The following is a 258,529-nucleotide window of genomic DNA, read 5'->3' on the forward strand; positions in this document are numbered from 1 at the left end:
GTCTCGCCCTTGTGCCATCCTAGGCACTTTAACGTTAGGAGTTGGGTCATCTAGACCCACTACACAGTGCTCTGAACCTTTTTTTTCTTCAATGATTTGTGATCTTCACTTGTGACCATAGAATACATGAAATCCTCTTCACCTTTATCCACCTTAGTCATGGTAGGGAGAACATGTCAATGTAAGGGTGGGGTCATAGGATAGGACAAGGGGTAAAGCCCACTACATCAACAAATTGGTAGAAAAGTTAATTTGGGGGAATTTAGGGTGTTTTTTTTAAACTTTTGATAAAATCCACAAGTTGTTTTCCAATATCATTTTGTTTAATTAGATATAGATAGTATCAATTCTGATACGTTGGGTGATTTGGTGAGTTTTTGCTCACATCAATGTTTAGGCCGTGCCACACAGCCACTAAGCACATTTTACACATATTGCACTTTGAAAACTAGTTAATGCATTAATATGCATTTAAAAAGTAAGAAAAGTTGTTTTTTATGTGAAATTATCACAGATGTATCACGAATGAACCACGTTACAACCACAGAGGCAGTAAGAATAAACTGCCCAAAGAACAAATAAATCAATAAAAAAGCCACACAATACGCAAATTTAGCATGAGCCGTACGTGATTATTGTGCCTGTTTATATGCAGTTCATAAGTGATTTATGCGTCAATTATATAATTTTAACGTGATATGTGCACCACATACATAATGTAAATGTTATATGTTGGTGGTACATGCGTGCAAAGTTAGACATACTTGGAACCGTCGTGGAAAGTTACAATTTGGTGTATGCATCTCGCAAAAAAAGATTTATGTAATACTTGCATTTAAACTACGTAAAATACGCATAAACCGGGTAATTCTCAAACGATAGAAAATTTTAAACAGCTCAAAACCGAATTCCCAAAATGACCGGTCAGCCGAAAACCTTGACAGACGTACGATGAACACAAGAAACACTTGTAAATTATGTATATCATGCATGTATCACAAAAGACCAAAATTTCATATGTGGTAAATGCGCAAAATGTAAGTATTGGCTGTGTTACACTGCCTTTTGTTTAAAATGCAAAAATATTCACGAGTGCTCATAAAAAAAGGACCCTACTTATCCACCGTCTCAAATTTGATCCACACATTTTCAATATGGTGTAGCTAAATTATAAAGAATCAATTATCCATAAATTTTTCATTTATAAAATACAGCAAGTAGTCATGTAAAAAAAAAAAAAAAAACACTACCATTAAGTTTTGAAAATTGGCAAAACTTTCCTGCCAAAAGTGTTTTTCACATTTCTTGGAGGCAGCCATTTTGAAATGAGCAGGGGAAGCCCCTCTACGGCCCCTAGTGCAATGTTGATGAACTACAGGGCAGAAAACATGAACCAAGTTATATACAAATGAAAGTTTGAATCACATTAAGGAGATAAGGGTCTCTGAAACTCATGAAATATGAAACGAATGGTTATATAGGTTTAAAAACATAGTTTCCCCTATATAATTAGCTCTGCAGGAACAGACTGATTTTTTGGACTAATTGACAATCACTTTTTTTTCTTTCATACCACTAATTTTTTTTAATTGTTAATTTATTATTCTTTGACAAAAATGTTCTTTCATAGGAAGTTTAAAAAAGTAAATTTTGGCTTACAATTGCCTTTTTCAGCACAGAATGCATTTTATTTCAACTGTAACATGCTGACAGGTCACAAGGGAGAGAGTAAAAATTAAAGTGACAAGTAGTGAGACAGGCTGATCAAAAATAAAGCAGACTATAACTCCATTAGTGCCACCCGTCAGTCAATCTGAAGTTTTAAGGACATCTTTATCAGACATCAAACAACAAGTTGTTAGTACGGATCCATCAAACTTACTGAGTCTTGAAGGTAAAGGTGTTCAAGAACAAAAATAGTCTTTTGTATTAGTTTTATTTATTTTATTTGTTTACTCTTTGAGGATGCTGGATATTGTTTTTGAACTCGTTTGAGCATGTGTACCATATTCTACGCACTATAGAGCTCACCAGATAGGTGCACCGTCAATGAATGGTCTGTTTTTGAACTTGTGTCATGTTTAACGCGTACCGAATTATGTGGCGCATTAAACGAGACAAACAAGTTAGACATAAATCTGTCAATCAGACTTTAGTAACTGCGTTTGCAGAAATGATAGGGGCTTGTTTGTAACACAGTACATGTTAGCCACGATAGAAGCATTTGCATTTCTTTATTCACAATATCTAAACTCCCAACCTTGTTTGTCACACGTGAAAGAACAGACTGATGCACTAAAACTAATGTTAATGTGACTATGCTAACTCTCAACCCTGTCAGAAAGACATAAAAAACACAATCCGACACCATTATATGTTTGACATGCTAGCACATTCGCAATAACTTTAACTCCCAGTTCTAAACAGTTGTATGTAAGCCAAGCTAACTTATTTAGAATACATATAATCCTAAATTATATTTGCATCTTTTACAATAAAAATCTTGACATTAGGACATTATGAGTGCTACGCATCTCTCACAATCACTTTAACATCAGTACAACTGAACAGAACGAATCTATATATAGAGGTGCTCTGGATTTCAAGGCGCATTGTCACTTTTTGAAACAAAATCAAGGCTTTTAAGTGTACATAATGAGGAAAATACTTTTTTTTTTCTTAAAGTAAGTTTTCCTATCAGCAGAACAAAAAGGAACCTCTTTCCATCCAGTAATATAAGTTGGTTATTATGAAGAAAACAAACATTGCTAGTTTGAGTGTTGTAAAAGGTTCTCGTCTTCAAAGTCTTAGGGTTCTATTTCGTTTAAGTCAAAAATTTGTTTGGATCAAAACAACAGTGTTCCCAAATTCATTTGTGTGCTTTTTTTCCTAAAACATTTGCTGATTTACACGACCATCATTATCAGGCATCTGCAGAGCTTGATGATGAGGTAAGGAGCAGAGAGACAAGCAAAAATGACAAGATTGAAAAGAAAAAAGCAAAGAACTGCATCTTAAAACATGGCTTACTGAGAAGGTTTAAAAAAAAAAGTGTTAATTTTGTGGAGTATAAACCTAAAAACAGCACAGAATGAAATAAATGTTCATAAGTGAAGCAGATTTTCACAGATGATTGCAGTGAAAACAAACACCATCAATGATCTTCATTACACTTTAAGAGGTCGCTGTTTACAAGAAACAAAAGGAAGCCACTTCGCAGTTCAGATGCCTGTGGTTATTTGAGACACACACTTGCAGACTTGTCAGAAAACTGGTTACTAAAACTAACTATTGATGTTGCCATCCTATTTGCATAACTTACCCTGTGAATGTAACATTGATGGAGGAGAAAAACGCATAAAAACACCCTTAAATCGTTTGGAATAAGTTTAAAAAAATGTTATAAATCAGTATGCTGTAGGATGTTTCATTTATTTTAATGGATGATTCTGAGAAGCACTTTTTATTTTTTGCATCTAAGTTCTATGTCTAACAAACAAAGCCCCTGATGCAAAAACAAATCAATTTCAAAATAACGTTCAAGTTAAAGACTGTCCAATCAGATTTTTCATTAAAAGTATGTGGTCTCATGTTCAAAGTTTGAAACGTTGGATTTTGTAGCCTGCTATCAAGTGGTGGGGTGTAGCCTTACAACAAGCACAGTCTTGGCGAAAGTAGCTATAAAAATGATGATGATGGCTGCAACAACGTACCATTCACATGGTGCAAGTAAGGCGACTGTATTGGCTTCATATCTTTGGAGCCATAAGTAAAACACTTTATAAGGGTGGCGTCTAGAGATGTAACCATTCACTTTAGCTACAAATCAGTTCAAATCTTAATTTTTGGGTCACAGCTTTGTTTCAGTTGGATATGTCATTTGTCATTTATTACATAATTGCGTGTAAAATTGCATAAAAAGGTAAAATTGTGTATGGTTTTTGCGAGATGCGTACAAAAAAATATGTGGCTTTCCACTACCGTACCATGTAGGTCTAATGGATGTATAACTTTTATATTGCATATACGGTGCACATATCAAGTTAAGATTAGATAATTGAGGCACAAATCACTAATGAATTAGATTTGAACAGCACAATGATCACACATGGCTCATGTTGTACACTGATTTACATGTTCTTTGCGTGGTTAATTGTACTTTTAAACGTGGTTTATTCTTGATACACCTGTGAAAGTGTCTTGTAAAGACCACAATTTTTGTCACTGTTTCCGCATCTATTCAAGAATGACCAATCTTTATCCATACTATTTGGGCAAAATGTGCTTAGTAGCTGTAACATAGCATGGTAAGAGTAAGAGACCTGAACCAAGTGAGTGTTACACACCCATTGTGGTTATTCCTTACATATCTATATACATAAACATATTGTTAATGCTATGTACATGTATTGACTTTTAGGTGATTTAACTCTAATGAAAGCATGTGCCCTCTTGTGACTTTTGAAGGACAGGTTTTTTCTACTTTCCACTGAGCAACAGGATGACCTCGCTCTACCTTTTGACAGGAGCGAGAGCAGGAGAGAGCAGACATCACTGATTGGACACCACATCTAGAAAGATGCACAAAACCCAATCATCTAGAACATGACCCACACCTTTTTGACCATGTAAAGCCATATAGTGATCAGCACACTCATTTCCTGACACAGGGCATGGAACCAGTTGTTTTCTCTTTTTAGCATTTGTGAGTATGCAGAAAGGGAACGGCCCTTTTTCAAAAATTGATATTTTTTTCAAACCAAGTTTATGTCACTCACTTCCTTTTTAACCAACTCAGGGAGGCTAGAACAGGGCTACCTCAACACCATACAAAATGACTTGCATCCGGCTCCAACAAAGGAGGTCAATTCAGTCGTCATTGTTTTGCGATATGGACAGCTCCATGTTGGAGCCAGAAATCCTTCGTACACAGTGATTGGTCCAAGTCTGTCTGAGTTATCATTTACCACTCCTGCCAATCAGGAGTGAGTTTATAGGGAGACTAAACCCCTACCACTTGAAAGTGGGCTCAGGTAAATCAATTGAACGTTGCTAACGAGACCACATACTTTTATTGAGGCATCTGATTGGCCAGTTTTTCTCTATGGACGTTATGGGATTTTGGCTTCTTGGAACGGGCGGGTACTTCCTGTTTGGAATGTGGGAGGGAGGGGGTCACTCAGTCCAGTTTTCACATACAGTCATTGTATAGGAAAATAGCTGTACATTTTTAGATTTGGAATTTTTGTACATGATATGCCAACAGTCAAAGTGTAGAACACAAAATTCATATATAATTTAAAGCATATCAAAAGCACTGAGGATCAATTTGTAAATATTTCATTGGGTGCCTAAATCACTCAAATATAAATAGTAATTCTTTTCCCTAGAGCTGATAAAAGAGAAATGTCTTACTTGAGGTTTTAACAAAACACTAATATGAATTTAATTTTTTTTGGTATCCAATTAGGTTCAGTGCATTCCGACGAGGATTCACTCTCCAACTTTAATAGTTCAGTACTCTTAATGTGTCAGTGTTTTGCTTGAGGAACAGGCAGAATTTTCCTAACCACTCTCACAGAAAATGAGAGTTTTCTACTTTGATACAAGACACAGATGGATGATACAAAACCGCCTCTTCTTCCTGTTTGCTCACTGCTTCTTCCCCCCGGCAGTGCCAGCAACACGCCGACACGCAACAATAAGAGAGGGGTCACTTTTACTTGAGGCCTCTGACAGAGACACAGACCTCGAGGTAGAATATCTCTTTATAAAACCATAAACAACATGGCTCTTTCTCTTTTAGAACTACGTGGGATAAATAGGAAATATAAGTGAGGAAATGCACAGAGTACACACCGAACTACATATACTACAAATATGTTGTTTTAAATGACATTCTTAATATTAAACATATCATCCATGTATAGTGCCAGTTAGTTTTTAATGGTTGTGTCCGAATTCCTTCACTATATAGTGCACCATATAGTGTGTTTGACAACTTCTAGAGCTGTCCGAATTTACGGATGTCCATTTCCCTCCATATAGTGTGAGACAATCTAGTGCCCTGTATTTTTAAAAGCAATTCAGACACCACGCTCACTACTTTTTTTTTTTTTTTAAAACAGCAAATACGACGTCACAGGTTTCCCGAAGTAAAAGCCCAAAAATATGAAAATTTTAAGAAGATTGTTTATGGATCCACCGAGGTCTAAAAATGAAAATTTGATTGTTTTATTAAAAATAAATTTAAATACATTTCCATCACATGAAAGATCTTTTTAAACACAAACTACAGAGCATTGATGGTCACTGGTTTTTCGCAGAGACTTTTGGGAAATTTCTAGGCCACCTCGACGGACATCTGTGGACATCGACAAATGATGAATTCTGGAAACACCTACGTGTACCACATACCACGTATGCATCGTGAAAAAATGATATTTCACATGTGGAAAATGCGCAAAATGTACTTAATGGCTGTGTGACAAGGCCTGAAGGACCCACACTCCAATAAGCTCTTTGCACCCCTGGGAATCAAACCCTGTTTTGCCATAAGCTTGTCCTACACGCAGCCACCTCAGCCATCCAACCACTAAAATGATGAATGCCCTATATAGTACACTAATTAGTGAATGAATGCAGACACAGCCTACAATTCCAAAATCCAGTGCCCTAGACATTTCCCAGAAGTCTCTGCAAAAAAAACAGTGTGCATCAATGCTCAGTACACATCGGGAATATAGGCCACAATGCATTGCTTTTTATAATGTGAACAAATTGATTTTTTTACAAACTGTATAATTCTTGAGCTCTAGAACACAGTGGATTCCTAAATAGTCTTCGTAAAATGTTCATACTTCGAGAAATCTGTGATGCCATATTTCCTTGTAAAAACAAAAAATAGTGAGCGTTGTTTCCGCTTTGCTTTTAAAATCCTGGGCACTAGATGGTACAGTTTTTATTAGTCGGAGAATTCAGACATAGCCAACAATTGCTCGTCTCGTTTGCCAAGACATGCTTTTCTTTTTAATAACTTTGTCCCTCAGAAGGCGGACTCTCAAGGAAGTAAACATTTTACTCCGAAAAGACCTTTTATATGTTTTCGTCTTTGTCTGAACGACCTTGCATAAAGTAGAAATACTTAGCATTCAGTTCCTTCTTGTTTAAGTGCTCACTTTCTGCTTATCCACGTTTAATTCTACTGTGATCCAAAAACTACCCTTCATGAATATCGATCCTTTAACACTTTTATTGTGGATTTTGGAGAGTTCACTTTGTATATGTATGTGTTCTTAAAGAAAATTCCAATCACCCCTTGATATGAATCTCATTTTTGGCAGAAAAGAGGCACAGCTTTGCATGATTTGGCTGTAAAGCTGTCGTCTCACACTTCTACAGACATGCAGTTCCTTTGTCAGCAGCATCCGAGTCTTATCCAAACACTGCAAGGAATCTCAGAGTAAATGTTCCCAGTTGGCACATTTCAAGAGCACAGGAAGCAACTATTTTACAAAGGAATTCATTTAAAGCTTTAATTATAAAAAAACAATTAAAAGGTACGGCAAAACAATGAAAAGAAATGACGTGAAGATAGCTTGTAAAACGTGTGGACCGTGCCGTAGTTTGTAAAAGAATGGTGAAGACATTTTTTCCCCCCTATTTTTCTGTGAGCAACCCTCTACCATGAGGAAAACGGGGGGAAAAAGCTGGCAAAAGTTGAATAATTGGCTTCTGAAGTTGCAGCTTTCCTTCCCTTTATTTCTAGGCTGAAGAAGCTGAAATCTGCCATGCTTGTCAAGTCTCCTTCTCTGTTAGCGTGATGACCAAAGTGAGCAAAAAGGTCTCCATGTGTGTTGAGTACAAAGGGAAATTCAGGTTAACTTGACGGTCTCATTATGAAAGTGAAGTATGTGCTTTTGGCAGCTGATGCTGGACTAACATTTTTCACCATTCACTAAACAACCATAATTTTTCAAAATAACGAGCCGCACTTCCATTTCGGTTTTGATTTGTTGTTGCAAAACAAGCAATCTTTCAAATAACAGCAAAGGTGATAAATTAGCGGCTGATGAAAAAGCCGCCCTTGGCTGAGTGTTGTGTGGCATGCAGGTAATAAGATCTAACTTGTGATTTCATGAGTCTAGAAACAGCGCTAGTGCAAACAAATGAGTGGCATTATTGCAAAGACCTCTCCCTGCACAAAGCTATGGAAACATGGAAACTGCTGCATTTCTATTACACATATGTGCAAAACATGATCAAAATTCTTGTCAAAAAAACACAATTTGGCAATCACACTGTTTCCACTAAATCATAATTTTGCGAATAAACACAAACCAACTCACGTGATAAGTCATTGAAAAACATGGCGATGGATTTGAACAAAGGCGAGCTCCTTGCATGTGGGAGCGGCTAAGGATGAAGCGATTTTGGGGAATTGTGGTTGGTGATTTTACAGAGGAGCTGTGATCCAACAATTCTGTACGACAAGTTCAACTTTTGATGAGCTGTGTGACGCTGTGGGACCTCTTGTGGCATCCGCTGTGCAGTGCTCAAGGCAGCCAGTTTCTACTAAGAAGCGCATTGGTTGTTGGTCACATAACCCATTTAGTTGGAAAAATTTATCATTGCAGATTTGCAAAATACGCCTCAAAAACCACCTCCTCCAAGCGCAACATTTTTCTTCGATAACCGAAGCATTTGTTTTGATCATTTGAAAACCCTTCATCAAAGACTAAATTCTATACTCTTGCAAATTGTTGTGCAGCTATAGTGTTCCTGTAACTAATGGTTGTTAAATATCTGTCCAGTCATGGCCCACAATAGTCTTTAACTGCAAGGACCTCATTGTTTTTGCCATCTGTCTTTTTTTCCTTCGCCTTTGAGCAAAAATGTCACCACCACCACCTATTAAAAAAATCACCAAAATTTACGAAAGGTGATGACATCACAGCATGAAAAACAGTTTAAAAAATTAATGGGTCTAAAACCTCTTATGGGCTCCAAAAAAAAAAAAATTCAAAATCCACTAACACAGGTGTCAGGAAAGTCTAAAATTATTATGGGATGGGCGCAGAAACTACGGCTTGGCGGCCATATTGGGAAATTTGGTGATTTTCAAATTTTCGTACAACATGGAAGAAGAAAAAACTTTCGGTGGGGCCATTTTCATGAAATTTCACACACACCCCACAAGTCTACAGCAATGTTTCGTTGACCTTGGGAAGAGGCCCCCATCTTGCATTTTCTAGAAAAATAAATAAATAAATAAACTAAAATCACAATTTGCCTAGAGGTTATGAAGCTTAAAAAGAATTAAACCAGTCAAATGTAGTATAAAAACTGTTTTGATATCTTACATTTGTTTTCAACAAATACCATGGATGACTCTTATTGTCTCTTGAAAATGTAGAGTACTCCCCATAATCATGGGGGTTGTGGACCAGAGACACCCACGAATACGCAAATACGGAGACCCCCCCCCCCCACACACACACACACCCGTGGCCGAAGAATGTCCGTCACCGATCGTCACTCATCAAAAACACTTCTGAAACATTTCTGATGCTTTGTAAAACTTTTATTATAGAACGTTGGGATATTACTCAACATAAAGAGTTTTTTCTTTTTTTATAGCTATAGACTGTACCGTAGTGTACTTCATAACAGACATTAGGAGTGTCACTCTGTGCCCTAAAACCAGGAGTCTGTGCTTCCTCCTTCATCGTTTGATGCAAAAGTCTCGTACAAGTGTCTTGAGTCTTTATGATGAATCGGAGGAGTCACGTCACTGAAAAAAAAAAATCAGCGAATATTTCCGTGAATAGTAAAACGCGAGCAATGCATTTGATTATTTTTGCCAGTGAATCATTTTGCCTTTATAGCTCCGCCCTCAATTAGTAGACAAGGAAATCCAAGCGCCACACGGTAATCAGTAGACAAAAGCAGGTAAGTCTGGGAAATATTTTAACTTGTACTTCATCACCAATTCAAAGCAGCTGTAAGTGCTGTGGGAGTGCTATTATCAGCGTATTTGTGCTGGTTAGCAGCTGCTTGAAAACTCTGCTTAGCCCATCAAGAACGACTTGCAGTCCACTGAGTTTTCAGATTTCTCCAATCTGATTAATTGTTGCTAATCAGTGTTTGGCAAGCAGTATTCCGAAGCCCTAGCTTATATTGAATTTGAGAGTTCGTCTTCAAACACGCCATACTTCAAATATCTGTCGCGTGAAGTTATCCTCTGTGAAACAGGCAGCACGAATGCACAAGCAGCAACTTAAGTCAGGCTCATTAGGCAGCGGAGATATCCTCTGCCATGAATAAATCCTTTGGGAGGAAATGTAAAGTAAAATGTTTCACTTGGCAACCAGATAGACTGCATGGCTTTTCCTGGAATACTTGCTGCTCAGTGGGAGATAAACATCCAGTCTGGAGGATGTGAACAGGTGCTGCAGCCTAACATTAAATCCTGACTCCACTGTTCACACAGCAAGCCCTTCAACATGCACGCCCTCACCTCGGCAGCTCCACATGAGGAGCAAACCTCAAGGGAATACTCCAAAGTAAATAAGTTAAACTGTGTGTTAGTTTCGAGTCTTGGTCAAAGGAGTGGTTGAATTTACAGCAAACCACAGCAGGATGTTTCCCTCGGTGAAAGCATCTAATAAGAAAAAAAATAAAACTAAAAATATTTTTCCGAGAGAGGTCACTTATGAGTTGAATTTATTTATATATTTGTTGTTATTTATCTTAGCATCCATTATATAACTATTGATACCATATTTCATGCATTTCTGAGACCCATATCTCATTTGTACGACACAAATATTCCTTAGAAACCCATTGTATATAATTTGGCGCATGTTTTCTGCCTTGTAGTTCATCATCATTCCACTAGAGGCAGTAGAAGGGTTTTTCCTGATCATTTTACAATGGCTGCATCCATGAAACACTTTTTGCGGGAAAGGTTTAACTAATTTTCTAAAATTGATGATGGGAAAAACTCATCTATTGTTATTCGATATTTAAATAACTACTTGCTGTAATAAACAAATGCAAAACTTGTTGATAAGTAATCATTACACCATGTTAGAAATGTGTATATCAAATTTGAGAAAGTGGGTAAATAAGGTGCTCTTTTCATGATATTTTGGCATCTTAAACTACGTTGTGAGCAAAATCTTAGTAAATCCCTAACGTATTATAATTGTTCAATGTATTTTTTCTCATTGAAAAAAAAATACTACACATTTGTGAATTTCATCAAAGGGTAAAAAAAAACATTAACATTGAAGAAAAAAAAAAAAAAATTCTATTAAATATTTGATAAAAATTGAATGAAAGTTTTTACGTATCCCAGAAAAAGAAACTATTTTATTAGATTCTGTTTTTTTCTAATAAAACTGCGACCATTCTGACATGTTATAGATGTAAAATAGATTTGCACTCATTTGCATCAGTCCTGTTTTACACTATTTAATTATTTTCCCCCTTTTTTTCCAAAATTTTCACCGTTAATTTTCATATCTACAGCAAATGCAGTGTTGGCAGGATTCACCGTGTAGAAAATATGTGTTATCAACTGTTTCTGTCAACAAAATAACTTTAGTTTTGTAATATGAACAGCTGCACATAATCAGAAAGACTTGACAGAGAACAATAGAGAGAAATAATAAAAGAACATATCAACGACTCTAAAAAGGAGACCCAATGCTCCCTTAAGTGTCAAGCAAGGGAGGGTTTTTGGGGGCAGCGGCAGTGCAGTCGACCTTCTGATCTGAAGATTGTAGGTTGGATTCCCGCCTTGCCTCCCCATATGTCGAAGTGTCTCTGGGCAAGACGCTGACGCCCACCTAGCCTCTGGTGGAAGGTGCCAGTGTTGTGTAGGTAGAAAAGTGTTATCCGATTATACGTCATTTACCAGTAACAGGTCAGTTTGGGGGTTTAAACCAGCAAATGGTTCTGGAGCTTGTAGGTGTCTTCAGACCCAGGGGAAGGGGTTAAATTTGGAGAACTAATTTCACATGCCTACTTGTCCGACAGCTAACGGAACTTTTTAACTTTTCAGTAAAAACTTTAAAGTAACCCAGATGGACGCGGTAAGTTTGTCGCTTCGCCTAGGAGTTAGACTTTTAGACCAGGGGTGTGAAATTCTAGTTATCAAGGGTCACTGTTCTGTTTCTCTCCAAACCCCCCTGCTTTTGTTCCCTTTTACTAACTAAACAAAGCAGATTGAGATAATTAACCATTCTGGGTGAGATTTAAAAAAAAAAATAGAACAATAGTCATTGATGACAAAGACTGCTGCAAAACTCAAATTGCGTTGGACTTTTCAGCCCTGACAAAAGGAAAGCACATGAAAACAGCTTTGGTTTTAAACGCACTGTCCTATATTATATGAGTAAATAGAACTGTCTTGGTCAAAATTCATTAATTTAAAAAGACAGTAGGATTTTTCTTTAGTCCCCAACACTGACAGACAGGTCGGTCCAGTGCCTCCTTCTTCCTCAGCCACTCTTTTGTAATGTCTGCAGACTGAGATTGTGTATTTTTCTGCTGAAAAATGCATGAGCTGAGTGTGCAGTGTTGCTTCACAACAAGCAGGTTTCTGGTTTGAATCCCACGTGGGTTTTTCTTTGTAGAGCTTCCATGTATCGGCATGTGTTCTCTCCGGATACAGCAGGTTCCTTCTATATAGCCAGAGAGTCTGCATGTTAGATTAACTGGTGACACATTTAGGTTGGAAAGTGTGACCTTTACAGGATGAAGCAGGTCTATAAGGTTGATTAAAAAAAGAAAAAAAGATGGCAACTCACTAGCACCATATGTTCCAGGGAGTTTTTATTGTTCTTCTTCTGTAATGCCACTCTTGCAGAGTGTTGTACTCTGAAGTGCAAATCACACCGATAAATCACTTGACGCGAAAAGATTTTAAAGATCACAACGATTAAAAAAGCTAAATGAATAAATATATATCATATTTCATAAAATTTGTTTCCAAAATTTAAAATGAAATGTTCAAAAATGACAGAAGACAACTGGAAAACGTATGTACTGTGGAACAACGCTGATTGATAATGAAGTATTATTTTAGACATTTGTTTTTTTTCCAAATGTGTCCTCATACTAATAACATTTTTATGATTAATACAGAGCACATGCAGTATCGCTTAATGCTAAATACTTTTTTGTGACAAACATCATTATCTCATCAGTGATGTCCCATAGTCACTTACTTTCAAAAAACAAATTTTGGAAAATTATAGTAAATTTTAGAAATCCAAATAAAATGTTAAAAAAATGAAACCATAAGTGACTCAAACGTTAAAAATCGAATGTCATTATTTGATCAGCAATGTCCCATACCTGCCTTTTACGGTCTCTAAAGGTTGATGTGCACTGGTCTGTCTGCGGTGCGTATCCGTTGCATTGACACAAAAAATAGAATGCAGGTTTCAAATTAAAAGATGATTTTGTACTTTCAAAATAAAACAATTCAATTTAACTTTATCTTTAAGATGATGTGTCCACTAAAATGCATGTTAACAATGCAGATAACACGAGCGTCGATTTTCACCACGGATGGCAAAAGTTTAAATTTGAAGTACAAAAGCATGACATCATTTATGACACAAAGTGTATTTTACAAGGACTCAGTCAGGAAGGAGAGGACATGAAGGTTTGAATGAGCGAAGAGAGAGGGACGAACCACTCGACACGGGGTGGCAGGACAAACCACTCCTCCAAGAGCCAGGGGGGAGGGGAGATGGACCTGAAACGAAACCGAGACAATAAAACCGCAATGCAACGGAGATGCACCGCAGACAGTGCAAATCTGGGGTTATTGTGTTTCGTTTTTTAAACTTTTCATCTAGATCTCGCTTACTTACTATTTTTTTTTAAATTATTCATTCTTATTTTATTGAAATTCTTTTGGAATTGTGTTTTAGTTTCTGAAATGTTCTTTTTTTCTCTTCAAAAACGTAAATTTTTTTTTTTTTATTATTTGCTTTGGTTTTTGAAATTGTCATTGAAATGTTTTTGCATCAAGTGATTTTTTAATTTTATTTGGCCTTTAGGCCCACCGTAGTTATTTGTTTTTGTTAGGAACTGCTCCTCTTTCACCCCCTTTGGACATCAGCGAAAGAATCACCAGAGTACTGACCACCTCCTGGTTTCCATACTACAGTTCCCATCAGCCCTTGCCCTCAATACCAGGATGTTTCTCTAGCCGTTTCCACCCTTTCATTTCTCACCTGTCTCTCATCTGCAATCACACAACCTCTATATATTCAGTGCACTGAACTCTTATATGCCCTATCTTTAGTAATTCATGTCGCTGATCTTCGTTGGACCTTTGTCCTGGTTTGCCGCCTCTTATCCTCACCTCTTATCCTCATCCAAGTCCGACGCCTGCCAGTCATCTGCACAAGCTCTCAACACTTTTCATTCATTAAACTTTGCATAGTGATCCATCTGCCTCCGACTGTTCGTTGCAGTTGTAAATGCGTAGCAGACCTCATTCATTTTCTGCCGTTTTAACCCTTTCGGGGTCACGGGGCTGCCAGAGCCTATCCCAGCCACTTGTGGGCATACACCCTGGACAGTTTGCCAGTCTGTCGCAGGGACGCCATAACACACCCATTCACACTCACACAGACAAGTTAGAGTTGCCAAATGACCCATGAAGCATGTTTTATGGACAGCGGGAGGAAGCCGGAGACCCCGGAGAGAACCCACGAGAACCCACACTTGCACGGGGAGAACATGCAAACTCCTCACAGAAAGGTCCCCCATTGATGTTCTGTTGTGGGCCCCCCAGCCGGGACTTGGACCGGGGGTCTTCTTGCTGTGAGGCAAGAGGGCTAACCATTGCGCCACCATGTAGCCCGTAGCAGACCTCGACCTGTGAAATTGCTGCGTGCAGAAGTCTAGATACTGCTTTTCACAACAGATCTGAGCCACATGAATCTATTACTCTGGAAATGATCTGGAGTTAAATCAGTCTGACACGTGTCAGAGGTACAACGACTCATCGAACTTCCCTCCAACACCAAAGTGGTTAATGCTGCCTCTGGAACAGGCTGATTTAGGATTTAACTCTATCAAATGAGGATTAGTCAGTGCTGATCCATATTATAGCACTTGATAAAAGTTTCATTAAGTAATCCTTTAGGCACTTCCTGTAATGCAGGAATGGATATCAACAAAATATTTTTAAAAAGTGTTTTTTTCTTTGGGGGAAGTCAAATCATTTTAATTTCAATTCGCTTGGTTAATGTTGGGAAAGTTATCAAAAGCAAAAAAGTATTTATTTTTTTATTAAGCTTTTTTTTTTTTAAAGCTTCTAAAATGCGGTACACACAAACTGTTAATTTAAACACAAATACATGAGTATTTTTAGAGGCAAACATGTTTTGTTCATCTTCTTTAAGTGAAGACTATGTCAGACAGCCACTATGAACACTTTGTGCATGCTGCACGGATGAAAACGGGGTCATACACGAGAATATGTGAAAAAAGGGAGAAAATTTGTGGACTTTAGGTGAAATTTTCACAAATGTATCAGAATGAACCACGCTAAAACCAGAAGAATTACGAATAAACCACGTAAAGAACATAAATCAACGCAAAACATAACTCATGCGTGATTATTGTGGTATTAAGGCGTAAATCATCAGTGAGTTGTGTGTCAATTACGTAATTTGAACGTGATATGTGTGCTGTATAGGCAATATAAAAGTTATCCATCGGTGTTACATGCGTGAAAAGTCACTTAGACATACGTGGAAAGGTCGTGAAACATAAATACACAAAAACTGTGTTCAAAATTTTTGAACACAGACATCTACGCAAACCGTAAAAAGGAGGAACGCAAGAATCTATCTATCTATCTATCTATCTATCTATCTATCTATCTATCTATCTATCTATCTATCTATCTATCTATCTATCTATCTATCTATCTATCTATCTATCTATCTATCTATCTATCTATCTATCTATCTATCTATCATCTATCTATCTATCTATCTATCTATCTATCTCACATATTACACGTTTATCATGAAATTTCAAACCGCGCAGAAATGTACGTAGTGGCTATGTGACATAGCCCTAAGTTTCAGTTTCTAAAAGGTATTGATTCATTATATCCCTTGTGCTATCTTAGATGACCCCACCCTTACGTTGACGTGTTCTCCGTACCAAAGGTGGATTAAGGTGGAAAGATTTCATGTAATCCATGGACACCAGTGAAGATCACAAATCATTGAAGAAAAAAGGTTCAGAGCACTGTCTAGTGCAGGGGTGGCGAACACGCGGCTCTCGAGCCGCATGCGGCTCTTGGACAGTGAGCGTGCGGCTCTTTGCGTCTCGTCATATTTTCCATATCCTGTGCCTCATTTCATATTTTTTTCCCTCTTAAACCACACTCAAACCATCAGAGGGTATTAAAATAAATAATTAATAATAAAAGTAATTTGGCAGCGTGTGTGTGTTTGATTCTGCTCCCGACACATACGTGACCGCCAATCATTTGCGCGGGTTACGCCCACTGCCGGAACACTTAGATATAGATTTATGTGCGTGCAGACTGTTACCCTCATGGTCAAAATGGTGAAATTCAGAGTATACAGATAAACACAGGATCAGTGGCGGTTCTACCCTGAATTACTCCCCGGGCGAGACCCTCCTCTGGCGCCCCCCCCCCCCCCCCCCCCCAATAGAGTCACTTTGTCCATTTATTGTAACTGAAAATACAGTTAGGAAATATTTAATAAACACAAATAATCTGAAATAAATATTATAAACTACAAATCACACAAATAATACACTAGAATAAATGTAACTGCAGCACTAAGAACAGAAAACACTAACTAAAACCTAACCTTTGTGGCCTTCCTGATGCAAGCTTGTCAATAACGTCATCATATGAAATCTGCTCCCCCCCTGAATGACTGATACTAACAACAGCAGGTTAGTGAGTTGCTCCTGAGACATTGGTGATCTCAGGTATGACTTGATCAACTGGAGTTTTGAAAAGCTAACAGCAGCAGCAGCAGCAGCAGCAGCAGCAGCAGCAGCAGCAGCAGCAGCAGCAGCAGCAGCAGCATGCTACCATCACAGCTTATTTAACATTATGAACTAATATACAACAATAAAACACAACAAAAACAAAAACTTTGTGTTACAGCAGAATCATAACTAATGTAACAAGTTAAGGCAGAGCAAACATTTAAGAATAAATATCTTAAAAATGACGTTATTTGCAATATTTGGGTCTACTTCAGTTTTGGTCATGATAGACCAAACAAGAGATTTTTCCTCTGCAACGTTGTTGTTGTTGGAGGGCAGGTAGCATTCGAATTTAGAAAACGTGCATCTAGTTATGCGATATTACCCTTTTCTTTGTCTCTTTTCTCCTCTTCTTCTCTTTTCTTTCTAAATTGGGCACCAGCTTTGACCTTTTTTCTCCATATTTCAGATGTTTTTGCATTTAGCATAAATGTCCTGACATAGGTATCAAGTCTGTCGACTAAACCAACTGTCATCTAAGTGAAGAATTTTTTTTGTTTTCCCATTTTTTATTTGGGCATTTCACACAAAAATAACCAAAAAAGCATGATTTTTTTTATACCTTTTTTATACCCGCCAATAGTGATGCATAAAGTATTTTACAAGAGCTGAGCCGCTGGCGCCGCCCCTCCGTCATTTTTCCGCCCCGGGCGATCGCCCGTATGGCCCGTGCCTAAAACCGCTACTGCACAGGATGTTTCTGGAAGAACGGGAAGATTCTTACTTTTTACTGAACAGAATGGCAAGTCACGATGTTTATTATTATGAGCTTTTGGAAGCAGTAACATTGGTCATGGCAGAAAAGAACAAAACGTATCCCGGAGAAAATGAAAAACTTCCTGATCTGACACAAATTGTCTCCTTTATTAAAAAGTTGAAGCTTTTCAAAGTGCATATTCAAAATGGCAATCATCCCACTTTCCTTCTTTGCGGAGCTCACAGCAGAATGCTGCAATTAGAATGAATGAAGCGCAGAACGTGACGCTGCTTGCGCAACTGGACGGAAACGACCGCAGATCCCTTTCCTCATTGATCCTTTAATGCAGAGACTGACTCCCTGAGATCCCTACGGTGGCCCAGAAGGGTCACAACACAACACATTAACTTTATACACAACACACTAACTTTACACACAACACATTAACTTTACACACAACACACTAACTTTACACACAACAGATTAACTTTACACACAACACATTAACTTAACACACAACACATTAACTCACAACACAACACAATAACTCACAACACAACACATTAACTCACAACACAACACAATAACTCACAACACAACACATTAACTTACCTCACAACACAACACATTAACTCATGGCCCAGAAGGGTCACAACACAACACATTAACTTACCTCACAACACATTAACTCACAACGGAAGTAAAGCAGCAATTGAAGTGCTTTTATTCTGAAATTTCTACTGGGCTGAGCAGCTAACTACCTAACAGAAAGTAATGTCACAGTGAGCTGTGGAAGGAGCTGCACGCGCGCTCCTCTCCTCTCCTTTTTTCCGCTCCGTCCTCTCACACAGGCACGTGCAGTCCCCAACACACACGCACACACAGGACAGAGCGGAAAAAGGAGAGGAGAGGAGCGTGTGTGCAGCGACAGAGGGGGGTGTCAGAGTGGAGGGAGGAGTGTGTGTTCATATTGTGTGTGTTTAGAGGAAGGAGAACCGTAGTAAAGACAAAGTTTCTGGCAACACTGCTGCTAGCTTCTCTTGTAGCAATAACATGCTCCCTCCACAGCTCACTGTGACATTACTTTCTGTTAGGTAGTTTGATTTTTTGATTTGAAATGGTTTATTTCAAGCAATCAAATAGAAGTTATACACAAACAAACCTGATGAGGATCGCTGGTTTATCCGTCTCCTTTCTCCTGGGGAGCAGGTGGCAGGTCTCGATGGTATTGAGATCCAGGGAAATCCCTTTAGATGTGAGAAATGAATGTATTTGCTGTTCCAGAGACTCTCCACTGACCTCCGTATTAGCACTGCCCGTATTAGCTGCTCAGCCCAGTAGAAATTTCAGAATAAAAGCACTTCAATTGCTGCTTTACTTCCGTTGTGAGTTAATGTGTTGTGAGGTAAGTTAATGTGTTGTGTTGTGACCCTTCTGGGCCATGAGTTAATGTGTTGTGTTGTGAGGTAAGTTAATGTGTTGTGTTGTGAGTTATTGTGTTGTGTTGTGAGTTAATGTGTTGTGTTGTGAGTTATTGTGTTGTGTTGTGAGTTAATGTGTTGTGAGTTAATGTGTTGTGTTGTGAGTTAATGTGTTGTGTTGTGAGCTATTGTGTTGTGTTGTGAGTTAATGTGTTGTGTGTTAAGTTAATGTGTTGTGTGTTAAGTTAATGTGTTGTGTGTAAAGTTAATGTGTTGTGTGTAAAGTTAGTGTGTTGTGTGTAAAGTTAGTGTGTTGTGTATAAAGTTAATGTGTTGTGTGTTAAGTTAATGTGTTGTGTGTAAAGTTAGTGTGTTGTGTTGTGACCCTTCTGGGCCACCGTAGATCCCTGCTTGTCACTGATGAGGCAGCGAGAGAACCGGAGATAAATGATCAGAAATCTCTTTGAAAAAAGGCCCTGTTATAATTTGGAGAACAGACATTGGTCCGTTCTGACCGACACCCACGTAAAGGAGCTGATCAGAGAGGCTACAACTGGCCCGGGGCTTAGCCCCGCCTTCTGCCCCTAAGACTCATGGGAAGGGGGCATTTTCAGTGTAAAACCATGAGCCAGGTAGCTGTTAGCAGAATTGAGTTGCATGCCGTTTGGCTGAATGAGTGTGTATCGAAGTTACCGGGTTCCTAATGTGAGCAGGAAAGAGAGGACGTGAATGACGCATACATTGAATTATAACTCAGCACTTGTTGGAATATTACTCCTTAGTATAAACTGATTCATCGCAATGTATCAATACTTAAGAAATTATTTGCTTTTGATGCAAATGTAAGTCATACAATTTAAAAAAAACAAACATATAAAAGCAAGATATTCTAATGAAGGTCAAAATTAATTTAAGTTGCACACAACTGAAATGTAATGTATTTAATGTGTCTATTATGAATATGAATGACTCAGACACCAGAAGGATACTCTGTCCAGATGTTTGTGTATTTGTTGGTGTAAGTATCATTGAAAGAGGAATGTTGAGACACAAAGAATTACCAGTTAAATGCTGTTGGATAAACGATGAAATATTCAGTTTTATCATCATAAATCTGACTTCAGAGGAGTCACATTCTCACCAGCATAAACCTTACTGCCCGTCACTGAGTAGTTGTGTGTCAGAGAAAGGCAGAGAAAAGAGTGAGATGAAGAGAGAGAGAGAGTGTGTGTATGGAATGAGAGAGAGGTGCCTGTGTGTGTGGAGGGGGTATCTGACCTCTAGGGTAGTCTCTGTCTTAACTCTGGCTAAGCTGCATTGATGTGTGTATTGAGGGTGGACACTTTTCTTGAAATAATCACAATTACAATACTGCTGTTCTGTTGTAGGGAGAGGAGTGTGTTATGGACAATAATACAGCTTTAATTGCGTGTGTGTGTGTGTGTGTGTGTGTGTGTCTTGGCAGGTCAGTGTGTGGTGTGGCTCTTTGACTCTCACAGTGAAAAAATTCGGCTCTTGGTGTCAAACTTGTTCGCCACCCCTGGTCTAGTGGGTCTAGATGACCCAACTCCCAATGTTAAAGTGCCTAGGATAGCACAAGGGTTACTAACAGCAATTTGCTCACATGAATAACAATCTTTAACGGTGAATGAGAAGTTTTTGTTGATGTGTTTTTTTTGCCTTCGTTTATGCCTTTTTATTAAGAAATACTTCACTAACAGGTCTTACAGATTTTTTTAAGCGTGTAAAATAGAAATGTGGACATTTTGCTTTGGCTCTGTTGTCACGGCGCCCGGTCGACAGGGAAAAACTTTGAATATAAGATGAGGTGCTTCAGCTTTCTTTGCTGAACAGAGTTGTGTCCCATTTGTCTGGACCAAAAGAGAGACTTCCTGAGTGGCAGCACCAACGTTAAGCAGAGAAACAGAAAGGATGCTGAGATCTTACATGGCAAAAAAAGAGTAGGCTAGAAACAAAAGAAGTGAGGGAATACAATAAACAAACAAACAAATAAATAAATAAGCTACCAATTTGTGTATGCAGAAATCACCCACAATTGCGTAAGATATTTCGAAGGTTTGCATAATAATTGCACATAAGTAACGTTAAACGTGGAAACTTTGTAATTCCCAACCAACCAAATATATTGAACAGCTCAAAATCAAATTCACAAAAGTCCTGTCGGCCGAAACTCTCGAAGGACATTTGCGCACATCGACGAATACAAACACTTACATTACGTATTACATGTATTACGTACATCATGAATGTTTCGCGAAAGACTGAAATTTCACACGTGGAAAATGCGCAAAACGTATGTAGTGGCTGTGTGAGACGGCTTTAAAATAGTTCACTACTAATGTATAGCATACCAAAAATAATGAGGTGATGAATACTTTTATTTAAATTGAGAGGAAAAAAACCAGAGTTAGACCTTTATTTGATTGGTATTAGGCATACAATGTGACAGGAAGAATGAAAGACCTTTAATTAGACAGAATCAACAGAGAGGGGTTGTGAAGTCTAATTAGGAACGTTTAAAAAAGAAAAAAAGGTTTTGAAAGTGAGATCACTCAACTGAAAGCGAGACACTTCATTACAGCTCAAAGAAAACAGGAAAGATGGACTGGAAATTTCTCTCTGTTCCTTTTTTTTCAAATCACTTTGGGTGGCATTTTAGATAACAAGTGATTAGCTCCTTTGTCTTTTTATTAGCAAGTGGATTTCCTGTAGATTACATTTTTTAATGATACCAAGAATCCTCATTTTATAGCCAATCAAGTCAAACCCAGTGACCTTGTGCAGAGGGAGAAGAATCTTTCTGCCTGTCACCATTTAAAAAAAACCTGCTTCGTGTGAGCTGTAGTAAAATGTAAGGGAGGGGGGGGGGCTTCAATAAAGCAAAATGTCAATACAAATTGGGCAATTTGGGTTTCAACACTTTGTTGTTCTCAGATTTTGTTGCCAGAATGACTGTCTTTCTTTCCTCTTAAAGGGACAGGAAGCCTTTAAAAGAAATGCTCACATATAAAGGTTATTGGTCAGTATTTTTTTGTTTCCTGGACTGTAGTCATTACAATATCTGAAATTTACATCATCAATGCTTAAATTGTGTTGTGACAAAACAAATAATAATAGTTACGGTTATTCCTAACTTGTTAACTATTTAAAGAGTCTATATCTTGCTATTCTTGAGCCTTTCAGAGTAAACTACATCCATATACAGTATATGATAATACATTACCTTACACTAAAGAATGATTTTTTTATAAAATGTGTTATTTTCACAAGTTCAACTTTTATATTGTGTATAAACATATCATATTAAAATTATGTATTTGACACATGAACCACTAATGAATTGCACATAAACAGCACAATAATCACACACGGTTCATGTTCTGTTGATTTACGTGTTCTTTGTGTGGTTTATTTGTAATTCTTCCGTGGTTTTAACGAGGTTCTTTCATGATCTGTGAAAACATCACGTAAAGACCACGACTTTTCTTACTTTTTCTCACATATATTTTATCCGAGCAAAATGCACAAAATATACCTATTGGCTGTGTGACATGGCCCTGAAATGTCTTGGTCTCTGAGGCAGCGCCTTTCACTCCTTGTGGGTGCTGCTCATTTTTTTTCACCGAGAAAATCAAACAATTGCCGAATTTTTGCAAAGATGGATTTGCATATTGTGCATTTAAAACAAAAGCGTTTGAGCTGATAACCGCTAGTGCAGTAGAGGAAATGGGTGTATGTGTTAGCCTGGGGGCGGTGCTGGCAGTGCAGACTCTTCCTGCAAGGGGCAGTTCCTGAAACTCACAAGGTGATAACCCACTCATTTTTGTGGCTTGGGAGGGGCTGGTTCAAAGAGAGTGCAGGTTTTTAGAGGAATACTCAGAAATACGTGAATGGATCAAAATCCTGCTTTGGAGTTGTTTTTTTTGTCAGGAATTCAAATTTTAATATGATTAAAAGCTCATAAAGTTGATTTTGAATGATGTAGGCCCCTCAAGAAAAAAAATTCATTGTCAATGTATTACTTTAAAACCCTTTAACTGCCTGCTCAACCAAACGGTTGAGCAAACTTTGAGTCACCATATTTTTATTAGAGAAGTTTCTAACTTAACTCAAACTGATTTAGCCATCTCAACCAATTGGTAGAAGCATGCAAAGCTAAAGAAAACCAACAGATGGCACTGTGTCAGTCAGTGGTTGCTTGCCCAACGTCTTTGACTGACAAGCAAGTCACAACTTGAAAATGATCATACACATTTTCTTCCTTTTTATGAAAATTTGAAAGGTAGGAATATTTTTCTTACTTGGAATTATTAGTAAAGGCGTTAATCAACAGAAATATGTTCTTAGATAAACAAAAATAAACAAATATCTGTTTGTAATAATTTTTTTAAAACATGCTCTACCAAACGGTTGATTTGTCACTTTATGGTATAAGTAACAAAATCAAGCCAATGTTAAATAAAGGGACTGTTTGTCATAAAATCAGTTAAAACAACCTTCTAAATCATCCATTACTAAAGAAATATTCATTAACACATCATAAATAATAATTTAAAATACATAATACTGTATAGTTTTGTTTATTTATGAGTTTATATCAGCTGGTGTGTAAATAAATAAAAAATCAAGATTACTACAACCAATTCATTTAAAACTAAACAAAAAAAGCTGCAATAATAATATTAACAACATTTACAAAAGTTTTTTATCATTTTCTTTTGTTTTACAACTAGTAGACAGTAAAACATTCTACAGTGCAAGACCATGACAAAGTCCACATGAATCAGATGCAGATCTGTATGACAGTGATGATGACCCAACGGAGGATCCTGATTATCAATCCACTCATGCAAAGGGCATTGGTGACAGTTCTTTTGAATCCATGGATGAAGAAGAATCTCTTTCAACAAGCAGATCATCTACACTGCCACCTCATAAGAAGAACTGAAAAAGCCAACACACGCCATTCTACCCCACCAAGAATAGCCTGTCTCCTCCAATTTTGTTGGAGGAGACAGGCTATTCTCCTGACTCAATATCCCCCTCTAACCCAAGCAAAACCATAAGAAGAATATGGAAGCATGAGGACATTGAGGAATTCAAGGTTCCAGAATCAAGATTTGAGCCTCCTGAGGATGTACACACACCCTTCCAATACTTCAAAATGCTTCTCACTGATGAAATGATTGAGCATATTGCTTATAGTACAAATCTACAAAGCTAAAGAGATCTCTTTGATATGCTGGTGCACCTGTACAAGACCTGTACAGCTAAATCTAGGTGACGGTACACTCCCCTGTTTGGATACATCATCGATTTGTGTGTCACTTATTCATGGCTGGTCTACAAGAGGGACCTACTGAAGCAAAAACCAGTGTTACTCAAAAGGTTCTGCCTGGCTGTTGCACACAGTTTAAATAAGATCAACAAGCAAGCAATCAAAGTTGGCTGACCATCATTGAGCTCTCTGCCACAGATGTGGAAAGGCCACACACGAAGACCATCACGACCAAAACAACAGTGTGCACTACGACAACATGGTGCAGCGCCTCTTCATTCTGACAAGCTGGGACGATGAAACCTCGGCCCAAATAGGTCAAGATGTCAGAAATACGTTTTCTGTGTTTCATTCCAAACCAAGAATCTTTCTATGAAATACCATCAAAAGTGAGTCAATATCCAAAATCGTTGTAGTGTCAAACAACTTCTAGGAAATATAGGTCAAAATTTGCTTTGTTTTAAAAAAGTTCAATGTTTGAGGCATGATAAAAAGAATGGACACAAATGCCCTTAATATTGAGTGTTAATAATGTCTAAATAAATTGGTTTACATGATTTTTTCAAATATTTGTTGTATCTGTATGAAATTTTGCACTTTTACCATTAAAGGACATCTCAACCGTTTGGTAGAGGTCATTATTTAAGAAACTAAAAGGTCAATTAAAAAAAACTAAACAGATTGTGGTCATTACTTACCTAAAGCAATAAGAAATGCAAACAAATAATTTTTTGATAGCTTTTTTCTTGATGGGGTAGTTAAAGGGTTAATCCATTAACTGTTTTGTAATTATTTTACAAAATAATTAATATAACATCTTTTTTATATACAGACAAATAAAGCATTCTTGCAAGTTAATAGTGATTTAGGTTTTTTTTCATTCAGCTTTTGGAGAGAATAAGAACATTTGATTTGATTTTGATTTGAAATGGTTTATTTCAAGCAATCAAATAAGAATACACAAAAACAATACAATCATCAGTTATACATTCATACAACGACGAATCAAACTTAGGATAATTAGACATATTAATAAATATTGCTTGAAAGGGAGTGGAAGGAAGTGAATTTATATAATCCCACCCCTGTTTTGCCGTAACCATTTTATTACATGATTCATCATTATCCGGTTCCTAGCTTTTATCAGACAGAATTAAGAATTCAATAAAGCACATGACAAAGATGAATTACTTAACTATTATGTAAAAAATAACTTTTAGAAATCAACATGGCAACTGCGGATCAGTTTTTCAAACTATATATACTTATAAAAGTCATTGATATGATTAAAAAAATAATACTATATCAGTAAAATAGAAGTAACACTGTTTCAGAAATTTACATAGCAAAATTTGATCAAGTATCAAAAGTAAAAAATACGTGCAAAATTATGTTACATTAGGAAAAAATCATGAATCAACTTATCAATTTTTTTGGAGCAAGTGAAGTAGTATCATTAAAAGTCAATCAATTTAACCATTTTCATTAATTGATTAATCTCAATTTAACCATTTTCAATAATTGATTAATCATTTGTTTTATCATATATATATATATATATATATATATATATATATATATATATATATATATATATATATATATATATATATACACACACACACAGCCGTTCTTCTGGGTTTAAACAGAGTTAATAGTTCTCTTCGATGTTATGTCTGCAGACATTAGATTAAGGTCCATATCCTTCTTCAGCTGATATCAGCGGCACTGAAATTTGAGGTCATAAAATGAAATACAGATCAATCAACACAGAGTAAAAATGTAAGTGATTCAAGAACTAATTAACTGAAATAATGAGAAGATCAAAAAAAAAAAACATATTACAGCAAATTATTAATGCAAAAATATATGACAGACACCTGGAACATAAACAATTTGATTAAAATAGTCACAGGGTTGATAATTAGGAGCTTGTCATTGAAAAGTATGATACAGTAATTGAGGTTTTTTTTTTTTTGCTTATGTTGGATCCGATCAAGCAAGAAGCATCAGCACTGATGACTCCTCTACATGCATTAGTGATGGTTTTATTGACAGAAATGCAAGTTCAATATTTCTAAAACTAACCGGTGAACATGAGAACTAGTTAATTTCTGGAGAAAAACAAATCTATGCATAGCAATGGAATAAATATGACAAACATAGAGATGGTGATTAATAAGATTTCTAGGCGATTTTCAGACATTTTACCTGCAATTTTGAACCTGACAGTTCCCCAACAAACTGAGAAAAAGTTATTCAACTCCACAAATCTGGAGACAAACACAACTTTACAAAATTACAGAATTGCTATTTTAGTGCCATAGTTTAGGAAAGTCTTGGAAAAACGTTTCAATGAAAAACTGGATGAATTTGTTAACAGACATCAAATTCTCCCTGAAAGTCCATGTGGTTTTGGTTCTAATCAATTAAAAGTCAAGTATCTTGCTGGAGAAACTTGTGGATTGGTGTTGTTCTGGTTAAAAGCACATATATACTTTTTTACCTTTTTCTTTTTTTTTTAATAATGTGGTAACTTGGTATAATATCTACAGAAAATTCTATATGTGTGAGGACATTATTGTACAGTTTTTAACAAGAGAGACAACGATGCAGTTGGTTTGACCCAGGACCAATGTCTACTCTGGAGCAGGCTGCTCTGAAAAAGGGGTTGGACTAGACGTCTATACTGCTTCCTATTCCTTTCCAAGCATGTGTAGTGCTAATGATCATGCTCCCACGCCCTTTGCACACAGCTAATCTGTCCTGTGCAAAGTATAAAATGTATTCTGAAGTTTAAGTAAAATAATCATATGAACAACGTATTCTGTGAAACTTTCAAAAAAATTCAGTGAATGACAGGCGACCAAAAACAGGTGCTGATGAAGACGAGTGTCCACTTTATAAAGCTGATTTTTTGATCAGAGTCGGTGTTGCGTTGCATTGTGTTCCCCGTCAGTTTGGCTGCAGAGAACACTCCAGAACACAGGAGGAGGGTGTTAATGGACTTGTTTTCTGTGGCCACAGCGTGCCTCATGCACAAGATGATGGAACGCACGTGAGCTCTGTTGTTCAAATCAACACTTGACTTTTACCTGATAGCGGGGGAGGGGGTTCGGAGTGTTGTCAGACAAAGTCCCACCCCTACTTCTTTTGGTTCAATTGTCACACAACAACAATTTGTTTTTTCCTCCATGTCATTTCGTATTTCGAACAGATATCTGTGGGTGTGTGTGTGTGCATGTGTGCCAACACATGTCTTTTCCAGACCAATTCAGAATCAGGACCCTCTCCTAGAATTTGTAAAAAAAAAAAAAAAAAAAAAAAAAACTTTTACTTTTTATTGTTATGGTTCCAAATCACTTAAATTATATACAACATAGTGTGATGAAAATTTGTGGTGTGGTTTAACTCATTTTATAAGCTACATAACTTGTTAAGATCTACGATTTTAGACAATTAAAATGTACTGTAGATGTGACTACAGAGTAAACGCGTGGTTGAAGGAGCCCTCAGTCAGTGTTTGCTCAGAAACACAAAAAAAAAAAAGGAACATTGCTCATTATGGTCTTTCATGAGTAGTTATATGACTAAGTGGGGCTACTTTGTTTTTATTCTTTTTTGTAGTACATTGTCATATAATTATTTTTTCTTTTAATTACTTAATTTCTAAGAAAAATATAAACAATCACATAAAAGTACACTTTTCTATCCCTGATTCTTTTGAGGTTAAGTTAGGTCTCTACTTTAAACATTAAGGCTGCTGATGTCATTATGACAACCAAAAATAAGAAACTAAGCTTTGAACTGAAGTAAGGGATCACATGGTACTACTTAAATTAATTAAAGTTCAACGGTTTGGTAGGAGAAGACCAAAAAGGATCAGTTTAAGTTAACCAGATGTAACAAAAAACTGTGTTGGTTACTCTTTATAACATCTTTTATTGATAGCTTTTCGTCTCGTCGCTTCATTTTATTTACAATTAATAAGTCTGTTTAACCCAATATATTCTATTTTATGATACATTTTTTATGTTTTGTGTGCTTTCATTCCCATGAATTGAATATAGAAGTGAATAAAGTCTATTAAACATAAAAACAGAACAATACAATTTTTTTGTGTTCATTTGCAGTGCGGTAATTAAAAATAAAATAAAATAAATGAATAGTAATAACAACACCAAAGACAGAAAAAACTAACAACACCACTTTAAATGCTCTTTCAAAAGGAGTGAAATTATTTTTTAGGGAAGTGAACTATTTTAGTGATGAATGGTGAAATGCCTGCTATGAATGTTTTTTTTAAGAAGTGGTCACCAGAAAAAAACAAAGAAAACACTGCCAAAATAAAGAAATACATTTCTGCAGGAGGATTTTAGAGCACTAAGATTCCAAGAAGTGTGGATTCTCTTAGCATTAATCAATAGTTGTTCTTTCTCTTCCTTTGTTACCATAGCAACATTAACAGTGAATACATAAGAGACCCCAAATTTGGAGACACCAATACCAAGGCAAACCCAGTTGTTTGTATTCTTGACAGAGTTTCTGCAATGGCCTCCAGATATCATTCGCATAAATCTTTAGATCAAGACAATTTTCAGTCAATATGTAAGCTACTACTTATTTATCTATCTCTGTCCACAGCTGACTCATCCTACCATGATCCCACTGAGCTCCCACAGCTCAATTCAATATTCCGACTCAGGGTGCTCCACTTCTCAACTAGGGCTCGACTATTGCAAAACAAAAATAATAATTCTCAAGTGCTATTTTAAATCGAATTTGGACAGAGCTCGCTTTAAATGCTGAGCTTTTCCAGTTAAAGTTTACATTTTGAATTCTCTCTAATTTGGGCTCCTGCTATTGTGGGAGGACACAGACAAGCTTCCTTGTTTGCTTGCATAAAAGCAGAAAATGATGCACACAAATGTGTGTTTAGACACACTTACGCTTCAGCCCAATGGAACAAGTATCTCTGTCTCTATTTTTTTTCTTCCTTCGCTCTCTGGCCAGAACTTACCAAAGCACAATATTTCCACTGCATTAGGTAAGTCTACAGCCAATTAATAAAATCAGGCAGAAAATGGCTTCAGCGAGATGCATCCTCTGCAAAGTCCTTGAGACCAGTTGTAAACCGTGGATTGCGGCAGCAGCAGTGATCATAGGACCGGAAGTAAACAGCTGACTACGGGACTGGAAACAAACAAGCGGCAATGAGACCAGAAATAAGTGACCGACCCAGGGAGCTGGAAGTAAACTGGTGATCACAGGAGGGTAGATAGATGACCAATTATCAAGCAGTGAACAAGCAAAGCTCCAAGGGTTTGACATTCGGGAGCTATGTGCATACCAACCCCCACACCCTCAACAAGCCTCTGCCCTTTCGTCTGCCTCTTAAAAGACTCTGTGAATTTTCTGTCTGCAGTGATTGTTACTGAGGAGATAGGTCATACCACCCTCCTCTCCGCGTGTGTTCTGTCACTTTAAGGAAGAGGATGTGCAGTTCTTGAAAAGTACAGTCAGATTGTGATGCCTTAAAATGTTAGGGACAGGCAACTAAAGATCAGATTTACAGTATTTTCTACACTATGGGGTGCACCGGCTCAAAAGGTGCATCGTCAATGAATGGTTGAACTGTCAAGTTATAAACTATAAGGCTCATTAACCCTTGTGCTATCTTGGATGACCCCACCCTTACACTGACGTGTTCTCCCTACCATGACAAAAGTGGATAAAGGTGGAAAGATTTCATGTAATCCATGCACACCAGTGAAGATCACAAATCATTGAAGAAGAAAGGTTCAGCGCACTGTCTAGTGGGTCTAGATGACCCAACTCCCAATGTTAAAGTGCCTAGGATAGCATAAGAGTTACGTCAACAAAAGAGTCAGAGATAAATCTGTCAGTCGACTTCATGAAATGCATTCAGAGTAACTCTAGAACTTAGTTGTAACACGCTACACGTTAGCCACATTAGAAGCATTAGCATAGTCCCAATACGTGTAACTCCCAACCTTGTGTGTAACCCATAAAAAATTAACTTAAAATCCTAAAATTAACTTCATTGTGTGTATGTTAACTCCCAACTTTGTTAGCAACACATAAAAAAAAAAAAAAAACGTTATCCAATTTAGCATATTCACATTACTCCCAACCTCGTTTACAACATGTAAAATAAAAAAGACTGATAAGGCTAAAAGAAACATAACTGTAACTACACTAATTGCCTAACCTATTTAGTAACACCTTTAACATTCTAACAACGCTATATGTTAGCCACATTAGAAGCATTAGCATAGTCCCAATACCTGTAACTCCGAATGTTGTTTGCAACACGTAAAAAAACAGACTTATACTGCTAAAAGAAACGTTTCCTTGACTACGGCTACTCCCAACCTTACTAACACGTAAAAAAAGACACAGTCTGACACCAATTCATATTAGCTGTGTTAGCGCGTTCACAATAAGACCCCAACATGTTTGGAACTTGTACATTTTTGTCCTGCACATTTCTTTTTTTTTTTTTACAGAATCAAATGTCTAACTTTAAAAATATCCTTAGATTCAATAATATTTATTGGGGGAAAAAAAAAAAATCATCATTGAGGAAGTTGGCTGTAAAACTGGTAAACCCCTTGCAGATTAATTTAAGATTAAGTGCCTGGTGATATAATGGGTAACTGCAACCAAATAACATTAAGCCTCACACAGAGAAAATATAGCATTAGGATAATGAGCCAATCAATTACTCCAAGATGACAGCTGGCTCTCACTGCTTTGCAAAGTCAAATCACTGTCTGGAAATATCTCTTGGTGTTTGCGTTCTGCACAAGATTCACTGATCACCTAAACCCAAAATACCACAAGAGACAGAAAAGACACACTTAACAGAGACGGACGAACATCTCCATCCTAGAAGAAAGGGAACTAGAGCCAATTACTCCATCCCTGAAAGGCCTCAGTAAAAGGTTGACGGACTGTATGAGGCAGGTGATTAGTTTTAAGTGGCAGAAAATTGGCCTGCAAATTCTTCACTTTAAAAACCATTACAGGAAGTAATGAAAAGAAAGCCAAAATTTTCCAAACTACTGCTAAGCTCTTAAATCAAAATACTTCTATTTCCCCGGTTTTAACTTAAATTTAAGGAAACACTTCAAATGTGGAAACGATTGTGCCAACATTACTTTTCATCACAGTCCTGAATTCAAGTGGAGAAAAGCAACAGTAACTGTTTTATTATTTTTGATCATATAATTCTTTTAGTGAAAAAACAGCTAAGACAATACACTAAGTTTAACAAAAATATACTCATAAGTTTGTTTTTTCCAGGTTTTCCATAAAGAACATGCTTTTTATATATGGTTTGTAAATTATTTAAACTTATGTTGATGCAATATGGGGAATAATGTGGGCAATACTAAATAACATTTCCCTATTTTCCAAAAATAAACAAAATGGTAAGCACAAATTCTGACTCTTCTGGGCAAAGAGTTTGATTTGTAATTGAATCATGAATCATTAAGGTCACTGATGAAAAATTCATTCCAAGTTCACATTTGTCCTTATAATAACATGTCCACAATACATAGGTTTTATATATATATATATATATATATATATATATATATATATATATATATATATATAAATAAATGATTGAAGATATGAATGCATCACAGCTGGGCTGGACTTACCAGCTGCTATAGCAGTGACAATGTTAAAATGCCTTTGGAAATTAACTTGTAATAATGCTACAGGAAGTAAAAAATGCCCAGCCTTGATGCTTGCTTAAAGCTATGTCACACAGCCACTTATGTTCATTTTGTGCATATTGCACGGATGAAAATTGGTCATGCAAGAAACAGTAATAAATTACGAACATGTATAACAAAAGACCAAAAATTCATGTGTGGAAAATACGCAAAACGTTCGTAGCGGCTGTGTGCCTTTTAACCTGCTTGAGATTCTCTGTATAGATTTTCAATGTCAGTGAGAGTCTTTGGAGTTCAGTTATACAAAGGTGAGTGAGGTTCACACTTTTCCTTAAAATAACAACCTGTCCACAGAGCCAATATGTAAGTTTAAAAAAAAGATTGTAATCATGCTGCTGTATAAATGAATGCATCACAGATGGGCTGCTTTAGTAATGACTTTGGGTTTATTTCTGCTCACGGTTAAAATTGCTTTAGCACCTTTATAATAAAGCTGTGAAAATTGTTTCTTCTTTTTTCTTTTTTTTTGTACAGCCTTTGCGGTATCTGGTTGCTGTTAATCTTTATTGTGTTAGCATGAAGACAATGCTACACTTAATAATATAAAGATGCCTGACAATGCCTGACAATGCCACCTTTTGCTTAGTGTTGTCACAGCTTTCTGGTTAGCAGGCAGAGTTTAACATATTGTTTATTATCTGCAATTGCATTTCTAGCTGCTTCCTTGTTGATTTTCTTTTTTTTTTGCTCTTTTTATGAATTTATTTAAATCCAGTAATCAAACCATCTAACTTTATCACACAAATTAAACGAACATTTCCAAACAAGATGATACATTTGAAAAGATAGTGCCTCATGTAAGCTTTTTTTAATTTTATTTTCATATTTGTCAAAGATTCAAACTTTTCTGGATATCAGGTGATAAAATTGAATTTCATTTTGGTGTCATTGTGTTTAAATTGTGTTATGTTACGCACATTTGTTTAATATTATTTTGTTAAACTACTAATTTATCTGAGGTTGTACAAATATTGCCAAATCATGCACAATGGGTGTGGCACAGGTTTGAAAAGGTAATCTTAAAAAGATGAGATCTGTAATGTTTATCACAGGTGCACGTGAACTGGGACAGACAGAAAGTTTGACTTAAAAAACAAAACACAAACAGAAAATTATAAAGAATTTATAATGCAGAAAATAAGTATTTAGTTGACAAAAAAAGTTTACCTCAGTGCTTTGTAATGTAACTAAGATTTTCAATAACAGACTTCAGATGCTACCTGTAGCTCTTTATCAGCTTTGTACACACGGAAGCTTATTCTTTCATGCTGATCTTCAAGAGCAGGAACATTTTCAGATCACATGGCATTCTCTCAATTCTTCTCAAGAGCATCCAGTTTGTCATCCAGAATCCTATATGGACCTTTGGAGCACTGTAAAATTGACATAGTATGTTAGTAAAAGTATAGACATGTTAACAGTAAAGATGTTCTTCTCCTGCAAAGCACTTTGTGTTATCAGTAAGTGAAAAGGACTTTACAAGGTACATTTTCTTTGATTTGATAATTGTAACCTTTGTTACTCTGGTCCCAGCTCTCTTCAGCCCCCCCCCCCCCCCCCCCCCCCCCCCCCCCCCCCCCCCCCCCCGTATGGTTCTGGGCTGTTTCCTCACTGTTCTCCAGGTCATTTATGCCCTACCAGGTGAGATCTTGCGTGGAGCCCAAGGGGGAGGGAGATTGTCAGTGATCTTGTATTTCTTCCATTGTTAAAAAGTGCTCCAAGCTGCTTGCTTATTGTCTTTGGTCATGGTCATGGTTTTGGAATTGGTCATGGTCTTGGTCATGGTCTTTGGTCTTGATCATGGTATTGGACATGGTCTAGGTGTTGGCGATAGTTTTTGGTTTTGGTCTTGGTCATAGAGGAGAGGTAGCAGTCTGATGGTTTACGGGTGTGGACAGGTGTCTTTTTTAGAGAAAACCAGTTCAAACGGTTTACATTAATACAGCAATGATTGGAGGACAGAGGAGCTTCTTAAACTCTTAAGACCCAAGCTAACTTTTGAGCTAACCCTATACACTTATAGTCGCAGGGCCCCAGTGAAGCAGAATTAACTACTGTGGTAACATAACCCAACATGTGATGTCCAGGTATGTGGGCACTAGGTCCTAAGAGGTTAAAGAAGTAACAGCTTTTTGAGGACAGAATGTCTACCTACAGAACTCTCAGTTGTTTACATTGGAATACTGTTTTGCTCTACTCTATTTATTGACAATAGATCTGGCTGATCATGAAATGGTAGTGCATCATCACAGAGTTTTCTGTTCTGCAACAACATTTGTACCCATCCCTTTCCTCCCATGCTTTTTTTTAAATTGCCTATTTTAGCCCCTTTGTATCTTCCTTTTACAAACCTTTCCCAATCTATCTTTATTCATTTAATCTTACCAACTGCTGCTGTCTCTGCCTCCTTTAAACTTGGTGGCATCAGTCTCAGAATTTTTTTTCTCCTGTAATTGTTCGTGACAAACAACCCACTGGCCCTCCTAACTGCTTATTGACTTGTCTCTGCAAAGTGCCCCTGCTTCTCGTACTGCAGTACCACTGTAGCTATTACAGACACATGTGAGGTTGCGGCTTTCCCACATCCTCAATCAGATACCACAACATTTTTTTAAATCCATTGACCAGTTTTTTTTGAAAGCTGCAGGTGCTGCCCAAAGCTGCATATACAGCTTCTTAACAAGAGAGGCTGGGTTTCGATGCCTTTAGCATATTTTTTCTTCTGCTCTATTGGATAATGTTTCCTCTCGCTTTCTCTTATATTTTACGTCCCTCTGGCAAAAGCAGCAGAAAGGGGTCCATTAAAAAGGTGAGGAAAATGCATGTGCAGTCATGTACAGAATGTAATCTGTTGTGGCCACCCACAACATATTAGTCCAGCCGCATAAAATTGTGTCATTGATATGTTCATTACTGATTCAGGAAAGCCGTAAAATCTTCAGATTACAGAAACAAGGTCTTACTAAAATATAAAAAATGTTGCAGTTCTACATCCAACATGGAATAACAGATGTGTCTGAGTTCTAACGCTAATGTCGGCTGGTCAAATGCCCTAACAGCCTAACATTAAAACAAAAAAGAAAAAAGTATTGTTTTTACTCTTTTTAAACTACAAGTTCAGATCATTTAACTAAGTCCATGTAAGATAGCGGTGTCCAAATGTTTTGCAAGGAGGGCTAGATTTGATGAGATGAAAAAGTATGAGGCCAACCAATCTGCCCAATAAGGAATGAACATAAAGAAAAACGTGCATGAAATAGTTTGTCATCTTTTGGCGTTTAGGCTCTAGGCAAATGATGTATTCATCCTGGTGGGACAAGCTTAGACCTTAGATGAACCCTATAACCAAGACGCTAGTGGTGGTAGAGGGTAGACTATGACGTACGGTTCAGGTGGAGAATGAGGCGGACCACAGCTGGTTCCAAAGCTTCACAAATGCAATTTAATGCTATTTAATAAAATTGTTAGAGTAATGGGATACTTTTCATGTATTAAAATTAGAACAGTAACACATTTAAATACATTTTCCCCAAAATTACAGTGAATTTCATATTTAAAGAAATAAAACAAAATATAATAAAAACTTTTGTTAACATCAATTTGGTTGACATTTTAGATTTTATTCATAGTTAAATCTTCAGTGTAAATGTTTTAATTTAATTGATGTGAAAAGGAAAACAACATAAAACTAGCTAAATTATCCATAAATACAAACCTCTGTGGGTTTGTTTTTTTAATCACAGAAGTAAATACATTTGTTCTTTTCGTTTGGCCTTCAAGGCTCTAGAGGACAAGTAGCCACAGGCTGTTGTCACAGTTTTACAACAGCTTCATTTGGCCAATCACAGCCAAGAAATCATAATTTTAGGGGTGACATATCAACGATTTTCTGACAGGAGCCTAAGGAACGGTGGAAATGTGAACATGGGCCACACTTTGGACATGCCTGATGTAAGAGCTCTACTTGTACTTTAAAATATATATATTTTAGAGATTTAAAGATGTTAAACAATATAAAAAGGTTAATTCATAAAAGTACAAAGTCTCATAAAAAATACAAAAAGGAAGAAAACTTAAAGAAAGCTTTTAAGTTGGGCTTCGAATCGCTCCTTGCTGTCGTTTGGACAATGGTAAATTTTAGCAAAGAAATTCAGTGATGTGTTTCTTGTATTGTTTGTTTGCTTGTTTGTTTTTGGGAGGATTTTTTTTTTCTTTTAATTTTTCTTTTTTAGCTATAGCTATAGGGATAGGATCTGTGGGAACTGTAAAAAATTGAAGACTTTTGCTTTCACTTGTGAAAATCTAATAAAAATAAAAGTGTTAAAAAATGTCCTAAACTTTTGTTAGGGGTGTAAATATTTTCAGGATTTATTGTGACATTAAAGCATTGCTAATGCATAAATATATCAGCTGTGAGCCCTCTGCAGGGGCCACACTTTGGACATAAATCATGTCAGACCTCCGCCGAGTACTCTTATTAATTATTTTTTAAAGATTACATATCTGAAACAATTTTAAAATGTTCATTTTCAAGAGGACAAAAAAAAAAAGAAAAAACATTTAAAACGAACTTTGAAGTACTTTGAAGTCATCCTTCAAAGGAAAAAAAGAATAGTTACTGTCAAAAAATTGTCTAAGCTTCTGTTAAGGGTGTAAATATTTTCAGAAAACAATTAATTCCATTTGACATTAATACATTCTGAAGCAATAACACATCACTTGTAAGCTTTAAAAACATAAAACTGCTATGAGCAGCAAGGCAAAAAAATAAAAACCAAAAATCAAAAAACATGTTATCCAAAAACAAACTGCATCAACTCCAATGGAGCTGCATGTAACTTGTTAGATAAATACAGAAATGTCATGTTTATCAGGTTCAGCGATGCAAATGGAAGAATTAGATGAAGCCTTTAAGACTACAGAGAGTTAGAGCAAATGCTGCCTGGCAGTGAGATACCGTGTGTAGTTTGGAAACAAAATTTGCAGCTGATTGAAATCCACTACTGATTGCTACTGGCCCACGTGCCTTTCAGTGTGTGCATGTGTGTGTGTGTGGGTGGTTTACATTAAGCTAAGTGAATATTTGGTAGCACAGTCAGCCCAGACAGTATTTGGACAATGAAATACTGTTTGAGTTTCCGGCTCCATTCTCTTTCTAATTTAAATTTTCAAATAGATGATGCTAAAGAGGTTAGTTGGCTTTCTATGTTCATAGTCAAATTAATATTCAATGAAGCGTCGGTTCTTTTCCTTTTATTTTAGTGTTAGAGTCATTATGAGCCTGCGGTGCCCGGAGACACAAGTGGCTCTCCATGAACAAGGGGCTTGTTGTGTGCTGAGGACAGCAGTACTGAAACACCAGTCACCTGTTCACTCTTCTCCTCTCGGCCCTGCCAAGCTACAAAACAACCAGCTGGTCCAGCTGGTGGCAATCTTCAATTACAACACCTGAACCGCATTAACTTGTCAGCCCCGACCCTGAAAACCAGCAGGTGTGTGGGGGAGAATTGCAGAGACTCACTGAGAAATGTGGATTGAAATTGATTAATTTCAAAGTACGCCGGGGTTGCATTGATTAATTTTCAATGATGCAGATTTTGTGCTCACTGTACGCATCAGATGAAAAAAAAAGGTCTTTTCTGATGATAAAAAAATTGAAATAAACAACAAGAAAGTGGAGCCTTCCATCTGGGACTGATGTATGTGCCAAACACACTCTTAATAATGATGTTTTAATGTGCCAGTAAAGTCGTAATCCATTATATTTGGAGCCTTTGGTGCAATAATAACTCTCATTTGGGTGTAATATTAACCCCCTCAATGTAGTTGATGTTCCCTGCCACTGATTCTGTATTTTCTCTTCCCGAGATGCGGGAAGTATGTAAAATTGATCTAAAAAGAAATGTATATTAATAATAGCTCTTTAGAATTGATTTCCAAATCTCGTAACAGTACAAATTAGGATTCTCAACCTCTTTTAGTCCTAATCTGTAAAGTGGACAGGAAACATTCAGGATGTGAACCTTCTTCTGCATTGGCTCATAACGACACATTATTAATGGATTATCCATTTTTGATTTTATCTCCCATATAAGGTGCAACAAATGATAAGACGCAGTAACCCTTGTGCTATCTTATGGGGTCCAGTTGACCCCACCCTTACATTGACGTGTTCTCCCTACAATGACAAAGGTGGATAAAGGTGAAAAGGATTTCATGTAATCCATGGACACCAGTGAAGATCACAAATCATTGAAGATAAAGGTTCAGAACACTGTCTAGTGGGTCTAGATGACCCCACTCCCGTTAACGTGCCGTGGATAGCACAAGGGCGAGACAAAAGAGTCAGAGATAAATCTGTCAGTCAGACTTTATTATTTGCATCACAGTAACTTTAAAACCTGTTTGCAACACGGTACATGTTAGCTGTCCAGGTATATTCACAGTAACACCCAAACTTGCTTGCTACACAAAAAACAAACTGATACAGCTGAAACAAATGTTAATGTGACTACACTAACTACCAGTCTTGTTAGTGATTGTAGGCGCCATTATCATGTTTGTATATAATTCCCTTTTTTGGTCACGTGACTAGTTAAGATCTCATTTAGGCGCACCTGTCACCTGTGTTAGTTTGGTTTTTTGGTTTGATACAGAGAGGGTGCACAGGGCCCAGTATTTTTTATTGACCGCTTTTACACTTGATTATGTACAATACTTCAAAAGGATCGTACCACATGTGTCATCTGATGCAATAATGAAGTGGAATAAATCACGACACACAAGAAAAGTGGATTTCATGGTCATAGTTTTTGTGGAGCGCGTCGCAAACAGGACCTGTCGCAGCCTCTCTAGCGGCTCATAAGCCCGCAGCCGCTACAACTTTGTCAACAAAAAATAAAAAGACAACGACAGAAAGAAAAGGACACTCCACACAGCGCAAGAATTCCGGACGCCACAAAGACAGCGCGACAGCGGGAGGGACTGCAATCAAAGCGCCTCTGTCAGTGTCATCCAAGCCGAGGTAAGCACCCGGAAGCGACGGGCGCTCGGTCAGGAATCCAGCTTAGTGAAACTCTGAACCGCTATCTGGTGAAAACGAAGAATCAAACGGTGTATGTTTAACTAAGTCAAGATTGTAGGGCAATCCCCGCACGAATGTTGCGCTGAGCAAGTCATTGCAGGATTTGTAAAGCTGCACAAACAACGGAGTCGAATGAATGAAAGTATTGCGCAACACCACGCAAGTGACGAAGGGAGAATGAGTGAACCAGAGAATGAGTGCTCTGCGACGGAAACGAATGAAAAAAGACAAATTAAACTGACTGTGAAAGCTCTCAGTAATAAAATTGAAGGGCTTCAAAAGGAACGCAAATTTGCTGTGAATAAAATAAAGGGCCTTATTCCAGAAATAAAGAGACTTATGACAAACGAAAAGAATGCTGAACATGTTCAGTCTCTCATGGTGGACTTGACAGAACTGTGCGCAAACGCTGGTGAATCACATGCAACGTTACTCCCTCTTTTGCCACAGGATGAACAAAATAGTCAAGATGAGTGGTTTTCTAATATTCGGGATCACAGCAATGCTTTCATAGGAGGTGTGACACAATGGCTTGGTGACGTTAAGGAACAAAAGGATGTTTCTGCTGCAACATATAATTTGCTCTCAAACATAAACATACATCAAGTCACGAATCAAGAAATGGAGGAAAATGATGACATAAAACCCAGTGACAGTGTGTCAAATGTGGAGCAAAAATCAACAAGATCACATTCTGGAAAGTCAATAACGTCCTCTACAACTTCATCATGCATTAAAACAGAAGCAGATCTGGCTGCTTTAATGGCAAAACAAGAGGTTTTAAAACAAAGACATCAACTGGAAGAGGAGGAAGAACGACTTTGTCAAAGAAAAGAACAACTTATCTTGGAAGAGGAAATCTGTGCACACAAGGCCAAACTGAAAGTGCTGAAATCTCAAAGTATTGCAAGTCAAAGGCTTTCTAAAGCATCAGATGGAATGAACTCCTATTTGGACAGACAAACAACAAGACAAAAAACTCTGGATTGGAAAGCTGACCCATTTGTACCATTTTCACATCAAACAGCTCAACAGGATCACCAGGCTACAGGGACAAAGCCTAAAGAGAAAGCTGTGGGGGCTGAAACTACAATGATTAAAGACCAAAGACACGGAAAAGAAACAGTTCCCCCAGTCCATCCAAGTTTCCACATTCAAGACACCAGAAACACAAACACTGTGATGGACAATCAACAATCAATGTTGGACATAATGAGAAATCAAAATGAAATAACAATGCTTCTGATGGATCAGCAATGTGTTTCATCTTTGCCGAAGTGAGATGTACCTGTGTTTGACGGAGATCCATTACAGTACCACATGTTCATGAGAGCATTTGAGAACAACGTAGAGAAAAAAACTGATAATAACAGCGATCGACTTTATTTCTTGGAACAGTATACCAAAGGTCTGTCTAAGGAACTGGTTCGGAGCTGTCAATACATAAGTCCAGACAGAGGTTATTTCAAAGCTAAAGCCTTACTCAAAGAACACTTTGGAAATGAACACAAGGTGGCAGCAGCTTACATGGACAAGGTTCTTTCATGGCCTTCAATTAAAACAGAAGATGCTAAGGCTCTTCAAGATTATAGTCTTTTTCTCAGAAGCTGTTGCAATGTTATGGAGGATTTGCATTACCTGCATGATCTTAATGTGCCTGCTAACATGCTCAGTGTTATCAAAAAACTTCCCTACAAGTTTAGAGACAAATGGAGGACAGTAGCTTGTGAACTACAGGAAAGAACTGGACAAAGATGCAAGATATCTGACATCACAGAGTTCATAGAAAAACAATTAAGAGTCTTAACGGATCCAGTGTTTGGAAACATACAGGATGTTCCACCTGCAACTAGGAGTTGGACCAAACCAGAGTCACATATCCGTTTTGGAAGGAAAGAAAGCAGTTTTGCTACAACAGTTACACCAGTGAATAAAATATTAAAAGCTGAAACCCAGGAAAAGAAATTTACCCAAACGTTGAGAAAGAAATGTCTCTTTTGTGGAAAAGAACATACTTTGGATTCATGTGAACAGTTGGAAAAGAAATCCAGAAAGGAGAAGATTGGCTTCTTGAGAGAAAAGGGTGTTTGCTTTGGCTGTCTGTGTATTGGACACATCAGTAAAGACTGCAAAAGGCGCGTCTCTTGTGCTAAATGTGGCTTTAAACATCCAACTCTGCTTCACATTACTTCACATAGGAAAGAGGAGACTCAAGACGTTACAGAAACTGAAAAGAAACCAGAGGTTCAGCAAATGAGAACTTTGGTGTCCAATAGTCTTACTTGGGCTGGTGATCAAGACTGCAAATTACCAATAGTTCCAGTTCAAGTGAAACTCAGCAAAGGAAGCAAGATTGTCACGACCTATGCTTTTTTGGATCAAGTACTGCGGTGTTCTGTACCGACAGTTTAATGCACAGACTCAATGTGGAAGGACGGAAAACACACATTCTTCTCAGGACAATGGGTCAAGAGAAAATTGTGGACAGTTATGTTGTCAATGGACTTGAGGTAGCAGCCATTCAAGGAAATTATTTTGTTGCTATTCCTAAAACATACACACAACCAAGGATCGCAGTGCAAAAATGTAACATACCGCTGCAAAAGGATCTGCAAAATTGGCCTTATCTAAAGGACATCTACTTACCACAAATAAATGAAGAGATTTAACTTCTAATAGGCGTCAATGTTCCCAAAGCTTTGGAACCACTGCAAGTGATCCAAAGTGAACATGATGGACCTTTTGCTATAAGAACAATGCTTGGTTGGACAATAAATGGACCGCTGGGAAGTAACTGTGGAAACACAATGGATGAACGACAACCAGAATTGTCAGTAGACAGAGTGTCTGTTGTACAGATGGATGAACTTTGGCAAAAGCAATTCCAAATTGATTTTCCTGAATGCAGTATGGATGAACAGTCTGGATTGTCACAAGAAGACCAACAATTTATGGAGACAGTTTCAAATTCAGTAAACATCATAAATGGACACTATCAGATTGGTTTACCACTGCGAAACAAAAACATCTGCATGCCTAACAACAAGGATTTAGCTCTGCAGCGTGTTGTTCATTTAAAGAAAAGACTCCAAAGAGACACTGTTTTCTACACAGATTACATGGCCTTTATGAATGACATGTTCACCAAGGGTTACGCTGAACAGGTACCGGAGGAAGACCTGGAGCGTTCTGATGGGAAAGTATGGTATATCCCACATCATGGGGTTTACCACCCAGTTAAGAAAAAGTTGAGGGTTGTTTTTGACTGTGCCGCAACTTTTCAAGGCACGTCTCTTAACACCCAGTTGCTACAAGGGCCAGACCTCACTAGTTCTTTGATAGGAGTTGTCACTAGATTCCGCAAAGAACAGGTGGTGATCATGGCAGACATTGAATCAATGTTTCATCAGGTGAAAGTACCCTCTGAGGATGCAGAGTTACTAAGATTCCTTTGGTGGCCAAACGGAAATTTGAACTCACAGCTGTCTGACTACAGAATGACTGTACATTTGTTTGGGGCAACATCATCTCCCAGTTGTGCTAACTTTGCCCTCAGGAAATGGGCCGAAGACCACAAGGATCAGTTTAATCAAAACACAGTGGACACAATCAGACATTGTTTCTATGTGGATGACTGCCTTGTTTCAGTGGCTACTGAAGATGAAGCAACAGTTTTACAACAAGAACTTGTCTCCATCTGTGCTAAAGGTGGATTCAAACTTACAAAGTGGATGAGCAACAGGGAAAATCTTCTCAAAACTATACCAGAAGATCTTCAAGCCAAAGACACAATGGCTCTCCATTTCAACCAAGATCAAGATAATCTTTGGGTGGAAAGAGTGCTTGGGATGCATTGGAGTGTGCAATCCGACACCTTTGGGTTCAAAATCACTATTAAAAACAGACCTCTGACCCGAAGAGGAATCCTCTCAATTGTAGGCTCCATATATGATCCACTGGGTGTTTTGAGTCCTGTGGTGTTATCAGCAAAATTATTGCTAAGAGACCTATGCAGAAGAGGAGTTGGTTGGGATGACACCATACCAGAAGATGTTGCCAAAAAATGGATGAAATGGTTACAAGAAATACATCTTCTGAAGGACTTTAACACTAAAAGATGCCTAAAACCACAGAACTTTGGAGAGGTAACACAAGCACAACTCCACCTCTTCTGTGATGCAAGTCAACTTGGTTATGGATCTGTTGCCTACTTGCTGTCACGCAACACAGAGTCACAAGTACACTGTGCTTTTCTCATCGGAAAGGCGAGAGTAGCTCCCTTAAAGACAGTCAGCATACCACGAATGGAGCTCACAGCTGCCACAATGGCAAGTCGAATTGAAGGCTTCCTGCACAGAGAACTAAACATGGATCTGCAAGAGTCTATTTTTTGGACTGACAGCGCCTCTGTTCTCAAATACATCAAGAATGAGACATCCAGATTTAAAGTTTTTGTTGCTAACAGAGTCTCTGAGATACTTAAGAATTCCCAGTCATCTCAGTGGAGGTTCGTCAACAACACAAACAATCCAGCTGATCTGGCCTCTCGTGGTTCAAAAGTGGATGTCTTTCTTAAAGACATGATGTGGACCTCTGGACCTTCTTTCCTCATGCAACATGAAAGAGAATGGCCAGTGAATCCTGAAGATATCGACCAACTTCCCTTACATGACCCTGAGGTCAAGAAAATGGTTGCAAATCCACTTCAAGCCAGCGAAGAGGTTGATCCAGTTATGACCATTATTCATCATTTCTCCTCTTGGACCAGGTTAAAGACTGCTGTTGCTTGGCTTCTGAAGTTCAAGAGGTGGATTATGGTGTCCCACCGAGAGAAAGCTCTTTCAATCGCAAAAACTACAAAGATAAATGGAAAGCAACAACCAATCTCTAAGAAAAATGGAAAGGCCCTAAGTAAACAAGAATATGTTGAAAGATGTTTAACTGTGGAGGATGTAGAAGAAGCTGAAGAGGAGATAATCAAGTACTGCCAAAAAATAAGATTTAAAGAAGAATTCTCCTGTTTACAAAGTGGAGCCGCAGTGAAAAGAACCAGCCTTGTCTACAAACTCTGTCCAATCATAAAAAATGGTTTACTACGAGTAGGTGGACAGCTTAGCCGATCTTCAATGCCACTGGAGACTAAACATCCAGTTATACTGGCTAAGGACTTGCATATTTCCAACCTTATACTACAACACGTCCATCATCAAGTGGGGCATAGTGGTCGTAATCACATGCTCTCTAAGCTTCGAGAAAAGTACTGGATTACAGGGGCCTGCTCTGCTATACGAAGTATTCTAAAGAAATGTGTTCTCTGTCGTCGACTAAATGCACAACCCATGTCTCAACACATGGCTGATCTGCCAAAAGAAAGAATCACACCTGATGAACCACCGTTTACATATGTTGGCATTGATTGTTTTGGGCCATTCGAAGTAAGGAGTCGAAGAAGTGTTGTGAAAAGATATGGAGTTATTTTTACTTGTATGACCATACGTGCAATCCATATTGAAGTAGCATCTTCGCTGGATACAGACTCTTTCATAAATGCCTTAAGACGTTTCATTGCAAGACGTGGTCAAATCAAAGAGATCCGGTCAGATAATGGCACAAATTTTGTTGGAGCAGAACATGAGCTTAGTACAGCAATGGAAGGGTGGAACCAAGCAAGGATCAACAGCATGCTTCTCCAGGAGGGAATTAAGTGGAAGTTCAATCCACCCACTGCTTCCCATCATGGTGGATCCTGGGAACGACTAATCAGATCCATACGCAAGGTTCTTAATTCCATAATGACTGAACAAACAATGGATGAAGAAAATCTTCATACTCTGTTCTGTGAGGTTGAAGCAATCATTAACAGTCGTCCATTGACTACAACGTCTTTGGATCCTCATGATCTAGAAGCCTTGACTCCAAATCATCTTCTACTACTGAAGACTTCACCATTACTGCCACCAGGACTCTTCGATGCAGCAGATATCTATGCACGCAGACGTTGGAAACAAGTTCAATATATGTCAGACTTGTTCTGGAAAAGATGGACGAAAGAATATTTGCCACAACTGCAGGAGCGACAAAGAGCACTTGGGATGAAAAGGAACCTAATGCCTGGAGACATAGTGCTCATCGTGGATAGCACAGCACCCAGAAATTCATGGGTTCTAGGAAAAGTACTACAGACTTTCCCAGACAGAAGAGGATTAGTACGTCAAGTTCGAGTCAAGACAAAGACCAGCTGCTTGGAACGACCAATTACAAAGATGGTTTTACTGCTGGAGGCTGAAAACAAAAAGGAATAGCTTCATGAAGAAGTGAAGATTTCATGGATTTAAGGACTTGTGATCTTTTGAAAGACAGATACGGCTCTTGGAGGCCAATTGACTAACAAACAAAAAAAAAATGTGAAAAAAAAGAACTGAATGAATTTGTATTGTTTATGCTGATTTAATGTTTCTTTTGTGTGTGTAATTATTTGTCTATTTGCCAAATAATTAGGGGCTGGTGTGTAGGCGCCATTATCATGTTTGTATATAATTCCCTTTTTTGGTCACGTGACTAGTTAAGATCTCATTTAGGCGCACCTGTCACCTGTGTTAGTTTGGTTTTTTGGTTTGATACAGAGAGGGTGCACAGGGCCCAGTATTTTTTGTTGACCGCTTTTACACTTGATTATGTACAATACTTCAAAAGGATCGTACCACATGTGTCATCTGATGCAATAATGAAGTGGAATAAATCACGACACACAAGAAAAGTGGATTTCATGGTCAAAGTTTTTGTGGAGCGCGTCGCAAACAGGACCTGTCGCAGCCTTTCTAGCGGCTCATAAGCCCGCAGCCGCTACACTGGAGTTGTGCTTGTTGACAAAGTTGTAGCGGCAAATGTTATTGTGACTACACTAACTACCAGTCTTGTTAGTGATACATAAAAATAACAGTTTGATACAAAACGTTAGCTGCGTTAGCGTATTTACAACATCTGTAACTCCCAACCCTGTTTCAAATGTAAAATACAGACCGATACCGCTGAATGTTATTGTTACTACGCCAACTACCAACCTTGTTAGTAAACTTAAAAAAAACACAGTCCAATACAGCTACATGATAGCGTTAGCATATTTACAATACCGGTTACTCCCAGCCTTGTTTGGAACGCTTAAAAAAACTGACTGATATTGTTGAATCAACATTACTCTGACTACGCTAACTCCCAACATTGTTAGTGATTCCAAAAATAACAGTCTGATACAAAACATTATTTACGTATTTACAAAAGCTGTAACTCCCAACCTTGCTTGCAACTTGAGATACAAACGGATACAGCTAACACAAACGTTAAGTGACAATGCTGTAACACTTTACCGTTCATTTAGAGTCTTTCAATCGTCATAAACAAATGTATCCAGATCTATTCTTTTATCCCGCACTAGTATATTTCAATTTACATCCCTACATGTCTGTTCATGTATTTACAATGGCGCCCTATGTGCTCGTCTACAGTCCTTCTCTAGTAAACGCGGAAGCGGCTCCAACTCAAGATCTCCTCCACAAAGTCAAAAGAAACACTGAAATGATCTCATCCAGTCCCTTGGAGTACTGTCAGGGAGTCTCAACCTGATCTTGGTCTCTTTTCAGCCAGGTCCATTACCGGATATATAATAACAATAATCCCCAGTGGCAGAATTATGAAAGGTCCGAGTCAGATCCTCCTCCGGACCTCCTGTTGGCTTGATTTCCAGGTGTAACTCTGTTGATGGTTGCTCCTTGGAAGGGCGCTCTTAGTCTTTGGAGTTTCTTTCTTTTAAGGAGAACCACCTTCTTTTTTGATAGTCTTTTCTAACCTGGAAGCGTTTTCCATGAGTTCAGGCACTCCAGCTGATTGCATCCAGCTGTGTAGGAGTGATGTCAGCTGCATCACATGTATACACATATACAAAAATACTCACATATTGAAATAAAAAGGAAACATGCGTTCTTCATAGAACCTTTTCACTTAACAGGGCTTCATAAAAAAAGAACATTGGAAAACCTTATGTGCCCGTGTCACAGTGCTATAACTTCCAACTTTGGTAGTAACAAATAAAACAAAACAAAAAAAACACAACCAACACCTCTACTTGTAGCTACGCTAGCAGATTTACAATAACGCCCAACCTTGCTTGCAACTGGTAAAAAAAAAAAAAAAAAAAAAAAGATTTAATATCTGTAATTAGTTCATATAAAAATTATAAGGGGCACTGATGATTTTTTTGTTTTTCTTTTAATTAAGTTTGTTTCTCAGTGCAAACTAAAAAAAAAAAACTCATTACATCAAAAACTATCTTTAAAATATTTCTAAATGTTATCAGGAAAAAAAAAGTCTGCCTCTTTATGATTGCAAAAAAAGGATCATCAACCTACCATCTGACAATTTATTATAGCCATAATAGAATTACATAGTCGTTTGTTGCTCTGTTTCCAGTCCTTAAGCTTCATGATTTGTGTTTAGTTGTTTCCTTAACAGAGCAATTCCTGAAGAGAAACCAAAATTCACTTTCAGATTTTTATTTTGTAGCCACATGCCAAGTCCTTTAAAAAAATAATAATAATAAAATTAACTTAGTCTCGATCATCATTTAGATAAAAAAAAAAAGTGTTTAAATGAGCAGCTTTGCATATTCACTGACTAACAAACTATGACATTCTTGGGCTTATTCAGGTAACTCTCATTAGTGGTGATGTTGTGTTTTGTTTTTTTCAGTTTAGGTTTATCAGTAGCTATAGATGGTTGAATTCATTAGCAACCAAAATGAAAATTATGCGTTAAAAAGTGATGAATATGTTTAAAAACACCCTTAAAAGTAAAGCTTAATTGTGGTGCTTTGCTGCAAAACAATTGCTTATGTTAGATTCACTAGCAGATTCAGTATAGATTAAATTAAACTAAAGAAATTTAAATTTGTCTTTAATTATTTTTTTCAGCTTTTCTCATACTGATGTAACATTTACCCACATGTTGGATTTGTGGTTCTGCTGTCGGTTCTTTTGTTTACCCTGTTTGACCTTTCTTGTAACCCACACACACACATGTCATTCTTTTTTGCCCATATGTTAACGCTGGCGTGCTCATGAGCATTCGAGTTTTGTTTATTTAGATGAAGGTTTCTTTTGGTTGTAAGAGCTCTTTAATTGCGTAATTTTGCCTGTCCTCCACAGGAACACCTCTCTGTGTGCCTCAGTGAGCAGTCGGAGGGGAGAATACGCAGGTGACCCCGCCACCAGCCAGAGTGTCAGCATGATTGGCACAGTAAAATATCACAAAATGGCACATGTGTGACTCACGCTATCTTGCCTAAAAACACACAAGCTGGCTGCAGATAGCTGAGATTTCAACCGGAAATCTAAGCGTTATGCTGCTCAGAGAGCAGACCATCACCGGTTTTTTGTTGTCAGTATTTTTGATATTGTGCATTTGCATGATTTTCATCAATACAAATTGCAACGCATTTCATTTTCTACAGCAAATAAACTGATGTTTTACTGGTGAATTTCTTTTTAAAATGTACGCATGCATAATTCCAACAAACAAATACAATTTAACAACAACTGGTAGAGGACTGCAACTTAGATTAGCAGAAAAGGACAAACCTGTTCACTGCCCACATTTAACACTGAGGAGTTGTAAGGTTTCCTAAATCATTCTTTAAGTAATTCGTTGAGAAATAATATGCAGAAAATCTGAAATTACATGTAGAAAATTACAATTTCAAAGAATATAGTGATGACTATTCTTATTCTATAACAGCCCAGCCACGTGTTGAAGCGTTCTTGGGCAAGGCACTGAACCCCACATTGCTTCTGGTGGTTACAGGTTAGCACCAGTGTTAGGCAGTGCAGCTGTGTGAATGTGTGAGCATATGGGTGAATGGGACTACAAAGCACTTTGGACCGTCAAGGATGGTAGAGTGCTATTGAAATATGCACCATTTGCCATATTCTGGATCATGCTGCAGGTTAAAAAAACAATTATACGGGTTACAGCGATGTTAGTTTTTGTTTTTACTGTTTTATAGAACTCTACAGTCAAGCTCCTGCTCTTGTTGTTCATGGGCTTGACAGCTCTAGGAAGGGGTCCCCTGACCACATATTTCCAGAGTACCTCCCACAACGCCATGACCAAGAACAAACCCAACCCTCCATTTTCTTATTTTCTATACCCCTTTCAGTGTCACAGAGCTGCCAGGGCCTAACCTTTCTACTGCTGGGCAAATGCAGGGCACACCACAAACAAGTTGACAGTCTGTCGCAGGGCCACACACTCACTCATGCAGTCAAATGTAAGGACAGCAATTCATCTTTGAAGCATGTTTTTGGACAGTGGGAGGGAGCCGGAGAACACCCACACATGCAAACACGAGGAAGACATGATAACTCCACACAGAAAGGTCCCAGCCGGGATTTGACCCAGGGGCTCCTTTCTGTGCTCAAGAACATGATCCATTGTTCCACGACTGGGAATAAATCAACACCACTCCTCAAGAACTAGGGATTTGACAATTGTCCATATTCTACTCTTCTCTACCCTAGAGTAGACTTTCCCAGTGAGGCTAAGAAAAGGGATCCGTATTCAATTCAGATGTTCCCCTTCTTGAAAAGAGGGGGCCACCACCCCGGTTTGCCAGTCCAAGGGCACTGCACCCAAACCCCACGCCATTTGACAAAGACTTGTCACCCCAGAAAGCCCCACAACATCCAGAAACTACGAGGTTCTAATGCTGGACCTCGTCCACCCTGATGCCTTTCCACAGAGGAGCATTTTGATTATCTTTATGACCTCTACTTAGTGATGTATCAGCCCACTCCTCGCCAGGATTCAGGAGATCTTCAATCTGAAAGTAGTGTTTTGCAGATTCAGAGCTCCTGCTCAAAGCACAGAAGATAAAGAATCTGGAACTCTACAAACGTGGAAAGGATGGAGCATGAGATTGAGAGTTGGATGGGTGTACCGGCTGCAGTCACTGTAACAATCCATTGTGGCGAAGAAGGGCTGAGCCAACAACTTTCAATTTATAGTCTATGTTCCAACCCCCACCTCTGGTCATGAGCTTTGGGTCATTGTAGAAAGGATGAAAGCCCAGATGGAAATGAGTGAAATGAGTGTCCACCAGCACGGTGGCCCGGTGCTCATTAAGGGATACGGTGAGGAGGTCGCAGTAGGGCCCCTGCTCCTCCACCTAAAGAGAGGCCAGTTGTATTTGGATTGGGCATAATTTTCCGATATTCTCTGGATGCTTCTTTGGGGAGGTTTGTCGGGCATGTCCCACCAGAACGTGCTGTAGGGACCATCTCTTGGTAAGCCTTGTTGCACCACCCTGAGGTCCCCCCCTTGTGAAAACTGGAGTAAGTTTCTGAGGAGAAGGACGTTTAGAATCTCTCCTCAGACTGCTGTCCCTATGACTTGGAAGAAGATGAATGAAATACTTCAAACAAACAATCTTTTTTTCTGGGAAAATTTGTGATCCAGAAAAAAACCTACCGGTACTCATTGACACTGTAGTTTAATACATAACTGGTAATTATGTATCTAAATTAATGGCAACAACTGAAAAAAGGAAAACAAAATGAGGCGTAAGGCTATGGTGTTAATGTTAAATCCACTTATATATTCCTGGAGAATATTTGCCCAAGAGTCAGGAATTCTGTGTGTGAAGGATCAAAATGCAATCGATGCATTTTAATAATAAAATGAAGTGGAAAAACTGACAAACTGTAAAAACATGAAACAAAGACAATGACATAAAACAGAAGACCTGACGAAGTCATATTTAAAACTTTACTCTTTTAACCCTCATGTTGTGTTTGGAGCAAAATATCTTTTATAAAAGCAATCGAAACAGAAAGTTTTGGGATTTCAAAATTTAGCTTTAAAATTGACTTGTTTTCACACTTTAGAATTGGTCAATTTTGACCTGAACACAATATAAGGGTCAAATAGATTAAGAGTTAATTCTAACAGAAAACAACAGAGGATTATCGACAAAATGCAACATGATAGGCAAACACAACAAAAACGCGTCAAGAAAATGACAGACATTAACAATCCTTTGTTTAATTTTGCTAACGAAGAGTCACTTTTATCCAAATAGGTTTTCCTGCTGCATAAAATGTAGCAAATCTGACACTTCTCTTCAAACTGTGGCATCCCTAAATCTGACAGTTTTCCAGGTTAATAACCTGACTCCATGACCTGATCCCATTTTATTTAAGATCAAAACATTGTTGTGCATGTAAACATAATGACTCCAGGCGGCTTTTCAAACAGATTGGGCTCTAGATGACGAATAAATGGCTTTTTGGTGGGTTCTTCATACTTTTCTGCCAGTGTGCAACTCAAGAAGAACTAGGGTACAAATGAGGGGGGAGACAAAGCACAGTGAGTGTACATGTGATGTATCCTGAAGATGAAATAGGGCAGACACATTTCTGCCAAATACGTACTGTAGCTGCACCAGACAGCATCGATCCTAACGCTTGGATTTTTTTGTTCCCGTTCATTAGTGATTGAATGGAAAGCGGGCCGGCCTTCAGAGTTAGTCCATAAATCAGTGATAAAACACATTTTGAGGAAATTAAAGTTTAAAAAGAGGTGAGAAGGTCAAAGTGGTGAAGGGAAAGTGAATAAAAGACGGCAAGGAGGACAAAGGAGCACGGAAAAACTGGTGGCTGAAGGGAAAGAAATGATGAGCAGAGCAATCAGACTCTTTCAGATAAAACTATTCTACAGGTTTTTCTATGTTTTGTCAAATAAGTCAATTATAATAATGTATCTTAAATCTCTTAAAAGTAAAATCATTACGTAAACTTGTCAGTCACAAAAAAATATTAAATAAATGACTATTTTATTTAATTGTTCCCAATCATTTTACCCAAGGAATACCTTTTTTTGGACAGATAGCTTTCTCCCCTCATTAAATTTAAAACAAACTATCTTGAATAAGTTATAGTACTGTATAGGGGTATAATTAGTCATGAAGTCAAAATTTTGCAGGACAATTGATTTGATTTAATTAATGTTTTTTTTTTTTATTTAGAGCTAAAAATTCTCTATGTAAGCAAATTGGTGGCCAAAAAACAACCGAATAACGGATTTCCAATAAGTGTTTAAATTTAATATTGAAAATGTGATATTAGTCAATTTGACTGAGTTTTCTGCCTTCAACCATTTTTATATTGTTGGTTGATTGTTCTCTTAATTTAACTTGTGTATATTTCATTGATTAAAGTGCAGATTTGTTATATATACTGCAAAAAGTGTACATTACATAATATTACATATTGCATAAAAAAACCTAAACAGAATTATAAAATAATATGAATACATTTGAAACAGAAATGTTAGTGATGTACAGTATAAGTGGTAATTGTTCTTTAGATTGCAGTAATAAAAAAAAAAGTTGATTTAAAAAAAAAAAAAGTCCTGCAAAAAAGTAATGCTGCAGTAGGAGTGTAGGAAAAAATCGATTTAGTGAAATATTAGTACTTGCTTTAGTGCTCAATTTCTGATCATTAATTAAGGTGTATTTTAAAATGTTAGCAATGTGAAAGGTGTACTAATATTTAGACACAAAATTTAAGCCATACTCTTTCAAAACAAATTGGGTTATTTTGTTTTTAGTATTGATTTGGGTATATATCGGAACTTACATCGCATCCTAACATGCTTATAATGATTCGTATCATTTCGCCAGACTCTTTCAAAAACCCTACTGCAGTACCACACATTCACTTTAACAGCATCTCAAAGGTATTTTAAAATAGTAATACCAGGTGAATACTCGATTCTGATTGGCTGTAGGGTGTGGATTAAAAAGCGATATACCACAGCGACAATGTACACCTAAGAAAGAAGTTCCGGTCACATAACCCAATGTAGAAAACAATGGAAAAAAACAAAGCAAAACAAAACATAGACCTGTTATCATGCCTTATTCCATAATTTATCACAATAGCAAGACAGTAGACAAACACGAGTGATTTTCTTTTTAGTTTAAAATCACCTATCTGGTTAATTTGGTCATTTTGAAGAACGTGAATCAAAGAGGGAGGAAATAAGACATGAGGAGGAATCGAACCATCACCAACAAAAGGGTCTCCAACCTTTTTGAGAATATACGAGGAGCTACACAGAACTTGCTTACAGCAACTTTCCCCCAAACACAAAGCCCTAGCCTGGTGGACTAAAAGTAATGATAATAACAATTAGCAGTAGTTATTTTAATTTGAATTGATTGCTCACATATTAATAGTAATTATTTTCCGCAATTCTAATCAATGATTTACACAACAGAAATGACAAGAAAAACATGAAACATTGATTTATTTCTGTTTATCTGCTCAAACATTTGAAAGTCAGGAGGGACACTAGATGTATTAGTGGTACAAAAAAAATCACTTCTAACATTTTTTAAGCCAAGGAAATCATAAATCTTCTTGTCGAAACAAGTTTGAGTTTTTTGAGCAATTAGAGAAGGACAATTTAACATTTTGTGCAACATTTTTAGCATAAGGGCCCGTACACACTGGGACGAATATTCGCCAGCGTATTTTGCCACGTTTTTTGTGTTCACACCCAGGCGATTTTCGCTGACGATGAGCCGAGCGAACATGCAATTTCATTCCCTGACATTAGATGGCGCTGAATGTAAAACAGAAATACTATTGTACACAAGGTGGCGCTGTGCAACTTTACGCTTCTTAAAGTCGCTTTTCACTCAGAAGAAGAGAGCAAGTATTTACGCGCTTGTCAGAATCATACAAAGAAAACATGAATATTTCAAGCACCAGTTGCTCCAACTGGTGCTTGAAATATTGAAGTGTAAAACAGCTTTAGACAGGCGCTCCTCCCCCACACTTCAGGAGCTTCGGGTTAATACACTTTTGGACAAACGTCAAGCAGCAACTTTGACGCTGTTAAAACAAAGATGGTGTACGCGAATTTGACACAGGAATTGAGTTCGGTGTGAACGGACAGTTCATTTGAATGATGCAGGCGTGAGGTACGTACGAGGAGCAGTTTTCGGGGGGGTATATCCGTGTTACATGAGTGTGCAGAACTGTCACTAGTGATCTGTATGGATCCGTTGCACTCCTCATTTGTCTTAAACATGAATGGAACTTTTTGAAGTCATATTGACTTCCATTGTGTTTGTGATATTTTTAGAACATGTCTTGCGGGCTCTTTAAGTAGTCCTTTCGTGCTACCATGCCCCCAAGGGCATTGCATTGATTTAGACTTTAGTCTTTGCTTCTTTGAAGCAGACTTTTGATTCATCATCTAGACAAAAACAAGTTGTAAAAGGTGAACTTTCTCTCTGAACCGATTCTTTTTCTTAATCTTCCTTTAGCCGCTGCAGTCGAGGTCAGTGTATCAAATGATCCGCTTTTTTCTGCATTTATTTCCTTGGTGACCATGGTGTTATCAGAGTTGTCAAAAATTAAGATGCTTGACAGAAGAAACCATCCGATGCAAAGAGGAGCACAGTTCAGACTTTCCCATCGTCCTTTTATTTCTGAAAATATATACTTCATTGGGCATTATCCCTAACTTATTTTAAGAGTATTTCATTCAATACAGTTTAGGTTTTAGTTCCCCAACTGTTGTAATTCTTTGGTTCTGCACATGATTGTAAAGCTGGAGCACAAACTGACATCCACATAAAAGTACAAAAGTCACCGGATAAATATTTCTTAAATCAGTTTCATGTTGACAGCTAGAAAAGTTAATTTATTTTCTTTTAACACTGCACTCGTGCCTCTTTTGGATTTATAATCTGCTGTAAAAATCCCAAAACTTGATTTTCCTCAATAGCCTTGTGTCACTTGGCTAACCCCTCATTAAAAGGCTGCAAATACATAAAACAAAATGATGTCTGAAATGCACAACCTGTGCATGGTGCACGCGGCAGCATGTGTAGTTCAAAGAGAATGGGGAAATCCTGCTTTCATCTTTGCCGCTGCAGCAACAGCGCCAGTGAGCTTCCAAGGGAACTTTTTGGCCATTATTTTGTGGAGCAGTAATCAGATATTTTCAAGCCAAAAAGGGAAAGCCGTCAAATTCCTCATTAAAGTCATAATGCAGTGGTGAAAAGAGGAGTCATCCTGGCACTCCACCACTAAAAACTGCTGTGCAGGCGGAAGGGAAGAAGGGGTATAGGAGAGGGGATCCGATTGCCCAGGTCCCACTACAGCTTTGAAAAAGTCAAAAACTGTGTTCACGCTGATCTCTGCTTTGTGAATTTCACTAACAACTTTCAAAGAAAAGTCTATTTAAACACACGTAAATGTGCGTTTCGGGTTGCCGCGTTATAAACCCCAGCGTTCATGCGTCACTACACGCATTTTTAAGACTGTTTCTGGCGTCCCTTTTAATTCACAAAAGTGCCAGTGCCAACCGTTTCTTCTTTGATCAGGTCGTTCATATATCGGGATGGAGCTGAGAAAGAGAAAGCGTGTAGCAAGATTTATGAGATTTGACCCTCTTCAACATTTCCCACCAAACTGCTTTGAACTAAAGGTGGTGAACATGCGCTAGTAAACAGTAGACAAAGAAGAAGAAGAAGCCCCTCCCTGCTTGTCCAGTGTGAACCTCATGGGGTAAACATGTTCTTGAATGCACCTCACACGTCCAGTGTCTCCATAGCTGAACAGTCTTATGAATAAAAAACTCAGGCTTTGTTCGAATTCCCACCCTACTCCCTAACTACTAAAAACAATATAATTTTTAATTGATACTTTATCTATCCCATAATAGGGAAATTCTTCTCCGCATTTTGACCCATGAGCGCTGAGTTGCAGACTGGCCGCGCTCGGGGGGCGACAGCTGGCTGGGGAGAGCGGGGATTGATCCGCCAACCCTTCGGTTGTTGGACGACCTTCTCTACCGCCTGAGCTGACCTGCCGCACTGTGCATCAGTTTGATAGATAGCAGATAGAAAGTGCTATCTATCTAGAGAAAACTATTTAGTGCTCTACCATATGGAAATTATTAAAAATTACATTTAAATATATTTTCTTTATGAAAAATGTTCAAATGCAATGCACTGTGGTCTTTATTTGCCAATCTAGTGAGCATCGATGCAAACTGGTGTTTCGCAGAGACTTCTGGGAAATTTCTAGGGCACTCGATTTTGGAGTTGTAGGACAGCTCAACAGCATGAAAAACAAACTATATAGTGCACTGTGAAGGAATTTGGACAGAGCCTCAGTTAACTCATTTATAAATGTATACATTTTAATCCTTTTTTTCCCCCCTTCAAATCACTAAAGTCCTGTGTTGGGTGCTGTCAACTATCTAGGAGCAGAAATATCACTATTTAAAATGACTGTTTCATGTTTTTATCAACCTTTATATGAGACCTTAAAGGGCCTATATCATACAAAATCAACTATTTGAGCTTTTAAGTGTTTTATAATGTTAATTCCTCACAAAAACCAACCCAAAGTGGTATTTCATCCATTCAAGCATCTCTGACTGTTCCTCTAAAACCCCGTTCTCTGAGCACCAGCCCCTCCCAAACCACAAAAATTAGCAGGTTTTCACATAATAATGTCAGGTGGGGAACAGCCCCTTCCTGGAAGAGTCTGCACTGCCAGCCCCTCCCCTAGGTTAACACACAAACAAACTTTCTCCGTGAAGCTAGCAGTTATCGGCAAAAACGTTTTCCTTTTACATCACTATGCACAAGGATTTTTGCTAAAGTTTGGATGTTGTTTGTTTTCGTGGGCAAAACGCAGACATAGGTTGACGTCATGAAACGGGCACCACTCATTATAGAAAATAATGAATATTTAATTTCGATGCTGCCTTGAATCAGGCTTAGAAAGATGGCGCTGATGTTCATGGCATTCTGTCCGTCTGAAGCTCAACTTTTTCTTGTTTTTACGATGGCTAGTGCAAAATACTGGCACCCTCCTCACTTATGATCAATACACCCTGTTGGATGTAAACCATTCTCTCCTACCGCCCTCTCTGATAGTTTGGTTGGATAATGAGCCACTGGACCCGGTTTACTTGGGAGTGCCGGCGTTTCTTTGTCGGACAGCTGTTTGGTGGTGGAAAGTGCTTTATAAATAAATAAATGACAATGATAAAAAGTGTTCTTTGGCGTGCCAATGGTAATGGATCATTGATGAGGAAAGAAAGTTGAAGTTGAAAGTGAGTCACATTTGGCTGAGTGATTGAAGGAATGCAGTTCAGACCTCCACTACTATTTTCACTTTTACCCCTGCTTGACAACAGGGATGAAACTTTTTTATACAGTACTTGAACTCTGAAACAAACCATGAGGTTCATCCTTATGCACCACAAAATATGTGTCTCTATGGTGACACCCGATGACAAACACTAGAAGAAGCAGAAAAAAAAATCTATAAGTTATAAATGGTGCATTAAATATTTATAAAACTACTAAAATAATTAAAGTCCTTAGTTCGTTATCAAACAGATTTTTCCTGGTCAATAGAGAGAGGAACAGCTGCATCCTAAGAGGAGTCTTGCAGTTCCATTGAGGCTCATGTGGCAACCCAAAGGGTCTTCATAGCAATGGAACGTACCATTGTTGTGAATTTGGTAAATGTATCATAAAATATTTGTACAAATAACATAACTTACATGCACTTATGCTGTTGTACGTTGTCGTTACGCCACACTAGTCATTAGTGAGGTGCGCGCAGTGGCTGCTTACTGGCCGCACGCAAATGCTTTACATATGGGATATAAAGATAATATATAAGTGCCCGTAGGATGCCCAGGACAATGATGCTCTGATTGTCAAATTTCCTTATTGATAACAGCCGTGTCCCTTGTGCACAAGGGACATGCAAGGAGCCCACCCTTATCACTTAAACAGCATTAATGGGTTCCCTGCGCAGTGGCGTTTAGTAAAATAAAAGGTCTGTATGAAACGCCTGCATGTATAAACATTCACTACAACCACCACAAGTATGCCCATAAATAAAAAATAAAAAAATTGCATGGACAATTTTACCTTATGGGCTCATCCGGTTGTCTGCGATCTTAAAAGTTCCTGCCGGCCACCTGTGTGCCTTGTACAGATTTGATCATTTTTCACCTGCAGAACCACATCCACCAATAAAGGCAGTTGTGACTATGAATGACTACGGATAACTCAATCTAACCAAATGATCAGAAATCGGGCCAGATCATAGTTTAAGACTTAATCTGTGTAATATTTTGCAACTTAATCAGTGATCGGATATTCTTTTTTTTTATTATTGTGATCAGCTGTATTGTTTCCAATGAATGCCCTATTAGAACTCTGCATATCAAAAACAGATCGTAATATTTTATTGCCGTATGCGCAGCAGAATACGACACTAGTTTGAGCAGGAGGGTAAGAAAGTAACATTTTTAGCTAGTCACACAATTTTGGATGTTAAAAAATGAAAAGTGCTGAAGTTCTTTAAGTTTTTTTGTCTTCTAGAATCACCCACTAAATGTTACTTCACAAAACACCATTGGTCTTTTGCCCGTCACACACATTCCATGAAAAATGTGCTTTAAATTCCTTTTTGACTATAGTCTGCATCTAGTATGTGTATCATGTGTGCCAAGTAGGGCACACCATAGGAGGAAAGGAAGAAAAGGGGCAGAGTTTATCTGATGAATTGCATTTGCCTGTTTTTATAAAGGAATGACCCAAAATCCCTGTGTCATGGGGGAAAACTTCTTCACTATGTTAACTTTTTGACCTTTTATAATTCATGATTATGCCTGTTGTTAGAAATGCAAAGGGCCACGTGGTGCCGAGAATTCAAACTAAACAAGATAAATCTACTAAAGTGAATTGAATGTAGGTAAGCTATAAATGCCACAATTAAAAAAAAAAAAAACTTAGGGTACTAACTAGTAGTCTTCTCTGAGTCAAGTTTTCTCTGTATTTCAAGAAAATTAACAATACCTTTGTTAACATTTCATAAAGACTTTTTAAACTTGTTTGTCAAATAACTACACAGGTTTTCACTATTATGGTATATATTATCATATATATGGATAAAGTTTACTCTGAAAGTTGAAGAAATCCATCATATTGGCCCTTTGAAGGTTAATATCCGTTTATTATTGATTATAGCAAATCAATCAATCAGAATCAGGAATACCTGTAATTGCCTAATGGTGTGATGTATATTCAATGTTTAGCATATAAATGACATGAGATTTGCATGTGAAAAAATTATCAATTAGAGTGAAGAGCTGCATCATTCTGCATGTTTGGAAAAAAATATTTTTATGAATTCCTCCTTATTTTTCTAAATTGTTTGAAAAAATGTGAGACCTTTTCTGCCCTCCCCTCCTCCCTCAGCAGGTAAAATGGCCATGGCCAAAGTTTGCACCACATTTCTCAGACAGGATTCTGAAGGACCGCCTTAAGCCCATTCAGTCGTTTTTTCTTCTTTTTTTCTTTCTTTGTAAGTGCGAGGCCAGTTGACAGGCAGGACTAAATTAATAATGTTGTGTTTCATGAAACATGCAAATGTTCTTTTTGGGCACTTGTTTTTAACTAAGATCAAATATAGATGGCTCTACAAAATGAAATCTAAGATTAAACAATGAAACACGATTTTTAGCACAAGCAGCCATGTGAGACTCAAAATGTTCTTCCAGTCATACTTAGAAATAACCTTAAATTGAACAATCAAAACTGCATAGACAATGAGAGGTACCCGAATTGATCAAGCAGGCCTCTTCCTGTGATATGTGTTATGTGTTAACCCTATATAACCATTTGTATCATATTTGATACACGCATTTCTGAGAATTCTATCTCATTAGCATGATCCAAACTTTCCTTAAAAATCTCATTGTGTACAATTTGGTCCATGTTATCTGCCCTCTAGTTCAACATCATTCCACTGGGGGCAGTAGAAGGGCTTTTACTGCTCATTTCAAAATGGCTGCCTCTGTGAAATCTTGCAAAATATTTTGGCGGGAGAAGGTTTTGCCAATTTTTAAAACTATACGGTGAGAATAACCTAACTGTTTTTTTTTGTTTTTTTTTTACTGACTACTTGCTTATTGAAAAACTGTAAAATGTGTTGATAATTAATTCCTAATAATGCAGTTACTCCATGTTAAAAATGTGTAGCGTGTACTAAATCCCTGAATAATAACATTGATACTATCTGTATAGATTAAAAAAAATGATAGCATTTTTTGTGTGGATTTCATCGAATTATTTAAAAAACATCTTATTTCCAGAACATTTAAAATTCCTCTAAATTATTTGATGTGTTGGACTTTACGGGGTAATATCAAATATAAATTAAAGAAGAAAATTACTGTGAGATTTTTTTTCATTAATAGAATGCAAGAATGATCAGTTACAGAAACTGTGGTGTAGTTTTCAGAAGACTATATATCCCAGGTGCGTGCTTTATTGTATAAAGAGTGCATATAGCTGGAAGAAACATTGTTTTTTTGAAAGTATTTAATTGGAGACCGCATTTCAAGACAGTCAGCCCTGCCGCTGGTTTTATTCTAATTGCCAGCGGCAACGCACTTAATGAAGCGAGTGGTGAAGAGTGTGGGTAAAAGAGTGAGAGTAAGCATGTTTCCAAGGCAACAGCAGTGGCAGCTGAGAAGCAGTTTCATCTTGAGGGAGAGGCTTGAGGAGAGCAGTGTTTCCCTGCAGTGCTTCCTGCAGCTCCATACTGAATATCTCTGAACTACATAGATATATTTGTGAAAGTGTTTGACTTGGGGAAAAAAAATAAAAGGTGGAAAAAAACACACCTGTAAAGCCTCTACAATCCACCAAAGAAACGTTTTTTTTCTCTCCATAATGCAGACTTGTAAAGGCTACTTTTGAAGTACACTAGCACCCCAGCTTAAAGGTAATTCTGCTGGGACAGAACTTTAAAATCTTGTTGTCTTTGGGTTTGAACAAAGTAGACGAGCTAGTCAAGTTGGGTATCTGTTTGTTTCTTGTTTCTCCTGGGTTCTTTTTTTTTACACTATAATATTAAAAAAAAATCATGGGCATTTGGGAAGTGTGAGCCTTGGAATATTCCTGTTTTTACTGGAACAGGAAATTCTCCCTTTTTTCCTGCTTTTTTTATGAAGAAGCATAGTAGGATCTTTAGGGGGAAAAAGAAAAAAAGAAAAAAAAGGGTACGGTATGCTTGAAAACAAGCACATATGTAAAATAAGCATGACGTCTTCAAACTCCATGTTGGCAGCTAATGAGTGGAAGCTACTTGCTGGTATTGCAAAGAGCCAAAAAAGCTTCTTCTGTGCTGATTCAGTTGCCATGGTGACATGTCCCACCCAACCACCAAAGGAACAGTGTCACAACCACAAACCCTACTGTAAGGATGTAGAGATCAGTATTTCCTCAAACATTCTCATCTAACAACATTCCAGGGAACTCAAAGCTGAACATCATCAAGTGTGGTAGATATTTTCTGAGAAAGCTCAATAGTAAGAGACTAAAAAAAGCATTATTTGGTGTAATTAAAAAAAAAAAAGTTCATTTCTTTTTTAGAGAAAAGTAAAAAAAAAATGCTATAGATCACCGTTTAAAGTCAAGATGTGCAACTTGAGCTTAATGGACACTAGACATGTAACTTTAAGATCCACTTCCACTCAGATGAAAATAGTGTTTTTTGTGTTTCCAGCATGTTATTGTGGTTTTTTTCTCATGATGGAGGACACACACGCACTCACACGCACACAATATATATATATATATATATATATATATATATAGACCCTCCCCAACGTGGAATCTGCTGTAGCTGTTTGGGTATGTAAGCCAACTCTCCTAGTACTTTTATATTTAATCCTAAAGACCGTTCTCTTTGAAAAAAAGCTTTCATGTAACCCGTTTCATGTAATCTTTTGTAAAGGAAATTCTCCACTGCTACTCTCACTGTGTTCTTTTTTTACTTTTCATAACTCAAGTTATAATAAAATTCAAACAGATTCCAAAGACTACATTATCATAAGGATACATAATTTAGAATAAAATTCTTCGTAGTACACCCACATTTATTCACACACACACATATATATGGTTTGTGTGTATTTGTGTAGCATCTCAAGTTGCGTTTTTCTCTTTGAAAGTCACTTTAGATGAGGAAAGAAAGTTGAAGTTGAAGGTGAGTCACATTTGGCTGAGTGATTGAAGGAATGCAGTTCAGACCTCCACTACTATTTTCACTTTTACCCCTGCTTGACAACAGGGATGAAACTTTTTTATACAGTACTTGAACTCTGAAACAAACCATGAGGTTCATCCTTATGCACCACAAAATATGTGTCTCTATGGTGACACCCGATGACAAACACTAGAAGAAGCAGAAAAAAAAAATCTATAAGTTATAAATGGTGCATTAAATATTTATAAAACTACTAAAATAATTAAAGTCCTTAGTTCGTTATCAAACAGATTTTTCCTGGTCAATAGAGAGAGGAACAGCTGCATCTTAAGAGGAGTCTTGCAGTTCCATTGAGGCTCATGTGGCAACCCAAAGGGTCTTCATAGCAATGGAACGTACCATTGTTGTGAATTTGGTAAATGTATCATAAAATATTTGTACAAATAACATAACTTACATGCACTTATGCTGTTGTACGTTGTCGTTACGCCACACTAGTCATTAGTGAGGTGCGCGCAGTGGCTGCTTACTGGCCGCACGCAAATGCTTTACATATGGGATATAAAGATAATATATAAGTGCCCGTAGGATGCCCAGGACAATGATGCTCTGATTGTCAAATTTCCTTATTGATAACAGCCGTGTCCCTTGTGCACAAGGGACATGCAAGGAGCCCACCCTTATCACTTAAACAGCATTAATGGGTTCCCTGCGCAGTGGCGTTTAGTAAAATAAAAGGTCTGTATGAAACGCCTGCATGTATAAACATTCACTACAACCACCACAAGTATGCCCATAAATAAAAAATAAAAAAATTGCATGGACAATTTTACCTTATGGGCTCATCCGGTTGTCTGCGATCTTAAAAGTTCCTGCCGGCCACCTGTGTGCCTTGTACAGATTTGATCATTTTTCACCTGCAGAACCACATCCACCAATAAAGGCAGTTGTGACTATGAATGACTACGGATAACTCAATCTAACCAAATGATCAGAAATCGGGCCAGATCATAGTTTAAGACTTAATCTGTGTAATATTTTGCAACTTAATCAGTGATCGGATATTCTTTTTTTTTATTATTGTGATCAGCTGTATTGTTTCCAATGAATGCCCTATTAGAACTCTGCATATCAAAAACAGATCGTAATATTTTATTGCCGTATGCGCAGCAGAATACGACACTAGTTTGAGCAGGAGGGTAAGAAAGTAACATTTTTAGCTAGTCACACAATTTTGGATGTTAAAAAATGAAAAGTGCTGAAGTTATTTAAGTTTTTTTGTCTTCTAGAATCACCCACTAAATGTTACTTCACAAAACATCATTGGTCTTTTGCCCGTCACACACATTCCATGAAAAATGTGCTTTAAATTCCTTTTTGACTATAGTCTGCATCTAGTATGTGTATCATGTGTGCCAAGTAGGGCACACCAAAGGAGGAAAGGAAGAAAAGGGGCAGAGTTTATCTGATGAATTGCATTTGCCTGTTTTTATAAAGGAATGACCCAAAATCCCTGTGTCATGGGGGAAAACTTCTTCACTATGTTAACTTTTTGACCTTTTATAATTCATGATTATGCCTGTTGTTAGAAATGCAAAGGGCCACGTGGTGCCGAGAATTCAAACTAAACAAGATAAATCTACTAAAGTGAATTGAATGTAGGTAAGCTATAAATGCCACAATTAAAAAAAAAAAAAAACTTAGGGTACTAACTAGTAGTCTTCTCTGAGTCAAGTTTTCTCTGTATTTCAAGAAAATTAACAATACCTTTGTTAACATTTCATAAAGACTTTTTAAACTTGTTTGTCAAATAACTACACAGGTTTTCACTATTATGGTACGGGGCTCTAAAATGTGTGTGTGTTCGAGCAACTGCTTTCAATGAATGGTCTATGTAAACGCACACATATGTGGGTTTGGGGTTTTGTGTTCAAAACAAGCATTGACACACAAGTGTTAAGCTCAGTTTGCTCTATGTACAAAACGCACTGCAGTTGAACTTGCACCGAAAGTTAAACCAGTTGAACCTTGACCAATCGGGGACTTGTGAATGATGTATGGGTAGCGTCCTTTTCAAAAGTGTTGACCTTTTCTAAAGAGATCATGAATGAAACATTAATAATTGCTGTTTGTGCCTGGCTGGAGATATCTGACACCAAATCTGTCATATCGGAATAGATCTGTGAAAGAAAAAACCTTGAGCAAGATTCCCTGCTTTGACATTTTGCACCAAGCCTCTTGCGGTTGTGGTTATTAGTATTGGGTAGCGACAGACCAATGTGAACACCATACTCTAGAAGTACTTTCAAAAACCCGTATTCAGTGCATTCCTAAACATGCAACACATGCCTGGTGTGTGTGTGTAGCATCAGCTTTAGGGTTAATAAAAGTAAGTAGCAGGAAAAGAAGGGTACAAGGGCATTTTTGCAAGCATTTCTCAATCTAGTGCGTTAATTTAAGAAAGCAATTCCAAATCCTTTTTGGAATTTTTTTCAAAAGTTTGTTTTTTCATCTAATCAAAGCTTTCCCATTCAAATAGGCTAATGTTCAGAACATTTTCTTAATTATACCAAGCTTGTGTATAAAGTAATTTATTCAATTTTTTATCTTCTGGGCTTCATCTTTAGGGTTGTCAATTACAATATGGTTTCAGGCATTTCTGTGACTGTTGAATGGCAAAACACTTCCATGAGTCAAAAAAGAGACAACTATATAACTGAGACAAGACATCCTTCAAAAAAGGTTGTTTTCAGCAGAGCAGAGCTGCATTAAAAATTAATAGAAGGAAGTATAATATAGAGAAGAGTGTCAAGAATCCCAGTGGCTGCAAATGAAGAAACCTGCAAATTGTCCCTAAAGTCACAGATATTGAGGTTTTGATTTATTTATTTACGACAAAAGCGTAAAGAGAAAGAGATAAAAACAGAAAATAGTGCCTCTGAGTAAAATTCAGAAAAAGTTAAACGAATGGGGAACAATTTCAAACCTGAACCGACTGACCGACCCACCTACAGACTGACTTTCCTCTCGTAAGGACTGTTGGTTTGGATATGGACGGAAAGGGGAAATTGGATTGTTGAAAGTTATAAGAATGATCTGGGTGAGAGCACACGTGATACCAAAGAGGACCCAGTGGGATTATAGGAGGAGAAGATTGGGGAGAGTCCCTCATTAGGAAGTCCTGTAGCAGAGTTTATGCTGTCGTCGGGAGTTTCAAAGAATCCCAACAAAAACCCCAACCTTCCCCAAAGCAGCAACAATGACCTCGCTGTCGTGAGCAGCTTAAACCCGAATGTGTCCAGCAGTAACAGAGACAATGGGAAGAGGCTCTCCACCTCATGCTGCTCACCAAAACACAGCAGTGAATGTTTGCAGTGGGTACAATACCATGTGACCAAGCAGTGACAGTGCAGGGATGGTCTACAGAATGTTCAGGGTGCAGTTTTTTGCAACTGTTAGCAAAAATTCATTTTCTTCAAAATGTGGAAGTACATGCCGGGCATAATTACCATAATTACAACCAAGATAAGTTGACAAATGGGTCAATACATGTGCAAAGCAAGGAAAGGAATTGGTAGAGATACCAGAGGAGCCAAACATAAACTCTTATTTGACAGAACAGTTGCTCAAAATTGCAGGTCATGACACACCAACCTGTGTACTGCCTGGATTGATTAGAAGAAAGCAGATGACTCAGCACACATAGATTACTGAATACTTGGAGTATTACAACAATAACAATGGTAACTAAGACCTTCAACAAAGTCTTAGAAAACCACCCCTAAAGTCAACTGTAAGTCACTTGCATAATTTTCCAGCAGAAGTGTCATATACTAAGGAGATGGTTTGACCCCACTGCTACTCTGCATAGGTCTGGACCTTCTCTGCCAAACAATCAACAAGACTTGTTATGGATACCAACTCAGGAATGGGGTCTCTTTCTCTTCATGGATGATATCAAGCTATACATGAGGGGCAAGCAGAACATTGCCGACCTAATACACAGCACCAGGACCTATAGCCATATAAATGTCATTAAGACTGCACACTTCTGCCCAAATGGCAACAAAAAGAAGGAGCATTCCTATTTCATGTTTTACAGTTCATGTTGCACCTTGTGGAGCAATCCTTTCACCATATTAGCAACTTATATATATTCTAAACCAATAGCCAAACATTTCACATTTTGATTAAACAGTCCATTAAACCTACTTATGGTCAGTAGTCCAGTGGCAGTGTTTCCTGGCCCAGGTGAGCTGCTTTCTCTTTTTTTTTCCATTCTTACCATTCCTTCTCTTAGTGGAACTCCTTCTGTCAACCCTGTAGTCTTCTCTTTACATGGGTCTAACTTATGACCAAAATTAAGCTATGTTCGAAGCTGCTGTCCCGTTAATCACCTTTCAGATGTTATCTCTCAGAAACGGATCTTCTGATCCACGTGTGACTTTGAGTCTGCCAGATCTCTCCATACCAGAGTAAGCCCCAGTTTCTGAGCACCATTTAATGGTTAAGGTAACTGTACTCACTGACACCTTGATTTCCTCACAATTCCTCAGAAAAAAAAGACTTGCAATTTCAGTTTTATAATGGTCTGTCACTCTTCCATTGTTAGTTACCCTTTTCCTGCCATTTTTGAAACAACACATTCCTTTCAGCAGTACAATACTTTTCAGCTGAAGCTAACAAGGGCATGGTACCACAGTGTGTTTCAGCACTGCCTTTTTACAGACAGAGAAGGTTGTATGTACCGCTAATCAAGCAAAGTTGGAACACCTTTAGAAGTGACTCAAGACTTGGTGGACCTCTACTGCACAGAAGCAGCTTTAAATTTTTAATCCATTTTCCTGGAAACTGCCTTTTTTCTGTTATCCTGACAAGTACACAGTTTTTTATTTTATTTTTTATTTTATGTGACATTACCTTTTTCTCAAAACCTCTAGATGTTCAGAACTTAGTTTTACCACTTCAAGCTTTAAATTGCACTTTTCAACTTTAAATATGAAAACAAAAGCTTGTAGAATTAGGGTGTATAGGAGTGTGAGTGTTCAACTATATTTAACACCTTTTTGTAAGTGTCTTACCTGAGGTGTAACAATTCATTTTAAATATGATTCGATTCATATCATAATTTGTGGTTAATGATACGATTCATTGGCGATGTGGGTTCATTTTGAATGATTCAATCCAATCCGATCCGAGCTTGAACATTTTTCGCTGCCATCACATGCGTTCCATCTGCTGTAAACCTACGGTTCCTCAATTCAAATGGTATTTTCTATTTCTGATACAATCAATCGATCTGGGTGGATCATAGGGATTTATATCGATAATTGATTTTGTTGATTAACTGTTACACACCTTATCTTACCTTTTTTGAGAGAGAGGTTTAATGCTATGGCTACAAATACAACTGCCACCGCGCATCGGCAGAACTTTCAAGACTTCGTGCCGCCTGAATTTTTGAAAATTGTTGGCATGGTAATGAATGTAGATGGTGGCCGTAATCAGCAGTCATTCAGGCGGAGTTGATGCAATTATGAAATCAGGCAACAGCTGGGCGGCCACAGGGCTGCCCTTCTTCTTCTATGAGTAGTGCAGAAAGCACAATTTTCTGTCTTCTTTCTGTTTCTTCTGAGCATCCACAGTGATTCATCAAGACATAGGTCTTGGAGTTTGCTGTGGTGCTATCAACGTCTTGATGAGTTTTGGGTAGCATCAAGGCTGTCTCCCAATTTAAATGAGTCGAAGTGTCCAAGGCTAAGACACTGAACCCCACCTTGCCTCTGGTGGAAGGTTGGCACAAGTGTTCGGCAGCATGTAAATATATGTGTCAATGGGTGAATGGGTTTGTGACTGTAAAGCGCTTTGGGCCTTCAAGGAAATTAGAAAGTGCTACACAAGTGTACTGCATTTACCACATGAAGGACCCACAATGGCCGGTATTGCCAGATTGGTGTCCGGTCATCAATGGACCCCCGGCCCATGTCAAAGGCCCTCGTTGAGTGCCCGTGCTGCTGCTTTACGATTTCTGACAACCAGGTGGCCAGCACAGGGGCAGATTGGTAACCCTGACCTGATGTTAAAAAATTGTCCGGTCACCGTAAAATCGAATAACTTTCTTCAAACTTTATTTTTTATAAAATAGCGCTTATCATGCATTTCGTGCAGCTCGAAGCGCTTTAACATTAAAAACAAAAAACACACAACATTACAGTAAAAACCCAACCCACCCTACACCCTTCCCACTCCCCTCCATTAAAGCACATGACCCACGACAATGAATGTTGACTACCAATGCAAGTTAAAATAAATAAATAAATAAATGAATAAATAAATAAAAAAGCAAGCAAACAAACAAACAAACAAACAAGGCTTGGTTCTGCTGTGAGGAAACGGCATTTGGGAAACTCTTCATACCAGGAGCCAGCCCGCCCACGGGAGCATGGCCACAGCGCCAACCCAGACCGGGACAACACCAGGGTCCACTTCACAGCCGTGAGGCTGCAAAATTAAACCCCAGCCGCCCCAGCAAGGGCAAGAACTGCAACAACAGCCACCGGGCAAGCCGGCAACCCTGGCAGAAAAGACTCCCACAAGAAACACTGGGGCTAAAATCACAATAAGATACTAAAATTATAAGATTTATTAAAAAATAAATAAATAAATAAATAAAAACTGAGAATAAGATGCATAAAATGAAATGAAGTATAGTATAGAATATAGCCTATATTAAAACTAATAGAATAATTTAGCAGTTAAAATCAACTGAAAGCTAAATTAAAAAGGTGGGTCTTGAGCCTCTTCTTAAAAACCTCTACAGTCTCTGCGGCCCTGAGGCCCTCTGGCAGGCCGTTCCACAGGCGAGGACCGTAATGGCAGAACGAAGCCTCACCATAAGTTTTGGTCCTCACCTTGGGAACAACTAAGAGGCCAGCACCGGAGGACCTCAGGGTCCGCGAGGGCTCATATTTTAAAAGAATATCATTCAAATAAGAAGGCCCAAGACCATAAAAACACTTATAAACCATTAAAAGAATTTTAAAATCAATCTTGAGACCTTTGAAGCTGCGCGCGGTGTGCAAAGATGTGACAGCCGCTTCATGATAACAAATGCCACTGCCTGGCCACGTGCTGAATTTGCTGAAAAACTTAGGTCCCCGTGCAGTGGCATTTTGTAAGTCTGTAGTGTTACAGGTGTATTCATTTATGGAGCTGCATTTTCCAGCTTTAAATTCTGACACATTTCTGATAGCTTAAGTAATAAATACGGTGTGAAGAAGTTTGTAAAAATGTAGATACAAAAGTGTCTGTTTGCAGGGATTCTCATCTTAGAATTGAGGGTTAAAGTTGTTGAGCTGAAAATTTTTGAGATGCACATCAGGAGTTTTTATTTGTACATGCTTTTGCTGTTCACTTAGAATTTTTTATCAGGTCGTTTCATAATTATTTATATATTTATTTTATCAATGGCAACGATTCAGACGCAAAAAAATGGCACAAAATCAAGTTTGTTTCACTTCTGGTGCAAATAAAATCCCTTTTTGACCCTTTTCTAAAATGTTCTTGTATTTCCTTTCAAATTTAACTACATAAACATTGTCAATGACTTGGAGTAGCTGTACGAAATTCCTAGTTGTAGGATCTGTTCTTTTCTTTTTTAATGCAAGAGCAGAACAAAGAAATGTTGATATTCTCCTGGCTGCCACTTGGATTCTTTTGGGTCATTTCACTCGCTTAGCAACCTTTTTGAGAAAAAAAAAAAAAGGCTAAATAAAAAATGAGGCTTTTTGACTGATCCCCCTGTCCGGCTGTAAGGTTAGACACTATTGATAAAATTGACTTTTCCTCTCACCCTGGGAGGTGAGGGGAGCTAAAGTTAGCATCAAGTTAACACATGGCATCAGAGCTGATAGAATCAGTGAATCTGGTCATGCAAGTTGTTTTTTTTTTTAAAGGATTGAATAGAACTTTGGAGTAGAAAGTGTGACCTTTTACAGTTTTGCAACCCTTTTAAAGCTGTTCTGCTGCTGGTAGTGAGACACTATTTCAACAAGTTTTAGGTTGAGTACTAGTTCACAAAGGTATTTAATATAGAATTTGTAACTGAGGCATCAGCTGGAGTTTGAAGGGCCAGTTTGGTCGATACTGGCTAGACGCTTTGCCACCAAATGATTTGACACAAGCTCTGTGTGTTGGTGATGAAAGATTTTTCCATGTGCAGCAATCCTCTTTTAAATCCACCAGTGTATTCCCACACAGTCAACATTCTTTGGCAAAACAAGTAAAAGTCGCCTGGCATCAAGCTTGAGGGTAAATGACCTTTCACCCTAGGGACCGCCTAATGACAAAGCCATCAGATTGAATTTAAGAACTGCCATGCTACAAAAAGAACTATTCTTCATGCACAAAAAACTGGGATTTATCTCAGATCGCCAGTGGTTCACTAGGATACTTTTAATGCTGCATCTCTGCAGGATAAAATCATGTAACATGTTCCGTGCTAATGATAGGTCATGCAAGCTTTCAAAGGATTTATTTGAGATGTGGTTTGAGCAGCAGATTTTTTCCCCCCCAACAATCTGCATGCCTATGCTACTCAATGATGCAGCTCTCTGCCTCAGCCTACACCAGAGGTGGGCACTGAGGGCCGCATTCCTGCATGTTTTCCAGCATACCCTGCTCTGGCATGTTCTAATTGGCTGGACACACCTGAACCAGGTAATCAGCCATGAGTAGGGCAAGACTATCTGGAAATCATGCAGACACACCGGCCCTCGAGGCCTGGAATTGCCCACCCCTGGCCTACACTGATTGTCACTAACAAGGCCGGCAGGAGAAGGAAGCAGTGCAAAACACCCACGTATAAGAACTTAAGGCCATGTCACACAGCCACCATATGCATTGTGCGCATATTGCACGGAAGAAATTTGGTCATCGGAGAATATATGTGTAAAAACTGAGAAAAGTTGTTAAAACTACATGAGAAGAACAAATATATGCAGTTTGTTAGTGATTCATGCATCAATTATGTAATTTGAACTTGATACGTGCACCATATATGTGATATAAAAGTTATACATCTGTGGCAAATGTGTGAAAAGACTGTTGGACCTATCTGGAACAGTCGTGGAAAGCCACAAAATTTTTCCTTAACATCTCACAAAATTCAAAATTGCGTAAGATTTACGTAGTGACTGCGTAAAAACCGAATTCACCTAAAGACGCCTGCTAAAACCCTTAACGGACATCTGCACACATCGACGAAAGATGAACGCACACACATTTATGAATTAGGTATATCATACATGTATCACAGAAGACCGAAATTTTACAAATGGAAAATGCACAAAATATGCGTTGTGGCTGTGTGACAAGGCTTTTAGCGTAAAAAAGGGGTCCCGAGTGCAAATGACCATTGGACCCTTTAAAATGACTTTCTAGAGTGTGTATTTGTGTGTTCTTTGAATATTGTGACATTGTTTTTTTTTGTCAAAGCTCCATTTTCAACCAAAATGCTTTTAAAAATAGCAACGGCAGAAAATAATTTTCTGAAGGGCTTTGTTTCTACAAGAAACTTTGTAGATTTTTGTAACTGCATTGAAAATACATGTGATGTAGTAAATGTTTGCAGATTTTGTTTTGAATCAAATTACTTTATACTTCACACCTGTAATTTTCTTTACCATTTGATGAGCTGCTGTTTTGTAACCACCGTGTCATGTAATGCCAGATTTCACCAAGGCGATGTGTGGGAAGCAAACAGACAATCATGAACTACACTGCAATCTTTGGAGAAGAAAGCCATTCATCGACTGAAGTGTGAGTCATAGCGTTTAGTCCTGGCTTTGACTGAGGGAAATATGACTAATGAGTGTAGATTAACAGTCATATAGAAGCAGAGAGTGCTTTTATTTCCAGAAAGGTTTATCCCTCCAAGGGTGTCTGATCTTTAAATTAAGCATCATATGGGCACATTAGCCCTTGTCCACTCCTACAGGAGTATTTCATTATCTCTGTCTATTAACATTACAGTGAGGACTGGTTTTTGCTACAGAGTAGGACTTTCATTGCCACTTAAACTGGCTGTGAAGGTCCTTCAGAGGAACAACATGCCATTTTGGGGTCAATACTGAGCAAATGTTTTGCTACAAGCCAAGGAGAAGAAACGTGTGACCCTTTGTAGTACAAAATGATATGTCAACTGTAAAGATGACTGCACCACTGATGTTGACACCACTTTACCCCAAATCCAAAATCAAATTGCACAATATTGTAATTTACATGTATTTTATTTATATCAAACATATACAATTATGAACAGATAAATCAATACCCTTACTGATGATAACAATAATCACCCATTCAGTTATCAACAACAACCAATGACCGCATTTATAACCAATATCTATTGGGTTTTGATGTGAAGATTGAAAATCTTTTTTTTGTATTTACTTTCAAGTGGCTAATGTTTGGACATTGTTTAATTCTGAATTTGTATTCATACCACAGTTTTACTCTGGCTACTGTAATGCATTATCTTTTTAATGTTGTTCTAAGTCTTAATTGTTTTGAAGATCAATGTCCTCCTTAATCTAAATCCTCCTTCTCTTTCAAAAAAACATTTTTTTGGAAAAGGAATTGGAAGCAAGGAATTTAATTCATAATGTTCCGTTTTTTTTCCCTTTCCGCGTCACGGGGCTGCCGGAGCCTATCCCAGCCACTTGTGGGCAATGTTATCTTTTCTAATACTGAAAATAAACCATCTTGAAAGTTGTACAGTCATGTAATTTCGGTATGTTAGATTTGACAAATGGAGCATGGATGTGTTCATGGTAATTAGCTCAATGGGTTTAGTGGATATCTCTTTTTTTTGAAGTAAATACAGAGAACAGATAGTAGATTTTTATGATGGAAATACTTGATTTGATGGTTTTATTATCTAAAATTACTCCTAGAAATTCAGTATTGTTAATGCATACTAAGACATTGGTTTTATTTAAATTTGATAAATGTTTTAAATTATCACTTGAAACGAAAAGTACTTTATCATCAGCAAATAGTATGAGTTTTAGTAATTGAAGTATTTTACGTAGGTCATGATAAAATAATAACACAATTCTGGGCCCAGAGCTGAACCTTGTGGTACCCTGCATACAATTTCCAAACATTCTTACGGATGCTCTCCCATTTTCACAGATGTTTTCAAATGATCAAAATAACTTTTAATCCATTAAATGGCCAGTCCCCTGATCCCATCTAGCCTTTTTTTTTATTTAATTGAAAACTTATGATAGATTGCATTAACAGGCCTGCAATTATTTTTTTCCAAGAACTGATATTAAATGTTTGTCTACCTACTTCCCTTAAAATAAGTCCTATAAACTTTATATCCCTGATTCCAATATTTGTCAATAAGGAAATGGTATATTCACTTCACAGCATATTAAAAAAAACATGCACGTAATGTTTTTTTTTTTTTAAGTTTTCTTTTTGCAATGTACTAGTGGTATTTTCATTCGTTTGGATTTATATATCAATAATACAGCAGACAGAACTTGTTCCTGGCTCAAGGTTAAACTAGAAAACAAACTGCGTGTTGGGAAAAATTTCCAAATGTGAAACAAAACAGGGTTAAAGCTGCTGGAAGCCACATAGTGTTCTTATTTAACTGATGGTAATTTTAAAAGCAAAAGTAAAAAAATAAAAACCAACAACACTTCACTGGCCGCCTTTAGTTCTGAGTCTTTCTATAATGTATTTTTCTTTTTCTACTTCAACCAGTATTTTCTGTGACTGACAGTTTTGAGCTGCAGGCGTGTGAGATAAGGACCCACACTCTACTATACAAAGCCATTTTAAATATTGTTTATATGGAATGAGGCTCAGTATTGTCTTAGAAAAGAAATAGATTTCATAAAAGGGTGGCATTTAAACAACAGTGCACATTACTTTAAAAACTATAAAATATTTTCCTTAATTAAAAACAATAAACTGAGCCACTCATTAGGTCCTTGAAGCTCTAAATTTTAGGTATTTTTTCAAAAATTATTTTTTTCCCCAAGTTGTAAGTTATAATTAGAGATTGCATTTGACTTATAAACTGTAACTGTGGTCCATTGTATTTTATACATAGGTCTTTTCCATCACAGGGTTTCAATCAAGTCTGGACTTATTGAATTGAAACTTTTCTCTCTCTGACATTTTGCTGTTAATTTGATACTGATTGGCATGATCCTAGTTTAAGCAACACAAAAGATGCTACAATCTACTCTACACCACTTTGGTAATCACACAAGACTTCAGGCTCTAACGCCGTCACATGGAGTTTTCTTAGGCAGCTTTGGATAAACTGCTTTGACAACAGATCAAACCTTTTACCATCATTTTGCTGAGTTATCTGATGTGAATTTAGGAGCAATGGTAAATTTCTGAATGCCCCTTGATTTAGTACGACGGAGTACTAAGGCCACCAAAAAAAAAAAAAAAAAAAAAAAAAAAGTTAAATTACGAGTTTTTATCTCATAAATTTATGAAAAAAAACTCGCAAATTTAAAAGATTTTAAGTCGTAAATTTATAAGAAAAAAACTCGTAAATTTACGATATTAAGTGGAAGTGAACATGCAGAGCAGCAGGAGAACGCCGTGCAGCAACAGAGCAGACCGACTAAACTCAGTTGAACAGGTGAGTTAAATGAGCTTGAACGTTCCAAATATCTGGAAGCTCATTTGTTTGATTTACAATTTATTGTTAATCAATAAATTATTATTATTGTAAATAAATTTACTATTATTGTAAATAAATTTCATTTTATTGATGGTTGGTTTGCGGTGTTCCCTTGTTTATTGCTGGGGTTACGTTCTAAAAATTATCTGCGATAATCCATGTAGTAGGTTTATAAATGTTTTAAGGCCATAAAACCCTCATTACACATTTTTATATTTTTTTATGTCAGATTTTCTATAAATATTTTCACTTTGAAATAGTTTTTGTTTGTTTAATAGATGACATTTAATTATAAAACCTGACAAACCAGAGAGGTAAAACCTTTAAAAAAAAACCCTGTTGCTTAACTTTTAAATGTTTCCTAAAACTTGTAGGAGTTCATTTCCCTTTAGACCTATTTACTTCTGAAGACAGAGCTTTGCCTAATATTAAGAATCCCAGTGGAATTAGTCTTTTGGTATTCCAAAAGACTAACTTTTATTTCCTTTTGGCTTTTAAATGTCTACTCCTTTAGTTTCTAATGGCATTCTTTTTAAGTACTGTTGGTGTTATTACATCTTAGGTAACCAAAAACGGAATGTGTTTTACTATTTAAATTAGGAAAGTAGCCTAATAGAAAACATTTTTATTGCAATTTACATTAATTTGTGAGATATTATATGCATGACTTTTCGGATAGTCTTTTGCTAAAATCTGCCTCAGGCTATTATACTTAATTATTTAATAAATTCCATTGGGTAAAATAGTTATCTTAGAGAAGAGAACAGACTAAAGTTCAGTCCACTCAAATCAAATGATTTATTATGGTTCAAAACAGCAAATAATCTTATACAAGAAGTCAGATAACAACACAGCATTAACATAAGATAAAGCAGAATGTAGAAAAACATGAAAGACAGATAGGAAGGAGAAGCAGAAGAAGACCCCCTTCCCCTCTGACTCCAATTTCATTTATAGGCCTGGTGACACGCCTCTTGCCCCACTGTCCATTTCTGCAGGTTCTTCAGTTGTGTCTTTGAACACATCGGTATTTCCCTTCTTATTGGAAGAAAAATGTTTGTTTTGTTTGGCAACCCTTATTTGGACATTTGAGTAAAAATCTCTACTCTTCGGACTTCCTGTTCCTGGAAGGGTTTGTCCAATAATGCTTTGTTCAGACTGAGCATGTGTAGCACGTTGAAGAATGCACATATTCGCATACGGTATTCACAGTGAACTGTGGCCAGCATGGACCTACAGTTGGAAGAGGCTTGGTGCAAATCTTTTAAATCTTGCTCCAGGCTTTTTCTTTCACAAATTTATTCCGATACATGACTTGATGTCTTATAATTATTTATTTCTCTTTCATGATACATTTTCAAACAGTTGAATTTGGTAGTGATGTATAGGTACTGTCCCTTTTGTTTATTATCACTGTTTTTGCACATTTAGAATTTGCACGACATCTTGTGTTTTTGTGTGTATGTTTGTGTGAATTTTCAGTTTCCTGTATACTTTTTGACATTTGGAGCAGACAGCAAAGTAAGAATTTCATTGTGCAGGGAAACCCGTTTCTTACTGTGCATATGACAATAAACCCTTTGAATCTTGAATCTTTTAAGTGCCAAGTACCTGGTAGTAAATGTTCAAAAGGTTTAACATTCAATGCGTGTTCAATGGCCGTGTGTTTTGTGTATGGACAGCTCAAAGCCAGACTTAAAAACATGCATAAAGATGAGGAAATGCAAGAGTTTTGAACATGGAACCCCAAAAACGTGCATAAACACTTGTTGACATAGACTTTTCATTGGAAGAGATTGCTTGAACTTGCATTATCAAGGCAAGTGTGAATGTAGCTTCACAGTCTTTTAAGCCCTGTTTCCACTGAGCAGTATGGTACGGTATGGTACTTTGAGCATCTCTAATATTTAATTGACCCCTTGAACCATACCAAACTGTACCATTTTTGGGTCCCTGTTGGTTGTAGATGCATAGAAAAATGCAACAAAATGGTTATGGCGGAGCTACTGTCGTCACACGATGAATCCCGTTCATTGGCAAAAGGTCATTAGGACAAAAGACAGCGCCAAACTAGCGGCAACGTTCTCCTCTTTCACCAGTTCTCCTCTTCGCCACTCGCCATCTTTTCTCAGACAACACTTTTACATACAAAGTACCAAAAGCCAAGCAGGAAAAAAAATAGCTGCTGGATGACCTCAATTGATGTTGTATATAGCTTTGCTTTTGGAGTTAGTCGCACTACTATGACGCATAGCTACAAAATCGGTTGAGATGGTGCAGCTCGGAGTGGAAACGTTTGCTTGAATTGCCTGGACCATTCTAAACCGCACTGTACCGTACTGCTCAGTGGAAATGAGGTTTAGAGTTCATTTTCAAATGTTACATCCTCCGACATCCTGCCAAATGGTAAAAAGAATATCTGGCCCAACACTTCTTGCATTACATTACTTTACTTCACACGACTGCATATCATATCTGAGTAACAACAATTAGGTCAATGAAGTTCAGTTGATGTGCCAACCATCAATTATAGGGAGAATGAAAAAGGCGAGCAATTGCACGAGTCGCTCTCTTTAAAGGCGCCCAGTCAAAACTCATTTGCAATGAAAAAATGCTGACCTCTCGGACATACAGTTCAGGCCTTAGACATTGTCAAATTAACAGAAGACAGTAGCCTTGTAAGTAGGCGTCGAACAGAGGAGAGGCAGGCAGCTCTTCTGGGTTTTAAAGAAATATTTTGCATGAGGCTCAAAGCATGATGGGATTGTGCACCTCTAGTCCTAGGACTCTCTTACAGCAAATCCTGAAGTGCTTTTTTTGCAACATTCCACTGCTTGCTGACTACAAAATGAGGCACTTGTCCCCTTGCCGACAAGAATACCCCTTTGCTTTAATTGGCTTGTGAAAGGCATGCAATTTATACAATGTAGCTTCAAGCCCGCAAATCTTAAAAAAAATGTGACAAGAAAGAGTCAAAAGTGATGAATAATAATGGGAAACAACAAAAAGAAAGGCAGGCATCTGTATTTTTTTCCCCTGAAGTGATTTTATTACAAAGTTCATGAGGACTTACAGTATTACAAGAGAATTTGTCAACATGCGGAAACAGAACAAAGCAGAACACAGGAGTTTAACAAACTGGTAAGAGAAGACGATCCACTGTTCACAATAAACATAAAAACTGATTAAGTCCTCAGCAGGTGGGAGCCGGTGAATGACTACAGTGCAGGCATAGAACAGCCACATTCACACTGACTCAGCAAAGGTCAATCTAACCAAGGCAAGATGTGCACATCTCAAGAAAAACATGTTACAATTTTTATATGCCACCGGCTTTTCTCAGAACTTTTAGAAAGCTTCACTTGTATGTACATAAAACTGTACAAAAACATGGCATCACAAGCATTGTATTCTATATAAATATACCAACAGTTAAGATAACAACTAGATTCTCTCTTGCAAAGACATATTTTCAAGGCAATCGTCTTTGATGACCTGTCAAAAAGTATGAAATGTTCGGATCATTTCAGTGCGTTTGGGAGAAGGGCCTTCTGATTATGAACCAGCACTGACATTTCAGAAAACTAGAATCAAAAAGCAAACGAGTAAACAGCTTCTACCAATCATCTTTGGAATCCATGCTAAAATCACCGCCTCCTTTACTACGGACACAGGGTTTGCGAAGATCTATGTACACAACACCACCAACAATTTTTTTTTAATTTTTTTTTCACACAACCAGATTGCAAAGAGTCTTAGATCAGTGAGGAGAAAGAAAAAAGAAAAAAAAAACAGAAAAAGAAATCCTTTGCCAGTTTCATTACAGTTATTTGTCCATCTGTCCACAGGAATGATCACCGTACAATACATACTACAAAGAGGCAAAAGATACTCAACATGAAATCAATGTTAAGCACAAATTAAACATCATTTGTCACACTTTGGAGTGTGTTCGAGCGCTTTCTCAGGTCCTTTGACAAAGAAGAGAACAGAACTGTGTTTGAGAGAGAGGCAAACACAGTTAATTCAGCATGAGTTCAAAAGAAAGGGCAAACCTGGTGATAAATTCTTCCAGAAGTGAGCAGCAGGTCATTGGAGAAAAATATGAAAAAAAAAAAAAAAAAAAAGATTTCCACTCATCCAGAGGGACAGAGGTGGTATAGGCCCAGGCTTGTTTTTGTTTTGCAGATGATTAGAATCAAAATCCTGTCCCGCAGTTTAGATCAACAACCAGCAAGCCTGAGCTTTGCCTGGGAGCTACCTCCCTATCGTCTATTAGCTATCCAGACGACAAGTTAGAGGATGCTTCTAAGATTTGCTTAAGTGATATGCAGACTGGAATTGGGTTAAGATGGAGATAAATCTGGCACCAAAGCAGCTGTGAATCTAAATCAAGTGAAATCCCTCAAATAGATGAAAACTGTGATTTGAGAGGGTGCAACATAGGCTTTATCACTCTTTGCAATCTTTCTCACTTGTCATTAATTCCGGGTCAGTGATCTCACCCGCTGCTTTGGATTGGTGAACCAACAGCTCTGAGACAGGGGTGGGGGGTGGGTGGGGGTTATCACAGTGTATCATGGCTTGTTGTTTAAATTTTATTCCCGTCGCTAAATGGCTTTCAAACTGGCTTAATGTGCTTCCTCCCCCCTAAAGGCAGGATATTCTGCAAGTTTATTTAATCGCAGCCACATTCAGTAGTTTCCATATGTTTTCTTTTTGTGTGTGTTTGTTTTCTGTTTAATTATTCTAAGCGCCATTTGCAGTGGCAGCATGATGAGGTAAGTGCAGATTAAAATACCCCTTTTAACTGATTGTAGCTCGGTGGGTGGATTTGCATTATCTGGTGGGTGCCTTGTCCTGGGGGGTGTGCTCACACATGCCCTAGCTCAGGACTCATTACTCACCTTAATTAGGAAATGTCCATTCTGTGCTGCTCCATCCTCTCTCAGAGGCACAATCTCACTATGGAAATACTCTGCAGAGGTGAAAGGTATCTACAAATCTAATCAAATCGATGTTTGAATCAAAGACACCAACTGGCGCTACGATGTAGTAGCGAAGGCTAGTGGAGTCATCATTAACGTCCAATTACTGTCTAATATGTGGTGTCCTTCAGACATATCCTTCAGATTCACTTGGAAAATCTTTGTAAAGATAAATGAATCTCTCAGGCATACCCTATTTTTATTCTGTTTAATAGCCAGAGAAGGCAAAATATTTTACGACTTATTAGGCATGCTGTCCTCGATACAAAGAAATTATACTTCATTTTACTCCAGTTGAACTCACCTTTTGACCTTTCAGCTATCAGCTGCTGATTTGAAGTCTAATATAGCCTTTTTGTGAGATAAAATGATGGTGGGAAACATAGAAATACCATCTATTCTAAAGGGCCTGTATCATGCTATTTGAAAGTCTGATTTCCATTGGTCCGTTTGCGGTGCATCTCTGTTGGGTTGAAAAAAAAAAAAAAAAACATAGATTGTTTATTAATCATTTAGAATTATGTCTGCGTCTGAAGTACGTCCTTCCGCACTGCAACGCAAGCTTTTCGCAGGAGTTCTATTTGCAGTCTGCCAACGCATCAATTTTGCGGTAAAATGCCGGGCAAAAGGGAAAAGGGTGCAGGTTCCAAAATAAAAACACCCCTTTCAAATTTAAAACGTAATAAAACTTTTATGTCATTAACGGTGGCATGCCCATGTAATTACACACACTAACACCATGCATAACAATGGTGTCCATTTTTGCCATAAACACCTAAAGTTTAATTTTGGAAGTACAAAAATACAACATCGTTAATGAGATAAAACACTCGTTTTACAAGAACTCATTGAGGAAAGAGAGGGCATGGGGCCTAAATGCTACTGTTTTGGATGTTGGTGACACGGGGTTAGCAGGACAAATTTCTCTGCCGGGAGCCGGGGGCGAACCGACCGGAGACGCAACAAAAAATGACCTGACAGTCTTGAGATGGACTCCTCCTGCAACGGAGGTGCACCACAGACGGACCAGTGTAAGTTCAGGCTTAAGCCATTTAGAGTAAACTGCATCCATATATATAATAATATTTTACTCGTGGCACTTTAAAGAATCATTTTCTAATGAAATATAAATTATTTTTGAAGTTCATTTTGCTAACTGGAAGTAAGACAACTCGATCTCTGAGGCACCGGCTTTTGCTCCTTCTGGTATAGGCCCTTTAAATTCCTACAATAAGTCTCCCAAATGTTTTGTAAACTGTAATTAGTCCTCCAGCATTTTTTTTAAGATATAAACTAGCTCTTACAGAAGAAAGACTACCAACTTCGGAGGAAGAGCCCACTCCATTGTGCCTAAAGACAGGGGCCGAATAGCGATCTATACGACTAACACGAGAATCCCGTCCGTGCAGTGTAAAGGCAGTCCGAACGTGTGTGGTCCACATTTGGTCATTGTGACCCTGGGGTTCTGCGGCCAAGTCAACCGTTTTCAAGATGAACGACAGGTCACAGTGCTGCAAGTCAGTGAAACATAATGTCAGATTAAATGCTGCCACACAGCTCTTTCCACCAGAGGCAGAGCTCTACAGGGAGTGGAGGTAAAGGCCATTCTACTGTGATTAGGGGTCAAAGGTGAGTGTGTGTGATATTGCGGAGCAGATGAATGCTTTTCCCAATATCAAGCTCCACACCGGGAGATGGTTTCAATCAAGTTTAAACAGCAGCAGTAAAGAAAAGCTTAAATATGCTAAAATTAGGAGGCATTTTTTTCAGTTTATACCAGACAAAATATATGTAGAACACACCATTCAAATGTATTTACAGCTCTGTACATTAAGAATGACCAGTTTCCTTGGTTCTTGGTCAAAATTTTTATGCCTTACGATATGGCCGGACTAGCTTTCTATCAAATAATGTCTAGTCATTGCACAAGAGCACTGATCACAACTTTCAAATTCAAGAGATCACTTCACAGAATGGAACTTGCCTAACTACAACAATTATCGATTACTACGAGTGTAGCCATTTCCATTGTTGTTTCGTCTGTTCAAATTGTATCCTTGGAGGCTCTGAATAAATTAGTAGGTGCGTCAACTAACTTTGAGCAATCATTCACAGATATGCTGATAATAATTTAAGTCAGAAATGACAAAAGCAAGTGTTCATGCCAGTAATTGAAGGAGTCACGACCTCTACAGAGTGGCCATTGGCTTCAGCGCACAAACAACCTGTTCCCACCTTCTCGTTATTTGTGGACCAGTGAGTGGGTATTTGCTCCTCACAGGTAAATTTCTCGCTTTGGGGTGTGGTTAGGTGGGGATGTGGGTGGGAATTCAGAGGCCACACTCAGGGGCATCTCCTCCAAGGGGCAGTCCTGATTGGCGTCATGACCACTGCTGGAATAGGCACTGCGGGAGGGCGGGAGCCGTGACCGGGGGTCCTCACCGCCCAGCCTGGCGCTCCCATTTGCCAGGCGTCCCAGGCTCCCTCTCTCCTGGTAAGGCACGAAGGTGGAGAGTTTCGGGGGGTTCCTGGTCTTGCGTACGGGGGAGGGATGCCCTGGCATCCAGCAAGCATCCGAGTGGCCCAGTTCACTGCACTCCGTCGTGCAGTTTCCGGTCATGGCCACGTCAGGGAGGGAGCGGATATCTGTGGGCAGGTGAGAGGAAATGGCACAGTCAGAGAGAGACACACCAGTTGAGCAACGTTCATCAAAGAAAAAAAAAAAAATAGTAAATCAACATTTGTGAAGAGAAATGGTGTCATCTGAAACACTCCACGAAGCCCACCCCCTCCTTAAGATCTTTGCAGCTGTTGCTAAGCAGTCAGCAACGGTTGCTATGTAGCTGTCGCTATGCACTGTGTAATGAGCACTAGTGTTTGTGCAGTCCACAAGCTGGTGTGGTAGATGCAAGAGACAGCATGCTGTTTCCATGTCACTTACAAGTATTCCACAGCAGTTTGTCTGGCATTTTTGCAATGTATCATCACATTGTTAAAACGTTCAACAGCTATTTATTCCAATTAAATGTCATTTGCTTATATGTAGAACTAAAAATACAGTTTAAACTCCTTGGGAGATGGAATGTAGCAAACATACTTATTAGAGATTGAATGTGGAGGGAATAAGTAGATCCCCTGGGCCAATTAGGAGGTTTCAATCACTTATTGATTGACACTCCTTAAATGAGCTCCTTGCCCTTGGTTATCATTCATTTTTTATTCAAGCCTTTCTAATTAAATAAATGGGTCTATGACCCAGTGACCTCGTTTTATTGCTCAAGCTGAAAAAAAAATGAAAGCTACAAATAAGTCTGCCAAAGCTGTCACCCAAATACAGCACATGTTTCTGAGAGTCAAGAAGGCTGATGTGTTTGTACACCCAAAATCTGCAGCTGGCAGCTTGACAGACTTGCTAAGCAGAGCACCTGTTGACAAGCGAAACATACAGGCCAGATTAAATGGGAATACCACTCAATTCATCTTTGTTATCCCTTCAGACTCGTGCTGGGACTGCCAGATCAATGTCTGGAGCGAGGAGCAGACGCTGACATCTGAGCGTGTGTGATGTCACTGACATGTAAAGTTCTGATTGCCGTGATAAACGCATTACTGTAACGCCACAAGGCTGTCCACGCCGTAAGAGAACACGTCCATCATGCGGGCGCCGCCTTGTTTTCGTGGCTACAAGACAGATTAAATTATTCCCAGACAGGCGCAAACACACAAGAAACTAAAAAAAACAAAATGCTCACTTGAGCATCATCAAAGCATAAAGCATGGGCTTTTTGGAAGGCATGCTGAGAGTTACTGGTTAATAGAGAGAAGAATGCCAGCTTGACAGTAAGCCTATGAGACGTATCATCAGTATTGTACTCATGACCAGTAGCAAGATAATTAGCCCACAAAATGTCAGACCTTTGAGGGAGGAAAAGCTGTATCTGGCTCACTAAAGCTTCAGTCAATCAAGAGACACCAAGACAAGACATGTTATGAGTTTATCTGCTATTAATGAATCAAAGTATTATTTTGATTCTGTCATTCTCAGTGGTAAGTATTTTGCTGTGTTCTCAGCGGTAATCCACATACAATCGCCCCATTGTTTATCTCAGTAATAATATTTGGCCAAAGTAGAAACTTAGCTTGCGCCTTTGTTGCAGTTAATCCCATTGTTTGTATAATCCCACATATTTAGATGTTACCTAATTCATTTCCTTCACAACTGAGCAATGTTCTCACTTATGCTTAAAGACCCACTTCGATCATCTTTTGAGCTATTTTCAAAGCGTTCCCAGTGTTTTTTTAATGATGATTAGGCCGTCTTTAGCCCAAATAAAACATCTGTGTCATTAGAAAAACGTTTTTGCAGAGCGACAGGAGGTCACAAGGAATTTCCTGAGTTGTGGGCGGAACTCTAAGGCCGCGCCCATTTCCCATCATCTATCTACACCCCAACCTAACAATGCTGGTTAGAGCAACAGCATTCTAGATAGAAGAGGAGGAGTTAAAAAAAAGCATGTTAAAAACACCAAAAATGTGATTTTTATTCGAGTGGATCTTTAATTGTATCATAATACATAAACCAGAGCCTAAACTAGACTGGCAAACGTGGGCTATAAATGTTTGACCAGTGCAACTGAATGAAGAGTGAAAAAGAAAAGACAGGCAACTGAAATAGAAGATGAGACTGGAGAGCAGAGTCTCATTTTCTCGCTTTTGCTAAGAGCTCTGTCTGCATGCATCGCGGCGGCAAAATGGACTCGTGCTACAAAAGAGGTTCACAGGAAGACAAGTGGGAGAGAGGTTTTGAGGAGCGCGCTCTCAAGCGTGCCATGCAGGCACCTTCTCCAAAAGGATTTTACACTTGATTAAAACCTCTTCACAGCTTCCAGGAGGTTTACGCCTCAGTAAAAGGCCTCATGTGTACTTTCAAAGTTACAAATCAGTGGAAAGAAAAGGAAAAAGTGCGTTTGTGGAGGTTTTTCGGGAACACTTCACATTAGGGCATGTTTCCATTTCCATGAATTTGAAATTACTTTTAAATGGGTGCATGTTCTGTATGAACAAAAGCAAGTTTTTGACAGGAACCACCCACGTTTTATTCTTCAGCGTTTAACTCCTCCCAAGTGTTTAAGAAAATGGAAGCTCCTCGCCGGCTGCCAGCTCGACTACTCACTTTAGGTTCCAAGACAAAGAAAAAAAAATATATATTTTTTTGAAGATATGTAAAAGCATTAGAAATGCATACGCTGAAGCCTGTTTTATCATTCAGGGGCAGAAAATCAGCAATGACAGATAAATATACAACCAACATGCCAGAGACATGTCATTTTCTTTCTCGAGAGCCAAATGAGTCATCAAAAAAATAAAAATAAAAAAAAAATCAAAAAACAACACAGATGATCTAATGCTGGAGATTTTAGTAAACAATTTCCCCCTATTTCTGTTTCTAAAAAAAGAGAAAATGGACAATTCAATAAACATTATTTTGCGGCGGCTTCTTTAGTGCATTCCATTTACACTTGTCAGCTCACAGCTGGTTTTACATTTAATAATAAGGAACTTGTTGTGTTGTTCTGACACCATGTTATGATGAGATGAATCTTTTCTAAAAGCACGACTCTTTGTATTTGCTTGCACTGACCTTTCTGTCACGCTCCAATCCATTCCCACAAAAAGATCAATACTGATAATTATAGTTTTGTGTCTGCTTTTGCTGTGGCCATTAGCCATCTGGAGCTGTAGAGCAGTTCACTTACCGTGTAGAGAAAAGAAAAAAAAAAAAAAAAAAACCTGTCTGCTCTGCGAATGAAAACATCCTCCCACACTGTGCTGAAATGATCATTGTTTGAATACTTTGTGGACATGATGAAGCAAATGAGTCAGCCTCAGGTTAAGGGACCGGCCAAAGGCCCAGTGGGAAAATGGGTGTTTTCTCATCTACTCGACCCTAAAACCTGCTGCTGAAATAAACCTGCTCACCCTCCGGAACAAGCCCTTTTAACTTCATAGTCTTGCATGGCGTGGATGGGGAGCCAGGATAGACAATGGGAAACAGATCAGGACCTTTATGTCAGTAAGTGAAACCAACCCCAAAAAGCTTGTGATTTTTATTCTCTGGAATCCTTTCTGCACATTCTTTTTTAGCAGTGATAGATTGCATCACATTTGTTTTTCTCCAGTGGGTGAGGTCAGTCCTGTTTGCTTGCTTAAAGTAGCATCATTAAAACAGTAACATTACCATCTCCCACCCTCAGCAGGACATTAGCAACTCACAGCAGACCTTAGGAAAAGCCGCTAAAAGCACCTTGACTGCGATGGCACAACATGCACTCCACCGCACAGTCACAGAGTGGGGGTACACACAGAGCTTAACCTGCTGGCTGACATGCGAGGGGTGGGTTTGCATGCTGCTTGCATCAGGGTGCCGGTGGGAGGTGTTGAGTGTCTGAGGCAGGCTTCCTCATCGTCTGATCCCCTGCCCACGGGCATGGTGGGGTGGGGGGTGGGTGTTGGTGGGGGGGGGGTGCTGCCTCTTCCTGAGATTTCACACTGCTCCTCTCTGTTTGATTGCAAATGCTGCCTCTCCCCATCGGCTGCTTTCCAGTGTGCACGCCACACCAATGTGATCGATGGCAAACAAATATGAGAGAGCCACAGCTCATGGAGGAATGATGGAGGAAAACAGCTTCTAACGTTCGGGAGGACGATAGATACAAATGGCATTTTTGCGCTCCCTGGAAACAGCTTATGTTGTAAATGACAAGAGAAGTTTAGAGGAACAATAGGCAGGAGGAGAAATATCCCTGTCTGAGCGGACAGCTGTGTCTGCAGTGGCAATCAGTATAATAACTGGGTGTGAATGTATTCTTTGGTTGTCAACAAGAAACCAGGGCTTGTATTTATTTAGCCGTGACATGTCAAGTCTTGTTATTCAAGTGATTTCTGCAATCGCAGTAAACAAAATACACCAAAAACCCTTTTCCCCCCTTACTCGCTCTGGAAGAAGAAAGCTACTTGCTGCACATGGTTCTATGTACATGGAGTATTTTTTTTCATTGGAATAGAACCCAGAAGAACAATGGTGATGTTAAGGTGTCACAACACCCTCTGAAACGGCAACTTTCAATGAAAAGTGTATGTAAACACGGGTACATGCATGTTTCTGGCTTCCGCATTGAGAACTCATCAGTTCATGTGGAGTCAAGCAAGTTTCTACTACCGCTTTTGGGCTCTACGTGCTAAACGTGCAGCCATTGAACATGCCTTGCAAGTTAAGCCGTTTGAACTATGACTAATCAGGGACTTGGATTTAGTAGTGACGTATGGTGGGTGTCCAGTTTAATTAGTGGCAGCGCCAACTGTATGAAAATTGATCATGGAGGCAAAATGAATAACTGCAGTTTGTGTCTGGACGGTATTAACAACGTTGATGATTTGGTCTCTGAAGCCACTTTCACACCCCAACACACGGCAATATGCATTCAAGCGACCACTTCCAATAAAAAGTTACAAACTTAAGCTTTCAAACTCTCGTGTTCACGCGTAGCTACGTCCAAAACCCTTTGCCCAAAACTCGGGTAAATTTAGACCATCTTTTTTATACCTGAAACCAAGCCAAAGCTATGTTCATGTTGTAACACGCATTCAAGCAACCACTTCCAGAGAAAAATGCAAATGCACATACATGCGCGTTATGAGTATCTGAGTATAAAACTTTCAAATTCCCACGTAGCTCTGCAAGGTTCCCTACAACTGTTTTTAGAAAAAGGAAGAGGAGGAGGAAGCCCTTCCCTGCTTGTCCAGTGTGAACACCATGGACTAAATGCAGTTTTTTTTTTCTTTGCCTTTTCTTGGGTCCAGCTAAACATGAATATGCAGAGAACTTTCTAACCTTGGCTACACATGAGGTGATGTGAGAGATAAAGAGCAGTGAACTTTTATCATCCCCCAGTGCTTTTCTGTAAGGAATTGGTAAACATATATCTTAAGGTCTATTCTGCACCCAAAAGTCCTCCTTACACCAGCTTCACTTGTCTTTTATTTCCTCAAACAAAAGAAGTAGCTGCACCACTTTATAAAGCCATCCTTTTGAGGCACAAAAGATTAAATGTTTTGGTGGACACAGGTTAATCAATTCTCAGTCAAACTGTCTGCAGACGGCTCTGGCAGGATAAGAATTGTTTTGTAGCGTGAGTGTCAAAGTCTTCCTCGCAGACTCAAATTCTCGGCTTTCCTAGCAGACGAGCCCTTTGCTGACAAACGCTGATGAGTGGACATGTCGGGCCGGAGGCACATCAGAAAAAAAAGGCGCTGTAGCTGCTTCAGTGGGTGCTGGTGCACCTCCTGTCAGATCTTTCCCTATCCTCCATTTTGTCATAGAGCTCCCTCATTTGAAGGCTGCCTTTACTATCACTGCATTTGACAAAGCCTTAGCACCTGCTGACAGATCCCGCTATGCACCGGCTCTTCCAATTGAGAAGCTGATATGCGGTGTGATATGTCAACTAACACTAAGGCTTTGTCAAACTGTGACACATGCACAAGGCATCTTCAGATAAAAGCAGCTCAAAAACACTGGTGGAGGATTTGGAGTAAAGTGTGCTAAATGATGATATGGTTCTTTTTGTGAGTAATAGAATCGTTTGGCTGCTGGTGCGCAGAGGTGTTTGTGAAATGCATGAGTGGAGAGCTGCTTCCTGCTGTAGTGTGGGCCAATTACTGACTGGAAATTGCATTCTGACCCAAAATGCATTGAATCAAACTCCAAATTTAAAGCACCTGACACTGCAAATGACAAAATATACATATATTTATGAGCAGCATTAAAGATTCTGTGTTTTGTGTCTCATGAAATTCACATCACAGCTTTTAGACTGTTCTGTCGCAGCTTTTTTAAGTTAATGAAACAGACTAGTTACACTGCTAAAATAAAGAAAAAATAAAAAAAATCTTGAGCAGATAGCAACACATCAGCTTGTGAAGCTTTGCATTGGATTAGCTCCGGGCCTAATTTATTTAATACTGTGTGTATACTGAATATTATTAGTCAGCGATCAGCGTTTCACTTTTAAGTCTCAAATTTGCATTTGTTCTTAAGGCTTATACAGGTGCTTTATTGGTGCAGTTCATCCTTATTTTGAGCTGGTTCACTGTTAATTAAAGCTGTTTAAATAAATATTGGTATGCAAACAAATCAGATAAAACACGCATTGGGCAGCCATCCAATATTTTTCCTATAGTCTTGTGTTTTTTGACAGTTTATCAACATATAAATGACTATCAGTGGAGGCTTTTTTTCTTACCGAATTATTCACATTAAATATCTTGGAGTTTATATTTATGATACAAACAGTAGACTAAAAAAAATCTACAATCTCCTCTTGTCCTTGCTGTAGAGATTTGAGCTGCATTACCTTCTGCAGAGTACTTAAAATCATAAAGTGTGTAAAATACAAGATTCTTATACACCAGGGGTCTTCTCTTTTGGTGAGAATGGCAATTGGACCACTAAAACTTTACAAGTACAAGGCCTAAAGGCCCAAATCTTGTCAAAAAACATATGTGTCAATACAAAAAAACGTTTTGCTCAGTTATAGTAAATGCACCTGGAACCAGACATTTGGACTCGGACTAGAGGTTTAGACTCCAGTTACATCTAATTCTCACATGCAGAGACTTGAAACTTGAAGCTTGGGACTCAGATATCAACAGCTCTCCAGGGAACAATTTCATTTATTTATTCTCTCTTTTTGTTTAGCTCATTGCTTACAGGTTTAAAAATGACAACTTTCTCTAAAAGCTTTCCTTTGTTTTGAGAATTTAGCAACACTCAACTGCCTGTTTTTTTGTCCTCATGAGCTATTTATAAAGAGTAAATTAAGGTTTATGACAACGGAATATTCATTTTGACTAGCAGTTTTTTCGTTAGAGACTAGGACTGCACGACATGAGCAAAACTTTGCGATACCAGTGATTAATATTGCAATGATGAAATAACTTGTGATTCATGAATAGCAAAACATTATTTCCATTTCAATGCAACAGTTTATGTTAATCAAAAGTCAACATAATTTAAATTACACTGCAAATGACCCTTGTCCACATAGGAGGCGGGCATCTAACATTAAAAGGATACATCCGATTGGTCAACAATGTAAAGGCTTACATGCGATTGGTCAAATGCATAAAGGGATTTGTTTGATTTGTTAAATACTTCGAGCCGCCATAAGATTGTTTTAGCACATTTAAGGTAACCATTTGTGCAGGCCTACTAGAGACTTGACTTGAAGGTACAGCTGAACGGTTGAGACTTGGATTTAATCACCGAAGACTTGGACTTTGACTTGAAAATAAACACAAAGATTTTGGAATTGACAACATACAATTTGTGAGCATCTATGCACACAGAACTTGGGCATAGAAAAAAGAAATAGCTATTTTTCTAAAAAATAGCCTCTGGTTTGTGTCATGTTATCTTATATCCTATTAGTAGAGTTATTATCCACAATGTCCTAGAATTGATAATAAAAAATGAACCCGAACGGTTTTACAACTAACTTTTTAAGTTATTTTCCATAAAATATAGGTTTACTACCCTATTTTCTGGATTAAAAGGCACACAAAAGATTTTTCAAACACAACAGTTCACCTTAAAATCCAGTCCTTATTTTTACGAGTACATGGCAAAGTGTCTGTTTCTTTAATGAGTTGTTAGCGCATTCCCAACCTTGTCAATGACAAGATTGGGAGTTACAGGTATTCTGATAGGTTTTAAGATTACTGTGAACGCAGTTAATAAAGTCTGACTGACAGACGGACTTATCTCGAACTCTTTAATCTAACTTAATGGGCTTAAATAAGTTATAACAAAGTCTTTTTAATATCTTGGTGTCTGGTTAGAACTCAATTTATCTGTCCAAAATCTTATTCATTCCAATTCTAACAAGTTACACCAACATCTAAAAAGTCTTTATCAATCAGCAAATTGCTGTAACTTACATGTAAGAAAAAAAAGATTAGCTTCTCAATCATTGCTCCTGATTTTAGATTATGCAGACTATATTCATTTGACTGCTACTTCAGCTTGTTTATATTGCCTGGATGTTATCTACAACCATTTATTTTGCTTTGTTCTTCGCTGCCCTATTTTGACACACCAACATCTTTGTTGGCTCTCACCATCAAATGGCAGAAAAGTTCACTGGCCACAATTTATTTTAAAATGTATTTACTTTAACCTTCCTTTTTATTTAAAAGAGTACTCAGTTCCCTATAGTTCACAACATGATTTCTGCTATCTTGACTGATATAAAAGCAGCTTTTGAATTAGGACACCTAGTGACTGGAATCATCTACCTCTTCCTTTTCACTCCATCTCAGAGCGCTCATCATTTAAATGAGCTCTCTTAATTCATTCTTCATTGTTTTTGAAATGTAATTTTTTCATTTATTTTTTGCTTATTTGAGGCTTATAATGTTTCTTTTGTCGTATATTACATGTGTTTTATATTTTGCAATAATTAATTTAAAAAAACCAATATTTTTGGTATTTTTTTCTCCCTTAAAATTTAAAACTTGTTTTTTTACGTGTGTATTTTGTCATTTAAAGTAGTGTGTGTGTGTGTGTGTGTGTCTGCGTGAGAGATTTTGCTTGCTTTTTCCTTTTTCTTCAATTCAACTTTATTTGTATTGCACCTTTCCTGCTACAGAGCATCTTAAAGTGCCATAAAAAATAGATATTAGTAAGATAAAAATAGTAGTTTAAATGGTAAACAAAATAATACTAATGATTAAATGAAATGAATAAATAATAACATATTTTAAAAAAAGTCTAAATTTACTAAATGTCTCCAATAGATGACCCCCTTGAAAATGAGATGTTGCATTTTCAGTGGCTTATCCTCGTGTTTAAATAAAATAAATATAGGTTTGAAAATAGACAATGCATTGAAGGTGCGCCTTATAATCCATATAATAGGGAGAATATGGAAATTCAGAGTTTATCGTAAGTCTTATTTGACTTTTTCAGGTAGCAAACTGAAAAAAAGTGTGTTTTCTTTTGCTTTTTATTCATATCTTCCTACAATGATCAATTCTATTAAAACACGGCTGGTTAGTCAAGCCATTCATTGTACCTCCAGCTCTCTTTTTACTGTCTTTCCTTTTTAAAAATCCTGCCTAACTTGCAAGCTGTTTCCCTATTAAATCTATGGTTCCATTTATCAGAGGTCAGGAGAGAAGGAGGGAACCGCCCTGCCATTCTAAAAAAGAGGCTGCCAGCTAAATCAAACTTCTGTCAAGCTGTCTATTTCTGTTCCACAATGAGCAGATCTGCAGCATTTATCAGGCTGTAGTGGATTTTTTTTTATTTTTCAATCAGTGAGAATGTTAGCCGCAGTTTGATGACACAGCACTGTCAATGGAGACTTGATCAGCACTTTTTTCTCTTAGCAGAAAAAAAAAAAAAAAAAAAAACACACCCCAAAACATCAAAGTTAAAAGGGGTTGATTATCTTTTTTTTTTTTTTTCTTTTCACGTTGGCCCATAACTGGTCCATTTGTGGCCCCAACCAGAGAAATATTTGGAAAGCCAGAAGCGCCAATGATATTATGCAACCAGGCTTTTACAGATTTGGAGATGAGAGAATTTAAAAAGCTGTTTTCAGATTTCATAACTATTAGTTAAGATGCAATAATTGGATATTTCTTTTTTTTTTTTTTTCTAACATTGTTTTGATGGAAATGGTTCAGCTTTTTAGTTGAGACTCTTATTGACATTTTAGGATGTTTGTTGACATGTGTGGACTTATGAGTGTGTTTACAGATTATGAATAATAAATAAGCTATTCTTCCCATGCATGCTCTTTTGCAACTCTTTGACCATAACTCAAGTTTTGTCCCACTGAAATGATACAAGTAAATTTAGAATCAGTGGAGTGTTTCTTATACTTGAGACCATGCTCGGTTTAAAGCTACGTTCACATCAATGAAGTAATATTTGTGCCACAACATTGAGAACAAAAGTTAGATTCAAAGTTTCCTAGACTGCAATCAAAATGTTCAGTTTTAAAAACAAAACTTTCTATGTACCAAATGAAAATTTCGAATGTTTGCTTTTAATTTATTTTTTCTTTGCTTTCAAAAATTATTTTTGTCTCAAATCTGGCTTTCTTCCCCCATGAGTAGCTATACGTAATTTTAAGACCAATTTAAGGATCCAAGCAAAAACTGTGCAGCCAGTGAACACGAGTTAAAAGTCAAACAAGGTCAAACTTTGACCAATCAGGGAATTGGATTTGGTAGTGACGTATAGAGGGCGTCCCTTGTATTTCGAGGAGGTTCCAACCATTTGAAAATTGATCATGAAGAAGAAATTAATAATTGTGGTAATTATAATTCATGAGATTTGCACCAGTTTAATATTTTACATCTTCCAGCTGTAAGTGGTGGACATGTGATAGTAAACAGTAGAAACAGCAAAAGAAGAGGAAGCCCCTCCCTGCTCATCCAGTGTGAACACCATGGGCTAAAAGTGCGTTCAAGAATGCACGTTTAGCAAGTTTTTGAACATGTCTGCTGTATTTGTAGCTTCAACCCACGTCGTTATGACGAGAAAAGCAGGTAATAAGCATTTTTGTGCTGTTTACTTGGTAAGTTGATGTAGTGGAATTATTTCCTGGGGTTTAGTGTTCTAAAATAAAAGTGTTAAATTTTATCACAACCTTGAAGCTGATTTTTTTTAAGTCTTTTTGTTCCACTGTATGACAGGATTGGTTCAAAAATTGCCCCTAAATTAAATGAGTGGTGCCACCACCAGAGGGGACTTTAGTGTGTAAGTACAACATTTTAGGATTTCTAGAGGTGTCACGGTTGAAAAAAAAAAAGTGGAACCAATTCGAACTACCATAATCAATCCACTTTTATTAGAGTACTACAATCATATCCTAGTTAAAATATAAAAAAGTGAGTTAGAAGACACTTGTCTGCTCCTGCTTTGTGTTTAAAAGCCCCTTTCCCCCTTTCTGAATGTCTCTTTCTGGCCTCCTGCTTCTGAAGCCCGTCTCCCGTTTAAGGCCTTTCCTGCAGCCCATTCATTCAGTGGCAGCTTCATGGTCTCATGCAAGGAAGATGTTTCATTTAGCAAAGGCTGACAGGAAACCTTTGTGTTTGGCTTTTATGTGCTAATTTTTCAAAAGAAAGGCCACAAGTTCCCCTGCAAATTCCTGCCCATCTCCAGATATTTCTTCATAAAAAAAGGTAATGATTCTCTCACAGATCACTTCTCATAGAATGCTTTTCTTTTGGGGAAAGAAGACATAGAAAGCACTTTTTTTCCCTCCTAAATACAATAACCAAAATAAACCGCTGAAAAAAAAAAAATCTTAACCAGGGATTTGAAACGCTCAACAGAGTCAATCTGTGCAGCGTCAATGGAAGGGAGTTCTAAAGAGGAGGAGTGAAAGCTTGAAACGAGAGATGTAGTCTTAAAGCAAAGTTTTTGAAAAGGTTAGGTGATTTTTTGGTTGGAAGACCTTAAGGATTGAAAAGTATGGGCTTGAAAGGTCAGAGATCTTCGTTGGGGTTTGACCACGCAAGGCTCTGAAAACTATAAGTACAATTATTAAAATCTTTTACAAATTATTCACATCTTTTTGGAAAATGTCTGTGTACACAAAAAACTTTGAAAAAATCTAGTTCTCTGTCAAATTAAGTTGCATCAAGAATGATTTTTATTAGGATTCATAAATTTAGGTTTTTAGGCATTTTTTTGTAATTTGATCGTATTGTCAATTTTCTACTTATTAAAATCGTAATTGTCTTTAAAATAAGAAAATTCAAGGTATTATTTTATTTACATGACTTGGTTAAAGTAAATTTATGGTTGATTTTTTTATAGTGTCATTTATTGTTATTCATTAGTGTACTCGACTTTAGGCTTCTTTTTATAAAAAAAACCCTATACAGTTAATAAGTAGTAAAGGTTCAATCATAGCCTAAAAAATGATCAGTTAAATAATAATCAAACATAATAAAAACAAATAAATTAGCTTTCTTTTTATCTTACTTTCAAATCTAAAAAGATATATTTTTTCCTCTCAGCATTTTCCCCAAGCGTTTATTCCTCTGCATGACTTGAATGCTCTCTAATTTCAACTGGCTGATTTTATTGACATGTTAAGCAGATGTCTTCCGTTTTCCGTTTGTTGTTCTTCCCTTTTCGATTGAGACTTTATCTCATTACTAATTCTGCCTTTGATCATAGACTGTTAAAACAATGGACAGCTCAACCCCTCCCCTCTCGCATTTCCAGATAGAAAGTACCCGCTGGTTTCAAGAACCCAAGATCCCATAGACCTCTGTTGAGAATTACTCAGTCATTTTGTTTGTCAGAATAACAATTCTTGCTCTGATACCTTCTTCTTAACATCTTCTTTCTAATCCTAATTTCTTTTTAAAGATATTTATTCTTTATCGCAAGTTATTCAAGTTATTAACTAACCAACCACATACCTCGGTAAAGCATGTGGGTCTAATGTTGACAGTCTGAGTCGTTTGACAGATTTTAGGTAGCCAATGTCAGCAGACTTCATCAATGCCATCTTTAAAGGCCTTTTGCTTCTTATTTTGCAATTCGTTTTAAAGTGTTAAAAAAAATAAGCTTATTTGCACATGATTTTCTAAATACATGCGGCTAGTTTGGAACTTTTTCCTTAGCTGCACGGTCAAAGAGGAAGGGTTAAGGTTAGGATTATGGTTACGGTTAGGGTTAAACCCCCAAATGGTTCCTGAGTGCATCTGTTTCTGCTGCACACATGCTCCCCTAGAAGATGGATTAAATGCGGAGAACACATTTCACATAGGAGCCTAACAACTAATTGGATATTAACTTTGAACTTGGCTTTAAATATGTGCATCCAACGATAAAATTCAGCCTTGGACGCATTTAAAATATGTACTGGCAATACGCATCATGGCTGCACATATTACATCCGGCCAACATGAATTTCCGTCACTTTTCATGCTCGTCGCACATAAATACGTGCCAATAACGTCAGCCAATAAGAAAAATATCCTAAGAGGTAGGAGGCCCGAGCAGGCTGCCTCTGGCAGCGGCACTCTGTCTGCAGCCAGCCGCCTGCCCAGGTGCCGGCATAGAAGGCCAACTTGCGCTGCCGCCGGGCAGGGTAAGCGGTATCCAGGGGAGCGACCGCAGGCTGGCGACCTGTCCAGGCTGCATCCCTTCTTTGCCCAACAGTAGCCGGGATAGGCTCTGACAACAACTGTCTACCTGTGCAGAGTTGTTGGTCAGGTGACTCATTCATTTGGGAAAAAAATAAAATGAAAATAACACCTCCTACAAGCACAATTTTTTTTTCTAATAATTGCAAGTTTTTTTCGGAATCGACATCTGCCATCAGGCAGTTTTATTATCACAAATCCAAATGGCACACATAGTCAATGGAAACGCAGCGTTCAAAAGAGAGAGGCGTGAAAGGATGTGGGGACTCACAATAAGCACACTCCTGTTTGACGACAGTAGTTGACTGAGAGTGACTTGGACCAATCACTGTGGACTGGTTTCAACATGGCGGTGGCCATATCAGGAAGCAATGGTGAGGCATTTGGGCTGATTTAGCAAGAGTTGGAGGTAAGGCCTTTCCTATGGGTGACATCACACCTCGATTCGTACATAGTTTTTACAGTCAATGCCTCTGGTCACTACAGTGTGGGATGTGAAACATGATTAACTCGGCGAAAAAAAATACAAACAGAAAATAAAATAATAATTTTGGGCTTCAACTTATCCCAAAATTCAAAAGGTTTCTGGGCTAAAAAAAAACAAAAAAACATATAAATATTTATATATGTATCAGCAAGAGACTTAAGTGACCTGTTTTTAACGTCTTGTGGACTACATAGCCTCACCTATGGTCATAGCCAGTCCGTGGCAGCTTTTATCATTTGCTCATACATCATATACTTCTTGCAAAAAGCAAGTGGTCAGGCTCAGATTTATATCAGGGAACTATGTGCAGCCTGCATGCATCAGCACAAGTGACACAAGAAGATAACACTGACAAAATCAATGCACACCCAGATTTAGATAAAACCAACACAGGAAGATCATTTTGGTGTCCTATATGGACAAATATCAGCATAAGCTCATAAAATCCGATCTGTAGAGTCATATAAGCAGCCCATGCAACGGCTAAATAACCATCCCGTAAAGGCGAGGCTTTATCTGACCATTTACTTTAGACACAAAGTTGTTCCCTGGATTTTATTTTTTTAAGTCAGCAAGCTAAAGCAGTCAGTTGGAAAGCTACTATGCCAATGTTCAGAACTCATAGATGTGTTTGGAGCAAGATGATTAAAATATAGAAATTTTAATAACATAAAAAAAGTCTTTTGTGTAACTGAGGCGACAGAGGAAAAGAACATCAGCATCTCTCCATGTTGCTGAGCTCACCATGCCCTCCGTCTGGTAATAGCTTTTCAGTCAAGCCTTTGATTAGAGAAAAGGGAAACTAGGACACGGGATCAAAAACGTTGTTGATTTTTATTATTTATTTTATTATTAAGGGAGGCTGTAAATGTTGGTCTCTAAAATGTAGATTTAGCCATGGGATGGTCTAACGAGTTGTCCAGGGTGTACACCACCTTCACCCTTCGGTAGGCCCCATGACCCCAAATGAAAATGAAGTGGGTTTAGTAAATCAATGGATGAAAATGTAGGTCTGTTAAAGTTTAGAAGGCAGATTAGCAGAATATTTGGCATATGGTGTTCACACTAGACTGTTGCTAGCGCATGTCACTACAGTTGGGAGAGGCTTCGTTCCAAATATCAAAGTGGTGCAAATCTCACAAATCTTGGCCATCCTTTTCCATTACATATAATTCCAGTTTGTCTCAAGCTGCAAAATACTAATTTCTCCTCTGTGATCAATTTTCAAATGAATTATAAGGGACGCCATTCGTACTTCACTACCAAATCAGAGTCACTGATTGGTCAAATTTCAACGGATTCAACTTGCAACGTGCATTCAGTAGACACACCTTTTGTATATAGAGACCAAAAATGGTCAAAGAAATTTGTGTTGTGACGCATGAACATTTTGAATGGAGAAGCCCGAAACGTGCATATACATGTGTTTACATAGACTTTTTGTTAAAGGTGGTCACTTAAACATGCGTAGTGGAGCCCAGTGTAAACGTAGCTTAGTCTCACAAAACCATGATAAAAACCCAGAAATTTGTTTTTATCTAATTTTAAGAGGATGTATTTTTGTACATAGAGCCTGAAAAAAGTAATAGAAATGTGCGCAGTGACACGTGAATGCAAGAGCCCTTAACACCGTTTTACGTGCGATTACAATGACTTTTCATTAGAAGTGGTCACTTGAGTGAGCTTTGCTGAAGCTGATTTGAACTTAGCTTTATATGCAAGCACAGATCGTCCAGCTGCTGGTCTTTCTTGCATGAATATTTTACATATATATAGATATATTTTAACTTTTTTAAGGCATATGTGCATGTGAAGAAATCTGAATCTACCCAAGTTTTCTCAACCTCCCCAAAACATAGCCTGGTTAGGCTCCAGAAGACCCTGATTTGGAAGATGCTGGATTGAAAAATGTATAGCCAGATAACTAAGTCAACATAATGCGATCCAACTTTATATATTTGTCCCTGAACTTATCGTGTTACAAGAAAGCAGTGCAGCATGCCAAAGAAACACAAGATTCCTGGATGCAACCATTTTCTACTTTCCTCACCGGCCTTGAAGCTTAACTTTTCTGGCTGTCTTACGACTAAGTTGCTTCAAATTCCAGGCATTTTGCAGCAAAACTACCCATGATATTCTCAATAATTGTCTGACTTTCATATGCACTGACATGTTTTGTGTATTTCTTTGTATTTTCTGTAGCAGTGGATGGTTATTCCTCACATGCAAATGTCTGAATGGAGGAATGCCCACATGAATTTATATCTGAAGTAGGAGTGGAATTCAGGCTCATGTATGTGAAGGATATGCAACACATATTCAGATTTTCCATTGAACCATATTTGTGCCAGCTTGATGAATAAAGCCAAATTATGCAGGAGCCTTTTTGCTTTTGTTCTTCACCACAGTTATACACATGTGGGCCTTCCACTTCACTGTATTATAGGAGCATTAAGATAACAACATTAATGTTTAATCTCAAATGTAATACATGGACAGAACAAAAACATCTTAATGAGATAATGGAATTAAAATTTAATGCAGTTCATAAAAAAAAAAAAAAAAAAAAAAAAACTAGGTCAAGCACACAACAGTTGTCTGGGTCAGTTTTAGTCTGGATCAGTATTTGGCTCAGACATGGTGACTACATGTGATCTTTTTCCCAAATCATCCTTTATTGTGGGCTGGCCAAACAGCCAAAGCAAAAACAATCCTCAACATTTGTTTTGTGCTGTGGCTGATGGAATGTTGGGGCCGCCATATAATATACATATACTTACGAGAAGAAAGTGATAAATTAATATGAAAAAAAGGTTGTCATTTCAAAAGGAAAAAGCCAGGCTTTTCTGAAAAGAAAGCTGGTGGTGTAAGCCTCCGTCCACATTACGACTAAATCCATCAATGCAGCCATTTATGGTGATGCCATAAGGAGTTAGTTTATCATAGAAATCCATGTACCATCATGCATTTAGACCTTTGCAGTTATACTGCTGATGGCGTAAAGGGCTTGCCTGCCGGAAATCCGCTTCTTGTGGGTCAAAAAATATACTAAAAAGGTCCAGTTTCCTGCAAATTCTTTTCAATATCCTTAACTTATAAAAACTCACTAAGGCTACATTCACACTGCAGGCTGAAATGAACCAATTTCGATTTTTTTACTCCTATGCGACCTGTATCCGATCTTATGAAATGCGACCTCCGTCTGAATGGCCAGGCCACATGAATCCGACTCGTACCGCATTGATACACTTTAAACGTCATTATTCTGCGTTGAAGTAGGCGGGAACTAGAACATCAACCATGGCGGAGGATGCTGCTGAGACCAGCCAGTGGAAGGAAAGTGAGGTCACCGACTGGATTAATATTTGGGGTGACAGCTCCATTCAGGCCAAACTCAAGGGCTCTTATCGGTTTTTGAAAAATTTTCCAGCGAAATGGCTGAGCGTGGTGTTGAACCTTAGACTTTTTTTCCTTTCCGACCGTGGTCAGAATTGCGGGGGAGACCTTCTCCAGGGCCGAAGGCGGATCCTCCTTCAGGGTTCACTTCCCCCATTCGGACCCTCAAATTCTTCAGAGCGGGTTAACAAAGAGTCAATAGCAGTTCTTCTGGGGGAAGCTTTCTTTTATTATTGTTCTCCTTCCTCTGTAACACACAACATGTATGCGTGCCCCCAAAGCTGCCCCCTGTCCCTCCCTCCGGCGCTGCACGTGCTCTCTCCTCTCTCTTACAGTCACGCGTGCTGCCCCAGCACCTACACATCCCCATTCCACAACAGTGGATACAGACGATCCCGGCTCCAATGCCTTCTTAAAATGAAAAGATTGCAATTGTGCTGGCTCCTTTGTGAAAATAAATGTAATAATGCAAAAAGAGCTCCGCCATTGACAACACTGTTGTTGACATCCATTGTTGACGTTAGCTACTTCCGTAAACAGCGAGTAACGTTATACACCGTTGATTACTCTTCTGCGCATGCGGGTCACTTCTGGGTCATTTTTCGGTCACATAGGAGATCACAAAAGTTTGCAATTAATTGGAAATGTGAACGGCCTTGCAAAAAAATTTATTTAAAAAAAAAATAGCATTAAGCCCTGCAGTGTGAACATAGCCTAAAAGACATAAATATGTGAAACCAGTGCTTAAGGAAACGCTGACAATGCACTGAAACATGAAACTGGTTCTTTTTTAGTTGTTTATATACAGCCTTGTTCTTGTAAGCATATATATATATATATATATAATATACTCTGTCATATATATATATATATATATATATATATATATATACTCTGTCATATATATATATATATATATATATATAATATACTCTGTCATATCTTTGTCCTTTTTTTGGTATCTTTGTATTTACTTTCTTGCTGCATCTTTTTTTTGGTGCCTTCGACGACTGTAACCCATCTCCAATCTAGATCAACTTCCTGTAGATGTATCATCAAAATTAGTTTTGCAAATTTATCGTTGAAGCCTGATGAATGACACGGCCATCTCATCTGCAGAGAAGCTACCAAAAGGGAGGGTGGCAAAAACACGAAAACTTACAGTTCTAAGCAAATGTCAAAAATGTACATGCAATCAGTCCCGACGTTGCAACAGCGTCACACGTGCCACCTAATTAGACCAGAGATTCTGCAGCAAGGCATGGTGGAATCAAACTACATTGTCATGCAATATTCTGTCAGAATTATTCAAAATATTGGCTTGAGAACAAGGATTCTCAGAGACTGGGCTTTAAATAATAAATTGCTGGAGTAATTATTAAGAAATGATTTGATCGTAAACTATTTTAAGCTTCAAAGAAATGCCTTTTACTCAGCGCAAATAAGGGATAAATTGTCACGTAAAACTCTTGATGTCATATTAAAAAATTAGATTAATTTGGGTAAATTTGATCTAGCTCACAGCAAGTGGACTATTGACTGCATGATGTACCATGCTAACACACATGTGCAAATTAAGAATTGATTCTTTTTGAAGTGGGGGGGGGGTCTGCCACTCTCCATTTTTTTGCATGGTTTGGCTTTATCTAGTCTTCACAGAATTTTCAAGGTTCTTGAACTGCAGGGAACTCTGGGAGATCTGTGGAAAAGCTTTAGTTGGAGCAGTGTGGGTCCTGTGGGACTTACTGGAAATAAGAAAATGCATGTCAGAGCCATATAGTACAATCCCACGCCCTCAGCCATCCATCATTGCAGGGCAGAACACTAGTTAGAGGGAGGTTTAGCAGCTCACAATATGATGGAGAAATGTCCCCCAGGGCCTCTCTCTGACGCCAGCTTGCACCGCCCGAGCAACTGAGGTTGAAGTGGAACTGGCCCCCAGCCAGTGTCCCCTCCCTGCTGCACAGCTCTCGACCTGCTCTACGAATCACATTTGGGGTGAGACCGGGAAGACCCATAGAGAGCAACAGAGTTGTACCTCCACTTACTAATCCTACATCCATAATTATCCTTAAAGTTCCATCTCAAGTTCCTCTGGACCAGCCAGCACACACTCAGCAAAAAGAGACCTCTCTTATGGCTTGATGTAGAAATTCTTCTGTCTTTATTAAGTTGGACTTTCAACTCTAAATTTACACACGCATTACCACCTCCAAACCTGCTGCTTCAGCATCCTGCTGCCAAGACTCTTTGGCATGGCACAAGTAGACAGCACACTATCCAATTTTTTTTCCTAAGTACATAGAGCCATCCACTTTTGTTTGAGTAAAACGTGGGCAGATCTAAAGCTTAGGGATACTGGCTTAGGCGTACTGGCTAACTCATTCATTTTAAAGGCTTAGTGCTAAAATCAGAGACATTCAGTGAGGGTGTGGTGTTAAAAAGAACTACTTTTGGAGCCTAACACAAAGTTGTCCCTTATTATATTCCTATAATTTTGCACATGTTTTAATTTCATGCAGGTTTTAGTGAATTAAATGATCTGTAATGTGCCTTTGTCATTGTATTCATTTATTTTTGATTAATATTTATAGTCACACACATAAATCTAACTTTTAGTATTAAAGTTCTACTAAGATCATCTTCGGATCTATTTTAAAATAGTTCCCAGTGGTGTTTAATTATGATTACGCCATTTTTTCTGTTTTTTTTGGACATAAAATCTGCAGACGGCCACAGTTCATTTGAAATTTGTCTCTGAGTTGTGGGCGGGACCATTGGAGCAGGGAGCATGTGGCCCACCCAACGTATTTTTTTAATGCTAATACTGCTAATGCTAATACTATCTTTTTTTAAACAGCATGTTTTTATCGTCTGCTACTGATTCATGATTTGAATAAATAATTACTCAGTATTTATATATGCTATTTTACTCTTAATTTTCTTCATTTGTCTTTAAGTTATCAGAAAAATGTTACAAGAACATGTTAAAAATACCAAAAACACAATTTTTATAGGAGTGGGTCTTTAATTTAACTTTGCTCTATGCACAGTCATAATTCATCAAAATGTTTTTTTATATAGTATCAAGGTTATTATCACACTATACAATTTAAAATGAAAATGGGAGGAAAAATTTGTTTTATTTTTTTATCCATTATATAAAAAAAGTCTGTTTCTGCACAGCAGTAGTTCATTAGAAATTTGCCTCTTAGTTTTGGGTGGGATTGTTGGCATGGTGCAACACGAACCCCCTTCCCTTCGCCAATGCCGAGAGTTTGGAGTAGGCAACTTGAGGTTCGCCTATTAAACAGAATTTTTTCATCTGCTCCTGATTACACAACAAATTAAATAAAGAAAAATTCCAAAAAGCTATTTTGGGGGTTAATCGGATTTAAATGTGCACACCATTATTAGAAAAAGGCCACAAGAACATGCAAAAAACATGATTGTAATCAAATTGGGTCTTAAATGATAAAAAGCTGAACAAAAAAAGGACTGACAAATATCTTTGACCAAATTTCCAGTCAAGAGAAGAAAAAAATTGTGAAAAAAGAAAAATCCTTTTATCAGGGATGTTACTGCCGTCTCTGAGCCAGCTGGACACCGTGATGAAACTGCAGAGAAATTTTATGAGTAAATGATGTCTGTATGAAATGAAATGCAAGAGAGAGATTTATTGAAATAATGGAGAATCTTGTCTGTTTCCATTTTGATTTCACATGTGGCTGCAATCTCTGTCGCACAATCATTTAGCTCCCTCTGTAAGACAATAAGCCAATTTGCCACTTTGCTTTACCTAATGGTCTGAAATGTGATAACATGTCAGAGAGCCACTTTCAAGGGTCTGGCCTGTCGGCTGTCATTTGACAAAAACTGCAACGTGTGTGGCCAAAGTTCTGAATGGGAGCTTTGTTTTTATTGAGGGTGATCACACAAGCGAAAACACATTTTCCAGTTCAAATTGGGAAGATGAAAACAGGGACCCATTCAAAGCTATGCCATAGTGACACTTCGTCAGTTTCATTGGATTCAGCTGCATCGTCCCATGAAGTATTTTCTAAATGGGTGGTGGGTTACCGCTGTCCATGGTGTCAAAGCTTTATCCACATTTTAATTCTGCTCCAGTTAGGCTCTTCCAGTGACCTATTTGCTCTGAAACAAAAACGGCAAACGATCGGGGAGCAACAAACAGCATCAGCTAATGTGAGTAAAGCATAAAGCGTGTGCTAGAATGAGCACAGGATTACAGGCGCATGAGTCATGATTACTTGCCTAAGGGGACCACTTGAGAGGACCTTTTTTCCACAGAAGCCCCCCATGAAATTGCCAGTCCCATGACCGGTCCTTCCTCTGGGTGGCAGGAGCTCAAACAGCAGCTGATGATGATGGTGGATAACTCAAATGTAGCATACTACCCCACACTGACAGTACACATCTATTTGAGGAAACTATCGCTCCTTCATTTGTATGCTGTTCTGGCTCCTGGGCAGAAGCCCAAACTTGCACCCACAGGACAAAGAAGGCCTGATAGCTTCAAATTATACCCACCAGTGTCTTCCTCTAGCCTGTTAATTCCTTGTGCTGTGGAAACATAAACCAGATGCTCGCAGGAAAGTCATAATGTTAAAGCAGTAATGACTAAATCAGCTGACCCCTGTCTGATGCAGATATGGCAGGCACTAAAAGCAGCGGAAAACCCCCCAACGAGAGTTCAAACGGAACAAATATGTGACGCTAACAGTGTTATCTGTGAGATCTAAAGCAGGGAAATCAAACAGCATTACCAAAGAAGCTCATTATCATGCAAATGACATTTTTGCCATTTTATCTCACCCTTGTTAAAAGCCCATATGGACAGCGGGTCTGCACACACAAGAAGGCCTCTCGCCGGGCAGGCGGCCACATCAAAATCCCCCCCATCTGTGTTCCATGGAGTTTGTGCGTGCGAGTATGTGTTCATGCTTGTACCTGTTTCCAGTCCACCTGTGTCAGCGCAAGCCTTCATATTGCAGCCAAGACGACTAACAACTGATCCCTGGAAGAGCTTTTGTTATTGATCAAAGAACAAAGAAGGAACATGATTGGTCCTTGATGACTTACGCAAAGTTCTAGGTTGCAAATTATCTGACTCTACTTTGCTTCGGAGCTCCAATTGTGAGCTACGTTCACACCGGCCTCGGTTACTGGTATTCGAGCGGCCACTTGCTTTTAAAAGTCTATATAGACGGCCACAAACCTGCGTTACGGGTTCAAAACACTTAAATTTACAAGTCAATTCAAAGGTTTTTACATGTTTTAGCGCTCTAGTAGCTATGTATGCTGCCTTCCTTTTTCCCCCAACTTTATTGAAAACAGTCCTAAAAGAGAACAAATGTTCATATAATGTAAAACAGCCAGGGGGGTGGTTACATAAACACAAGCAAAGATTGACAAATATCAATAGTTTTGAGGGATCTTTTGTTAGTGGAGCATTACTGATTACATCTTTAAGGAATTGAAAAAAATATAGTGTTTTATCATTTAATTTACATTTATGAATATAACATTTTGCAAGACTTAACAAATTAATTATGTATAATACCATATGAAGCTTTTTTGAGTTTATGAAATCAATATTTTCCAATAGGGGTAGCAGCTTTTTTAATTGACGGAAGTGCGAACCGTTTGAAAATGGATCATTATTACAGTTTGTGACCGGCCAGTATTATAATACATGACACCAAGTCTTTCAGTTATCTGAATAGAGCTGCGAGAAAACAAAAGCTTCGACTTTGAACAGAAGAAAAACAAAAGATGAGGAACCCCTCTCTGCCTGTCCCGTGTGAACACCACAGGCTGAATGTGCGATCTTGAACCCACGTGTTCCTAAAAGCTCAACACATGGCCGGCGTGAACGTATTGTCAGCATCATAGATGCTTGAAAGCAACGCGTCACTGGCATATTTATGTTACATGATGGATGACAGCAATAGGGAAACCATGTGACATCAAATCAAATCAAGCCAGATTTGGAATTAAAGATGACTAAAGCGCCTGATTAGTTTGTGTAGAGACTGCTATCACTTTGATGGAGTATTAAAATTGCCCTCCGTAAATCAAAATACAGTAAATCCCGTCATGCTTTCTCTCACTGAGCAGCCCGTTAACGAACACTGAACCCTGACAGAGCCACAAATCAAAATCTGACAGGAAATGTCTGAAACACCGTCTAATGGACAGATGGTGCAGACTGGTCTTTGCCTGATTCCACTGTGCATGACAAATCATGCATCTTGACAGCAACCAGGCATATAAGATAAGCACTTTTCATGCTGTGTGAAGCAATCAATTTAAAGGGATTACAAAGCTCACTGATTATGATGAGAGTCCATTATAAAAAGAGCAGTGTATTCCAAATGATTCAGGATGTGATGCAACAGTCGCTGCTGCAAACATGAATGCGTGCAAGTGTGCACACAGTCAGACTGGACACGCAGTTCTGCGAGATATATGCGCGGAAAATCAGCGTGGAAAAAAAAAAAACACGAGGAAATAGAGTGCACTTTAACAGCCTTAGGATAAGAATTAGGAAAAAAGTGGGAGGAGAGAGAAGCTGTTCAGGCACATGGAAAAAAAAAGGAACTGCAGAAATTAATTGCTGCAGATCAGGCAGCATACATGTCATACATCAGAAATTTTATTACTCCAGTTAGAATTTGCTCTTACTTTTTAAGCCAAGAACTCAAAAGGAATCTGTTGATGTCTTCTTTATTGAAGTAGAGAGGCTGCTGTACACCAAATACACACCCACACTTTCTTTTGAGCCACCCAGTTTGGGAAACCAAGGGCATATTGCATCAGTGGGAAGCAAATGTTGAACATCTGACAGCAAAATTAGATCTAGATGTCAAAAAAAGAAGAAGTCACAAATAAAAAAGAAAGTTTCAATCATATTTCAAGAATATTTTCAGTTTTTACAATGCCTGTATGAAGAATCAGATTTTAATATTAAACAGAAGATGAAGACCATCTGAAATGTTTCAAAATGTAGATTTAAAAACTGTCAGAAATCCTTTTGGATGACAAAGAACATCCCATGTCGATATTCCTGGGAGCCTCTGATGCAAACGCTGACAGTCTGGGGTTCATATATTGCATTTAATCCAACTTAAATGGAGTGACACCTCATGCTCACCTTCCCATTTTTTGACTGTCAGTCATCTTTACCACGATGAACAAAGCTGTGTAGCAGTACAACCTGTCACTCTGCCACACAGATGCTTAAAAAAGACTTTATGTCACTATTCAAGAGGAGCTGGGGAGGAATTCCTCCATCTCAGTTGATTTTTTTCTTTTCTTTTTTCTGTCTCTTATTTTATGTGGGCTCTTCGTTATCTCCCTAAAGTGGGAATCACATTTTAATTAGGTCTATCCTTGGTTGGCAGTTCATCTTTGCATCTCCTTGTCCCGTGTGTGCATCCGTTGGGCTTTGCTTCTTTGTCGGAGGCTCTTAGTCCTCGCTTCCTGTCACAATCTCACATCTTCCCCATCTTGTGCCACCTTTTCATTCTTTAAATGCTCCATCTCCACTCACAATCTTGCTCTCCTGCTGCTGCCAACAAAGTAGACTGTTGCTCACAAAGACAAAAAAAAAAATAAATAAATAAATAAATAAATAAACACTCAAGACAATAAATAGCCACAACAACAGAAGTTAGGAAGGAAATTTATCTCAAAAATGGAAATGGCTCCTGGGTAATCAACCAGCCTGTGTTTGAAGTTATTAAATCTATTCGATATAGTTCAGAGGAGGTTGGTTGCCCTCCAATCAAAAGGTCACCAATTCAAATCTCTGTGTTTAACCAAGTAACAGTCAATAGTATTTCCTAATTGCAGCTAAATGACCCCTTTTGTTTTTTTCTTATCTAGCTGTTCAAGATGCAACCTTGACCGTATAGGATCTAGGGGAAAGATTATAATCGACAAGACCAACTCTCCCCTTTATGGTGTCAACATCTGAGAAACATTTCTAACAGACAACAAAAAAGCATTAACACCAAAAATGTTAAGCCTTTTTATATGACAAAGTGTTTTTTTTTTTTTTTTTCTGGGCTAAAGGCAGGAATCATTTTGCATCCATCTTTGTTAATCCAACAGCTCATTAAGAACAGCTTTGTATGGTGGCGGTGGGCTAGACGTGGCTTGGCTTTTTAAAAAAAAAAAAAAAACACAAACTGTGAGAAGACTGAGTATCTGACAATGATTAACCAGACTTAAATACACTGTGGGATAATTAACTTAAACAGAAACAGCTGAGGTAATTGCAAAGCAAAACCTGTTGTGATCATTATGTTTGGAAGGCAGAAAAAAGATCTAAACCTAGACCCAAAACCATGACAACAAAAAAGCAATAAAATAACAATTTTTGATTAATGTAAACATTTGTAAAATTATATTTTGATACTCCGTAATCATACTTGCCATTTCCAAAAAAAGAAAAAAAAAGTAGTGAGCATGGCATCCAATTTTCTTTTAACGTCTAGGACTGTAGACTGTCCCGCACTATTTAGTTTTTAGTAGTTAGAGATTAGGCAGGGAATTCTGACATATTCATTAAACTCATATGTTCGCTAATTTCCCACTAACCACTGGTTCCCCTAAAGCGGTTGTTTCCCACTAACAACCACTGTAGGTGTGTGTAACAGCGTTTGCTACTGACAACAATGCAGAAGAAGAAGCACTTTCAAAAAAATATATAAAAAGAGGAGAATCTGATTGTTCTCCTCCTGAACCTTATGAGATATTTTTTTATCATTATTGTTGTTGTTTTTTCCTTTCCTTGGACTAATGCGGGACAGGAAGTTGCCAAACTAGGTCACTGACACACAGATGTACCGCTGAAAACCCCATCATTCAGACACAGCAACCGCAGCAGATGGCCATAAACATCCCAAACTTTGAATGATCTCATGAACCCAGACATGGAGACGTGATTCTTAATGTTTACGTAGGACTATTCAAACCAAAAATCCCGATCTCTAAACACCCCCCGTGTCTTCCGTGCATTGTAAATGAGATGTACAGTCAATGCTTCCATGTAGCGATGAGGCAAAATCACGTTTAGACAAGCATTGAGCATCAAATTTGAGGCGTGACAGCAGACGTGAACTTGACACGGATCGGAAAAGAGGCAGCGGACATGAACTTGACGCGTGAATGGTATTTAGTGTGAACACAACATTATGCTGGGCTTGGCGGATTTGTTCAGTAGCGTTGTACCTTTCTCCAAAAGGAGTGACTTCTACTCCGGAGCAACTCATATGTTTTTCTGTTCTTTCAAATTTATATGGTGCGCAAACCCTCATTGCATTGTTTATTATTTCATTTTTCTTTTCTACGTCTTGTTCATTTCTATCATAGTAACCCCTCAGACGCATTTTTTGCTCTCACTCTACGATCGTCCTTGATTGCTTGCAAGACAGTGGCGCTCACCTTAAAACTGCTTTTTCAGTTCTCAGGTCTTCTACCACTCTGCTCATCATTTTGAACACCTCTCTTTTCCACTCAGGTTCATTCTGAACACACAAAGGCGTTTTATTCTTTGCCCTTTGAAATTTTGAATTTCAACCCAAGATTTCAAGGAAGGGTCTGGAATGAAGCTGAGTCCGAAAATATTTCATATTAGAGTTTATTTGTCCCCCACCTGATGATTATTAGCTAGCCTACTTTATTAAATCACATAAATTTGATTTAGGTAAATACATTTTTAAAATTAGTTGTGCTAAATCTTAACAAAACTTACCTAACTGGGCTTTGCAGGGAAAAATCCATTAAAAGTGCCAGAAGGATGCAAACTGATGTATTGGAATTCGATCAAAGATGCTGCAGATTTTATTATGTTTTTGAGAATGTAAATGAACTTAAAATATATTACCAGCAGGAATGAGTTTCTGCCATACATAAAACAACTGGTAAGCTTAAGTGCAGTGTTTGATAAAGTGAAGAGAATTGCATTGTGACACAAACATTATTCCAATGTATGCTGCTGCAGGGCCACGAGAAAAATAGTGGTTCATAATTTTCCATGCAGGTTTACTGCTGAAACCAGTGTACAAGTAATCGTCTGGAGCAGACGCTGTGAAGTAAAATAAGCGCAACAATAAGAGAGCTGTCACATTTTGCATTCTGTTGTGATTCCTGAGTTTTATGAGAGGCATCCACAGAAACAGGAAGCTGAAGTTTCACAGGCGTTTACAAAAAAGCAGTGTTCAGGAAGAAGATCAAGGCACTGAAAGCTGACATTTTATGCACATAGGAGTGAGTCTGTTCACAGAAACACATATTTAAGATGGATAAAAATAATTTGCTGGTCGTTTTAGGTGCTTAAAGCAAACTTTGAGGTAGGAAAAATCCAATACCTAAACCGTAAAGGAAAATATCTGAAAACCGAAAACCCATCAAGTCCCACTTTGATCATCTTCTGATCTATTATAAAAATGTGCCCAATGGTCTTAATTAGGATTAAGCCATTTTTAACCAAATTCAATGTTTTTTTTCAAGGACAGTCTCTGCAGAGCGCCAGTATTTCATCAGAAATCAGCTTCTGAGTCGAACCATTAACACAAAGTAACCCCGTGCCCACTTCCCATCACCCATCTGTTTATCCTCTTTCCCACTCTCACAACCCTTACCTGACGTTACCAGTGCAAGAAAAATGGCGACCAATTTTGGGGCTATCCATCCGGACAGTTTAGAACCAGATGCCAGCTCGGACGGGGTCAAACAAAGACGTACACGGATCTAGTCGTCAACAAGAGGATGCATCAGAATGGAGCGGAGCAGGGAGCTTTTGGCTTGCCGATTGTAGTTTTTACATCACATCAACAACATTTTTCTAACTGTATTTTTTCATCTGCTCCCGATTTAAAGAAATACTCTGAAATGCTATTTTTAAATTTTCTTTATATATGTATCATACCGTGAGAAAAATACCACAAGAACATGTTAAAAACCCCAAAAGCACTATTTCATCAGAGTGGGTATTTAAAGGTACCTTTAAGAGTACAGTATTCCCCCCATTTCCCCTCTCCATTTTCGTGGGGGTTAAAGACCAGAGAGGAGCCCGTGCTTCCTCCTCCATCAGTTAAGTGCCAGAGGGAATCTTCTTCAAGAAGAGGTTGGTTTCATCTGTCATTCATTCATCTGGATAATAATTATTCTCCAGGATTATCTTCTTCAGTGTATCAGGATGTTTCCTGGCCGCTTCTGAGTCAGCTGATGCCATTTCTCCGCGCAGGGGCATGAACTTCGGTTACAGCAGTTCAGGAACCGGTGGAAATAGCTATGAAATATTCCTTAGCAGTTGGCAAGGAAGCCGACGGGCCGGCGTGCTCTTCATCTCCGCTCCCCTCCTCCCATGCAGCATCTTCTTTGGACGCAAAAGTATCTAACAAGCGTTTTGAGCACGAATATTGAAATAAATGGGGCAATACTGTACCTATATTCATTCAAACTATTCAATTATTATTATTTTAAAGCAAGGAGCATACCTCTATTTAGAAAGCAGATTGACATTATAGTTTTTATCAACAAGAACTGCACTGCATGAATAACTTAGCTGTTGTGAATTATAATTATATTTATTAAACAGGTATAAGATTATGTTTAGGTGTTAAAAAGCTGGGGATTTGAATGTGTTGACAGTTACAGCTTTGGCCTTGATTGCTATTTATTTCTTTAAAAAAGGAATATCTTGACTACAAGGCTAGAGGTAGACTACTGTGCATAGAAATGATGACTCCTGCAGCTGCTGTGTAACTTGTGTCCACTTATACAGGAAATGCTTAGAGCGAACACTGTGTTGTCTGCACAGATGTCTTGGTTTAGATTTATTTAGAGAGAAAATGCTCCATTAGTTAGGCTTTTTAATTAGCAAACTTGTGAGAGAGGGTCATTAGGGATGTCTGTTAGAGGACCTGCTGATGAAGGGGATGGATGCACTGCTTACTCCAAACGTGATACTACACACACACACACACACACCCACACACCCACACACACACACACACACACACACACACAAAAGCTGAGATCTGCTTTAAAACCAATAACATTTCCTACAGTCATCGACAAGTCAGCGTCACTGATGCCACAACATCTCTAGTCTGAAACGGACAGACAACAGCAGAAATTCTCCTTTAAAGGCCGTGTCACACAGCCACTACTTACATACTTACATTTAGTACATTTTTCACTTATGAAATTTTGGTCTTTTGTGATACATGCATGATATAACTAATTCCTAAGTATCTCTTGTGTTTGCCATTCATTGATGTGCACACATGTCTGTCAAGGTTTTTGACTGACAGGTCTTTACGTGAATTTGGTTTTGACCTGTTCAAAAGTTTTGTTCAGTTGAGAGTTATGCAGTTTATGGATATATTGCATGGTTTATACGCAATTATTAGGTAAGTCTTACGCAACTATGCGTGATATTTGCAAGATGCATTCGCAAATGTGTTGCTTTCCATGATTGTTTCATGTAAGTCAATGAATGTCTAAAAGACTTTTCAAGCCTCTACCATCATATATAACTTAGATCACGTATACAGTACACATACCACATTCAAATTACGTAATTGAAACATGAATCACTTATCAATTATATGTAAACAGCGCAATAATCACACACGGTTCATGTTGTGTGTTAATTTATGTGTAGCATGGTTTATTTGTACTTCTTCCGTGGTTTCAGGGATTCAACTGTAAGAACTTCATGTGAAGACCACAACTTTTCCCACTTTTTCCACGTATATTCCCGTATGACCGAATTTTCATCCGTGCTATATGCACAAAATGTGTACCTCCGCCTAAAACTTCACGCACAACTGCCCCCAGACATTTATAGAATTATTCTTTTTTGGGACATCCCAGTAATTTCTGACAGCTGATCCAAATCATAACACTGGCCTTGACCATCACCAGTTAACCGTGTCTTTGATTTCGCCTTTATTAACATGATAACCCCAAACACAGCTAGGAACCAAAACATTACAGCTGTGTGTATCAGCATCAGCCGAAAAACTCCATTAAGCTTATGGTCCCTGTAGCGTTGGTGATTATACCAAAAGAAGTCCTCTTAAGATAACAACTGCAAGTCCACACACACAAAAGAGCTAAATAGAGACATTTACATGCAATAAATATTCATGAGCAGCGACTGAGAATGGAGGTAACTGTCACTGTACCGTTTTCTGGGTGTTCGTTTTCCCCTATGCTGCCATCTGGGGTGGTCCTCTCATAGTGGTCCTCAGGCAGGGTCAGGGGTCCGATACGAGGACCAGATGATGATTTACTACTGGGAGTCTCTGATTCCTCTAAGCCGCTGTCATAGTAGCTTTGCTGAGAGGCATCTTGCATGTCCTGCACAGGGTTGGTGGTGGAAAAGGTCACTCGGCGATGAGGATGCTGAGAAACAGACACAAAAAAAGGAATATTCTTTAACATAAAAGACAAAAATAAACGTCTTTTTTGGTCATGTTTTCTTTGCCCCATATAAATACTACACCTTGGAAAACCCAAGTATACAATTTGAATACTGCTGCCTCTGAAAGTTTTAAAAGTCAGAAAGCCGGATCAAATATTTAACAACCTTAAATATTAAAGAGTCTTTTGCCATATTATTATTATTATTATGAATACTACGTAAGCCATAAATATATGATGACAGTGAGGTTATTGACGTCAGTAAAATAAATGTTCCAATTGATGGCAGAAGAAAACTATTATCAAAGAACATTCCATTTCATTCGGCAGCATGAGATTTAAATATTTAAATGTGTGCCAAGCATTTAAACACACTGAACGAAAGCGCTCTGCTTACACAAAGGAATTATATAAATCATGTTAAGGCAGTCAGCAGCAATTACAACAATGCTGCATGTTTTAAATAAAAAAAAAGAGATTCTACAAATACTGTGCTCCAGAAAGAAGTGCCATGTTGATCTAGTGCGAAGAAGTAAATTCTGAATACCTAATTGCATTCGAGACTGTTAAATACTGCGAATAATACAGTGTGGATTAACAATATATACATTTACCCAGCAGTGAGTTTAAATGAAATGCGTAGAAAGGAAATGAAGGTATATTACTCTGCCTGCACCGAGGCAGACATTTATACAGCGTGTTTTGGATGTCGGTAGATATTCACAGTGATAAATATCTGCGTATGCAAACAACGTGAGAAATATTTTCATTGCTCCCATTATTCTGATTAGTCAGACGAGATTCATTTTCAAAATTTCCACTAAAACAATTCCAATGTTAGTGATTAGTCCACCAATCAGAGGTCTCAGTCAGCAACCATCAACATGTTTTTCTAGCGCTCTCTTTTAAGCTTTTGATGTCTAAGCCAGATGAAAGCCAAGCAATAATTTTTACAATTTTGCAACAACAAAAAAATGCTTGAACCAAGGCTAACACATAAAAAAAATACTTGAGAAAAACGGCATAAGCAGTATTTTGCAAGCATGGGATCCTTTGTTTATGCTGATAAGATCTGATCAAAGATAAAGAAGTTAATGAATGAAGGAAAAATGCTAATGAAATCCTGAATTTGATTGCTACAAGTGGAGCAGAGCAGCATGTTACTAATCAGAGGAGATCACACCCTTTATCAAATTGAATGGCTTGTAAATACAGTTAGAAGACCATTAAATTTCCTCATTCGAGGATCAGTTTACTAATGGCTACTTACTACCGATCTCCCAACAGAAAGATGACTCCTTTGCAGTGCACATGGGTGCTCACTCTTTAGCCCACCCCCATTACACATTGAGTTCCTCTCATAAAAGTCGGGAAAGCACTGATAGAGCAGAACAGGCCTGCCTCTGCTAGGCTAGTCAGCCCCGATCAATACAAATGGCCTGAGCTTTCTACCATTCAACCACTTTTCTAGCAAACAGAAAAGAAAAGAAATGCTTTTAGAGCTTAGGTAAGAGCCATCAACACCTTCATATCAGTAAGCATCATAACATTTCCAGAAAACCGTCTATTTCTCAACCATCCCAACCCATTATGTTGCTCTTGCTGCAGTGATGCAGTAGGAAAAACAAAGACAAACACTCTGCTGATTATATTGTGTGTGCTCTGCTCTCTATCTTTTATTCTAGCAGTACTAGCACACGAAGCTGCAGAACTTTAGACTTCTCAGTTATCAAAGAGCACTCAACGCTTTCTGACACACACGAGAACCGTGACTTTTATGCATTTTCTTTTTCACAGATGTATTTGCATGTTTAGAGCACAAATGGAGAAAACAATAACAGAGATGCTGGTTGGTTTTCCTTTCAATAAATATGTTCTTTTTGAGGAGAATCTTTAGGATAAAACACATCTAGACGTAGAAGTCAGCGCTTGTTAGCTATGCCTTAAACTAACAGTCACTCAGTTACTTCATTTCATTAACCAATTAAAGTTAAATAAATGCAACTACTTATACATGCTGAAAATAAACCATGCTGAGGATTTTTTTGTCTACTTCACCACATGAGGTACAAAAAGCATGTGTTGCTGTTGGAGCCAACAGAAAAACTACTTGTTGTCTTTTAGGTTCCGAAAACATATAGGAGCAGGAGGGCGCTAAGTTGTTCAAATATGGATTCCTGCTGAAACTTTTCCTTGTGGCAACACTCCACTCCAGAGAGTCAGTTTGATATGATAACAAGCTAAAGCTGCGCAGAGATGGGGAAAAAAAGATTCCCCCTTTTAGACAGACCAAAAAAAAAAAAAAAGTCCTTAGCCAGGCCTAAGGGGATGCAGATGCAGCAAGGCGGAAGAAGGATGGAAGGGGAGGCTAAACAGGAGTGGGGAGTTGGTCAGGCAGACATGGATGGCACACTGGCTGGAGGGAAGAGGAGAAGGGTTGGAATTTGAGAGATAGGGAGGGGACGAATGGGATTGTCTGGATATTGTCGGATTAAGATGTTGCGAGACTGAGAAGGGATAATGCAACATTATTTCTAGAGTTGCAATATATATTCTCACTCACGCTAAGCTAAAGTAAAACGATATTTTAGCCCTATAGCACTGCCAATCCTCAACTCGAGCATAGTACAAAGACAATGAGAACAATTCCCCAACCAAAAATTATACATCACAAGAGCTTTGGTACAATTCTGACCAGGTGAGGACAAGGTGAGTAAAGAAATAAGTAAAAGAAAAAAAAAACTGAAAGGAAATATCTTGGACCCACTGCACAGTGGTGGAGGTATGTTTATCTGGGCTGGTGCTGAAGCAACTTGACCAAAAAACATGCTGTGACTGAGCTCAATTTCACTTCTGGTCATTAGTCCATTCACGGTGTATGTCGCTAAGTTGGAACGTACCATTTATTCCAAGATTCAAATTGTTTTGAATCAGGGCCAGATGGAAAAGATCCAATTTGAAAAAGCTTATAGATGTGATGTAGACACTACATTCGGTGAGCTGCTAGATACTTATGTATCTACTTGTAGATGACTAGATCCATGTACGTCTTTGTTTCACTAAACTGAGCTGGTATCTGGCTACAAATTGTACAGCTGGACAGCTCTAATATTGCTCGCCATTTATGAACTACTGTCGTTTGACAGAAATTATCTTAGAAAATGAACTGTTTTTTGATAATTTAGGCTAAAAATAGCATAATCATATTACATTTTGGAAGTAGATCAAGAGATTATTGGAAAGGGTCTTTCATTTAGCATTATCTTGACCAAAAAAATGTAATTTAATAATTGGAAATACACTCAGGCATTAAAGGGTTAAATCTGAAAAAAAAGAAACACAAAGTCCCTTAACAATAAAATGACACTAAAAACACAGTACTAAAGAAAAAAGACAGCTTTAAAAAACTGGAACTAAAGATTGTTTTATAAAGCATAAAACCATTAGGTTCTATGAGCATTTTTCAAATTACAAACAAGAGAGTGTGTTGTTCATAATTGATAAAAATAGACAAGGTTATGCACTGATCCAAGAAGGCTTTTATTATTATTTTAAACCCTTTATAATCAGATCCTATTTCATGATGCTTTGATGTTTTAGCCTTGGCACTAAAACAGTTTTTATTGATAGGTTTTTCTTTTTACAAGACACAATCTAAATACATTCTGGGTGTTTACTGATGTGACTTTAAATGATTCAGCATTTGAAATTAGTCAGAGTCACAGCATGGTCTTTGATGTTGCCAGTAGTTTACTGTCTGAATTTACATCACCTGCCCCTTTAAGGACATCTTGGAAGCTCTTTAAAAGACAGAGAGAAACTTGTGGAAAAAAAAAAAGGGTTTAATCCCAGTATTTCGCTTATTGTGAGACTCAAACTGCGTTCACACTGGGCTTGGAAATGCACGTTCCAATGACCACTTTCAATGAAAAGTCTATGTAAACAGGTATGTATGCATGTTTTAGGCTTCTGGATTCTAAACCTACGTTCATGTATCTCTATGCATGTTTTTAAGACCATTTTACGGGCTCTAAGTACAAAATAAGCAGCCATTGAATGCATGTTGAAAGTAAAACCAGTTGAACTTTGCCCAATCAGGGACTCAGATTTGGTAATGATGTATGGATGGCATCCCTTTTCAATTCACGGAAGTGCCAACCGATAGAAAATTGATAATTGAGGAAAAAATCATAGCTGTTGTTTGTGTCTGGCCGAAATATGTCACCAAGTCTTTCATATATTGGAATAGATAGTGAAAGACAAATTCGAAAGTTCTGCACCGCTTCAACATTTTGCATCAAGTCTCTTCCAACAGTGAGTGGCGGATATGTGCTAGCGTGACAGTCCCGTGTGAACACCATGATAGACATGTTTAAGAATGCACGTTTAGCGCGTTCTGGAACATCACATGCCCAGTGTGAATTTAGCAGGACCCAAGCAGCTGCATTTGTGTTTAAACTTGGGTCAAGAGTTGACATTTTTGAGAAATAGTTTATTCAAAAACTGCATGATTCCCAGGTTAAGTCCATGCAATTTTTGCATAAATATTACACGATTGTGTGTGACTTTTGCAAGATGCAGACGCACAATTTGTGGCTTTCCACTACCGTTCCACGTATGCTTAACAGACTTTTCACACACGTACCACCGATGTATAAATTATATGAGGTAAAATGACGCACATTTAACGTTAAAATTATGTAATTGACGCACAAATCACTAATGAATTGCTTATGAACAGCACAATAATCACACATGGTTCATGTTCTACGTTGATTTACATGTTCTATGGGTGGTTTATTTGTGTTTCTTCCACGGTTTTAATGTGGTTCATTCGTGATAAATCTATGAAAAGTTCATATAACGACTACAACTTCTCATACTTTTACCACGTATTCACATATAACCAATTTTCATCCATGCAATATGCACAAAATGAAAGTAGTGGCTGTGTGACAGACACGGCCTTTACTGTTTGATTATAATTTTTTGTTTTTATCAGGTTTGACCAATTTTTCTTGTATATAAACCAACAAAGTTCACATTCTTTAAACTGAAAACAAAACGGAAGCTTTTGCTTTTAAGGGCCACAAACTTATTTCCCACAAATCCACTATTTCGTCAGTTATTTCTTTTTCCCCCAAACATATGCATTCTTAGCTGATTTTATTCATGACCTTTGATAGGTTTGCTATTTGTTTTTGCTACATGTGCACTCAAGCTGCTGAACGCCCCGTATTGTTCACTAAAACAGCTGCCACAACTCTCATTATTCTTTCTGCAGTATCAACATAGCTGGAGAAATAATCAGCCTGGATTGCTGAGAACATGTCAGCGGGTTCAGAGAGTGCACAAGTTGAGAAGATAGCTGTGTCCAAATTCAGGGGCTGCATCAACAAATAAATGTTGTTACGGCACTGCAAACACAGAAACTATTGCACACAAAAACAAACATGAATAAGTTCGAACTTTTAAGTTCAACCCATCCTCCGTGTAGTGTTTCAGAGTGGAGACTAAGCTGTACTTTGGAGAGACTTGGTCCCAAATTTGAGCACAGCTTATGACTAAAACCATGTGGATTGCTTATTATTCTTAATAGAAGCTTAAATCCCAGATGAAAAAAAAAACAATTGTGATTATTTTGGACCAACACCAGCTTATCTTTGATATTTTACAACCAAACTGAAAGCTTATATTATATTTATATATATTTTACAGTTTCACAAGATAAACACATGATTGTATTTTTAAAACAGCTAAAACCTTAGTATCGGCTCTCAAAGATAGGACAGTTAGCAGTGATTATAAATATACAACTTACAAGGCAGACCTTACTCTACTGTATACCTAGCACAAAATGCCCCGAGGACATGCATTCCTCTTTCTCATCTGGGATTCCGTCTATATGTACTGCATGCATCAATGAAAATTCTAATAATGTGGCTTCCTTGTCTCCAAGGCTTTTTTTTCCCAATATTCCTTGTGATCTGCTTTAAAAAGTATTTCATTAAATCTTTTGTACATTTAAAAAGAAATAGACTACTTCAATATCAAAAATTCAATCTATTGAAATAAAAGATTGTGGGATTCTGTTGAATCGTTGTTCTCTTTACACACACGCACACACACACCCCCCCCCCCCCCCACACACACACACACACACACACACATATCAGAATGAACAATTACTTCATAGTTTTCTTTTTGTTTGCAATACTGTTTGGAGAATCCTTTAGTGCAAATAAAGTATTTAAAGAAGTATTATTGTGGTCACAGACATTTCTTGGATGGGAAACGGAGTTTGAAGGTTGTGCTCTTGATATTTTTGGGTTTAATAGCTAATAAGTTGCCTTTTAAAGACCCACTCTGATGAAAATCATGTTTTGGGTGTTTTTTTCAACATGTTCTTGTGGCCTTTTTTTGATGATGAAGGACATATATTAAGAAAATGAAGCTAAACATTATTAGTATTATCATTAATTTAAATTGTTGTGAATCTGCAGAAACTATGTCCTATTGTTGCAGGTTTTTCTGGTTTTAGCTAAAAATGGCATAATCATAATTAATAGACCACTGGGAGTGCTTTGAAAATGGATCAAAAGATTATCAGAGAGGCATTTTGACATGACAACAGTCTGCAGGGTTTAAAACTGGTATAAATTTAGCTGAAACAAATTTAACTCATTTGTTGACTGTTTTTCATGTGTTGACACAAGTCAAATTGTTTGAAAAAAATTGTTAAGGGGACTTTAATGGTATTAGAAAGCGATTATCTTCATCCGTAAATCTGTGCACCAGAATTATCTAAATAAACAAATTATGCCTAATATAACTTTTACATGAATGATCACATTAACAACAATAATCAAGCGTTACTAACCTTTGATTCTCTCAGGTTTGTGGGTTTCTAGGTGTTGATTTAAAAAAAAAAAAGATAATTTCTTTTTCCTAAGCTAATGGTAAAATTCATCTCCTGCAGGTTCATTTTACTGAGAATGGCTCTACTGATCCAAGACATTCTAGCCAAGGCACTGGATGGTTAAACTATTACCCTTTTCCCTCAGAGTGCAGTGCTTGCTTGGTCAATACCCACACAATCTTGAGGACCAGTCTAAGGTGCAGAGTTTTATTTTAATAGATATTTTTTCTTTCTTTGCTTAAGTACTCTAAAGAAGTAAAAGACTGTTTTTCTAATAAACATAAAATGACATAAAATAAGTAGTTTTTATTTTATTTTATTTCTTAATGTTCTTGTGCTTTAGAAACATACCGTCTATCTATCATAAGTTGTGTTCACTTGCAGTTTTTAACTAAACCAATCAACACCTTCTGTCTTTTTCCTGATTTGCAGAAGCCAACAATAGCACAAGAAAAGCACTGACACTATAGATAAAGATGTGTAAATTACTAAGACTCAGAAGCCCCTATGAAAAATATTATTGAATTGTCTGATAAAGCATATCGACGGCCAAACACACGAAACAAACCAACATTATGTCATAATTTAGCTTGAAATGAAGAGCGATTATTGGAAATTGAGAAAGGGAGAAATTGACTTTAGAAGATAATTGGAAGTGATGATCTATGTGAGGTAAATCTTGAGACTTCAAGGAGGGATAAGGATGTTGGTGAAAACAAGAGAATTAATTTGAGGTTATTTAAAAACAGGCAGCAGACATTGCAGCTTAGACTTACATATGACAGTAAGTATTTTGTTTATAATTCAAGTTTAAAGGGCCTATACCATGCCTTTCCTAAGCCTTTTTAGAGTAAACTATATCCATGTATATGATAATATACAGTATTACCATTGGCACACCAATAATGTTTGTTTTTTTATGAAATATGAGATTTTGCATATCCTTTTCCTACCCGGAAGTAAGACAACTCTGTCTCTGAGGCACCGCCTTTCGTGAGTGCCGCCCATTTCATGACGTCAACCTTGAGTTTCACCCCAGAAAACAAGATGGATGTGCATATTGTGCCGATACAAGGAAAGCGTTCAGCCGATCACCGCTAGGTCCTGGGAGAAAGTGTGTGTGTGTGTGGGTGGGTGTGTGTGTGTGTGTGTCTGTGAACGAAGCTTTATTGAGATTTTGGCAAATTTTTCTTATCCTTTTCTTAGTATTGTCAAATGTACAAGTTTTGTGGCTACATCGTTTTTCTCAGCAGGACAGAAGGGTTTACAATAACTTCTTCTGATTTTTAAAAATATGTTTTTTAAAATACTGTTTGATTTATATTTGTGCAACTTAAAGAAAGGAAAATACATTTTCTGTAGCACCTAAATGTCTCTAAACAACAGGGCTTTAAGAGGACTATCCTTTTTTTCATTTTTGTTTTTAACTGCTGACTCACACTACAAATCCAGGACGAGACAGAGAGACTAGACTGAGTGCTGCACCTTCATGTTTTACCGAGTTCTCTCCCAATTCCAACTGCCCTAGAGTGACCGGAGACCAGTGTACCATCAGGTGGCCTGTCATCATGCCAAGCCCCACTGATTGCCAATGCCAAGGCTTGCAGGAACTTTTTGAAGCTGGAAAAGCTCGTCCATCTTCTAAGGGCGTTTTTGAGCAGAATCATGCCAAATAAATGTAGTTTTTAATTCTCTGCATTCGCTTTCAAATTTGTACTTGCAGATCAAACTTGCGAGTGCATGAAATGGTTGGGTGAACAGAGAGTTACATAAAGAAGTTTTTATTATTATTATTATTATTATAAGCTTGTTTATTTTTCTAATCTAGATTTAAATCTTAATGAAGATGCCAATTTTTAGATAGATATCCATCCTCTATTTATACCACAGATTCCATCTCTATGAAAAGCAGCCTCCATTTAAACAAATCTTTGATTAAAATAACTTAAATAATCCTTTTTATTCGCTCTGTATGCAATTATCTTCACAACAACATGCTAAATCGGTAAGGAATAGCAAAATAGATCTATCTAGCATCTAAACGTGTCTCTCCATTTCGTTTCCCTTCAACTTATTCAAATGATATCCCAGTAAGATAAATGTAAACACTGTTTGCTAAGTAAAATCTCCTGTTGTTTGTTCATGTGCCATGAATTCTGCTGTTTTTGTCACAGTTAAAGTGTGGCCAACTGTTTTCAGCTAAATTTTTTATTACACAAAGGTGTTGTTCGGGCTCAGCGACCGTGGCCGATGGAAGGCGCTGAATATTCACAACTTCACCACAAGGAGCAAAAAGCTCTCCAAGCGTCTAAATTAAGGTGGGTAAGCCCAAAACTAAACACTGCCGTTGCAAGATAGTGGCATCTTGGGTGCAATTTGCGAGCAGAAAAATCCGGCTTCTGCAGAGACAATCTCAGCATCTTGTCGCCTAATAACAGGAAACTAATAAAATGGGGATATGAGGTGGTACGCTTTATGTTTTGCACAGAATCAAGTGCAGGGAAATAAATCCAGCGGTTAGAAGCGTATGTTTTTCCTCCTTTAATTTAGTTTGTGAAGCTACATGACAACAGCACACTCTTCTGGAACACCCTCAACTTTTCAAGCTGCAGGTAACACATGTGGCCATGTTTATCAATACTAAGTTGAGGTATATTGCCTGTGTTCTGGTACTGAAAGGCAGACTTTTCCTTTTGAATCACAGTTATGCTTTTCCCTGATATTATGAAATGGGTTTTCTGCCCATGTTAAAGGAAACGGCTGATGTCTCAGTGCCCCTGTGATATGAAAAATTCAATTTAAAAGGATGAGAGAAAGAATGGTGCACGGCCTATTTTCATTCCCTCACACTGAGAGATATGAGAATGATGTTCTATTGTGTGGAGGAAATGATGCCAATCGTACTGCAGAGAAATTCCTTCATAATTGAATTCAATTTCTTCTAAATCCCAATGGCAAGCTCTGTCGCCAAAGAGAGGCAGAATGACAGAGACAAAAAAAAAAAAAAAAAGGAGGGCGACAGACTAAGATGGTAGAACAGCAGATACTGAGACAATGGAGATGGAAACATCGAAAGCAGTTAGACAAAGGTAAGTGGGAGGGAAATTGTTGGGAAGATTAGTTTGAATCGTGGTGGCATTTTAGGCTTAGCCAAGTCATTTTCCCTAATTACTTGCTTGCCAAATCCTAAAAGACTTGTGGAAAAAGACAAAAATCTGAAAAAAGTCAAACATTTCTGGGTTCTTAAAGAGGAATAATGGTGTATACTAAATGTTTACACAGTCTGCACACATTAGCAACAAACTGTGCATCTTTGATAGCCTGGAAGAGTTCCCCCAGTGTGGGACCCAGAATTTCCATCTAGTTACAGTGTTTGTGAGTACATCCTGGCTCTGGCATTTTGGCGTGTATGCAGGAATCAATGAGCTGCTGCCTCTGAAGGCCCAGAAAAAAATGAGCTGCACCAACAAATATGACAATGAAGGAGTGCACCTCTCAGAGTATGCAGCAAGCGTAAAACCATAAAGACTGGAGCGGTGGCAAAGGAAATGCATATGGAACTGTTTTTATTTCCCATATCACCATTATGTCCTCCATTCTCATCCTATCTACAGCTCTTTCTCTTCTTCCACACACACACACACACACACACACACACACACCCACACACAGTTGTTTTTGTAGGTGCAATAGCTCCGAGGCAAGCAGCGTGGAATTGGAGTCTTCAAAGAGTCTTGGATTATCAAAGAGACACAGCTACCAGAAAACTAGGGGACACGCTGGAGAGGGGGAGGGAGGAACATAAGCGCGAGGTGGGGAGGGGGAAAGTGCAGAAGAGTCAGCATGGGTTGGGTGGAGGATGAAGTGATCTGACAGAGGAGGGGTAGGGGGTGAAGGGTGACTAAAAACCAGAAGTTCTTTGTTCGCATACTGTACATTTTTTAATGAAAAGGGGGGAAATAAAAATGGGATGGAGTGATTGTATTAAAAACATAAATCCTAAAGGTCTTAAAGACCCACTCCGAAGAAAATTGTGTTCTTAACATGTTCTTATGGCATTTTCCATGGCATATATGAAAATAAAGCTAAACATTGCATTTCTGAGTATTTCTTTATTAAAATCATTGTAAATCAGGAGCAGACAAGAACAACAGAGTTGGAAAAAGTTTGTAAATGTGATGCAAAAGCTACCACGGCGAACCCCATGTAGCTGCGCTCCATTTTGATGCATCTACTTGCAGACAAATAGATCAATGAACGTCTTGGTTTTTATTGTCGGGACTGTGGCTAGATTTTGTTGCACCTCTGATGTCAGGTTGGTATTTGAAAAGTGCTCATATTTGGGCAATGGTAAAGGGAGGGGGGGTTTGCTTTGTGCCAACAGCACCACCCACAACTCAGAAGCAAATATTGAAGGAACTGCTGCCACTCTGCAGAAACTATGTATTAGAAAACGACACAGGTTCTTTATGATTTTGGCTAAAATTGGTAAAATCCTAATTGAAAAACCACTGGGAACACTTGTAACCCTTGTGCTATCCTAGGCACTTTAACATTGGGAGTTGGGTCATTTAAACCCACTAGACAGTGTGCTGAACCTTTTTTCTTCAAGGATTTGTGATCTTCACTGGTGTCCATGGATTACATGAAATCTTTCCCCCTTTATCCACCTTTGTCATGGTAGGGAGGACGTCAATGTAATGTTGGGTCATCTAAGACAGCACAAGGGTTAAAATAGATTAATTGATGTTCAGAGTGGGACTTTAATTGGCAAGATTGAGTTTGAATTTTTCACTGTCTGTGTTAGTGTCTATTCAGAGGCATTTTTTAATTTACTTCTTCCTTTTTTTTTTACTCTACCAAAAGGAATTTCATTACAGCAAAGGCATTGGCCTTGAAATACCATAATGTTGTCACAGTAAAACCAAGTTTTACTGCAGCGGAATCTACCAAGTGTGGATATAACTGCCACATCTAATGACAAATCTGGTCATGCATTGCCATGAGACAGGATGTGGGAGTGCTGGGGTGAATGCATCACCCTTCGACAAAAAGCTCTCTGTCAGCCTCTCTGTCCTACAATGAGTTATAAATGTCTTCTTTTTTTTTCCCTTACAAGAACACTTCTCACCATAGAGCACATTTCAAGACACTGTGTAAAACTCCTTCTGGTTGGTTCACTGCTCTCAGTTGCAAGGCATTTTCCAGCAGGGAACTTGTGCCAGTGCCACGTCTACAACACATAAGGCTCCCAGTTTTACTGGAACCGTTTAAATCAAAAGACATTCCTTTAGTATTTTATAGGAGCATGAAATTCTTCAGTGCATGGTGTCGAAGGTGAACCATAGTCATAAACGTTATCGTCTCTTGCTGACAAAAAATTGTGTTCACTTGCCGGCAATTGGGATTTTGAGCAAACAAACACGTTTCTTCTTGTTGAATCCCCTGGAGACTTTGGATCAAGTGTAGATTCTGATGGTGGAACACTTAATTGCCAAACCGGAAGATGCTTTGTGTTCTTTAAAAGTCAATGTAGCATCTTCATGCCCAAAAGATTTACTACATATTAAAAACTTGTACCTTCTGGGTGGTTTTTTTGTTTTTTTTTACTTGTAAAACATTTACACACAGTAAAACAGCAACAAAAAGCCCATGTGATCAGTTCTCAGCTGTTATAAAACTACTTTTTAACTTATTTGCTAAACAAAATGTGTGAATTAGTGCCAACTGCTGCTTTTTAAGCTATCAAATGGTCACGTCTTCAAACATATACCTACCATGTACTTGTGTAAAACTCTACCTACCCACCTACTCACCCACCCACCAACCGACCGACCGACCCACCCACCCATCTTCTGTTTATAATGGAGCTGTGGCAACAAGGTAATTTTCCATTTGTGGGATCAATACAGATCTATTCTATTCTACTTCAGAACATCTGCACTGTGATACTAAATAGTCTATCTTCTTCAGCAGTCCAATTTTTTTATAGCAAATTGATGGCCTAAACTGTAATGTTGAAATGTCCTTTGTGAAGAAAGCTATAAATATAACCATATGAATTGTGATCATTCCACTTTACCACAATCATTCTAAGAAATTTAGAACAACTTTGAAACAAAGAAGTTCATGAATGTTGATAATTCAACTGATTTTTGATTAAATAGTAACAAAAACAATTTCAAATAATTTGCTTTACATTCATTGCCATTTAAATGTATTTTTTTTTATTTCTCCTCACCTTTACAAACTGTTCAATTTACCTTTTCTTACACTTAACTAGAGACGGGTACAAATATTCTCACATTTGTATGAAAATGAGTATTGTTTGATGTAATTTCCATAGGTAGCCAAAGCTGTTTTAAAACCAAACCTAATGAAATATGATGTTAGGAATATTCTCTGGAGTCTGAAGAGATTTGGAGTAAAGGGATAAGCTTTTGGGAAGTCAGAAAAAGGATGAGTGGTAAAAGTTAATTGGGAAGGGGACAGGATTAAAATGTTGATTGGCTTTAGGGTTTAGAAGGTGATGTCTTTCTACAGTTACTCATTGTCTTCAACTGTGAGGACGACATGTGGTAATAGTACTTAGTTAATAGGACAGACGCCAATTTTTGCCTGAAGTACTATTAAACTCTGGAAATTAATCCATGATCAAAACCTGGACTCTACAAAGGGAGTTGATGGGCCACAGTGGAGGACACTATGGAGAAAGAGAAGCAAGTCAGAGAAACATAAAAGAGTGACTGACTCAATTAGGTGTGTTTTATAAGTATGTCCGTATTTTTGCCATGTTTAATAAATCTTAAACTTGTAAAATTATCACTAATCACTTATTACTAAGAAAAATGAACAGATAATGTATGGCAGGGCTCACACAATCCTGTCTGATCTTAGACACTTAGCAGACATGAGTCTGGTTGGTCCCTGAATAGGAGACAACCTAGGACAGGGGTCTCCGACCTGAGGCCCCGGAGCCACATGCAGCTCATTTATTCCTTCATTATGGCTCCCTGGCTTAAAAAAAAAAGATAACAATTTGATTAAATACAAAACTAGTTAGTTGAATTAAACACATATACTGTATGTCCTCCATTGTCAGAAAAATGCAACAAGAAAATGTTAAAAACCCCTAGAAGAATTTTCATTGGAGTGGATTTTTGAGAAACTTACTGTTATTACAAGTTCCCATCTGATTTGTCAATTTGTCAATTTCCAAAAACTCTTGGTTTATATTGTACCACTGTTTTAAAAAAGTTTACATAGCTTACAGTTTATAAATAAAAAAAAATACATTAAACAAAACTTTTCTATTCATTGAAATGTTCACAACTTTTTCACCCTTGTCACGAATCAAAGCATTTCACAAACCACAATCCCCTTCACCCATTCCTACACACATTCATACGCCAATGGAACTAAATAGCATTTATAATACTTTGTATTGTGTGTAAAGCACATCAATAATAGTTTAGTCAAATACACCAGAGTTGCAATCATTGTCTGATATGCAGTAGTTTAACTGCAAAATTTTAACTGTTAAAAGTTTAATCTCAAAGTCACTGTGTAGTTTGTTGCAAACCCAAAAGCATTTCTGAATTAATTTTGCTACAAATAGGAAAAAAAAGGTTGCTGTTGCCTAGTTACTGTGCGATAATTGTGGATTTTTACAATAGTCCCCCTTTTTCTATGACACTAGAGGAAAACTATGAAAGATTCTCAAGAGCACAAGTTTTTGTCGGTGAGGACACATGTCCCTTTTAGCACACAAATTAAATGAGAATGGAAGGAAGAGGCTAAAAAATGAGAGCAAATGTTGTGATAAGCTAGTTTACCTTCAAGAATATCAGTTAAGACTTACAATACTAAAAAATAATTTAAAAAAAGTATTATTTTCAAAGATTATTAAACCTCTGGAACTCACTCACAGTAAATGCCTTAACTGTTCATTTCAATGGGCCTATATCAAAATCGAACTCAACTTTTGTGAGCTTTTAAGTGTACTATATTGTTCATTCCTCATGGAAAGAAGTTACAAAGTGGTATTTCCGTTCATGCATTTGCTGCCAAGGCCGATTCTAGGTTGACGTATGGAATGGCCGACACCCACAAGGACAAGTCCGGGTAGGAACAAAAGCTGGGTAAATAACTCCTATTTAATAACAAATATCATTTATTTGTGTGCCAAAGGTAATATCATATGTATGGCCAAAGTTTACTGTGATAGGCTTAAAATAAGCATGATATTGACCCTTAAATGTTACATTTTACATAGGTAGTACCATATGTTCTGCACTATATGATGCCCCGCATTATAAGGTACAGCGCCAATGAATGGTTTATTTTTAATTTTATTTAAGGACTGATTTTGCTAAAAGAAACATTAATGTGAACACGCTAACTCCCCATGTTGTCGGTAACATAAAAAAAAACACCCGTTCTTGTTTGCAACTCGTAAAAAACAGACTGACAGCCATGTACTTCTTAAAATGGCTTCATCATAAGAACAACCAGAATGACTCCATATATAAAGCGCACTGTTTTTTTGTTTTTTTTTTAAAAAGGCTTTAAAGTGTGCTTTGTGGAGGATGATTAGAACGTAAATATTTAAGTCTTATCACATTGATGTCTTTAAAAAAGAAATCTGATGTTGGTTTTGAAATATTTCAACCTAATTCCTTCAGTATGTCAATTTCTTGTGATTATGTTGGTTATCATCATAACTCATATGACAGATGAAGACATTGATTTTAATATGCAGGGAAATTTAGGTTCAGTTTAAACTTGACAACATCTAACCACAGCAGGATATTTTGGGAGGCACATATTTGCACCGTGTGACTCTGCACTTCACAAGCAGGAACATCACTTGCCTTTTCTTTTGTGGAGCTCTACTGGAGAAAACAGTCAGAGCTAAAAAGTTCACAGCTTTTTATAGAAGAAGTGATGCAAGGTAACTGGTTGCAACATCTAATGTGATCGGCAATTGATCTTAAGTAGACCCTCGTTATTGCAGCAATGGAGAGGGGCATAAATCTGAATGTTTGCGTCAGTGGTTATCTAATGTTATAAACTTGAGCCAGCTTTAGAGTTTCTAGCTTTCAGTGCCCCACGGCGAGAGAAAACAAATTTTACATAACTGTCAGAACTTGGCCCCAAAGTTTGTCAGTTCACATCTGGTCATACTCTGTAATTATGCCGAGCAGATGCTTTGGCAGCTTTGCAAATTGCAGTGAACGTGTGGGTTCAGAGCCCTCTAATGGTCAACTGTAGCAAATTTTCCTGTGTAAAATTCCGCACTAAGGACAAGCTAAAATTGGATATCAAAACAGCTCCAAATAATGAAAAAAGGAGAAAAAGCAAACAGAATTTAGATGCCATATTTGAGCAAAAAGACACAAAAAAGTGTAAACAAACAAAAAAAAGTTAAACCAACTTCCTAATTGCATGGAAAAGCAAGTCAGAACAAACAGCTCATTTGGAGTGCTCACATGGACTTTACTGAAATGAAAATCTTTGCTTTTAGTAGCTGTAGAGTTCTTATTTTCTTTATAGCAAAGTTGCAGGCTTGTCTTAAAATGGATTATGACTGATACTTTTACCTTTACTTCATTTTCTGTTTCTGTAACCCTGCCAGCAGTTGCTTTGAGTTCTAAGAAACCAATCAATATGTATTGTTTTTCCTTTTATTTTTTCAAGAACAGAACAAAAGTTGCCATACCTTAATCCCTGCCTGTGAGGTTGTACATACCCACCAACCAGTGAGGAATACTAATTTACAAAGTTTAGGCCAAGAAAAATTTTTGAAGTGTTTAAAACACACTCTTAGGAATATCTTTTGGTGTTTTTAACATGCTTCTGTGGAATAAATTGATGATGGAGCACACATAAAGAGAAAATTGAGCTCAAACTGCATTTCTGATCTGAATAAAAAAATGCCATTTGAAAAAGCTTGAAGCTGTGTCGTAGGTGCTACAATCGGCACGCTTCGCTCCGTAACCCTAATCCTAACCCAAATAGATCCATGTATGGCTGGAAAGCTCCAATAATGCTCACCATTTTTGTTGCACCGGTAAAGTTAGGTTGGAGTTGTGAGGGGCTACAAAATAGTATCAATACGGATGAGGGGAAGTGGGGGTGGGCTTACTCTATGCACGTGGTTCCCCCCACAACACAGAGGTGAATTTCTAATGAACTACTGCCACTCTGCAGAAACTATGTCCTAGAAATTGACAGTTATTTTTTTCATTTTGGCTAGAAACGTCAAAACCATAATTAAAAGACCACTGCGAAAGCGTTTAGAACGGATTGAAAGATAGTCGAAATGGAACTTTGAAGAGTGCATTTAATGCAAAATGGTAACTGTTTGTTTGCTGTTTCTCCTATATCTATATATATATCTATCTATATATATATAGATAGATATATATACTATGCATAAACAGCAGAATGTCGGATGATGATGGTGGTGAGGGTGGGGGTTGTAATCAGATATGACAGAAATTCATTTTCAATGTCTAAACTCACTAAATTTTCTACTCCAGCTTCCTCTTTGAATAAAATAAAAATAAAAAACTTCGCTTTTTCATTGACCCAGAGGAGTGTGATCATGTGCGACTTGTTAAGGGTGCACCCCACCCTTCCTCGTGAAAGCTTACTCTATTTTTGGTGCCTTTAAGCCGAATATTTCAACTAAAAACATGGAAAATGTGTCTGAAAAGCTACCATTAAAAAGAAAAATGTAAAGACAAATGTGCACAAGAATGTGAATTGTGATATTTAAACTTGCATAAGCATGAATTTGCTACTATTATTAGCGCTTCTCATTGTCTCACTCGTTTCAATTTGTTACTTCGCACCTGAGATGTCCCAAATGGTAAGTCTAAGAGCTGGATGATTTCAGAAGTGTGTCTGCATCTCATCAGAGTAATCTTTTTGATGCAACTTGATGAGGAGCCCTCATGCGCCGCCATCTTATCGCGGAACTGAAAAATCAGGCTTAATTAGATTCATAGTGACCTTTTTCATCTCTGGCAACAGGCACCCAGTCACTGCCAAACCCAAATGTGTTCTCAAACATTGATCCCTCTGCAGACCCTGAGATGGAGAAGACCACTGTGCAGTGAAACAAAGCAGAAAAAAAACATATTGAAATCATAAGATGAAGAGATTACTCCTTTTGAGGGAGCTGAACTCCGTGTGGAGGCCTTTAAACATCACTAGAAAGCTTTTCTTTTTTTTTTTTTTTTCTGAGAAGAGCTTTTTAATCCAGCTATTGCATCTCAGTCGTAGCCCAAACAAACTCAGTCATAAATAAATACGTTGTGCTCTGTGTCTCATCACCCATTTGCCAGACATGCACTTGTAATCCGGCTTCATTTCTCATTCTCAATCCCGATTCTTATCGTGTCTCCCATTGCGTCCTGCAGCCCTGCTACCAGTTTTCCCCAAGTTTCTGCCACCAAGCAATCATTTCCTTGAGAGGTCAAAACAAAAAAAAACAAAAAAAGGAATATGAACCATAAGTGCACATTAACCCTTGTGCTATCTTAGGCACTTTAACGTTGGGAGTTGGGTCATTTAGACCCACTATACAGTGCGCTGAACCTTTCTTCAATGACTTGTGATCTTGTATCCATGGATTACATGAAATTTTCCCACCTTTATCCACATTTGTCATGGTAGGGAGAACACGTCAATGAAAGGGTGGGGTCATCTAAGATAGCACAAGGGTTAAAAGAAGCTCAAATTCTACATAATTCACAGTACGTATTCAAAATAATTACCTTATGGGAATTCCTCAAGCAGACAGGCACGCATTTGTCTCACAATTGTGCGGAAGCCCTGACAATTCTCTAGGCAATACTGTAGTTGATTCAAATTTGGTATGAAATTGATGACAGGTCTGATTAATCCGCTGATGGAATTTTGGTGGATCGTTCCACAATGGGAGCTGCAAGCCAAATATCTAGTATGAATCCTCTGTTGCCAGATCCTCTTTTAGCTCTTTTGAGTCATATCTGACATATTTATGGCTCGTCATGTCGTATCGTAGCCATCAAAGAGCAAGCACCACAAACCATTTAAATACTGAGGGCCATGCTGTCGTCTCCAGTTAGTAACATATGTCTGATAGACGCATAACAAGAGGCCCTCAACTTGATTCTTTCATCGTTTTGCAGTGACACTGTACATGAAGCTAAAACATTTCCTGCAAGCAGCTATTTGGTTGAGTAAATAATTGACTACTTTAATGTATATTGAATGCCAGAGGGAGACTTAAGGCACAGGAAAGAGCTACAAACAGGAGCTTTCTCACTGCACAAAGTGGCACAGTGTCTTCTTAAAAAGTACAAGTTAACAGTTGCACCCAAGAAATCTATAATGATCCTTTGTGTGCTCCTTAACAGAGTTGCCTGGCAACAGAACCAGTGCTCCGCAGTGAATTAAAGTGTCAAATGAAATACATTCGTAATCCAAAGATAACATGGATTAAATTTTAGACAGTAGGTGTGCCTCAAGATTTCAACAGCATAGGTGGGTGAAGTGAATTGGAAAAAGCCAAATCATTTTCTGTGCCCTTAATAACTTTCTGAATACTGATTTGCCCACAAGTGGATGCTCCAGTGGAAGCAAAATAAGCACAAAAAATAACACTTTTATTGAATGGACTTTCTTAAATTTCCAGTCCGATCTACATTTTGGTCTATTGTGAAAGTGTTCCCATTATGATTATGCTGTTGTTAGCCAAAATCAAAACACTTTAACATTTTTTTTGTGTCTGCAGAGCGGCAGGAGTTTATTTGAAATTGACCTCTTGAGTTGTGGGGAGGACCGCTGGCCCAGAATAAGAATTTCTCATTTCCCATCATCCCTTTGTTTATCCCCAACCTGACATTAGAAACCACACAAAAAAATGGCGAGCAATATTGGAGCTAAGAGCCATAGAGTTTGGAGCCAGATGTCAGCTCAGATGAGAAAAATAAAGACAAAGTCCTTGGAAAACTCAGAAAGCTTGTGGCACATGAATAGTAGCACCTACATCACAACTACAGGTGTTTTCCAACTGCATTTCTTTGTATGGTCCTGACTCACAGGGAACAAAGAACAATTTAGAAATGGAATTTTTTGATTATTTTTCTTTGTATATGTCTTCCCATGATTAGAAAATGTAACAAGAACATTTTAAATGAACAAAAAACAATTTTTTTTATTGGAGTGGGTCACTCATGGAGATTTTACACACCTTCAGGTACAACCTATGAAGTACAATGAAGCCAGAAAAGAAACCATACCCTTATAGCCAGATAGTTGGTTTCTCAGTTGAACACTTAAGTTGTAACTGGAAGCTGGATGATAGATACATTAAAGACAAAACAATGCTTTGTATACCCTCCATGCATGGAAAATCTAAGAAATACTCTTTCAAGCCCCCTTATCCCATACTCCCTGTCTCAAATGCCACACACAAACAGTACACAAATAAGCAAGCTGCTTATTCTATACTAAACAATGTTAAGCACTTACACAAAGGGACCCAAATGAGCCACTGATTGAAGATAGAATCAGAGCTCCAGCAACCCATCGCAAAGCCTCTCAGTCCCACATATGCATGATTAATACATCAAACAACATAAATTCTCCATCCTCTTGTGCTTGTCAGCGAGCACACACACATTCACTTGTGCACACCCACAGTCACAATCGCACGAGCAGGAAAACGAGGAACCCCTCCCCACCAATGCAGACACGACGAATCCTTACAGGACTGAGCATGAACACGCAGACACTGCCCCCTCCATCATGGTTAATACATCAAACAGCATTAGCTTCCTAGATTCCTGAAGCTTAGACAGACATGGTTCTGACAGGCCATGATTTCTCACTAGCTAAAGCCCCCCCCCAGCTTCCCTATGAAGTCTGTTTGGGTGGTTACAGAACATGCTGCCAAAGTAGATTCACTTATATTTTACCTTTGCTTTTCATAGGCTTATGTAACGTCATGTTAAAGCGGCATCTTTTCGGTAAGCTGACACCGCTGAGGAGCTTAAAAAGCTCGGGAAGCGGAGCAATAATAGAAAACAAGCAGGCCTGATCAACAAACACTTTATTTGATAAGATTTCTGCACTCCTCTGGAATCAGCCTGCCTGCCTGTCTGTGTGCTGTCGGTCTGCTCTGCCACCAGGATCGGTGCGCGAGAATAAAACAAGCCCCACATCAACATCAGAAAACAAGCAGGCCATCAAACACATTCAAATTTAACCTTTACAATTCCCCCCAGTGAGCTGGTCATACTGTCACACTATAACATCAATGAATCCTCTCTGAATGGAGGGAGCAGGTGGCCCATTGGATCCAATAAAATGGACACTCGTTAGGGCATCCTTAGCATAAAGTGCTGTGTAATTACCATCAGAGGCTGGCCTCCTTGCAGTGTGATGGTACATCCCATCTCCATTTGATTGCACAGCCCCTTTCAATGGGATATTGATTAAGCTTTGATTTTAGAGATCTGGGTATAAGATAGTAAACAGGAGTCTTTGCATTTTCAGCAGTGAGCTTTTAAAACACAAAGGAGGTATCATTCATAGTCAGTCTTCCTAAATACCATTGACAAACTGTCAGTTTTTCCTGATGCTTTTCCCATCAACTGAATAAACATTCTGCTCCCTGTTGTCTGGCACACTGAGGAAGAGTTAGAATTAAGCGGGGAAAAAAAATGTTTCTAATTTACAGGCAAATATGTTCCACATCCCAATACAAAGCCCATTATGATGCTGTTCATTATCTAATCTTTTCTTTCGAGTGCACAAATGATTTATGAATGAGCTTCTTGGGCAGCAAAGACACATTTCTCTCTGAGATTTGTCCACTATTCATTGGGTTAAAGGAGCTCGGTTAAGGCACTTAGCAGATTGCTTTGTGAGTTTGAACAGTTTCCAATGTACATATAGCTCCTCAATAAATGCAAAAACGAAAAAAAAAAAACCTAAATGAAAAGAGGTTGTGTGTTATGGATACCCTACTGAGCTCCTGATAGTGTGGCTTAAGTGCAGGGAGACTCGCATGTGATCCGCTATACTGCAAATCCTCAAAAAGAGGATAAAGAGGCTTTAAAATCACATTTACAGCACAGGGGCAGCATCCCGCTGATAAATACAGATCATGGTGTTTGACCCTGTCCATCAGTACATTAAGGGGCTTGTAGCTACTACCATAGAATCACAAACCAACCTTGTTCACTCCCAGATTGAGTAAGATATAGGACTCCACTTGTGACAGCTTACAGCAAATATGGGAAGTTCAGACAAGAATCTTGTTTTTTTCCTAATTCTAGTAAGATATCATATTATATTTATTGTCATAAATTAGTCTGTACTTAAACCTAAACTCCAAGACAGGCTTGGTAAAATATGATTCATGTCATATCAATCCTAAAAGCAGCCATGCTATATGCAGCGGTCAACAATAACCTTAAATGTCAATGCCGATCACCATCTGCCAGACGTTTTCAGCACAACTTGATTCACTGCTTAAGATTACATGATTGTAAAAGGAAAAAAAAAAACCTACATGGATTTTCTCTGAATGAATGTATTGTTATTGTCAAAACAAACCAAATCCAAGGAAATCTCCAAGACGTGGAAGCTTAGGAGATGAGACATTTATTGAGTTTTTATATGTCACAAGCATTTATCTTAGCAGAAGATTTTTCTTTACAAGTTGTGCAGATACTTATTGATTCTTAGTTCTAATTTGCTTCATAGAAACACTTCAGTGTCATTTTTATGCATCGGCTATAGCCAAGGCGTCAGGTTAGTTTGATTTAAAATGTCATAATAACTTAAGAACGTTTTATTTCCCTATGGTCTGTGCACTAGCTCCATTTCAGTGCAGCTTGTTTTTGTCTTTTCAATTAAAAGTTTATTTTTAACTCTGTAAAGCCTAGTTAGTATATAAAGGAATGAATGGAAAATTAATATTATTATTTTGAATTAGGATACCTTTTTGATAAAATCCATGTGACGGTGTGGCACCGTCAGATGCCGAGGGGGGGCCACACCGTGTTTATTGTTTGTGTAATAATGTGTTTTGTTATTTATTGTTATTTATGATTTCCACCTGTGGTGCCGCCTGGCTGGGTATTGAGAGCGACGCCCCGTGGGCGTGGCATCCCACTTTAAGGTGAGCACTGCAGGTGGCGAAAAGAGAGGAATGACAGAGTGTGCTGTGTGCTGCATGGCCCTGCGTGCAGCAACTGTGTCGGCAATAAAGACCAATCCTCCTCACCTTGGCTCCTCTGCATCTTTTCTCGGCGGGACCCCGTCACATATGGTGTCAGAAGTGGGATCGCAGAGGGGCCGCAAAAAGGTGAGGACGCAGCGGCGTGGTGGGGACGACGATTCCCCGGCAGCTCAGCGCCTCCTCCAAGCAGTCCATCCTCTAAGGAAGAGGGGGTGGATCCGGGTGGCCTTGGCGGTGCTTCAGGCCTGGCCAGGGGCCCGGAAAGAACTACGGCGTCCAACTCGGCGCCCATGGCGAGCGGCGAACCACGCGGACAGCAGGGGTGGACCGCCGGAGCGCGAAGACGGCCGGAGGCGGGACGGGCATACCGCCCGGTTCCACTGCCGCGGATGCGGGCGTTGGAGGCCTGCGCGGAGCTGGACAAGGGGCGGACCGACGTCTACCGGGCCGTCAGGGGACTGCTCCGGGAGAGGCGTCACAACTCGCCTGAAACCTGCTGTCGGCGGCTCCGATCGGCTGAGGTGCCGTCCGGGAGGAGACCAGCGGGGGCGTGTGGCCGACGGAAGGGCCTTAGCCGGGGCTGGGAACGACCGGAGCGGCGCACCATGGAGCGGATCGGAGGGATCGCCATCGTGGAGCGGCCGCAGCCCGTGCATCCATCCGACGCGAGGACGTGGGTGGATGTTTACGCGCCGGAGGACAGTCCCGCTGATGCCTGCAGACCAACCGGACAGGGCCTCTACATTAGGCACACCGTCGATCCCTCAGAGGAGGGGGATGGTGTGACGGTGTGGCACCGTCAGATGCCGAGGGGGGGCCACACCGTGTTTATTGTTTGTGTAATAATGTGTTTTGTTATTTATTGTTATTTATGATTTCCACCTGTGGTGCCGCCTGGCTGGGTATTGAGAGCGACGCCCCGTGGGCGTGGCATCCCACTTTAAGGTGAGCACTGCAGGTGGCGAAAAGAGAGGAATGACAGAGTGTGCTGTGTGCTGCATGGCCCTGCGTGCAGCAACTGTGTCGGCAATAAAGACCAATCTTCCTCACCTTGGCTCCTCTGCATCTTTTCTCGGCGGGACCCCGTCACAATCCACACACACAAAAATACACCATTATTGTTTTTAAGAGATTTAGATCGTACCAAATATGATATGTTGGGTGATTTCCTACATTTTTGCTCACAACAAACTTAGTTTAAAATGCTAACTAGGAAAAAAAGGCACCTTATTTACCCACTGTCTAAAATTTGATCGAGACATTTTTTAAATGGTGCAGCTGTATTATAAAGGCTTCATTTTCAACAAATGTTTACATTTTTTCGATACAACAAGATGTCATTTTAAAAAATGAATAACAGTAAATAAGTATTTGTATTTATTTATTTAAGGGACAATGCATACAACAAACAGTGTAGAATACTCTAAAGGTAATGAGACACTGTAAATATGCAGGATTGTAGCCTAGGCTAATTTCCATCCTCTGTCCCGCTGTTGTTCTCACAGTAAAGTTTTGAAAATTTGCTCAACCTTTTCCTGCCAACAGTGTTTTGGAGATTTCATGGAGGCAGCCATTTTGAAATGAGAAGGAAAAGCCCTTCTACTGCCCCTAGTGGAACAATGATAAACTACAGGGCAAAAAACAAGTTTTTGTAATTTTTGGACTATATGTCGCTCTGAAGTATAAGTCGGAGGAGCCAAAAAATTGCAGAATAAAGAAGAAATGTCCATATATAAGTCGCTCAGCAGTATAAGTCACACTTTTGGCAGGCAAAGGTTGAGCAATTTTTCAAACATGCGGGTTTTAAATATGGTTATAGGGTTAAGCAAAAAAGATTATCTAACATGATTCCCAATGTCATAATGAGTAATAGAACATGTGAAGAAAATAAAAGCTGTTAGCGGAAAGCTGTTTTTTTTTTGTTTTGTTTTTTGGTGGGAGTAGTAATGACAAACACAAAGCTGGGGTGCAGCAATCAGGAAAATAAAAGCTGAGAACCAACATGGAACCTAATAAAATTTCATGAGATGAAAAACTGAATAAGTGTTTAAGCTAGGAATATTAATATGGTTTGATTTTGGTAAAACGGCTGGAGATAAAGTGTATTGCGGCTGCAAGATGAACGCTGCAGTGGAGCTGTCACAGTCCATGTTTGCTGGGACTCCGCTCCTTAAATTTACAGTGCTCGCCATGTAGAAATTAAAGAATTAACATAGGTAGCAAAATATCATATATGAGCTGACACATCATGTTTATTTACTTTTTTATGAGGCGGTAACACCTGCCAACCTGTGTTATATCACAAATTCTGGCATTTAAAACTCACCCGGATGAACTTTAAAACACGCAAATGTGCGATAAAGTCATTTCTAAAAAGGTGATTCAAAGAAGGGAAACAAAAAAATTACAAAACAACCAAGTAATTAAAGGAATCTTACTTGATGGCCATTAAAATGAACCTCCAGGATAACCCTTTTTGTGCCTTTTTGATGCCACTTTAAGAGCGAGCAGCTGTTCATGTTTTCCTTTGGTTATGAGTGCTTTTCATTCCATTTTTTTAGGGGTCCAGTCCTTGCACCTGATTATTTTCAAAGGAATGTGTGTTTTTGTTATGCTAAACCCCTTGACGACTCAATATATAAAGCGTTGAAAAAAGGCACTGAAGTAATAGGATCCACTGCTGTTGAGGGTGTGTTGACCTACCATTCAAAGCCTGCTCTGACGTGCATTTCTCAACAGTTTTTCTCGCATTTTTTGTTTTTTTTATAGACCCATTGACGACAATAACTGTTTGTCGCGAAATTTAAGAGGATAGCCTTTTGTAAAAGATGCTTTATGACTTTTTGTACAGCTGCACTTCAACATTGCATGGTATTTATGCTAATTACAGACGCTCTGACGGTCTATTGTCCTTGCTGTGTATTTAAACACCGTGGATTATCATAACTATGTTATTTGACACAGATAAATAAGAACTACTGCAGGACTTCAGTGAGGCTTTCTGCTTTCCTTCTAACATTAGAGGCATATTGGGGGGGGGTATTTCCCCGTTGGCATTTTCATGACATTTTGATTTGAAGCATCTCCAGCAAGCTCACAGAAATGATGTATATCTGTTTAAAAAAAAAAAATCATCTCCCGATAACCACTATTTGTATCATCCGTCTCAGATTGAGAACTGAAAGCAAAAATCCACATACGGTTTATGTGAGAAAATTAAAAGCGGTTTCTTATGAGATCTTCAAAGGGATTCTTGGGGTGTCATGACTAATCAATTAATTGAATTATGTTCCTGCGATCCAACCAGATTGATCAGAAGCAAGTTGTTAATCGCATTGACCTACTGTATATCACACGTGAGATGGCAGCAAAAAGTGATCAGATCAAGCCATCATTACAGTCCAGTGTGTGGAAATACTTTGAATTTTGTGAAGACGTGTGACCATAGAGTAGCTGCATTTCAATTGACTTCATTTGTGCAATTTCATATGACACGAATTGGATTTGCAATAATAAATTTGCCTAATGGACACACGACAATTAAAAAAAACTTGCATTTATCTAAAAAATATATTTTTGCGCTTGAAGGATATGGTTTTTGAGACATATCGAAATTGACATAGTTTGCAAAACTGCAATGGAAACACTTTTGTTTGGAACGAATGAGTCATGTGACCAACAACCTGATGGCAATGTGTTTCTTGGTAGGAACTGGCGGCCTTGGACACAGCACAGCAGGCGCCACAAGAGGTCCCACAGCGTCACACAGCTCATCAAAACTTGAGTGTAGTATGTGAAATTGTTGGATCCACAGCTCCTTTGTAAAATCACCAACCGTGATTTCCCCAAATCGCTTCATTTATAGCCGCTCCTATGTCTAAGGAGCTCCCCACTCCAAGACCTGAATAAGACGCCACGTCTCCTTTCATAGATAATGATGAGTGCTAGTGGCATGGCAGAAATATGAATGTATCTGCTGTAAATCAAATTATTGTTCATATCCATCGTCATGTTTTTCAACAACTTATTGCGCGAGTTGGTTTGTGTTTTTTTCGCATAATTGTGATTTAGTAGAGACAGCGTAATTGCAAAATTGTGTTTTTTTCAACATTTTTTGAATTTCTTTAAAGTTTTGCGCATATGTGTGATAACAACAGTGGGCTGAACTTGAGTTTCCTAATTCTGAATTGGAACAACTGGACCAAAATGGCTGCAAGTATGACCCAGCAACTCATTGAAATGTTGTTGAATGAATGCAGGCTCATCAAACAACTTTTAACATGATACACATTGCTTCTCACACTTTTTCTAAAAATCTATATCATAAACACTTTTATCAGTGTACCTTCTCTGGCAATAAATGAAATATGTGTACAAACTTTGTTTGAACTTTGTTAAATTTACACTTGATTGTTTTGCAAGAAACACAAGGAATCTGGAAAACTTCACCTGCACTGCTCAGTACCAGTACCGGGGCGTTTATATCCGAGTCACAAAGGTTGAATTTTTGTCCAAAGCAGCCAAAGATGTCCTGGATTGACTTTACGTCAGTGATTCAAATAGTTTAAAATGAACCTGGGGCGACTCGCTCCCACCCCTCTACCTCGACCAAGCCCCCCCCCCGTGAATCGTATCGTCAACCACAGATTAGGATGTGGATCGAATCATTGTTAAAATGAAACATTATGCCCCTAGATTCTACACCAACTCGTGTGTTTGTAAATTTGGATGACAGTGTTTTCGCAGGAGATGTGTCAAAAGGGGGAAAATTTGGGAGTAAATGTAGACGTGGACTGTTTTTGGGAGAGTTCAAGCCAGTTTATCAAGCTAGTCCCTTTATTTTCCCGAAAGTGAATGAGAACAGACCTAGATGACTCATTGGCACTACAGTAGTAGGCTCCTGCTTTATTTATGAGAGCTGGTGGTTTTCTCCTGCATCTCTCCGAGGCCCAGTGATTCATGAATGGACTAGACAGCCTGAGCCTGCAATTGTGGAGGTGCACTGGGAGCAGTGGATATTGAGGATTAATTTCTTTCGTGTCAGACTGTTATTCCCAGCCACCATCAAATCCATCTCGCTCTTTCTCTCCATTTGCCGCCAGTTTCTCATTTCTCAGTTTAATAGTGTCAAGCGCAATTATTTGTCAACGACCTGATAAATGGTCCAAATATTAAGAAAGAATATCCCCTTAAACCTGTTAACTGTAGCCTGTTTTATTCTGTTGGAGACCCTCATAATTTAGACACAATCATTTAAAATCTAGTTTGTTTTTAAGCACTTCTACTGTAGGGCAGCATTGCGTGCACTGTGAGCCAGATCAGGAAGAACAGTCAGCCTTTTATCCTGAAGGATGATGCAACCGAAGGTTCAAAGAGCGAATGAAACAGTTTATCCGTCATTGCTCATGCAACAATGTTTGCTATTGTCCTGCTGCAAGAAATTGATATTTTCTTGCATATAAAACACATTCTAGCAGTGATCAAAGTTTCTTTCTTGTTTCATTGACACAGTCTCTAGGAATATATGAAATGGATGAAAATGGCCTGGTTTCAACAGCGTGTGTCCCCATATTTTCAGCTTTTGGCAATGTGTTAAAAATGTTTCTTTTGAGGAATGTTCCATCTGCGTCTTGACCCACAAAAATCAAAGCACAAAACAAACAGCCGTAACCCCATGTGGGGTTATTTCTTTGCAGCTACTGATGGCTGCTCGACAGCTGGCTTGCCCGTCAATTGCGACAGGAAGAGTTCGAACAATCCTACCCAGCATCGATTCGTGAGCATCTCCTGCCGTCTGATGGGAAAGGGTGACATTCTGCCCCCATTTCGCCCTCATTTAAGATAAATCTTCAAATAACATCAGAAATCCTCAAGTCATTCAAAGAACCAATCCTATAAAAAACATGTTTTTGTTTTTTTTTAACATCTTCTCGCAGCATTTTTTCTCATGATAGAGGACACATACAGTGGTGGACAAAATTGTTGGTACCCCTCAGTTAAAGAAAGTCCACAATGCTCACTGAAATGACTTGAAACGTTCAAAAGTAACAATAACTTAAAATGTATTAAAATTAAATAATCAAAATCATAAATCCCATGTCACACCTGCAATAAAACATACATCGGAGAAACAGGACGCTCCTTCATCACAAGAAAAACAGAACATCAAAAAGAATGCGAAAAGGAAACAAACAAAATACTAACAAGAACCAGACGACAACAGGCAGTTCAAGAAAACATGAAATCAGCCATAACGGATCACTGCAAACAAGAAAACCATATCATGGACTGGGAAAAGGCCAAAGTCCTCCGCACCGAAGACAACAGACACCGCAGATGGATCATGGAGGCGGTGGAGATCAGAAAACGAGCCCACACTTCCATGAACCGGGATGAGGGGGCTTTCCTGCTCTCTCACACCTGGAGCAACATCCTCCAGAGAAAGACGGACATCAAGGGGCGGAGTCACTTGTCAAAGTTTGACGGGTGACTCCGCCTCAGTCACAAATCAGCTGTTTTTAAAGACGTCACACGCCACCATCTGATGACGACCCTGACGAAGGTGGAAGGCATTCCGCCGAAACATGTCGGTAGGTTTTACACAAAACAAACCCAGTGTCTGATAAAAAAAACAATTTAAGTGCTTAATAGAACTTATAGACACAATGAACTTCATTGAATCATAATCAAAATCAGTCATTACTTTTGAGTGGTTGATTAACAGAATTATTAAAAAAAAAAAAAAAAAAACTAATGAAATAGGGCTGGACAAAAATGATGTTACCCATAACTTAATATTTTGTTGCACAACCTTTTGAGGCAATCACTGCAATTAAAGGGTTCCTGAATTTGTTAGTGAGCCTTCTGCACCTGTCCACAGGTATTTTGGCCCACTCCTCATGAGCAAACTGCTCCAGTTGTCTCAGGTTTGACGGTTGTCTTCTCCAAATGGCATGTTTCAGCTCCTTCCACAATTAAGCTTAAAACTGCATTTCTGATTTTTTTTTTCTTTATTCAAATCGCTGTGAATCAGGAACAAATGAAAAAATGCAGTTTGAAAAAAACTGCATGTAGAAACTATAATCGGTAAGTCACAAGCTCCCCTGCTCTGCTCCATTCTGATGCATCCACTTGTAGACAACTAGATTTCTAAACATGTTTGTTTTCCTTGTCTAAGCTGGCATCTGAATAGCTCCAATGTTTCTCACCATTTTTCGTACCACTAATGTTCGCACTAATGTTTCGCACCACTAATGTTAGCTTGGGGTTGTGAGGGAAATGACTCTCCAACAGTCCCACCCACAACTTAGAAAGGGAATTTCTAATGAACTCCTGCTGCTCTGGTGAAAATATGTCCTGGAAAACTTCACCAGTTTTTTTAGTTTTGCTACAAACAACATAATCATAACTAAGAGTGTATTCAGACCAGAAAAATGTTACGTGGGGGAATGTGGGAAGCACCCAGGCGCAGACAGGAGGAGGCAGGATTCCAGGGGAACAGGATCTTTAATAATCAAGAAACTAAACAAAACTACAAACCAAAAACCACTGCTGTAGGCAGGCAAACTCAAAACACTAGAAACAGGTGATATACCCAAAACAGGGGGGGGGCAGCATATTAACAAACTATGGAGCAGCACAGGAGGAAGGGAAGGACAGGACTTAAATACATTCAGAACAGACGAGACACAGGTGCAAACAATGAGGGCAGATGGAGACCAAAAGTAAAACTCGAAACAACAACATAACAGGAAACCTTTCAAAATAAAACAGGAAGTGAACTCAAAACACGAAGAAACAAAAGACATCTTGAAAACAAAAGTAAAGTAAGTAATACCGTGACAGAAACATCCGTTGATCCAAACCAAGTCTGCATAATTTGGTCCTGATCAAGTCCTGAACTATTGTGTTTGGTCTGTTTTCAGACTGACTACAACAAGACTATTCTGTTTTGAACCAACTAGACTACAAATCTCTTTAGTGATTGGGCAGGAATTACGAAGGCGGGGCAAAGCAACAAGACAAAGAAAAATGGAAGTCCTTTGCTTCACAATCCCTGTCAGGATGGTTCACTTATTTAAACTTTATATTTCGCTGACAAATCTTGAAGACGTAACACTTTTAACTTACTACTTTGGTACAACTGTGACACGCTGCAAAGCAGTTACTGAGGAGACGACTGCTAAGAAGGTATGCTGATAAGTATTTATGACATATAGATTGTCGGGAAAACAGTGTGAGAAGCAACGTTTATCACATTAAAAGTTGTTCCAATGATCCTGCATTCATTCAACCACATTTCAATGAGTTGCTGGGTTGTACTTGCAGCCATTTTGGTCCAGTTGTTCCAATTCAGACTGAGTTTGAAAACTCAAAGCGACCCAGGGCTTAGTCTGATTGGAATTGAACGGAGACCACCTCAAAAGATGGGTCCCGAACCAGGGTCCGTTGGGGTGTATTCAGACAGAAATTTTGTTCCAGAATATCAGGGGACACAAACTGTCACTTTTGGCGAACCAAATGTGTCCAGTCTGAATATACCCTAAAAGACCACTGGGAATGTTTTTACAATAGATCAAAAAATGAACCGAGTGGGACTTTTAACAAGTTCAATTAAAAAAAAGGAAACGGTACAGCAGGTCTGTGTAATGCCATTTGAGTTGATTGCTCTCTGATTTGTCATATGCAGCAGCATAACTGGATTTCTTTAGCTGCCATGTTAAAACATTTATGCAGCGCAAAGCTCGATCAATGAAACCTTAGAGAACAAAGATTTTCTAGAGGACCAAAAGTGCATTTGCATTAATTATAGAAAAGAACAAGCACTGCAGACTTCAAGAGACTGATGAGACTATTTTCTACCAGTCCACTTTGTGTTATTAGATAGTTTCCTGGGTGATCAATGTGTTAATTTGATTTATAAAGAACAAGATGTATTGGACTTGGCAATTACTAAGGGCTGTACAAATGACAGCAGAGATGTTCCATGCACATCCTCAAAAAAAAAAAAAGTTTCTGAGTCAGTGTTGCTTTGATCTCAGACAATGCAACGCAGGTTTATGTACACATTTTAAACCTATTTTGTGGTATGTTCTGTGCTTGCATCATAGTTAGCTGTCATTGAAAAGCCCTTTTTAACTAATGGCGTATCAGAAATCCACTGCATCACAAAGCTCTGTTCATGATGCTTTCCCATCTCAGTTTTCTGAGATTTTTCTGCAATGTATGTCACAGCATCAGGCTTCAGAAATCAAAACGTACTATTCAAGCCTCTCTGATACACCTTTCCTGCACTGTAAATATCAAAAGATAAGCCACTGGCCCCGAAACACAGCGGAGCTAACAACCCTCCATAACAATGCATTAAGCTTATTTTCTCATGTTATCTTGGAGGGGAAATGGAATTCAAAGAGGCTCTTTTGCAAGCCTGTGGGTTGCATCAATATATTTTCCTTCCACAGCAGAGACTTGACCTGGAGATTACTTCTTTATTGCACAGTAAGATTTGACGAGACAGCTTTAATTTCCACAGAAAACAGTGGAACAAAAAGCTGTGCCTTGGCATTATATAGGAAATATTGTTTACAGACCGGGGGACTAGAAGACATTTAATGCCACCTTCAGAGCTTTATATCCTTGCCTTAATGCAGTTTTTTAATGGTGTTGTGTCGCCACAAGATACAAGATCATAATAGTGGAAGACTCCAACACTATTACCTTTAGGGCTTTAACTGTATTTCAGGGTTGACTATTCTATCCATTTTTTTGGGGGGGATTCTTGGCTGTAACTAGCCTTTTTTGTTGTGGATGAATTAAAACTCAAGATGGAAACACAAAACATCTAGACTGTTTTCAAAGTGTTCCTAGTGGTCCTTTAATTACGATTTTGCGGTTTTTAGCCCAAATTTAAAAAATAAATAAATATGTTATTTTGCAGAACATAATTTCTTAGAAATGCGCCTCCGAGTTGTGAGCCTGCCCAAATTTCCCATTACCCCCTCATTTACAATTACTTGATTTCAGCGAAATTCAATGTTGTTTTCTAGGACATAGTCTCTGCTGAGTGGCAGTATTTCATCAGAAATTTGCCTCTGAGTCATAGGTGAAACCACTGACATGTAGTAACCTCGCCCCCACTTCCCATCACCCATCTGTTTACAGTCCCTCCCACTCTCACAACCCCTACCTAACGTTACCAGTGCAAACATTTAGAAAAACTGCAACAATTCTTAAATAAAGCTTTTTCTGCTTATCTTATTTTTATTAATTGATAATTTATTCTATTTATTTTGAATAAATATCAGTCTTGTTTCTCCATTCCTATCATATTCTTTTTTACCATACATTGTTTATATATGTTGTCATCATTGCTATAGAGATACTCTCCAGTAACACATACATGTAATTTTGGCTTTTCGACTTGGAAACTCTCTAAATTAAACAGTAGTGGAATCTTTTAGGTTGCCACAAATCAAGACCTCATGTTGCAGCGTTTGACACAGGAAATGCTAAAATTGTCAGCAAAGACATTAAGATACATATGATTTATGCAAATTCAATATACTTCTGACGCAAATCCCTCCAGACAAGTATACTTAAAATCACGTCTTCATTTTGTTTTGTTTTATTTAAAGGAATTTGTAATAGAGTGGGCATAAAAGATGTTTTCTATGGTGCTCCTTGCTTTGACTGGTGATGCTGCAGACTGGGAATCAATATGGGCAAATAACTAAGGGTAGTAAATGTGAAGTTAATTATTTACTGTACTACATAATAAAATGTTACAAATATTCAAACATTAACAATAGAGGGAATTAGGATGGTGTACTTGGGTCTTATTAGTCCATTGTTTCCTTTTGTCTTAACATAATATATGCAAAGCTGTGCAGGAATTTGACTTAATCCCTACTTTTGCAAATATCCTGTCACAATTTTGTATGCATTTTCTCTCTTTAATAGGCTAATATGGTTTGGGTTGGGTATTTAAGTCTGAAAATATTTCTTTTCTGGTACTGTGTTCCTCTGTGCTCCTGAGCAAAACTCCTTTTTGTGCGTTTCCTGTGGTATTTGTGTTTGTTTTAGTAAAAGTATACAAAAATGTTGGTTCATTTCGTACACTCTTGCATATTAGGGTTAGAAAACATGCCATTTAATAGTGAAATTATGTCAACAAATTGTCATTATTGACACAATAACAATTGATTTGTCGAACAGTCTGTTTTCTTTCCTCTCTTCTGTAAAAGCATTCAATTTGTAGCTATACCTAACAACAACAAAAAAAAGACCAAATATCACAATATTTTAACACAAATCCTTTCATTGTTAACCTTTAACTCCTAGGGGGTGGGGTCAAAAAATGAGGAATGAGGAACAAAGTCAACAAGACTTGCGGCTCTGGAGTGATAATATTAGTAGATAAATATTGGCCGAAAGGAAGGAAATCATTTCACACATCTTTATGGCAGCACAAAAACACAACCCGGCCCTTCTTTCTCATCATGGCATCATCATCTCTTCAATATCCTAGCAAACAGCATATTTTCTTTCTTTTTCTTTCCGTGCTTCACTCCCCTACCCCTGATGCTCCGTCACTCACTGTCTGGAGGCTGCTGGGTGTAAGAGCATGTCTGACACTTTTCCATTAGTGGGGAGACTATTCAATTACCATAGCTCAAGATATTTAAACCTTGCCAATTACTGAACATCTCCCTTTTAAATAATGCATACACAGAGCTGATAAGGTTGTGTAGTGATTTCTCCTTTTGACACATTGCAAAATGTTCTGCTGTCTCAGAATTGCTTCATCAGAGAGAAAGATAGTCATTTAATTTCATTAACACCTATACACGCCATAGATATTGTAGTCGTTTTTGACATGACTTGTAGCTTCAAAGTGGCTTCTTTTTTCCCCCTTTCCCTTTCCATGTTCAAATTATTAAATTTGCATAATTCTACCATAAACTACTAGTGTTTTTGGATGGCAAAAGCTAATTTTTTCACAAATCATTATGAATAAAAAACTGCTTAAGCTCAGTCATTTTTTTCTGACACCCCTTTTTTTCTTTTTAAGGCCACATCCACTTGGTGAGTTGGTGTTGTCCAAGCGCAGCTGATCTTTTCTCACGTATCCTAGCAACACCCTAGATCTCAAACGCCAATGAAACATTCACACATGCTCTTTACTCTGCAGTCTCGCATTCCACTCCCCACTTTTTTCTTCTCTTGACCTGACCCCATCCCCAATTGAGTTGCTCACTCCAACATTTTACTGGAACTTTCCTTTATCTTAACCCCGACCGCTCATTTTCCCTTTTTTTTTTTTTTTTTTTGACTCACAGGAGACCGAAGAAAAACTGCAGCTCTCTTCTAATTTTATAGAGCCCTGGACATAACATTAGTAAAGCTAAACAAGTTTTTTCGCAAATCAGCATTTGCACCAAAATTAGTTGTGCAAATAAAAAATGCACACAATGTTAACTTGTATGCAAAAAAATGGTCACTTGCACACAAATTGTGTGCACAAACTACTATTTTGAGGCCACAATTTAGCATTTTGTGTACATAAAATACTAATTTAAGGGAAAAAGAAATTGATGGTTATGTCCAGGGCTCTGTAGTACTTTCTTTTTTTAAGGGTTTTAAACACGATGTTTATATTTGAATGAGTCTCAAGAACATTGTAGTTTTATGCAGAAAGGTCTCCATCTTTATAAATGACTTAGACCATGTGAATCTGTTCTGACACATGAAAAGAACACATTTCTTTTTTTTCCTTCGGAAATTAGTGTGTTTTTTTTATCCTCTGCTTTGACATGATGATCAAAGAGAAGCAAACAATGTTAGTCAAAAGGAGAATATGTCCACAGATACTTAAAGGCTGTGTACTGACAACGCTGCAGAACTGAAAGGCCAACAAAAAGGAAGAAAAACAAAAATAGTGATGTACCAAAGGATAAAAGCAAGAAAATGTCTTGACTAGAATGATGCAAGTATGTCTATGCCTGAATAATGTGTGAACATTAGCTACAAAATACATCATTAACCAGAAATACCTTCTGTAACATTGTGGTTTTAATTTATTTATTCTTCTAAAATATAAAATCTTTAGAAGATTTCATATTTCTGTTTACATATTGGGCTTGAAGTTTGAAGCAAAAGGATTGGACATAAGAGACATTCAATTGTTTTTCTGCTTCATTAACCCAACAAACATATGGGCAAAATGATTATATTAAAATTTTGTGCCAGATTGAATTAAAAATTGTTTTTTTTAAACAGGTTTAAAGTCTAATCAAATTCAGTGTATTTACTGAATTATCCAGACAACAGCAAAAAAAAAAAATTCTGTCAATTTGGCAATGCAAGACATCTGTACAGAGCCATAAACTATATTTTTTGGTATAATTTTTTTGGGGGGGGAATCAGGTGCCATAATATAACAACATTTTATACAAAGTAGAGAAAAATGAATAAACAAGGCATGACATATAGTTAAGTCACAGCCTTAAGTATTTTTTGTCAATATAAAAATATTACCATTACCATCTTTGACCATTTTTTTAAGCTATTTATTGAGTTTCTTTCTTTTCAAATTACATTTTAAGCGACCTGAAGAAGCTCAAATTGAATGTGTGAGAGACAATACTCACAATGTGTTTAAGGCAAAAAAAATGCCTTAAACACAGCATGAGATCACGGCAATAGACGCATTTTTTAAGTATCATTTGGTGGCTGTAATGACAATCAAATAATGTTACTATATTTATAAAGGCAATAAGATATTAAAAAAAGTGATTACGGTAAAGCATGTGATTTCTTTTTTTTTTTAAAGACTCACAGCTAATAATTGGCTTTATGAAAAGGTAATTAGACATATCTATATCAGTGTGTGGTCCGACACTGATTTTAAATACATGAAGGAGGTATTATTTTAAATAACTTAAAGTGAAACACTTCAGCTTTGTCCTTTGTCTGTAACTCTTAAGTAAAAACACATCTCGTCCCCGCTGCTAGGTGATGTCTTATAGCAGCTCTGTGCTTCATTTAATGTGATGTAACTTAATGCAATAGTCAGTTAACATGCACAGCAATTGAGATAGTACCTTATCATATTGGGTAAAATGTCTCTGAGTTTGGCTTTTGGAAGTCTCCGTATTTACAAGAGCTCCATCTATATTTCATGCGTTCAGGCATAAGTTGAACAAACTTTTTCTTAAAATGTTTGATACTATGAGCATGTTTGAGGTGTCATTTTTAGTTTTTTTTTAAAGATTCCTTTCTCTATATTTAAAGATTACCTTTCAAGTCATCCATTTTTTTTAAGAAAAAGGCAACAAGTACATTCTGGTTCTTTTGGCAATTTTCCTACATGTTCAAATTAATGATCGCAGATAGCCTTGAATGCCATCAGAGAGAGAGCCTTTGAGATAAATATAAGCTGAACGCACTACCCAAGGCAGACGCAAGCTGGATTCAAACAGTCAAGACACACCAAACTGGTGGGCATCGTAGTTACATCATGCAACCTCTGATCTTATCCTGCAGGAAATGACACATCGAAGGACTGCTTTGATAAAAGGAAAAGACTGGTTTTAGGGGAAGCAAAAGACTAAGCTGATGAAATGTCTGCATGACATCAAAAAACTCTTATAAAACCCCAAATCTCCCGTAGAAAGGTTTAAGGTTCTATATTAAACCGCAAATGTCATCAAGATGTAGATTAGATGTGTCAAGATGTCTTCAGTGAGCCATATTATTAAATACAAGTTTAAACTAAAGAATGAGGCATATTCCCTTTCCCCGCATTGAGACTGGCAAGTCCAAAACACTTAAAAGGAAGCAGAAGCCCTCGTGGAGTCACTTATTGTGTTGTCTTAGTGTCCACCGGACATTTTTGCAAACAAAGCGGGGGTCTGACCACCATCTCAGAGATCTTTTCAAATAAAGGCAGGAGATTAAAGAAGTGTGTCTCCAGGAAAGCAGAAACTAAGCAGCCAAAGGCAGTGGCACTCTCCTGTGTAAACCTTATGTCTTTTATGGCATTGGGGGGAAAATGAAGTCTGTTATGCATTATTACATAGGAAATGAAGGAAATTAATTGGATTATTTTCAAGTCATAAGGGTAATTGTTTTTGAGTGAATGACTGTTTCCGACTGTGAGGCAGACAAGCTGGTTAACAAAAGACGGCAAGCTCCAGGCTGGAGAAACACCCACAACAATCAAGCTAATTGTAAAGCACATATAAAAACCATATAGACGCTCAGTGACAAAAGACAAATAAAACCCCATGTTTGCAGAGCCCAAATACATGTCTATTCAAATCACAAGCTGATTGTTCTCTCGATCTGATTATCCTTTTATGTTAGCATAAATGCATGGATGATTATTCGCAAAACCCCCACAGTGCGGCATGGAGGTGTGACGTTGGGTAGCATGGAGCCACTGATATACCTTGTATTATTTTAAGTGCAGTTAAATCTCAACAAAAACCTCTGCAATGATAGGAGAAACCTCAATACTCTCCAACAAACAATAATCCGATGGCTTAAAGACATTTCAACAGAGTTGGGGACAAAATCTTGGCATTACATGCACAGAGAACACAAGATCAACGCCATGTGGTTTTGGAAAGGGCCACGGTCAAACGTGAGGCTTATCACACACTCGCAGCACATTGACTTAAGACTGTTGCTTATCCAGCTCATACAGAATCACTATTAAATGCAGAGACTATTTTTAACATGCTCTTAGGGCTTTCACGGGCAGACTCTGAAATGCTCGGGATTCTGTTGTATTTGAGCTTATCCATCTCTGCAGACTGTGTGCAACCCAGTTAACAAGGTGAGAATACTCAAAGGAAGCACGCGAATCAGTGAGGATATACACAGTTCCTGTCAGATAACAAGTGTACCACAGTGGGAGAGCTTCATCTGTGCAAACCCAGGAACCAAGACTTTTCTATTTATTCATTTATGTGTTTTAAGTCACCAGTTTGAAGGCTTAATATCTACATTGTAGTTTGGTGTTCATGGCTTTGAGAAGAACTTTTAATTTTTGTATTTTTCTTTCAGTATATTTCAATAACCAAATGTCCAAATACTTCCTGTATTAAACTTTTTTGGGACTTTAAGGATTTAAAATTGAAAGCCTAAAAGTGTCAATTAGAAACTTGTTGCCTTTCGTGCCTTCTGTCTCCTTACCCATCACAGATCCCTATTACCTTTGGGAACTAAAGGAGCACAGCATCGGCATACTAGATCAGCACCTTGCAAACGTTTTGGCCTTTGCAATTATGAGATGAACTTTGAGGGAATGTATGGGCTTAGGCATCACATTTTTAACCACAGAGGTTGAACTTTAAATATGGTTTTCATTCAACTGGGCCTGTTTGATTTAAATCCCCCCCCCCCCCCCCCCCATACTGTTAAGCTTTCAATTAATTTCCCCCTGTTTTTTCCTAATTCCCTTTTTTAATATACTGCCATTTCATTATTACTGTGAGGATCAATAAAGCATTTTAAGATAAAACAGTGGAACCTAAGAAGAAAATGGTGAACCTGTGGGGTATAGTTTAGATAGATGGCTTTTATACTAATCTTTCTATAGTATGCAGAAAATAAAGTATTATGTTTTTCTCCTTGGAAAACTTCATCCTAATTAAAAAAGTTGTTTTACGAAAATAATGCACAATAAAGTAGCCTTATTCATTAATAACCTGTATTTAAGAGAGCTAACACATTTTCCACACTATAGGATTGTATAGGGCACTGCATGAATGGTATTCTTTGAAATACTGTTATATGAGGTACATTAAGCGAGATAAAGAGTCAGAGATAAGTCTGTCAGTAGCTAACTGTGTTTACATTACTAATATGCACAAAAATGTATTGAAAATCTATATTGAAAAACATGGCCACGGCGCTAGCGCCGTTATCATCATCTATCAAAGGAGACGTCAGCGTCTTATTTAACCCATGAAGCGGATAAGGTCTTTACACATGGGAGCGGCTAAGAATGAAGCGATTTGGGGAAATCATGGTTGGTGATTTTACAGAAGAACTGTGGATCCAACAATTCTGCATGACACACTGAACTTTTCATGAGCTGTGTGATGCTGTTGGAGGTTTTGTGGCGACCGCTGTGTAGCGCCCAAAGCAACCAGCTCCTACCAGGTAGCTCATTGTCACTGTTAACTTTCTGACTAATTTAATTCTAAAGAAGTGTTCCCATTGCAGTTTTGCACAATATCTCAATTTCCAAATGCCTCAAAAACCACCTCCTCCAAGCACAAAAACTTTTTTTTTAATGAATGAAAATTGTTTTGCAAAATTGTCGTTCTTTCATTAAACAAATTTATCATTGCAAATCCATTTTGCCGCAATTTAATAATAAATTGAAACGCATCTATTCAGACTTTACTAACTGCATTCACAGTAACAAATTTTTGTTTGCGACACACTACATGATAGCTACATTGGTACATAAAAAAAACGTTTGGACATAAAAAAAACCACAAACAACGTTATTTATTTTTAATTTGTGCACCGGAAATTTAAAACATAACATTTTTTGTGATATTAACATTTAAAATTAGTTTCTAAAATGTAAAACGTCAACAGCATAGTGCTCCTTAACAGAAACAAAAAAAAAAAAAGTCTTGGTGTGAAAACATGAGCTGTATTTTCAATGAGGCTAACAAAGAAACTCAATCATTTAGCACACAACAGTGGTTCCAGCTGCAGCAGATGCATATGGCCTAACTGAAGTGGAAGCTGGACAATTGTCCTACTGTAGGATGCCCTGAAGCTCAAACTGTGCAGTCACGGAAATACCAACGTGCTACAGTAAGCAACAGAAGCCTTCAACAGAATGCCACTCCAGCTGTGCCACCAAACTTTCCTGCAGCTGGAGGCTAAACTCAAGAAACTCAGAAATGTCTTTACCAAATCTTTGCAATTAAATCATTCTTTCCCAATAAACATTTGATATTTTGGATACAAAACCATAAACTCATTTCTAAACTTTAAAGACCACTACAAATAGATTTATCAGATAAATAACATGTAATAATATTATGGTATCAGCGCCCTCTGATCAAAATAGCTTTTTTTTATATCAGCAACTGAGCGCAAGACTTCAAACAGAATAAAAAGGAAGATTTTACCATTCTTGGTGCAAGCGAACCAATTCCAATGGTGTAAAATAGTCAATGTAGCTGTAGAATGAAAGCCAGTTTGAAAAAAAAAAAAGAAAGAAACACGGACAAGTGCCTGAGGGAGTGCTCCAGAAAGACCCGCATCCAAAAGTGAGCCAGATGTCTGCAAAACCCATGATAACTGCAAATAAATAAATGAGCAGATGTGTTACTGAAAACGTCTTTGAGCAGCAAGGGGAGGCATGTTTCAAGCTGATACGTTCATGAGTGAAAATAAAGGCTTAAAAGGACTTCAAGTAATTATTGTCTGCAAGTGTCCTCTTCTAGTTTCTTTTTTATAGAGTCCTTTTGTCATTACAATTGAAAACTGCTGAAATAGCGCTGACCCCAAGCAAAACAGTAACATGAGTCTAACATGTAACTTAAAGATCTCATGTTATTAGTTTATGGATATCACTAAGGTTCAGACATTAAACCCTTTTAGCTTTCAAGTGCTACCATGTGGCATTATGAAGGATGATTTGTCCTGAATTTCTTTTTGAAAAAAGGGTTGTACCCTTGACTGTATAAGAGAACTGGTTCAAGTCACCCCTACACCCTTGTGAAGTAAATCCCATAGACTTGTGTAGAGTAAGGGTACTACAGAGCTATTACTCAAACAGCTATTATTAGTCATTAAATTTGTCAGAATAACTATTCTTGCTCTGCTACCTTTTTAATATGTTCTTGCTAATCCTATTTTTTTTTTCTGGAGTGCAAGTTATTCAAGTTATAAACTGGCCAATCAGATGCCCCAGTGTAAGTATGGGGTCTTACGTTAAATGTTCAATGCGTTTGACAGATTTTCCTCGAGTGCACTTTTAACAGTAGGGATGTGGACTTCAAACAAGCTCACTCCTGATTGACAAGAGTTATTTCCATAGTTGACTTAACCCTTGTGCTATTTTAGATGACCCCACCCTTACATTGACGTGTTCTCCTACCATGACAAAGGTGGATAAAGGTGGAAAGATTTCATGTAATCCATGGACACCAGTGAGGTTCACAAATCATTGAAGAAAAAAGGTTCAGCGCACTGTCTAGTGGGTCTAGATGACCCAACTCCCAATGTTAAAGTGCGTAGGATAGCACAAGGTTAACAGAGATTTAGACCAATAGCTGCTTACTGAAGATTTCTGGTTCCAACATGGTTGCATCCGTATAGCAAAAAAATACTGACTGAATTGACGTCATTTTGTTGGAACTGGAAGCAAGTCATTTTCCGTGGGTGACAACACACTCGGTTCATTTCTTAAATACCGTTAACGAGTTGTACCTAAGTGATTAAGATAAGATTTTTAGATTTTATATCACTAATCACAAAGTATCCAGTAATGCTGAATGAATGAATGTTTTATGAAAAAAAAACTGTCAGGCTTTTGTGAAGACATGAAATAATCTGGTAAAATAAAAGGGATCTGTTATTGCCATAGTGGGGTAAAAAAAAAATATAGCCACTGTCAAGTAGTGTGTCAACAACCAGACATGGTCTTCGTTGTACCCCAATACAAAGCTGGACACCAGAGGAAATCATTTGTAAAGGGTAATGGGCCCAAACATGATTCAAGTGTAACACAACTTAATGAATGCATTGCAAGGTTAAAGCACTGACCTGGAAGACGGATTGGTTTCCGAAAGCCATGGATCCGAAGTAAGAGGAAGCCGTTAGCCTAATTCTTTTAAATCCACAAAGGCATCACCCTTCTCTCAACACTGCATCTTTACCAACTCTATCAAACAAGATTAGTATAGAGGTGTCAGATGATGCTCGCGCAAGCTGAGGTTTCAGACTAACCCGTGAAATATGACAGGCGTGGCTGCTGCAGATGATCTATCTACCATTATTTATGCGATCCCTTGGATTACTAAAGGACAGACAGAGTTTCAGATCCTTTGCTCAGTCGAGTCCACACTGATATTAATTCAGATGTCTGATGTTCCTACAGAAAACTAAAAAGCTCCAAATAAGTTTGATCATTCGAAAGTAGCCAGCGCTTCTAATAAGTTTGTCAAAAGCAGCAAATATTTCATATTTTCCTGAAAGTAGAAGTAGACCCGAGTTTATTAAAGTGTTTTCTAATATTGATGCAGAGCTAATAAAAAGCTCGGTGAGGATGCTTGGCTTCGTGAGATCAACACCACTGAGCACATTATTGGCCAGTGACACAGAATAATCAGTTTAATATTATAAGAAGGCTGCCAGTTATTCTAACCTCCAGAGAGCGGAGCCCACAATAATTCTTGTGGCAAATAATTAGTTTTATCACACAATGACATGGGTCAGCCGTAAGGGCTTGATTATAACAAGAGAACAATATAAGAAAATGTGCGGTTCAGTGGAGCTCTCAAAGGGGATTGCTTCTTCATATCTTGTCAAATTCCAGATGACATTTCATATGACTGCCAACCAGAAACAATCTTCCCCCGTATGAGCTGCTGCTGCCTCAGAGAGTCATTATGTTGAGAACTGAGATTCCACACTGCAATGCTTTTGTCTCCACTAAGTGCTTTGTTTGTACTGACAATCGGTAGAAAGCAAGAAAAGGTAGAAATCACGTTTGAAAATCCGGGCTGTTTATAGAATCTGCTTTGGGGGGAAAAATTGCAACCTCAAAACTACATAAAGACATAAGTTCCCTTGTTTGCTATCAATCTTTACCTATAATTGATTGACGGTCTATATTTCAGGTATATTATTCATCCCATTTTCCATTTGCTTTGGCGAGCTGTTCTCTTAATGGCACTACATAGTGCGGCTGCCAAAAGAAAATGCTGCGGCATACGCGGACATTTCCCTATTTAATTTGCCCCGACTCCAATCTGTAGCATATTGACCATATGTTAAAAAACATAGCATTCTATTTGTTATTCCAATTACATTCAGTACTCTGTATTTTGTTGCTCTGCCTGATGGATTTGCACTCATCTAATGTGTGCAGGGCTCCGCTGCTTAACAGACTCGGAATTTGCATTATAATGATTTAGAACACCACTGCATTTTTATGCTCGTAAACAACAGTGTACTGTAGCTTTTTTTTTCTCTCTCTCTTTTTTCCCCCCTATCATTAAACTGTGAGCATGTTCACAGCTTTCATAGTTCTGTAACAAATTGCTTTTGCTTTTGGACAGGTTTCTAGTTAATACCATGCAACATTTAAGGCAAAAAAAAACAACAATTATATATGGAAAAGTAGGATTACAGATAAATGTGTTTGGATCATAAATGTGTAGGAAGTGTTTTTATATAATTGAGTAATACACAGAACACAGGAACATTCGATTTCACTTTCCTCTATTTTTTTTCATCCTGTCTTTTTTAACCCTTTAATTCTGGAGATGTTTGCTGGCAACACCTTAAAAACATATACTTGATTTATCGAAACTTTTCGACTGTTAACGTAGTTAATTTCAGTGCGAAGAAAAGCGGGTTCAGCTGTGACACTAACCTTTTAAAATTAACCTTTCTCTGCGACAGAATCAGTTTTTTTTTTTTGTTTTTGTCAATTTCTTAAGCATTTTACTATTGTTAAGTGTTGCAGCACAAGGCTGCTTTTCTCAGCTTCAGGATCTGCTGGATTTACGTTAATTTTGTAAACACTCGACATGTTACAGTAATCAAAAGAATGTAAACACTAGAGCTAACGCTTCGGTGTTAAAAAGTTTAATGTACTTACAGACTGCTAATTATTTTTTTTATAGATTTTCTAAGAGTGCCATTCAGGCACAATATACAAAATACACCAATGCAATGGAATCCTTCTAAAATAGGAAGTCAATATTAGACATCTTTAAAAACAATATAACAAAGTACCACTATTAAACTCAAAGTATTTTTATGTGATGAATACGCTGTATTGAGTATCTCAATACTTTGATATTGTCAACCTGTTCTCAAAAATATCAAAATAAACATTTGCAACATCTGAGATCACTGATTTACAGTCTTAATAAAATCTAATGGAGCGTACTACACATCAGACAATGTAATTAACGGTCTAAAACGCAGCATTATGTTGGTTTTAATTTAATAAACTAAACAAACCGCTTGTGCCCCAGCCAACGGAAGTAAAACAAATTAAACATGAAATGTCAGTGGAGCTTCCCATTTTAAAGGAAAATTATTGAAGAAAAAAGAGACTGAAGTTTATTTTACTGAAAAAAATTGTGAAAAAAAAACGTTTTCAATATCTATGGAAAAAATGATGAATAGCTTATAATACAAAAAGAACAAAAATGTTATGAATACGAACGTAAAATCTGAAATAACTGAATTTTCGCATTTAAGATGGTTCAAAGTGAGGTTCTTCTTTCAATCTGTTTTTTTGTTTATTCTGATCTCCCGTTTTAAACGAAGTCAGAAATTATGGTGTCTAAATAATCCGGAACAGATTTTCAGTCTGAATACACCCAAGTGGTCCCTGTTCTGGGACCATTACCCGCTCTCAGACCCATCTTTGGAGGTGGTCTCGGTTCGTTTCCAATTGGACTAATGACAGGCATTTAAAATTGGTCAGCGAAATACGAAGTTTGAATGAACTATCCCGACAAGGACTGCAAGCGCAGGAGTTCCACAAGTTTAGTCACATGGTTTTGTTCATGAGCTTTTGTCGGGAAAGCAAAGTTCCCTTGCCTCTAGTCTGAATACAGACAAAACGCAAGGTTCAGGACTCAATCCAGACAAAATTAAGAGGACCGGATCCTGAATGCATCCTAAATTACAGTAGTGTTAACAAGCACTCCCAGAATCTGATTTTGCTTACTTTGTTTTATTTGAAAACAGAATAAAACAAAAGTCAATAACAACCCAGTCACACTTTGATTTGAAGATGTTAACACATTTCACTGCAAGACATGTTATTTTTTTGGTTTAATTTAAGAACAATTTTTTTCGCAACATAGTAATCTGCAATATTGGGAATATTTGCATCTCCACAACAGATTTTACGCAGGGTCAATAACATTTTAAAGTGCAGAGAAGGATAACAATGAAATTTGATCAAAACGTTATAAAAAAACAACAAAAAAAATTAATCAAGCAAAGAAAAAGATTCTCACAACTGAGACAGTCTCCATGACATTTGAGTAAATGTCACTGATCTATACTTCTACAGTTTATACATTACATATTTGGTATTATTTTTGTGCCACCAGATCTTTAAAAAAAAAAAAAAAGTTAAGTAATATTAAATAGTAATATCTGAAAATCTGCTTGTGATATTTCATATTTTTTACATCCCATTAAATGACTGCATTTTTTTTTACAAAGGAACAACAATAATATTTAAAAAAACTTCTGCTATAAAAAAGTAAGTTGTGCATTTTCAAGACAGTGATTTAGTGAACTTTTATATAAATATTTGTAGTAGTTTATCCAATGGTTGCTTTATACATAGCACTGTAAAACTTCAATATTTTATTGGTATGCCAAATTATTATTGTAATATTATACGATATTGTTCCATGTTTTCAAACCAATACAATCTTAAAGAAGTCATGAGGTTTGCATCTCTAATTAGAGCTGGAAATCTATTTTTAGAGCACTTTTTTGCAATATTTTTGTATTAGTCTTTTGGTTATTGGTGGAAATAAGCAAATGGTAAGCATGAAAACATAACATAATTATTTCTGATTTTGTATACAGGACAAATAAACCCCCAAAGTACTGAGAATAAAAGGAAAGCAGTCAGACAAGTGTCTTAAGGTATTAGGGAGGCTCCTGGGGCTGTATCTTATCAGGTTTCAGTCCAATACACAGGGGATGAAGAAGGGGACAAAAGGAAGCCATGCAATTAATTGTCTTCTCTGCCAGGCATCTCGTTTCAACACTGCACAAGGTCTATTACAGGAGCAAGACAGTCATTAAACCTCAACAATAATCACTGCTGAGCAACACCTTCATCCTCTGTGCAACTTCGGTGGCTCCAAGCTCTCGCTATTCCAATCAACAACTGTAAAAAATTTGAGACAATTTGTTCATTTGTTTAAATTGCATGTTATCTGCAAAAGATGGCATGAAACAAAAGTGGATGAAACACAGGATGAGGTCAACAAATAAACAAGCACAAATAAAGCCCAATGTTTTCTGCAGAACAAAATGGAGCTGGACCTCTTAAGATGCAAACAATTTCAAATACTTCTAAAGCAGCAGAGCAAAACAGAGAATAATGAAGGCAGTAGTGGGAGGCAAGGAAGCGAGTGAGCATCACAGAGAGAACAAAAGCAAAAAAAAAAAAAATGGGACGAGAGAAACTTAAAAAGAGCACGGTAGGTGAAATTGAATAAAACAGAGTTTGGGAAGGCTTAGGAAAGAAAATGATGGGGCAAAGAGGAAACGGCTGGGGGGGGGGGGGGGGGGGGGGGGGGATGGGAGTCTTAGAGGCATGGAAGTGGCAGTTGGGGGGGAAAAGGGATGGTTCATTTGTCACTGTCAGATCAGTTTGTTTCTCCTCCGTAACTGCAAGGGCCAGATCTTGCCCAGAAACCTAGACCTAGATCTTCTTTGTCCCAAAGCCAAGCGCTCATCATCATCCATCCTCCAACCTCTGCCAGCACCTGCCCCCAATCGAGACAGCCCCCTCCCATTCCGCATGCACATAATTCTGTGCGGCTGTGTGAGCATGCTCACTGAGCTTAATTAAATGTATGCCCCAGTAATATTAGGAACATACCGCCTTGGGTAAAATATTCCTTGTAAAGGCATGTCTACAATTTTAAACGAATAAATTATGGGGACACATTTCTTTAACTTTTTTTCCATCCACACCATTATATAAAGGATCAATGTGTTATTAAGACTCAATAGTATGAATACAGAACAGCTGGTTATGGCACAGCTTGCCCACAGCCCCTCTTTCTCCTTTGTGTGGACCTCCTGCAACGAGGTGGAGGCAGCATGCTGATATAGCACTCCTCACTGCATCACAGAAAGAATTCAAGAAAGTTTTATTGGCTCAGTATCTAACCCAACCAGGGCCCTGTAATGAATACCATGGTGGTGCTTCCTCAGTAAAAAATCTCTCAGCTGGAGGTTAGAAAACACTTTCTTTGGCTCAGAAAGTGCATTGTGGATGGCAATCATATTGCATGTTCAGTCTCCAGCCAGTAATGTGTCGAAGCTTCCTTCAGCAAGTGTAATTAACCTGAGCTGTTTGGGGCGTGCAGGTAGGTCTGGAATTACGGCACATAAATATAAGATGTTTCTGCTGCTTGTGCAGTTATCAAGGCCAGCTACTGAATGCTTTAATGCTGATTGATTCCAAACAGACTCCATTCCTTGCATTTGAGTCTCTTTTATTTGCAGCAGTGCAGAAGCTGCTAGAAACGAAAAGCTACAAAATATACATCAGGTTTATTTTTTCCCCGTTAAGCAGCAAATGTCGCTATTCGTATGATATCCCAATGTCAAGAGCTGTAGAAAAGTTCATGGATTCTTTTCTAACATAGTCCCTAAAAAGGAATTTTTGAAAGAAAAAAATTGAAACTTCTTCCATAGTTCAGTCAAGCAAAAAAAAAAAAAAGTTTATATTTCATGATTATCAAAGTAAATGAGCTATTATCTACAAGTTGTATACAAAATTGTGCATTTTTAAATGGACTGATCGTAAAAATTAAGGCATTTCTTCAGGTTTTTAAGAATGGAAATACGTGTGGAAATATAAAAAAAAAAACTGCCAATTAAATGAAAGTTTTTTTAAGAGCTGTAATACAATTTTATGAATGTCAAGGGAAACCTGTTGGACTCTTGATTTCCCCTTCCAGGAAGAGTCTGCACATCCAGCCCCGCCCCAGGCTGACAAACACTGTTTTCATGGGTGAAACGCAGACACACAGCAGATGACGGCTCTAGGTTGACGTCATGAAATGGGCGGCTCCCACACAGAGCAAAAGCCTGAGCATCAGTGATGGAGTCGTCTTACTTCAGAGTAGGAAAAGGAACTCAGGAAAATAACTCATATTTCATTAAAAAAATTGTTCCATAGTTTATCAAAGGTAATACATTATCATGGATTTACTTTATTTACTCTGAAAGGCTTAAGAAGAGCGTGATATTGGCCCAAAGAAAAATGCTATAAAAGAAGATACAGAGCTTCTATTGAATAAAAACAGAATTAAAAAAAAAAAAAAACACAAATTACCTTCATAGTTATATTCTTTAAGCTAGACATAATGACTTTTTTCCCATCAAAACTGTAAGAAAAGTGAATCAAACTTTAAATCTATACTTAAAACGAGGGTTTATGTGTGGTTTCACTAAATTTATAACCCAACATTATATTGATCCCGCTATTATTCAGCTGTTTTTACTTGACATGAATGACCCTTGTTGGTGAAATTAAAATTGACATTGGAGTAACATAGTAATGAGAAATTATGTCATTTGAGTTAATGAGCACCAATAAGCATGGAGTTAAAACTAAAGGTTTTAACCTGAGCAGCCAAGACTATTTTTTTCCCCCCATTTTGTCAAGCCTGCTGCTCTTCCTTCATGTCAGTGAGGAATGACAGTGCTGAGACTGACAGTAAAGCAGAATGTACGGATTCTATGCTGCAGCACATAAAAAACGGCCAGCACCCCTGAGCGCTAACATGTGTCACTGTAACACTGACACATAGCGACATTTACAGTAAACTTTGTTTTCCTGTTGAAATGGAGTAGAAAGGGAGAAAATTGTTGCCACTGCCTTATACTTTATGTATTATTTCAAATTTATTATTTATTACCAGTTATTACCAACAAAAGTAGTGACATTTTTAGGCCTGATTTTCACTTTTATTCGAAGCAAACTCTTGAATTTTAATAACATATTTAAATTTAATTAACTTAGTACAAAAACTTTTGATTGCAATAACAGGGCACCTTCGTTCATTTTCAAAAGTTTTACTTAGCAGAACATATTTGAAGAAATAATTTTTGACCTTTTAATGAAACTGAAATTTGGGTAATTTGTCATTACATGAAGTTCATATAGTAAACTCAATTAATATTTACTTAATGAAGCCATATGCTGAAGCTTAATACTACTCTGTACCATTATCGTTTAACTTTAGTACAAAAAGTACATTTTCAGTTTAAAGTGCTTCTGTTAACTGTCATCACTCTGTCTGAAATGATGTATTTCAAGCGATTCCCAATACAGGCAAAGGAAAAGGTCACTTTTGATTAATAATACACTTTTGGCTTGCACAAAAACACAGACAACCTGTAGAAAGACTTTGAGCTATGACTTTTTCTGCCGCTTTGGGTAAAACTACTCCCCATTTGTAAACCCTGAAATCATTTTTGAAAAGAACTATAGGTTGTTTTAGACAAAAACTTGTGTTATATGGACACTTCTGCAGTCAAATGGATTAAAGACTATCCAACAAACACACCTCACACTTTCTGTATACAGTAAGCCATGGTCCTACCATCTGCAAAAATAAACTCACTAGACTGGATATGCAACAGTAGAGATAGGACAAAGCAGACTGCACTTTTCGAGGAACCTTAAGTCCTTCAGTGTTTGCAGCAGTATTTAACATCTCTGATACATGGAGGAGCAGTATCAGTGCAAGTGATTGTAGTCAGTGGTAAAGGAAGCTCTATTCCAGATTCCTCAGAGAAGCTAAACATCTTCATCTTGTCTGAAAATGTATAATAAACTTGTTTAAAGCCAACAACAAAACTTTCCTGGTTTATGTTCATTCAGAGCTCAGTAAAATGCTTGAAATGTCTTTTCTTGAAGAAGAAAGATTATTTATCAAACAGTTTAATCAATGTGGGGTTCTACAAGGTTCGCTCGGGTCCCGGGGATTCTAACATTGTTTAATTATCCATTATTTAATCATTTCCCATTTTAGTCTCTATTCACTGATAAATAGAAAAAAAAAGTCAGTAACATGACAGAAAATCTGATAGAAGAAATTTGTATTTTTTGTTCCCAAGGTCGCCTCAACAGGACACAAACCAGTGACCTGCTAGTGCCTCTCCCAAGTCTGGCAAATGCGAAGTGGAGTGTCACGAAGAGCATTCAACAAAAAAACAATAGATCAAAGTAGAAGATAGATAAATGAATAGATGAACTAATTAAAATGGTTCATGGTCATATAAGGATTTTCCGAGCATTTTAGCGGCTGTGAGAGATAAAAGATCCCAAACTATCACCACAATCAGACTCCCCTCCACTAACATTCTACCTGCACCCCATAGTGGGGCTGGATAAATCAGGGCCTGTTTGTTCCCACAAATAAATTTTTCTTTTTGTCCTTTTTTTAATGTAAAATTTTGTACTAATAATTAGTCAATTAAAAATAACTTTCTTTTTTCTATTTACATTTATCTTTTTACATATATCCATACATGTATACATCTACAGGCAGCAGCCTGACCCTGGATATCACAGAGCCTTTGTGGCCAAACTCCATCAGATCCTGTGGGACACCGGTAGAAGAGTTCTTCCAGGTCAACCTTGAGAACTAATGTCTTAAGTAAGGCCAATGTCAAGGGGATTTCTTCCAGTGTGAAATGCCTTCTGGCCAAGTGTCCAAATAACACATTCTGGCTTCTCTTGATGTGAGGAGCAACACTTCCTATCCCAAAAGACTGAGTTCTTCACTTTAGAAACTCTTATCAGTCTCCAACATCCAAGATTGTTTTGTTTCTTTTGTTTTATTCATTCCTAACTTGTTTGTTTCACCATTTTAGAACTAGATAAGACTAATTCATGTACTTTTTCAATCTTTATTTTCTATCAATAATGACTTGGCAACAAAGTTGTATCACAAGCCTCCACCCACCCAAACTAGACCCCTTTCATCCAGTGCTGGACAAAAGAATTCTCCCCTTCAAAGACATGAACAGAATCAGTTACAGTGGGAAAAACTGGCAGAGTTTAACCCCCACAAGATGGCTCTGATTTATTGCTGCAAGTGCAAACCAAGCCCTTGCTGTATGTAAAGGGACTGAATAGCCCTAAACAGCAGGCTAAAGAATCCATAACCCTGAACTGCTCTTTTCATGTCTGAACATTCAGGGGAACATGGACAAATGTCTTTTTCAAGATACTAAACACATACAGGAAAGCTGTGCAAACTCCAACACCCATTTAGGACTTCAGTAATAAGGAAAGTGTTGGTCCAATGTTCCATTGCCAGGACAGAACCAAACTTTTCTCCAAAATAAAAAAAATACACCATCAACTGGACTCTCTTTTTCAGTTGGACTGAAAAAGTATCAATAACTTTTAATCGATGTTAAGAAGCAGATTGTCACAACTATATGAAAAAAACTTAAAACTAGGGGTGGGATTATGTCAGGTTGCTTTTCTCCACTTCCTTAAAGCAATTAATTAAACTCTATTTGACAATTGTGATATTTAATGGATTCATTATCACATGTGTGTACTTTATAAAGAAGTGCAAAAATGTCTATATATAAGGTAAAGCAATTAATTGGATAGGATCATAGTTTTTTATTTATTATTTATTTTATAATAAATGTATGAATTATTATAAAACTAAATTTAATATTTCTACATCATTTTATTTTATTTTTCCTTTGATTTTTGTTGCTGTAGTTGCTTTCAATCAATCAATCAATCAATCAATCAATCAATCAATCAATCAATCAATCAATCAATCAATCAATCAATCAATCAATCAATCAATCAATCAATCAATCAATCAATCAATCAAGCAAGCAATCAAGCAAGCAATCAAAACAAAAAAGCAGATATATCAATCGGACAAACCCTTCAATCAAGAAAACAAATCAATCAAAGAATCAGATAAATAAATTATTCAAATCTAATAATAAATCAATCAGACAATCCCATTATTTTAATAAAGATCAAACAAACAAAACAGTATCAAGTCAATCACACCAGCAAATAAAACAAACAACTCAGTCAGTACCAACAAACATTTTTTGTGTAGTTGGAGGCACCATATCGGGATATTGCTGTAGCTAGAAACACGCCTAGAACACTTTAGTTTGCTTTGCAAGACTCTGGCCTTTAACATTTGTACAATGATACAAACATAAGTCAGTCAATCCTCACGGTTTTAACAAACTCCACCCACATCTAAGTACAGCTTTAGCCATCTGTATATAGGTGTCTGTTCTCATCTTGAAGCACTACCTATGATAACAAATAAAAGGAAATGCTATTTTATTATTTATTGGGATAACTTTAAATTTATTGGAACTAAACTGTCAAGATTTCAAGAACATTTTTGTATTTTTCTAGTGATTGTGACAGATCTATCATAGTATTCCAAAATGGGACATGGGTCGTTTGTAAATCATATTACATTACTAAACCATCCCCCAAAATATCTGATGAACAAAGCCCTACAAATACTGGTTCTGTAACTGTCTAAAATACATAACTAATCAAAAACATCTCAATCAACACTGTTTTAATACAAAATCTTTTTAATCAGGCACATTCTGGTGTTTGCTGTTCTTTTTAAAAACCTTACACCAGTCCACGTGCATACACTTGAGGTCCAGGGAATATACTTATTCACTATAAAAGCCATTATTTATAAAGAATAATTGTTGTCTGTAGTCTTGAGTCATTTATAAATACTTTGACCTATGGAAGCAATTTAAGAAAACACAAAAGCTCTGCAGCTACAGTCTCCAGAGGACCAGATATAGAGAATGGAGGGTCATTTGTGTTGCAAATTTACATACTCAGATAATATGTAGTAAACTTGGGTCCTTTCAGGGAGGCCCTAAGCAGTTTTTATTATTTTTTCTTTATAAATCTAGTAATCTGAACATGCCCTCATAAAGCCAGAGAGCTCTTTAATTTCTCACATCAGTTATTATCAGGTGATTTACTCCAATTAAACTGCAGAAGTACCAAGAAAACTGCAAATATTGAAGTAACCACCAGCTGCTGTTCACAGTATTAGAAATATTGCTCAAAAAATAATACATTACTCCTAATTAATTCTTATATTAAATGGTTGCAGTCATGCTGCAGCAGTTCCTTTGTGCACGTTTCACCATTAAATAATGGTGTGGCGAACACAGGGGTTCACCTTTGACTTGATTTAGGATTTAGACTGAAAGTCTCAGTTAAAAATGTGTCTGCTTCTAGAAGATTTGGGTCAGCCTCATCAAACATAATAAGCAGCGCGCTAATCACATGAGAGGCCGAAACCTCGCAGCTGCATGCAATTGTGCCAGTGGAGGGTGGGGAGAGTGGGGTGAGCTCCCATTAACTGGAGAACATGTTCAAGCAGCAGCAACAACATCTCAGCTGGCATCTGTTGATGCTCAGAAGCGCTTAGAAAAAAGTCATATCCTCTCATGACGCTTTCTAGCGCGTGTGGGTTTTCTCGCTGTGACGTTCTGAGCATCTGTCCCCGACTATCAAAGAAATCCAAAATGGGGAAGAGCGACATTATAATGACATGCTTGAAATATGCAAAACCAGTCTGGTGACCACATCTGTCTTCCGAACGCTGAGGGAAAACACATCCTTTCAGTGACAAATCAAATAAGTCTATAGCATCTGCAACTGTGCACCTTCGTGGCTGACTGGCCTTGAAGGTGTCTGTGGACCAGAGCACTTCCTTAATGGATCTTAATGGGTTTTATGGTGCTCTACAGGCTTCTAATGGGGTACTGAGTCTGATGGGGATGCCGGCCTCTGCCCCCCCGGGTCCTGTCTAGGTTCCTAAAGTGACCTGAGGAGAATAATACATAATGTCTTGCTGTAATGTCTAGCTGTTTTGTCAAAGTAAGAGTTAAAACAAAGTGAAGACTCTTGTGATGTGTTTGTTGGAGAGTGGAACAAGGGGTAAGAATCCATAAGGGCAAAATAAAAAATATAAAAAAAAAAAAACATGGGAGTTGGTTGGAAAAAATAAAGGCCACGGTATATTATTGAGGGACACTTTGGTGCTAAGCTGCTTATTGATAAAAGCACTAATCTGCCTGGCAGAAGGTAAGATGGCTGGGTTGTGTGGTGATATCATATTTTAGCTACAGGCAATGCCATCAGGGAGCTGAGCCCCCACACAGCTTTACCTAAAGGAGATTTTTTTTCCCCCCAATAATTTCATTTATTGGTAACGCTTTATAATAGGTGTCCTTAATAAACTATTTATAAGACATTAACAAGCACTTTTAATGTTGTAGTAAGCTGCTTATAAAGACATTTATTAGCAGTTGTAAATGTCTTACAACTGACTCACAAGTTCAAATAAGCTGCTTATAAACACATTAAAGGACTCATTAATAAACTATTTATAAGACATGAACAAGCACTAGAAAGGTTGTATTAAGCTGCTTATAAACACATTTATAAGCAGTTGTAATTGTCCTTAATAAACTATTTATAAGACATTAACAAGAACTTTTAATGTTGTATTAAGCTGCTTATAAAGATATCTATTAGCAGTTGTAAATTTCTTACAACTGACTTACAAGTTCAAATAAGAGACTTATAAACACAGTAAAAGACTCATTAATAAACTATTTATAAGACATGAACAAGCACTAGTAATGTTGTATTAAGCTGCTTATAAAGACATCTATTAATCCTTCATAAAATGCCTTATGAGATAATAACAGTGCTGCTATTAACAGTTTATTAAGTGTTTTGCAGCCCCCCAATCTAAAGCGTGATCAAATAGGGGTTCATATTCACAAGCCATTTATAAACTGCTTGTATGGGATTAATAAATATATTTACAGTGTTCTTATTAACAGTTTATTAAGTGTTTTGCAGCCCCCCAATCTAAAGCGTGATCAAATAGGGGTTCATATTCACAAGCCATTTATAAACTGCTTGTATGGGATTAATAAATATATTTACAGGTCCCATGTTAAGTGGACTTACATTTTCTTAAGTCCAGCTGCTATGACTTAACCTCAAAACTACACCACCTGGATAAATGAGAACCTTTACTGACAGTTTGAGTGTTTTGCAGCCTCCTAAAGTGTGGGCTATGTTTTGCCACAAACAAAAGCAAAGTACAGAATATGAAAAATGCCCTTTATAACATTAACCAAAGCCACAAACATATAACAACTCTAACACATCACAACAACATTGTGGATAACATTTTAAACTTTCAACAAACTTTAAAAAAAAAAAAAAAATCAATATCCGCCCTTCCTACATTACAAAAAAAACATTAAGTGGATCAATTGTACTTTTTCTTAATGTCGTGTAGTAACCGTCCAAGTGGACCACTGTGATATTTTTTTGCAAGCCATTCATTCCATTCAATCAAACAGAGGTGATCACGTAGCATATCTTCAGTTTGATTCCCCCGAAGCCTCCATACTTGCTCTTTATAGGTCCGCCATGCCCTTTCTATATGTTGTGTGTGAGCACCGTTCTGTGGATTTACGTAAAACTGACTGTGATTAACAGTGAAGTGTTTGTACCCAAGAGCAGGAAGGATGCGATATGCTCGCCACTCATCACTCATAATAGTGGACCCGGGTTTCACGTGGCGGGCAATGAGTGGTACAAGTTCTCTGCGAGTACGTTTCTTCACAAGTCTCAAAACTGGCTTTCCACTCCTCTGCCCCTGGACTCCTAGCATACCAAAAACCCACATCTTTCTCTTCCATGCTCCCGCCATTCTTCCTTTCCCATACTGTTTAAAAAAATGAAAGAAAAGGATTAACACAAAAACAGTAAACACAAAAATTTTAGGCTTATGATTTTTTTTAATGTAAAAAAAGATGACTGACTAATGGTGCAAGAATAAATATTCTGAGATTTTCATTATATGGACACCTACTGTATTGGATCAAGAATTGGTGATAAATTATACTTCTTTTAATATTACACACTGGTTATTAACAACTACTTGCAAAATTACAAAAACATTACATGTGTACGTATTGAAAAATGTAACAGAAAACATCTTTTAAAAAATAGAAAGTGACTATTTGCAGGCAATTTTCAAAATAAGATGAAACCTTAACCCCTTTCCCTTCCCAGATGAAGGGGTTAAGGTTAAGATTACGAGTTAGGGTTAAACCAAGTGATTCCTGACTGCAGATGTTTCTGCAGCTCACCGCTCCTCCAGGAGAGCACATTTCACACACCTATGTACGTTACAGCTAATGGGACTTTAACTTTATGTTTAACGTTAAATACTTGCAGCCAACAACAACATTCAGCCACTTAAAATACATGCAGGCAACACACTGATGCGCACCTTGGCTGCACATTTTACGTGTGGCCAATATAAATTTCCATCACTTTTTTGTGCTGGTTGCACCATATGTGAAAGTTAGTATTTGATGATTATTATACCCCAAATACTATTTTGAATGAATGCTGTTTGTATGACAGTTGTTATTTCCAAACACAAATGCCTTTGCTTGTTTCAGTATAGATGTCTTTCTTTGGGGCTTTTTTTAAAGGCTGATGTTATTCATACATATTTATGTGAGTTCAAGCACAAAAACTGATGGAAATTCACATTAGCCACACGTAATTCGTGCAACCAAGATGCACATTTCTACATGCCAGCATTTATTTTAAGTGCGTCCAAGGCTGGATTTTGTTGATGGTTGCATGCTTTTGAAGTTAAAGTCAAAGTTATATTAGCTGTTACACACCCTAAGTGTGTGAAATTTACTCTTATAGTTGACCCATCTCCTGGGGGAGAGGTGAGTTGCAGAAACAGCTGTGCTTGGAAACCACGTGGTGAATTAATCTGACCCTTATCCTAACCGTAGCCCAAAACCCTCTTCTGGGTTCATGCAGCCAAGAAAAACTTTCAGCACTGGTCACACGTATTTAGAAATTTATGTGCGAATAGTCACTTTCTGTGTATTCTATGCTGCCTTCTGCTTACCTTTCTTTTATGTCGGAAGTGACTCTCATCAATCACAACAAATTCATGTCGTCCACCAATGATTTGTCCCTTGTGTCGCCTCATTCTTTTAACAGCAGTAATGCAGACCTGGCGTAGTTTTTTTGCCATTTTTGTGAGAGTGGTAGAACTTGCTGCTATGTTATCTGCTATCATATCAATCTGCCGTAGACGCAAACCTTGGGAAAATCTGAAGAAGAGAAAACAAGTACAACCTCAGACAATTAATGTTTTTATGTCAAACAAGCTCAAATTGCCTTAAAGACACACTCCAATAAACATCTTTGTTGTGTGTTTTTAACATGTTCTTGTAGAATTTTTCTCATGCTGAAGGACTTTTAGAAAATAATTTAAAATTAAAATTTAATGACTTTCTTTATTCAAATTGTGATGGATCAGGAACAGACCAAAACTTGTGGTTTAAATTTTTTTAAACCAGCAAAAATTTATTTTTAATTTATTTAGCATTTGGCATTTCTCTGAGAAAACTTGTACATTAATACCTTTATGTATTAAATACAAAGTATGAATTTAAAAAATCAATACTTTACTACTTTGGTATTAATACATAGATGTATTAGTATGTGAAATTAGTTAATATCAAAAAATATATTAAAATATTTTTCTAGCTGCCATACCAAATTAATTTCTTATGTTAGATTAATGTAATTCAATTTTATGATATTTTATTCAGTTATTATTTTTTTCTTTTTTGCATGCTTGCTCCTACGCCAAAAGCATACTTTATGTAACATATTGGTACAACCTTTGAACATCTTTAAACCTAAACAAAAGAAAGGTCAACAAAATGTACAAGAGCAGTTTAATCAATGGAACGTGTATGAAGCTGAAGAGTTTCCTGGTTTTATGTGTACCACCTTAAAAAGCAATGATGTGAATATCATAGTTGGAGACAGTCACATACCTGTATATGAACTGCATCCATTCAAAAAGGGATATTTTTGAACGCTGGAATAGAGACTTGTGTCGAATCGATTTCACCCTTTTTTTTCCTCTATGCACAGCACGCTGACATTTCCTGCAAAGTCAAATTATATCAACTTAATCGGCTTCAACCAAAATTTCCAACACAACATTTTTCTTTTAATAACTGCAGCCATTATGTACTGAAAAAACAACAACAATCATACTTACCAAGCATAATGGTCTTTTGTCTTCCATTTTTTCAATTTCATTCGCTTGTGACAGATGCTGCATTTCATTTCCCTTCTTAAAAGATGATTTTTTTGCATCCATTTGATCAGTTTTAAGGCTTTTCTTTTAGATTTGCCCGCAAAAATGAGCCTCCGCAGTCTGGTAACTAAGGTCATTTCTTACGTTAATAAAAGCGCCTTCCTGAGTTTCATACAACCAGTTTGAATTTATTGCCGCCAGTCTTTTGCCGCCAATTTTAATCTCCAATCATTATCGACAACTTTGATCCCCCCACTACGAAACGGACTGTCGTACAAATTAAACGCTACTGGATTGGTTGCTTACATTTTCTTAGTGCGCAGGCCCAGCTTTTGTTCAATCGTTGCTAAGCTTAGTAAGAGTTTGCTGCTCGCTATAGTTATCCACTGTGTCTGTCCCACAAGTCCGAAGCCGCATGTACACCCGCTCTGGAGCTGGAAGGGCTAAGTCGCCCGAGCTGAAGAAAAGTATGAAGAGGAAGCAAACAGATGAAGCACGTCTCCCTGGTAAGCTACAAACAAATATGTCAAGTCCTTCTCTGAAGACCTAAAATAGCTGAATCGTGTTTTAATTATATTTTGTCAAATAACTCAAAATGGGTCAGTCCATTAATATTTATTTTGTTTATGACGTGTTATTAGGGGTGTAACGGTACACGTAGTTGGACCGAAACGTTTCGGTACGGCACTTTCGGTTCGGTTCACGTTCGTACCGTTTCCGTTTGTTTATTTTTTCCCCGCAAATGTATTAACTTTGCGTTGAGGCGGAACTAATGTTATTCGTGGTATTCCACCGAGACTCTCACTGGTTTCTGCACTCGCGCGCCTGTAGGAAAGGGGGCGGGGGGGGGGGGGGGGGGCAGAGGTTGTCGCGCGCAGCGCAACAGTTTCTGTGACCGCGCGTTTAGTTTGTGTAGCTCAGTTATGGAGAACTGCAATAAGTCCACACGGGTAAGTGAACCCCGAAGGAAGATCCGCCTTCCACGGCCAAAAACGTCATTGCACTTCAGCTTCAACAGCTATCAGGTGATGGAGGTGACAGTGCGCATGTCCACAGGATCAGGATGGCTAATGCTTAGCTTACGCTCTCCTGTGGGGAATGCTCTGTTGTGTTGACATCGTTACTCAAAGATAGTGTATGCCACAGAATAGATCTGTTAATGCTCTTAAAACGGCATGACCCGACTGTTTCAGTCTACAAGAAAATAAATGTGCAAGTTAATTTTTCATGCCAGTATTAATTATTCAAAGTTTTTAGTTCCTGGCAGCTAATAGTTTTTCTTATTTTATTAAGCAGATCCCCTAGAGAGGTCAATTTTATTTATTCTTATATAAAACCAATAAATGCATTTTGCAAGAAATTATTTTCTGGCTTTTTGTACAGTAAAAATACCAAAATATATGAATTAAAGCTTTATTAATCTCCCAAGGGAGAAAAACACACACAATAAATAACAATAAGATAATACTTTATAAAATATCAGTTCATATCAGGCAGATTTGTTAAACATCAGTACCAAACCGAAACGTATCGAACCGAGCCCCAAGAAACTCTGAATCAAACCGAAATGAGATTTTAGCGTATCGTTACACCCCTAACGGTTATGCTGCTTTCAGACAGACGTATTTTCACATTGGAGCGTTTAAACCAGTGGCGATTTCTTTAAGACTGCAAGGGAAGCTCGGCTTCCCATATAATGTCACAAAATTAATGGTGAAATATGTACTATTGTATTAACATTTCACTAACCCTAACCCTCCCATCGCGGATTTCTCAAGTTCAGTCGAAATAAAAACTGCTGCAGCACGCACTTCTAGCAGGCTAAGACAACGTCACGGTATTCGGACCTTTTGATTGGACATAAGTTTCAGGAAGTCACACGCAGCCTTGTCCAGTTTGACACAGAGCTGCGGAGCACTTTCTGATGTGTCCTAGTTAAAAACAAAGCTGACTGCAATGTACGCCATGGAGGATTTTTTAGGAAAATCTCCCACTTATCTTGACTTCCTTCATCGTAAAAATCTGAGTGAGATCGTGAAGCAGTCATACAGATTTGTGTGTTTGGCGCTGACCATCCCTTAAAAATTGTACCATAAGAATGTTACTTAATATTTGCAAAACACAAAATGTATTCTTCAAAATGTTGTTTTAATGTTGTCTACCAATCCCAAATAGTCTTTTAAATGATAAACTTTTATTTTTTTCCCCCTAACAGATCAGGCTGAAGTGTCACCTACTGCCCAGCTTGTAACAAAACAACAGCAACAACAAATCAAAAAGCTGACAGAAAAAATTCAGAGGCAGGAGGAGCTCATCAAAGAGCTGTCAGCAGAAAAAGATTTTCTGAAAGAACAGCTAGGTATGTGCAAGCAACACCACATACTACAAGTAGTGTTGTTGCCTTTTCTTAATAAAAGTAGTAGCTTAAAAATTACACTGTGCTTTTGGGTTGCAACAATTATATTTTTGTTCTGCAGCAAAACATCCTCCACAAGCCTCCACAAATGACATAATGCTGCATGGGAAACAACAAAAAACTTCCCAAGTTCAGTCAAGTTCATCTGCAAGTACATCAAGCAGTTCTTCAGACTCGAGTGACTCTTCATGCAGCAATTCTTCATCTGACTCTTCGTCTGAGTCTTCATCTTCAGATGAAGAGAAGAAGAAGAAGAAGAAGAAGAAGAAGAAGAAGAATGGAAAGAAGAAGAAGGGAACACCAAAAAAGAAGAAAAAAAGAGGCAAGAGTGGAAAGAAGAGACAAATCAAAGCCCGCAAACATGTCAGAAGAGGTAACTTCAGATTTTCAATTTTTCTTGAGAAATAATTGCTATGGTGTGTCCCCTTACAGAGAGGTAATAACATAGACAGAAACCCAAATGTGACAGGTATAGATAGTTAACATATAAAAATGATGAGATGTGTATTCCATTAAAGGGTAACACAACAGGACAGTTGGAGACTCCACTCCCAGCCCGGATTTAAAAAATGGGGAAAAAAAGTGGCGGGGCGAGGGTTGGTTACACTCACACTGCCTATTTAGTATGGGGAGTGATACTGACCTCAGCAATGCCCAACAGTGGGGCTGCTTGCACAGCTGAGGGTTTGCAGAACCATGTATGAGTGATAAAATGAAGCTAACATAGTAGCAAAGAATCCTGAGTGAAAGTTCATTCCAAATCCCATCACCAGGACAGAGTTTTCTGGATTAAATGACAATTACACTTAACAACTGTTGTCTAACTTTCACGTCCGACCGTTACACAATCTAAGATGGGCAGGGCTTTTATATGCTGGAGATGTAAAGTATGACACGAATGCTCTGAATTGACATGGGACATAGACATAAATAGACCAATCGTAAAATTCAACTTTAGTACCTTGTTTTAACCTCTAGGGGGCAGCACACAGAGAGTTTTAGACCATCAAATCAGGAACATATATGTTTGATAATTAATATATGTCATGCAAACATGCAGAGTACACAATTTCAAAACATTGCTTGACCATCCTTTCTATGTTTCAGCACGTGTCCCAGATGAGGTGGTGGAGCGTTACAGAAAGGTCCTCAAGGCCTTCAACAAAGGACAAACATTAACTGCAGCATTCAGAAAAGTGGGAGTAGATCGGAACACCGTTGTGTGCAGTGCTGCGGTGGCAGAACTTGCCATTGCAGCCCCACAGAAGTACTCCGAGCTAAAACAGTTTCACAATCCCAAAAAGAAACTTAGCGACTTTACAAAAGCTTGCATCGACACAATTGATGCAAATTCACAAATTGAAGACACAATCAACACTTTTAAAAAAAGTGGACAGTTACTGCCCCTTGGGAAGGGCAGATATTGATTTTTTTTTTTTTAAAGTTTGTTGAAAGTTTAAAATGTTATCCACAATGTTGTTGTGATGTGTTAGAGTTGTTATATGTTTGTGGCTTTGGTTAATGTTATAAAGGGCATTTTTCATATTCTGTACTTTGCTTTTGTTTGTGGCAAAACATAGCCCACACTTTAGGAGGCTGCAAAACACTCAAACTGTCAGTAAAGGTTCTCATTTATCCAGGTGGTGTAGTTTTGAGGTTAAGTCATAGCAGCTGGACTTAAGAAAATGTAAGTCCACTTAACATGGGACCTGTAAATATATTTATTAATCCCATACAAGCAGTTTATAAATGGCTTGTGAATATGAACCCCTATTTGATCACGCTTTAGATTGGGGGGCTGCAAAACACTTAATAAACTGTTAATAAGAACACTGTAAATATATTTATTAATCCCATACAAGCAGTTTATAAATGGCTTGTGAATATGAACCCCTATTTGATCACGCTTTAGATTGGGGGGCTGCAAAACACTTAATAAACTGTTAATAGCAGCACTGTTATTATCTCATAAGGCATTTTATGAAGGATTAATAGATGTCTTTATAAGCAGCTTAATACAACATTACTAGTGCTTGTTCATGTCTTATAAATAGTTTATTAATGAGTCTTTTACTGTGTTTATAAGTCTCTTATTTGAACTTGTAAGTCAGTTGTAAGAAATTTACAACTGCTAATAGATATCTTTATAAGCAGCTTAATACAACATTAAAAGTTCTTGTTAATGTCTTATAAATAGTTTATTAAGGACAATTACAACTGCTTATAAATGTGTTTATAAGCAGCTTAATACAACCTTTCTAGTGCTTGTTCATGTCTTATAAATAGTTTATTAATGAGTCCTTTAATGTGTTTATAAGCAGCTTATTTGAACTTGTGAGTCAGTTGTAAGACATTTACAACTGCTAATAAATGTCTTTATAAGCAGCTTACTACAACATTAAAAGTGCTTGTTAATGTCTTATAAATAGTTTATTAAGGACACCTATTATAAAGCGTTACCCATTTATTTTAAAGAAACCACAGATTGTGGTTGCGTCATGTAGCCAAACGTATATGAACCTGTGGAAAAATGAAAACGACTCATTGAAAACCACTGACATTTTATCAAAACGTGATCGATACTTAGAGACCATCACTTTTAAATAACTGAGCATCATTTTAATAATTTTCCTTCTGCATCAAGAAGCAACTCAGCAGAGCTGGAGGGCTTGAGCTTAGCAGGACCAGCAGTGCAGAAGGTTCAGTTACAATCGTACAGAAATGTATTCCCAGATCTACAAGCCCTTAAAATACTGTAATGTTACATTATTAAACACAATTTCCCTATTAACTACACTAAAGCCTGCATTATGAATAAAATAGTTTTTCCTTTTAAATGACAATATTACGCATTTAATTTATACACGGACAATGATATTTGCAGATAATAGATTGAGATTTTCAACACTCATTCATATATATTTTTAACGATCTGTTCGGATGTTTCTTTTATGAGGAGGACCTTACCTCTCAGTAACACCAACTAAATCTGCCAAAACAACACAATGTATGCCTGAGTCAGAACTGCCCCTATGGGTGAATACAAACTGGCTTTGGGTGAAAAATGGGCTAACCTGTTTTAGGGCACGCAGGTATGAGATTTTTAGATCTTATGGCTATGTCACACAGCCTCTACGTACATTTTTTTGCATATTGGATTGATGAGAATTGGTCATACAACGTGAAAATATGTGGAAAAAGTGAGAAAAGTTGTGGTTTTAATTGTCATAGATGTACCACGAATGAAACACGCTAAAACCAAGGAAGAAGTACGAAAAACCACTGACACATCACATAAATCAGTGTAGAACATGAACTGTGTGGGATTATTGGACTGTTTATATGCAATTCATTAGTGACTCTATTACATAATTTAAATTTGATATGTGTGCCATATACATGCATGAATAGTTTTTAGACATACGCGGAACAGTCGTGAAAAGCCACAAATTCGCGAATGCATCTTGCAAAAATCCCCATTGTATAAGATTTACATAACTTTTGTGTATAAACTACGTAAAATGTGTGAAAACTGAGTAATTCTCAAGCAAATATCTTTACAAATAGATTTACCACACAGAAAACCATGGTACATTCCATATTTAAGGAAGGTGGCACCACGAACCTCAAGGAAACCGGAAGACACACCAGTGCTCCCCTTAAGACATGGCCGCTCCCCTCTATGACCTTCTACTGGCCCGGACAACCCAAAAACCTGCAGCACTTGTACGGATCAACCCCCCCCCCCCCCCCCCCCCCCCATATGGGTGCATGTGACTAACCCTTAGATGGTGGAGCATATTGACAAGTCCAAATTCAGACCTTGGTATAAGTGTCAATACTTTAGGAATTTTGTCTTTGCAGCTGGGCTTAAATACGATATAAGAGTGCAGAAACTGATAACTCAGGTGTTAACTTGTGATAACTAATGTCAATTCTTCACCAACGCTTCCTCCAAATCTCAATCTCAAAGAGGCAAATCTGACACCTCAGTCCAAGACTAAGGCACAAAGGAAATCAATCCTTAATTCATTCCTTACAACGACCTGATAATTGAAGCCATTTGCAATTCTGAGGTCTTTTCTACCCTCTAACATGTTTATCATTTGTCTGCTTAGATGGTTCAATCAGGAGCATCCTGGATAGATTTGTTTCCATCTGAAACACCTTAAAACTTTTGTTTTATTATTATTATTTTTTTCCCACTGGCTTTCTGAAGGCTGAATACGTGTTTAAAAGTGTTTGCTTAAACAAGTAATTTACGACAATTTCTTATAAAACTTTTTTTCATCATTTTACAAGTTTTGCATATTAAAACTTTTTTAATGCGCAATGCAGCAAATATATAGTAGGAAAGACTGTAGAAGTATCTGTTTAAGACCCGCTCTGATCATATTTTGCTCTCTTGTAAAATATTTCTGAGAGGTCTTTTGTTGATGATTATGTCATTTTTTGCCAAAACTAAACTTGTGTAAATTTCTAGGACAGCAGTTCATTAGAAATGTGCCTCTGGGTTATGGGCAGGAAGATTCGCCAAGAGGCAACCCTGCACCCCTTTGCTGAGGGCTCTCTGTTTACACACTCACCTGCTAGCTCACAGCCCCTTCACACTCCCAACCTAACATTAGTGGTGCAACAAAAATAGTGTAGGTTTCCAGCTATATAGTTTTGAGCCAGACATCAAAATGAAGCAGAGCAGCGGCCCTGCCAGTGTATTTTATACGTAGCGAATACAATATTTGTCTGCTCTGATTTACAACGATCTGCATAGACTTTCTATAAATGCGTCCTCCATCATCAGAAAAATGCCACAATAACATGCTCAAAAGAACAAAAACACAAGTTTCATTGCAGTCTTGGATAGGTCAAGTTCTATCATGGTACCACTGTCTAAAAAAACATGGTATGCTGTATTTAGATACTCGAGTCAAAGCTTTGAGGCTTTTTACTGAAAAGAAATGCTGAGAAGCACTGCAGGGAGAATGTGAAAATGCCAAAAAAACAAAAACAAAAGAAACATGACAATTGTAAATTGTTGCCACTAAAATAGAAATATGGTGTACAGGTATGTTTTCTGTTGCACAAAAAACATTGTTATTTGTTATTTTAACACCTTACAGAGAAATCTCTGCATAAATTAAACATGTTTTCTCTATTTGAGCACTGTAAATGTCAGTTTCTGCCAGATGTGCAATGTTCAATTTTAGATTGAACATGGATTTCATTGGTTTAGTTTGTTCATTTTATGCTATTTTATTTTAATTTATTACTTAAAAACCAAGAACAGAGGTAACTTTTTGGTGTTAGTGTGTAGAACCAGAAATATGTAAAATAATGAGCCTGAAAAGCTTCAAGCAGAAGTCATAAGAGATGAAAGTTTTGACTGTTGATTGGTCTTTGTCTAATTAAAATGTCCTGGATTTTAAAAGCCTGCATGAAACAGACAGACAGCAGCAGCACCGGGGCATCTGGATGGTGCCAAGAAGTTGTAGCTGCGCTGAATGTAGCAGGTGATGTATGCATCCAGTGTTCCCGCATAAACCTTGATTATTGAGCTGTGCCATCTTTCAAAGTGTGCAGAGCCAGATTGCAAAGCTGACATCCGTCTCTGTCTACTTTAACTCAAGGTAAGGCACACTTTCTCCATCCTGCCATGATAGCCCACTTCAAAGAATGGCTGCAGATGCTTTATGAAAAATGTTGGCAACAATTTCCACTGGCTTTGCACTATTTTTAATGGCAATAAGCAGATACAGCAGTGAAGATGCAAATGGGTGGAGGTAAAGGATTTTACTGTCTGTTTTATTTACCCAGTAGGATAACTAGTTAAAATTAGAGAGGACGGGTAATGAAATTATGTCAGAAAAATTTGGGTTCAGCATAATCCTGTCCGTTTCCAAGGAAAAATTACCAAAGAAGATAGAGATGCACTGGGATGGAGAGGCATCCCATTCCTGTGAAAGCCAATTGATATGAACAGAACCATAAAGACATTTCACTAAAGCTCATACTATTGGTATTATTATTATTATTATTTACAAGTGTTTTTTTTTTTTTTTATCTGGTTCCTAGTATGTTCAGTTAGCTTGGGAAATATTTATTTAAAAAAAAAGTGTGTAGTGATTGTATGTACCTAATCAAATTTTTTCTCCTTCTAAAAGTACACATAAAAAAGACATGGTTTCTGATTTCATTATTAACTTTGATAAAGAGTAACAGAAATTTCCTACATCCAGATTTCTTAATACACTTTTTGTAGTTCTGCTATTTAATTAAATGTAAAAAAATTGCATTTTTCTAAGCTATTTGGAAGATATGGTTAGACAGAAATCTAAATGATTGTGCAGAAAAAAATCTTTAAAGAGGAACAAATTTTGATTTAGAGAAAAATGAAGAAACAGTTTAAAAATCCTAACATTATTGATATTTTTCTATAGTAAGTGTGATATATTAAAGCAGCTACATTATTATCTATTATTCATTTATAGATCAGTTCTACAAATTATTTAAAAGTGGCTATTTTGTTTTTATTTTTATAAAGGTTTACTGTTAACAAACATCACAGTATTAGGGCCACCATAAACAGAAAAATATATAAATTTAAAAGCATGAAGTTGTAAAATAATGAAAAAATGTTTTGTAAGAAATTATCGTAAATTTACAAGAAAAAAGTGGTATTTTTCAAGAAAAAAATTGAAAATGATAAGTAATAGTCTTAATTTTATTAGAATTAAGTCAAATGTATGAGAAAAAGTCATAATTCTATGCGATTAAAGTACAAAAAAAGATAATGTACTACTAAAATAAACTCAATACCTTAAAAGAAAAAGTATTAATTTTATGAGAATAAAGTCCTAAACAAGTCGTAAATTTATAAAATTTAAAATGAATAGCCTCTTACTTATGAAATTATAACTCCATTATTGTAAAATATTTACTCTTACTCATAATTCTGACTTTAATCTCCTAAATTTAAAAAAGTTATCATAAATGTATGGCCTTTTTCTTATTTCATTACAATGTTGTAGGACTTTATTTATTTATTTATACATTTTTCTGACGGCCTTAATACTCTGTCGTAATAAAAAGGGATTAAAAAAATTTATTAAAAGTAAATTCAAGTTTAATGCTGACTTTTTCTAAAATAGGTTTGTATGTACAATTACTTTAAATATGTATATAGATAAAAACTCACTTGTGGTCTTTTGTTCCCAACTCATAATTTCCAATTTCAGTAAAACAGCTGCACCCACAACAAGCAAATTCCAAGACAAGTTAAATTTAGCCTTGAGATTATTAGGGACATCATTCTGACAGCTTCATAACCCAATTTCTTTTCTTTGAAAATGTCTCCTTGTCCATGGTGCATGTAAAGTAAATCATAGAGGTGGCAACCTTCCCATAATGTCCCATTTTAGAAGCGACAAGTCTCTGAAACGAGGTTCCACAGTGCTGCAAACACCAAAAGGAGTTGTCAAGACTTTCTCCTCTCCTGTCTTTTTTAAAGGTGACATTATACATACGAAAAAATGTCTTTGTCAGCATATTTTCCTGTGTAATTTACCGCCAAATCGTTTCAGGATGCATGAAGAACATTTTCAGATGCTTTAATTTTATTACTGTTGTTAGGGGGATGTTGCTAGCGGAGCCTTTATGTTCACCCATCCTAAACAAAATTAAATGAAAAGCACACTGTATTTTAATGCAAGGCGCCTGCACAATAAAATGAAAGAGCTCTGACGGCTTTACTTTCTGCCACTGTGTGAGGATGAGTGGAACTCCACGCCTAACAAAGTGGAAGCAGTGTGCAGCGTTATATATGTTTGGATAAACAGATGCAGACTTCAGCACTTTAGGAAGTCCTTTTGTGGCATTCTATATTTGTCATTGACCGCGCTGCACAAGATCTGTTTCTGTTGCCTCTGTTATCTTTATCTGCCGGTGTCTACATACTCTGCCCCTGTGTGTTTGAATCACAATGCTTGTTGAGGGCAATAAGGCTGCAATGATTTCCCCCGCCGGTGTCTGCGTTTGAGTTCAACCTCCAGTGACAGTTACCTGAATGTTAAAAGTATGATCCAGGCGCACTCTGGAGCCGACAGTATTTATCGGAGGACGTGGGAGGAAAGGGACATGACATAAGAGGCACAGCGGTGAAAATGCACCCTGTGTACATTACATTACACGTTCCTTGCCTTCTTCTGCAGCCGTCTCCAAGTTAAAAATAACTCAAACCTGTGCTAGCTTCCTGCTCAGATCTGCTCATGTCATCTCTGTGACTGCAATTGATACACCGTGGCCTTGATGATGGATCACGCAGCCCAACATTATGGCCCGAACGTCACATGATCTGAGCCCCCAAAGAGACAATCCACATCTCTTTCCCTAATCCTTCCTTTCCCTAAAATTTTTAGTTGAATATAGGCTGTATTTAAATGGCTTAGTAAACCAAGGCGTGTGCTGTATGGGCAAACGTTTAGAAGGCAGCCCTGAAAAAGGGAAACAATGCACCACAATTACTCAGTACGAATGTAAAGCCAACACAATCTACTGAATCACACTTTGCTACTATAAAACAGTAAGCAGAAAACATGCAGTATGGGCAGGGTAAATTACTCCGGCATTACTTCATTTTCCTTCTGGCCTTCCTTTTCTGGGTAATCAGCCAGGGCAAACATGTGCTGCATAAAGAGCTATGAGTGTGTCATCTGAAAAATACTGGAAGGCATGCTGGAAAAGGGAATGGAAAAGGATAGGGAAAATAAGTCAGCTGCGATCTGTGCTTACGCTACTCCTGCCTGAAATGTAGATGACATGTCTTCAATGATTTCTAAGTTCCACTAGTCTTGAGCACAAGTACGAGGGAACGATGTGTCACATTCTTGTAGAACAACTGCAAATTTAGCCTCCGGCCTTGTCTGAAATACACCTCTGCTGACTTCAAACAGCTGTATTGAACTAAATTGGGCTAATCCCAGCTCAAAGGGATGCCTAAAGTTCACAAAGTGTGGGCCCTGCTTAACAAAGAAGCGGGTTAATTAAGAATCACACTGACTCACTCTGCTCAAAGGATCCACCGGATATGCTATAGGTAACCATAGACCCCGAGGAGAGTCATGCTCATTTATTTTAAAAGAATAAAATATTTTTTATTGTTTTGTTTTTTTTTGTGCGTGGAGAATTTACAGCTTTTCCATTAAGGATGAACACTGTATACCAAATGACAACTCATATTTGGCAGCACCCACTTTTGTTCAAATGTTAATCTCTCATTAAGTGCAGGGTGAAGAAAGGTGTCAGCTTTGAGGACCCAACAGGGCTAATTATCGGCCGTAACGGCTAAGGTGAGTCACCGGTTTCTTCAGCAACCGTCATGAAAAATCACACATTTGAGGGAGCTGAGAGGGCAAACAAGAACAATGCACAAACAATGTTTGTTTTCCACATGCAAAAATTGCAGCCGCACAAAGCACTCTAATCTTCTGTGACTGTTGGTTAATCCAACAGTAATAAACACTTTATTAAACCTAATTAAATTTAAAACCTTTCTGGTCGGCTATGCAAATCAAGAAAAGAAAAAAACTGAATCAACAAATTAAAAATGAGCCACTCTGCTGCTAAAACTCAAATGAAAGGTCAAAATGGAGGTAGAATGCAAATTGCAACTAAGTTAAGTGTTTCAGGGGACACCAGATGGACTGGAGGGGGTCATCCTTGTTTTTCGGTGACCTTTAAAGTTGCCTTTTCTCTAATTTTGTAAAAAAATAAAATAAAAAAATCAAGGCATGCACATATTCATGACAAAAATGAAATACTCTGTAATAACGAATCATAAACTCTACCAAAATTGTCCTACACAGCTCATAAACGGACTTTACAGTATACATTTTTTCAATCCAAGGTTTAGTAATGCATATTTATTCCTTTGAAATCCCCTTTTTCTGTCCGGGCTCAATAACAAAAAATAAGGGATACACCTGAGAATAGTCTAACTTGCCAAGACCCTGAGGAAAATTCCCAGTGTCCCCACTTTAATTACAATATTACTCAAACAGGTCCAAACAGAATGAAAGCAACTTTAAGGGTCTCTGTTGAAATTCCAGCTGAGCCAAAGCACCTTTTATGTGAGCAAGTTACATTTTTCTTTTCTTTAGCGGGATTTTAAGTCTTACACTAAAGCATATTTTTGATGTAAGACTTTGAAGACATAATTAGCAATTACTGCAATCACAAACAGTTTTTCTTCTTAAAAAAAGGACAACAAAGGAATGGATTCTCCTTTATTTGCCTCACACAAGCATATCATCTGTCTGTATGCACATAATGCAGAGCTACTCAATTTGCACAGAGGCATTGGAACAGTTGGCAAAGGAAGCTCTGTCCATGGTGCTGAATTTCATTGGTTCCACACATGTACAGTACATTAAAAGCACTGCTTACACTTGTGGTTGTAAAGATACTGAACAGGCAAATGTCTTCAAAGTGACTTTCTTGTTTGTTTGTTTTTTGTGTTTTATTTTGGCATGTTGGCACAAGTACACGACAAAAGATGGCTTTATTTTATTTTTATTTCATTTTATTTTATGTCCACGCTCCCCAATTCTCCTCTGAAGAAATATGTCAGTTGAAAGCCATAAGATTACGTCCCTGGAAATGCATTCCAAAAACTCTGTGCCTGATTGGGTTAATCTGAAGCAATTAAAGGGCTGAGAATTTCTCCATGGAGTCTTGGGAGAAGATCAAAATGTTTCTAAATTGATGGCAGCACCAGCGCCTAGTGTGGGGAGACAAAACAAAGAAGTGCTTTCCACATATAGCTGAGACATGCTCAGATAGGACTGTGATCTAATTAGGACATCTTAAAACATCTGTTGGAGCGCTGGAATCTTCAATGAGCCTTCCTTGTGCATACGATGTTTATGTATTCCACAACTGAGCTTCAGACTTTTATCAAAATATATGCAGGGGAATAAATGTCCAAAATGGATTTTCTCTGTTAAAGATTTAAAGAAATACATGTGGTTGTAAAATAATTTGTACAAATGTCTATAGATTCATTCAGGCAAGCTGATAAAAAGTTTTGTTGCATTAAATTCAACTTTATAATCCGTTTTTTCCCCAATCTGTATTTGTGAATGCACAACCTTTTAGATAAGATTAGATAAAACAAGAGCCTGGGATACCTGACCATATTCTGAAAAAAAGGGTGTCATTGGTTGTGCAGAGCAGCACAGTTAATTAAAGCAACAGCACTACTCTGCATCTGTCACATAACTTGGCTTTTACTTTAATTATATATTTTGGCCAATCTGTTCTTCCTGATGTGAGAGGGGATGCCATACATGAGACAACATCTGCTGAGGTATGTCACATCAGCTTTAGCATCTGTGCGTGTTTTTACGCAGTCTATCAATCAATCGAGAGCGTTTTTGCATCACATTGAGAAAGCTCATATGCAGAGCTGACAAGTGCTTAGCTTACAATTAGCGCACTTCCACTCAGCAGTGATATAACGTGCAAAATCCCCAGATTGGCACAACACACAGAAATCCAGACACGCCCTGTGGCTTGCAGTCACTTTGGTCCTTTTTGCTGTCGGTCAACAGAACGGCAGTGACTGTTCTCTGAACAGACTCCACCCAAAAAAAGCTTGTGATCACCTAAGCTGTCAGCCAGCATCTGCTGAAACTACCAACCAGTCAAGTGTGAGGCTGGCTCTGAAGATGTGTCACCTACACGTGTTTAGAACTCAGCTACATGCTTCCCTTCTATTTTTGCTAATTTTCATGTGACAAACATTATCTGCAAAGCCTTCGGGAGTGTCAAACTGTTTTACCAGTGACACCGTGACGTGGGAAGCATCTTGAAAGCCCGTGTCAACTCCTGCCGGATGAAAATAAACTGCGTGCACCAGTGCCAAATAGTTTCAGAACAAAATAATGACCATCTTTGAATGCCACTGTGGCAACACGAATACAGCACTCTCAGATCTCGCTGCTGCATAAATCATAAATAAATATTTCTCAGTGTAGTTCAGAGGCATCAGGCATGTTTAGGTTGCTAATCACAGCATGTATCTGTGACTTGTTTGTTGTGGCAGGCCCTACGCTAGGAGCTTGAAGATCTTTGAATTTAAATGAAGCAGATTTTACCTCTAATTGACACAGGATGTTTTGTCTTTCTCTTTTGACTCACTCGTTATGAATAAGTACTCTAATAAATGGAAAAGTGGCGGATCGGTTTCAACAACTTAAGCTTAGAGGTCTAAATGGGGGGGATCAAGACATCTGGACATTTTTTTTCTTCTGCATTATATTGCAAGTTAAACTATTTAAGGATAATAGTAGAAGCCTAATCCCTTTCTTCACAAAAAATGCACTTTTAAACTTGTCTAGTCCAACATGCATATTCACACTTTTGCAAATGGTACAAAAATCCTGAGACACACTAGTTTTTGTTTTTTTTACTAGTTTTTTTTATCCCCAGACTCTGTATTTTTTTCCCTCCATCTAATCCCCTCTGAGTCTAATAATATTTCTGTTTTCATGGCGATTTGAGTCTTGCCAAATGTTGTACAGATAAGAGGAGATAAGAGCATAAGGAGCAAAGAGATAAGAAAAAGTGACCTGCAGAGATCAGAGCACTGGAGGTCAGGCAGGAGAGCGGAAAGAACTAACAGAGAAATGGACCTTGCCGGATTGACTCCACTACCAACTAGCCACCAAAAATAAAGAAATAAATTAAAAGAATTTGACAGGCAATCTTGGTTGATTGACAAATGGACAAAATACTCTTGTCTTCAATTTTAACATTAACACCAGACAAGTTATAGAGAAGGGAAACGGTATGTCACTATGGTTGCAATCAAAGTGACAGTGTTGACTTTTTCTTTTATCTTATCTGCTTAATTTGTAAAGCACATTCACATTGAACACTTGTCTCCAAATCCTCCATTGGAGGATTATAAAAAAAAATGCTACAAGAACATGTTTAAAACACCAAAAGCTTGTGATTCATCTGAGTGAGTCTTTAAATTTTCAGCTACAAGAACAAAAATAAAATTTTATCTCAATCTAGTCAATTTATATGAGTTAGAAGTTGAAGTAGACGTCCTCTTTCACTCTGAAGCCTTATAATCTGAACAGTTCTGCAGTGAATAAAATAGAAAATAAAAAAAGGAATAAAATCTGCAGTAAATGTTGAAGTTCAATCCTCCATTTTACAATCCTGAATAATGGCACTATGACAACAAATTCCATTCACGTTACTGAAAAATTATTTTTCTCAGAAAATTGCAGAAAATTACTGTGACTGACTTGCATAGTGCAAAGTGAGAGTTTTCTTTAAGCTTTAAAATGTCTTTAAAAAGTTACTTTACACAACAGGAATGGTGTATGCGAGTACTAAAACTTCCCTGTATTACCATATGATGCAGCACACCAGTGAGCATTGTCACTGCAGCTAGATTTGCTGTGATTTACCTTACCTGTTTGTTGTTATACTTGGATTGGCTGGTCTTGTAGCTGTAGTCAGAGTACTGGTCTGAGCCGGTTGAGTTGTCGTCTCCTCCGGTTCCAACAAAAGTGTTGGTAGCAGGAAGATCCTGGACCGCCTGGTGCTTCTGAGAGCCTGAGGGTGATTGGGCTTGCAACTGGATGGATGGTAAAGGTGAGTTGGAGCGGTAGTGTCTCCCTATGTCAGGGCTTCCCGGTGAATATGTTAAGGGAAGGTGTATCCTGGGGCTGTCGCTGACTCCATCAAGGTTAAACTTGAGACTTTTTTGAAGGCTGACCTCTTCTTCTTCCCCCAGCGGTTTTGGGGACTTGTGAAGTTTGCCCTTTTTTCCTCGTTTGCCCTTGGCATTTTTCGGTGCCTGCTTTGGTGCATATAAGTCTTTTGTTTCTTTTTTGCCAGCTTGGTAGCCACTCTTTGTTTCCCTTTGAATACGATGGCGAATAAATACAACTGCCAAGATCAAAATGACAACACCCGCCACTCCAGCAAGACTTCCAAACAAAATGTTACTACGCTGTGCAGCAAAACTGCTTTCAGGGTCACCAGCAATGTCTCTGTCCAAGGGAGTGTACAGACTGTGTCCAACCAAGGCTTCCACTAAGCTGACATTTGAGATGGTTTCATTGACATAAATGTGAACTAGGGCTGTGGCATGGCGTGGAGGCTTGCCCCGGTCACTCACTCGCACCACGAGACGATGTAGTCCACCATGCTTGCGGGTCATCTCCTTTGCCAATGTGATCTCTCCACTAGAGGGCGAGATGCGAAAGAGTTGGTATGGGTTTCCCCCAGCAATACTGAAGACCAGATCTGCATTCGGCCCACTGTCCAAGTCCTCTGCCTCTACTACGTCAACATGACTATCTGGAGAAGCTACAGGTGACAACTGTCTAAAGGAGGAATTTGAAGGTTTAGTGACCACAGGATCGTTGTCATTTTCATCCAGAACATTAATGGTAACACCAACATATGAAGACCTGGGTGGTTCTCCACCATCCACCGCTTTGAGACGGAATGTATAACTACTTTCTTTTTCCCGGTCAAATGAGATGCTTGAGAGAATGGTACCTGTTCCATTTTGAACCACAAACTTCCCTCCATCGGGTTCAACAGAGAGGTGAACGTGAGCATTCTCCCCTTTATCCATATCCAGGACTGTTACCATGCCAACAGGACTGAGAGGAGGCATGTTTTCTAGAACTGAAAAGCTGTAGCCACTAAGCATGAACTTGGGGTCATTGTCATTGCAGTCAAGGACTTTTATCACCACAGTTGCTGTTCCTTTATGAACTGGTGAACCTTTATCTGCTGCAGTGACACGAAACTCATATCTTTCTTTATGTTCCCGGTCGAGTGGGGTTCGGGCTTTTACTTCCCCTGTGTTTGGGTCAATTTCAAACAAACCTTTGATATATGAGTCCCCAACAATGTTGTAAAACAGTTCAGCATTAGTGCCACTGTCAGCATCTGTGGCTGTAACATCCAAAATTGTTTCCCCTGGTTGGTTTTCTTCAGCAAAGTCAACCTCAAAAATGGTAGGGGAAAACACTGGAGAGTTATCATTTACATCAGTCACCTGCACTTTTAAGGAATTTGTACTGGAGAGTGCTGGGTTTCCTGAATCCACAGCAACGATTTCCACTCTGTATTCTTTGACTCTTTCATAGTCAAGAGGAGTGGTAGTTTGTAAGAAATATTTTCTTTTGTTGTCACTGGTTGAGTCGCTGGCAGGGCGCAGCTGAAAAGGCACGTCTCCTGCTACAACACAAGTGACCACAGCATTCTCACCTTCGTCTTTGTCAGACACTTGCACCAAAGCAACAGCTGTCCCCACTGGCATGTCTTCTGAAATATTGGCTATCCCTTCACTGTGAGTCACAAGACCAATCCCACGAATCTCCACAGCCGGGGCATTGTCGTTTTGATCCGTCACTTCAATGGTTACGAATGTCTTGGAGCTTTTAGGTTGAGGACCCTTATCCCTTGCTACCACGTAAAAGGAAAGGCTGTTTATTTCTTCTCTGTCGAGTGGTCCTTTTACATAGATAATTCCAGTAGTCCTATCAATCCGTAGGAGTTTTGGCACAGGGTCTACTGCTTGGTGAAGAGAGTATTCAATTTCTCCATTAGGGCCCATGTCGGAGTCATCTGCTTTGACCTGAAATGCAAACATAGACGCTGGTTAAAGGGATACATTTTAACCAGTTTGTTGGGTTTGATCCAACATTTAAATGTTTTTCAATACTTGTTGATTTTGAAATAAATAGTTCAACACATTATGTTTAGAAACAAGTTTTTGAAAGATGAAACTGCTCTTTATTTTTATTTTACACCTACACTATCAAACCACATTTTCTGAAAGATACCGTAAACTATAATATTGTTACAAGAACTGCATCTAAAAGGATGATAATGGTGTAAGCATGCATTCATATTTCTACTCTTACCTGCAGTACAGAGTGGCCCACTGGACTGTTTTCTGAAACTTCTGCCTCATACGAGGGGTGTTCAAACTTGGGAGAGTTGTCATTGGCATCCGTCACTACTACTCTAAGCAAAGCTTGGCTGTAGCGCTGAGGGTTCCCGCCATCCACTGCTTTGATGGTGAGGTCATAAGAATCTTTTAGCTCCCGATCTAGGTTGCCAAGGACGATGAGTTGTGGGAGCTTCCCTCCCCTGTCATCAGCCACTTGTAAACCAAATAAGGTGGCTGCATCTGGCCCTGCAGTCAGCGCATAGTCAGCAACTCCATTCCTTTCTGAGTCCCTGTCTGTAGCCAGAGGGATGGAGAATAATGCCCCCATGATTGTGTTCTCTGGGACAGAGATGGTGAGCACAGACAAGGGAAATTGTGGGGTGTTGTCATTAATGTCTTGTACTTCAATGCGTCCTTCAATAAGTCGGGGGCTCGGGTTTTGTAACAGATCTGTCACAGATACTTCAAACTCCAGATAGCAGGGCTTGCCCTTAACAAGGGACCGACAGTCCCTCAGGGTCTCTCTGTCTATGGGAATCTCCGTGGTGAAAATGTCTCCCGTTTTTCCATCGACACGAAGATAAGGGGCACCGACCTCTAGCTTGTAGAGGTGACCTGAATCTGGCAGTCCATGGTCTGCTGCCAAACTACCAATAAGGGTGTTTGGAGGCTGCTCCTCCTGGACTCGGTACAGGATACTGCCTTTAGCAGGACCACAGTGCAGCAGCACGACCAACAACAGTAGGACTCGGGAATTTAGTTCCATGAGGTCATCTGAAGATCGTCCTGTAAATGACAAAGACAAATTGGGTCAAGATTTTGAGGATGTTAAAGTGCTGTAGTACCTTTTTTCCTCAAAAGTAATAACATTAGTTAAAATTTAGGAGAAGTTTAAAAAAATAACTGAACTTTCAGTGTGCAAAAGGAGAAAAAGAAATTCTATGAAGCTGTACAGCAGGAAGACATTATTTTTTGTAAACAAGTTACACAAACCTAAAGCAGGCCTAGAGGAAACATAAAAAGAGATACTTAAAGGAAAGGACCAAATACCAGGGTGGTTCTTTTCTTTCCAAAAGTTTCCCTTGCTCAGTTTTATTCATTTTAGGTAAAAATTAATGTTGGATCATAAAATTATATCTTTTTGAGCTCCAACATAAAACTAATGAGAAAACTGAGGTGGATTGTTTCAGCTGAGTAATCAAATAAAAATGTAATACAAAATCTCACAACCATGAGACTCATTATTTCTCTATTACCGTATTGTGTGCTGAGTGAGGAAGCAATGTATTTTTAAAATAACCTATGCTATGTAGCCTGCCCTCAGGAATAAATGCTTACCGACCTGCCAAAATATCATCAATTCAGAGAGATGAGCAGTACCCTGATTCATTTAGCTAGATAGAGAGAGCCCATTAAGCTTCCCAATAATAAGAGGGCATTTACCTTTTTTCCCCTCATTATGTAACTTTACTATTATCTTTACATGTAGTTTTCAACAATAAAGGAATTTCTGTCATGGTCCCAATATTTCTGGGAAGGCCAAACCCTGTAATTACCATGTTTGATTTTTAAACCTTCTAACTCCTCAATTATGGCCCATTATTTCAGCGTCATCTTTGATTTGCAATCCTTCTTCCTAAAGAATTTGGTCTTTTTTTTCCCCATTCTTCCATTTATTGGGTTCATCAATGTCAGTGTGTTCAGAGTGCAACTGGTAATTGATGAAGAGGAGGAAAATCAAGCTTCGATGCTCCAGAAAGCATTTTTTAAAAATGTTGTCATGCGTGGTGCATCACTGGATGCACAGACTACTGTAATTATGTCTTGTTCAATTTGATGTTGTCCGCTGTGTGTGCTGTTTATTGGGTTTGTATTACTGATGCACTGCTTAACTATACAAATCAATAAAGGCTCTTATGGATCAGGGATTAGTCAGACTGCGCCAATACATACTCAAGACTCTTTTAGCTACTGTTTTCACAATGCAGGAGTAATTTAATTCACTTTGAACTCTGTTAAAAAATGCCAGCTCACCAACAACTGCCTGTCTTGGGTAAAAAAAAGAAAAAAATCAATGCCCATGTCAAGCATTACATCATTTTAATCCCAAAGAAGTGGTTTTAATTGCATCTGAATGTATCTAATATAAAAAAGCAAGGTGCTCAGCACATTCACAACTTAGAAATGTAAGAATGATGAAAAATATCCAAAGCTCCACCAGTGAATGTAAACAAATTTACAAAAAAGTGCAGCAGCTCATAGAAAACAATATTCCATCCAGATCTAAGACTGTAAAAACATTACTTTTACATTAAAAAATTAAAACATATATTCAATTCTTCCATTTAAGTTAGAAGTGCAGGTAATTGACACACTAACTGTTACCTAATCGATGCAGTGGGCAACAGCTGATCAATGAAATGCAAGCAGCGAGTCCACATTGTGTTTAAAAAAAAAGAGAAGTTAGGTGGAATTCAATCCCTGAGCAGTTTAATCCAACTCACATGCAAATTTTGTAATTCTTTTATCCCTTTTTTAAGCAAAAAGTAGTGTATTTTAAGCCTTGTTTCCACTGAGCAGTACGGTGCGTCCGGTTTATATTGCAATCGGTCTGCCTCATTGAGTCAGACTAATAATGGAGATGTAGATGTAGAAGTACAAATAAAACATGCAAAGAACACATACATTTAGAACATGAACCGTGCATGATTATTTTGCTCTGTATTTGCAATTCATTTGTGATTTGTGCGTCAATTGTGTTATTTTAACATGATACGTGTGCCATATACACAATATAAAATTTATATATCAGTGGGTCATGTGTAAAAAATCCGTTACACATACGTGGAACAGTCATGGAAAACCACACATTTTCGTATGCATCTCTAAAAAAATCACTCACAATTGCATACGATTTGCACAATATTTGCATAATATTTGCGTATAAAAAACTCAAAACCAAATTCACGTAAAGGCCAGTCAGCAGAAACCCTAGGTAGACATTTGCTCAAAACGACGAATGCGAGACATACTTAACCCTTGTGCTATCTTAGATGACCCCACCCTTACATTAACGTGTTCTCCCTACCATGACAAAGGTGGATAAAGGTGGAGAGGATTTCCTGTAATTCATGGACACCAGTGAAGATCACAAATCATTGAAGAAGAAAGGTTCAGCACACTGTCTAGTGGGTCTAGATCAGTGGTCCCCAACCACCGGGCCGCGGACCGGTACCGGGCTGCGGGAAATTTTGGCACCGGGACGCACAGAAAGATAAAATAATTTCCATTTTATTGTTTTTTTTTCGAAAAAAACGTGTTATTTTGAAAAGTGACCGGATTGTCTCTGTTACATCCGTCACACTTAACGCACGCCAAAGTCGCGACACCAAACTTCCCGTGATACACACCTTGCGTTGCACCTCAACCCCCCATCCCCCACCGGTCCGTGGTAAACGTGCCTTGCGTTGTACCGGTCCGCGGTGACAAAAAGGTTGGGGACCACTGGTCTAGATGACCCAACTCCCAACGTTAAAGTGCCTAGGATATCACAAGGGTTAAAGACTGAGATTTCATTCATGGAACGTGCAAAATGTATTTAGTGACTCTGTAACTTGGTCCTGAGTCTATATTAAAGTGAGGCAGTTTACTTGAAGTTTACCTTTTAGTCTGGATAAGTATTAGTTAGTATACTTTCTACACTATACGAACATCGTCTATAGTATATGTGCTGCACTTATACTCAAGTATTTTTTAATAAAATAAACTTCAAGTGTAATACTTTTTGCTAAGGGTAAACACAACCCTTAGTGTTCTATGTTTTTTCTTATTTGGTGTGCTTTTGTGTTAAATAAAAGCATTTGTTTTTTTTTCAAAATGTGTCAAGTTGAATTGAAAATTCAATTTACTGTATTATCATGTGAATAAACTGATTTAACTGCACTTTAAAAGTGGACACACTCAATTCTTTTTTTGATGTAAGCGTGATTGTTCTTTTGAAATAAGAGAGCTTTTTTTTTTAAACGGCTATTTAAACATGAAACCTTAATTAATTTCATAATGTTTTGGTGCCCAGGACTGTCCCTCTGCCATTTTAGTCACTTATACAATGAACAGGCTTGCTTTGATAGTGACATGATTGTTATGGTTGATGACACTCATGACTTAATGTCTTCCAGTTGGCCTCATGCCTGTCTTCCAGATGGCACTGTGCCTGGCAGCCCACTAAATTGGTGTTCCCATTTTTTTGTTTACTGACTTTAACATCATTTTTCCTGTAAAGGTTGCATTTACCTGACAATTCCTCATCAGCTGAATATCCTCACCTCTTTGTCGTTTCACATTCCTGAGCAGTGAATTTTATGTGACGGCATCCAACTCCTTTTCTGCCTCTCAAAGTGCTCCGACCTGATGGCAAAGTGGGGATTGTTCTGACACTTTTCTCTGCTAGATCATGTGAGATTTCTAACAACACTCCATGTCTGACAAAAGCTCACTACCTGAGCTGCAAAATGGATAAATTAGAAGTGCTCAACACAACCAGGAGTGACATTTCCTGCATCTCAGCGCTTTTTCTCTAAAAAACTTGGCTATCATCTGCCATCCCAGATGGTGTGGTAGACCCTTAAGACTACAAGCCGATTCCAGCAGATCACAAATCAGCATAAAATCAAATGGAGGAACAAGAGGTTAGCAAGTCCAGTGAGAGTTTTTTTTTTTTTTTCTTTCGGTTTTGGTCAGCTGCTTTGAAATCAAAAAGGTCTCCTGGTGATTTCCATGTTGAAGGTTGTTGTTTTTGTGAGAAATGACTTTTGTTAAAGTAGTCGGGCAGCGCACTCAACACTTTACACAGACCCTCAAATCTCAACAGACAAATACGATTGAAGCAGAGAATCATTGATGGCACAAAAAATAAAAAAAAATTCCTTTTAGTTGCTGCACCGCAGGAAGGTTTGACCTAAGTAATAACCGGGCTAACCTTTCAGAAGTTCACAACATTTTTTTCCTTTACCTGTGGTGTACCACTACCAAAGCTCTACAGAGTATGTTCCTTCCCAAATGATTAGTTTAAAGAAAAAAAAAACATCCAGTTGAGGAAAATCCACAAACAGAGGAAAGTGGAGCAGACACAATCCAAGCTGACATATTTCCAAATACAATCAAGGCGTCCGTGGATTGACCAAGAAGGGAAGTTTACTGAAGAAGCAGCGCTCCACTTCAAACTCCTCACCTCATGCTGTGTTCGCACAACCGTCCAGATGGTTTCCACCCGCAAAAGGCTGAGGACGTGCTGCCGTGGCACAGTTTTAATGTGGGAAATAAAAAAAACATCAAACTGCTGAAAGAAGGCACTTTTTGTTGCCTTAATGTTGAAAAAAAAAATAACAACAACAAACTATTTGGCAATTAAATTACATTAAATTTCTGAAAAAAAATCTAAAACTTCAAACTGTTTAATTAACATTTTTTTTATAGAGGAAGTATTTTTGTTGATCCTTTGTGTTTTAATGAAGTGTACATAAAAATCTACAAAAAAAATAGAATAAAAAGAAAACAGTTTTATTATTATTTAAATTAGTATTATTTTTGTTACACTCTAAGGCATAAGGCCTTAAATCACATGCTTTTAAACGTATGAAATGCTTCAAACATGGGGTGTTTTTCATGGATTTTCTCCCATCAAGTAGCTACATGAAATAGTGTATTTCTCACGGATCTTGCAGAATTTCTCCAGTGTTTCATAAAGTGCACATTTACTTTGTTTGATTGTGGATTTTACAAGGCAAACCACAAGTCTGCTAATTGCTAGTGAGTTTTCATTTTGATAGTGACAAGATTTCAAAAACTACTCTTTTTGGAATCAAGAAAACTTTAATAGTGAATTGTGCGTCCTACGTTCAGGTATTTTTAGCAAAATAACCAAAGATGTGGCCACTGTAATGTAAAATTCCTATCTCTGCCTGATGATTTGAACAAAAAAATAAATAAATAAAAAGATGGCAGACTGTAGGAATATTTTGTGATGTTTGGGGAAGTGTGCTTTTTTCTATGGGAGGAGCGTTTAGATACAGAAAGTGACAAGAAACCTCTAAGGGAACTCCATGCATGCTGGCTGATACATTACTATGACAACTTGTCTATGGAAGATAAGCTACTATCAACAGAGTTTTGGTCAGAATCATAATTTTTACAATGATTACAATTCTAAATCTCTCATAAATAATGTATAACTTGTGTTTGCTTATTCCAGATAAATAAACTTGAAAGTTAACTAAATGTACCTTATTTGCCTTTTAATCTTAGTAAATTAGTTGGGGATGTAGCTCTAATGTTATTTTTGTCACTTCAGTTTTGTTGTCTTCTGGACTTTTTTCAAGTGTGTTACATGAGCATGGACAAAAAAAAACATATGACGGCATGCCCCAGGCAGTGGCGGAGCTAGAACATTTTATATGGGGGGGGGGGGGGGGGCAGAAGACTAGAAGGGGTACAAATACATATTTCAATCAGTTTTATTGTTGTTATCAATATTACAACAGTTGTTCTTTTAGCTGAGGTGCTATTATGAATGCCTGAGGATGTTTGTATTAATGAATTCCTAATTTTTGTCAATAAGGAGACAAATATTCATTTGAAAATTCAGGGGGGGGGGTCTTTTTGCTGGGGGGCAGCCCCCCACCCCCACCCCCCCGTAGCTATGCCCCTAACCTTAGGGCTACACATATTTTTCACCTGCACTTACATATTTGTCTGGTTTCCTCTATTTTGAATCTTAGAATGGGAGGAACCAGTGTTTTCATAAAAATTTCATTCACATTAACATTACCGTAACTCCCAACGTTGTAAGTAACACGTAAAAGTAACAGATTGATGCTGCTAAAACAAACGTTACTTTGACTACAGAAATTTCCAACCTTGTTAGTACCACATAAAAAAGAAACACAGTCCAACACAACTACACAGTAGCTGCATTAGCGTACTGACAAAAACACCGAACCTTGTTTGCAACTTGCAAAAAAAACAAACACAAGTGCGCTAATTAAAAAAAATGTCCAACACCGATACATGTCAGCTGTGTTGGCATTTTCACAATACCTGTAACTTCCAACAATGTTAGTAACACATAGAAAAAGAGACTGATACCGCTAAAACAAATGTGACTTTAACTACAATAACATGTTAATAACATGTAAAAAAAAAAAAAAAAAACACAGTCCAACACTGCTACACTTTGTGTTTGAGTGTTTTTTACAATAACCCTCAATTTTGTTTGCAACTTGCAAAAAAAGACAGACATTTTGACGGGGCACTGTGTACCTCTCAGAATTGCTTCAATATTATGCAGCACAACCAGAATTCATTTGTCAATGAGGCGAACTGTCGTTTTTTTAAAATAATTAAAGCTTTTAAGTGCCCCTTATGGTGCAGAAAATATTGTACTCTAGCTTTCAAATTTTCCCTTTCTGTCCCAGAACCATTTTTAAAGAACAAATATTCCTTCCAGCTACAAGACTTGAAGGCGCAGCAGTCAGTGCTGGAACTACCTCTATGGTAATCAACAAAAAGGTTCTACTGAGTCAACTTTTACCTTTCATTTCAACTTCTCAGGCTGTCTCCAGATCCAGCTCTCGACAAAGAGACACTTCTCTGCTCTAATGAGACCAGGCTACATAACAAAATTGCAACCATCCTTCCTCACCTGCCAGGATCACTCCTACCATAGCTGGAGGACAGCACGGGAAAATCTCTACACATGTTAAGCATCCTCCTCTCAACAGTGCAATACGTTGGTTTTGCAAAAAAAAAATAAAACAAAACAACAACCTTTGGCACTCCAAGAGTTGTCAAACTGGTTTGCTTGTTTTTTTTTTTTAAAGAATACTGAATTCCACTCATTTTTTGTCCAAATATTATTTTCAATTTTAGGAACTGTGTGCTTATAAAAACAAATAAATTACATTTTTTTTTAATTTGACTCATTCCCTCACAATTACCATCATTTATTTTAGGCAAAATGAACATTTTATCTGCATAGTGATGCAATGCCTTTTTTTTAAGCTACATCATGGGTTCAGATAATCTTGCTTAAATAAACTTGCCTGGAAATGCAAAAAAAAAAAAAAACTGATAGGACTGTGTAGCTAAATCCATGTGTGTGCCAAGTCATTGCACATTAGAACAGGCGCACATTCGCCGCAACACAATTATACTGTCCCTCAATTTTAACTACCCGCATTTCTTGTTGCCATAGAGACAGACTATCTACAGACTGAGCCAAGTCAATGACTGAATAGGTGACATTTGCTCTTTAAGTTGGCCGCTCCACAGGTCCTGCTTAAGCATCACTTTAGGCCACTAAAATATGAAAGGGCTGGGGTGGTGTCAGAACCAAACAGAGACTCATTACTGGTTAGAATTTTTTTTTGTACTTTGCAGTAAAGAGTTTTTTTTTTGCCCTGGGATCCTGCAGAACCCGCATTTTCACCTGCTACAAATCAAGTTCATGAATTTGTGCAGGTAGGAAGCGCTCGTCTGTGCTTAGCTAGCGTGGAGAGATAACGGGTGATTTAATGATTTTCTCAACTGATGTGATTTGATATATTGGCTGACTCTGCGCCTTCAGCTAGTATAACAGGTAAAATCCATTACCCTCCCACGAGCATGATTTATGATGGGTAGTATCTCAGCTATGGGTCTCCTTACACAGCTGATCTACCAGTAGAATTTACTGCAAAATGTAGGGGGGGAGGGAGCTCCTTTTTAATGATGGAAAAGCCAGACCAGTAATGAAGATGAACCTTTGACTTCAGAAATATTCTATTTGTATAAGTGTGAGATCAACTCAAGAAAGTAAATTCAGACAGACATATAGACAGCTAGATAGATAGATAGATAGATAGATAGATAGATAGATAGATAGATAGATAGATAGATAGATAGATAGATAGATAGATAGATAGATAGATAGATAGATAGATAGATAGATAGATAGATAGATAGATAGATAGATAGATAGATAGATAGATAGATAGATAGATAGATAGATAGATAGATAGATAGATAGATAGATAGATAGATAGATAGATAGATAGATAGAGGGTGAAAGTGGGTTAGTGGCTTGTTTGATCTGCACTGTTTTGACATCCTTGGAGCCTCGCCTACAGCTGAGTGTGGGAACTTGGACCCACATCATTATGTGCAGCACACTATCAAAATGTGCGTGATGCTTGGTCGGAGGGGTGACAAACAACACCCTTTTCATACAGATCTTGGGAGATCTCTAGTGCAGATGCGCAGATCAAAGGTCCCCCTCCCCAAACCCACTTCCCAATTATAAGCACCGATCTCTCCCACGGGGGAAGAAGCTCCACCAAAGCCATGAAGGAGGGGGGGGGGGGGGGGGGGGGCGCTCCTATGTTTGCGCAGAAAATTTGTTTCGCGTGAGTAACAGATCCATGGCGATTAATTTGATGTTTGCAGTGGGAAGTGGATGACGTGTGTGTGTGTGTGTGAGTGGTGGTGGTGGTGGTGGTGGTGGTGGTGGTGGTGGGGGGGGGGGGGGTTGGATCGCATTTTCTGCTTCGCAGAACCATAATGGTGTTGTAAAATGCAATTAGCCGATCGCCCGGTACGAATCAGATAGAAGCGCGCGCGCGCTCTCCCTGTCGCTGAAGTGCGCCGATACGCAGACTTAATGACTTCATACCATCGGGCGCGGAGGCTGGAACTTCAGCCTCCTCGCATGCGCCTTAATTGAAATCCATCGTCCAATCAATCACAGAGCGGATCCTCACTGTGGCTGACATATCTGGACCGCTGCCTCTCCACATTTCATCAACCTGTAACACCCCCAAAAAAGAGCCAGAGGAGCGATCGCCGCTTTCTTTTCAGCATTTTACCGTGCGTCATGGCGCACGGTGGGCAACTTGTTGTGTAAAAGCCCCGAGAAGCCGGAGGTATTCAATGAAGAGAGAGAGAGAAAAAAAAACTTAACTTGTGCAAATCTTCAAATAAATAACTTCAAATACTGTACCTGATCCAGAAACTTCGATTGCTCAGTTCGCTCCTACAACCAGGTCTCTAAAACTCCCGTCACAGTGCCGACACAAAATCCACCAGGAGTGCAGAGAACTTTCTTCATCAATTTCAGGATGCCAAGCTCCGCTTCGGAGGGGTTAATCTGACAGCTTTTCTCCCAGTTTACGCAGTTTTTGCTGCTTTTAAAAAACAGCTGAACACCGACGGGTGTCGCTCCACTGGGATGCCCGAGCGTTTTCCATCCTCCCACCTCTCTCCTCTCAATCCTCAATAACCGATTCCTCCCAAGATATGCAGTGGCTGTAGCATCCAAGTTTCGCCAGCGCGTTTTTTGTCCGTCGTCTCTTCTATGCTGGATGGAGCTCAGAGCGCACTCACAAGAAGCGCCGGATGGCGGAATCACCGCAACAGAGGAGCCATTTCTGCGAAACGGAGCAGCCCAGAAAGCAAGAAGCCCTGAAGTATTTCCAGAGAGCAAGTGCTGAGATACTGTGGGTACTGGAGGTTAGTTGCTCCCCTCTCTCCGTTCTCCCTTGCTCTCTCCACTCAACCGCGCGTGGGAGGAGGTGGGGCTCCCATCCACCGCAGCGCACAGCAACTTCACACTCAACATCACATCATACCACGGCAGCCACCCCGGAAAATTGTGTGATTCCTACAGTTTAAGAATATCTCATCAAACTGGGTCATCTCTCAGCAGCTGCGTAATAAACAGGCGCAACCACCTTCACTGCAACCGTGTTGCTTTAGGAGTGTTTTCCTTTTGAGAAACACAAACTGCACCGCTTTGCCCCGAATTGATGTAACAGGTAGTCCGTTATTTTACTTGTTGATATGCAATACATGTACTAAAATGAGTGGCCTAAAATGGGAGGCGGTTGGCCACTATTTATTCATTTGGCGCCACCCTCAGGCTGTCAGAGTAAGGGGAGGGAGGAGGAATGCTGGGGAAATTAAGGGATCCTGAGATTTATTTATTTTTTATTTTTTTAAAGATGCACTCCAGTGAAAATTTGTTTTTTTTTGGGTGTTTTAACACCGTCATTTTTCTCATGGTGATATATAAATAAAAGAAAATTAAGCTTAAAATGACACTTCAGAGTATTTCTTTATGCAAATCACCGTGAATCAGGGGCAGATAGATAAATGCTGATGGAAAAACCTTGTAGCTGTGACGTAAGTGCTAGAATCGGCGCTCTAAGCTGCCTGCTCAGCTCCATTCTGATGCATCAACTGGTGGATGACTAGATCCCTGTACGTCTTCATGTTCCTGTCCGAGCTGGCATGTGGCTTTAAACTGTACGGATCAATAGCTCCAATATCGTTTGCCATTTTTGTAGCACTGGCAAGTTAGGTTGGGGTTGTGGGGGCAGCTAGCTAGTGGGAGGGAGTGTAAACAGATGGATGATGAGAATTGCACAACTCAGAGGTGAATTGCTAATGAACTACTGCAGAAACTAGAAAACTTTACAGTTTTCTTTTTCTTATTTTTTATTTTTTTTTGGGGGGGGGGGCTAAACATGGCATAACTTTAATTAAAAGACCACTTGGAACATTTTTTAAATAGATCAAAAGATGATCGACGTGGGACTTTATGTTGGCGTAGAGTACAAAGGTCATGTTTGACGTTTTGTGTTAAAGTTGCTGTACTGTAATGATATTAATAAAAAAACTAAAACGAGGGAAAGGAAAACAACGCTTTTGCTCAGGGCTATAAATCAGCATGGCTCAGCGGGGAATGAAATCCATCCCATGCTACAGTAACTCTCTTCCTTTCTTCCCATAAACACTAACAGGAGTGATCATAACCGCTTAAGCATAAAGCAATGAGCCAGGAGCAATGAGTCAAAGGCGGGCTTTGTCACAAAGGAAAGCCCGAGCAGTGCGCTCCCGAGAAAACTCCATTCCCCTTCTTCCCCAGACATTGTGCAGCAACAGTTTATCAGTGTTTCCACAATGTGATCTTTTACTCCACCCCCCTATCTCTCATTAGCAGCAAACACACAGCTGTTGGGTTACATCTCCAGGGCTCCCATTAAGAGCTGCCACTCAGGCTTACAGTGTCCCCGAGCCAATCATATTAGAGCTCCCGCCCACGCCTTGCCACTGCCACACGGCTGCTCCTCCAACAGGCCACTCTGATAACATTTATGGGGTTTTCACAGGTGGCCCTCCATCGTCTGTGAAGACAGCAGGCACAATGAGGGAAGAGGATATTAGAAACACAAATTATCGTTTCATGTAAACAAATGACAGACAATTAGGACATAATTAAGGAATTCAGTGTGGAACTTAACATGCCTGTGATTTCTGGAGTTGGGGGAAATAAAATGCATCGTTTGTAAGATTCAGATGACTTGGCAGAGACCAATAATCATTTTCGACAAATGAGTCAGGGATGTTAGTAACACCATCTTCAGCTTGGCGTGACCATTAGGATCTTACTAGGCAGCAGAAGGAAGCTTAAAGTAGTAACACCGGTTGTTCACTTAAAGCCTTAGTCACATGCACCTGTATGAAGGTTTGACCTGTGTGGGTGCGGCAGGTTTTTTGGCTTCTCCGGGCCCATTGAGGAATGTAGACAAGTGCAGGTCTTGCAGTTCCCTTGCAGCCACCTCGAGGGACGTCATGAAAATGAAATGTACCATTGTTGTTTGCGTGGTACTTGTATTGTGAAATATATGTAAGGATAGTGTAAGTTACATGCACTAATGATGTATGGGTAATGCTGTTGTATGGTGCCCACGCTGCAGTCTTGTCATCAGTGAGGTGCGTGTACTGGCCCTTCATTGACTACATGCAAATGTTGCACACAATTATGACCAAAAACAATGAAATAAAATAAAAAATCCATCTTCCAGACCTGTCTTTTCAAAATTCTAGGCTTATTTCTTTTCTTTTCTTTTGCTGTTGTAATGCACCAAAAATAAAAATGTAACCAAGGAAAGCGGTTTGTATAGTTTTACATCAACTTGCTTCACAAATTTCCCACTTGAAGCAACTTAGCAAAATGGCCTTTCTATCAGCATAAACGTAACAAAAACAATCATAAACGGAAAAACGTTTTGGACAAAAGAAGGAAAACCTTCCGTTTCATAACTCTGTTTTGCCCCAGATGCTGTGGCCTGTGCTGACAAAAAAATTAAGAGATATGGAGGTTCATTTAAAGACATTTTCTAAGCCAGATCCCAATCTAGATGTACTTTTTTTGGCCTTTTTTCCACCTCATTGATGGAACCACCTAACCTCAGGAGACCATTATCTATTAATTAAAAAGTAGGTGTAAAGTTGTGCTACTTCAGTCTTTGACCATTTTTTTTGGCATATAAGTATAAAAAAGAAGTTTAAAAGTTGTTGCTTAAATTGTAAACAAGATTCAAATAGCTGTTATTGTGAATTTTTTAATCTAATTTTGTCATTCCATTTTCCCCAGCTTCCTTCACAGGTTATCACAATTTAGTCTTTTTTTTAATTTAACACTATGCTTTAAACACGAAGTTGTTGCAGAGTTTAATTGATTTGAGTTTTATTGTGAGATCTAAAGAAAACAAAATCTCACACGTCTGTTTTTTTTATCTATTATTTAGCTTTGTTTCAGGTAGCAATTTGCCTTGGAAATATTTCAATAAGATAATGCAAGTTTGCAGCGTTTTTTTCCCTCCCATTATATATTTTCTGTTCTTTTACTTTTATGGTGATGATAAGAGAGTCTGACACTGTTAGTCATTTCCTGCAGATTCCTTAGGTGTAAACCCTGTGGTGTTCAAACCATGTGAGAAAACAATATTTTATGCTTCTCTTTTTTCTTTCTTTCTCAAACCCAAATAATCCTGTATTTTTGCAGAATCTGCCCTGTATGTATATATGAACACACGGTTCACGTCGGCAGCATGCATGTATCTCCACCCCCACGTGCACGTGCACACTCCACACTGCTCCCTGTCTGCTTCATCCCTCCTCCTTACCTACAGTGTATTGATGGACAGTTTTTTTTTCTCGCTCATCTTAGTGTCAGATTTTCACCTTTGATGTAACATTCGTCTTTCCAGCAGATCTGGTATAATTGTTACAGCTTAAATTAATAACTTAGTCAAATCAGTGCTTGTATCCCCCACCTTTTCACCTTTCTTCCTTTTACTCTCTTCCACCCTCCCCTCACATTCTTCCCTTCTCCCTCCCCACACACACTAAATGTAACAAATAAATGAAAGAAGAAAAAAAAAAAAAAAAAAAAAAAGAATCTGCCCTGTATTTTTCAAACATGCTAAAAAAGTGCAGTCAGCATGGCACAATATAGTAGATAATAAAAATAATACCAACAACAACAATAATAATAATAATAATGTGGAAATATTTAAAAGGGAGTAGGCAGACACTTATTAAAGTTTGCCCATTGAAAGGAAAAAAAGATGAGAAAAAAATCTATGGATTTTTTTTAAGCATTAAAATACTTTAACAGTCTTATTCATGGTATGTGATGTTTTTCTTCATCAATATACCTGACGAGTACTCTTACAACCACAATAACAACAACAATAATAACAATAATAATTTGATTATGTTTACTTATGACCATATATTAACATTGGTGTTCGGATAGTGTTTTTTTTTTCTTTTTATTATAATTACTTTTAGGTATTTTGATACACATCATGTGTTCTTGTGTTTTGTTCCTATAATTTGTTTGTAATTTGAATGTCTTTACAGTGTTCCTATATAGTTTTTTTTTTCTTTTTTTCTGCATTCAAGTTGTTCCAGATTAAAATTACAATATACCGTAAATTCCGGACTACAAAGCGCACCCGATTACAAGCCGCACCCACCCATATTCACGTGTTTGACTGTTTTTATACATACACAAGCCGCGTCAGAGTACAAGCCGCGCATGTGTTAACCGATATTGTCATCCTGACAGATCACACCCAGCATCCCAGAGTGAGTGCAATTTATTAGCACATTGTGGGTGGTGCCAGTTTTGCCCCTGGGTCACGTATTTGGGTGTATCGACATCTGTCAAACAGCATGGACCTATATTCTGTTCACAAGTTCCTCAGTTATGGTGTTTTTATTTCATTTTTTTTTTACTTATTGACAATCTAGGTATCTAACATAAAATTACAAACAGTAACCATATAATAAACATTACATCCCTCAGTTATAATGAGGAAATTTACATCCGCGATTCCACATTTCCCATGAGTCTTAGGGGCTAAAGGCGGGGCCAACGCCCGGCTCGCCATTCTGTTGTACGTGTTTAAGAATTAGCAAGTAGCAGCAGTGCATGGAGGGGTGAACGGGAAAAGCTCTCCTTCCGCTTGTGTCGCAGCAGCGTTATGGGAGTAACAGGACTGGTTAGAAAACACAACGGTAAAATAAAGCAGCGGCGACTGAAAAGCGCGCGCCTCAGCGCGATACGCGCGCCTCAGTGCGGCGCGTGCGTCAGAATTCAGAAGCCTCTGCGCTCCGCTCCCGCCCCGCGCGGTCCTTGTCTCCCCTTCCTATCTACTCCGACACCTCTGGCCAGGGCAGCTTCAAGGAGGATCACTTCGTCCCCGTTGCGCCGGTGGATGGAGCAAATCGTTTCTGTGCAAAGCAATCGGACTTAATACTGTACGTTTTGCGTATGAGGGGCGGATGCGTTGTTACGTGTGGGAGCCATCAGACTGCCATCGGCCCCGCAGCTCAATCAGCAGGAGAAGATGTCTCCAGCTCACACGGAGGCTGTGAGTTTTTCAAAGCAAAATTCCGCTTTTACGGTTTCCTTAGAAACCGTAAATGGAGTGTAAATTCACTCCATGCGCTGTTCTCTCCGTCACGCAGCAAACCGGCTTTTCCAAACCCGTTGGTGACGGTGGACTTTTTTACGCTGCTTTTAACGATTGCTTTTAACTTGAAAGCTTCATCATATTGTAGTGGCGATCACGTGCACGTTGGGTCTAATGGCACCAAAGGATTCTGGGATGCGGCCGGGCATGCGTGTTTCATTTTGTTGAACCATGACTGAAGTGTCTAAGACCTGAAGTCAAGTCCATGCTGTTTGGCTGCTTAGAGGTGTGTTGAATATAAATGCTTCGTGCTTGGTGTTAGATAGAGAATTCAAACTATTCACTGAGTTCGAAAGTACGTACATGGCGGCCGCTAATTAAATCCATAAATTAGCCGCGTCACTGAATAAGCCGCAAGGCTGTAAGCGCAGGAAAAAAGTAGCGGCTTGTAGTCCGGAAATTACGGTAGTTAAATCCATACAGTAAAATGCTTTTTTATGGCTTTGATTTTCAGTTTTCAATTTTCATTTGAAGAAAAGTAATAAATACAGCAGAAACAGAAAATGTAACACAAAAATTAAACACTGAAGCCCAAATTTATGAAATCTACCTGTTTTATACCCAAAAAGCAAATATGTAAATAAAAAGATAAAAAAAAACATAGCGATGTTTTTTTATAATTAAACTGTTTTTTTCTGTTCACAGAATTTAGTCTGTTGTTTCAATAAAAAAACTGTCACTAAAAAACCTGGTTTCCCGACTTTAAAATAACAAGTTTTAATTACCCACTTCCTGTGGTGACAGATACAACTAAAAGCCGCAGAGTGTGGCCAAACATGCAGAAAGCATTTAAGCCTGAAGACTTCAGCCCCTTAATAAAAAATGATGAATGGCTGACGCATTTCATTTAAATGCAGCTGATAAGTAAGCAATTTCAGTTGGCACTGGATGTTAATCAAATAAATCTGATCTCAGACCGCTCAATTATATATGAATGTTGGTGTAAGAGCGTTTAATAATTAGACATTTAAAACAATTTACCTGAGTATTTTTCATGGTCTCAAGGGTGCGACTTCATAAACAACCACGGGACAAAATGACGCATCGTTCAAAAAGACCAAAACTTACATTAAAGTTTGACCCCTATATATTTTCCTTTTGTCTCAGATCAAGTCCTTAATAGGATGCAATTTTATAGGCAATTTATGTTGCTTCCTATTGAGGGGACTGCAAACTGTGAGCTTCAATAAAAAATAAATAAAAGAGTATTTGGACTTATGTTTAGCCCCATGCGGCTTGGTTAATTAACAGAAAAGGGCTCCCCTGCAAGCAGAGCATGAAGATGTGGGAGGATCTTCACCACCCTGCCAGCTTGTTGAAAACATCTGAATTCAAACAAACATGGAAATAGCTCTTTCATCTTCACAAAACTGGACTTTAAATAGTCAGCCAATGAAAAGATTATTAAAACTAATAGTTGAACATTTGAGTAAGCACAGGGAGAATACTTTGTCTGAGTCATCTCGTTGATGTCAGAAAAGCATCTTGATCTTTGCCTGATCCTATCTTTTGTAAAGAGTTTACAATAAGTGGCTAGATGTCAGAAAGGTTGAGTCTGAATTTATTCCCTGACCCTGCGGCTTGCCGCTACCCCTACATTAAGCCCTACAAGTGGAGAGATATGGAAAAAATAGTGCCTTCAAATTCGTTACGACTGCTTTATGATGTCATCAATAGTTGCCGGTTATCTACGATAGTGTGTAGTTCCCAGCGCTCAGAAAATATAAAACAACACTGGTTTTATAACTTTTAAAAGTCATGCAGAAATAAAAAGTCATTACTTACATATAAATATAAAAATTCTGTGCTCCAGAGCACATCCACTTGAAGAACTGCGTTTCTCCTCCGCAGCATGAGCACGACGCAAATCACCCTATTGTTGAAGGGATACCCAGCCCAAGGTCACTACCCTTAAAAGAACTAGTTCAGAACCACTAAAGCTCCAAATGCCCCAACAATTGGATCAGTAGGGAGGTGCCAGAGGGGTAGGGGAGGAATTCAGATTCAGCTTAACTTCCCTTATGGATGAAGATGGTTTAGCAAAATGTTTAGCTTGAAGCTACTTTCACACCAGCCTCAGCAATGGCATTAAAGCGACCACCTTCAATGAAAGGTCTGTGTAATCATGTAACACAGAATTTCTGTTGTAAAACTCACGTTCACATGAAACTACGCACACTTTTAAGACTATTTTCAGGCTTTAAGTACAAAACGCATCTTCATTGAACGTATGTTGAAAGTTAAACCAGTTAAACGTTGATCAATGAGGGAATCAGATTTCGTAGTGACAAATCCCTTTGATTTCACGGAAGTGCCAACCGTTTGAAAATTGATCATGGACGATAAGTTAATTATTGCAGTTTGTGCCAGCCGGTAATTCTATGATAGCAAGTCTTTCATATCTCAGAATAAGGCTGTGAAAAAAAAAAAGTCTGGAGTAAAATCCACAAGATTTACGCCGCTTCAACATTACGCATGAACTGTAGATGGTGGACATTACTCAAAAAATCTACAAAAAAAGAAGAAGCCCTTCCCTGCTTGTCCAGTGTGAATACCATATGCTAAACGCGTGTTTCAGAACTCCCATCCCATGCCCTGTGTGACTGCAGCATTACCAAAAGCAAGGGAAATTTGCTTCCTTTTTTTTTTGCATATTGTCTACATTTGCCCCAGAGCTGGGATTATGCTCACTTGTCACAGTTTGAGATGCACCAACAGCATTTCTCTTAGATAAATATTAGCTTTAAACACTCCTGCATTTACAGCCAAACACAAATGGTATCCCCACACCATCTATGAGAACTGGTGGAGATGGCATGAGGTTAAATGAAGTAGTAATGCTTTTAAAGAGATTAAAACCCTGTTAAAGGGGGATAAAAATGTTATCACAATGAATAGAAAGGTCAATGGTGGTGACTCCTCAACGTCTGCAAAATGAAGCGAGTTACAAATTAAAATTTGGATCATGTCCTTTATTTAAAATTCCAAAAATCAGTATCCTATGTGTAAATACTAGGCCTATTACCACTTAGGCTATTACAAAGTTGTTTGACTTTTTTTTGTTTTACTAATGTAATTATGTGAAGATTTAAGAGCTCCAAAAAGATGCTGAATTTACCTTAGTTCTTCCCCTTTTTTTTCTTTGTTCTGTTTTTCAGTATTAGTCTCAACACTTTTGGTTTCAATGACTCCTATTGTAAAAATAAATACTGCAAAAATAAAAAAAACACACACACACATACACACTAAGTTATAAAAAAATAATAATAATATTATGTACTGACTCAAGATGAAATCCCTTTAGAGTTCTACTGCGCGAAAAAAAATCGTTGATTTTTTTTTTTTAAAAGCTATACTAAAGGGGAAAAAAACAATGGAAAAAAGCAGGAAAATGTAGCCTCATTAAATAATATTCCCATGCCGTGATTTAGAAACACACAAATATATATGTTATGAATTACAGAACAATACTCACACTGTGTTAAGGATATGTTATTTACATGAGTCATTTTCTTATTTGGTCTGAATTTGAATAAAACATGAAAAGGTCCCTTTGAAAATACAAATAATAAATGAGAAGAAACATCATTTTCATTAGTTTGATATTAATTACCACATAATTTAAGACAATGATAAAGAAAGCCCCAAAAAACAAAAGTTGACAATGTCAATAGCAGGTATTTCCACCATTTGCTGCAATGACAGCTTGACAGCAATGTCTCATGCTCCTCAATAGCCTTATGAGGTTCAGAGACACTCCCCCTTTCTGAAGTCCAGCTGTGACGATTCTGGCACCACGCGGTGAACCATTACCATCCATGAACAGAATGTTTGGGGTGGGTTGGTAGATTAGGGGGATGATGATGGGTTCTTTGATGTCTCTAAGGTAAGAATGTGCAGTGACTGGGTCATCTACAATAACCAAATCAGTGTTGCGATGACTGGTGATGCCTGTCCAGACTGTTACATCTCCTCCACCAAGGCGAACCCTTGGAACCATAATGACCTTGGCATATCGCCCACCTCGTCTTCTCCAGCAACGTAAGATAATCAATGGTTATGGATGATAGACCATTGCTGCATTGTCCCGGTCACACAGTTTTATGTCCACTGCAAATTCAGTACCGGTGTCTTGGTGTCAGTGGAGTCAAATTCAAAGGTCGTCTGGCGTTCAAGTCAAATAGGTGGAGTTGGTTGCGAATGATTTGTCTGGAAACCCTAGTACCCCCCATATCTCATACACGGGCCTGCAGCTGTGTGGCAGAGTGCAGAGGTCCTTACGTAGGTCTATGGTTGTGGTCTATCACTGACTGGTGAGTCTGTCACAAACTCTGTCAGTAGTTCTGTCTTGACGCAACGCTGCTGAAGTTCACCTGCAACATCTGACTGCCTACTACCAACCCAAAGACACGCTATTGCCGTGTGGTGCTGCTTGTAGTAAAGCTGCATCATGTGTTCATGGCTGATGAATTTGGAATGACTTACTGACAAAATCTTCTTTTTTATAGCCACAGAGTATTGAAATTGATGCCACATTGAAAAGGTTTTTCTTTTGGAATTTTTATGTTTGGCCCCATTAAGGAAGAGACACTGTACACGGCGACTCCATTATGTGGAAAACAAAACATAAGCTAAATCTATCGCCCCAATACAATTGCCCCCTATCCCAAACATCTTTGAAGTGAAACAGAAACTGTGTTTATGACATCCACTGAGTTGTTCACAATATCCCTAACTTATTGTGAGGAGTGTGGATTGAACATCGTAGCCAATAGTAGAATTCAAAGTGAATAACTGTGCAAACTAAACAAACTGGAATATTTTCTTAGATAACCCGTGTCTCTAATCAGTCCTAAACTATTTACAAGCTGTGAGACACTGTCATCGTTCTTGGACAAGAGACTTGCCCAGAGCTTAAACTGACTTGACACAATAGCTCATATTGGCATCAGCAGGTAAATCTAATAAACAAAGAACTTTGCAGTTTGAGTGATCCTATTATTGTTTGTGTTCATTTGTGACAGCCTATGAATTGCAGTGGATGTAACTTTTAAACAAAGGGATGACTGGGTATTCTCTCATGACTTTGAGTATGTTCTGCTTCCAAAATCCCAAACAAGATTGAATAAAAGACATGCAAAGGCTTTAATGCACTTTGACCAAATGAAAGATCACCACATTTTTTATTGAAATACCATAAAGAAAAATGTCATCATGAGACAGCAGACGCAACAGCTCCATTTGGTCATTTGGTCAAAGACCAAATGGAGCTGGACGTAAGTTTTCTTGAAATTTATTATACCTCACACTCAGAACTGGAAATGTGTGAATTTTCCAAATAATAGCATCAGACAAATGCAATAGCCATGTTATCTGTTATTGTTATTCACATTATTTGATGTTATTAAAGTGGGATCTGGTAGAAATGAGTTTAATAAAGCTCTGAATCAGATTCGAACTTCTGTGAACATAAGACTCAATAAAAGATTTGTTTTTTGTCCTTTTCAAATAATGAAAGCACGTTATGAAAAAAGTATTCCAAATAGATTTGAGATGAAAATACAACAGTTTATTATTCTGTTTGAATAGATAACATTAAAACGACCAGAAGGGTGTGCAGAAGTTTTAGAGCCTGTTGGAGAAAGTCCGTGAAATGCTGCATTAATATAACAACAGATCTGGTGTGCTGTTCCTTTGCCAACAGTGGCTGTTATCCCCTAAGCCACCTGAAAGAAAAAAAAGACACCTGCACTTGTACACTGCTCTTATATATGTTAATTGCCTGACTCCCTGTAGATCTGTGCAGAAATGAAAAACATGTTATGCTAGACTCACCTACACTTTTATTTCAAGACCCTATAAAGTTAAAGAACGATAACATTTCTGTAGTGTTTCTTTTGACCTTTCAGGTTCTTAATAGACTCCTCGTTACATTAACTTGGGCAAAGGTCTTCGTCTTTTAAAGGTCCAAGATCATGCTTTCTGAAGCCTTTCAGAGTAAATTATATCTATGATATTACTTTTGGCACACTAAAGAACAATTTTTCTAATGAAATATGAGTTATTTTCGCAGCTCATTTTCCTACGCGGAAGTAAGACGACTTGATCTCTGAGGCACCGCCTTTCTCTCCTTGTTTGGTCTGCCCATTTCCTGATATCGGCCTAGAGTCGGCTTCAGCAGCGTGTCTGTGTTTCGCCCACGAAAATAAACAGCATCCAAACTTTTGCAAAGACGGATGTGAATATCGTGCATATAAAAGGAAAGAGTTTAGCCAATCACTAGATCTGGGGAGAAAGCGGGTGTGTGCGTTAGCCTGGGGGCGGTCCTGGCAATGCAGACTCTTCCTGGAAAAGGCTGTTCTCCATTCACCAATGTCACAATGTGGGAACCCACTTGTTTTAGTGGACTGGGAGGGGCTGGTGCACAGAGAGCTGGTCTATAGAGCAATACTCAGAAATGCGTGAAGCGATCAAAATACCTCTTTGGGTTGTTTTTTGTGAGAAATTAACATTTTAATACACTTATACCTCAAATTGTGGATTTTGCATGAAATAAGCCCTTTAACTTTGAGACTTTCGTTGATAAAATATACAAAGAATTCTATTAATTTTCTGAATTTAAAGCTACCGAGGTTTGAAAAAATAAATCAGTATTAATTCTTATATAAAGGGAATAAGTTTTATAATACAGTTTCAGGCACACTTTCTCTATACTCTTATTACGAGCTCTAATAGAATTACATGAATATCTAAAGAATACATTCAAGCAAATAATACATTCATGAGGTTTAACGGCGAATTGAATATAGTCAATGAACTTTTTAATGTACTGCATCACAGTTTATCTTCAATGCAAGAACAAAAAATGACATTATACAAGCATACTAATGCAATTTCATACATATTCACTTTTCAAGGATGTACCCATTCTTTCCACTTCAGTTATTCTGCTACTTCAATTATTTTGACCTACAGATTAAGTGCACAGGCTTTGGGCTTTCACGATTCATTATTCTAAAAATACAGACAACCGTTAAGGAGTTTCTGAATTTACTTACTGCTCATATTACTTTTACAAATAAATATATATCACACTTATTGTTTTTTTTCTCTCTGATGATATTTCTTTGACAAATAAAATTACAAGACAAGAAGAGAATAGAGAATAAAGACAATAAATTGTAGAATTTAGCAAATTGCTTTATTGTAGGTCACACATAATGTGCTTTTTCATGATAAGAAGGGAAATTTGTACTTTGCGACAATGAATTCACCCATGAAAACTGTCGCTCTTGATGGGCCAGTGAAAAAACTGACAAAAAAAGAAGACAGCAAGATAATAATGCCAGACATGCAATATTATAGCAGGATTCAATATGACCTTTTTCTGAACAATCCTTATTGTGAAAGATGCCAATACTGTCTTTCTGCCTTCTGCCTGTAATGAAAACAAACAGACTTACAAAAACGAGCAAATTATGTATAGAATTTTTTTTTATACAAAAAGCAATATGCTGTAGTAGAACCAGGTCAAAGTGAGCTTAATTATGCTAATACAAATTTACATATTGAAATGAAAGCATGCAATTTCAGTGACACATATAAATAGTAAAAAGCATGAATAAATATAAATAGATAACGTGACAGAGTGCACATTGCAGAAATAGTAACACTTCTCTTTTGGGATGAAAGTATTTAAAGCAAAAACTGTTTTAGGGTCCACGTGCACATTAGAAGCCGAGGTTGAAAGAGACAAGATGTTGGAAGGAGCACAGATGGTAATGCATACAAAAAAAAAAAGGAGCCCAGGGGTGTTGAACCTTATGTGATGGTGGTGCATAAAACTGTCACTTAAACAGTGCAGAAATATTTTGCAAAAGAAAGCATTCAGCTTCTCACACAAAAACTTGAAACAGGCCACAAAATAAAAGTTCAATGAAAAAAAAAAAAGTCATGTGAGTCATCCTAATGGCAGCCACTTTCTTCTCATTACATCTAACAGTAACAGTAGATGTGGACGTGTGTCCAAGTGATGTGATGTTTTTGCATGCATAATGGGGTTGCCTCTGGCATTACTTGGTGAGAGAAATGACTATTCATGCATCGCTTGGGTGATGAGCTACAGGGTTCAGGCTCTTGACTGACAAAGCAGTCATTGAGTGGCTTATAGCCCTGAAACTGTTTCGTCATTCACCAAATGCCTGTTATGTAAGAAGGGCAATACTTACAGTACATACCAAATGTTTGGACACACCTTCCCAATCATTTGAATGGTCTGTACTGTACATGGCTACCACTGAAATTAATCTCATAATGTTGTTGTTGATATTGGGGTTGTTAAGAATTCATAAATCTTAGAGATCTATAAACTCAGTAGAAAAGAGAATTTTTAAAAATTCACTTTTAATACTGGATAATTCTTGATTTTCAAAAGTGTCCATTTTTGTCTAATGGTTATATTTATTCAGTGGATAATTTAGGACCAAGCACTCTTGTAATTGTTAACAATTGGAGATCTTGACGAGTAGTCGAAGTCGTTGACTTATCGGCTATAAAAAAAAAGCAAATTTTTGATGGTCAACATGTTGTTTCTAAAGGGTCTATATCCCGCCAAACCAACTTAATTCCTCAAGAAAAAAAAAAAAACTTAAACAAAGAGGTATTTTGATCCATTCATGCATTTCTGAGCATTCCTCTAAAGTCGTCTCTCTCTGCTGAGCTAGCTGTGATCGGCAGAAACACTTTCATCTTGTATGTACATCTGCCTAAGAAAACGCTTGAATGTTGTCGTGGGCAAAACGCAGACATGCTGCCAAGGCTGAGTGTAGGTTGACGTCAGGAAATAGGCAGCACCCACATGGAGAGAAAGGCGAGAGAAAGCCTCAGAGATCAAGTCGTCTTACTTTCAGGTAGAAAAATTAGCTGCGAAATGAACTCATATCTTTTTTAAATTGGTTCTTTAGTTAATATACTGTCATATTCATGGATATAGTTTACTCTGAAAGACTTAAAAAAAATACATAATATATGCCATTTAATATATAATAAACAGCTATATCATTTTTGAGCATCTGGTTCCTTTTGGATCATAAAGCATGACAGAAACTTTAGGGGGGGAGTATATCCCAACCTCAATCAAAGAAGAAGAAGACGCCATATTTAAAAAAATGGCAGAACAAGAAGCAGAAGGGGTAAGTTAGGCTTGATTTGGGATCACTACAGTGTTAATAAGTCAATAAGGTCAATGAAGAGCACAAACCTGTGTTTCGTGGCAGCACAACATCTATGCACAAAAAAAGACTTCAACATCTCTTTTAGGAAAACTTTAACTAAGATGATATTATTACAGTATGGGTGTATGATTTTATGTCACTGGGCCAATATTGCTAATGCTAGCAATAGCTATGATATGTTGCAAAGAATGTAGCCAAGACAATTATTATGTTGGCACTTTGGTCCGGTAATGCTACAAGAATTTATCAATGTCCCTGAGTTTCCGGAGTTAATCTAATTAGTATTTTGCATGACTTCATAACTTGACAACATTATTAAATTACGTTTTTTTTTAAACATTGTTCCTCAAATGCAGCACCAAGTAATTACGGTTGGATGAGTGTGTTATGAGGAGGGCCCAGTGCACACCGTAGATTACTGCTGCACTGACTCCAAGTATTTTAAACATGTTTTAAAAAAGTATGAGACCTCTGCCAGTGTTCAATGTTCATATTTGCCAAGAATATTGTGTTTTTAAGAACATTCCACTTTATTTGAATATATTTTATTTTTGTTAACTAATTATATCAAAGTGAAACCTGTAAAATATTTTTGCTTCCTATTTTGCTAAAGACTTTGTACACCAGTTTATGTAAACAATTATCGCTCGAAAATACATAATAATTGACTAATTAACCATTAAAACAATCGCTGACAGCCATAATAACAATATAGATCTGTTTTTGCCTTTGCTTCACAATGGAAGTAAGTAGACTGATTCATAACTTTTTTCTAAAAAAACAAACAAAAAAAACAATTACTCATAAGTAATCTGTGATAAAAATAGGCTTCTTTGTCTGTGAAAAGATCCTACTTTTATTTTTCCAGTGTTTACCCATTTCATTCTTTTAAATCTTCCAACTCAGGGTTGTGTGTATTGTCACTTTGACTTCTATGTTGCACACATTTTATGTACAAATTGTATTTCGGATTTTGTTGCCTGCCACTGACCCTCATTTAGCGCTTTGGTTAAACATGCTTTTTTAAAAGTTTAAATTATAATATTTAATAATAACAATGTCTGACATTTGATATCAGCATTTGGATTGTTTTGGACAACTTAATAAACTAAACAACAACATTAGTGCGGTAGAAATACTTGTCACTCCTTTGAGAAAAGCAAGGCGGTAAAGACTCACCTCCAAAAGAACCTGACAGTTTATATTTGCATTTCCATGCCGCCTTTGAAGTAATTACATTTTCACATTTAAATTAGCATTACAATGTCACCCTCTGTACAGCTGAGTGTGACTGTGAATATGAGATGTCCAGCAGCTTTTCCATTTTCATTTTAATATTGTTACAGGCAAAACTAACAATGACTTGGCCGATGAATTTTTTGCTTTTTTTTTTTTTAACCTTACACTTCTCCATCTTCCTTTTCAATAATTTTCAAAAAGTCTAATATTTTTAAAGTAAAACTGAACTTTTAAAATATACTGTACTTTCTGCACTATAGTGCGCACAGGATCATAACGTGTACTGTCAATGAACGGTGTATATTCAAAGTTATGTCATACATAACTGATACCTATCTGTCTGATAGGTATCAGTTCGTTAATGTAAATGGCCATTCCTCTCAGTGCACTCGAGTCAACTATGGAGTCCCACAGGGCTCAGTCTTGGGACCGATCCTGTTTACGCTTTATATGTTACCCCTAGGAAACATAATCAGGAAACACAGCATTAATTTTCATTGTTATGCCGACGATACGCAGTTGTATTTATCCATGAAGCCTGACCAGAATGACCAGATAGAGAAACTGAACGCCTGCATCAGTGACATCAAGACCTGGATGACAATTAATTACCTCCTCTTGAACCCAGAAAAAACTGAGGTCATTATACTTGGTCCTAAAAACCTCAGAGATGCTCTGTCTGCTCAGATAGTCTCCCTGGATGGTATAAGTATAGCCCCCAATTCCACAGTTAGAAACCTTGGGGTTTTACTTGACCAGGATTTATCATTTAAGGCTCACATATCTCAGGCATGTAGAACTGCCTTTTTTCACCTGCGGAATATTGCTAAGATCAGAAATATACTTTCTAAGAGTGATGCTGAAAAACTTATCCATGCATTTGTTACGTCGAGGCTGGATTACTGTAACTCCTTGTTAGCAGCGTGTCCTAAGAGTTCCTTAAGAAGTCTCCAGCTTGTTCAGAACGCAGCTGCTAGATTGTTAGCTGGAACCAGCAGAAGAGATCACATCACTCCTGTGTTAGTTTCGCTCCATTGGCTCCCAGTTGATTCTAGAATTAAGTTCAAGATCCTCCTGTTAACCTATAAGGCCTTACATGGAATGGCCCCGTCCTATATTAAGGACCTCATAGTCCCTTACCAACCAATCAGAACACTTCGCTCGCAAAATGCAGGACTGCTTGTGGTTCCTAGAATTAGTAAAAGTACGGTTGGAGGTAGAGCGTTTAGCCACCAAGCCCCTGTCTTATGGAATAAACTCCCAGCTCATGTAAGAGAGGCCGACTCAGTTTCTACATTCAAAGCTAGACTGAAAACATTCCTCTTTGGACAGGCTTATTGTCAGACTAGTTAGTATTCAGAGATTATTTAACTTAATGTTAGTTTGTTTAAATTAAACTTAATAACTATTTCTTTTAAAAGGCTGCTAGAAGTTGAAGCTGGGGTAACTATGGTACACTGGGGTTCTGTCCTCTTTCCTTTTTTACTTCTACCCTTCCTCTCCTCTATTCTTGATCATAATTTATCATTTAGTTCTCCATGCCTCTGTTTGGTGCAGTGCGATTCATGTATTGTCCCTCTTTTCCTCTCCCCTTCTGGGGAGTGGGAGTGCTTCCAGACTCCAGTTGGCTCATCCGTGCTCCAGTTCCTGACCGTTTACCTCGTCTCTGCTCCTGCTCCTACACCTGGCTGTGGTTCCTGTCTCCGGCTCGACTCGCGCCTTTGACTGTCCCGATAACCACGGCTGGATGAAGCTCGTCTGCTGGACTTTTATATATGTAGTTGTAGATTTAGATAAGTTAATTCTTCTCTAAGATTTCTGGTAAATCGCCTGTCCGTCCTGGGGGAGGATCCCTCCTTCATGTGGGCACCCCTGAGGTTTCTTCGTTTTTTCCGGAATCCGGTTTTTTTGGGAGTTTTTCCTTACCGCGAAGGGGGGTCTAAGGGCAGGGATGCCATTATAGCTTAGTCAGTTTGTTAGTTCATTTTAGTATTTTTCTATTGAACTCTTTGTATTCGTGATCCTTTTGATTTCATGTTTTACTTCGAAGCCCATCGAGACGACTGTTGTTGTGATTTTGGGCTATACAAATAAAATTGAATTGAATTGAAAATTGAATAAGGCACACTGAACTATAAGATGCATCAGACTTTAACTGCGTTCATGTAAATGGGTCATGATCACTGTTTTTGTTATTGGTTGTTGATCGAAGATGAGAAGGGACTCTGTTTAACAAAAAAATAAATAAAACAGTCAACAGCCCAACCTCTGACCAATTTATTTTCCTTTTTATTTTTTCCTCTGCCATGGCCCGTACATACTTGATGGGGCGTGCTTCGTGAATGTGCTGAGTTCAATTACCATTGGAAAAACTGACAAACATAAAGATACAGGAGTTGACTATAAAACAGTCTACTCCTGTTGCTTGTTTTCAACACATAAAAAAAAAAGACAGCCTGAATCTAAACTATTTCCGACACTCCTATCCCTCCAAATGCCCCTACAATTGAATGGATAGGGAGAAGCCGGAGGAGTAGGGGGGAAGATTTCGGATTCGGTCTTAAAAGGATTTTAGGCGTCTCTTGTAGTGGAGAAAATACAGTAGTTTTACTGATTTTAAAGGATTTTTTTGGATTAAAATGATCTCAAAGTAAGAAAAATAATAATAAAAATATGAACAGACCCACGTTCATTACTTTAAAATGTTACAGTTTTACAGTTAGTTTTGTGACAGTCACTGGATCCTTTGCCTTACATTCTGCTTTGTTTCTCTGTCTTTTAGATGTTTCTACGTGACAAAAGTTGATAAAACTGGAAGCCGCTGGTTAGTGTCTTAATAAATGTATTTTAAAATATGTCTCTTTCTCTCTATATGATTTCTTTATCTTCTTTTTTGCAGTTTCTTCTGTTTAAGCTCCTGCCTGTTTTGCTTCACTCTGTTCTTCCCGGAGTCCCAGAGCTGATGTCATTTCAAGGCTACTCTAATGCTACTGTGGTCCTGGAAATAAAGACTTCTTCCTATTTGAATTTTATACAACTGAAAGGACTCAAAGTTTTGCTTCATAGAACAGAGGATTCCACAGCCTGACAGAAACATCTGCGCATTACAGTGATATGCATAAAAAGGTTCCATCAGAGCAATAAAGCCCTGGTTTAAATCCTGGCTAACAGAAACCAAACCTTTTCAAAAGTTGTATATGCACAATGATGTAAAAAATGTTGGACTGCAGGCATTACCAACTGTTAAAGTTTAGTCAAGTAATTTTAGAATAATTAAGAACCAATTTACTAAACATTGAGAAGTTCTATACTGATGCTCTCTGACGTGCAATGCCTTTTACAGCACAACAGCCTTATTCTCTGGCCCAGCAAACGGGACAGTACCCCATCATTGTAACAAGGCCCAACATTCTGTGCATGAGAACCACACTAACCAATTCATTGATACTTTGGGGTCTACTAGAATCTGGCCGACATGGGAAGTGGGCTGCAAGTAGGACCTTAGTTAGACTCAAACACATACTTTGGCGAGATGCAACATAAACACCTCACAACAGTGAGTGATGTGTCCATACTGGACTTGCATCAACGGGTTTGTGAGATGATTTGGAAGCAAAAGGAATGATAAAAGGATCAATACAATTGAGGAAACAATTAGGCTTTTAATTGAGGTAAAGAGGAAGGAGTAAGAAAGGAAGAAGCCCTTACTTTTCAAAACAAAACCTTACATGGGGACATTGGTAAACTGTAAAGGACTGCTCTGTAGTATGTTCAGTAGGACATACAGATGAAGACAAAAACGTTCCAGATCATCTTCTTTTATTATTCTTTGACAATGTTCAATTTACAGCTACATACAACAGAGATCAATTTTGGGGCAAAGTAGATTGTCAAATTCTGTCTTCACCAGGAAACTGGGTCTTGCTGGTGGTGTTCTCCAAATGTCCTCCCAGCTTAGAACCCTGTTGGTGATGTCCTCCTAGCAGGGCTATGCCCTTTTTTACCCCAAGGTTGTGCTATCTTAGATGACCCCACACTTACATTGACGTGTTCTCCCTACCATGACAAAGGTGGATAAAGGTGGAAAGATTTCATGTAATCCATGGACACCAGTGAAGATCACAAATCATTGAAGAAGAAAGGTTCAGTGCACTGTCTTGTGGGTCTAGATGACCCAACTACCAATGTTAAACTGCCTAGGATAGCACAAGGGTTAAAGAAAAACACATTTCACCAACTAACTAAAGTTGTGTCCCATGATTAAAAGTAGTAAGCATGAACACACTTTTATTCCTGATTTCAGCCACACTGTTAGTATTCTTACCCAGATACAAAAGCCTATTTAGCAAAAAAGAAAAGAAAAAAAAATCATTTCTGGATTAAACCCTTTTGGTCCTAAAGGATGAGTAGATGAACAAACTCACACCAAAGGACACAGTTATATTGTAAGATTAATCTGGCAAAATATGAAAGAGATTTCCGTTTGCTTTATTGTGTCTCCAAACTGTGTATTAAAAAATAGACTCTTCAGGCTGCCAAAAGAACACTTGAGGGATAAAAAGAGATGGCAAAACATCTGGCCTCCAAATTTTAATTAGACTCACCACTGAGATTTATTTAGTGTATCAGAGTGGAGCGTGCACATTTACATACAATGATAGAAAATGGACTTTATTGAGTATGATCGAAGTTTTACAAAGACGAATGCAGAAAAAATAAATCAAAGGCTTTTTGATATTTTTTAAAAGGTTGTTCCAATTTAAAAATGATATTTTTTAAATGCTTGGGCTGGTTTTGATGAGAAGCATTTTCTGTTCTGATGATGTTTTAACTGAAAAAATATAGACATAAAATAAATTTATTAAAAAGAAAATAATAATGTAAGACACAACTTATAAAAACACTGGCAAAATCGCTTCATATGTATAGTTAATATCACACATTCATTCTCAGCAGCTTTATTTGTTGTAAAGTATGAAGGCCAGCACTAAAAACATTCAATATGAAAGCTACTGCATGTAACAAAGAGCCACACAGTCAAAAATCAATCAGTGAGCTGTGCTACTTAGCAGTTTGTTTCATTCCATCTCCAATTTGAGCGCTCCCTCAGCTGATTCATGTTGGGACTGAAATTGACAGACAAAAGGTGAATGCTGAAATCACATTTCTGCTCACTTCTGAACTCTCAAAAGTAAAAATAAAATACATAACTTCATCAGCTAATAAAACAAGGCACCCCTGACACAATCTTTTAAGTTAAGCTGAACTTGAACACAGGCGGATCTAAAGAAATGAAAATTTCCTGAAAAGGTAAAATTAGTTTTTTTTAAATAATGGATGTTATCTGCACAATATTAGGCTTCTGAAAATGGTGTATTTATTTTTGATGCCCTCAATACAGCTACCTAAAAAAACAGGGTTGTGTAAAGAAGGGCCTCCAGGGTAAAAATCTCTGCCAAACCACGTGAATAAGAGAAAGATGATTCGCTGTGGTGACTCCTACAAGGATATGCCGAAAGGTGAACAACATTTGCTGCAAAACAGGAATAAAATAAACTTTAGGAAAATTCTCTTCTATTTGTCAAGTCCTGACAGTTTATTGTTGACGTCCATGCCTCTATTTCAAGTGTGGGTGCCATTCTTTTCCAAAAGGTCAGAGGCTATGTCTATCAAGCTGGCCTTGGAAAACTGACTTGGATGCAGACGTTGGTTCAATGGTAAGTTTACAACTAATCCTACAAACTTAAAATACCTTGGCACAAACAAGTGCCTTATCTTCCATCAAGCCCATTGGTCCATGTTTTATTTTTATATTTTTATAAGATTTAACATTCCATTCTCCTTTACATTTTTCTCACACTAAAGGATATGGCTCATGTGGTGATAGGAGCACGAGGGACAGCAATGACCCAACCTGTGGAAAGCCTATTGTAATGAAGTTGGTGAATCGATGCTGAAGTAGAAACTACCAAGAAAGAGGCTTAAAGGAAGACGAAAGAGGTTGATGTGTACGAGGAGGATGCAGAGAACGAGTATGAGATAGAGGGCGATGATTCACAGTGGCGACATCTAAAGGGAGCAACTGAGAGGCAAAAAAAAAAGTTTAATGTTAATATTTTACTGCTTGGTTACTGCTACACCGTCTGCCGACCTGAGAATCTGCCAGATGCTCCTGATCTTCAGTTCCCCCATGAGCCTAGATAAATTATTTAACTATCTATTAGATCCTGTTTACTTTTGGGGTTCAGCTGCAAACTATTATGTTGTCGGATCATAAATTCCACCAAGAACACTTTAAATGAAGACGCCAGATAAAATAATTTTCCTCAGGAAAATTGAACTAACATTTAGAATCAGTGTGAAAAATATAAATTTGTTTTTGTTTAAAATCAGGAGGACAAATTAAGAGCTAATGACAGCTGTAATTATAAATCTGTAATTGTGTGAAATTTTTGCAAGAATCAGATTTGTGTCTTTTCATGACTGTTCCACGCATGTCTAACAGAATTTTCACGCATATACCACGAATGTGTATTTATATCACCTATACGGTGCACATATTACTTAATTGACGCATGAATTACTGATGAATTGCATATAACCAACGCAACAATCACGCACACAGTTGTATTTGTTTGCCTGTCTACTTTTTCAGCTTTATGTCTTCTTTAGGAAGAACAAGAAACAGCATCCTGTTCATTTTTGTGGATGGTTTGGCCCTGCAAACTTTAACAATAAAATCTAAACTTTCTTGGATAGAAGTCTCTTGTGCCTCAAAGTTAGAAGATTGCAAGAACAGAATAAAAAGGACATACGGAAAACAATGTTTTCTATATCTGATTTCAAGATGAAACTTTTCAAACTTGTTTTAAAATGTTAAAGTTCTAAGCTTTGCCAGAGTCCCGGACCATCACAATACTGCATTATGTAGCTTAAAGCACAAAAGTGGACGCAAACAATGTTTTCACAAATGATGTAGACCTATTAAAACTGATTTGCTGTTAAAATGGAAACAAATTCAAGATTATAAATATGCAAATATACATTAAAAACATAAATTCACCCTGATAGAGACGCAACCTAAAGGTGCAAAAAAAGGAATAATACTGGAAAGTTAGCAAAAAACAGTACTTACTTCTTATACTTCAGTGAATTGGATGCGTTTCAGAGATTTAGAGTTAATAATATTTATGTTGGGATGTTTATGGAGTGAGAACCGAGACTTTCTGCTGTGAAGCCTTTTTCTTGCAGCGGCCTTTAAAAGAAAAAAGATATAAAGTTGATTAATTATTTAATTCAACATCAGAGGACCAAATTAATATATACAATAAAAAAAAAAAAAAATAACTTATAAAAAAAAAACCCTGTTTGATTTCAAATGTTGAAGTAGCTGTGTCAAAGAGAGGGTTAGTTCTTTTAAATGAATCAGCATCTTGCTATGAGTTGAATAAGGTTACATTTGACAGTACAAGTTAACCAGTCATGCTTCTTAAGAAATGTATGTGTATGCATTCGGGCGAAGGATGACTCCATTGCCAGAAAAAGTGGACACGGTGATGGTCAGGATGGAGTAAGAAATACCATTTGTTTATTTTAGGGAAGAGACTAGCATCAAATAAACAGCTATGAAGGTTAACAAAAATAACGTAGATTAGGTGAATTCAGTGTAGATTTGGAATTGTTAAGATATCCACCAAAAATCCCAGTGGGACTACAAAAAGTAGCATTGAGGATATTTATCTAAATCCAGAAGGGTCGGGGATGCCAGCTTCTCGTGGGCACTGAAGCGGTTAGCCCTGTGTGAGTGTTACGCTGTGTCAGTTATGCTGCAGTAGACCTCCATGTACCCTGGGTGAAGGTTTCCTTGAGCCTTTAAGCCACATGCAGGTTAAACTAAAACCAGTCTTTGATTTCTTTTACTCCTTTTCTTTGATCTGAGCAGCTTATCTACTCTCACTGAGGGAGCAAAATCTTTTAACCTTTTAAAACCAACAAGTGCTTTAAAAACAATTTATATCTTTTTTTTTTTTGGTAAAAATATCAATATGTGAGGATCCATGAGCAAAGACCTCATCACTGTCACAGTAAGTGTTGTTCTTCAGGGTACAGTATTAAGTCAAACTGAAAACATCAGTTTGTAATGAGGAGAAGATTAGACCTTTTTTGAATGATTTAAGCTTTGGCTGATGTGAAAGTTAAACCTGAGTGGAATGTTGGGTTGTGCAGGCTAAATAAAAAACAACCAACTTTAAGACAAAGCAATAAGGTGCATTTACATCAAACCTGATTCCCATTGGCAGGGGCATCCAGTTTCATTGTTAAGTCAATGTACAGATGCAATCAAAGGTTTTGCAGCGTGTTTTGGGTGTCAGGGCGTTGTGCGGCAGTCTGGCAGCAGTGCGTTTTGGGCATCATTGTTTCCGTAGTTTAAATATCTGAACTTTGAAGAATTCACATCGCGTCAACCAATCAGGGTGTCACAAGAATAGGCAGACGGCTGGATCTAAATGCAGCAGGTTTATTAGCTCAGCTTAAAGTCCATAAAGCTGAATTAGGGACAGGCAGGCAGGAGTCGATAACGGGCATAAGTTCCTCAGAGGAGAGACAGGACAGTCAAAATCCAGGTGAGAGTTGGGGCAGGCAGGCAGCAGGGTCTGGTGACAGGTGACAGGTGACAGAAGATCAGGTCCAACTATAACACTCGGTCAGGAAGGAAGAGTGGCACAAACAATGCTTCACACTGAGTGCAGCTCAGTACGGTGCTTAAGTATGCTGTTTTTGATTGAGTGAATGAGAGTCAGCTGTGTGGCATCCAGGAAGTGTATGTTGGGTGTGCAGGGAGATGAAGTGCTTTCAGTACTCTGGAGAGTGCTTCCGCCGGTGACCAGAGGGGGAGGCAGATTTCTGACTTTAGACACAGGGACTCAGTTTGGGACTCCACCCGCTGATCACGTCGTCAACACATCCAAGACCAAACTAACATCTGATCATTTTCCTCTTTTACTTCAGAATATTTTTCATATTTGTATCGAGATAATAAAAAAAAGGTCCTCTAATTTTATTTTTACTTTTTCCATCCTCTAATTATTGCATGTCGTCAAACTGGGTCGCAGAGAGACAGAAGTAGGGCTGAAAGGGCCGTCATTCAGATGCAGCTCCTGCAGTAGAGGGTGAAGTTCACCGTCCTGGGAGAGTCTCTGAATATTCTCACGAACACAGACATGGTGAAATTCTTGCCGATGCTTTTGTAGAGGTCTTTAAAATGAATAAATCTGACCTCTCGATGTCATCCATGTCTTCCATGCATGCAGCGATGAGGACTAAAAACTTCTGATGGTAGCTCCTCCCACAGGTGTCAGAAGTGTCAAGTGTATTAACACATTTTTGGACAACCGTCAATAAGAGCCGGCAGACGAAAAAATTGATACACAAAACGGTGTGAATGCAGCATTAATTCTGAAAACAATCTCTTTCAGAACCACTGGATTCAATTTCAGTCGTAAGTGGCCCAGTTTAAGATGCATTACCCAGTCGAGACTGACCTGATGTTTTTAATTTTGACACAACTCCTGATTGCATAAAATAGACTGGGAGAAATTACATCGATTGCATTATGCCTATACCACCCAGAGTGTGAATAGTAACTGCCTATCAATACTGAACTTCACCAGTGTTTTTTGGCCCAGCTTCTCTGAAATTTCATGTAGAGGGGTCTCCCTGCCAACACAATGCTAAACAGCTGCATTGCAGACTAAAGCAGATTCTCAGCCACACAAGGGAAGCAGTGATACTGGATGAGCTTTTGGTGATCAAAAGCTGTACGAAGGAAAAAAAAGCTGTAATTTCAACATTTTAAGTCTCAAAATCTGTATTCCAATCACAAAGGGATACAATTACGATAGGGAAGATCTACCTCACTTGAGCTGGGTTCTTATGTTACTCACTCTACAGTACACTGTAAATTATCTGCCCTTTCTTCTCTACTACAATCATATTTTTACCACTATCTTTTTACATTCTAGATCAGGGGTGGACAAATTGTTTTGACTCGTGGGCCACAAAAGGTTCTAAAATTTGACAGAATGGCCAGGCAAGAAGCAGGTGCAAGGTGCATTTTGGTAATCATATGAGAAAGAAATAACATGGAATCTGGATGAAAACATGCTTTAATTCGGATGGAAAATTAATTCAAATACTTTAAACTGAACATTTTGAAGATTTGAATTCAAAACTGTGGTTTTTGTTTTCATTGTAGTGCCAATTGCACCAATGGGTTGGAAAAACGCAAACTTAGAGAAATGTAGCGTTCATCTGAATGGAACATTGAAACGGCAAAAAAATGACCCGGAAAACAAGCATTAATACAAGAAAGACAACAAATCTTCCAACACTGCGTGAATTTTGAATAACATTATGCACCTAAACAAAGGTTGATGTATTTATAGTGTGCCATCCGAAGGAAAATACCAAAATTACAGGGAAAATAGAACATTAACAAAAGTTTTCATTACAGTTTATTTCAGTTCGGCTTGCCAGAATTGAAAAATTAAGTTAATGAGCCGCATATGGCCTCCGTATAGGTTTTTCTGGCCCTCCTTCACTATTTTCTATCTGGACCAATGTTGTGGCCCTCAACCACCATCAGCGTCTAGGCTCTGGGGTTTATCCATCTGCGGTCCGAGTTTATCCCACCAGAGCCTTTCACCACCAAAAACTTCTTTCATGCACATCTTTTGTATCACAAATAAACTTTCTTTTATTCACATTCTTGAGATCTCTTCTTAATCGAGTATTTTTGTGTGCTTGTCACAAACCTGAAAGTGTGCAGAGAGTTGGGGCAGGAAGGGGGTGCCATGTAAAAAAAAAAAGGAAAATGATGGGGCTGAAGGCAAATGATTTGGTGGGGTGACTCCTATGGGGAATAGTCAAAAAGCAACGAAGGTCTGGAGATCTCTGCTTGGAACCCAGTCCACTGGGAAAGCATAACAACATGAATGGATCAGCTGATACTTCATCAAAGCATTTTTATCAAACACTAATTTGGTTGTGCCAAACTACTCTAGTAGTGGACATTTACAAGAATAAAAAAACAACAACTGAGATTTACATTATTATAGGAAGTGTCAGTCTGAGCTGTTTTGAAGTAGACACCATGATATGGAGGAAATGAGAGTCTTTTCATGTTTAATTAATAATGCTAATGAAACTTAATTAGAGCAGCTTATGAAAAATGCATTCAAATGAGAGATGAGCTTTATCCTTGAATAACAGACCTCCTGTACTAGATTTGGTGTCCTATTACATGCTAATTAGACTGCACTAGGGACTGTTCATGAACATAAATCATTTCATCTTTAGCACATCTGGCCCCCCACCAGCTGCTTGTGACCAGAGTATGAGTAAATATCGTTTCGTATACATTTACACTTTTTTCTGCTTTTTGTGTAATAGAACATCTTTTTGTAGCACTCTTTAAGAATAGTCTTGTTTCTTAGTTGTGGCTTGCAATATTATAAAACCAGTATAAACAAAAATGAACAAAGAACTGACTTCAATATGTAAAAAAAAAAGAAATTGTTCAAATAATTTCTCGTTTTCACTTAAAAAAGCTTTTTACGGTGGCGCTGAAGTGCAAAATCGCATCAACAAATCACTCAATGCAAAACATATTGAATATCACAATTAAAATTTTTGAATAGAATAGAAAGGACCTGTACTTTATTGATTGCGAGAGAAACAATTGTATTAACAATAACGTAGAACAAGACAGACAACAGAAATACAGTACACACATACAGTTCAAGGTTGACTGCAGTGCAGCCCAACTTTTTGAGGTGCTCCTTATTTGGCATGGGTGTACATGGTTTTACAAGACAAGGGGTAGAACCTTTGTGGCAAAAAATAACAAAACTTAACAGTACGTAAAACAAAAAATAAAAAAACTCCAACAACATTTAATTTTAGGAATCAAAACTAAATTACACAAATTCCGGCTGGGCACAAACCGCAGTGTTTGGGTTCTCCTCCATGATCACTTTTAAATCAGGAGGCACTTCTGGGAATTAAAAAGGACACTACCCAAATGTCACGACCAAACTGAGTCCCTGATTGGTGAAACTTTCAAAACGGGTTTTCTACGTAGAGCCGAAAAACTGACCAAAAAGCGTAAGTAGCGGTGTGTATTCGCGAGATTACATAGACATTAATGTGGTCACTTGAACGTTCATCACCGAGGCCGATGTGAACGTACTTTGCACCTGAGTATAAGTCACTTTACCGGCCAAACTGTAGATAGAAACGCAACCTTACACTCCAAAACACAATTCCAAATGGAGAAAATGAAAATAAACATTTTGGAAAGTCAATCACTAAATAATCACTGATTAGATGATGGAATCCAGTATCATTTAATGCCAAATTACTTTCGGTTAAAAATAATGGACAAACACCATCATCCAATCAGTGATGCCCCATAGTACCTATCTATTCCAGTTCTTGATGTCTTTCAGTTTTTAGCATTTTATTTTGATTTCTTGAAATTACTATTGTTTCCCAAAAGGTTGAATTTATACTGCATTTCAACTTTTTGGATTTGTGGTTTGATTTCCAAAGTGTAATGCTGTTTCTTAATATTTTTAATTTTTTTTTAAATTGTTGTGATCTTTAATATGTTTTCTCCTTGAGTGATTTGTTGATGCAATTTGCACTTCAGGGACACAGTAGATTATAGATCACATTGGCATAAAAAAGTGTTAATGTAATTTTGCTTAAAATGTGCGGACAAAAATATTGATTTTATACAATTTACTATTTTCCTATTTTATAAATGTATGTGCTTTGCTTCAAGCTTTTTAGTTTAGTCATGTCAGACATCCACATCATGTGTTCTGCTCTTTCTTTAAAATGCAAAATGTCAAAACTAATTGATTTCCAGTGCTGAAAAGCATGTCTTTTGATGCCTGCTGCGCATTGTAACTACATGGATGGTCTTTATGTAGAGAGTCGGCGATGAACTGACACAGTTTGTGTCATCTCCGGCTTTATAACAGCTTACTAACATCACAGCTCAATTGCTGAAAATGCCTGTATACCCTGCAGGTAAGGGTCTATTAAATCCTCCTACACTGTGATCCTGCTCCCACGCTTGATTCCATCTCAACCTGAAAGGTTTTTTGGTCACTAACACCTTTTGCAATTTGCCTCTCTTGAATTCTAGCAAATTAGTCTTTGAAAAATGAACAAAGCAATCCCAGATTTTATAGCCAGAAAATGACGGTTCATCTGATAAGTCACCGGTTGGATTTCCATGTATCAACTAATTAACAACATGGGCAATGCCTCTGCTCAGGAAAGAGTGGGGGCTGGATGAATGGCTGGATGTGTACGCTCTGTTTTACACTGTCAATTTGGCAGACGCCTGCAGGGGCTGGTGTGTTGCCATGGCGACATGAGCAAGGCATGAAAGAGCAGCGAGGTTCGCCTAACAGGGCCAGTCTTAAAAGGACAGATAAAATGAGTACCTTTCTTTTCTTTCTTTAAGTGAACTTTAAGTGAACTATATGCCTGTTCAAGACAGGGAAATGTAAAAATGATGTCAGAAACATTTAATTCAAAGTGTTTATAAAAAAACAAAACAGAAACTTTGATGTAACAATGTTGGCACAAAGAGTTATTGGAAATAACAAAAAGACATTTTCAAAATGAAATGCTTAATGCTACGCCACAAAGCTGGACGTTTCTTTTTACAGCCCACATGCTCTGCAGAGCAATCACATCCACCAATGTAAGAGTAAGCCTCCATTTATTTACCAAACAATTCAACTAAAGATGTTCAAAAGAGGTTTCTGCGGGAACATTTTCAAAGGGATTTGTTGTCCATATCGAGGTGCTGAAAAGCACAGATTGTCTTATTATATTTGCAGAGGTTTCCCACCAGTGAAATTGAAGAGGACCAACATCACAGAAAATAACGTCTTTGGTCCCTTACAATATGTACCTTAAGGCGTTCCTGTCAAGAGACCTGATTTATTAATGCAGACTGACCAGTGCAACAGAAGAAATTGTGTCTGACATCTTATGTCAGCAGGTGTAAAATCTGAGCCATTCTTGTATTGGACACTCCTGCAAAGCGAGACGTGTGGAAGAAAGACACACTTAGATACAAGACACACATTTTGGATAGATTTAAAACTAGGCTACCATTAATAATTGCTCCTGTATTTTATTAATTCACTCTCATTTGCATGAAAAATAACCAGTCAACCTGAAAAGCATGTTTTTTGTGAACCAAACAAGCAGGACTCCTTGGAGAAAACCCACACAAGCACAAGGAGAACAGCCAAACTTCACATAGAAAAACACCAGTCGGGATATGAAACAGGACATTTTAGCTGTGAGGCACAGAAGCAAACCACTTCTTCCTTCTGCTTCCAAATGACCTTGTTACAAACAACGCTAAAGCATTCATATAGTTTATTTAAACTTTTCCAAAACTTTTAAACCTCTTTTATCTTTCTTTTATATTTTCACTATAAAATGGTCTGTGCTAGAACATTTTTTTTTCAGCAGTATTTAAAATTTGACAATGAAGAATTTTCCATTCATCATACATACATGTTTAATTCAATTTCCCTCATTTTTATTGGAAGTAAACTCAGGATGGATGAGGAGCTGTTTGTGTTCCTTTATCTACTTTTGGGCATCAAAAACAATCTCTTTAAATAGATTGTACTGAAAGAACTTTTTCGTTTATCATTAAAGTTTATCATTGTCGGTACTAAGGTCGCTCTGGAGAATAAGTCGCACTTTTGGGTGAAATGTTTTGAACAAAATATAGGAACAAGAATGTAAATTTAATCTTGAAAGGTAAATCATAAAAACAGAATAGATGCCAATAATCGATAAAACATTTGGACGCTTAATTATTATTACACATTGATGCTTGTGTTGTTTCGTGAAGCTCATTGGAGGAGTCTTGTATATTAGTAAAACATATGAGTAATTATCCAGATGACAATAAAGAAATTGTGTCCTATATTACTATTTTTTTTTTAAATCACATTTAATTCTATGTACACACTGAGCATATATATGTTGTTCTCACTGAACATATGTACTCACATTTGGAAGAGGCTTGGTGTGAAATGTCAAAAAAATGGAAATCTCGTGAATCTGTCTCCAGGATTTGTCTTTCACAGCTCCATTCCAATAAATGAAAGACTTTGTTTCATATGATTCTTTTTGGGCACACACCGCAGTAATTACTTTCTTCTCCATAATCAAATTTTTCTTTTAAAACAGTTGGTTTTTTAGTGAATCAAAAAGGACAGAACCGAACTTCTTCTTCTTCCTCTTTTGGCTTCTCCCATCAGGGGTCGCCACAGCGAACAAGTCGCATGGTAAACTTGGCAATGTTTTTACGCCGGATGCCCTTCCTGACGCAACCTTCTCAAGCCGGGCTTGGGACCGGCACAGAGGTAGAGAAGGGAACAGGGAGCAGCCCGGAGTCGAACCCTGGTTTCACGGACGGAAGGCGCCGCAAACCAGCACGAGCTAAACCGGCTCCCCAAAAAGGACAGAACCGAACACGGCTACCAAATCTGAATCCCTAATTGCCTTTCAATGTGCAAATATCGCCAAACACTTTGTACGTAGAGCCCAAAAAGAGACTTTAAAAATTAAGTAAGGACACATGGACGTGACAATTTTCAGATTGGAAGTCGGAAATGCGCATGTAAGTGTGTTTACACAGACTTTACATTGGAAGAGGTCGCTAAAACGTGCGTTGTCGAGGCCAATATGACTGTAACACAAGTCGAACCAGAGTGAAAGTCACTTTACCGGCCAAACTATGGACAGAAACCCGACCTTACACTCAGGGTTGTCTTCAAAAACATGGTACTTTGGATGGTCTCTCTTTTTTTCTGATAATATCTTACTTTATCTTGGAATCCTGAGAAAAGCCTTTCACTCAAACCTGCTGTAAATTGTATTGACTGATCCATCATCCATCACCATGCCTGCCTGCTGCTCATCCCAAGAGCGCAGTTAGACCTAATACATGACCGACTATTCTGATCAAAGATCTAATATTTGTTTCTTTAGATCACACTATTTCACCTCTCTTATGTTGTGCAAATCACTGAGATGCTACTTTGCTTACTCCCACTGGGCTCTCATGTGCCTTTAAGCAGCTTCTCTTTCAGTACTCAATAACAGAATCGGAGAGCTGCTTGTAAATTTTTCATTTTGCTAAAATAACTCTTATCCACGGTGACCCCTAGAAACTTGATTGCCAAGGTCCTTCAATCACAGTTACAGAGTTTTGGTAGTAAGCCAGATAACAAAAAAAAAGGTTTTTTTTTTCTCTCTTTTTTTTGCATAACAGACAGAGTTTGCTGCACTGTAGCAACTTTTCACTGTACAAATACAATAGAGTCCTCGCTCACCAGGATGGTACTCTATTTCGACCTCCTACCTAATATATGTGACTTGTAAAGCATTTCTAATTCGTAACCTTATGACAATATATTATGTTTCCACTGTGCAACATTGATTAACATAAAATGATTTCACTGAAATTAATAATTAAACTTACATATAAACAACTCTGAAATCTGAGATCTTTGTCATATTTACCTGTGAATAGATCACTATTACAGAAAAATTCTGGGTTAAAAAAAGTTATGAATATGAACATAGTTGTGATGAAGACCTGCTCTGATCATCTTTTGAGCGGTTTTAACCCCTTGATACCTAATGATGCAGATATATAATTAATTTTCTTCATATATGTTCTCGCTCATCAGAAAAATGCCACAAGAACATGTTAAAAACGCCAAAAAAACACAATTTGCATTGGAAAGGATGTTTAAAATCAATGTCAAACAATGTGCTGTCTTTTTCTAAATAGTTTAGAAGACTGGTAAGTCTTTACTGAATGCTCACTTCGTGAGATATTAAAATTAAACAAAAGAGAAAAAGAAAAATTGAGACATAAAGGTATGAAATAATGGGAAAATAGACAAACATTTATCACTCAAACACGTTACTTATTATTATAAAGAGTCACTTAAAAAAACCTGTTGATTCATGCTTTGTGCCTTCCTCTAAACAAGCTTTTCTGTATTCTTGGAAAACCTTGGTCTAAAGTTTGCCCTTTAATCTATTCTTTGGTTGAAATAAAACTGTGGGTTAGCAAGAAAAGAAGCTCAAATCAGACAGCGCATTGTAACATAACATTAAATACTTAAGGATAATTACAAGACAATTAATGAATAAAGTTGCTTTTCTTCCCAACTTAGTATGAAAAAAAAACGTATTAACTCTAACTCAATGTTAGCTTTAATCAACGAAATTAATTTAAATACAAACAACAAAATGCACTGTTAATGTAAAATTCTTAGCCAGATCTTACCTTTGTAAGTGTAAGTAACTTGCTAAAAATAAAAACATGTAAACCTAAACAATAAATCCTTAGCAACTATTAAACTACTATATGTTAAACCCAAATGTTTTATTAAATAAATTCATATTTGCACGGTGGTGCAGTGGTTAGCGCTCTTGCCTCACAGCAAGAAGGCCTCCAGTTCAAGTCCCGGCTGGGGGACCTGAAAAACTACATCAACGGGGGACCTTTCTGTGTGGAGTTTGTATGTTCTCCCTGTGTATGCGTGGGTTCTCTCTGGGGTCTCTGGCTTCTTCCCACCATCCAAAAACATGCTTCATAGGTTAATTGGCAACTCTAAATTGTCCCTAGGTATGAGTGTGAGAGTGAATGGGTGTGTGTTTGTGGACATTCTACCCTGCGACAGACTGGCGACCTGTCCAGGGTGTCCCCTGCCTTCGCCCACAAGTGGCTGAAGTGGATAGGCTCCGGCAGCCCCGTGACCCCGAAAGGGATAAATGGTTAAGAAAATGAATGAATGAATGAAAATTCATATTTATATTTAAAAAATGTACTAATTGATACTACTGAGCAGGCAAATTCAAGGAGAAAGGATTATTAAGCTGAAAGTGAGTCTTGCTGTAACAATCCAAACCACAGAGGAAAATGTTGCCTCCTAGGCAAAAAATACAGTATGTTTCCATAAAATTATAAGCTAAGTCTATTGTTAACTGTAATTCTTATCTCGAGCACTAAAAGAAAAAAAAGAAAAAGAAAACCCTTCAGTACTTCACTTTACTTCTGAAAAACAGTACTTAACTGTTGAAAATCTGCTGTCTTTTTACAACGGTTTGTCACAGTGTGCCCTTTTGGCCAATTCTTGACAAATCTCCATGTGTGCTTTGGGCACATTTACTGTAAGCCTGGGAATAAAAAGGCAACTCACATGTCACCCTTTGGTTTTTCACTCTAAGCCTGATATCTTTTTTACTCTTAAAGTATGATTTTCATGTCAAAATTATAAAATATAAAGTATTTTTAAATAGATATCTGAAGTATAACTATTATTAAAAAAATTACACAAAAAAAACCATTTAATTTGTTTAACGTCCCTTTCAACATTCTTTTTTTAAAGAATGTAAAAATATTATTGTTGTTTCTTGATGAGGTACATTATTGTGGATCATTTCCATTTTTATGTGGTGACTTTGTTTAAATAGAGTGAGCGCTTGTTTATGAACTGCTCTCTTAAGACTCCATCACAGCATTTTAATCGAGTTGTGATGCGTTTTCATGGGACCTCCTTGATTTTCTAATATAGGAATGCTGCTCTGCGTGGGATCTCTGTACTTTAGCCCAACTGGTTATGGCCAGACTTAAACTGTCAGATAGATGGCTTCATGTTTGACAACAGTATTCCCTGGTATACAGAGAAGTTCACGGTCAACTGAGTAACTGAAAGGCAGGGGTGTATTTAAAATTTAACGAGGTGCCAAAGCACATCAGCGTGTTTGCAAGTGTGTACAAATACAAGCACATACACAACACAATCACTCAGTGTCCACGTGTCCTATTCGGTCCAAAAACAGGTAAGCTAAACTAAAAACTTCAGCTGATTTCCATGTGCTATGTATACTTATGTGAAGGTTGTCTCATCCACATTTGAAGACTGACTCCAATCATCTTTTCAGCTATTTTTAAAGCGTTCCCTGAGGTATTTGAATTATGATTATGCAGTGTTTAGCCTAAATAAAAACCCAGTGTTTTCTTTTTATAGGATGTAGTTTCTGCAGAGCGGCGGGAGTTAAATAGAAATTTGCATCTAAGTCATGAGCAGGACAGTTGGCACGGTGCAAACCCGCCCCCTTCCCCTCACAGTTGCTTTTTGGGTAAAAAAAAAAAACAATAGCTAGCATTTCTATATCTCTTCTTTGAATTGCAACTCTCTGCAGTAAATAGGTTTTGATTCTGCATCATCTCTCTACTCCTCGTGTGTGCTAGTTGTGTTTTCTACATCTCAAATAAACTTTTTTTCCAACAGGATTTTTCCGCGCCTGATACACAACAGTTTGATTAAAAAAGGTACTCAAATATGCAATATTGAGGTTAATTTGTCTCCATACGTAAGGAATCAACAGAATAAAAGCCATGTCAAAAACACCAAAAATATAATTTTCATCAGACTGGGTCTTTACCTTGCATATACAGTACTATACATCTAGATATTTAGCTATTTCTGTTATTATTATTTTATTATAATTTTTAATATATATATATTTTTTTTTTGGCTAAGCTTTTTTATCCATTTGTTGTAGTTTTGGGGCTCCACCAATTAAATAATCTTTTGTAGAGATTTGGACACAAATCAAAGAGCTGTCATCTTTTCCCAGCATGTAGATTTACAGAAATGACTAAATTTAACCTTGGTCGGTTTAGAAAAGGATAGTATTGTACTCCTGTGTGGACATATGTTATGGGTCAGGATTGGGATTGCACTGGAGAAGAAAGTTGGAGTCTGGAAGATATACACCACGGTATGACTTCCTTGAAGACTGTAGTCTGGTAGTGGTTGATACGTGAAACATAACTCAAAGTGAGGTGCAGGCGATGGTCAGGAACTTGGTGACACGACAGACGAGTGGTACAAGCCAAAGTATGACTGAAAAGCACAAAACGATGGACAGGCAGAGGTGAGGTACTGGCAAAGCAACAGGTCATCAGAGGGCATGCAGAGGTCTGCAACTTGACCTGACTTGGACATGAAGAAACCACTAACATGAATAGTAATGCAACTATCAAGATGTGTCAGAGAAAAATTAGTAGTAGAAATCTTGAATACCAGGTGTGTGGCAATATCCTAACTGATCATTCTAGAATCTAGATGAACAGCTGAGGCAGGAAGTCCATACATGGTCATCCTCTCACAGACATGGAGAAGCATGACTTGCATCATATTGTCAAGAAAGCAGTGACGTGCAGTCAGGAGAGGCAGGTGAGGCTGTGCCTCACCTGTCATTATGGGAAGAAAAGAGAAAAAATAAATTCAATTATTATATTTAATCAGTAATTTGTGCTTTGCAGTCATTTTCCATTTAAATTTACCATTTTTGGGTTTTGTTTCTTTTCAAAATCGCTGAATTTCCGCATTTGCCGTTCAGATACTAAAAAGTGACGTGCGATGAGGCACCAGCCCGCTGAGCCTCACCTTGGATTGCGCAATACCTATGCAGTCAGACGGTACTGCTGTCTCTCTGTATGTCGGTTCAATCACTTGTACTATATGAGCTGAGTTTACATAATTTAGCAGATGTATATGATGTACAGTGTTTGTTTTTATAAATAACTGTATGTGAGGGACGTGTTTCTTGTGCTGAGCGCTAAACGCCGGCAAAAAAGCCGCTGGGTGAGGCCAGACATTGTCGTGCCTCGTGTTAGGGGGCGCCGGTGAGCCCTGAGATTATGACACTAAAAAATACTAGAAGAAGTGATAGCAAGCGGCAAGTCATTTTCTTCAGAAGGAGCGGCGTATGGACTTTATTTACAAGTAAAGGTAAGACGAAAATAACGTTTGTGCTTTTTTCTATGCTGCAGTTTGCATATGAAAAAAAACATGTTGAAATGATATTTTAAACAAAACACGTTAACTGTTGTCAATCAAATGGTTAATAAGTTACTTAGTATGGTTCATATGTTTGTAAATCTGACTGATGACGTCAGTGCCTCACCAGCCATTAACCTCACCGCACGTCACAGCAAGAAAGAAACTTGCTTCTGTTTTCTTCTGGTTTTTCTTCCTCGTTTCTTAAATTGTTTATTTTTGGGAAGTCGTGGATTTTAGTTGAGCAATTGCTCTGAAGAAATGGCACCACAGGGATTTTCCCTAGCCTTGCTCTTTGTTATGTCGTTAATCTCGCTTTAAGTGACTATAAATGTTCAAAGTTAACGTCTGCTAAGCACAATCTGTTACATTCTCTGTGTACACGCAACAAAAGCAGAGTTAGAAAATTTCTGCTTTCTGCTTACATCCTCCAGCAGGTACACAGTAGGAATATGTTAGGTGAGTCAGATCTATTACTACATTTTGGATGAAGCCATAAAAGCAGGTGTTATAATTGTCTTTCTGCATGAAGTGTCTGTCTTGCTTTGCCTCTTTGTCTATGCTGAGACTCCATTTCTTCTTCTTTTGTCTTTTGTCTGTGCCATACTTTCACCTTCATGTTCACATTTAACATGCTATAGAATGCTGCAGAGTTTGCAGCTCTTTGGCTTTTACAGTCTGAATGTTGCAGAGTCTGACTTTGAAGGGGAACTGGGATATTTATTTCCTGAATGACAAACTAAATATGATGAAATCTTTCTCACAGTAGAAGGACCAACTGCACAATTTTTTGGAATGCCTTATGTTCTTTTACGGATAATTCAGAGGATACAACAGCAGTTATATCATATTTTTGCTCACGGAACTCTGTCAAAATGTCCGTTATTTTTATTTTTTTTAACAAGTTCATGTGCAACTGTGCATACACTAACGTGTAACAGTGTTAGACTGTATTTTTTTTACTTGTTATAAAAAGGTTGGGAGTTAGCTTAGTCACAGTAATGTTTGTTTTAGTTATATCTATCTGTGTTTTGTATGTGTTGCAAACAAGGTTGCTACACTAGCTTGTTGTGTATGCAGAGTTGGACGCCATACTGGCTAAGTCGAGATGACGGCTCACTGCTATGCTACGGTTGCACAAACAGAGCCGGACAAACAAGGATGCGACTTTCCACAAGTAAATAAAATACTGTCAGCTAATAAAGGAGAACTTGTAGAAAATATTTTAGAAAGAAACATCTGAGGGAGTTCACTCTCAACATTGACTGATCTTGTTGTCTTTTCAAAGTCAATGGTAGCATTAGATGTTGCACTATTGCCACATTTTCTGGCAGGACCAGAGGATGACCCTTCGAATTGAAGCATACTTCTAAGTGGAGGATAAGAAACTAACCAGGATTCCCTCGGTAGCGGTGAGCTGGTGCATAACCCCCGTACCAGTGCTTTGCGACTGGCTCCGGCTCTACAAGTTCTGGCGTGCTTTAGAGCAGTGTTTTTCAACCAGTGTGCCGCGGCACACTAGTGTGCCGTGGGAGATGGTCAAGTGTGCCGTGGAAAATTGCCCTCATTAACTGATCTAAAAACATTAACCATCTCCAGGAAATCAGCTCTTTGTTCATCCAAACAGGTCCTGATAAAACACTGAGTAGTTAGGAATATGAAAGATCATAAAATACTTATTTCTTTGTGTTTAACTGATTCTATTAAAGACATTTTGATAAGAATGACGGCACCGCGATTTACCTGCAGCTATAACTGTTTTCTGAAAAGTCCCGCAGCTTTTACTGTCTCCACGACTCCACCAATCATTCTTGAAGGCTTAATCACATGTCATCAGTCTGACCAATCAGAAGTGTTTAAAGTCTAAACTTCCTTGTTCCAATTTAGCTCATAACTCACTCATTTCCAACAAAAACACCAGCTAAAGCTCGTCTTTAGCGGTGTAGCTTTCCACAGAATCCGGTATCAGACCGTGGAACAAGTGAACAAAACCATGAAACTCAGAGACGCAAGTGTTTCTGCCGTTTTCTCGCCGTATTCACACTACACCTCCCATGATGCATTGGCTTAAAGGGACAGCGCCTTAGCGTACAATGAGTCGTCCTTGTTACACGGATTGAAACCACAACGAACATACAGTTTGTATGTAACTTAACTTTTATTACATCTTTTAGAAAAAACATTTGCAACTTCCTGCTTTTTCTGCCACAATTATCACAAAAATGCACGTCAGATTGCGGGGGGGGGGGGGGGGGGGGCTGTAGATCAAAACAGACTATGAGTTTCTGCTTTTTTTTGGGGGGGGGGGGGGGGGGTGCTGGTGTGCTGCGTGATTTTTGGCAAGGTTAAAGTGTGCCGTGGCTCAAAAAAGGTTGAAAAACACTGCTTTAGAGCAAACACCTCTCGGACCTCACGACACCAGAGCCCTGAACTAAAGTGCTCGCTGCACCCTCTTTCCCATCCACAGCCCCCCCCCCCCCCCCCCGCCATCCCCTGGGTGCAGACCGGCCAACAAATACAACGGGGTCTGGTCTGCGGCGACGCTGCTACCTAATGACCCGTTTAAAAAAAAAAATTTGAGTCAAACAGTTTATTAAAATCCGTACAGACATAAGATTCACACAAAGTTACAGCCATTCATCAGGTATGCTTTGTGTTTTCTAAACAAATAAATAGAAAAGTTTGAAATGTCATTCGTCTGTTGCATCTTGTCCAAAAACATTAATACCATGACCTAGGTTTTATTTTTATGATGATCAGAGTTATTTTCCTTTTAAAATCTGACCAACCTTATTGTTTACTGACATATCCATATCTTGGACAATGATAACAGGCTAGTTTTGTGTCTCTATCAATATAACTCATTGGTCACAGGTATTGTAGAAATGCTATTGTGGCTAATGCTTTTAACATGGCTAATGTGTAGCATGTAAAAAACAAGTTCAAGGTTGTGTCCGAATCCATTCATTACTCACTTCTTAGTGCACTATATAGTGCGATCGCCTTTTTGTAAAACTGTCCAAATCTACAATTCCAAACTCAAGTGAATTAGAAAGTTCCCAGAAGTCTCTGGGAAAATCCAGTGTGTACCAATGCTCACTAGATTGGCGAATATAGACCACAATGCATTGCATTTGAATGATATTTGTGAGAAAAGAATTGAATCGGTTAGTTCAAAAGGGGCCCAAGTCCACAATTTTTCAAATTAGAGATGTTATATGTTTTATGGTCTTCAAGGGAAAAGCTATCTGATTAGGTGCAAAAAAGTCCCAAGTCCATTGTAATGTACTGACTATGCTAGACATTTAAAATGCATTAAGTGCAAAATTTCTGGACTTGGGCCTCTCTTGCATGGGTTTAGCTTTATCCCATAGATGGCAGCACTAGTTATCCAATATGGCAGCGCCCCTGTTTAATTCAAGAAGGGCCCAAGTCCAGACACTTTAGTTTGCTAGTCGTCTGGAATTATTAAAGTAAGGTGCTTCATATTATAGCATTTGTATGATATGAACTGGTGCTAAATCTGGGTAAAGTATTAATCATTTGGTTTAGCCTCCCTTTAAGCTATGCAATAATAATAATAATAATCAATCAAAATCATCTCCTGGAAAAACAAGCCTCCTCGACTTGGGCCCCTTTTGAACTAACCGATTTATTTATTTCAAATAACTTTTTTTAATAAACCATCCAAGTTTTCATCATCAGAACACAGTGGATTCATAAATAGTCTTCGTAAAATGCTCATATTGATCAGGTTTTTACTTCTGAAAATTAGTGATGCCATATTTGTTGTTTAAAAAAAGTAGTGAGCATTGTGTCCAAATTGCTTTAAAATCCAGGGGACTAGATAGTCCCACACTATATAGTTTTTTAGCTGTCAGGGAGTAGGGAAGGAGTTCAGTCTTACATATGTCCATAGAATTAATGTAAAAACAGTTAATAAAGTCTGATTGACTGACAGATTTATATCTGACTCTTCTTTCTTGCCTAATGTTCCATATGGTTGAGTGCTTGTATTTTATGTGACAAGTTTGAAAATAGGCCTTTTTTGATGGTGCGCCAATAGTGCAAATATATGTTATAGGGAACGTAGTACCATATAGGTGGTTAGAGAAAAGTGTCAAAATGTCGGGTCAATGAACACCTTTTATTTAGTAGTGGGAAACGCATTACAATCAGGTAATTAGCAGTAAAAGGCTAAATTATTGAACTACACTATCAGTCAGTTTAGCGATGGCATCCATGTTAGTATCTCTAGATGGCACATTTTAAAATTTTGCCATTAAAGGCTTTAAAAATCAAAAACGTAGTGAAAAATGGACAGTTATTTCCCTCACCTACACTGATGCACAGGTACAATCGATGGAAGAATCCCTTCAGACTCAGCTGGTCACTCCTCCAAACACAAATGAAAGCCTGCTCAGGCGTGAACCTGGGAAAGGATCACGCTGCATTCAAAAGTCTTATTGGGTGAACGGAGCAGTTTTTTTAGGAGTTGAACAGTTTTCTGTACAGAACAGATGCTCACAGTCAAACCACTGCTACATGCAAAGAACTGACCAATGTGACTCAATGTCTTTTTAGCAAGCCTTTTCCTTCAACACTAGGTGTGCTCAATACTCTGAAAAAAACACATCATACATATTCATTATTATCCACAAGGTAACACATTAAGACACCCTTTATTAACATTAGTTAATGCAGACTAAAGTATTATCTAACCATTAATGAATGTGTTAACAGACACCTTTATGCATTATTTTGCTTTACTAAGTGTATTATTTAATCCATTGGTTAGCAGTTTAGCCAATGTTTATTATTTTGCCTTACTTAATGCATAACAAAGCTTAACTAAAATTTTCCATTTGCAATTGCTTAGTGTTCTGTAATAACTAACCTTATTAAGGGTACCTTATTATTAAGTGTTACTGCTCACTATTACAAAAAAAGCAAGTGCCATCAATCTTACATTAGCACCTATTTTTGTATACCTGTTAAACTTTAAGACTATAAAGGTAGGGCAACCAGACAGCGGATCAGTCGGTATCTGCACCGCAAGAGGCATCAAAGACGAGTTAAAGCTCTCAATTTTAGCTGGCCCAGATTGCAGCAGCCAATTCTGGGAGAAGATGAGCAAACAAACTACAAAATAACCCACCTAAGTAAATACGGTACACTGGCAAAAAAGAGGGGGAAACAAACTTATATTACATCTGTGATTGCAATAATGCTGTGTTTCAAAACAAATATCTTAAATGTATTTTGTCCAAAAATAAAGAAATTGTACATTACTTTGTCATTTAGTTAAACATTTAATGCATTGTGGAAGGTTTTTTTTTTTAACCTGTGTTGTTCAAGAAATTATTAAAATCACAGAAAATCCACAAATTAAAGTAATATTTACTCTTTAACCACACCTTTGATGTAGTCTTTCAAATACAAAAAATAAAAAAATACCGATGTAGTATTAGTATTAAAAGTCACGTGCCAAATATTGTTAAATTCCATTATCCAGAATATTGCAGGACACACACTGGATTAGCCTGCAAACTCACTTATTACATCAAATTTATTTCAATTTTAAATATTCAGATTAAATCAAAGCATTGGGGGTTTTGAAATGTTTATAAGAGCACAAAACATTCCACCCTTTGATCAAGCAAGTTAAAATCAGGCCTTTAGTAATTATAAATGGAAAAACTCATTTAAAATATTAATCAAATGCAATTATTTGTTACCATTTATCTTTATTTTATCTTTTCTGTTATTGAAAATTTAAAATGACCACAAAAAAAACTTTACATCAAGAAGTTCTGCCAGACATCTGGGTTTTTCTGGTTTTGCTTGTAGGTTTTTATTTCTTTTGACAGATTTTTCCATTAAAAAGTAATGGATGGATGTGAATTCTCCACAGCATTTTTGAAAGAAAAAAACAAGAAAAAATACATTAACTAAACGAAAGAAACATGACAGTGAAAGCAACAACAAAGTAAAAGCTGAGTTTTATGATAAGAGAAGCTAAATCATTCATAAAGAACGATATGGGAAATTTTCTTTCTCAAATCACCGACTGATAACAAACTGCCAAATAGAAAAGTCACACATTTGGTCTGCTCACAAAAAGCAGAGCCAAGGACCCTGCCGAGGTTAAAAAGAAATGGTGGGATTGCACAGAAGAAGCCAAACTGTGCATCAGCTGAAAGCATCAGGGGCACAGGATGAAGACTGACAAGCACTGCTTTATCTGCTACTGATGAACACATATCCTGTTTAGTGGGTCAGCTCTATGTGGAGATTATCAGGAGGAGGTCACAGATGGACTATGGTGCTGAGTGTCTTAAAAGGGAGACATGAAACAAATGTCGTACGCCTTAATCAGCACAAAGCCAGCTTTCGTGTGAAGTAAAACCAGAATGATATCTAAACATCAATTTTCTTTTTTTTCCTTTTTTTTTAATAAAAAGAGTTCAAAAGACTGAACATCTTAGGAAAACCTCTAAAGACACGGAAGGAAAAAATCTGAGGTGAACATTTTGTTCTTTATTAATATTAAGGGCGAAGATTTTTTGTGCATATGTGCATCCTCAAAGTAAGGCTCAAGTTTTCTCTGACTATACTTCTTTTTTCTTTTTCTTTGATCTTTAGCCAAAAACCCCTGGAGGTTTTAACGTGTACCTTTTAAACCTGGGAGATGATGAACCACATGGGTAGTTACACCCCTTTTTTTCTTTCCTTAATGTGCACTGCAATCCCACATTTTTGTTTTATACACAGAAAAAAGAAGCAAGCAAATCTTTCATTGATCCAGCCAAAAGGTTAAAAAGGTTGCAATGTTTGACAATTTAACTATATTTTTCATTTAATAAGAATTTATAGCCTTTAAAAAAATAAATATATATTGTTGTACACGTTCTGCCATTCTTTTCCTTTTAATTTAAAACTTTTTAATGATTACAATTTTGTTATAACTCAGTAGGAGTGGGATTATATATGTTCGCTTCTTCCCACTTCTTTTAAGGCAATAAATCAAACTCTATTTGACTTAAGTTAATAATCACTATACATAATTAATCATTGTGACCTAAGTGTGTATTACATACGTGCAAGAATCTCAACTTATGATTAATTGACACAATTATTTTCATCTTACATTTAAGTTAATTTTTTTGTGTATGTTTTTTTTCCATTGCATTTCATTATTTTTGTAATGAGTTTGATGTATCTGAGTGATGTTGTTGTATTGTGTAAAATTAATGCTAGAAAAAACAACAACAAATCAAATCAATTATCAACCTAAAGAATGAAAGGAATAACAGTTAAACACAATGAATATTAGCTTGCCAGTGCTAGGTAAAGTTTGCCTATACATAAAAATAGAGTGCATCTTCTGCTGAGTCTGAGCACCTCAGAGTCCAAGTTGAACCTTTCCCCTAAAATGTTTGACTGACTTGTACTGGATGTACACACTGCACTGTCAGATTCACTTTCATTGACAATTTGCTATGGTTTGACAGAGGCAGTTGAAGAAGTGCCAAGCCAGACATCCACTACCAAACACCGCTGCCATATGTGACTCTTCAATGTCAAACACACGGGTTCTATTCCCAGCATATGCACGGCTCTCGGCGTGTGCAACAATGTAACGACACTGTGCAATGTGTGTTTTTGAAGATGGTTGAAAACTTTCTCCTTCAAGTAAAGTTGCAACTTCCCTTGCGATATAAATTATTTAAATCCCACCTGCACACAACTTTTGTTTACTTACCAAACCTACCATTGGTTCTTAGGGGCAATTTAAAAGGACCAGTCAACCAAACATCTGCCTCTGGACTGTGGGAGGAGGATGGGAAAAAAAATCTCACATGGAGACTAAAGGCAGAAAAAGCAAAGACGGCTTCCAATTTTTGTCAACTTCTGCTGCTACGTGGAGCTGGAGGACAGAAACGCTGCCACATGTCAGATTGTGATGTATGAGCTGGACATAAATCTCTCTATTGTCATGAAATTTGTCAAAAATTATTCTCAGTTTAAGTGAAAGACCTTATTAGGCTGTTTTCACACCAATTCGCACATCAGAGGCTTTGTCGAAACTAAAAAGATAGGTTTTTCTTTTAGGCTTAATTATATGTAAAAGACCATCGGGAACATTTTTACAATACGTCAAAAAAGTACCGTAAATTCCGGACTACAAAGCGCACCCGATTATTAGCCGCACCCACCCATTTTCACGTGTTTAACTAATTTTATACATACACAAGCCGCGTCAGGGTACAAGCCGCATGAATTAGGCAACATTGTCATCCTGACGGATCACTTCCTGACTCAGAGTGTAAGTGTGATTTATTAGCACACAGTGGGTGGAGTCATTTTTGCCTCAGGCTCATGTCTTTGAGTCTATCTGCATCTGCCAAACAGTATGCACCTCTATTCTGTTCACAAGTTCCTCAGTTATGGTTTTTATTTTATTTTATTTTTTTTAACTTATTGACAATCTAGGTATCACACATAAAATTACAAACAGTAACCATATAATCAACATTACATCCCTCAGTTATGATGAGGAAATTTACATCCCCGATCCCCCATTTCCCATGAGTCTTAGGGGCTAAAGGCGGGGCCAACGCCCGGCTCGCCATTCTGTTGTACGTGTTTAAGAATGAGCAAGTATCAGCAGTGCATGGAGGGGTAAACGGGTAAAGCTCTCCTTCCGCTTGTGTCGCGGCAGCGTTATGGGAGTAACAGGGCTGGTTAAAAAACACGCTAGTAAAATAAAGCAGCGACGACTGAAAAGCGCGCGCCTCAGCGCGATACGCGTGCCTCCTCGCGGCGCGTGGGTCAGAAGTTTCCTTCCACAACAAACACTTGCTCCGCGGACGCCTCGAGTAAGCCCTGGCTGCAGCCTGCAGAATGGCTCGACGCCTCTGCGCTCCGCGCTCCCGCGCGCTCCTTGTCTCCCCTTCCTATCTACTCCGACAGCTCTGGCCAGCGCGGCTACAGGGAGGAGCGCTTCGTCCCCATTGCGCCGGTGGACGGAGCAAATCGTGTCTGTGCAGAGCAATCGGACTTAATACTGTACGTTTTGTGTATGAGGGGCGGATGCGTTGTTACGTGTGGGAGCCTTCAGACTGCCATCGGCCCCGCAGCTCACACGACACGCAGTCTCCAGCTCACACGGAGGCTGTGAGCGTTTCAATGCAAATCTCTGCTCAGTCCTTAGAAACCGTTAAAACGACCACGTCAATTTGTGTTTCCAGTCGTGTCCCGACAAAATAAAGGCTGATATTATTGCCACATATTTACGTGCAGCCAGCCGAGTCACTATGACTCAGAGGTAAATGCACTCCTGAGCATGCGCTGTTCTCTCTGTCACGCAGCTGACCGGCTTTTCCAAACCCGTTGGTGATTTTTTCACGCTGCTTTTAACTATTGCTTTTAACTTGAAAGCTTCATCATATTGTAGCGGCGATCACGTGCACGTTGGGTCTAATGGCACCAAAGGATTCTGGGATGCGGCTGGACATGCGTGTTTCATTTTGTTGAACCATGACTGAAGTGTCTAAGACCTTAAGTGAGGTCCATGCTGTTTGGCTGCTTAGAGGTGTGTTGAAAAATAAATGACTTGTGTTTGATGTTAGAGAATTCAAACCATTCACTGTCTCCGAAAATACGTACACGGCGGCCGCCAATAAAATCCAATAATTAGCCGCGTCACTGAATAAGCCGCACGGCTGTAAGCGCAGGAAAAAAGTAGCGGCTTGTAGTCCGGAAATTACGGTAATCGGGTTGGGATTTTTCTTTTTTCTCAACTCTTTTGTCTCCTCATATTTTCCCATTTTTTATTTATTGCATCTTTCTTGTGCTTGTGAGTTGATACAAAAAAAATAATGTACAGAAATTCCCAAGTATATGTTTTAATATTAGACCAAGTCAGTCATTCATCTTCTAAACTTGTTTTGTCCCTTTCAGGGTCACGGGGTTGCTGGAGCCTATCCCAGCCTATCGTGTGCGAAGGCAGGGGACACCCTGGCCAGGTTGCCAGTCTGTCGCAGGGCCACAAATCACACACCCAAGCACACTCACATTCACACCCAGGGACAATGCAGAGTAACCAATGAACCTATGAAGCATGTTTACTGTTGGTGGGAGGAAGCCGGAGGCCCCTGGAAAAAAACCACACATGTGTGGGGAAAACATGCAAACTCCACACAGAAAGGTCCCCCATTGGTGTTCTGGTTCAGGTCCCCCAGCCGGGACTTGTGAAAAATGTAAAACATATATTAATAGCACTACTCACGCATGCATTGACTTGGTCAAGTAAATACTTGAGGGAACTGTGGACTTGGCATGTAAAGCTATGTTCCCACTGCCCTCAGCAAAGCGTGTTCAAGCAGCCACTTTCAATGAAAAGTCTATGTAAACGCTTCCATGTTTAAAACTCTTGCATTCACATTTACTAAGTTTCTATAAGCGTTTTCAGGCTCTTTGTACAAAACACGCGGCCGTTGAATGTTAGAACAATCAGAGAGACTCGTATTTGGTAGTGACGCTTGGATGGCATTTAATCACGGATGTGCCAAACATTTTAAAATTGATCAGAGAAGAGAAAATAATAATTGTGGTTTGTGTGAAATTCTATGACACCAAGTCATTCACCAAGTCACCAAGTGACTGAAGGCAGAAAAAACAAAGACAGATTTGCACTGCTTCGACATTTTGCACAAAGCTGCAGGTGGTGGACATGTGCTAGTAAACAGTTGAAAAAAAAAGAAGCTCATCCCTGCTCATCCAATGTGAGTACCATGGGCACATTCCAGAACCGTATTTAGTGTGTTTTGAAACAAAAACTCCTTTGTGCACTACAAATCACCAAGATCACTGATTTCTTGATTTTTTTTTTTTTTTTTTTTTTTTTTTTAGGGGGTTTACATTTGAGTAACTTTGTTGGATCTTTACACTTAAAAACAAAATACCATCACTTGAGGATAAAGATAGTCAGGCCAAAGCTTTATAAACAAAAAACATTGCCACAGGCTACATCAAGATGTTTGCCTGGAAGCGATGGAAGATTTCCCTTTACAAAGCAACAACATCCTGATATTCTAAGCCTAATAAATTGGTAATGTTTTTTAAGGATCTGAAGCCTCTTAAGTAGTGCATTGGTGATCATTTGGGGAGGTTATTGCAATATTTTGGGGCTTTGTGGGCTTACAGGAGCTTTCCCAGCCTATCTCCAGCCTTCTGATTGGCATCTCTAAATTCCGAGCTGGCTCGCCTGCCTGTCCCCTAGCTGCTAAACTAGCTCTTTCTCAGCCTTTGAAAGCTTCCATTAAAAGAGCAGTTGTGCTGTTTGTGGTCTTCTCTCCATCAATATTGCAAGAAGTTTGATGTTTGTACTAGTTTGACCTGTTAGGGCTAATGACGGAAAAGCCTGTGCTACAGTCAGAGGTGACACCTTATCAGTGTGTGAAATGAAATGTTTATTACTCAGAAGAATCTGCCTCCAAGTGGGAGGCAGAAATTAAAAGGTTATGCCCCACCTTGTTTACAGCACAAAAACGCTTTGGTTTAAAAAATCTAAAAACACACAAAAAAAGGGTGCAGCATATCAATAAATTGCAAACAAACCAATGCAAGCTCTCTGCAAAGTTTAAGGTTGGAGAAGAATAAAATGGTAAGCAATAGGAAGGAAACCCAGAGGTTGTTATTTGTCATGTGCACAAAAACACAGTTTTAAAATGCTAATGTTACACCATGTATTCTTGCAGACATGTTGACAATCTGGAACTGATGTTTACATCTCGTTAGACTGCTGTCAAGTGAACAATAATAAATGCAGGATCAATTTCCAGGATTTTGGTCTTATTTTGTCTAGACACACACATCAGCCCACCTTTCAGTTTTCATACTCTCCCATTTTCCAACAGTGTACCATTATTTGAAACCATATGCTGCTGTCTGAAAGAAGAATTTCCATTATTCTTGGTGCAGACATGTGGCACAAATTCTTCTTATAATTTGAAAGTAAACTAGCCATTAAGTTAACAGCATCAACATGTCCACATGACAGTGGATTTGTGATAACATGACAGTGGGTAATAGCCTATGTTTTCGTTAAAGTTACCAGCATCACGGTTCGTCGGCAAGGATGGCAGCAAGCCTGTAAATAATTGGGAGCAGTGCTGTGGAACATGCACACAACAGATCACACAAACAGCAATTTTCTATCTCTTCTCAGTGGTTTGCAACTCAAAAGAAACTTTAATTCAGAGTAACAAAGAGGTGAATGTTCCATTTTCTGATTCAGAACTAACAGCAATTATAAAAGAACTGTCGATGCGAAACAACGTTAGTTTAGCAGGATGCCACAAGTTCATGTTAAAGATTAAACAGTGACCACTTTTCATTTAGATCAAAGTTTGTACTTTGAGAAGTCACCAAACTGGGACACTTTTTAATTAGAATATACACAGCAAAAAAATGGGCCCCCAACAAATTAGTCAAAAATTCTTACAATTTGACAAATTTTCTTTAATTAATACGATGTAACGATAAATCGACTTATTTTCTTTTTCTACGATCCAACTAGATCAATGTCTGAGGCAAGTTGGTACTTGAATTGACGTATACCTTTATAAAATTGGTTCAAAACTGAAATAAATCAATTATATAAATGTTGGAAAATACCACCTGGACTGAGACATAGGCGGTAGGTTTATTTTACTAAAACAACTACCAAGTGAGATTACAACGGACAACACACATGTGAGTCAGCAAAAAATTATCAGTGCATCGATCCAGTCCAATGTGTGGAAACACTGAATTTTGCAAAGATGTGACCATACAGTGGTAGAATTGTCTAATAATATTCCTTTTGGATTATTTTGACGTGGAGAGACAACATGGGCATGACACCAAACCCCATCTTGCCTCTGGTGGCAGGTTGGTGCCACACATTTCTGCCATCCTGGATATAAACTCCCTCCAGGGAATCATAGGTTTGCCCCAAGACGACTTCCTGATAGTGTGTGTCGGAAACATCTCACCTGGGAGGTGTCTGGAAGATATCCTGATCAGATGTGAAACTCCCTCTAGGCTTTACATCCTGTGGTGATTTTTTTTTTTTTTTTGACAAGTACAGCATCCCTAAATTTGCAGATGCAGGTCTACAGACCCATTAGCTATTACACTAGATCACTGAACTTGACACCTCCTGTAACACTAAACTAAATTGCAAGCAGGGCATCAAAGGATTGCTTGTATTATGGTGGTGCATTTAAAACATTTATCATATCAGACACTACAGGGAAGGACAAGAAAAATATTCCTGTTGAATTTAGGACTTTTAATTTAGTTAAATGGTGCTGGGACTTTTTTAAAAATAATTATGGCAACAGAAATTTTTCTAGGTAGTTTTTTACATCCCTTCAAAACACACAACTTTGAATATGTAGCAATGTAGTGTGTTATTTTCTGAACAAATTGTACTGACAAACTATAAATTTAAATAAATATGATATATTCATAGAAATGATGCACTCTCAACTATATTTTCTTTTAGTAATTTATGGTTCTTTAATGTTTGTAACTTGGCAATTAAATAACCTCAATGTGAGCAATGACCTAGTCACAAAGACACGTCACTTCCAGATGTTGAAAGTATTCAGGTGTCAACAGGACAAGGGGGACCTGGTTGCAGACAAGATGGCGCCCAGACGTCCTTGGCCAGAAACAGAAATTCTACAACATATCAGAACAGCACCTTTTATAAAAAAAAAAATAATGTAAATAAATGGTTCATTGTTCATTGCACATAAAACGGAGCAAAAACAGTCATTGTTCTATTCATTTTAAAAGAGGATATTGACAACAGTGTTCAGATTTGTAAAACTGCTACACTTAATTTCCCACAAAGATATAGAGAGACTTCTAGTTTCGGCTAATGATGTCTGGGCACCATGTTGTTGTCTGCAACCAGTTCCTCTTGAACATGACTGGCTGTAACGATCACCTGAAGACCATGCGACACATAATGTTAGAAATATATAGATACATTGACTTAACCTTTCGACGCCTATTAATGCAAATATGGATCAAACCAGTTTTGCTCTAGAAATACCTTGATTTTAGCATTAAAGCAAAAATATAGATATATGTTTTCTAACACATGCTCGGGTCCTCTATCAGAGGCCTGGGAGCTTAAGGGTCCTGCGCAGTATCTTAGCTGTTCCGAGCACTGCTATTTTCTGGACTGAGAGGTTTGAGGTCTTTCCAGGTATTTTTTGTAGCCACTCCTCCAGCTTGGGGGTTACTGCCCAGAGTGCTCCAATTACCACAGGCACCACTGTCACCTTCACTTTCCAGGCTTTCTCCAGTTCTTCTCTGAGTCCCTGGTATCAGTCTGGATCTGGACGTCCCACAGGATCTTTGCCCTTTCATTCTCTACCACATTCTGGGGTGTTTCCCATTTTGACCTTGGGGTTTCCAGCCTATATTCTGCACACATGTTCCTGTATATTATTCCAGCCACTCGATTGTAGCACTCCATGTATGCTTTCCCTGCCTCCACCTTACACCCTGTGTGCTGGATTGTTTCAGGGGCCTCTTTAAACAGCCTACACCTTGGGTCTTGTCTGGTGTGGTAGATCTGAGCCTCTATCGCTCTGGTGCTCAGGACTTGTTCCTGAGCTGCCAGGATGAGTGTTTCAGTGCTGTCCTGTAGGCCAGCCCTTTCTAGCCATTGGTAGGACTTCTTGATATCAGCCACTGAAGTTATGGTCCGGTGGTACATCCCATGCAGGCGTTTGTCCTCCCATGAGGATCTGACCTCCAGCACTGCATCCTCTGCTCTCCACTGCCTGAGCACACTGTCAGTTGGGGCCTTGAGCTTGATGTATTCATGCATCTTGGATGTTTCAGCCTGGATAGTGGCTTCTACGCTCACTAGTCCTCGGCCTCCTTGCTTGCAGCTAGCATACAGTCTCAGGGTGCTGGATTTGGGATGGAACCCTCCATGCATGGTGAGGAGCTTTCGTGTCTTAAAATCTGTGGTCTGTATCTTTTCCTTTGGCCATCTTATTATTTCTGCATCCATCCATCCTTCAATCTTTCTCCGCTTATCCGAGGTAGCGGGGGAGGCAGTCCAAGAAGAGATGCCCAGATTTCCCTCGCCACAGCCCCTTCCTCCAGTTCCTCTGGGGGGACCCCGAGGCGTTCCCAGGCCATCCGACAGACATAGTCTCTCCAACGTGTCCTGGGTCTTCCCAAGGGCCTCCGCCCAGTGAGATATGCCCGGAACACCTCTCCAGGGAGGCGTCCAGGAGGCATCCGGACTTGATTCCCGAGCCACCTCAACTGGCTCCTTTCGATGTGGAGGAGAAGCGGTTCTACTCCGAGCTTTCCGCAGGTGACCGAGCTTCTCACCCTATCTCTAAGGGAGGGCCCAGCCACCCTACGGAGGAAGCTCATTTCAACCGATTGTATTCGGGACCTCGTTCTTTCGGTCATGACCCATAGCTCATGAACATAGGTGAGTATTGGAGCGAAGATTGACCGGTAAATTGAGAGCTTTGCTTTTCGGCTCAGCTCTCTCTTCACCACAACGGAGCGATACCGCTCCGATCCACCTGTCAATCTCACACTCCGGTCTTCCCTTACTCGTGAAAAAGACCGCCAGATATTTAAACTCCTCCACCACTCCACTCCAGGGACACTCCACTCACCGAGAGATGACAAACTACCTTTCTCCGGTCGAGAACCATGGCCTCGGATTTAGCGGCGCTGACCCTCATCCCAGCCGCTTCACACTGCCGCAAACCACCCCAATACATGCTGGAGGTCCTGGCCTGATGCAGCCAACAAAACAACATCATCTGCAAAGAGCAGAGAGGAAATCCTGTGGCCTCCAAACCAGACCCCCACCAGCCCCTGGCTGCGCCTAGAAATTCTGTCCATAAAAACTATGAACAGAACTGGTGATAAAGGGCAGCCTTGCTGGAGTCTAATGCGCACCAGGAACAGGTCTGACTATGCCGGCTATGCGAACCAAACTCTTTCTCCGGTCATACAGAGACCGGACAGCCCTCAGTAAGGCTCCCCGGACCCCATACCACCCTCCACAGGATACCACGGGGGACGCGGTCGAACGCCTTCTCCAAATCCACAAAACACATATGGAGTGGATGAGCAAACTCTCACAATCCCTCCAGCACCCTAAAGAGGGTGTAGAGCTGGTCCACTGTTCCACGACCAGGACGGAAACTGCACTGTTGTTCCTGAATCTGAGGTTCGACTATCGGAGGAAATCTCCTCTCCAGTACCCTGGTATAGACTTTCCCAGGGAGGCTGAGGAGTGTAATTCCCTTTACTAGTAAAACAATTGTTTATTTTTATTGTTTGCATTTTTCCTGGGCTTTAAGGTTGCAGACTCCTGGTCCAGAACTACTGCAGCAAATCTGACGAGTTTGTGACCTGCAAGTTTGAAAGAAGGTATATGTCCTTTCATGACCTTCTGAACTAGTATATTACACTTTTTTATTGTTGGAAGACACCATTTTTCTTAGGAAAATTTCATAGAAAAACTATCTACAAAAAAATAAATAAACAGTCTTTTTATTCCATTTCAGATAGTGAATTATTATTTTTTCATCATTAGTTAACAGTCTAAGGGAGTTGTGCTATTTCAAAAATGCTAAATGGAAAATGTTCACCAACATCTACTTAGTTAAGAAATGCCACAAGTTCTGCCACACAATAAATTACAATTTTTAGAAATTGTCATAATTTTCAGCATTTGATAATTTTTTAATTTTATAATTTATTATGATGACATGACTTTTAGCAGCAATGGGAGTTGGCTAAGCAACCTGTGATTATATAAATCTGCATAAATGAAATGATTTTTTTTCTTCAGTAAGAGTCCTCTGAAAACAATTGCTTACTATTTATAACAAACAATGGTAAAGAATCAAGGATTTTCAATCAGATAGATTTCTTGAATCATATAAAAGGGTCTATTTCAAATTCAATTTTGGCTATTTGTTTACTGTGTATAAAAGGCATAAATCTAATACATGGTCTCATTATTGGAGTGAAAAATTATCCAGTGATAATAAAGTTTCAACCTTGAAAACAGATTAAGTTGACTAATCAGATAATCCAATTATTTCAAGACTACAAGCAGAAAGTGTTTTTATGAACAGACCAAATCACCACTGAAAAAAAACAAAATGATTGTTTTTATTTGTTACAGAGTTATCCCAAAAATATAAATAGTGAGAGATTTATAATGTAGCATTGGGATGAGTGTGTCTGTATGAATGTGTGAATGTCTGTAGATAACCAAAGGCATGACCAGAACATTTTGAAACAAAACAGTGGAATATGACCAAAAAAAAAAAAATATTAATATTTGTTTAAGGTGGTCCCAAAGTGGTCTGTACAAGATTGAAGTTGGCCATTTTATTATTTTTTTATTTGTAGCTATTACTTCACGAGATTTTGTGAAAGAATCATCAAAATGCAATATAGATTTTCCTATAACCCATAACTGTCAAAGTGGAAGCTAAAAATAAGACGCTGACTTCAACCTCGTCCGACTTTGAAGGTGCGAGGGATAACAACAAAAAGACAGAAAAAAACAATGACAAAAATAACCAAAACAAACAAAAACAACAGCAATGAAACCCAGGATTTCATAAATGTAGTAACTGAAGTGATTCACTTTTTCACAGCATCCTTGTAACATTACAGTCGGTTGCTGAATATAATGCATTATTATTATGGAAACAACTGTCATAAAGAATCCATATTTGGATTAAACAAAGTTTTTATGTCTATTAAATGCAGCTTTCTTTTATTTTGAAATCGGATGATCAGCTGTGTCCTTACTGGCTCTTTTCAGAAAAAAGAAACTTTCCAAATTTGGTTATAGTTAACTATGATAGCATGACGGTTTCAATTTAGCGGCCGCTGCAAATGCTTTAAGAAAGTGGATTTTCAACATGAGACCAAGATACTTGACAGTCAAAAATCAATCAATCAATCAATCAAAAAATGAGTAGGATGTGATGGGGAGAAGTTTTACAAAATAAAACGTCCTTGAGAATCGGATTATGAAAAAAGGGGGAAACTTTTTCTTTTTTTCTGTGTCTTTTTCTGTGTCCCACAGACCGGTACCGGTTTGTGGCCTGGGGACCGATGGTTTAAGACACCAATTTCAACTTAAAAAGAATAAGGTTGGCAATTTATAACCACTTCAGTCTGCAACAGTCAGGATCATGTGGGCTGAAAGATTCTACAGAAGCTCAAAGCTCAATTTGATTTGGATTTTCATTGCATGGTCCATGGACCCAAAGAGGTTCTCCTTCAGCCATTGATGTAGTTGAGGTCAAATAAGGCCGGATCTGTGAAGATCTCACAAAAGCAGCGGGGAGATTTCAGAAGAAATCATTGCAAGTGTGATGGATTTACAGGCTTTTTTTATTATTATTATTTGCATTTCATTTCAAGTTATTGACTAGATTGGCTGGAAAAAGACATAAGCAAAAATGTTAGGAGCTTTCAAAATAGGTGTTTACACATGTTAATAGAGAAAATTATTGCTCCAAATAAGTTGTTTATTTTACTACCTCAGTTACTTTAACAGTAGATTAAAATGTATGGAGAAAACCAAAGTTAAAAACCTAGAGACTAAACAAAAACAAAAATATAATGAAAATATTGAGCTCTTTTCAATGAGCAGTTCCTCTCCAACCAAGAGGCCACCTTGTCTCTCGGCTAAAAGGGAGGATATAGAGATTCTACTTTTATTCTAAAAAATATTTAGCCTTTTAGGAATTAGAGAAAAATATTTCCCCGTTTTTTAATTATTCTGACCATTCAGTGAAGTAACGCAAGCTAAAATGTGTTTCAGTGTTGCATCACATTAGATTTAGAAAAATGCGAACAATCATGCTAACCATGTAAAAACCGTTGTCTGTGTCATGTCAGTTTAAAACACATTCAAAGTTTTGTTTTGTTTTTTTTATTTTAAATAAAAGTTAAGCTTAAAAAAATAGTATCAATTCAAATTCTCTCCCACAGCAGGTCAGTAAAGTCATAAATCTACGGCTTTCCAAAAAGTCAAGAGTGAGTCAGCGAAAAGGGAGTCCTAACATAATTAAGGGAGTTTTTTTGAAGAAAACCTTTTAGGTAAATTCCTGTTCTGTAAATGCATTGTGGTCTGTAAGTGTTTTGCTTATCAAGAAATATGGCTGAGGAAGGTAAATACATAGTAAGAGTGAAGATGTGCCTTTGGTCTTTGACCATCCTGTGTAGAAATGCAGACCTGGAAGTGTATTTGGTACTAAGTACACACTGTGCGTGTGATGTTGAAACATCCAATACTAATGCATGTACTCACAGTTAGAAAGAGCCTTGGTGAAATGTCAAAGTGTAATCTCAATTTTACAGATATTTGAGACATTTGGAGTCATTAAATTTCAGCCGGGCACAAACTGCACTGCCGTATTTGGAAAAGGACATTACCCATGAATCACTACCAAATGCTAGCCCTTGACTAGTCAAAGTTTATTCTGGTTTAACGTTCAACAGAATCGA

The 258,529-nt window shown here is 38.1% G+C and overlaps 3 protein-coding genes and 1 long non-coding RNA gene across 5 annotated transcripts; 2 read left to right on the forward strand and 2 right to left on the reverse strand.

Annotated features, from left to right (window-relative positions):
* Window positions 1-78,259: 78,259 nt before the first annotated feature.
* Window positions 78,260-202,725, reverse strand: LOC101157079 (protocadherin-1). The gene is made up of 5 exons (XM_011483680.3): window positions 201,648-202,725; window positions 191,586-192,400; window positions 189,110-191,296; window positions 113,575-113,794; window positions 78,260-82,869 (listed from the first exon to the last, which is right to left on the reverse strand). Exons 2-5 carry the CDS (start codon window positions 192,378-192,380, stop codon window positions 82,499-82,501), a joined length of 3,573 nt encoding a protein of 1,190 aa, XP_011481982.1. The 5' UTR covers window positions 192,381-192,400; window positions 201,648-202,725; the 3' UTR covers window positions 78,260-82,498.
* On the reverse strand, window positions 170,154-173,372 carry LOC111948624. 2 transcript variants are annotated; one of them, XM_023962314.1, is made up of 4 exons: window positions 173,169-173,372; window positions 172,939-173,052; window positions 171,996-172,203; window positions 170,154-170,780 (listed from the first exon to the last, which is right to left on the reverse strand). In XM_023962314.1, the coding sequence occupies exons 1-4, from the start codon at window positions 173,342-173,344 to the stop codon at window positions 170,319-170,321; spliced, it is 960 nt and encodes a 319-aa protein (XP_023818082.1). In that variant the 5' UTR covers window positions 173,345-173,372; the 3' UTR covers window positions 170,154-170,318. The 2 variants fall into 2 exon arrangements, with proteins under 2 accessions (XP_023818082.1, XP_023818084.1); XM_023962316.1 differs by lacking the exon at window positions 173,169-173,372 and having other exon boundaries at window positions 172,939-173,057.
* Window positions 173,611-177,168, forward strand: LOC110016400 (coiled-coil domain-containing protein 106-like). The gene is made up of 4 exons (XM_023962317.1): window positions 173,611-173,713; window positions 175,423-175,566; window positions 175,685-175,996; window positions 176,731-177,168. The coding sequence occupies exons 1-4, from the start codon at window positions 173,623-173,625 to the stop codon at window positions 177,048-177,050; spliced, it is 867 nt and encodes a 288-aa protein (XP_023818085.1). The 5' UTR covers window positions 173,611-173,622; the 3' UTR covers window positions 177,051-177,168.
* On the forward strand, window positions 202,045-221,534 carry LOC105355641. Its single transcript, XR_910002.2, has 3 exons — window positions 202,045-202,156; window positions 220,732-220,773; window positions 220,849-221,534. It is a non-coding gene; the product is annotated as an uncharacterized LOC105355641 (long non-coding RNA).
* The last annotated feature ends 36,995 nt before the right edge of the window (window positions 221,535-258,529 follow it).

The sequence above is a fragment of the Oryzias latipes genome, chromosome 14 (genome assembly GCF_002234675.1).
Source record: "Oryzias latipes chromosome 14, ASM223467v1".
NCBI classification, from domain to species: Eukaryota; Metazoa; Chordata; class Actinopteri; order Beloniformes; family Adrianichthyidae; genus Oryzias; species Oryzias latipes.

What these genes read in the sequence shown, in the direction of transcription:
- LOC110016400 (XM_023962317.1), top strand. Translation starts at nt 173,623, where the DNA reads ATGTACACCCGCTCTGGAGCTGGAAGGGCTAAGTCGCCCGAGCTGAAG. An exon ending in TTTTCTGAAAGAACAGCTAG is followed by an intron (nt 175,567 to 175,684) that starts GTATGTGCAAGC and finishes TTTGTTCTGCAG; the next exon opens with CAAAACATCCTCCACAAGCC. An exon ending in CCGCAAACATGTCAGAAGAG is followed by an intron (nt 175,997 to 176,730) that starts GTAACTTCAGAT and finishes TCTATGTTTCAG; the next exon opens with CACGTGTCCCAGATGAGGTG.
- LOC101157079 (XM_011483680.3), bottom strand. Translation starts at nt 192,380, where the DNA reads ATGGAACTAAATTCCCGAGTCCTACTGTTGTTGGTCGTGCTGCTGCAC. An exon ending in TGGGCCACTCTGTACTGCAG is followed by an intron (nt 191,297 to 191,585) that starts GTAAGAGTAGAA and finishes TTTGCATTTCAG; the next exon opens with GTCAAAGCAGATGACTCCGA. An exon ending in CCAAGTATAACAACAAACAG is followed by an intron (nt 113,795 to 189,109) that starts GTAAGGTAAATC and finishes TCTGTTTCTCAG; the next exon opens with CATCCTCATCGCCGAGTGAC.
- LOC111948624 (XM_023962314.1), bottom strand. Translation starts at nt 173,344, where the DNA reads ATGACCTTAGTTACCAGACTGCGGAGGCTCATTTTTGCGGGCAAATCT. An exon ending in TGGATGCAGTTCATATACAG is followed by an intron (nt 172,204 to 172,938) that starts GTATGTGACTGT and finishes TCTCTTCTTCAG; the next exon opens with ATTTTCCCAAGGTTTGCGTC. An exon ending in ACTTCCGACATAAAAGAAAG is followed by an intron (nt 170,781 to 171,995) that starts GTAAGCAGAAGG and finishes TTTTTTAAACAG; the next exon opens with TATGGGAAAGGAAGAATGGC.